At 46.7% G+C, this 244,295-nt stretch overlaps 12 protein-coding genes, 1 long non-coding RNA gene and 1 pseudogene across 27 annotated transcripts in view; 5 read left to right on the plus strand and 9 right to left on the minus strand.

Annotated features, from left to right (window-relative positions):
• Positions 1-3,456, minus strand: part of MARVELD1 (MARVEL domain containing 1) — a 4,036-nt gene extending 580 nt beyond the window's left edge. The window contains exons 1-3 of one of the 2 annotated variants that reach the window (XM_041746138.1): positions 1,296-3,456; positions 116-317; positions 1-6 (exon numbers count right to left, since the gene is read on the minus strand). The exon at positions 1-6 is cut by the window's left edge and continues 580 nt beyond it. In XM_041746138.1, the coding sequence (XP_041602072.1) occupies positions 2,783-3,304 (522 nt within the window). In that variant the 5' untranslated portion in view covers positions 3,305-3,456 and the 3' untranslated portion in view covers positions 1-6; positions 116-317; positions 1,296-2,782. Of the gene's footprint in view, positions 318-1,295 lie in introns of both variants that reach the window. The other variant, XM_041746137.1, reaches the window with a different exon arrangement.
• Positions 3,457-13,059: 9,603 nt separating this feature from the next.
• LOC121484967 lies at positions 13,060-13,945 on the minus strand (annotated as a pseudogene).
• Positions 13,946-19,418: 5,473 nt separating this feature from the next.
• On the plus strand, positions 19,419-27,677 carry AVPI1 (arginine vasopressin induced 1). 2 transcript variants are annotated; one of them, XM_041744126.1, is made up of 4 exons: positions 19,419-19,659; positions 19,830-20,009; positions 25,710-26,006; positions 27,081-27,677. In XM_041744126.1, exons 3-4 carry the CDS (start codon positions 25,720-25,722, stop codon positions 27,238-27,240), a joined length of 447 nt encoding a protein of 148 aa, XP_041600060.1. In that variant the 5' UTR covers positions 19,419-19,659; positions 19,830-20,009; positions 25,710-25,719; the 3' UTR covers positions 27,241-27,677. The 2 variants fall into 2 exon arrangements, with proteins under 2 accessions (XP_041600060.1, XP_041600059.1); XM_041744125.1 differs by lacking the exon at positions 19,830-20,009 and having other exon boundaries at positions 19,420-19,659.
• Positions 27,678-28,547: 870 nt separating this feature from the next.
• Positions 28,548-59,985, minus strand: PI4K2A (phosphatidylinositol 4-kinase type 2 alpha). The gene is made up of 9 exons (XM_041744124.1): positions 59,470-59,985; positions 51,070-51,270; positions 46,611-46,742; positions 46,102-46,255; positions 39,491-39,552; positions 37,717-37,816; positions 36,900-37,033; positions 36,339-36,398; positions 28,548-31,004 (listed from the first exon to the last, which is right to left on the minus strand). Exons 1-9 carry the CDS (start codon positions 59,908-59,910, stop codon positions 30,843-30,845), a joined length of 1,446 nt encoding a protein of 481 aa, XP_041600058.1. The 5' UTR covers positions 59,911-59,985; the 3' UTR covers positions 28,548-30,842.
• Positions 59,986-64,748: 4,763 nt separating this feature from the next.
• MORN4 (MORN repeat containing 4) lies at positions 64,749-76,869 on the plus strand. Of its 9 annotated transcripts, none has more exons than XM_041742496.1 (6): positions 64,984-65,311; positions 66,397-66,489; positions 73,122-73,196; positions 74,654-74,768; positions 75,138-75,247; positions 75,505-76,869. In XM_041742496.1, exons 3-6 carry the CDS (start codon positions 73,130-73,132, stop codon positions 75,651-75,653), a joined length of 441 nt encoding a protein of 146 aa, XP_041598430.1. In that variant the 5' UTR covers positions 64,984-65,311; positions 66,397-66,489; positions 73,122-73,129; the 3' UTR covers positions 75,654-76,869. The 9 variants fall into 9 exon arrangements, with proteins under 9 accessions (XP_041598436.1, XP_041598437.1, XP_041598430.1 ...); XM_041742497.1 differs by having other exon boundaries at positions 64,984-65,266; XM_041742494.1 differs by having other exon boundaries at positions 65,052-65,311; positions 73,096-73,196.
• A 1,190-nt stretch (positions 76,870-78,059) lies between these two features.
• HOGA1 (4-hydroxy-2-oxoglutarate aldolase 1) lies at positions 78,060-101,713 on the minus strand. The gene is made up of 7 exons (XM_041742491.1): positions 101,236-101,713; positions 89,991-90,119; positions 89,654-89,781; positions 88,911-89,045; positions 88,560-88,656; positions 86,752-86,885; positions 78,060-79,010 (listed from the first exon to the last, which is right to left on the minus strand). The coding sequence occupies exons 1-7, from the start codon at positions 101,444-101,446 to the stop codon at positions 78,861-78,863; spliced, it is 984 nt and encodes a 327-aa protein (XP_041598425.1). The 5' UTR covers positions 101,447-101,713; the 3' UTR covers positions 78,060-78,860.
• C2H10orf62 (chromosome 2 C10orf62 homolog) lies at positions 95,029-101,229 on the minus strand. The gene has a single exon (XM_041742492.1). The coding sequence runs from the start codon at positions 97,668-97,670 to the stop codon at positions 96,876-96,878; it is 795 nt and encodes a 264-aa protein (XP_041598426.1). The 5' UTR covers positions 97,671-101,229; the 3' UTR covers positions 95,029-96,875.
• Positions 101,714-102,184: 471 nt separating the features above from the next.
• On the minus strand, positions 102,185-111,463 carry ANKRD2 (ankyrin repeat domain 2). Its single transcript, XM_041742490.1, is given in 10 exon segments — positions 102,185-102,485; positions 103,274-103,372; positions 103,465-103,563; positions 104,585-104,683; positions 105,008-105,106; positions 106,612-106,719; positions 106,850-107,008; positions 107,772-107,873; positions 111,280-111,372; positions 111,374-111,463. Coding segments are annotated over 10 exon segments (1,083 nt in total). The 5' UTR covers positions 111,449-111,463; the 3' UTR covers positions 102,185-102,335.
• On the plus strand, positions 106,978-110,032 carry LOC121483977. Its single transcript, XR_005985905.1, has 2 exons — positions 106,978-108,995; positions 109,591-110,032. It is a non-coding gene; the product is annotated as an uncharacterized LOC121483977 (long non-coding RNA).
• A 1,477-nt stretch (positions 111,464-112,940) lies between the features above and the next one.
• Positions 112,941-169,579, minus strand: UBTD1 (ubiquitin domain containing 1). 2 transcript variants are annotated; one of them, XM_041745484.1, is made up of 3 exons: positions 168,846-169,579; positions 115,342-115,569; positions 112,941-114,054 (listed from the first exon to the last, which is right to left on the minus strand). In XM_041745484.1, exons 1-3 carry the CDS (start codon positions 168,913-168,915, stop codon positions 113,669-113,671), a joined length of 684 nt encoding a protein of 227 aa, XP_041601418.1. In that variant the 5' UTR covers positions 168,916-169,579; the 3' UTR covers positions 112,941-113,668. The 2 variants fall into 2 exon arrangements, with proteins under 2 accessions (XP_041601418.1, XP_041601419.1); XM_041745485.1 differs by lacking the exon at positions 168,846-169,579 and adding an exon at positions 128,084-128,216.
• Positions 169,580-169,755: 176 nt separating this feature from the next.
• On the plus strand, positions 169,756-204,613 carry MMS19 (MMS19 homolog, cytosolic iron-sulfur assembly component). Of its 2 annotated transcripts, none has more exons than XM_041744150.1 (31): positions 169,756-169,909; positions 183,344-183,392; positions 185,700-185,800; positions 186,566-186,651; positions 187,185-187,259; positions 187,650-187,719; positions 188,095-188,223; positions 188,314-188,375; positions 193,763-193,849; positions 194,544-194,618; positions 195,025-195,102; positions 195,635-195,773; positions 196,022-196,176; positions 196,431-196,509; positions 196,797-196,922; positions 197,538-197,619; positions 197,924-198,024; positions 198,129-198,275; positions 199,236-199,391; positions 200,313-200,412; positions 200,928-201,030; positions 201,173-201,241; positions 201,454-201,580; positions 202,054-202,154; positions 202,304-202,360; positions 202,503-202,689; positions 203,254-203,336; positions 203,459-203,623; positions 203,708-203,767; positions 204,064-204,164; positions 204,244-204,613. In XM_041744150.1, exons 1-31 carry the CDS (start codon positions 169,798-169,800, stop codon positions 204,269-204,271), a joined length of 3,090 nt encoding a protein of 1,029 aa, XP_041600084.1. In that variant the 5' UTR covers positions 169,756-169,797; the 3' UTR covers positions 204,272-204,613. The 2 variants fall into 2 exon arrangements, with proteins under 2 accessions (XP_041600084.1, XP_041600085.1); XM_041744151.1 differs by having other exon boundaries at positions 197,927-198,024.
• Positions 204,614-204,825: 212 nt separating this feature from the next.
• On the minus strand, positions 204,826-214,900 carry ZDHHC16 (zinc finger DHHC-type palmitoyltransferase 16). Of its 2 annotated transcripts, XM_041744152.1 has the most exons (11): positions 214,698-214,900; positions 210,409-210,656; positions 210,034-210,228; positions 209,799-209,887; positions 209,384-209,412; positions 208,689-208,822; positions 208,510-208,557; positions 207,561-207,646; positions 206,776-206,899; positions 206,499-206,569; positions 204,826-205,410 (listed from the first exon to the last, which is right to left on the minus strand). In XM_041744152.1, exons 2-11 carry the CDS (start codon positions 210,649-210,651, stop codon positions 205,296-205,298), a joined length of 1,134 nt encoding a protein of 377 aa, XP_041600086.1. In that variant the 5' UTR covers positions 210,652-210,656; positions 214,698-214,900; the 3' UTR covers positions 204,826-205,295. The 2 variants fall into 2 exon arrangements, with proteins under 2 accessions (XP_041600086.1, XP_041600087.1); XM_041744153.1 differs by lacking the exon at positions 208,510-208,557.
• A 124-nt stretch (positions 214,901-215,024) lies between these two features.
• On the plus strand, positions 215,025-224,065 carry EXOSC1 (exosome component 1). 2 transcript variants are annotated; one of them, XM_041744459.1, is made up of 8 exons: positions 215,025-215,100; positions 215,202-215,317; positions 217,627-217,701; positions 218,883-218,971; positions 220,494-220,534; positions 221,066-221,116; positions 221,246-221,330; positions 221,640-224,065. In XM_041744459.1, the coding sequence occupies exons 4-8, from the start codon at positions 218,926-218,928 to the stop codon at positions 221,744-221,746; spliced, it is 330 nt and encodes a 109-aa protein (XP_041600393.1). In that variant the 5' UTR covers positions 215,025-215,100; positions 215,202-215,317; positions 217,627-217,701; positions 218,883-218,925; the 3' UTR covers positions 221,747-224,065. The 2 variants fall into 2 exon arrangements, with proteins under 2 accessions (XP_041600393.1, XP_041600392.1); XM_041744458.1 differs by having other exon boundaries at positions 215,031-215,100; positions 220,494-220,527.
• Positions 224,066-225,510: 1,445 nt separating this feature from the next.
• On the minus strand, positions 225,511-232,974 carry PGAM1 (phosphoglycerate mutase 1). The gene is made up of 4 exons (XM_041744457.1): positions 232,706-232,974; positions 228,656-228,930; positions 227,946-228,126; positions 225,511-226,630 (listed from the first exon to the last, which is right to left on the minus strand). The coding sequence occupies exons 1-4, from the start codon at positions 232,842-232,844 to the stop codon at positions 226,461-226,463; spliced, it is 765 nt and encodes a 254-aa protein (XP_041600391.1). The 5' UTR covers positions 232,845-232,974; the 3' UTR covers positions 225,511-226,460.
• Between the last annotated feature and the right edge of the window lie 11,321 nt (positions 232,975-244,295).

Genomic DNA, 244,295 nt, shown 5'->3' on the forward strand with positions numbered 1-244,295 from the left:
GGTGATCTGGAAAGAGAGAAAAGGGACAAAAGCTGGAGCTAAAGCCCGCTGTTCAGGGCACAGAGGTGCACGGCTCAGTTCCAGGTGTCTGGAATCTTGGGCCCAAGGCACACACCATAAAGAGACTCAGAATTTCTCATGTGTCAATGTAAAATGAATCTTTACGCATCTTGGATCTTCCACTGGATAATGTTGAAGGGAAGCTGCTGGGCAGGGGTCATCCGCGCTCCCCACTCGGCAGCCTCTCTGCTGGCCCAGGCCAGAACAGGGTCCACTGCCCAGGGAAGCGAGCCCTGGGAATCTCTGTACCTGGAAACCTGCAACAGAAGAATCAAAATCACGAGGCTTCCAAGGCCAAGGATCCCAGCAAAGACCAACCCCAGGCTCTGGCCCACACGAGCAGTGGGGTCTGAGAGAACAGGTGCCCGGGCTGGAAGAAGGTAGCAGGACTGCAGCCTACATGAGACAGTGAAGGGCCAGTGTTTTAGGATTTCTCCAAGGAGGGAAAATAACAGTAACGACAACAACCAAAATAACCACAATGCTAGTGGGTACAAAGTTTCAGTCTTGCAAGATGAAAAACGCCCTGGAGATAGATGGTAGTGACAGTTGCACAACCATGTGAACCTACTAATGCCCACCAAACTGTACACTTTAAAATGGTTGAAGGGTCGATTTTATGCTGTGTATATTTTATTTCAATTTTTTTTAAAGTAGCCACATTAACAGTGTCTAATGTGTACTGACCCCCTACTCTATGCAGTGCAGTCCTGTTCTCAAGAGGCCAAATTGCCAGAGTCCAGATCCTAGCTCTACCAGGCACACCGTCTGGGAGAGTCTGGACGAGGTACTTAACCTCCTAGGGAAGATGAGAATAATAACAGAACTCTCTTCAATTGGGTTGAAAGAAAGAAACAAATAGGTCTGAGCTTCAAACAGTGCCAGGCACACACAGCCCAGATAAATGCTTTCTTGCTCCACACTATGTAGCTCCCAGATCTTCACAACTACAACAGAAAAGCCTCAACCTGTCTACCCAAGCTTTAAAAACACACTCACAAAAACATTCTGGCCTCCCCTATTCTAATTTCTAATCCAGACAGGGCTGAGCTTTTTCAAAGAGCAAGCCTCTGAATGATGTAGCAAAAAGGCTGAGTTGGTACAACTCTTTGGGAGTTGCGATCACTCCTCCAACTTGCTTCCTGAATAACAACCTGTTAGCTTTTAGAGAAGAGAGCTCTGTGTTTTTTATTCAAAGGCCTATGACCCCTCCAGAAAGTCAAGAAGCACCTTACCTTACAGAGACTGGGCCAGCTGTTCACCCCAACTCGGAGTGTTCTTCTGTCTTTGGCGAATGAGACCCACTCCTGCCAGTTGCTCACAGTCAATGCCAGCATCTCATACAGATAATGTTCCTCTTGAGTAGGTAACCACTTGGATAACCTTGACTTCATTTTTCAAACAATGTAGAGCAATGTTCTGATCTACCGACTCCCAGGTCTCTCCGAGGCCTGGCAGGGATGGCTATCTTCTGCCCCACTGAGGCAAGCCCTCCCTCTGCTAGAGAAATTCTCTAGGAAAGAGGAGCACCCCAGATCTTCAATCATACCACAGCCAATGGGTTGGATCCCTTAGGAAAGAATGACAGCCAAGCCAGCACAGGGGTGCTCGGAAGTCTTAGGTGGCAAAAGGTAACTGGTCCAGGTCCAGAGGCAGTTAACACTGTAAACCAAATCACTTGAGCTTCTTTTACAGCAGGACTTCTCAGAGCCTTTGATATGCTAATGAGCATCGTGAATCTCCGAGAAGGCGAGATAGCACCTTGACAAACCCATTTGGCACCGACACCCTCTTTTAGAGGGTAGCTCCTGAGCCAGGATTCCTGGGAACACCCACTGCGTTAATGTAAACAGTGCTGGACTGGGAGTCTGGAAACGGGGGGGTTCTAATGGGAATCCAGAAACGGAGTTCTAACCTTATTTTGGCTTTGCCAAGAGCAAGGGGTGAGGCTCACCTTGACATTCCTTCAGGGTTCTGTGGGACCCCTAATGCAAAAAGATACTGAGAGGTGGGGGTGATGGCGCAGAAACCCGTGAGAAGAAGGCTGGGAGGGTGAGGCCCGTGAAACTAGTGTGCGTCTGAGCCTGGCCTCCAAGAACCCCGAGGACAAAGGCGCAGCAGGCAGAGGCGAGAGGAGACTCCAAACGTGCCAAGGCGCAGCCCGCGGGCCTTCCCAATGCATCCTCACCTTTGCAGATGGGCGCCCCCCAACCTCCGAGCCCGGGTGCGAGGGTGCCCGCACAATCCCCAGCTAAAACGAAACTCCTGGCTCATCCGGAGACCGGTGGAGGCTGTCGTCGGCTCCGCCCGCGGCTGCGAGCCTGCCCCCCGCAGCACTCGAGGCTGGAAGAGGGGCCCGGGGACGGGGCTGCTCTTCCGACCGCGGGGCGGGAGGGAGGGGCCGTGGCGCGGCCCGAAGGCTGGTTCCAGCTGGGAGCCTCCCCCGGATCTACGCGGCGCCTGTCCACGTCTCGCTCTCTGCACGGAAGGGGGTGAGCACGCGCGAGGTTTCGCCTCGAACCGCCAGGCTGAGCGCGGGGGCCCGCTCCCCGGATGCGGCCCTGCGCGGGCCCCTGCCGACGGCGCGGGCGGGAGCGGCGGGCGGGGCGCAGGGCCGCCGGGGGGCGCTCGCGCGCGGGGCGCGGGGCGGCGGCGGCGGCGGCGGCGGCCGGGAGGACGCGGGCGCCGGCCTGGGGGGGTCGCCGCCCCGCGGCGCGGCGGCTCAAGCCACCTCCTGCTCGCCCTGGTAGCGGCGGCAGCAGCCGTAGAGCGCCGACAGCAGGTAGAGGCCGAGGCAGAGGCCGCCGCAGACCGCGGCCGCCAGGAAGGCGTGGTAGGCGCAGGCCATCTGGTAATCCTTGAGGTTGCAGTAGCTGTGGCTCCGCGTCTGGGCGATCATGATGCCCGTCGCGGCGCCGTAGAGCGCGGCCGCCAGGAGGTCGTGCGCCGCGTTGACCACGAGCCAGCGCGAGCCCAGCACCGGCACCAGCTCGTGCTTGCCCAGCAGCGTGAGGAAGTAGAGGCCCAGGGTCAGCAGCCAGAAGAGCACGGACACGAAGAGCGCGAAGTGCACGGGGCCCTGGTACCTGCTCGTGGCGATGGTGATCCAGAAGGCGGCGCCGGCCAGCAGCTGCAGCAGCCGCAGCACGCCCAGCGGGCCGCGCAGGAAGGCCCGGTGCAGGCGCACCGCCCCGCGGACCGCGCGCGCCTGGGGCGGCGGCTGGCGCGGGGGCGGCGGGAGCATGGCCCCGGGGCGCGGCGGCGGCGGCGGCGGCGGCGGGGGGGGGGGGAGGCCCGAGCAGCGGAGCGGCGGCGCCCGGCTGGCGGCGGTGGCCTGGCCGACGTGCCCGCTGCGCCCGCGGCGGCCTGCGCGCGGCCCTGCGAGCCCTCCTCGCGCTTCCTCTGCCCTTCTCCCCACCCTTCCTCCGCTCTCTCCTCCCTCCAGCCCTCCTCTCTCCCCGAGTCCCCGCCAGCCCTACCCGCCCTCCGCCTTCCCACCCCGTCTCCACCCCCGCGCGCTCCTCCCGGCTTCCTGCCATCTCCTTGTGGGCCTCGCTCACCGCCCGGCCCCCTCTCCGGCCGGCGCCAGGCTCCCGGCTCGGATTCCTTCCTCCCCGGGGCGCGGCTGGGGGCACTCTCGCCCCCGGCCCACCGCGGGCCTTCCGCTCGGCCGCCCCGGCCAAGTTTGGCGCATCTGGGGCCACCCTGCCCGCCCTGCCTGTCTCCGGCTCCCGGCCAGCCTCGGAGGGGAGAGCTGTCTTCCGAAGCCTTCTCTCAGCCTCCGGCTGGGCCCCTTGCCTTCTCTTCTCTCCTGCCCTAGGGCCCACCCGGGCCTCCTGGCCTTTTCCTGGCTCTGGCGGAGGACAGCGCTGGTCTGAAGCTGACATCCATTCCCACCTGGACATCTGGGATATGCTACCCGTGTCCACCCTCACATTTATCCCGCCGTCCAGAGCTGGGCTCTCAAGGGACCATCACCTACCAGAGACCCCACTGTCCCTCCCACATACCCCAAAGCCAAGCGTCCGTCCTCACTTTTGCAACATCCTTAATTGCCCAGATTAAAAATGTGCTACCCAACATGGCCAGGACACCAGGCCTGGGGTAAGAGACAGTAAAGCCTGCGTGCTTAACTACTAGGCATCGTGGCCTCTAATGGAACCTAATGATGCTTTACACTGTCATTTACACTTATGTCCATTTAAGCCTCAAAACGACCTCAGAAATACAATTATTTTCCTCCTTTTACTGAAGAGGAGACATGAAGTCTAGAGGGGTTAACATCATGAAGCTGGTGTCTCTTTTCTCCCCATCCCATTCAAACTTCATGCACTGTGACATCTTTCTAAAACACAGACCTGGTGTTGCGTTGCTTTCTCCACTGACCACAGGATAGAGTTCTATCTCTTCTATGGGCATATTTCACAAACTGGCTCCAACTGACTTTCACTTTCCTGGTTTTCTACTTCCTTTCCTTACCCATGTTCCCACCCAGTGTGCCAACCCCACCAAACCTCTTAGGTTCCCCCAAATAAGCTCAGAATGCCCTTCATTCCCAGACCTCAGTTGGCTGGCAAGCCCCTGTTTATCCTTCAATGCCTAGTTGAAATGCTTCTCCCTTTGGTCCAGCCTCCCAGGCTGTTGAATGCTGGCTCTTTAGGCCCTCTCTTGGAGCACGCAGTAGTTCTGCAATACTCCTGGGTCTGGTACATTACAACTCTTGGTTGTCACCTCTATCTTTGCCTGGCACATAGGAGACCCAATAAATGTCAGTGGGGTGGATGACCCAGTGGCGGTGGGAGCAGTGATGAAACAGGGGGCCTTCTTACCCGGGGATCATGCATGCTCCAGTCCCCTAGCTGACCCTACCTGCAGAACTAGTCCCTCATCTCGTGGTCATCTGATGTGTCCATTGGCCTGCTGGCCTGGCTGAGCAGGTCTCTCTTCCAGCAGCCTGGCACCCCTCATGGGAAAAAGTGGTTTCTCAGGGGAATAATGCCTCTCACTGCCAAAACAGCCTCACCTACAGGGACCTGAGAGAGCTCTGAACACTTATTTTAAGTGAATAAAAGGTGATGTATAACATCCATATCTACATAAGATAGCATGGTCTAGAGGCTTAGGGTGCAAACCATGGAGGCAGACTCCCTGGCGATGCATCATCACTTCACCACTCCCTCGTGCTGGGACCTGGTGTGTGTGTGCGTGCTTGCACTTAACCGTACTGTGCCTCAGATTCCTCATCTGTGAAATCCTTACATTCAGCAAATGGATATTAAACACCTGTTAGGCACTGGGCACCATTTCAGGGTTTAGGGATACATAATACTCATGTCATCATTATTAACTGAATGCTTACTATGCTCTAGGCACTCGTTGTTCTTTTTTAAGTAAGCTCTATACCTAATGTGAGGCTTGGACTCACTGACCTCAAGATCAAGAGTCACACGCTCTAACGACTGAGCCAGCCAGGCACCCCTATATTCTAGGCAATAGGCTCAGAGGGTTAAGGAAGGTGACCATGTTCACAGAATTGATGGATGACAGTTTAAACAGGAGCCCAGGTGTGGCCGACTCCAGGTTCACATTCAAAGAGCTTATATATACTTTCCCATGACTTATTCTCAGCTACTCTTACAAGGACCCAGAAAGGTTACATAACTTGCCCAGGGAAACAGAACTAGCTAAGCGTCAGTGTGGAGACTCAAACGTAGGTCTTCTGATCCCAATTCTGGGGCCTTTCAGCATCCCTGGTGAGACAACCTCAGGGTGCCAATCTTGAGAAGGGCTGGAGCTAGGCAGGCACCTGGAGGCTGAATCTGGGTGCTGGGCTGGAGGCTGGTTATGCTACACAAACACCTCTGTGAGCAGGGGATCTAACCAAATAAACACTTGGGAGAGTTCTGTCGTCTAAAAAAAGGCATCTGGAGACTTAAGGGTGGAGCGCCACCTGGTGGACACAAACCTCCGGCCTCACAGCTAAGTCCAGCTCCTTACAAGGAAGACAATGGGGTGGCTTTGGAGAGATATTTTTAGCCTCTGGAATCCTGAAAACATTCTGAGGGGCAGTCCCAGGAGACTCTGCAAAAGCATAAGCATGCAAGAAAATCTTGATTCCTCCCACACAACAAATACGGCCTAAGCACCTGTGGGATGCAAATAATCTGGTGTAGAAGGTAGGAATTAAGAAGCAGGGCTCCTGCCCTCACAGTGTTGCACTCTTCTGACCGGAGGGACAGCTGTGGACGTGAAATGGGGAGATGGATACAAGGAAATCCGAAAGGGAGAGTATGTGTGATAAGAGGGCTGGGAAAGCTTTCAGAATGACGTGTCTCTGGAGGGTGGCTAGAATTGTGAAAAGCAGAGGTGGGGGCTGGGCATTGTTGGGCAAGGCAGTCTACCATGGGGCCTGAGCGGTCCTGGCTCTCGTCACCAAGTGTGCTCAGAATGCAAAACCACGGTCGCCCATTTGCTTTCCAACCATTTCTTACTGTTGTGCTCTGCAGCCAGCAACTTTGTGGGATGAGGGAACATCTCCCAGGCTGAGAGCAGGCTTGCTTGTTGCTTAACTATAAAAGTGGTGGTGGTAGGAGGGGACGGGGTGGGTTCTCGAAGCGCAGTGCTCACCGTAGCTGTGACGTAAAGCTCCTGCATGGGTAATATCCACCTGGGCCCCTCAGTGGTGCCCCTGTGAAACTAGGAAACAAGGGAAAGAGACATAAAGATGATGCTCACACTGCTTGCTGTGCCAAGAATGGTAGATCCTTTGGGTCTGACTCAGAAAACCGGGTCTTCTGCAAGCATTTATGAAACAACAGCAGGCTAGCTTGTTAGCTTGAAAGTGGGGGTAAATCCCAGCCCCTGACAGGTGCTATAGGCAGAGGGAATAAGAAGTAGTGATGTTTGCCAGTCCCAAATCAATCTAAGTCCCAAATCGATGACTTTCACTATGCCCAGAAGGGAAGGTGGCTTGTAACAAGGAGTGACCACCCGGAGATCCCATAAACAGCTCTGGATGTTTGGTCAGTTCTGTCTTCAATCTCTGGGCTACCGTAAATGTACTGCATATATAGATTCAGCTCACATTGGTTTAATACCTATTATGTGCCAGGCCCTGAGCTGGCACTTGACATAAATTAGCTAACAGCAGAGGCAAACTCACAGTGAGGAAGGAGATGGGTGTTGGGACCTGCAGAATCTTGCCTTGAATCTTATAAATTACTAAATAAACATTTTTTCAACACCCTACTATATGTATACCTGGCATTATGCTATAATCCTACACCTGAGTTGGAAGAGGCCTTAAAGATCATGTGCTCCAGGCTTCTCATTTTCTAGAGGGATAACTAAGGCCTGGGGAAGATAAGTGGCTTGCCCTAGGTCACACAGCTGGCTGATGATGTGAGTGCCAAGTTTAGAACTTAGGTCTCTGGCAGCCCCGGTGGCCCAGCGGTTTAGCGCTGCCTTCAGCCCAGGGTGTGATCCTGGAGACCCAGGATCGAGTCCCACGTCGGGCTCCCTGCATGGAGCCTGTTTTTTTCTCTCTGTCTCTCTGTTTCTCATAAATAAATAAAATCCTTAAAAAAAAAAAAAAAAAAGGACTTTGGCCTCCTGATTCACAATCCAGTGTTCACTCAGGGCAGGGGGCTCTGTACATGAACTCTCATTTGTTGGCCAAGTGGCTCACACCTCCAGACCTGTTCCCAGGGCTGTGGGAACAGGGACCTCTAGAATGGTGGGTGGGGTCCCCTCTGGGTTGGAATTGGGTAGAAATCTGGTGGCTCTTGAGTTTGTTATTCCAGCCCTTGAGGGGGACCTGGCCTTTGTTGGAACTATAAAATGGCCTGGATTCTGGCACCTTGGGGCTAAGCATGATGAAGTGGCAAAGACATTTGACTCTGACAAAGCTCAGCCCTTGCTCCCCAGGTGAAGCTGGCCAGGACCAGACCAGGAGCCACAGGTACCCTCTGAAGCTTATCTTTGTGTGAAGCCACCCAGAACACCCGCTGGCAAGGCTGGTTCCTAAGGCTAAGTAACCATGGGTAACCATGGGTGACCAAAGTAGAGGTCCAGGAGACTTCACATTAATTGGCTGTCTATGAGGTACTGAAGATGACCTCCTACTGGGACCTGTGATGGGGATGTGCAGACCTCAGCAGACCACAGTCCTAGAGAAAAGAGGATCCTCACTTATAAGAATGGACATTCTGAGCCAGGATGGACTGAATCAGTCACCACCACTCTGCCAGTCAGCCTTGGATAAAAGTGCCAGTGGCTCAATAGTAATAACCAACATTTGCAAAGCGTTTACCATGGGCCAGGCACCATGACAGGTGCTTTCCACTCTTGTCTCACTTACTTCCCACAATAGCTCTGTGAGGTAGGGCCTTTAAACCACTTCTACTTTAAAATGAGGAAACTGAGGCACAGGGAGCTTATGTGACTTATCTAACGTCACATATCTAATGGAAAACGGAATTCAAATATTTGATGTCCAAACCTAGGCTTTTATTCTTTAAAATATTTTATTTATTTATTTGATAGAGAGAGAGAGAGAGAGCACAAACAGGAGAGGCAGAGGGAGAGAGAGAATCATGCTCTCCACTGAGCAGAGAGCCTGATGCAGGACTCAATCCCAGGATTCTGGAATCATGACCTGAGCCGAAGGTAGACACTTAACCTGCTCAACCGACAAAGCCACCCAGGCACCCCCCAAATCCAGGCTTTTAATCAGTGCATATATCTCAGATTTCAGCCTTGGTCTTGGAAGTGACAAGACATCAGAGGACTGCCCCCCAAGCAGTGATAAAGAGAATGATGCCTATGTTGCAGAGATGGTCAGCAGGTAGGGGGCCACAAGAGTGGGTGTGGCTGTCACAGGCCCTAAGATCTGCATTTGGGCAGCCTGACTGTGTCTGCTGTTTCTACTTCTTACCCTGCTATGTCAAGGGTGTCCAGGAAAGGGGGATTTGTCCCCCTAATTCTCTAGCCCATCCATGACTGGAGCTTTAAAGCAAGAAGAGTGAGGCCCAAGGGTCACCATCAGATGATGCTTTGCACTGCATGTTCCCACCTGCATCTCCTCTTTGGCCCTTGCAACAACCTTGGGAGATAGGAAATTCATTATCTCCACTTGACAGTTGAGGAAAATGAGACTCAGAAAGATTAGGCTAGGAACTAAATTTAGATTTCTGGACCACTGGAAACACTACAGCTGTCTGAGATTCCCTGAGTCTACTTTAACCATGAACTTGCCCCTTAGGTCAGTCTCACCAGACCCTTTATCAGACATTATTCATTGAAATCACAAGGCAAAAGCAAAGATGGTCTCACCACCACTACCACTTGGTCTCCAACTCCCGTTACCACTGGGGTCCCTTACAGATGTGGCTAATCATGGAGATTTTCTCCAACTCTGGTTTTTCTCTCTGCTGCCAAAAATCCACCCCCTCCCCCACGTAGACTGGCAGAGTGGGATGCCATGACTGAACAAGCTCAGAAGTCACAGACGCCACTGGACCTTGTCCTGACCTATTAGGAAGATGTCAAAATAGCTAACATCATGGCATTCAAGGATCAAGAGAAGAAGCAAAAACCTTCAGTGGTATTGAAATGCTTTGGGAGACCTGCCTGCCTCTCCCATGGCAGCATTTTCCCTGTACTCACAGCCCCTGTCGGACTGGTGGCTCTAGATATAGATGGTATATTTATACTATAAAGCTCTGACCCTACTTTCCTATCTCTTCTTCTGACCCAAACTGGGCCTATCAGATTCCTTCTTTTACAAATTGACCAAATGGTCATTCCTAAATGGAGCAAGTGCTGGAGTAACCAAAGCCAGTACATGAGGCAAATTTAGGTGAAGTAGAAATCCTGCATTGGCAGAAGTTGATCTGCAGAGAAGAGGGCAGTGTGTTAGGGTTGTCTAGAGAAACAGGAAGGATAGATAGATATGTAGATTTATTCTAAGAAACTGGTTTGTGTAATATAATTACAGGCTTTAAGGAGGCTTTTAAGTCCCAAGATCTACAGGTGGCAAGGTGGACACCTAGGAGAGCCATAGTGTAGCATATTCTAAAGGTTGCAGGCTCAAGACCCAGGAAGACCCAGGGTTTTAGTTAGAGTCCAAAGGTGTGGGGAAAAATAAACAATGTCTCTGGGCACTTGGGTGGCTCTGTTGGTTAAGCTTCTTGATTTCTGCTCAGATCATGATCTCAGGGTTGTGAGATCAAGCCCTGTATTGGGTTCTGCAGTGAGCATGGGGCCTGCTTAAGACTTTCTCTAGGCAGAAGGAGGTTCTCCTTACTCATGAGAGGGTCAGCCTTTTTGTTCTTTCCAGGCCTTCAACTGATTGGATAAGATCCACCCACACTAGGGAGAGCAATCTGCTTTACTTAGTCTACCAATTCAGATGTTAATCTAATCCAAAAACACCATCACAGACACACCCAGAAAAATATTTCAACAACTCTCTGGGTGCTCTGTGGCCCAGTCAAATTTATATATAAAATTAACCATCACAGGCAGCTATGCAGGCACAAAAGATGGTGAGAGAGGACAGTTGCCTGTGACTTGCTTTGGGTGGTTCTGTTAGACTTCAGTTCTGTGAACTCACTGTTGCTTTACAGTAACACCCCCTTGCGCTGCACTTTTTCATTTTAGCTAACTTGAACAGATTTCTGCATCTTATAACAGCACTGGAATGAAGCACATTAACTAACTAACTGCTAGGGTGTAACTTATAGTTCCACTCTGTGGTGGTGGAACTGCAAATTCTTTGATTCTTCTCCCATCAAGAGGTTGAGTCTATGTCCCCTTTCCCTGAATCTGGGCAAGGATGGCAGGATGGCAGAAACCATACTGTATGACTTCTAAGTTCTGTCCAAAAGGCAAAGCCACTTGAGCCTTATTCACTAGACCTCACTTGTGCCCCTGAGCCACCATGGAAGACATCTATGTTCCAGGTCACATTGAGAATCCAGTCAATAAAAAAAAATAAAATAAAATAAAAATTAAAAAAAAAAAAAAAAGAGAATCCAGTCAATAGTCCTGGCTTTCAGGTTCTCCTAGCCTAGGGACCAGATACATGAAGTGAGCTTTCAAATGATTCTAACCCCAGCTGTCAAGGCAATCTCAGCCTTCCAGACTTCTGGCTGAAGTCCTGCCATCACAGGGCAGAGACAAGCCATGCCCACTGTGCACTATCTGAATTCCTGTGTATCGTTCATGCTTTCTATTTTCTGTTGTTTTGTGATGTTTTGACATCTTGGAACCTTGCAGATCCAAGCAGGGACTGCCCCTCCCAGGTTTAGCTAATTCCTAAAGATAGCAAATAATGTGATTGTGAGTGTGCCTTTGACGAGCAAACTAATCGATCCAGAGCCCATACTCCAAACCACTTTCTCTGTTTTGGCTCTTACACTCTAGGAGGCAATATTCCTCTGCCCTAATCATTCCAGGGAAAGGTATCAGACAATTGAAGATGGTCCCTGGGAATCCCTGGGGGGCTCAGTGGTTTAGTGCCTGCCTTCGGCCCAGGGCGTGATCCTGGCGTCCTGGGATAGAGTCCCACATCAGGCTCCCTGCATGGAGTCTGTTTCTCCTTCTGCCTGTGTCTCTGCCTCTGTGTGTGTGTGTGTGTGTGTGTGTGTGTCTCATGAATAAATAAATAAAATCTTAAAAAAAAAAAAAAAAAAAAGAAAGAAAAGAGGACAGTCTCTAGGCCCCAGAGCCTGCTGGAATTATTCAAACTACCCAATCCTATACCTGCCTACCCCTCCTTACTATGCTTCACCCATTTCTTTCCACAAAAACTACAATAAAAGCTCATGTCCATGCTTTTCTCTTGCCACTTCTGCTTCCTGACTGACCCTGTGTTTCCCCAGGTGGCCCTGTGTGGCATATCCCTTCCTCTAGGGAACTATGAGTAACAAGTTATCTTTTCTTTTCTTTTTTTTTTTTAGATTTTATCTATTTATTCACGAGGGACACAGAGAGAGAGAGAGAGGCAGAGACACAGGCAGAGGGAGAAGCAGGCTCCATGCACGTAGCCAGACAGGGACTTGATCCCCTGTCTCCAGGACCATGCCCCGGGGCTGAAGGCCGGGCTAAACTGCTGAGCCACCCAGGCTAAGCAGTTATCTTTTCAATGCCCTAAGTTATCTTTTCAATGGTAGCTATCTCCTCATCTGTTGGCCTCACTATTCCTAAATAAAACCAAAATCTTCAGTACATTTTAAAACCACCTGATCAAAAAATAAAAAATAAAATAAACAACCTGGCCTGGGGTACCTGGGTGAATCAGTCAGTTGAGCCTCCAACTCTTGATTTCAGCTTAGATCATGATCTCAGGGTCATGAAATTGATCCCCATGTCCAGCTCTGTGCTCAGTAGAGTCTACTTATCCCCTCTCCCTTTGCTCCCTCCCCAAATAAATAAATAAATCTTAAAAAAAAAAAAAAGGTTACTGCAAAGCCACCCAAGGAGCTGAGGGAAGCCACTAGTCCCTGTGTGTTGCTGGCTGCCATGTGCTGTAGGGTAAACCTCCCACGCTGCAGGAACCCACACTGCCAGACCTGGCACTTGAAAAGTCACCTGAGCTCCGGGAGCAGGCACTGGAAAAGCCTCTCAAGCTGCAGGAGCTCAGTGAAAGGGCACACCTTAACCGAGGAGAGAAACCTTTCCTCCTACGGTGTCTTGCCAGCTCCCTCTACTGACAAAGCTGAGCATTGTGCCAGCTGGAAAAGGAGAAATATTTACAGGACTCGGCTCCTTTATCGCAGAGATAACTGGCACAGTCTACCTCTTTGGAGACTCAACTTCCATATACAACCTTCTATATACATCTGGGCTTCCATAGGACAGTGAAACAACTCCATATTTCCACCTAATGAAATACAGCATCTTTCTTTTCTTTTCTTTTCTTCTTCTTCTTTTTTTTTTTGAAACTGTTTATTTTCGGTCAACCTTATTTCCATTTTGTTGCTTCTGTGAAAGAGCAGCTTAAGACCACTCAGTGGTTGCTCCTACCCATTCAGTGGCCTGAGCAGTGGGAGCTGCAGGCCAATCTTCAGTGGCTGGCTGAGCGCTCCAGTCTTCAGTAGGGAACTGCTGAATAGGAACAGAGGGCACCTGCATGCCTTCAGACCAGTCTCCAACTTCAGGCTGAGTTGCAGTGAACTCAGGAGCTATAGCCGTCCATTCACCCTGAAATTCCTCCTTAGTCACAGCCTTTTCAGCAGCAGCCTGTTCTTCCTTTTCAATCTCTTCAGGATCTCTGTAGAAGTAGAGATCAGGCAAGACTTCCCACGGGTGCTCATGGGAACTGGTGCTACGCATGGGCAGGACTTCCCGAGCTAGCAGCCACCACATCAGACCCACTGAGTGAGCTCCCTTGCTGTTGCAAGGGGTGGCGATGTCCACGTAGCACAGAGGAGAGTCTGTGTTACACAGAGCAATGGTAGGCAGGTTAACGAGGATGCCTCTGTGAGAGGCTGGTGGTCAGTCCTGGGATCAGTAACCTCCAGAAGCCTTGGCTCTTGGAAGGCTGCCTGGATCTGGTTAGTGAAGGTTCCAGGAGTGAAGCGGCTAACAATAGGAGTGGCTCCAGTAGCAACAGCAAATTTCAGCACAGCTCACTGGCCAGTATTCCTGGATGATATAACACTGACATCAGCTGGGTTTTCAATGGCAACAATGGCACAAGCTGCCAACAGAAGCTTCTCCCAAGTTCTCTTCAGATTTATGATGTAGATACCATCACTTTTCCTTTTGTAGATGTACTGTTCCATTTGGAAGTCAAGGTTGGTGCCACCTAAGTGGGTCCCTGCTGCAAGGAATTTGAGGACATCTCCTTCATTTGCAGAACATCAAGGGCTCCGGACATTGTTAAAGTTTCCCTGTAAGTTATGATGGGAACGAAAAACAACGCTGTATGGACCCTTCCCTGGGTAGTGTGGAAAAGGAAAGCATCTTTCTTGTAAATGACATTCTTACCCCCTCTCTTCAAAATAAGGAGATATTCAGTCCCAGTGATCTGTATTAAGTACTGCTCAGAAAGAAAAAAAGACTTCTTGGATTTTGTCAGGGTCCTTTGGAATATATTGTTAACTAAAGACTAAGCTAGTAACGATAATATCCAATAACTTCCATATAAATGTACATATAAAATGAAAGCATAAGAGAAAGAAAAGGGGGCAGCCCCCATGGCACAGCGGTTTAGCGCCGCCTGCAGCCCAGGACCTGATCCTGGAGACCTAGGATCGAGTCCCACATCAGGCTCCTGCATGGAGCCTGCTTCTCCCTCCTCCTGTGTCTCTGCCTCTCTCTCTCTCTCTATCATAAATAAATAAATATTTAAAAAGAGAGAGAGAGAGAGAGAGAAAAGGCTACTATGTACAAAAACACCATGTATATATAACAAACAAAAAATATGCAAAGCTGCTACAATCCTTTTTTTTTTTTAAGATTTTATTTATTTACTCATGAGAGACACACACACACACAGAGAGAGAAAGAGAGAGAGAGAGAGAGGGGCAGGCAGAGACACAGGCAAAGGGGAGAAGCAGGTTCCATGCAGGGAACCCGACATGGGACTCGATCCTGGGTCTCTGGCCCTGGACTGAAGGCAGCGCTAAACTGCTGAGCCACCCGGGCTGCCCTACAATCCTTTTTATAACTAGCCACAGGGCTGTTTTAGTAGCCATTAATGATTTTCTAGCTGCTTTATTCCTTGTACAATTATTAGTTGGCATTTTACTATAAGGAAAGCCTTTTTCTTCTCCTCTGTTTACCTATTCACTTATTTATAGTGCTACGGACTCAGGTGTTTTTTCACTCATTGGATTATAATCTATTAGTGTCATGCTTTATTTTGATGCTCTGCATTTGCTAATGGGAGCCCTTATAAAAGGACTCCTTGTCCCTTTGATGTGTTTGCATCATTCTTCAAGTACTTCTTTGCTTTCTAGGACAAGATATTCTAGAATCATCCTGAACTTTCTCAACCCCAGTGGCTGAATTGATCATTTATCCAAGGGGCCATGGTTCCTTTTGTGGAGAATATTGAGAACTCATATGTGGGGCAGCCCGGGTAGCTCAGCGGTTTAGCGCCACCTTCACCCAGGGTGTGATCCTGGAGACCTGGGATCGAGTCCCACATCAGGCTCCCTGCATGGAGCCTGCTTCTCCCTCTGCCTTGTGTCTCTGCCTCTGTGTTTGTGTGTGTGTCTCTCATGAATAAATAAATAAAATCTTAAAAAAAAAAAAAAAGAGAGAGAACTCAGTATGTGAACTGTAAATGTGCATATCCCTGTTGTGGTATCATTGCTTCTAGGCCCTCTCAGCAGACACAGCTGGAGAACATGTGTGCTTGTATGTGTTTGTGTGTAAGCATACACATGTATATATGCACACATAATACATTTAAACATATGTATACATTTACAACTTATTTATTTTTTAAATTTTATTTATTTATTCATGAGAGACACAGAGAGAGAGGCAGAGACACAGGCAGAAGGAGAAGCAGGCTCCATGCAGGAAGCCTGATGTGGGACTTGATCCTGGGACTCCAGGATCACGTCCTGGGCCAAAGGCAGGTGCTAAACCGCTGAGCCACCCAGGGATCCCCAGAAGGGTGCTTTTTAAAAAGTTTAGAATTACCAAGATCGCTGATCAAGAAAAACAGAATTAACTCAAGAGTCACACAATGTTCTCTCTGCTCCCCCCAGAATAGGACAGATAGCAACCACAAACCTCAACTCCACCGGGGAACCATTTGTAAGAGCTCCTTGAACAATTCCTGCAGGACAGAGAGAGAAGGGGTCAAATGCTGGGTTAATGTCTGTAGCAAGGCTTATATTGAGCGCTATGCCTATAGCACCTCACTTCATCCTCACAGCAAAACAGAGAGGTGCCTATGATTCTTTCCAGTTTATAGATGAGGAAGTAGGAAAGCAGAGAGGTTATTTGCCTAAGGTTGAACAGCTGGAACTCCTTTTCTAGACTCTACTCCCCTAGAAATTAGTAGTCTACTGAGCCCTATTGGCACTTGAGGCAAAAGGAAACATGTGCACTCCTATACACACCTATCAAAATATTCTCCCATATTGTGAATCAAATGGAAAAGTTGATGAAAGCCCTACAATTAAAAAACATGGCCATCCATAAAGACTTGTGTTGCCCAGTCGGTTCACACACTATTTTCAACCCTCAGAAAGTTAATTGGAAGGGAGCATAACGGTAACCTGTGTGGGAACCACGGGCTGATTGGAAATGACCATTCTTGTTGCAAAATGACACCAGGTCATAAAACAAACAAGAGCTTGTCTTTAAGTGTTGATATTTTGTTCATCATGGATGCTTTACATTAATTTTGATTTTTAAAAATATTACACTAAAATATTTATCTTGATTACTGAGTTTTTTTGTGTCCCCTTAAATACTGCACCCAAGGAGTACTCCTTACTCACCTTACCTTAATCTGATTCTTGGTAAAACCAAATCTTGGCCTGAATTACACCAAGGCTCCATGCCTCAGATTTGACTTTCTCTTCGAAACAGGGCCTTCCCTGCTGGGGAGGTGGATCCCACCCAGATCCTCCAGTCCTGCAGGATGGAAGTGCACTATCTTCTCATCAGACATACGGAATCATAAAGCTCTAACAATAGAAACGTTTCCATTGTGTGATAAGCGCATGGTCACATGTCTACAAAAATGTTTGGAGACACCAGATGTTCTCCACCCAGCCTTAGTCACGTCTGACCCAGAAGCCACAAGTTCCCAATTCCCACCCTGGTATGCTCATTTGAGCTCCTGGCATCAGAAGTCCTAGGCTCTCTAAGCACTAATATGCTAAGAGTTTGGCCCTTTCTATTTCTGAGACTGGGGAACAGGGTGTCCCTGGTTCAGAAGCTCAGTCTCCCTATTTAGGACTCCACACACTCCTTTCTTTAGCCAAGCAGCTGGCTGAAAGGTTTTGCAGCAATCAGTGCCTTCTATTGGAGATGAACATTGCTGACTTCTTTATTCATTTGCTATTTCCCTAGGTCTTCAGAAAAAGCAAAGAGAAACTGCTGCTAAAACCCTTTTAACTATAGCAAAGCATTTGCTGATGTTTTTGTAGAGGACAGAAAGAGAAACTGGAGACCTTGGGATGGGGAAGAACAGCTCCCAAACATCCCTTCCACCTTGCAGAAAGGGACCCACAAATCCTTATGTGCTGGCTTTTATTCCTTCTCCCTCACAACTTTTACAGAGGAGAGATCACACTTCAATGACTATGAAGGTCAACTTTGAAGTGAAAAAGAAATCAGGGAGACCTAGCTCCCTATTCCCAGGTACCTTCCTGACCACTTTTGAACCAGTGTACAAATAACTCCTCATCTTCCAAGGAAGTAAACAAGCATTTATCAAGAACCTATTGGGGGCTCATAGGTGGCCGCAGTTGGTTAAGCATCTGATTATTGATTAAGGCTCAGGTGGTGATATCAGCATAGTGATCCTAGGGTCCTGAGATTGAGTCAAGCGTTGGAGTCTGCACTCAGTGGGGGAATCTGCTTGAGATTCTCTCTCCTTCTCCCCACTCCCAACAACTCCTTCCTCATGCTGTCTCTCAAATAAATAAATAAATCTTAAAAAAAAAAAAAGATCCTATTGGACCCTGCATCCATTCCCACTCCTTCTGATCTACATTCCAAGCTATGGCCAAAGTGGCCTTCTAAAAACACAAATTTTTCATGAGGATGAAATGAGCTAATATCTGTAAAGTGCTGACTGGCACATTTAGATATAAAATATCTAAAAAAAAATAAAATAAAATATCTATTAGACAAGTATATATAATGCTATTCTCCTCAGAGAGTCAAATGGAAATGTTTTCACTGTCCATCTCTGCCTTCTGCTTTCTCACCACTCTCTCCCTTGGGAGTCTTACTCCAGGTCTCATTTTTTTTTTAAGATTTTATTTATTTATTCATTGGAGACACACACACACACAGAGGCAGAGACACAAGGCAGAGGGAGAAGCAGGCTCCATGCAGGGAGCCTGACGTCGGACTTGATTCACCGACTCCAGGATCAGGCCCTGGGCTGAAGGCACGTGCTAAATTGCTGAGCCATCCAGGGATTCCCCTCTAGGTCTCATTTTAAGTCCTCCTGAGCCAAACTTTCTCCTAGACTTTGCACATGCTATTCTCTTTCTTTTTTTTTTTTTTAATGTTTTTTTCTTTTTCTTTTTTTTTTTTTTTTTAAGATTTTATTTATTTATTCATGAGAGATACACACAGAGAGAGAGAGAGGCAGAGACATAGGCTGAGGGAGAAGCAGGCTCCAGGATCATGCCCTGGGCCAAAGGCAGGCACTAAACCACTGAGCCACCCAGGGATGCCCTATTCTCTCTTTCTTAAGCATTCTTCCCAGACCCGCTCCTCTTCATTTGACCAACTTCAACTTCTTCATAGGTTAAGGTTACTTCTCCTTCTCCCAGGACCTCCTACAGGGAATTGAATTTCCTCCGTTTGATCCTTTTATAGTTATAATATTTATCACAGTTGTAACCACTACCAAATGTTTTAAGCTTTTTTTTTTTTAAGATTTATTTATTTATATTTATGATAGACACACAGAGAGAGAGAGAGAGAGAGAGAGAGAGAGAGAGAGAGAGAGGCGGAGGAGGGAGAAGCAAGCTCCATGCCGGGGGCTCGACGCGGGACTCGATCCCGGGACTCGATCCCGGGACTCCAGGATCGCGCTCCGGGCCAAAGGCAGGCGCCAAACCGCCGAGCCACCCAGGGATCCCCTGTTTTAAGCTTTTTAATGTCTGCCTTCCTTACTATAAATTCCCCCAGGGCACGGGCTTACAGACGTCTCCTACTCACTGCAGGTTAAGGAACTTGGACACGGTGGGTCCCTAATGCACCCTTGTCCACTGAATGTATAAAATCCTCGTCCGTAATACTGCTCATTTAGCTGACTGACCCAGGTTGCGCAGCTGATTCAAGATTCGAATCTATGGCATTCTAGCTTCGGAGCCCACGGTCTCAAAGCTGGAGCCGAAGGGAGATGAATTTAAGGAACTGCGGGTCTATTTGCAGAGGGCCACCCGCCGCAAGGAGCGCGGCGCCGCGCGCGCCGCCCAGGGCCCGGGAGAGGGGGCACGCGTCACGTGTACCCTGCAGGGCCCGCGGCCGCCGCACCCCGAGGCTGGAATGCGGCCCCGCCCCGCTCCCGCGCCAGCAAAACCCTGCTCTCCCCGGGTACTGACGTCAATGAGGGGGGCGCCTCGGGCACCGCGCTGGGGCGGCCGAGGGGGGGAGGGGCCCGGCGGACACGCCCCTCGCGCTGCTCCGCTGCTGATTGGGCCCGGGGAATCTTCGCACTCGGTTTCGAGGCCGGCGGAGGGAAGGGGGCGGGGCCCGGGCACGCCCCTCGCCCCTCTGTCGCTGATGATTGGCCCACGGAGTCTCCGCGTTCGATTTTGGGAGGCTCGCCCCCGAGCTCTCGCCAAGGCTCGGCCGAGGATTGGCTCTTCCCCGGCCGGGGAGCGCTTTCTCCGGGGAGTCGCGGTGTGACCTAGGTGGCCCGCCTGGGGCAGCCAGGTACGTAGCTCTGAGGCCCGGCTCGCGCTGCGGTGGGAGCGGGCGGGCGGGCCGTCAGACCCCGGTGCCGCTGGGACCCGAACCCGTAGTCCACTTAGGGCCCGGCATTGTGCGAAGCGGCCACGTCTGAGCCTCGGGGGCTGACCTGTGCTGGGGATGTCGCCCTGCAGCCTGGGCCAGGAGATCCCCTCCCAAGCTCTCGACCTGTGGGTGAACGCCGCCTGGACCTTGTGAGAGCCTTCGCATCAGGAAGCGCCCGCCCTTGCCAAAAGCCGTGAAAGGGTTGGGGTGGGCGCCTCTTAGCTTGCCCCATCCCGATTTGAGGTCTGTCGGCGCTGCCTTTCCGCGCGGTGAGTAATCGCTCTAACTCCCTGCGGGCCGTGGAGTGCTGAGGGCGCCGAGGCAGGCTTGGGAGACTTGACTTTCGATCCATGCTCCTTCCGAAGCCCACAGAAGCAGATAGCAGGCTCCGAGAGGTTTCTGAGCCTCCTGGGTCGTTCCTTCCCCTGAAGACCTCGACAACCATCTGGCAGGAACAAAAATAACCGTGGTTGAGAGGCTGGGCGCTGAGATCATACTACCTGGGTATATATCCCAGCCTCACCACCCACCTCCTGTTTGACTTTGGGCAAGTTACTTAACCTTTCTGAGCTCAGTTTTCTCATCTGTAAAATGTGTATAACCTTTTTAGTTATAGTGCTTCCTCATAGGGGTGAGTTAAAAAGATCACCTATTTGGAAGTGATGTTCTGTGTCTGACATGGAGCAAGCTGCCTCACTGGCAGCTGTGATTTAAAGGTCTACAGATGGATCCATTCCCCTTTGCCATCTTTTCCCAAGTGAAGGCCCCTTTTGAGGGAGTTTCATGAAAATGACAATGATTCTATACTGCCTGGTTGTTAAATTGCCTTTCCCTTACATCACTCATTCATGATGCAATGTACTGGAATGGATGCTTTCACTAGTACACCAATGTACTGGAATAAGGGAATAACCCTTATTCCTTTAAGGGTTATTTATTCTCACTCATTTGATGATGGGCAAAATGAGGCAGGGGAAACAGGCTTGTCAATGTCACCCAGTTTTCAGTGGCACGGCCAGAATTCAGGGTTCTTGAACTCTTGAAGAGAGTTATTTCTACACCTAGTTTATTTTCCAGTCGTGTCTGAGAATTGGTCTAGGAGTAGGGCCCTTTTGTCCACTTCCACATTAGATCTGCAGACTGACATGTATGCAGTTCTCTCAGTTACTTCTGGGGGTAGGGTTGGCCTTAAGGGCCTGGGGGCTCACACAGCCTTGTTGACTCGGCCTCCCAGTGGAGGAACCACAGATTTTGGCTGCTGTCCAGCCACAGGGGAGGCAGGCCAGGGCCACAAGTGTTGATCTGGGCCTTGGGCCAGAGCCTCCAGTTCTTTTTCCAAAGGCCCTTTGCCTCCAATTACAGATTATTACCATCACCAGGGTTATCTGAAGGAGGTGAGCTGAGTGTGGAAGCAGTTGCTGGCAGCTCGTGCAAGTGTGTTCTGCCTCTGGTAGTTGGTTACCTGTGCCTCTCTGAGACCATGGTCAGAATAGCTAGCTGTCTAAACTGAGCTTCATAGACTACAAAGGGTGCTCAATTGTGCGCTATATTTATGTATTACAAATTCATTGCATGGTGAGTCACTTTTTAAATATATTTCTTTGTTAGAGCTCTATAATTCATTTATTGCCTATTTCAAAACAAATTGAACTTTGTCCTTTTCCACATTTGGCATTTACTTTGGGGGTTCATTTTTAAGCTACTGTGTCATGCTGAAGTATTTTGCAATGAGTTTTTACTCATTTGTTCACAGACTCATGTTTATATTCTTTCACGTCAGCTCTGGGATGAAAGATCCACTTGTAATCTTTTAATATCTCTATGGTGTCATTTTCCATTTCAAAAAAGTACCATTGTTCAAGTATACACTGACTTCCATGAATTCAGGTCCTGTCGAAGAAATTAGGGGGGAAATAACACATTGAATAAGATAAGAGATGTTTCTTCTGGGGAGCCTGGCTGGCTTAGTTGGTAGAGTGAGCCACTCTTGATCTCAGGTTGTAAATTCAAGCTCTACATTGGGTGTAGAGATTACTTAAAAATAAAATCTTAGGGCAGCCCAGGTGGTTCAGCGGTTTAGTGCTGCCTTCAGCCTGGGGCGTGATCCTGGAGACCCAGGATCAAGTCCCACGTCGGGCTCCCTGCTTCTCCCTCAGCCTGTGTCTCTGCCTCTCTTTCTCTGTGTCTCTCATGAATAAATAAAATCTTTAGAAATAAAAATAAAAATAATAAAATCTTAAAAAAAAGTTTATTCTGATAATAAAAGTGTTCTAATTCATTTTCACAAAGTTTAATCCTATGTGAAATCTCATATTGATTTTTATTCTCTTACTGCTGGCTGACTCCCAGGGTAGCAGGCAGAGCCAAGAGTGAAGATCCTCAAAATCTAGAGGTGCCAAGGCACCCCACCCCAAAGTGCATGGAGGGTATGTTTGAAGCTGGAGGCTTAGACTCACCCAGATGGTTTGTTGGTGTGTTTATAACTTGCTGTAACTGGGATGCTGGAGGCTGGAGGTGGGGCCTTGTAGGGCTTCGTAGCACACACTGGTGGCTGTGAATATCTGGGAAGTTGGGCTCCAAGTCATCCCTGAGGCAGCTGCTGCTACTTAATCCTGTTGCCATTCTCTCTGAAGGGAGGGTAAGATTGCCTGAATCTGAGAGAAGCCCAACATGGCCTCTTCTCCCACCACCCAGACCAGCCTAGGAGTCTGCCCCAGGCTTGGCCACAGCCAGCGTAGGTCACTGGAGTGCTTTAGAGCAGTGAGTTCTCTGTGTTCTCCCAGTCCCTAACCCCAAGTCCCACAGCAGCAAAAACAGTGCCTTATCTCCAGGGAAGGTTGAGGAGAGCAGAAAGGAGGAACTACTGGTTGGGGAATTTCCTGGCACCTAATTAGCCAGACCTGTCCATACACGTTGCATTAAGGCCTCATCAGACGAGCAAATCCAGTCACTGCTTCCGTACAGACCTAGCCTCGTCATAGAACCATTGACTACACACGCCCTGAGACCAAAAGCATGAAGCTGTTCCTTCTTCCTGGTGTATGAGGGAAACAGAGGCCCACAGAGATGATGTGAAGTACCAGAGGCCCCTCAGCCAGCGAGTGGCACAAGGGCTCAGAGTCCTCTGACTCAGGAGCTGGTACTGTGTGCACTGGGCTGGGCTGAGCTGCGGTTCCAGATTTGTTTTGTGGGAGCTGGGAATCTTCCTCTGAGTGCTGCGGGTTCAAGACTACAACAGCAGATCACAGTCAACAGCTCTGACACTCAAGAAAAGATAAACTCTACAACCCCGCCCCTGCCTTGGGTGTGGGCTCGTCATTGTTCCCTTTCCAGTGGCAGGTTTCCCCTTTTATGAATTAGGTGAGAACAGAGCCCTCTCCCCCACAGAAATGATGGGCTTCAGTTTGCTCGGTGCTGCTTGGCTGTGAAGGCAGCCAAGGTATTCAAACACAGCTGCAGCCCCTTACACCAGGTCCTGGCCTTGGCTGAGCCTCTGGCATTGAATCTGTGTCTTGGCTTTCTTTGCTCCTCTCTGAGCTGGGAGGAAGGTAACAGTGTTTGATTCCTAGAACTATTTGGAGGATGAAATATCATGCATATTGTCCTATCACCAGTAAATGACCCAGAGTTAGCTTTTCAACATCAGCCTGAAAGTGTTGCCTGGTGACTATTGTTTTTTGGTCACTTTTTATCATCCAATTCGGGGGATTTGATTACCACACATACCATGTTTTTAACTGGATTTCATAATAGTGCTTAAGGAGATGTAGATTTAAAAATTCCCATTTCCAGATTAAAAAACACAATTTTTGTGGAGTTAATTTATCTGAGTCTTGTGCAGTTTTTTTTCTTTTTTTAAGATTTTATTTATTTATGAGAGACACAGAGAGAAGCAGAGACATAGGCAGAGGGAGAAGCAGGCTCCCTGTAGGGAGCCCTACGTGGGACTCGATCCGAGTCTCCAGGATCACTCCCTGGGCTGAAGGAGGCGCTAAACCGCTGAGCCACCCAGGATGCCCTCTTGTGGAGGTTTTAGTTAATAAATCTTTTGAAGAAAGTGGGGTTCTTATGATAGGAGGCCTAGGCACTGGGACAGGGTGAGTTTGGAAATTACTGGAATAAGGAGGTTGGTTATTGAGGTGAAGAGGAGGGAGGGCCAGTTACATTTGGGGAGTCTGAGTGAGTTGGAGAGATGTCTCAAAGTCTCAGGAAAACAAGGCAGGTGAGTGTTAAGGGCCGTGAAGCTGGGAATGCTTTATGTGATGTCCATTCTGTTTGAGTTTGTTACAAGAAGCATAGACATTTTGTATTGAAATGTATTTTAATTTTTACTCCCTTTTTAAGCTGGTTTCTGGTTTCTGGTTGACAGATATCTCTGTAGCTCCGTGGATGAGGGGAGGTCTGGTGTAGCAGCCAGGCCTTCCCCACTAGGCCTGGGGCTGAAGGGTGAAAGGAGCACAGGCAAGTCCTCAGTTGGCTTAGGCCAGAACAGAGGAAAAGGGATCCTGTCATACCCCTGATCCAATTACAAAAGTCAAGGAAACCAAAAGGGACAGGGTGTGGGGGCGGGGACAGAGGGGGTGGTGGCATTTGCATTTATTTGGCTCTTATCTGGTACCTGATACCACACTGGATTCACTCAGTCCTTTTTTTTTTTTTTTTGGATTCACTCAGTCCTTACAGCAATTCTGACAAGTGGTTATGAGCCTTACTTTACAGCTAGGCAGAGGCTCAGAGACGTTGAGTAACTTGCCTAGGGTCACAGCTAAGAAGGTGGCAGGACTGTGATTCAAGCCCAGTTCTGTGTAATGCCAAGGTCTTTGGTCTGCTTTCCAATCTCATAGCTTTTTCAGGCTGTACTGGAGACAAGGATGGGGTGAGTGAGCCTCAAATGTCTTTGTTATTCAAACTGAACTCTCTAGAACTGAGGAAGATCATTTAATTCTCATTTCCTATGGGGGGGGCATTGACATGAGCCTTCCTTTTATTGAACTCTTCTAGATCCCAACCTCTGCCCGTGGTTGTATATTCTAACCCTGTAGCCACCTCTTTGCCCCTATGTTCCTCTCCATGGCCTTTTGGACTGCAGTTAGATCTGATTGGTCTGTTTCATACTGTGCTTACTGAACCATATGGACTTGGTGTGTCTCCAGGGTCTTGAAAATAGGTAGGATGACCATTCTGTTTTCCAGCTGGAAAAGCAGAATAGAACATTGGGCACCGTTCTTAACACTGTCCTAAGTCCCCACTGCAGCCCTGTGAAGTAGGAATTGGTGCAGCTCACACATTCACACAGGAAGCAGGTGAGCCATTCTGGGATGGAGGTGGCCAGAAGTGGGATTCCAACCTACATATTCCAACCCCAAAACCCTTCTCACCTCTGTGCTACAGAGCCTTAGAGAGACCTGGGTTCCATTCTTCAGTTTCATTAGTGAAATGAGGATACAGTATCTACCCATAGGGTTGCTGTTATCACGTTTCGATGCGGTGGTTGTGTGATTACAACTCTCAGAGCCATGCCCAATACATTTAAACGCTCAACACAGTTCCGTGGCTGCTGTCAGCACTGTCCTCAGGACGTAGGTATCCGGGGTCGGCCTGGGCTTTACAGCCAGACAGACCTGGGTTCTGCTCCCAGCTCTCTGCTTATGCAAGGCTTTGTGACTGCGAAGGGTCATTTCAACCAAGTTGCACTTCTTCATCTGTATGGTGGGAATAAACCATTCTTACTTCATGGGTTGCTGTGACTCTTCAGTGAGATAGTACATGTATTGTATACATAAGCACTTCATAATAAAGTTTGTCGTTATTCACATTATATCCCCCAGGTGCCCTGAAAATTAGAGTGACTAAGACTTAGTGCACATTGACTCCTGGAGAATAGAAACACCAGAAACCCTTGCATCCGTTAGGCTGCAGGTTTGGGAATGGCCTACTGACTGAGGTCTCTCCATGCTTTCCTTCCCCAGAGCACCCAGGATGGGCACCCCAGCCTCTGTGGTGAGTGAGCCGCCCCTTTGGCAGGCTCCGGCCGAGGCCCGGGGCCGCAAGCAGGCCTCAGCCAACATCTTCCAGGACGCCGAGCTGCTGCAGATCCAGGGCCTATTTCAGCGCAGTGGGGACCAGCTGGCTGAGGAGCGAGCACAGATCATCTGGGAGTGTGCAGGAGACCACCGCGTGGCAGAAGCCTTGAGGAGGCTGCGTAGGAAGAGGCCCCCCCGGCCGAAACCACTGGCCCACTCACTGCACCACTGCAGCCGGCTCAGGTGGGTTCCTGGAACTGGAAGGCTGAGGGAGGGGAGCACCAGTGATGCCCCTTCCACCATGCTCCTGCCACCTGGCAGGGTGACCTGGAACCACTGACTTGGCCTCACTGTAAAGCACCTGCTGTGGGGGTTGTGAGGTCTACACAGTGCCTGTGACTGCAGTTACTACTAGAGTCATGTTGACCCTGTGAACTTCCATGGGAAGGAAGGCCTTCCAGGAAGGAGAAAATAGGACAGGCCTCCTTTTTCTCTGAGTCCCCCAACCTCCTAGGTCCCCTGTGCCAAAGCCTCCTTTTCCAGAGGTTGTCCAATTAGGAGATGGATGCCCTATTGGCATCACTTAATTTTGCAGTGATTCTCAGCCAGGGGAGGGATTTTTGTTTGGGAGAAAAAAATTGTTTCCCTGTTGTAGAATAGGTAACAATCACAATCTTACCTGTGGGATTATGGAGAACATAGTGTAGGAAGGTTTCGTAGAGGCAATGAGGTTTCAAAGTTGAGGAGCTTTAAACTTTCACGAGTCATCCCCCTTTGCCTAGGTCACGGACAGCCTGGGAACTGCAAACCCCACAAGGCCAAGCCGAACCACACAGCCTAGCCAATCACTGTGGGTTACGATCTGGGTTCTATTCTTCCCACTGCTTTCTTGGGGCCCCCAGTTAGAACATTAGACCTGAACAGGTCTTCCAAGTCATCAGGTCCGGGGGAGTAAATCAGGCCCTTGCTCATATTACCTCCAGTTGACTTGCAATTCCTGTTTAATATACCTTGCTAAGGAGGTTATTTGTTCCTCCAGTCTCATATCACAGCTGACTGATGATGGCTGCCATGGGTACAGCATGAGGAAGCTGGAGAAATGCTGAGTATCACATACCCTGTTCTAGCCCAGCTCTCTTTACAGAAATGTGAAAGCTTTGCCTGGGCTTTAGCTTTCAGGGGGTAGACCAAACTAGGCTTCTGGTCTTGTTTTACCCTGAACAGTCTGTCTTAATAGTCCGTTGTGACCCAAATCTCTTTAGTTCCCATTCTGTTCTTCCTATTGATGTGGGCCTATTATACACTTGTTCTCCGCAGAATCCCCGAGCCCTGCGCTCCACTGGCCAACCCACAGAGTGGTAGCACAGAGACAGCTTCTGGTGATCAGTATCTGAACTCCAGGAGGACAAGTGCCAGGATCCGCCGGAACTGGAAGAAGCCAGGCCCTACAAGCTACCTCCATCAAATCAGACACTGATCCAGGGAAGGAGCTGGGAATGGCATTATCTTCCCCAGGAATTACAGAGACTTTTTCCAAAAGGCCCAGGAGGTAAAGAAAGAGGAGAGACTGGAGGCAGATAGCCCCACAGGGGTAAATGAAAGACTACTGCCACTGGCCTGCTCCATTTGGAACAGGACTGGAAATGTCTCCTGAGCTCTAGGTTATGTGGGACCCATTCCTCACCAGAATGAGAAGAAACTGCGCCTCAGCTCTTCCCATCTAACAGTACACCTGGGCTGCATGATATTCCCCTAAGTGTTGGACACTCACACTGAGCATCTCACCACTCCTGCTACCAACCCTCCTGTTCCTGCTATAACCCACAGTCCAGCAGCCTGCCCACATCCCTGCCCCTGTCAGGCTAGCACAAGGAAACCGTGGTTTAAGTAGCAAAATAAAAACATTTGCATCAATAATTGTGTGAGTCTGTCACAGAAAGGGAGGATCCCCAAATGGACACTCTTAAACAAGGGGATGAAGGATTGTGCTTATTGCAGGGAAAAGGGGGGTGTTCCCAGGAAGGAGAAAATAGGACAGGCCTCCTTTTTCTCTGAGTCCCCCAACCTCCTAGGTCCCCTGTGCCAAAGCCTCCTTTTCCAGAGGTTGTCCAATTAGGAGATGGATGTAACTCTATAGGGTGGTCCTGATCCACAGAAGAGGGCTCCTGGACTCTGGCCAGTTCTAGAAGGGAGAGGCTATTCCAGTTGGCCTTGCATAGTGAGCACTGAGCCTGCAGTCATGTACTGGGATGCCAGCTCTTCAGCTGGTTTCTTTCTCCCCACGGGCCAACCATCAACAGCTAACCCAGGATTCAAAACTTCAAGCAGGCTATGATGCACAGACAAAACAGGGCTGCCCTCTTGTGGCCACGAAGAGAAGCTGAGTCCATATTCCTCATCTCAAACGCTTAGGGCTAGATGATTTTGCTATTCAGTATTTTTTCAGTTTTTGGGAAGTACTAAGTACAAGTGCTGCATAATCCCTAGTAGGGAAATATCTCATAACATAACAGTAATACTTCTGCAACAAATATACACGCTAAGAGAAAAACATGATGGTTACAAATAGTTTCAATTCATATCAATGTAGGTTCAGTCACATTTTGGTGTCAAATGAGTTAATGAAAATATTTTTGGTTTTCAGAGCACTAGGACTTTGGAAATGAGGACCTGTATAATTCAGGAGCCGTATCTCCACAACTCCATGGAAACACAGGGTTCTTTGTCCTTAAAATTTCATTCTACCTTGTCTTTCTCTCACCCAAGAACACTAGACGACAAAGGTCAGAATTGGACTTGTTATTCATACATTTGCATTGATTTAAATACATTACATACAAGTTCTACAGTGCGTTGGCAGAACAACACAGGCAGCAGCACTCTCCCAGCCCAGCCTCACCTCCCTGACATGAGAACAGGGCCTCGGGCTAGCAGAGGGCTGGGCTGTCCCATGAGTACCACCCAGAAGCCTGCCCTGGCACTTTGGGCCCCCAGCTCTCCCCGAGTCCACATTCAAGGCAACCTGAGTACAGACTTCAAGGAGAATGGAAACATGCCAGGAAAGGATGCCCCACACTCTTGCCAGGATTGGGACCAGCCCCCTCATACATTGAACCCAATCTCCTTCTCATCACAGGGCTGGTCTGGATGAGGGCAATGTGCAGATCTACTTGGCTGGAGGAAGCAACCAGCTTCCTCTAAGACTGCTTAGGCTCTCTTGACACCCAGATGAGACGCTTTACCAACAGGTTTATGTAGAGAGGTCTTGGAGAGCTAAACACACCATGGTACCCCCTCTGGCCTCTGGAAGCCTTGCTGCCCCTGCAGTCTGGGGGCAGGCACTGTCACAAACATGGTCCCAAGGCCAGATTCCAGGTCGGTCGAATGAGATTGTCAGGGCTAAGAGCTGTGTCTTTGTCCACCAGGTATGCATATCCAGCTCCCAGAGATTCTTCCTGTCAGCTGGAGGGAATCCCAGCACAAGCTGGCTCCTGGAGCTAGGATGCAAGGGTACCAGCTTGGCCCAGCTGACAAGAGGGCTGTACATCTCCGCTCTGCCTCCTGGGCAGCGGGAGCTGGGCAAGCAGAGGGCACACAGCCATAGTCCTCGCTCCCTTTCTTTGGTTGTTTTTCAAACCTTCGAGATAGTTTCTTTCCAAGGTTGATTGACCAATCGCAGGGTGCCAGAATCTTGAAGTGTCTAGCAGCGTAGAACTGCCGCTTAGCCACAGATGGCACCCTCTTTACTCCCTCTCGAGGCCATTCTTTGCTTTGGTGTAGAAAGGGCTTGGACACCTGGGAAGGGGGACAGCTGAGGGAAAAGACATGGAAACAGGAAGATGCACACTGAGCTGGGCAGGCACTGAGGGACAGTTTGAAGGCCTTTCTCCTCCGGGCGCTGCCTTTCTCAAGAACCCATGGAACAACTGGCCTGGAACAAGAAGTCAGGGAGCAAAGGGAAGTTGCCAACTGGGAAGAGAATACGAGTCCAGTATTCTCCACCAAGCAGCAGCAGTACCATAAAAAGAAGTGCAGGGACCTAATATCCTGTCCTCTTATGAGCTGAGATGCACCTCACTGAGACCCACTCCAGAACCCAGAACTGAACCCCTAAGTCAAAAGCGTTGAGAAAAAAAAAAAATCTAGCAACAGAACAAATTAGAGGACTGGTGGAGTTGTATCACAAGACTCAGGAAGCAAGGCTGGGATAAATTTACCCACAGACCAATTACAGCTCCCAGCATGCCCTTAGGCCAAAAGGGATTGCTTCTACATGCTGGGGCGGCTGTTTCCTCCCTCTTGCCATTGCCTGTATGATGGGCAACTACAAACCTGGCCTAGGGAACCTGCATCCCTACCAGAGCAGAGAGCAGAGCTGATCTCTATGACCATCTGCAGAACCACTGAGAGTTCTGGAGCAAAAGCGTCCCCACTGTGAGACTGGGCTGGGAGGCTTTCAGTCAGCCTATTGCACTGGTGGGAGAAGGGGAAGAAAAACTGGCAAAAACCCAAAGGAAAGGTGCGGCTCTGTCTGTCCCAATTGGTGAGTCCCCCAGTCGCCCTCTGAATCACGCAGCCGCCTTGGTCCACGAGAGTAAGGAACTGTGAGGCACGTGAGTATCTGGGTCCATGCAAATTTAGGTCTGGATCAGAGCTTTCTGACCTGAGAGGATCTGGGATTCTGCCTGGCTTTTGCTACTAATATTTAAATTCGTATTTGTGTGTTCATTTTCTGATGCAGAATATAATGAGGAATTGCCACAGAGCAGGGTGTCAGGGAGGGAAGGGGATGTCCCAGCCTGCCCCCAGGGGACGCTGGGAGATGCTCCTTCCAGGGCCTCTGGACTACTCCCACGGAGGCTCCAGCCCTCCCTAGTACTCAAAAGGGTCCAACAGCACACACTGTCCATCCGATTGTGCTTCTCCCTGTGCTTGGGAAAGCCCTGAGGGGGTGGCAAGCAGAGAAGAAGGGCTCTTAAGGGCACTGCTCTCGACCGGCTTCTCTGGCTTCTCCTGCAACCCACTCCCCAGGCTTCCTCCCAGCCCAAGTTTCAAACATGTCTTTGTCTGCCTCTCGGGCTACCACCACGAAAAGAAGGGCTTCCGACTCTGAAAGCTCTGTGTGTAGGACTCGCTAGAAGATCGCTGGTGGGATCGAGCCGTCTCGACAATCACGGGTGGCATCTGGACAAGGTGCAGGGGACTCTTGTTGTCTTTCAGGGCCTGGGTCAGATTTAGAATCTGCAGCAGGAAAAATAAGATCAGTTTGGGAATGACCAAGGCATCCTGGTCTGCCTCTGAAGGAAGACCTGCTGACAGAGTGCTTCCATAAATCAATACAAAAATAAATAATACCTAAATGGAAAATTAAGCAAATAGGGTATTTCCAAAAGTAGAAAAACAAAGGAGCAAAACACAGAATATGGAGACCACTACCACTCCGGTCATTTAAAAAAAGAAAATTAAAACCAAAACTCCCATTTTTTGCCATTCCCCTTAATAAGGATACAGAAGAAGCAGCAGCAGCCTCAAATCTGGGAAACAGTTCAGAGAGTCAGGCTCTGGGACCAGACCCTGGGCCAGTTTTTCCAAAACACAAGTGGATGATAAAGGCTTAAAAGTGAACAGGCCCTCTGACTCAGCAATTCTGTTTGTAGGAACTAAAGAAACAATCATGGGTATGCACAAAACACTTAGCTTCAACTAATACAGGGAAGTATTGTTTATAACAGTGAAAATGTATAAATACCCAAGAGTATGGGATCAGTTCATAATCTAAGGAATAAGAAACAGTGATTAAAAGATTTATTTTATTGGCGTGGAAAGTTGATCACGATGTCATTAGAATAGGACAGAGACTGTAGCCAGGATTATAATGTGACTCCACCTTTATTTTCTGAAATTCTTTCTTCCTATCTACCTATCTATAGAGAAACAAATTCTGGAAGTGGCAGTGATTATCTCTGGGTCCAGAAATTATAGGTGTTTTTCTTTTTTTTAAGATTTTATTTATTTATTCATGAGAGACACAAAGAGAGAGGCAGAGACACAGAGGGAGAAGCAGGCTCCATGCAGGGAGCCTAATGTGGGACTCGATTCTGGGTCTCCAGGATCACACCCTGAGCCAAAGGCAGGCGCCAAACTGCAAACCCACCCAGGCATCCTTTATAGGTGATTTTTATTTGCTCATTGTTGATCCTTATTTTCTGATTTTCCTACATTTTGAAAAGAGTCAAATATTTCACTTGGGTTCTCCCTCTAATGCTCTGTCTTTATCATTGTTTTCTAAACTTATGGAAAAGGTAAAAAAAAATAGTACAGAGAATTCCTGTACACCACTCAGTTTCTCCTCATTTTATTTTATCTTATTTTAAATAGGTTTAGTTTTTTTATTTTTTAAAGATTTTATTTATTCATGAGAGACACAGAGAGAGAGAGAGAATGGCAGAGACACAGAGGAGAAGCAGGCTCCATGCAGGGAGCCCGACATGGGACTCGATCCCGGGTCTCCAGGATCAGGCCCTGGGCTGAAGGCAGGTGCTAAACCGCTGAGCCACCCGGGCTGCCCCAGTTTCTCCTAATTTTAAATTTTCATGTAACTATGGTATATTTACAAGAACTAAGAAAATAACATTGAAAACATTACTATTAACCAAACTCGACTTAATTCGGATTTCATTACTTTTCCAGTACCATTCTTTTTCTATTTCAGGATCCCACTCAGGATACCACATTGCATTTAGCTTTTTACCAACTTTTGTTCATACTTTACAGATTTCAGAAATGTGCTCATGGGAGGGTACCTGGATGGCTCAGTCAGTTAACCATCTGCTTTTGGCTCAGGTCATGATCCGAGGACCCTCCCTCTCCCCAGCTTGTGCTCTCTTACTCTCACTCTCTTTCTCAAATAATAAATAAAATCCTACAAAAAAAAAAGAAATGTGTTCATGAGAACATGTTCATCAAAATTAGAATCACCACCATTATCTATTCTGACAAGACAATACAAAAATGGAAGTTGTCCTATGATAGCCTTCCTTCTTTATAAAACACAGTCTTTTTTTTTTTTAAGATTTTATTTTTAAGTAATCTCCATACCCAAGGTAAGGCTCAAACTCAAACCCCAAGATCAAGAGTCACATGCTCTACCGACTGAGCCAGCCAGATGCCCATGAGCTGCTTTTAAACTGCACAATACTAAAAAAAATAAAAAATAAAAAATAAAATAAAATAAAATAAAATAAAATAAAATAAAATAAAAATAAAAAAACTGCACAGTACTGAAGATTTTCACGACCAGGCCACAGACACAGGGGAGGGTAAGCACGGCTGCACCCTCAAATCAAGGAGACACACAGCCCTCAAGCCATAAATATTCCTGGTCTGCAAATGCTGCTCATGAAGAGGCAGAGATACAACTGAAACAGAGGTGAGAAGTGAGAACTGGATCCTACCAGTAACTTTTTTTTTTCACTTGTTTTGGTACCTATCAGCATCCTCTACTGCTTCAAAGACCACTGAACCTGAACTCAGGGTAGAGAATGAAAAGGAGGTTCAGATGGAATTGGAGTGAATTGTGCAGAGACTACCCAACTCAAGAGAGAGGATTTTAAACCTGCTCTGGCTGGTTCTTCCTGAGCTTCCTTTGGTTCTTTGGGTTAGAAGCTGCCTCTGAAGGAGTTGGGGTAAAATGTCAAATTATCTACAACTTACTTTCAAAAGATCTGGCCAAAAATAAAATATATCAATCTATCTATCTAGGGAGAGACAAATTACACAGGTACTTTATTTTTTTAAAGATTTTATTTATTCATGATAGACAAAGAGAGAGAGAGAGAGAGAGAGAGAGAGAGAGAGAGGCGCAGAGACACAGGCAGAGGGAGAAGCAGGCTCCATGCCGGAAGCCTGATGTGGGACTCGATCCCGGGACCCCAGGATCGCGCCCTGAGTCAAAGGCAGGCACCAAACCGCTGAGCCACCCAGGGATCCCCTACACAGGTATTTTAAAAAGAGAAAATATATAGGGATATACAGAGATAGATATTTTTCCAATAGATAATCTACAGAGATACAAGGAAACAGATATAGAGATAAAGCAAGTGTGGCTAAGTGTAATAATTGGTGAATCAGGAAAAGATCCTACTCTTTACTGAGGTTTGAAATTTTTCAAATTAAAAAGTTGATGAAAAACTGATAGCAGGCACATAATGCGAAAGAATCAACACTGTCTTTGAACAGGCCATTTAAAGAGGCTTGACCTCAGACCCTACACTCTAACACCTGGTGTGAAGACTTTATGGTGAGCGACAACTTCTGTCCCCCAACTCCGTGTCTCTAGGAGCTCCTGACTCTTCTCCTCTGGCTCAGAGCCCTCACACAGACACTCTGTGATGACAGCTGAGGCAGGTAAAGGATTGTGACCCCCTTTCCCTGTGGTATGGCCGACCTCTGGAAGACAAAAGCTCATTTTGCCACGGGATGTGACTGGTGAGCAAGTGAAGATGTGACTAATATACTGGCATTCTACCTGCTGAAAGGAGCTGGATGCTCATGAAACCTTACGGGGTCCAGAGGCAGCCACTCTAGGCTGTAAGAGGCCAAAGGGCTCTCAAAGGACATTAGGTGCACAAAACAGAAGAAAGAGAAAAACTGCACTTCCTCCTTTTTGCCACTCTAGACAACGGCCCTAACTGGAGCAGACGAAAGGAGGATGGCTAGGGTTGTGGGCAAGGGATGGAGTTGGGAAGGGATGAGGGAAGAAAGTATACCACAGGCACAGAGGCACAGCCTACATAAACTTGAGAAGAAGTTCATTCCTTTAGGCTGAGTTCCCTAATACCACAGTACATCAAGTGGCTTTTAAGGTTTCCAAAAATTCCGCCAGCTTAACCGTGCCCTTACATTACTTGGGAAATGTAGGAAGACCAAGTTACTGGTACGCAGGCAGCTCTAACTGCAGCTCTTAAAACCTCTGTACATCCCATTTCCAAGGAAATATGGACTCAGTAACCCCAAGAGTTGCTCTCACCAGAAGCCTTTACCTAAATGGTAAGAAGACATAAATGCATAATTACAACTAGAAAGATCTTGTCCTTTAAAGATGTGACAAGCTGCCTTTTCTGTATACATAATCATAAAATAGCTAATGCTTATCGAGAACTTCAATCAAGCACTACTCCAAATCATTTATCTCATAATAACTCTATGGTGTAGGTGCTGTTATTACTCCCATGTTACCAATGGAGAAACTAAAGGAAGGAAAGACTAAGTAATTTCTCTGAGACCTCACAGCCAATAAGTGACAGAGCCAGGATTCAAACACAGGCACCAAGACCAGGGTGTGCCCCTTAACTATTAGGCCATCCCATATCTCTTTATCTTTTTTTAAAAGATTTTATTTATTTATTTGACAGAGAGAGAGAGAGAGAGAGAACGTGCACACACATAAGCAGGGGGAGTGGCAAGCAGAGGGAAAGGGAGAAGCAGGCTCCTCGCTGAGCAGGAAGCCTGATGCAGAGCTCTTCACAACCTGAGCCAAAGGTAGACACCCAACTGACTGAGTCACCCTGGCGCCCCCATCCCAAATCTCTTTAAAGTGATAAGAACATCAGTGCCCTTTAAAAGTTTTAAAACGGCAGCCCTGGTGGCATAGCAGTTTAGCGCCGCCTGCAGCCCGGGGCCTGATCCTGGAGACCCTGGATCGAGTCCCACGTCGGGCTCTCTGTATGATGCCAGCTTCTCCCTCTGCCCCCCCCCTTTTTAAAATTTATTTATGGTAGTCACAGAGAGAGGGGGGGGGGGAGGCAGAGACATAGGCAGAGGGAAAAGCAGGCTCCATGCACCAGGAGCCAAACCGCTGCGCCACCCAGGGATCCCAAAAAAAAGTTTTAAAACAATTTTTCAGGCATAGTCTTTACTAATTTGGAAGATCAGCAATGCTCTACGGGTTTCCTTAGCTTAGTTCCTTTCCTTAGTTTCCTTAGCTTCTTTAGCTCTCTTAAAATGGAGAGAGAAGAAATAATATGACTTATAACCATTACAAAAATTATAACCACAGCCAATATATATGAATGCTAACCATGTGCTAGGTAGGTAATTGTTTTAACTAAACACCTGATATGAATTATCTTATGTAATCCTCTGGCCAACTCTGCAAGGTGTTATTATTGTCACACTTTATAAACAAGGATACAGAGGCTCTTGCCCAAGATCGCAGAGCTTACAAGTAGTGAAGAGGTCTGACTCCAGAGGCTAGCTCTTAACCACCAAGGCATATGGCCTGCCTTGAACAACCTGAGGACAGTGGACCCTGGGTCAATTTACCAATGAACTACCCAACACCTGGCACAAAGCTGAGCACACAGTAAATCCTCACCAAGCACTGGATACCATGGAAGAGATGGGAAATTGGAAAGGGCTACCTTTCCTCTCCCATGTGCTAAGACAGAGTCATAAATAAGCATGGCATAAACTCAAAGGGTATACAACACAAGCTTTACACATTTACTCAACACGAGCATACAACCCTCCCAGAAAGATCCCAAGAATGACACCAGGAGGAAATCCCAGGCTTACCTGTCCCCGCATGACAGCAATCTGCTTATGGAACTGGCCCCTGTCAAAACCAGGATCTTTCTGCAAAAGGGCAGGAGATGGAACCTGCATGAATCCCTCAGAATTCTTTTTCATTTTCTTCCCCCAAATAGAAACTTTCTAATAAAGAAAACTTACATAAGGCTTACGAGGCTTAGTGAAGTTAACTACCACCCCAAGAACTGTTTCACAGACAGGGAAAGAGAGAACAAGTAAGTATCTTGTCCTAAGTCTCATTATTAACTCTAAAGAACTCCAGGCTCTAGTGCTCCATTTGAAAAGGGAGAGCTCTGCAGATACACCACAGCCCCATGAAATGCAGGATAAACCCATGGTGATTTATCACAGATGTCAATTTTTTTCAAACCAACCCAAGCTAGGTCTTTGCTGTCCACATGTGGGAATCTTGCTTGCTCTTCACTGGCCAACACAAGTCAGAAGAGTGTTAGCCATTCTCTCTTGGCTTGTATCAGGACCCATTAGAAAAGCCATTAGAAATTCCTTCTTCCATATGGTTATAAGGTTGAGGATCCCAGGGCTAACCTTGAAGAGTTCATATAGGTCCTCCTCCAAGTCCTTGACAAAGTTAGGGTCCGATATCTTTGGAAGAATCAGATCTTTGATCTCCTGAGAGAACGGAACTTTTGCCTGGGGCAACCAGGCCCAGTAAAAGGGATCTGAAAAGAGGAAAAAACACAAAGCAAAGCTGCCCATCTATGTCCTCCACCTATCAGAGCACTGCAAAAGGCAGAACACCCCTCTCACATGATATACAACAGGAAAGAAAATAACAAGGGCTGTTAACCCTATGGCTATAGAGTAATTGGAGGAATTAGGATTTAAACCTAGGACTGCCAAATCCTAGTCCTCTTTCCAGACGTGACATGACCTTCCAGTGACTTGCAAGGAGACACTGAAAAGACAGACTGATATTGCAAAGCAGTTAGTGATCCCCGACTTGTATTGCTCTCTTTTTCCAAGAGTTTCTCATTATAACAGGGCAGGGGCTGACTTCCAGGATGTCAACAAGGAATATAGAACACTGACAATGGCTTATATTTAGAAACCCAAATAGAATAAATTATAATAAGACAGTCCTCATAAAGGAGAAATATGCAAACACAGATGAGAAAATTCAACTGTGTGCTTGTAATAGGAATAATATAAGGTAAAAATGACAATAATAGCTTGTATTTTGCAGTACTTGCCATATGCCAGCTACTGTGCTAAATGCATGAGCTGCTTTATTCCATGAATTCTTAGAACAATCCTGTGGTAGAGTTATTATTATCTTCATTGCATAGATGAGAAACTGAGAGTGAGCAAGAAAAGAGCCAGACCACAGTGGTCTCAGACTTACATGCCCTCCAGGAATCAGGATGTTTCAGGGGGAAAGCCAGACCATTGTCTATGGCAGCCACCTTGATAACTGGCTCCTTCACCACCACCCAGTCTGTGTCCTGAAGAGCAAGGAAAGACTAAATATTTAGAGTCCCACCTGTCTCATGCCCTTTAAAGTAGTAGTAGCAAAGCACCCCACCTCAACCCCCTCAGGCACCAATCCTTATTCAACCTCTGAACTGGTTTTCATAGTTACCTAAACTTAGTTTTTTGTTTTTTTTTAATTGGAGTTCAATTTGCCAACATATAGCATATCACCCAGTGCTCATCCCATCAAGTGCCCCCCTCAGTGCCCGTCACCCAGTCACCCCAACCCTCCACCCACCTCCCTTTCACACTACCCTTTGTTCATTTCCTAGAGTTAGGAGTCTCTCATGTTCTGTCATTCTCACTGATATTTTAAACTTAGTACATTTATGGCACCTCGGCCTTGGCCTATTCAAGGTTCTAAGACTCCCTTATCTTAGAAAAGGTACACTTCCTCAGGAGTTGCCACAGTCCTTGGTAAGAAGGAAACTGACAATAACAAAGGTACCTCTAAGCCTTTCCTCCTAGGGAAAGGCAGTGAGAGTCCTGAGAGTATGAAAAAGAAAAAGAAAAATCAAATTCAGCCAGCTAAAGTCCTTGACCAGATGCTACTTCACTGGTGACCACATTTTCCCACGACATGACAGAGCCATGGAAGGTAACAGCTGGTTGCTCTTACACAAGAGAGTCTCTTGCCATTTCAGTGATAAGGGACAAGGTCAATTGCAAAGAGTGGGGCAGGGTACCCATGACAGTCTGCCACTCTCATGACTATCTACTTGGCTCCATGCTTCAGGTTCACAGGTGCCATTACAGAAACAGGGAATGTGGGTCGAGGATACCTGCATCAGAATCCCCTAGGATATCTTATTAAAAGTCTGGAATCCTGAGTTTTACCCTAGAGCTAGTGAGGGAAAGGCCTGAAGAATCTGTACTATTTTTAATAAGCTCTTCAGGTGATTCAGACGTACAAAATTTGAGAACCACTATTAGAGAGTAAAAACACTATGAGAATGTGTTAACTAACCTTATTGTGGTAAATACTTTGCAAAATATACATTAAAGTCACCACATTGCACATCTTAAAACTGCACACAGTTGTATATCAATTATATTTAAATAAAGCAGGACAAAAAACACTCACTATAAATAAAAGTCAATCTCACTCTCCTATTCTAGGTAGCATTCCCACTAATTTTTTTAAATGTGCAGACTGAGCAGAAATACAGAAGCATGGTGGAGTACGCAAGCAATGAAAAAGTATGGAAAGCTGCAGGAACCAGCTTCTTCTAAACTGATATTCTGTGGAACTGTCTGTGGAACTATTAGGAGAAAAATATTCTTAAAAAGTTTAGAAATCACTGGGCCAAATAAAATTAAATAGGTTCATCTAATGAACTACTTTTCAGGCCTTTACAATGCTACTATGCAAGTGTATCTCCAAGAAAGGCATAAAATATGTGATATAGCCCAAAGATATTTGAACTTTCCTTCATTCTATCTTTATTGACATCACTCAATAAGATATTGCTTAAAAAACAGATTGATAACTCTATCAAATATTAACTTATCAATTTTAAACACATGTGCTATCCTGATTCTCTTGAACCTATGTTACCTAATCTCTGATTATTATGTTTCTGTATTATGCATACATACTACCTCATCCTTCATCCTCTTCTTCGAGACAGAGATCAACCACTTACCCGAGAGCTAGAACTATCCATTGGACAGTCATATTTAATCAGCCAGTTGTCATTGCCTCGATCTGTGAACAGAAACATGAAGTTAGGAAAAACTGGGGTGACTTTCACTTTCAGTATGAGGGATTTCATATTTTGGGCACTTGGACCTATCATTCTACTGAGAACTAGAAAAAACTGATAAAAAAAAATTTTTTTAATCTCTTGAAGGTACTGGAGATTTTAACAAGACCATTAAGAGTGTCTTAATGTGTCTTCCAGGTCCGAAGTGTCGGACCTGGAAGAGGAGAAAATTCAGAAAGAGAATCCATCGTTTGTGGCTTTTCTCTTAGAGCACCTGCTGATTTGGGAAGAGGTAGCTAAGAGGTTGAGAGATGGAACACTGTTCTAATAGCCATGTGGAGCTAGGGAGACAAAACCCTAGTCTGGTGACTGATAAGGAGGAGAAGACCCTGCTAAATCCCCCATGCTGTGGTTTGAAATCTGAAGGATGACACCTTGGAACTAAGTAGAGTTTCTCTTCAACACCAGAAATTAAAGTGAATCTGGATAGCTAGTACCCCTAGCTGCTTGCCAAGTACAAACATCTTCTTCTACATGGGATTTATATTAGCATCCAGGCCTCCAAATATTTCTACCATTTTTGATATATAATATCTGACAATCAAAAATAACGAGATATAGGGATGCCTGGGTGGCTCAGTGGTTGAGAGTCTGCCTTTGGTTCAGGGCATGATCCCAGAGTCCCAGGATCGAGTCCCATATTGGGCTCCCTGCATGGAGCCTGCTTCTCCCTCTGCCTGTCTCTACCTCTTTCTCTGTGTCTCTCATGAATAAATAAATAAAATCTACCTATCTATCTATCTATCTATCTATCTATCTATCTATCTATCTATAAAAACTGGTATATAAAGAGACACAATGACATAAATAAAAACAAAGAAAACATAAAAGTAAACTAAATCTACAGGGACTTCGAACAATGAAAATACAGACACTAAAATATGCAAGATAAAATCCTTAATATGTTTAAGATAAAAGGCAAGATTAAGAATATTAGCAGAAAATAAGAATTCACAAAAAAGAATCAAATAGAAATTTAACAACTGAAAAATATGGTTACCACATTGAGAACTTCATGGGCAGCCTGGGTGGTTCAGCGGTTTAGCGCCACCTTCAGCCCAGGGCATGATCCTGGAGACTCGGGATTGAGTCCCACATCAGGCTCCCTGCATGGAACCTGCTTCTCCCTGTGCCTGTGTCTCTGCCTGCCCCTCTCTCTCTCTCTCTCTCTCTGTCTCTCATGAATAAATAAGATCTTTAAAACAAAAACAAATTGAGAACTCCAATAGATGAGCTTAACAATAGATTGTGCCAAAGACAGAAGTAATGATCTGAAAGACAGTCACAAAAAGAGAACAGAATGAAGCACCCAGGAAAAAAATGTGTTACTAACAACATGTGATTGGATTCTTAAGAAGGAATGGAGAAAAAAAAAAATGAGCAGAAGTAATTATTTAAAGAGAGAATAGGGGGATCCCCGGGTGGCTCAGCAGTTTGGCACCTGCCTTTGGCCCAGGGTGTGATCCTGGAGACCTGGGATTGAGTCCCACATCGGGTTCCCAGCATGGACCCTGCTTCTCCCTCTGCCTGTGTCTCAAATAAAATAAAGAAGAGAATAGGGATGGCCTGGCTGCCTCATCAAAAGTGCATGCTACTCTTGATCTTAGGATTGTGAGCTCTAGCCCTACAGTGGGTGTGGAGATTACTTAAGTAGATAACTTTTTTTTTAAGTAGATAACTTTTAAATAAATAAAATAAAGAGATAATAACTGAGAATTTTCCAAAAGTGACAAAAGGTTTCAAACTATTGATTCAAGGAAACCTATGAATCCCAATAGGATGTATACAAAGAAAACTACACCAAGCGTATGGCAGTAAAAATTTTGAAAACCAACTACAGGGAAAATCTCAAAGGAGCTAGAGAAAAAGAGATTACCTTCAAAGAAACAATAATACAGGAAGAAATGACTGGGCATGGAGCCTGCTTGGGATTCTCTCTCCCCCTCTCCTTCTGTCCCCCCACCCCCACTCACATGCTCTCAAAAAAAAAAACCCAAAAAAACAGACAGACTTCATCATGCAGAAATAGAAAATCTGAATAGATCTATAACCAGTAAGAAGATTGAATCTGTAATGAAAAATCTCCCAACCAATAGCCCTGGACCATCACTTCACTGATGAATTCTACCAAACACTTGAAGAAGAACTACCACCAATCCTCCTCAAACTTCTCAGAAGTTTGAGGAAGAGGGAACATTCTAAACTCATTTTATGAGAGCAGCCTTACTTTGACATCAATGCTAGACAAAGACACTACAAGAAAATGATAGACCAACATCCCTTATAAATAATGCTGCAAAAATCCTCAACAAAATACTAGCAAATGGAATTTAGCAGTATATTAAAAGGATTATGGGGTGCCTGGGTGCCTCAGTCAGTTAAGTGTCTGCCTTTGGCTCAGGTCATGATCACAGAGTCTCAGGATCAAGCCCTTCATCAGGTTCCCTGCTCAGCTGGGAGTCTGCTTCTCCCTCTTCCTCTGCAACTCCCCTCCACTTGTGCTCTCTCTCAAATAAGTAAATAAAATCTTAAAAAAAAAAAAAAAGGATTATATACCATGACCAAGTGGGCTTTATTACTGCAAAGTAAATATGGTTTATCATAAGAAAACTGATTAATGTGACATACCACATTAGCAGAATGAAGGGAAAAAACAATGATCATTTCAATTGATGTAGAAAAAGCATTTGACAAAATTCAACATCCTTTTTTAAAAATTATTTATTTTTTTTAGAGAGATAGTGCATGTGTGCAAGTGGAGGGGCAGAGGGAGAGGGAAAAAGACAATTTTAAGCAGGCTCCACACCCAGTGCAGAGCTGGAAGAGGAGCTCAATCTCATAACCCTGAAATCATGACCTGAGCCAAAACCAAGAGCTGGATGCATAACTAACTGAGCTACCCAGGTGCCCCTCAATATCTTTTCATAAGAACACTTAAACTGGAATAGAAGGAAAACCTCAACATAATAAAAGTCATATGTGAAAAACCCACAATAAACATCATACTCAATGGTGAAAGACCAAAAGCTTTTTCTCTAAGATCTAGAACAAGGCAAAATGCCTGCTTTCAACATTTCTATTCAACATGTTACTGGAAGACCACAGCAGTTATGCAAGAAAAGGAAATAAAAGGCATCCAAGTTTGAAAGAAAGAGGTAAAATTATCTTTGGTTGCAGATGATATGGTTTTATATGTAGAAAACCCTAAAGATGCCATACAAAAAAAGAGAATAAACTCAGCAAAGCATCAGAATACAAAGTCAATGCACAAAAATAATTTTTATTTCTTTTTCTTTTTTTTTTAAATTCTTATTTATTTATTCATGATAGACATAGAGAGAGGCAGAGACACAGACAAAGGGAGAAGCAGGCTCCATGCGGGGAGCCCGACCTGGGACTTGATCCTAGGACTCCAGGATCATGCCCTGGGCCAAAGGCAGGCGCCAACCCGCTAAGCCACCCAGGGATCCCTAATTTTTCTTTCTTTCTTTTTTTTTTTTTTTTAATTTTTATTTATTTATGATAGTCACAGAGAGAGAGAGAGAGAGATGCAGAGACACAGGCAGAGGGAGAAGCAGGCTCCATGCACCGGGAGCCTGATGTGGGATTCGATCCCGGGTCTCCAGGATCGCGCCCTGGGCCAAAGGCAGGCGCCAAACCGCTGCGCCACCCAGGGATCCCCCTAATTTTTATTTCTTTTGCTAACAACAAACAATCCAAAAAGCAAATTGAGAAAACAATTCCATTAGCATCAAAAAGCATAAAATCCTTAGGAATTAATTTAACCAAAGAGATAAAAGACTTGTAAATAAAAACTACATTGCTCAAAGAAATTAAAGACATAAATAAATGGAAAGACCTCCTATGTTCATAGACTGGAAGATTCAATATTGTTAAGATGTCAATACTACTCAAAGCTATCTACAGATTTAATGCAATTCCTATCAAAATCCCAATGATGTTTTTCATAAAAATAGAAAAACCCATCCTAAAATTCCTATGGAATCTCAAGGGACACCAAATAAACAAAACAATACAGAAAGAGAAGAACAAAGCTGGAGGACTCATACTTTCTCCAAAACTTCCAAATTTATTATAAAACTATACTTAGGGGGATCCCTGGGTGGCGCAGCGGTTTAGCGCCTGCCTTTGGCCCGGGGCGCGATCCTGGAGACCCGGGGTCGAATCCCACGTCGGGCTCCCGGTGCATGGAGCCTGCTTCTCCCTTCTGCCTATGTCTCTGCCTCTCTCTCTCTCTCTCTGTGTGACTATCATAAATAAATAAAAATAAAAAAAAATTAAAAAAAAAAAAACTATACTTACTACAGCAGTGCCTGGGTGGCTCAATCAGTTGGATGTCCAACTCTTGGTTTCAGCTCAGGATGTGATCTCGGGGTTATGAGATTGAGCCCCATGTCAGGCTCTGTGCTGGGTATGGAGCCTGCTTAGGATTATCTCTTCCCCTCTCCCTCTACCCCCACCGACTTACACACATGAGTGCACTCTCTCTCTCTTAAACAAAACTATACTTACTACAAAGCTATAGTAATCAAAATAGTGTGGTACTAGCATAAAGGCAGACATATAGATGAATGGAATACAATACATTCTAGACATAAACTTTTGCATATATGGTCAAATGGTTTTCAACAAGAGTGACAAGATACTTCAACAGGAAAAAGACAGTCTTCAACAGATGGTACTGGGAAAACTGGATATCCACATACAGAAAATGAGGGTGGACCCTTACCTCACACCATATACAAAAATGAACTCAAAATGGATCCATGACCTAAATCTAAGACTGAAAACTATGAAACTCTTAAGACAAAAACATAGGGCAAAAGCGCTTCATGGCATCCAATTTGGCAATAATTTCTTATCTATAACACCAAAGGTACAGACAATAAATAAAAAAATAGACAACCTGGACTTAAAGAAAATTTTAAAAATTGCATCAGAAGATGCTATCAGGGCAGCCCCTGTGGCTTAGCAGTTTAGCGCCGCCTTCGGCCTGGGGCGTGATCCTGGAGACTTGGGATCTGCATCGGGCTCCCTGCATGGAACCTGCTTCTCCCTCTGCCTGTGTCTCTGCCTCTCTTTCTCTCTGTGTCTCACACGAATAAATAAATAAAATCTTTAAAAAAAAAGAAAGAAAGAAAGAAAAAGAAGATGCTATCAACAGAATAAAAAGGTACCCCACAGAATGGGAGGAAATATTTGCAAATCATGTATTTGATAAGGAATTAATATCCAGAATATGTAAAAAAAAAAAAAAAAAAAGTCCTACAAATCAATAACAAAAGGAGTTGAAAAGACATTTCTCCAAAGATATGCAAATGGCCAAAAAGTATATGAAAAGATATTCACAACATCACTTAGGGAAATGCAAAAGTACAATGAGAGATCACCTTATACCTATTAGGATGGCTATGATCGAAAAACAAAACAAAACCCAGAAAATAACAAGTGGTGAGGAAAAGATGCAGAAATTGGAATCCCTGTGCACCACTGATGGGAATGTAAAATGATGCAACCACTGTGGAAAATAGTATGGCAGTCCCTCAAAAAACTAAACACAGGTCAATCATACTTTAATTAAAAAAAATAAACAGAGACATCTGGGTGGCTCAGTTAAGCATCTGCCTTTGGCTCAGGTCATGATCTCAGTGGTCCTTGGATAGAGCCCTATGTCAGGCTCCCTACTCAGTGGGAAGTCTACTTCTCCCTCTCCCTTTGCCCCTCCCTCTGCTTATGCACATACGCATACACTCTCTCTTTCTCAAATAAATTTAAAAATCCTAAAAAAATAAATTAAACAGAACTGCCATCTGACCCAATAATTCCACTTCTGGGTATATATTCAAAAGAAATGAAAGTAGTTTCTCAAAGATATTTGTACACCCATGTTTATAGCAGCATTATTCTCCAAGAGCTAAAACATGGAATCAACCCAAATGTCTATCAACAGATAGATAAGCAAAATACAGCATATACATACAATGTATATTCAGCCTTAAAAATTAGTAAAGAAATTCTGATATATGCTGCAACATGAATGAAGCTTCGGGGCATATGCTAAGTGAAATAAGCCAGTCATAAAATGACATACTGTATAAGCCCACTCATAAGAAGTACTTAAAGACAAAACTGTCTGGTGATAGGTCTTGCTACTATAAGTAACTAGGGATCAAGGACAAAAGTACTCTCCATGTTGCTTTGGAAGAGCCAATATATCTTCTGTCTGGGACCAGAAAAGAGACTAAGATAAAACGTTAGTTATTACTAGCTCTAGGACTCACTACCTCTGATAAACATAAATGATGTCCTGAATAAAGCTTGTCTTGGAAAAGTATTTTTGAGGCCCTTCTCACTTAGAAAACCCTCATCCCTAGAAAGTACTCTGGAGTAGAGCCAGGCAAGCCCCCAAGCCTCTGCATGCATGCTGCACAGCAGTCTAATACAGGCCCCAGGTGCCCACAGCTGCTTACCGGTGTTGCGGATGATGTAGTCCAGCACCACCAGCCGCTCGAACTGCAGCAGTAGCTGCCGGTTAGTGTTCTCAGGGAGAGGTTCTGCTTCAAAACGCCGCAGCCAGTAGTCTGCATCTTTGTAGCCTTCAACAAAGAGCTGGAATGAACCAACCTGCAGCCAAAGAGGAGGAATAAAGGTATTTCCCTATAGCTCAAGTCCAAAAAGCCCAGGAGTAAGCCAGGTGGCCCATAATGCACTGTGGAGTTTATATCAGAAAAAAGTCATGAGTGATTGCCCATCCAAATTCAAGAAGCCCACCTAAATGTGCCAGAGGAATAAAGTGAGAAAGTTAGGGACTCAGTTTCTGGAGAATTATTCCCCAAACCTTAGGCCTTCAGAAATGAGGAAGATAGGAGCCTCGAGGCAGGCTATCCACATGTTTATATGCAAGTGCCTTGTTTCAGCACTTGGATGGTTATGCCACCATACACCATCACCTTTACTAAGCTACACAGGTGTTTTTTACCTTTGGCGGTAGGCCGATGCGATTAAACCGCTGCCCAACCTTTGGCACTTTCTCTAACGCAAGCCGCTTGCCCCTGGACTTCACTCGGTCAATGGCACTGTAGTTGAAGGTATCACTGGCCAGGTATACTACCTACAATGTAAAGAGAAGAAATACCTAGGTTATAGTCGAGTACAAGGAACTATATTACTGTAGTGGTATAGAACAAATAAGTTTGTTCTATACTTATTTGGGACTAACTGGATGCTTATCAATACTGTTCCTCTCCAGGGCATACAGAAAGAATGCATTTCTGTCTTTCTAATATGACTAGTTCAGGCCAGTGGAATGTTGACAAAATGATAAATGTATGTATCACTTCTGGGCCTGACCCCGAAAACCTCCCATGATCCTTAGTTCACACTCCCCAATCTGTGCAGCTGGAAACGAAGGGGTCTGAGATGGCAAAACCACATCATGGAGGGATCTCAGATCTCTTGTCACTACACGGAATGACAAGGGATCTAGGAGAACTGCCTAACTGGCATGAATCTACAGTGTGAGCAAGATCCATTAAACCACTGAGATTCAGGGGTTGTTATGGCAGCTAGCATGAATTCCCCTAATATTGCCACCTCCTGGTTCATTAGAAGAGTGACCAATCCCTATTTTCTCTCCAGATTAAAAAAAAAAAATCGCAATTTACTCTCTATCCTTTTATTTCTCTTGTATTCTGTACTATGTGCAGTTATTCACTTTTTTAAAATAAGCATTAAAATGGGTTTTAATCTTCAGTGGATTGCTATATTTATGCATATCTACACAGACTGTATCTGGAATATTACAAAAGAAACTAGAACTAGCAGCTGCCTTTCAGGAAGGGTGGGAGAGAGGCTGAACTATTCTTCTCTGTTTACCCTAATGTGCTTTCTGATCTCTATACTAGATATGTGCATTGCCTATTCAAAAAAACATGTTTTAAAAAGATTTTATTTTTTTGAGAGAAAAGAGAGCACGAGTGAGTATGGCGAGTGCCTGTGAAGCAGGAAGCTATACATGGGGCTCAATCCCAGGATTCTGGGATCATGACCTGAGCCAAAAGCAGAGGCTCAACAGACTGAGCCACCTCGGCAGCACTTCAAAAAACATTTTTTAGTGGGCCATCAATAACACTTGATTGGGGCGCCTGGGTGACTCAGTTGATTAAGTATCCGACTCCTCATTTTGGCTCAGGTCATGATCTCAGGTTATGATCAAGTCCCATGGGGGCTTAAGATTCTCTCTCTCCCTCCCTCCCTCTTAAAAATAAATTACATTTGACTGTCAAATAGCAGTAATAAACTCTAATCCATATGTATGTCAATTATCACCCTTATCATATTGTCTTGTGATTATCCATTAATAGATCTAACCTCTCTTAAGACTAAAGAGATTTGGGGAACAAGAGAACATCTTATTTTTATTCACATTAGTATCCTCAGTCCCTAACACAGTGCATGGCACATGTTCTTTATTTATTAAGTGAATGCATGAATGAGTTACAAGCTTCTTTCAAAGATAGCAACAAATGAGTCTCAGCATATAAATTCCTAAAATCAAATTTAAACGAAAATTCGTTCTTTTCAAAGCCTTGTAAAATTTGTTACAAATAACTAATTATTGTGCCTATGAATCTTAAAGAGGGGCAAAATCATTTCCTTCCTCCTATCCATCCATCTCTCCTCCAACGTTAACAAGAGTATCTATAATGGATGTGCAAGGTACTGTAGGTTGGCACTCAATGCCCAGAAAACACATGCATAGGAATTAAGGGGAAAAAAGGCTTTCCTAAGACTACCTTACCGGTTTCCACAGTGAAAATCCTCACTCTCTCAAAGCAATAAACCACCTTTTTCCCCTCAATCAGGTTTATTCTCAAGCGCTCTCTTTAACAACCCACTTTTTTCTCTATGACTAATGAAATTATCATAATCTGAAACCTCACAAGAACAGAGAGCCGAAACAAGCTATCAAATGAGACTCAGAGCTTTACTATTTGAAGCTCCATCATAAAATGAGCCCCGTTCCCATAGTGACAGATGTTCTCATCAACTGGATAGAATCTTGTCACAAGGGTGAGGAGGTTGGGTGGGGAGAGACTTCCTCTCACTATTCTCTAGCAGCTGTAGGTTAAACTTGCAAAGTTCTGTCTCATCCCAGTCTCATGGAAGATGAGTATTTTTGTTAACTGCTGACTTTGATGCAAAAGATCCTCAAGCCACATTAAGGTTCTCTAACAGCGAAAGAGGAAGACCAGAGATGGGGAAGAACAGGATTGTGGTAAGTGACATTTCTATTATGATTAGAATTGCCATAAAAATACCATAGGCTGGGAATCCCTGGGTGGCTCAGGGGTTTAGCACCTGCCTTCAGCCCAGGGTGTGATCCTAGAGTCCTGGGATCGAGTCCCACATCAGGCTCCCTGCTTGGAGCCTGCTTCTCCCTCTGCCTGTGTCTCTGCCTCTCTCTATCCTCTGTCTTTCATGAATAAATAAATCTTAAAAAAAAAAAAAAAAAAAACCATAGGCTAAGACATATGGAGTGTTTCCATTGTGCAAAGGCACTGGGCTACGTGTTTTACATGGATTATCCTGTGTAATCTTAATAGCCACCCCATCAAGTAGGAACTATTTATATCCCTATTTTTATAGTGAGGAAACTGAGCAGGCAAGGCATGTGGGGGTGTCTTGACTTGCCAAGGGTCACCCAACAAAGAGCTACAGAGCCAGAATGTGGACTCAAGCCTTGATTCTTAGGCACTACACTCCAGAAGCACAGGCAGAGTAGGCAGAGCAGGCACAGGGCCAGGTACAGACTGCTATTTACCCAGTAAAGAAAGGGAATAACAGTGATGAGCAAGGAGTAGTTAAAAGAATTTCTAGAGTCTAGGAGGAGCCTAATAGGAGGAATTCAGGTTAGGCAGGAGATCTCAGAGCTCTAATTATCATACAAGATATTCAAAGTGTGCTATTTAACTCTGTGTACAGAGAGAACTAAAGTATAAAGGGAAGGAATGAGTTGTATAAGACCAGGAAATGAACCAGATGTCAGTGGGAGCTATAAGCAAACACTCTCCTCATAGACCTGAGTTGGGGGATCACTAGGATTGTCCCTCATGGTTTGATATTCACTCACTGATTCAGCTGGCACTTACAGAGTACTTACTATAAAAACAGTACTTTGCTTGGGGCACCTGGGGAGCACAGTTGGTTAAGTGTCCAACTCTTGATTTCAGCTCAGGTCATGATCTCAGGGTTGTGGGATCTCACTGAGCATGGAGCCTGCTTGGGATTCTCTCTCTCCCCCTCTGCTCCCCCTACCCTCCAACTCACATAGCTCTCTCTCTCTCTCTCAAAACAAAAACAGTAAACAAGCAAACAAAAAACCCCCCACAGTACTTTGCCAGATGCTGAGAATAAGAGGAAATTTCAAGAAATAGTACGGGACTTCTACAAACTTACAAACCAGTTGACTTATTGTTTGGAGTTTGGTAGCAAAAGAGTAGACAGTTAAACAACCACAACAATCAAAATTTCTTCTAAAACTCCATGGGAAAACAGAAAAAACAAGTTTGAAGGGAAGCTCTCATCTGCTGATCAGTATTTTTACCCACAGAGTCTACTATCTAAACCTGCAAAGAAAACTTCAAAACCTCTTTAGTCTAATTTAGTCTAATTCTCAGATTAAGGCCCGTAGCTATAAAAATGCTCCTGCAACCTTAGGGTATCAGATCAGAGTTCCACCTGAAGTTGTTACTCAATCTCAGGTGGGGGCTGCCTGGGTGGCTCAGTCAGTTAAGCAGCTACCTTCCACTTGTGTCATGATCCCGGGGCCCCACATAGGTCTCCCTGCTCAGCAGAGAGCTGGCTTCCCCTCTCCTTCTGCCTGCCACTCCCCTGCTTGTGCTCTCACTTTCTGTTAAATAAAAAAATAAAATCTTTAAAAAAATAAAATAAAATGAGAATTCCATGTCAGTTCCCTATACAGGTTCAAGCCAGACCTTTACCCTAACCCTCAGTCCCTCTTGGACTCCTCCTTGCAGAACTTACATAAGTGACTAGCTAACAGCTAGTCCATTCTAGATTTATCTAAACCATGGAATAGCTAAGAGAATGAGCTACAAAAGTAGCTACGTTTCTAACCAGCATGCAGTTACCTGGGATCAAAAGACCCAGGGAACTTGTAAATGTGCATCAGAGGATCAGCGAGTTTCCTGAAACATATGCAAGAATTTTACGTGTATCTTTCTCAGAATGGCTTCTATCAGATGATCAAATTATGAGCCTAAACCAACCACCTCCTCCCACAAAAGGCTCAGGACCCTAGACTTAGGACATACATAGCCCTCCCTGGACCTAATGGTCCCATTAACATGTAGCAGGACCCAGGCCCAGGAAAACTCTGGATAGGCAGTAAAGCTCCCTGAAGACAGGTCACTGACCTTTGTACGGGGTACAATGTTGAGTTCCAGTTTTTGGTCCACCAGACTGGCCCCTGCCTCTGAGAGATAGCCCTGGTTGAGGACAAGGCAGTCTCGGCCAAAGCAGCAGGGACAGCATAGCTTCTGCAGCCACTTGGTCCACTTAGGATTAAGGTGCCCATATGGCTCTTCGTTCTTGGGTTTGAAGACAGCAATGATCTTCTACACAGAAAAAAGAAAAATAGGATGTTAAAGGCAAATTGATTAAAGGAGGTCACAGACCAGGTCAGTAGGACTCTAGAAAGACATGAGAGGGCACAGGCAGACAATCCTAAAAGACAGACACTGATTTCTCCCCAGCATGTAAGGGGAAGACACAGCTCATTTGCACAGCTAAGAGACCCACTGCCAGAAAGGGCTGTGGCCAAAGAAGATGCCACATCTGACACAAATGGTAAAACAGACTTAACACCATCAAACCCCAACCTCCAGGGTAAATTCATACAAACTGGTGTTCTGCATCAATTAGGTAAAAACTCAAAATTAAGTATCAACTGAAAGGAAATGAGTAAGGTATTATGGAATGAGGCTAAGAAAACTCCACCAGTGGTTGATTTCCTCTATCAGTCTTACTATCCCACTCCCTGGGTGTTAACAAAACTTTCATATAAAAAGTTTAGGAATGACAAACTAAGAAAGCAACAGAAGGGAAAACTCACAGCAGGAAAAAGAATCTGCCACCTGATTAGAATGGGGTTCTTTTAAGTAACTCTGAGAGGCAACAGATTAGAACCTGAGAGGCCACACGGGTTAAAAACCATCTTCTCTGGCAGGTTGTAACTTAATCCTCAGACGTCCTTGTAAATACGGGATGCTGCTGCAACCCCAAAACTACAGACCTCCCTCCTGGAGTCTCTTCCCCAGGCCAGGCTGCCCTCCACGGTTATTCACATTTGTCTCATTCCCTCCAGTCACCAAACTGGTACTTTCAAAGGAAGAAAAGTATGCTATCCAAGTGATTCATCTTTGTATCATATGATTCTCCTTCTCCCCTTATCCCACAGCCAACTCAAGCTAGTCTGGGTCATAAGACATTTTCCTGTGGGTGTCACTTCCTGACAGGCAGGTCACAGCAGAAAACATACGCCCATCTGCCTGCATTAAGTATGTACTCCTGTTAGGAATTAGCTAGATGCAGGTCTCTAACAATAATTGGGTCCATCTTGAGACTAGTTCTTTCAAGAAGCCTTGTAAGAATTTGAGATGACAAGAAAAATACAGAACTCTCCTCCTTCCATAGGAATCAATTTACTTTTAAACACAAACAACTTGGGACGCCTGGGTGGCTCAGGGGTTGAGCATCTGCCTTCGGCTCAGGGCGCGACCCCAGGGTCCTGGGATCGAGTCCCATATCAGGCTCCCTGCGGGAAGCCTGCTTCTCCCTCAGCCTGTGTCTCTGCCTCTCTCTGTTTGACTCATGAATAAACAAAATCTTTTAAAAAATAAATAAATAAACACAATTTTACTGAATCACTGGGAAAGGTCAAATGCATATTCATATCCTAGGTCTTCAGAATTACCTTTTTATCCAAAATGTCTAGCAAAAGGTCTAAGTCAGCCATCTTTCTGGGCTCCAAGCCACACAGCACCAGTAGCAAGGGGCTCCTATGACTCAGAGAATGACCGACGAGTCCATTCTAACTCTGGAAGTAGGTATAATCCACAGGACAGCTTGAGGCATGTCCCACAGCAGCCAGTTCACCTGAGGTACAATGTGGGGTTTGGCAGGCTGGTCCCCAGTGGGAGGAAGACCAAGACACTCCTATTAGCAAGGCTAAAAAATAACAGGTCTAGGCTTAAGTACTTGCATTAAAGAAAGAAGAACCTGAAGGCCAAGATCACAGCCAAAGCCCCATTGACAGACTCACTTCTTAAACTTCTCCATTTCCTTCAGACATAAGGATAAACAGAAAGTATCTCAATGACTATGAAAGCATTAGTGATCATCACTGCCTCAGTATCACACAGGGTTCATTAAATAATAATGTTTGGACAGGACACGTGGAGGGATGGTAGGGCGGGAAGGATGGAGGAACTGAAGGACATAAGGCAGAAAGGGAGTCAAAGGCCTTTCAGAACTAAGTCTGGCCTCAGTTCAATTCAATTCTGTTAACATGTGCTCAGTGCATCGTTTGTGTAAGATGGCGTGTGAGCGCCGCAGGTGCCACAAGATACACGACACGGCCTCGGGTCTAATTTCCAAAGCTAATGTGAACTTCACATTTTCAGCTGTGTTCCTGAGTACTAAAGAATACTCTCCTACTTCACAGAAAATAAACTCTAGAACCACTCAAATCAGAAAGGCACTCACATTATTTGGTTGAGAAAGAAAATGTCTACTGCCTGATTTTTCTCATTCTCTTCTCTCTTCTTTACTTTCAGTTCCTTTCTTAAATTTAGGAGTAAGGTTTGGTTTGATGCCAATATTTTTCAAATACCTTTCCTTAACACCCACTTAGTAACCCTCCTTTAATAAAGGGGGTGATAGACAGAAAGTTTAAGCAGCAGCAGCCACAATGGAGCTGGAGTGCAAAGACAACTGCCCGGGAAGCAAGAGGCCATTCACTGGCTGGTGTCAGAACCCACAACCAAATACTGGGACCTGGAACTCAAAGGGTTTTCTCTATCTTTCTGGCAGCCCCAAGGAGGACGGCATTGTGCTGTGCTAAAATTTAAGATAGTTCAAGCACAATGCTCATATTGCACAGTGAAAATACACAGAAATAACTTTTTTTTTTTTTTTTTTTAATTTATGATAGTCACAGGGAGAGAAAGAGAGAGAGGCAGAGACATAGGCAGAGGGAGAAGCAGGCTCCATGCACTGGGAGCCCGATGTGGGATTCGATCCCGGGTCTCCAGGATCGCGCCCTGGGCTAAAGGCAGGCGCCAAACCGCTGCGCCACCCAGGGATCCCCAGAAATAACTTTTAATAAGTGTGTTTTTTTTTAATTTGGTAAGCATGAAGTTGATGATTCTCTAACATTTTGTCTTAAGATTTCTTTAACCTCGGGCAGCCCCGGTGGCGCAGTGGCTTAGCACAGCCTGCAGCCCGGGATGTGATCCTGGAGACCCGGGATCGAGTCCCACGTCACACTCCCTGCCTGCATGGAGTCTGCGTCTCCCTCTGCCTGTGTCTCTGCCTCTCTCTCTCTCTCTCTCTGTCTCTCATGAATAAATAAATAAAAATTTAAAAAAAACTCTTTAAACTCATAATTATTAAAGACCCCAAAACTTGTTTATGTGGGTAAAATCTACATTTGCTATACTACAAATTAAAACTAAAATGTTAAAAAAAAAAAACTAAAATGTTAAGACTGTTAATTCACTTAATAAAAATAAACCTATTACATGTTAATATAAGTGATACATATTTTTATGAAAAATAACTATTTTCAAAAACAATTTTTAGTGAAAAGGCAGTCACACTGGTTTACATTTTTGCAAAACTCTCTAGTGTCTAAAAGGCAACTAACTGTATTTTTATGTCTTCTTAATATTCGATCTGTTTCGATATCACACATCATGTAGCCTCTGGAAATCTCCACTGTGCACTCACAGGAAGTGAGAATGAAAATGGCAAATAGTCTTAAAATTGTTATTATTTTGACCTGTGCACCCTTAAATGGATTCCTACAGTCCTTCTGCCTCACTCTGAGAACTACTGTATTCCGTATTATCAGCTGGATAGAAACAGCACTCCTATTTAGGGAGAGAAGCCTTATTTCCATATTAACTCTTAGAAAAGAGAGGGATGGGCTACTCCAAATACATGAAACTCTGAAAGAAGGTGGGATCCAAATAGAATGCACTGGAAGAGATTAAGCCTGTATTTATTTTCCTATCTACTGCCACTGACCCGACCTGCCTCATCCATTACAACTGGTAGCCTGGGACAGGTCCCTATAATAGTAACGATGCTTAAAAAACCTCAAGAACTGGGATCCCTGGGTGGTGCTGCGGTTTGGTGCCTGCCTTTGGCCCGGGGCGCGATCCTGGAGACCCGGGATCGAATCCCACGTCGGGCTCTCGGTGCATGGAGCCTGCTTCTCCCTCTGCCTGTGTCTCTGCCTCTCTCTCTCTCTCTGTGTGACTATCATGAATAAATAAATAAAATCTTTAAAAAAAAAAAAAAAACCTCAAGAACTAAAAAAAAACAAAAAATAAAAAAAACAAACTAAAAAAAACCCACAAAAAAACCACCTCAAGAACTACATCTAAATATGATATACAGGGGATCCCTGGGTGGCTCAGCAGTTTAGCACCTGCCTTTGGCCCAGGGCATGATCCTGGAGGCCTGGGATCAAGTCCCGCATTGGGCTCCCTGCATGGAACCTGCTTCTCCCTCTGCCTGTCTCTCTCTGTCTCTGTGTGTGTGTCTCATGAATAAATAAAATCAATCAATCAATAAATATGATATACAAACTTGACAGCCTCTTAACACTCACACTATGTAAAAAATGTTATTCTGGGGGCTCCTGGGTGGCTCAGTTAAGCATCTGTCTTCCAATTAGGTGGTAATCTCAGGGTCCTAGGATACAGCCCTACTTAGGGCTTCCTGCTCAGTAGGGAGCCTACTTCTCCCTCTCCCTCTGTGCTTGCCTGCGTGCATGCTCTCTCTCTCAAATAAATAAAATCTTATTTTATTCTATTTGAGATCTATTTGATCTTTTCTATTTGAGATCTTTATTCTTTATTGGGCTATCAGTGTTGCTCTCAGCCATGTGTAAGGATATCAGAACTTCTTGGGAGGGGCCAGGTAGTTGGAAGAAGCACACTCAAGAACATAATTTTATATTTGAAAAAAGAAAAAAAAAAAAACCTGTACCATTGTCATGACAAGGTCTTGATGGATAAGTGTTTTTAAAAGATTGAAAATTGGACCGCCCAGGTGGCTCAGCGATCTAACGCTGCCTTCAGTCCAGGGCGTGATCCTGGAGACGCGGGATCGAGTCCCACTTCAGGCTCCCTGCATGAAGCCTGTTTCTCCCTCTGCCTGTGTCTCTGCCTGTCTCTCTCTCTCTCTCTCTCTCTGTCTCTCATGAATAAATAAATAAAATCTTAAAAAAAAAAAAAAAAGATTGAAAATTACTGATACAAGGTCTCGTTCCTAGAACATGTGAGCAGTATTTGCAAAATTTTGAAGCAAATACCAGTTAGCATTATCTAATGAATTACCATTCTCAGATGATCATAAAATCATCTTCTCACAATTATACAAATTTGCTTTACTCAATGCCATGTATTAGCCAAGAAAGCCTAACACAGAGGTCAGTAGGCATTAACTTAAGAGGAAAAAAAAAAAAAACACACACTCTGAGCTCCTGCTAAGCACCAGGAACTATGCCAGGGGCTTTCATGTGTGATATCGCATTTAATCTTCTTAATAAACTAGTGAATCACATGCTATTTTATGATTCTTGGTAATATGAACATATAGTATTACTAGCCTCATAAAACAGAAAATGCTCAAAAAATATTTTCATAGGTGATTGAGCGTAACACCAGAAAGCACAAGAATGCAAATGAGGAGGATAACATGAGCACTCTCTACCATGCCTTCTGATCTAGCATTTTCCATCTTACCTTTCTAGGTCCCCGCTTGCTTGCCTTGAGGGAGAAACCATCATAAATTGGGAAATGAAATCAGGGCCATTATCTTTAAGAACCTTCTAGCCCTTCTAGCTCCAAAAGCAGCTATGGCAGAAACTGCTGGTTCCCCCAATCTCTGTTGCCTCTTCTTCCTTGGACACAGGACTCTGCATTTAGTGGGGCCCAATTAAGACTACGGTCCCCAGTCACTACTGCAGTTAAGTTCTGAATGACGGGATGCAAAAAAGAGTCTGGTGCAACTTCTAAGAAATGTCTTAATGGAAGAGGGCATACTCTCCCTCTCCTTTCTTTCTTCTAACTGGCTAAAAAACACACAAGATGTCTACAGTCTGAGTAGCCATCCTGGATCATAAAGTGGAAGCCACATGCTAGGGATGGCTCATCAGCCTGCGGAAGGACACACATTGTTCATAATGCCATGCCAGCCTTGAACAGCCTAGAGGTTTTTTCTGAGAGTTAAATGTACTTATTCAAGCCATTATTGTTTTAAATTTTCTGCCACACATAGGCAAGTTTAATCCTAACCAATATGGTAGATGAAAAGAGAAAGCAGAAATTCAGATGACTCTCTTTGAGGCAACACAGCATAGTGTGAGGAATATGAATTCTGGAGCCAGTAGGCCTGGGTCTGAATCCTGCCTCCTTAGCTTACTGCTACGACCCTAAGCAAATTAGTTATACTGTGTGCCTTAATTTCAATATCTGTGAGGAGAATAATAGTACCTACTTTCAAGGGTGTTGTAAGTGCTAAGTGATTATTATTTGTAAAGCACTTAAAACAGTACCTAGCAGATAGTAAGTGTTATCTGTGTATTTGTTAAATAAAATAAACAAACATATTTGGAGCAGGGCCAAGGATGACATGACCAACTACAGTGAGCCTGTGGTCCACTATAATCCACCGCAGCATTTAGGAAGTGGTCCTCTGCTGTGAGCCACATTTTCCTCAGTGGGAGGAAGATGGTTATATTAAAAGTTTTGTCAGGGCATATGTGTTTTGACTTCCTCTCCAAGGAAGGACAGTGACCAGAAAAATTTATACCCTGTGATCCTGCAAACCACCAAGAAACATACCTGTAGTCTGTCATTCTCTGAAGCCTATGCACAGAGGTGGTAGTACTTTACCTGCCAGGTAGAGGTGAAAGATCTTATTGCTTCTACCTGTCAGAACACCAGATCACTTCTCAGCTGACCTGACACACTTCCACAAAGCTTTAACAGAGTCATGAAGGAAAAATAAAACCCTTCCCCCTGTTACTATACCTATCAAAGATAATTAGCCCCTTCTTACATCAGCCAATAAGCTTAAAAAAAAAAAAAGGTAAAATTAACAACAACAACAAAAACCACTTATTTAAAAGACAAAGTATCTTGCTAACATTTAGACCTCAGGACACCCACTCTTCTTTTCTTCTAGAAGTAATGGTTCCCCTTTGAGCTTTCAATTTAACTCACTGCTCCCTTACTCAAGGGGCTTGGAAAGACTTATTATTCCCAAAGTTTTCCCCAATTTATGTTAAATGAGCTGATAGCAGAATTGCTTTCTGGTTCTTGATGATTTAGGGACATCTGGGAGAATGACCAGATCATTCAATAAACCTCCCCAAGGGCTACAAGTCAGACCGTCCGGGCCACTTGTCACTCCTCTAAGAACAAACCACCACCCATCTAAAGTGTTCCCATGGGGGAGACGCAGGGAAAATTTCTGCAGGAGATATGACAACCGTTATTTTAGTGAGTATATAACAATAGTATATTTTCCCAAAAAACCATTCTGGCCCATCTGAGATCTGAGAGGAAAAATCAGTATTTTTTGACCCAATGATATTCCAATGATACCTCTGGTTTGATATAAACGCCCTGAATTCATCTGCAGCCATCGAAAGAATAAAGTCACCTCTCAGCTGCCCCAGTCACCCCATGTCCCATCCCAACCCATCTCATCCCCGTCCCCCTTTATACACACACAGGGTACAAAATAAAGGTCAGCAAACATTTTTGCCTTAGCTTAAAAAAAGCAAACTGCTGATAGTCCTGGGAGAGAAATGAAGAGTAAAATGTAGCAGCTAGTCCTCTGTTTCTAAAACTCCACACTCTTTACTGAGGAACCATAAAAAAGAACTTGAACAATTTCCCAGAAGTGAGCAATAACCAGGACAGATGAAACCGGTTTAAGTCCACCTACTCCATCACCGACGTCTGCCAGTAAGAGCTCTGGGACGGCGGGAACGTCCCCACAACACAGAAGGCTGGAACTGAACCCTCAGAGCCCTTGATGCATCACCCGTCCTCCTCGGTGAACAGCGACAACGCTGGTTCGGTCCAAAAAGAAGAAATGGACCCAAAGCTCAAATCTGTAGGACAACGGCCGCACAGCAGACTCCGCAGTTTAAAGCTAAGGAACCTACTAGAAAGCAGCACGTCCCCGCGCGTGTCCCGGCGACAGGCCGATTGCCCCACCACACCGCTGGGCCCCTCCTCGCCCGTATCTGGTCAATTTCCTCTTTTCATTCTCCGCTCACTCCTCCCCCACCAAATAGGTTCTGATTTATTTCTTCGGTTCGCAGAGCTTCTCCATCTCCAGTCCTCAGGGGCATTCCAACATCTTGCCAGGGGGCTCTGCACTGAGAAGTTGCTCCCTTTCGTAGCCTTTCACCCCCCCTCTGCCTCCGGCCGTGCGAGGCGCCTAACTCCCCCGGACAGGCCCGCCCTCCCCAGAGGCTGCGGCGGCGGCCTCCACCCCACTCTCACCCCCTGGGGGTCCTTGACGAAGTAGCTTCCGCTGGAGCCCTGGTAGATACGCTCGGGGAAGATGCAGCGTTCGATGGCCAGCTCGGCCAGCCGCACCACAGCCTCGAACTCGGGGTCCTCCGGGAACTCGTTCCGCTCGCGGTGGGCCTGCGCGGCGTGCGCCGCCGCCGCCGCCTGGGCGGCCAGCGCCTGGGCCTGCGCCGCCACGGTTTGGGTCTGGCCCTGGGCCGCCGCGCCCCGAGCCCGATCCAGCAGTGGCTGCCGCTCCCGGTCGTGGCCTGGCGAGCCCGGTGGAGAGGGGGCCGGGCCGGCCGCCGCCGCCGCCGCCACTCGGACCGCGCCCCCCGGCACCTGCGGAAAGTGAGAGCCCGAGCAGGACGGGAAGGTGTAGTCCGGGGGTTGGGCCCGCTCGGGGGACACCAGTGGGCTCGTTTCGTCCATCCCTCAGGCCGCCGGCTCCGGGGCCCGGTGAGCTCCACACAGCTGAGCTCCCGGCCGGGACCAATCCGCGACACCCCCAACCCCCGCCCGGCCAACCAGGTCGTGGCGCCTCGCTGGCCCCGCCCCTCCCCAGCCTGTTTACTTGGCGACGAGTAGGCACGACCCCTCGCGCGCGAACGGTAGCCAATCAGAACCGGCGTCTACGTAATCGCGCCCTCCGCAATTTTCGCCCGTCACCGTCTGTGGAGACTGCGCATGCTCCATGCTCCAGGAGCCAAACCTGGGTCAGACACGCCCCCTGCTCCTAGCAGCCCTGCCTCTCGCTCAGCTTCCAGTTGCTGACCTGTCTTCCGGTGCTTTCAATGAAGCAGCCTGCCGAGTCAGTCGGTCGTTGGTTGGACGCCTGCCGGGAGCCAGCCGGCTCTGAAACTGCAGAAATCTAATCTTTGTATTTGCATTCATTCAATCATGCCCTCAATCCTAAGATATTTATCGAGCACCTACTATGTTCTTAAGTGCTAGAGACAAAAATAAAACAAAGAAACAAAAATCCCTGATCTACCTAAATAAAAAGGTTTTAAAAAATTACCACTATAGGGGCACCTGCGTGGCTCAGTGATTGAGCGTCGGCCTTTGGCTCAGGTCACTAACCCCGGGGTCATGCGATCTAGTCCCACATCAGGCTCCCCGTAGGGAGTCTGCTTCTCCCTCTGCCTGTGTCTCTGCGTCTCTCTTGAATAAATAAAATCTTAAAAAAAAAAAAAATCACCACTGTAAAATCTTGGTGTCTAGATACGATAGGGACTGAGTATATTTTTATTAGTGAAAAAAAAAGGAAGAATTGTTCTTGCCCTCAAGCTGAAGACACACAGCTCTCTGAGGCAGCAGAAGAAAAGGAACCAACACTAAGAACTGAAAACTCCATAATAGAAGTTCAGCAATTTGGGGATAGGCTAGAATGTCAACAAAGGCCTTAATAGGGGCATGTGCTATGAGCTAAATTTAAAGGAAGACTGTATTTAGATTACTGAGGGGGAAGGGAGAAGAAAGGGAATGAGTCCTTTGAGTTTGAACCCCATCTCCACACTTAAGCCTCTGTTTTCTTACCTGTAAAATGGGAATTATCATCCCTTCCTCAATTAAATAAAAATTAAGATAATGTATGCAAAACGCTTAGCATAGTGTTTAGTACATAAAAAGTACATTAAAAAAATTATCATCCCTTCCTCAAATAAGAAACAAGATAAGTGGTTAGTACCCTCAACAAAGGGTGCCACCTTTTTATTTGTTGATGTTTTTGTTTAAAGTAACCAGCAGAGGGCAGCCGGGGTGGCTCAGCGGTTTAGCGCTGCCTTCCGCCCAGGGCGCGATCCTGGATACCGAAGATCGAGTCCCACGTAGGGCTTCCTGCATGGAGCCTGCTTCTCCCTCTCTCTCTGCCTCTCTCTTTCTCTCATGAATAAATTATAAAATAAAATAAAATAAAATAAAATAAAATAAAATAAAATAAAATAAAATAAAATAAAATAATAAAAATACCAGCAGACTAGAGGCATGGGTTTTCACAAAAGATAAGCAGCCATATTATAAGCAATATTTCATAGTCATTCTTTCTTGAATGTCACAGCTAACTAGAAGTACTGAATTGAAACAACTGTTCTTTAATTGTATGTATGAGGATGTCTCAATTTTTTTTTGCCATGTAAACCATTTATGCAAAGGCCCATACAATTTCCTTTTTCAGTTAGAAGACATGTTTTTCCCTTTCCTATCAGGCATCGAGTAATTCAGTAATGCTTGCCTTTTACATTCCAAGGGTCACAGCCAGAGATGATCTCCTGGTATTATTCATCTCATTTAGCCCCTAAGCTTCAAATTATTGTGAAGGAAATCTCAAGATTTAGAGTTCTCCCTCGAGAACTCTATGGAAAACTCTCAGAATTTATTTCTAATTCTACCCCTTAGAACTTGATTTTCCTTTGGCTGAAAAAAAAGGGGGGAGGGTCAATACATTCCCTATTACCTATGAAGAGCTAGCACTCACCAAATACTAAACACATGCCAGACATTGTTTTTTGTAAAGTACACGGATTTAACTGGGTTACCTATAACTGGTATTATAGCTCTTCCGATGTTGGAAACTGAGTAAAGTAACTTGCCTATGATCATGCGGCTGGTAAGTGGCAGAGCTGGATCCAAATCCAGGCAGACTAGCTCAATACTTTTAATACTGTATTGTCTCTTATTAAATATCTCTATGAGATTCATTTCACATGTGATGCGAGAAGGAAAGGCAAAAGAAAAAATTAAATTTCCTTACTAGTTACAACCCACTGACAAGTCCTTGAAACATGCAGAGTGACATTCTGCTAGGAACTCAGTTGCCTCAATATTAATACTTTGCTAAAGGCAAAAGGCTTAGCTTAACATCATCCCAGCAATTCCCCTCCCTTGGATCCTGTAAGTCTACTTTAATATATAAAACTTCCTTTGGAAAGTTCCTTCATCTCTACCCCCAAGATACATGTTGGCAATCATCCCCCAAGCATATGACCCACCAATATACATCTGAAGGGTCTCATGACTAAGGTTTTATTAGATGATAATAAATGACCTTTTCCCAACAATAGGTCTTGTAAACCTTGCTTCCAAAATTCCTAAGGGACTTAACTATCCCTAATCCCCTCACAAGTTGAAAGTATGTACCCACCTACTCCTCATAATCCTAGTGCAGCTCTTTTTGCCCACGGGTCCTGCCCCCATGCTTTAATAAAACCTCCTTTTTGCATGAAGAGATCTCAAAAATGATTTCTTGGCCACTGGCTCCATATCCCAAAATCTTTCCTATATCAGTATGTACCTCCTTTCTTTCCATTTTCACCAATGCCACATGACTTTTGAGGCTCTCAAGATGTCTTAGCTACATTATTAAAATAGCTTGTGAGTTTGTTCCTCTGCTTCCAATGTCTGGTTATCTCTGAGTATCACTACCAGATTAATTTTCTGAGAACAGTGGTTTCTTGGTTCACTGCTCTGATTAAGAAATTACATTTTTATTGCAGTGAAATATGCATATTTATCTGTTGTGCCCAAGATTGCGAATCCGAGAAACCACCAAGGAGCCCCCACCGATGCAAGCACACGAGAGTTTATTAGCAAGCTCGAGCTTGGGTCCAAGTATACTCCACACAGCAGTGCAGGGGCTTGGACCCAGAAATGGGTTACAGCTGGGTTTTTAATGGGCTGGTCTAGGGGATTTTCAGAAGGGTGGAGGAATTTTTTTCATTCCAATATGGGGGAAAGTGTGGGAGAGTTTCTTAAGATCTGATATGGGTTTCTCTGGGAGGGCATTCTGAGCTCTGTTGTCTTTCTGATATGGGATTCCCTGCTGAGGACATTCTGCAGTTTTTCCTGTAAAGTTCAGCTCTTATTCACAGGGGCCTAAGATGGCTCTACTTGTGCTGATGCTAAACTTGAGGTGGAATGGCCTTAATTTTTCTCGGCCTCCACATATCATTTTAACCATTCACAAGTGTACAGTTCAGTAGCATTAAATAAATTCATAATGTTGTGTAACCATCATCATTGCCTATACCCAAAACTTTTCATCATCCCAACATCATCCCAACAAAACCTCTGTATCCATTAAACAATTACTCCCTCTTCTTCTAGCTCCTGGTAACTTTTATTCTACTTTCTGTGTCTATGAATTTACCCATTCAAAACACTACATTTTGTAAACCATATCTTTCCCCTAATCTTTCAGGTTTCTCCATAATTTAACCACAATCTATTTAACCTTATTTCATCAAGGTTTCTAATATACATTCTCCAATCTAATCAGATCTGTTTTCCTGACACGCCATTCTCTCAACCACTCACTGTATTTATATCTATAGTCACTACCACACAGTTATAGCATGCTTAACCTTTGAGTGTTAGAGCTGCTTGTGTCCTATATGTCTGCTAGTCTAATCTCATTTTATAGGCTGGAGAGCTTAATAACTTGCTTGAAGTCACACACAGATTTCAAGCAGATATGAGGTTTGAAAACACAGAATCCAAGTCTTTTTTTTTTTTATGGTGAAAATAGTTGTCATTTTATTTAGCTTATGATTTAAAAAGGTAAATACCATTGGTTATTTTACATATATAATCTGGTCTTGGAAAATTTTACACGAAAAGGAGAATCTTCCAATATAAAATTAAAATGTAACCTTGAGCAGTAAAAACAATATGGTTGTTCTGCAGCACCAAAGAAGACAAAACTCCAGATCCAAAAGCCTCAGAGAACTTTGACAAATATGATCCATGAGAGATGTAGGATGACCTAGAATCCAAGTCTTTTAAAACAATCTAAAACGATTGTTTTTCAAGCAATTACAACGCCACAGACACAGTTCTGAGCATTTTACACTGTATTCTCATACAAGTCCTAAGGAGTCTTTATCACTATTATTTTCATTTTCTATTTCACAAATGAGGAAGTGCCCAATTCAGAGAGCACTTGCCTTCTTTTAATAATTAATCTTGAATTTTTCTATGTGCATGAATCTTCTCCACATCTAGGCAAGTAAGTTCCACAAGGGCAGCGATCACGTCTTTTGTAGCTGCATTCACATTGGTCAGTAAATAAACATATGGGTAAAAGGATTGGCGTGCGCTGTATTTGGAGAATTTGCTCCAATCTTGACACTTTAAGTACAAAGGATCTGAGTAACGACAACAACTCAAATCCTTACAATAAGTGGATGCAGAAGCGTCCTGATCTCACAGTGCTGACGCTCATTCAACCCCAGTTGCCTGGTCCGGCATGTTGCAATTTACAAAGCTGAACCTCAAAAGCCAGATTTGGGTTCTGTCCTTAAACTCCAGGGAGGAGCCAACCCTGAAGGTCCGCGCAGGATCCGAGCACCCACTTAAGTGGGTGGTTACTGTTCCTTCTGACCCGGGTTTGGTTTGGTTTTTGCTGACATTTCGGCGAGGCTGCGTCTGGGTGGCGAGACCCGAAGTCTCCATCCGGTGGCCCAGGTGGGAGCGGGGAGCCGGGGGTCCAGCCCCACCCCTCTTCGGGTGTGGGCCGGAACTCTGGACCCACTCCGCCCCTCACAAAGATGGCGCAGGGTCCGCGCTGGGCCAATAGGGAGTGGCGTTGCTCCCGGTTGCCTGGGTAACAGCCAATGGGCAGCGGGAATTGCGCCCGGTGCGGCCGCCAGGGATGGCGGCGTCAAGTGGGGCAGGCGCTGGTGGAGGTGGTGGAGCGGCTGGTGGCCGCGGCGAGCCCGGCGGAGCTGTGGTCGCGGCCGCTGGAGCCCCGCGTCGGGGCGTGACCGTCATCCCGAAAGGCGGAGCTCAGGTTGGCCGGCAGCGCAGGAGGAAGGGCGCCCGGAGAGTGCGGTCGGTGAGGAAGACTGAGGACCAGGTCCCCGTCCCAAGATGACTGGGGATCGTGACTCCGTCCAGGATGCGCTGACCAGAGGGCGGGGCCGGTGGGGTGCGGCCCCCGGGCCTCGGGTCTCTGCAGCTGGGGCCGAGGCGGGGGAGAGCCCACCGTACCCGGCCTGGCTAGCGGGTGGCTGGGGCTGCGTCCCGCGCGGATGGCAGACCCGCGTGAGCAGACACCTGGCCGGGCGCTGGAGCAGAGCTCGGGCGGAGAGAAGGATCAGTGTTGGGATGCGAGAACGGGATGGGAGGAAATGCTGTTAGTTGGGTCTCGGGCTTTGTTTGGCCTGGGCCCGCCTCTCACACTCCCACACCCTGAACCAGATGCCTCAATTAGTGGGTGGTGGCACCCTGCTGGGTCGTATCTCCAAACTGCTTAGGTATCCGGAGGAGTAACTCGACTTTATTAGAACCCCGTCCAGGCATTTCCTTTTTCATGAAATAGGATAATATCATGGCAGTCCCCATCACCCTCAAGTCTTTTGTAATTTTTTTTTTTTAATTCATGAGAGACACAGAGACATAGGCAGAGGGAGAAGAAGGCTCCCTGCGGGGATCCCCTTGCGGGACTCGATTCCAGGACCCCGAGATTACGACCTGAGCCAAAGGCAGACGCTCAACCACTGAGCCACCCAGCTGCTCCTCTTTTGTACATTTTTAATCTTTTTTCTGGTGTCAGAATTTTCTTCCCACTTTCTCCAATCTAATTGTCCCACAGTCTTCCTAAGTAAGACCCTTATCTATATAAGACTGATGAATCACCGACCTCTGCCTCTGAAACCAGTAATACATTAGATGTTAATTAATTGAATTTAAATAAAATAAACAAAAAAGACCTTTATCTAGTAGCAATACTTTTTTTTTAAACTTTTCGAGTTCAAGGAAGATTTACAGTAAAAAGGCTTGTAGTGTTATAAGAAAAGCAGTTATTCCAAGCTAAAAAAAAATATATTTTTTTAAAAGGAATGTGTGACTTTTCTTCTAGGTTTCTTAGGTTCTAAGTCTAATTTTTGTTCATCAAAGTCTTCCTTTTCTTCTCTTTAGGATTCTAAAAGCCTAAGACTGCTTTCTTTGTAATTAAGAGAACTTTGACAAGAAGGTCATACTCTGGGGAGGCTTTGGAGGAACAATGTAAAGGTATATGTGGGAAAAGCTGGCTGCCTCAAAACAATATTCTTAAAGTGAAAATCTGTTCCTCTTTATGTTAGCTTTGTTGTTGTTGTTGTTTTTAATCCTCTGAATTTGGACACAAAATCCTGTGAATGCATAAATATTTTTTAACAAGTTTGATTTCTAACCTCTGAAAAAAAGACAAATGGAATGGAAACAAAAGTTAACATTACTGTCTCCAAATTCTATTTGGAAATGTCTGGGTCAGGAGAAAATAAAGAGAACTGGGATGTTCAGTTCTCTTTGTGCAGACAAATAGTATACTCATTTCACGAACAAAATAGTCATTTTCTTTTAGATAAATGTTTGGATTGATCCTTTGCAACCTATCTATCAAAAGAGGAGAAAGGGTGGGTATCTGCTTAGAAGCATGATTCTCTTTTGGTTTTGTGACTTGATTCCATGTATATAGCTGAAGCCTAAATTCCTAGGTCACCTGTTCTCTTTTAAAATATTTTTTTGGGTAACTGATACAAATACTGATTTGCATGCATATTAAAGTGTTAGGTTTTCAGTCTTCATCAGCACTGGCTATACCATATTAAACTAATTTATCTCAATGAGCATGATTTCTTTTGGGGTCATTGGCTTTGTAGCTATTACTTAGCATGGCTAATTATAGAAGTCGTAAATGAAAATCCCAACACTGTCCCAGGCTGTGACGGTATCAATTATTTGGACATAGGTAGAAGTTTCTAGTCCAATGTGTTCACCAATGGTCTGAGACCCACAGAGTCCATGTGTATCCTTTTATTTATTTTTTTAAATTTTTTTTAAGATTATTTATTTATTTATTCATAGAGAAGCAGAGAGAGAGAGGCAGAGACACAGGCAGAGGGAGAAGCAGGCTCCATGCAAAGAGCCTGAGGTGGGACTCGATTCAGGGTCTCCAGGATCACGCCCTGGGCTGCAGGTGGCGCTAAACCTCTGTGCCACTGGGGCTGCCCCATGTGTATCCTTTTAGTTAGCATTTCCGATTGTGTTCTTGGGAATGGACATCATTTTGACCAGCAGCCATTGAAGGGAGTTTTCTCTGTCTCCTTAGATAAAAAAAAGGAATGGGAACATCCTTTTGAAAAACAAATGAGAGAGGATGGTGGCAGGGTTAGGTGTAGAGATGATGTTCCAGTTACTATAGGCATATAACATATTACCCTAACCTTAACTTAAAACAACATTATGATGCTTGCAGATTCTGTGAGTCAGGAATTTGTAGAGGGCATCATGGAGATGACTACACTCTGCTCCATGATACTTTAGATGGGATGCCCACACAATGGCTAGGAGCTAGAATCATCTGAAGGCTCCTTTGCCCACAGCTGATGCCTAGGCTGGGCTGATTCAAGGATGAGAACTGCCAACTGGAGCACCAACACGTGGCTCTTTGTGGCTTAGCTTCCGCACAGCATAGCAACCTCAGAGGATAGACTTCTAGGGTGGCTCAGGTCTCCCAAGTGCAAGTGTACCAGTGGGCAAGAGGGAAGATGCATCACCTTTTCTGGCCTGACCTCAGAACATGCCATCTCTTCCACCATGTTCTATTGGTTGAAGCAATCACAAGCCTGCCCAGATTCAAAGAAGAGGAGTTAGAGTCCCCCTTTTGATGGGGCAGTGGCAAGGTCAAATTCTAGAACACGTAATACAGGGGATACTAATGCAAATGTCTTTGGAAAATACAATATGCCACAGTTGGTAATTAGAGGAAGATCTTTTCAGTTTCATTGGCATCTTTAAAAAATTTAGGTTATATTCCCTCAGAGTTCACAGCATGCCAAAAGGGTGGCTACGTTTATAGTTTGAGAGGCTGGCTAGTACTTTGGAGATAGTCTTCATTTTTTTTTTAAGACTTTATTTATTTATTCATGAGAGACACACAGAGAGAGAGAGAGGCACAGGCACAGGCAGAGGGAGAAGCAGGCTCCATGCAGGGAGCCCGACATGGGACTCGATCCTGGGTCTCCAGGATCAGGCCCTGGGCTGAAGGCGGCACTAAACCGCTGAGCCACCCGGGCTGCCCTAGAGATAGTCTTCAGACTGGAGAACTGCTGTTCCCTTTTTCTCAGGGACCTTCTGGTGGTCCCTGTGAAACAAATGGGTTGCTGCTATTTGGAAGTTTCACGTAGCCTTGAGAACAAGTAAACAAATCCTGGAGCCTGCTGCTCCTGGGCCCTGGATCCCGGGCAATCAGATTGACCCCTCATATGGTACTGCAATAACTCCTTACAGACCTCTGAGTGAAGACAAGGTAACAGCTGCCAGACATCGGAAGGAAATGCCTTTATCTTATCATCTCCCTGCATAAAGCGTGATTTTGCGTATATGTTTCAGAACGGCTATTTAGTTATGAGATTTATTTTCAGATACGGCCTTTAAGATTCTGTCTTGTTAAAAAAAAAAAAAAAAGATTCTGACTTGTTTTGAAGGAATGAAATATTTCAGATTTGCTCCAGAGGCTGACTTTGAGTACGCTGACTTCATTAGTTCTGGGAAGAGCTGAAGACATCCTATAGTTATCAAAGCCTGTCTGGACTGGAAAGAGTTTTCCTCTGTAGTTTCGATGGAAAATTGCTTCTTTTCTTCTCATTAATGTTGTATTTGCAGTGGAGTCTTGCTGACCTCTACCCCAGGCACACCGATGCTAGGCTGACAGCAAGACGCTTGAGGCTGAAATTGGATGCCAACCTTGTGGAACATTGGTGGAACAGAGATGGCACACCAGGGCCCAGTGTCACCAATCAGAGAAAATAGCCCCAGAGGTTTCCAAGGGCTTTAAGACATAAAGAAAATGATCCCTACATGAGGATATCTTCCACTGTGTGAGAGAACCTGGGTATAGAGCTCCCGAGTAGCAACAGTGAGAAAATCCCTGGTGGAGCTGTGGCAGGGGTTCCCAGACATCACTGGAAGAGCATCCAAAACTGGCCTCATTGTGGGGTAGAAACGGATGTTGCTCCCTGTTTGGGTGAGAGCAGGGATTCTGTCCTGAGAAGGGATTCTCGGAACTCATCTGTTCTCATAGGTGGGATGAAACAGGAGCCTGGAGACAGGGCCAGGGCCCAGAAGATATGACTGAGCCCTGCTCTGTTCAAGCCCAGCTGTTTGCATGTCAGACCATTTCTGGGCTTATGGCATCTGTATTCAAAAGCATTGTGACATAGGCCAAAATTAAAACATCCCATGAGGTGGTGATAAAAAACAGACAAGTGGCAATTATAGTTTACCTTCTCCCACCTTAGAATTTACCTCTGGCAAAATTGCTGAGTTTTTTTCCCAAATGTTATTTGAATTACGTTGGTAGCATTTTTATACCGAGACTTTAGAGAAATTTCCATTACAGTAAGTGAATGTGTGAGTTTAGGTGTCTTATGTTTGAAGGAGGAAAAGAATGACATTTAACGGATAGGGCCCTGTGGTATTCTAGTTACTTTCACATGTCTTATTTAATTTAATCCATGCCAATTCTCTGAGGTAGGTATCTTTTCTCCACTTTATAGAGGAGGAGACTGAGGTTTAGAGGCATTTAAGTAACCTTCCCAAGGCTACACAGTGCACTGGGATGGGAACCCAGTGTTGGTGCTCCCCGACCCACACAGGACTTGAAGGAAGCTTGCTGTTGGCACCAGGCCTGGAGAGATTTAAAAACTCACTCCTGTTTGGCCCTCCAGGCCTGCCCCCCATGCTCTGAAGAAGAGATGCACTTGTCCTGTCTAGCTTAATCAGATGCTTGAGGGTTAGACTCTAGGTTCATTATTAATACCCGAGGACCAGGCAGCCCCGGTGGCACAGCGGTTTAGCGCTGCCTGCAGCCTGGGATGTGATCCTGGAGACCTGGGATCAAGTCCCACATCGGGCTTCCTGCATGGAGCCTGCTTCTCTCTCTGCCTGTGTCTCTGCCTCTCTCTCGCTCTCTCTGAATGAATAAATAAGTAAATCTTAAAAAAAAAAAAAAAATACCAGAGGACCTTTCAGTGGTGATTTATAGGTCAGAGAATTTTCACACATAGTGTATCTGTTTATTGGAGTAATAGTAGCCATACTTCCAAGTGTGTAGCCGTCTAACATTGTGCTTGTTAAAACTGCAGATTCCCAGGCTCTAACATACAGAATCTGATTCAGTATACCCAGGTTTGGGCCTAGGACTCTGCAGTGTCACAGTCACTTGCAAATACGTTGTATTGCTTAGGTCTGGAAAAGACAAGGTGAGTAAACAAACCTAGGGAAATTAAAAAGAACTAGGGATTGCACTTTTAAAAATATGTCAAATGCTTCTGTTCATCTCTGTATTTAATGATATTTTAGGTATCTTAATGTCCTTAAAGGATATCTTTGAATACAAGTATTCTTTTACTGCAAACCTGAAGCCATACCTAGCCAGTCTCCGAATGTTATTGGGTTGTTTGTTTATCTCTGTCATTGTCACTCCTGCCTTCTTCTCCCATGACACTGTTATCCCCCTCGGTCAGGCCTTATGATCTTGTGCCTGGGCGTATCAGTTAGCTTTTGCTAGATAGTAACACACCATCTCAAAACATAGCAGTTTAAAACAACTACCATGTATTTAGTCCATCATTCTGTGGGTCAGTAGTCTGGACCTGGGCTCAGCAGCAGCTCTGCTGGTCATGCCTGAGCTCACCCATGCATCTGTGGTCAGTTGGTACAGTTCCACATGACCCTTGGCATCAGCCAACTAGCCTGGGCTTGTCCACACGGGGCCAGAACAGTTAGTTCCTAGTGTGAGAGGGCAAGCCCTGTGTACAAGCACTCGCCAAGCCTCTGCTGTATCCCTTTTGCTAATGTTCCATTAGCCCAACCAACTCCTATAACCCACCCGGACCCAGTGGGTGGAGGAATAAACTGCCTGTTAATAGAGGTGGTGCCATGTCCTAACACAAGGGCACGAGCAGAGGGAGAGTAATTTGTGCTCATTTTCACAGTCTCCTGAATGATCACATCTGCCTTGCAAGCTTTTCTGGCTGCGGGCTCTTGCTGCTCCAAAGCATCCTGTTTCCTGCTGACCCATTCGTTTTTCCGCAAGCACCCCTTTCAGATTACTTGCCTGTTCAAAAATCCCCAGAGCCTTCGTCTTTCCCCCACCTTATTAGCTGTAAATTCTTCTGCCTAGCTTTCCAAGATCCCCTTAGAGTGGCCTGATCCTAAAAGCAGAGTGTGCAACACGAGAAAGAAAGAATGAGCAGCAGGCAGGGGAGGCCAGGACCCAAGTTGCAGCCCAGCCACTGACTGGCTTTTCACTTCCTTCTCTCCGTCTTTGAAATGATGGAGTTTGGATTTAAATCTGAGAGGGTGGGACACCTGGGTGGCTTAGTGGTTGAGTGTCTGCCTTTGGCTCTGGACATGATCCCAGATTCCTGGAATCTAGTCCCACATTGGGTTCTTTGCATGGAGCCTACTTCTCCCTCTGCCTGTGTCTCTGCCTCTCTTTCTGTGTCTCTCATGAATGAATAAATAAAATCTTTAAATCAATCAATCTGAGAGGCTTTTTTTTTTCTTCAGATTTCAGAGTTTGGCTGAGTACGTAGGTAGACTTATTTCCTATTACTCCTTAAATAAACCTTCAAGTGCAATAAGACCCAACTTAATATTTTCCCACCAACCATCCAGGTTATGTTGCTGTTTGTGCTTCCATTCCTCAGGTTTTCTCCAAGGGCAGCCGCCCTTTGCTTTAGTGACTGCTTGCTTTCAGTTGTGCCCATCCCTTGTGGGTTTGTTTTTTTTTTAAGATTTTTATTTATTATTTATTTGAGAGAGAGTGAACACACAAGCAGGGGGAGGGACATACGGAGAGGGAGAAGCAGACTCCCCACTGAGCAGGAAGCCCAATGTAGGACTTGATCCCAGGACCCTGGGATCATGACCTGAACCAAAGGCAGACATTTAACTGACTGAGTCACCCAGGCTCCCCAACCATCCCTTGTCTTTGTACATCTCTACCATCCAGTTTGGCACTTAATTACATTACCTCTCATATTGTTCAGTATGTCAGCTACTAGTCTTACCAACTAGACTGTAAACTCATTGAAGGAAGAGACCATATTTTATACATCAACTAAATACAGAGTACGTATCGAGCAAATATTTGTAAAATCATCCTCAATTTCTATCTATAGAAAATTGGAACTGGCTGATAACTTTTTTTTTTTTTTTAGATTTTATTTATTTATTTGAGAGAGAGCATGAGTCAGGGGAAAGGGCAGAGGGAGAGGGTGAAAGAGAATCCAAGCAGACTCCACACTGCTGAGCACAAAGCCCAGTGCAGGGCTCGATCCCAAAACCCTGAGATCACTACCTGAGCTGAAACCAAGAGTCAGAAGCTTAACCAACTGAGCCACTCAGGTGCCCCAGGCTGATAACTTTTAAGTTCGAGGATAAGACTGCTTGAGCCAAGGTGGTGATGCTGGGGGTGGGGAGGTTGGAGAGGTAGGCATGTTTGTTAAATGTATCCAGGGTAATATATATACTCATTGGGCTAGTTTATAGAATGTTTCTGCAAAATTGCTTTGCAGGCCTTTCCTCCAACCATCCCGTGACTCTGGTTCTCTCCTCTGTTTCCTGCAGTTTTTATCCTTTTCTTCCTTCCATAGCTGTCACCATGACCCTGACAAAAGGTTCCTTCACCTACTCCAGCGGGGAGGAATATCGTGGAGAGTGGAAGGAAGGTAAGAGAATCCCTGGGGGATCAAGTGAGGAACACTTCATTTGGCTGAAGGACAAATGTATCAGGCTAGATAAGCCAACTGCATGAGTCTTCATGTCTAACTCCAGGATTTAACCTGAATGGTGCCTTGCCTTTCTTTGGTTTTAGGATTAAATAAAGGAATTAGAAAACCTCATTGTTTGCCCAGTAAGTTAAGGAAGACCTGGAAATTAGGACAGATACTCAAGGGCAAATGACAGTCATTTCCTTGAATTTTCTGTGACAGCTCCTTGCATTTGGAAGTGTCTATTCACAGGCTTAGTGAAATTCCGCAGAGCCTGAGAAACACAGTCTGACCATTTAAGAGCCTCATGGGGCCAGTCCTAGCAAGCCAGGAACTGCCCCGAGGAGCCGTGACTTCCAACAGTTGTGCCAGGGAAGAGTTCAGGCCGTTTCAACATGCACCCCATTCTTTTCACGTTAGATACCTGCAGCTGATGAATTCTTGAGCCCTGAGAGGAGAAACTGGACAGACGGGATGTAACCTTGCCTCCCCAACACCTGCCGTCCCCTCAGATCTGGCCAGTTAGAGGCGCCAGTCTGCTAGGCGGTCTCTATCCCCTAGAGGAACTCCCTTGTACTCTCCTGGAAAGACATGATTGCTCCTCCAGCATCGTGCCATTTTTCTGGTCAGTTCAGTGGATAACAAAGCCTGAATCATTGCCATCAGTCAGACTGTTCGGTTTGTCCCCTAGCTTCACAGTGCCATGTGGCACTTTTTTTCTCTCAGAGAGGCAACATTTAAGTCAGTGTTGAGAGTTCTCCGGTCCAGATGCCCACTGCATTTGCATTCTTACTCGGCCACTTAACAGCTCTGTGGCCTTAAGGAAGTGATTTAGCTTCTCCTAGCCTTACTTTCTGCATCGGTGAAATGGGAATAATAATAGTACTGTGCCTATCTCTTCATGTCGTGAGGATTAGATAGGATGATAAATACAAAGTGAGAAGAGTGCCTGACACGGAGTAAAGGCACTATGGTAGCTAGTGTTATTTTTTTTTTTAAGATTTTATTTATTCATAGACAGTGAGAGAGGCAGAGACACAGGCAGAGGGAGAAGCAGGCATCATACAGAGAGCCTGATGTGGGACTTGATCCAGGGTCTCCAGATCACGCCCTGGGCTGCAGGCGGCGCTAAACCTCTGCGCCACCAGGGCTGCCCACTGGTGTTATTTTTAAGTGCTCTCTTGTTCATACTTAGTGAGACCTGCTCCAAATCTGATGCTTGTGACAAGATGGGAAGGTCCTGGAAGCCGGATTTTCCTGGTGCCTGCTCTGGGTAGTAGTTCTCTGCCCTGCTAACATCACTGCTTCTCTCCTTTTGTTTGTGCATGGGGTGACAAAAGACAAGGGAGGTTGGGCAAGGAGGATGTTCCTGAAGCTGCCTCTGAACCCTGACAACTGTCTTTCTCTTTGCCTAGGCCGCAGACATGGTTTTGGTCAACTGATGTTTGCAGATGGTGGCACCTACCTGGGTCATTTTGAGAATGGGCTCTTTAATGGCTTCGGGGTACTGACCTTCTCAGACGGCTCAAGGTAAGTATTGGGTCATTCTTTTCTCAGCTTTGATAGTGATAAATAGCTGGTCAGACCTGAGCTTGACCCAGGCCCTCTGAAAACAGGCGAGAAGTAAGCAGTTCTTTTATTAGTTACTTTATAAATAGATCTAAAATTTGAAATGGCAAGGAGCCGAATGACCTTCCACCCCACTGCCATTCTCTTCTGTTATCTCCTTGGGATTAAGGCCTCATATCACACATGCTCTCTGGCCCTTGTCTGCTGGCTAGGAGTGGGGTGGGTGGGAGCAGGCCAGAACTCTGAAATAAGCAGAATCCACTCCACTCCTTGGCATTAATATGTAAAACTCATTGGTAGCTGCTTCACCACCCTGCTATGTTTCTGCAGGTATGAGGGGGAGTTTGCCCAGGGCAAGTTTAACGGCGTCGGAGTCTTCATTCGACATGACAACATGACATTTGAAGGGGAATTTAAAAATGGCAGAGTAGACGGTTTTGGTAAGTCACCAGCCGGACAGGTGACTGGGGGAAGCACAAGATGGGTGGAAGTACACCTCATTAGCGTTAATGCTTTCAGGGGTGTCTACCAGTCCTTTGCGATTGTGCCCTAACGCCCACCCATCCATCGAACTTGCCAATTCAGTGCTCTGGAGTAGAGCTGCAAGTTTTCCTCCTCCACCAATCCACAGTACCAAGCTGCTTTCTGAGTCACTGATGCCCTTGTCAATCCCATGTTTTCTCTGTCCCCCTCAAAGGCCTGCTGACTTTCCCTGATGGTTCTCATGGAATACCCCGCAATGAAGGTCTGTTTGAGAACAACAAGCTGCTGCGGCGTGAGAAGTGCTCGGCGGTCGTCCAGCGAGCCCAGAGTGCCTCCAAGTCAGCCAGAAATCTCACTGCCTGATGGGCGTTGTGCACCAGCTGACAAGCACTGGGCAAAGCCATGGCCCCGTCACTCACTCGAGGTGTATAAATGAACCAGATGTGAGTGGAGATGAGAATCCCCACAGAGCAGAAGCCTTGAGATGTGCCCCATCACCTGCGAGGCAGGGATTCGATCACACAGTCGTGAGGACTCTGGCCCCACCTTGGTGGCCCACAGCAGGGTCACCAGTTCTGTCTCTGCTTCTCTCGCTGGTTCGTATTCTCTGTCCCTAACGCCTCAGGTTGACCAGTGCAGACCTGCTTCTACTTGATCTCCTGCCAAGGGACACAGGATCTCTTCATTCTGCCTGTATTTGGGGCAGATGATCCTAGCCCCAATTAGGGCTAGTGCTTTGTGTTACCCTGGAGAAACAGAGAGAAAGATGGGGGTGGCTTAGACAGGTCAGCAGTCCTAGGAAAGTCAAAGCCAGTGCTTTTCCATGTGTCACCCCCTTGTTTGCTGCTGGTTGGCTTCATGGCCCTAGGCCTTCCACTTGTCCCACCAGGTTGGTATTTGTGTCTGCTTAGTTCCCCTGTGAAGGGTTCGGTAAGAGTGCTGTTTCCCTCTCCTGTGACTGTACAAGCTGTCTTCCTTACCTGAGTTCCAGCAGCTAGTCTGTGCCCCATTTGTGCCTCTCTCCTTCCTTAGACACAGGACAGGATCCCTTTTGGGGATAGTCAAGAAACTGTTTTGAGGAGTCATCTCATCACATGTATTTATTCCCTTACTCCAGGGCAGAGGGCAGACATTTCTGGGCCACATCAGGCTCTACCATGGAGTGATTGAATCCTTAGGGATGGCTTTGGCTGACACAGCCCCTTCCCAGTGGATCAGTAGGCCAGACCCACCTCCACCCCTTGGAGTTTGGGGAGAACTGGACCTATCCTAGGATTGCAGTGAACCAAAAGAGAATTTGGCTCCTTACATTTGGTTCACTGTTAACTCTTCCACCACAAGGCTGGCCATCAGGCCTGGAGGTCAGATCTTGATGGATGGGATCCCTACATAGTTCATCATGGAGGCCTCCAGTTCTCCTGTGACCCAGACATGCCCACTCCACTCCCAGCCCCCCATCCTCACACTGAATGTCTCCTCAACAGCAGATTGTGGTGGAAATTATAGCCGTGTGCCTCTATTTATTCTCTGAGTTGTACTGTAGAAACATGTTTATTAGGAATAAACAAAATCACCAGAACTGCCTATATTTAGTTTCTTTACCCTTGCTCTGCATCCTTGTGAATCAACCCATTTGCTGTTTCTAAAAGTTCATCACAGATGGTGGCTTGGAACTGACACCGCACACTTTACTGCATAGTACCTAATTCTCAAAACCTTTGCAAGGTAGGAGCTTTTTTTTTTTAATCTGACAGGCTCAGGTTGCCCAAACTAGGAAGTGGCAGAACTGGGTGGGATTTGTTTCCCAGTTTTTCTGATTCCATATCACTTTCTACTGTACTTTTCTTGCCCTGAGCATCAAGAGTGCCCACACCCTAAGACCACAGTTATTGTCACACCTGCTGGGTTACCCTGGGCAAGTCCACTCCTGCCTGGGTTTCCCTTTCTCTGCAACAATACCTCCCCAACTGGGCTAATGTGTGATGGTCACTTGCCACGCTAACCCCTTTACATGCATGATCTTATGTAGCCCTGAGAGAAGGGAACTGGTATTATCCCCAAATTACAGATCAGATCAGGTACTGAAGTAGCTGCCCAAGGCCCTGCAGATCATAAGGAGCAGGTCTAAGAACTTAAACCAGGCCTACTTAATTTAGGTAGATGGCCAATTTCAGTTGAAGATTGATACTTTTTAGAGTCTCTCCTCTAGGCGTTGTTCTAAACAAGGATCTCTTTACCTTTCTTTTTAGCCAGAGCAATTTTTTAAAAATATTTTATTTATTCATGAGAGACACAGAGAGAGGCAGATACATAGGCCGAAGGAGGTCCCCTCCCTATGGGGATCCTGATGTAGGACTTGATCCCAGGACCCCAGGATCACAACCTGAGCCAAAGGCAGACACTCAACCACTAAGCCACCCAGGTACCCATACCCAGAGTGATTTTTTTAAAAAAGTCATCTCTGGTTTACTGCTATACTAGTCAAGTATCACTGGATAAGGTTAAACATTTTTGGAGAGAGCAGCCTTTTTGACAGTGTTTCCAAGCATCTCAGTTGCACCTTTTTGCCTCCTACCGCTCACTCAAAACTTCCACATGCCTTTCCCTTAGGCCACCACTGATCTAATACCTAGATGTTAGGGCTTCTCTGAGAGCTGGGAAAAAGCAGACCTTGAAAGTCAAATTGCCCCCAGGAAGGTCCTTGACATCTAGGCCAGAGAACTAAGACCTGCATGGCAGTGCGGTGTTAGTTTGTACGTGGCCACACTGTTTTCACTTATTCAACTTTATTGTAAGAGCAAAGGATTATTTTTCACAACAAAAGCACAGTGCCTAAGGCAAGAGGATGGCTAGGTCTCAGACCAAGTTTCCTTCCCTACTGTTTGCAACCTAGGTTGGCTAGAAGTTTCTGAGAATGTAACATCCACCAGGTGTCATTATTCACCAACTCTGGCAAGCTCCATGGCTGTCCCAGGGAGCTCCAAGGCTGAGATCAAGGCTAGAGATGAGAATATGAGATGATCAAAATGGATTGAGGAAAGGACACTGTGTCTGGAAGGCAGCTTGGGGGCCTTTTGAAAAGGCCAGTGACACATTTCTGATTAGGTTTCTGAGCCCACCACATTCCCCTGGAAGGAGTCAGGTTCTTAGGAACAGCCCTGGCTCCCTGCTGCACTATGTACTGGGCTCAGGTGTGTACCCCCAAGCCTAAGCGGTCATCCCATCAGTAAAATAGATACCCTTACTTGTGTCCAGCTGCCCCCCTGCTCTTTCCATCTGGCTCCTAATCACGTGTCCTGGGGCATGGGAAAGCACAGTAGAGGGACACGCAATTGCTCCTTCCCAGACTGAAGGTCTCTAAAGAGCCGAAGTTTAGGATACAAATGCCAGCAATCATGGGGCTATAAGAATAGGAAATGGGTGTGCATGGCAGAGCCTGGGAAAGGCTACCTGGAGGACTGAAGCAGGGAAATCGGCCTTGAACCCTCATACTCCCATGTGGCTCTTCAGCTGCAGGTATAAGGCAGGAAGATGAGACGGGCTCAGGCCAGGTGCGTCCTTGCCTCACCCTCAGAGCCAGCCATTACTGGTGAAATCCATACGCAGCGCCTCCTCATCCATGGGGCTTAGCTCCTGCAAGGGGGCACGGCAGGGGCCTCCGTAGTAGCCAAACCAGTCCATGGTTTTCTTCAGCCCCGGGATCCCAAAGCGCCGGGTCACCTGTGAAGCAGGGTCTGTTAGGAGAAACTGGGGAATCCCTGCACACGCATGTCTGGGATGCAGACGTGTCTCTCTCAGAATGTTAGGCTTCCTCCCCCCTCTCCTCGTAATGTAATTTCACCAAGTTGGTGACACTAGGGTATATTGGAAATGCAGATCGAGAGACCAGAAGGCGGGTCAGCAGAAAAGAACACAATGCCGACAATTCAAATTTAGGAAGGAAATCACTGCTTGGGTTTCTCAAAGAAAAATCCACCCCACTGGGGAGAAAAGCGGCATTTGGCCATCAGGCTGGGACTTGAGAAGCTAGCAGTGCTGTGGGTCTGGGTGCTAGACTATCACAGGTCTGCAGCCCAGTTTCCAGGAACATAGGGCCAGGGCACACCAGGCTGGGGAAGTCAGGAAGGGGAAAGGTGTGCAAGACCCTCAGGCATAGCCCAGACCTCTACTGGCCCTGCAGCAGAGACCCCCACCCACCCTAAGCTCCTCCCTGACCCCAACTCTGAAAAAACGATGCATCAGCTATCCTGAGAAGTTTCACTTTGTAATCTTATGTCACCAACTTACTACATACATCTGAGCAAGTTCTCTAGTCTAAAATATGAGGGGACTGGACAACATAACTAAAGTGCTTTCCATTGTAAGGGAGCACCTAACGCTCTTGTCAGAACTTAACATCATGCATGAGGACTTATAGAAAATGAAGCATCAAGTTTCTTTGCCTTTGGCATAGCTGATCAGAAGTGTTAGATGAGTCTTTGACTACCTCAAAAAAAGAAATGTAATCCTTACTTAAGTTTTATTTGGAGGGGAGGTAAAACCTTAGAAGTTGGGTTTCACAAAGGGTAAAATAACAAGAGAAGTTGCTTGGGGTAAAAAAGTTAAGAACCACTTATGAATGATTGACTAATAAGTATTTACCACTAGAGGCCAGGGAATTTTTTCTTGAAATGAGTGATACGCCACCTACCTCCTAGGCCTGGCCCCAGATGTGATGTTCTAATACGTGAGCTTTTCACCCAAAACCTGAGTAGGGTGGGAAAGACCTAGGGCACAGGATGGAGAGGCATAAGGAGTACCTAGAGAAAAAGGCTTCTTCCACCACAAGTGTATAGGATCTCTGAGTTTCCCCCTCCTCAGACCCATAGAAATAATTGAATGCTTTGGTGGTAAAGAACATGGAATATCCTAAATATAGCCAGGGCAGGAGGCTGGCTGGGTGGGAAGGCAGAGGAAGGACATTGTGTTCAAGCAGGACAGAGCAACAGAGTGACATCAAGCTGCTGCTGGGGTGGCTGAGCCTACAGCCCAGGCAGCAGAAAGGTGTTCCAGGCATTCCTGAGTGTGTGCCCAGAGTTGGCACAGGAGGAGCCAGAGTGAAGAGTAAGGCAGGATGGCATGTGGGAAGCCAGGATGGCAGCAAGCATCTTCTCTTCCCAAGGGGCAGCCACAGCTTCATCTGTAAAATGAGATGACAACACCTACCCCATGTCACAAGAATCAAATGAGAAAAACACCACTGTAAGACCAGACCCTGGGGCGCCTGGGTGGCTCAGATGGTTAAGCGTCTGCCTTGAGATCAGATCATGATCCCAAGGCCCTGGAATTGAGTCCCACATAGTACTCCCTACTCAGTGGGGAGTCTGTTTCTCCCTCTCCCTCTGCCCCTCCCCCTGTTTGTGTTCTCTCTGTCTCTATCTCTCAAATGAATTTTTAAAAATCTTAAAAAAAAAAAAAAAAAAAGACTAGACCCCTAAGAAAGCTCCTCTACCACGTCCTGGTGGTATGCAGGTTCTGGGACCTTCTCTCTGCAGGTGAGTGGGCATAGACAGCAGAGGTGCCACCCCAGTGGAATGTGCAGTACATACCAGACAGTCTGTGCCCAGCTGAATGGCCCTCATTTCTGCAGTTCTTGCATCCTATTAATAGAGCACTCTACCCCAGGAAAGCCTTCACATCCAGGAGACTTGTGCTTGTCTCCTTAGCTGTCCTTTCTCAAAATCTCAGTTTATTTGCCCCTTTGGAGGTAAAGATATAAGCTGTGAGGGAGCTCTAGAGCCCACCTACCACTTTACCCAAACAAAATATTGCTGCTTAGCCTGGGACTCTCACCTCTGATGCAAAACTTACAGGGATGCCCAAAAAAAATCAGTCAACAAGGTAAGTAATATTTAGTGCCATATTTCTTTTAAAAATCAAAATCAATGCAAAAAAAATCCATGATGAGCAAAGTGTCAATGTTTTAAATAAAGACAGGGTCCAAAAGAACCATGCCCTGCCATATTGTGGCCCAAGGTAAAACTAAACATGTGCCCCTATATACAAGGTGTTTTTATTTTATATTTTATTTTATTTTATTTATTATTTTATTTTATTATTTTATTTTATTTTATTTTATTTATTTATTTTATTTATTTTATTTTATTTTATTTTATTTATTCATTCATGAGAGACCCTGAGAGAGAGGCAGAGACATAGGCAGAGGGAGAAGCAGGCTTCCTGTGGGGAGTCTGATGCGGGACTCGATCCCAGGACCCTGGGATTACGGCCTGAGCCAAAGGCAGATACTCAACCACTGAGCCACCCAGGTGCCGCCATATACAAGTTTTATGTATTTTTTACTGGTTCATTTTTTTCTACGAGTAGATACAGGAAAAAATTTTTTGATGAGGTTGTTTCCATTTAAGTCAGGAAAGTAAAATTATAATACATTATGTTTTTAACATATATAAAATGTTTAAAACTAAACTAAAAGATACTAATATCTTATTAGCATATATACTATATATACTAATACTAAAACTAATATACATAAAATATTTATTTTTTTTAAAGATTTTATTTATTCATGAGAGACACACAAAGAGAGAGAGAGGCAGAGACACAGGCAGAGGGAGAAGCAGGCTCCACGCAGGGAGCCCAATGTGGGACTCGATCCCAGGTCTCCAGGATCAGGCCCTGGGCTGAAGGCGGCGCTAAACCGCTGAGCCACCAGGGCTGCCCCACATAAAATATTTAAAACTAAACTAAAAGAATGCCGTTTTAATATACCTACTTTTTAAATTTCCAATATATATATTTTTTTAATTTTTTTTTAAATTTTTTATTTATTTATGATAGTCACAGAGAGAGAGAGAGGCAGAGACACAGGCGGAGGGAGAAGCAGGCTCCATGCACCGGGAGCCCGACGTGGGATTCGATCCCGGGTCTCCAGGATCGCGCCCTGGGCCAAAGGCAGGCGCCAAACCGCTGCGCCACCCAGGGATCCCTCCAATATATTTTTTTTCAAATAGTTTAACGTTCTATGCAGGGAGGGAAAAGTATTTAGAGGGCCGCCTGGATGGCTCAGTTGGTAGAAAATCTTTTTCCCCCGAAGATTTTATTTATGTATTTATTTGACAGGGAGAAAGAGAGAGAGAGAGAGAGAGAGAGAGGAGAGCACATGCACAAGCAGGTGGAGCAGCAGGCAGAGGGAGAGGGAGAAGCAGGCTCCCCACTGAGCTGGTGAGCCCAAAGGCAGATGACAAAAAAAAAAAAAGATAAAAAAAAAAAATCCAAAAAATAAGGCAGATGACAGCTGACTGAGCCACCCAGGTACTCCAAGCCTGCAACTCTTGATCTTGAGGTTGGAATAAGAAAGGAAGGAAGGAAGGCTGGGAAGGAAGGAGGGTGGATAGGCAGATAGAAGGAAGGAAACGAAGGACAGGAAGGAAGGGAAGGAAGGAAGGAAGGAAGGAAGGAAGGAAGGAAGGAAGGTAGATAGAGTTTCCACTTCCAGGAAGATGGAATAGATGTACTCTTTCCCATTTCTCCCAAAAAATACAGCTAAAACAAAACCTTGGACATTACATTAAAAACAAACATAAGACTCTGAAAGGTAGAGAGAAGGAAGACAAACTAGGGACTTTAGGACCCAAAGAACACAGTGGTGAGTTCCCTGGCCTCAAAAGCTTAAGAAGCTGGCAACCCTAAAATGCCAATGGGTACAGATAATAAAAGCCCCCAACAAAAGCCTGTTCACTCAAGCCAAGGACCAGGAAGAAGTAGCCTAGCAAAATGGAAAACTTTTAGACAATCACCACTCTGCTCCAACCAAGTAGCCTAGAAAAAACTGTGGTCCCATCTCCACCATCTCCACCATCCCCACCCAGGCCAGTGAGTGTTGAGTCAGGAGCCAGAACTTCTGCCCTCAACTCTGGCAGTCTTAAAGAGTGCCCTTCCCCCTCCACAATGGATGGTCTCAGCAGAGCCCCGTGAGGAAAGTCAGAGCTTACACACCACTGCCCACACTGAAGGAGCTACCCCCACCCCCCCACTCCCGCCCGAGGTAATTGTAATGTCAGTAGAGGCCTGTAGGAATCAGTAAGGAGGCATTCCTACCCCTTCCAGTCAGGGAGTTGTCAGTGGAGGTGGGGGACAGAGATGTAATTTAAAAAATCCTCCCCAAAGAAATCTCCAGGCCCAAATGATCTCATTGGAGAATTCTAAAAAATGTTTAAAGAATATTTAACACCAATTCTACATAGTCTCTTCCAGAAAATAGAAGAGGAGGGAATACTTCCCAGTCAACAGATGAAGCTATTATTACCCTGAGACCAAAATCAGACAAAAGCGATGCCAAAAAAAAAAGTGTGTGGGGGGGACTACATATCTCCTATGAATGTAGACAGAAAACTTTTCAACTAAGTATTAGCAAATGGAACTCAGCAATATATGAAAAGAGTTACACACCATAACTAGGTGGGGTTTATTCCAGGGATGCAAGACTAGTTCAATATTAGAAAATCATCCATGTAACTCACCATATTAGCAGGCTAAAGAGGAAAAACAAAATCACAGAGTCCTATCAATCAAGGCAGAAAAACATTGGACAAAATTCAATATCTTCTGCAATCCCACACAGATTGGATTACTATAGGTATATAAAAGACCTTAAAATCAGGTATGCTAATTCCTCCCACTTCGCTGTTGTTGTTTTTTTTTTTCCAAAATTGTTTTAGCTAGTTTAATTCCTTTGCCTTCCTATGTAAGCTTTAGAATACTTTGGTGTGGTTTTGCAGAGGGATAGACACAGATAATGGGAGCAACAGAGAACCCAGAAAGACCCACATAAATATGCCCAACTGATTTTTGACAAAGGTGCAAAAGTAATTCAATGGAAGAAAGACCATCTTTTCAACAAATGGTGGTGGAGTAAGTGGATATCCAGAAGCAAAAAAAAAAAAAAAAAAAAATTAACCTCCACCTAAATCTCACACTTAATACAAAAATTTACTCAGAATGGGTCTTGGACTTATAAAATGTAAAACTATAAAACTTTTAGGGAAAAACACAGAAAATCCTCACAATCTAATGCTATGAAAAGCCTTCTTCTTCTACTTAACACTAAAAGGATAAATACAAATGAAAATACTGATGAATTAGACATTCATCAAATTAAAAATTTTTGTTCTGCAAAAGATGTGTTCAGAGAATGACAAGACAAGCTACAGAATGGGAGAAAATATTTGCAAACCACACATCTCACAAAGGACTGGTATCTAAAAGATACAAAGAGGGATCCCTGGGTGGCTCAGCGGTTTAGCGCCTGCCTTCGGCCCAGGGCGTGATCCTGGAGACCCAGGATCGAGTCCCACATCGGGCTCCCTGCATGGAGTCTGCTTCTCCCTCTGCCTGTGTCTCTGCCTCTCTCTCTCTCTGTGTCTTTCATGAATAAATAAATAAAATCTTAAAAAATAAAAAAAAATAAAAGATACAAAGAAACTTCCAAAATTCAACGTTAAAAAAGAAAAAAATCCAATCAGGCAAGAGACATAGGCAAGAGACATACACAGACATTTCATTTAAGAAGATATACAGATGGCAAATAAGTACATGAAAAGACGTCGAATAGCATTAGCCATCAGACAAAGGCAAGTTAAAACCACAATGAGATGTTACCACACACCTATCAGAATGGCTAAAATAAAAAATAGTCACAATGCCTAAAGCTGATGAGGATGCAGAGAGAACAAGTCAGTCATACATTTACACTGATGCAAATGTAAAATGGCACCACCATTCTGGAAAACAGTTTTTGGCAGCTTCTTAAAAAAACTAAACATGCAGGGGGCACCTGGGTGGCTCAGTCAGTTATGTGTCTACCTTGGGCTCAGATCATGATCCCAGGATCTTGGGATGGAACTCTGTGTCGGGCTCCCTGCTCAGTGGAGTTTACTTCTCCCTCTCCCTTTGCCCCTTCCCACTGCTTGTGTTTGCTCTCTTGCTCTCTCTCTCTCAGATGAATAAATAAAATCTTAAAAACAAAAACAAAAACAAAAATATCGAAACATGCAATCATCATAATTACACCAACTGTGTATTTATCCTAGAAAAATGAAAACTTCCGGTCACACAAAAACCTGTACATGAATGTTCGTAGCAGCTTTTAATAGCCCCAAGTTGGAAACAGTTGGAAACAACCCAACTGTTCTTCCACAGGTGAATGGTGACGCAAGCTGCTGTATGGCCATACCATGAAACACTACTCATCAGTAAAAAGAAAAAGGCTATTGCTGCATGCAACGACTTGGATGAATCTGCACAGAATTCTGCTGAGTGAAAGAAAGCCAATTTTAAAAGTTTATATACTCCATAATTCCATTCATATAGCAATCTTGAGCTGACAAAATTATAAAAATGGTGAACATATTTGTGGTTGCCAGGAGTTAAGGAGGGAGTAGGGGTAGGAGGTAAGTAGGCATAGGCATGAAAGCATAGCATGAAGGACTCTTCTGGTGATGAAAGTACTCTGTATCTGGACTATATCAATGTCAAAATCCTGGTTGTGATATTGTACTTTAATTTTGTAAGATGCTCCCATTGGGGGAACTGGGGAATGGGTACATGGACTCTCTCTATATTATATCTTTTGTTTTTAAGATTTCTATTTATTTATTTGAGAGAGAGAGAGAGAGCACAAGCAGGGGGAACAGCAGAAGCAGGCTCCCCACTGAGCAGGGGATCATGACCTGAGCCCCAGGCAGACACTTAACTGACTGAGCCAGATACCCCTGTATTATTTCTTACAACTTCATCTGAATCTATAGATATCTCAAAATTAAACATTTAATTTAAAATATACATACAAACCCATTTTCCTTCCTGCCTCAGACCCCAATATGGCTCTGCAAAGCACTGCCTGGCTCTTGACAGGCATTCCACCTTGGCTCTTCTCTTTGATTTGCCCAATCCAGAATTGGGGTACAGTGTCTAACTGCAGGATAGATTATTTAAGGACAAAACTCTGGGAAATCTGGGCTCTGAAAACATCTAGCCTTCTAACTCCTCCTTTACTCCCAGTCATTCTGTTTTCCAGGATCTGATTCCCTATTAAAGCTGATGGAAAGGCCCATGGTTCATGCTTTCTAGGCAGCGCATCTCTAAGTAAGAGCCCAGAGTTACTTATGTCACCACAATCAGCCAGCCAGCGTGTCTGCTTCAACGCTTACTCCTGGGTCTACAGGATTAGAAATTTAACTGGTTCACTAAGTGATTTCCAATACAGCCAACGGGACTCAACTTTGAAGTTGTGATTTTCTGGAGAGGTACAAGGAATTCCCACACTAGGATGTTCTCTAAAAGGACTTTTTGAAAGGGAAGAGGCTAAGTGGGGACCCCTGCGCCTGCCCTGACTCCTGCTCCAACAAGGACACAGACACCCCCACCCCCCACACCTTGGGGCCATTGGCTGGGAGCTCACCGCAGTGTTTGGCTCAATGAGGCGGTGCTGCAGTTTCTGGGCATCTTCCCATTGCCCCGTGAGGCAGAGTCGCTCCAGCTGGCACACCTGAGCCCCCAGGACATTGGCCAGGGCACATACACCCCCCACAGCTCCTGCCCCAGAGAAAAGTGCAGAACATCAGCCAGAGCCTCTTCTCACAGGCAATTCCAAACCCTGGGGTTTCCAGCACCTCTTATTCTGGGGAGAGAGGATATGGATTTTTATGCCACTGGTTGGCCATTTCAAAGGCATGCTCTGAGAGTCCAGAGTACAGATTTCCAGAGAGAAAAGCTGCCAGCATATTTGAAGTAGAATCTCACAGGCTGAAGGTCAGGGAACGGAGCCTGAAGGTTAACTTAAGGACAGGTCCTCCCCTGCACCCCCCAACACACCTCCCAGAGTAAAGTCCCACCTGCTAGTTGACACCTCCACGATCCTCTAATAGCCCCCTGACTCATCAGTCCGGGAAGGGGGTGGAGTGGATGGGAAGAAGCCTTTGCTCTTCTGAAATCTTATTCCCCTCCGTGAATTCAGCCTGGGAATGTGCTGGGGCCAGGTGGGGGAGGGGTAGTGGAAAGAGCCCTGGACACAGGAGACCAGGCATTTCCTCCCATTGGCAGCATGAACTTGCACAAGTCATGGACTTCCCAGTCCTCTTTGTTCTCATCTGGGCAATTAAAACGGGCTGGCTGTGATCTCAGGAGGTCTTGCCATTCTGCAGGCCTGCGATGGGATTCTAAGGCTAGTTAGGAAGGTCCCTAAGCACAGCGGCCTGAAGACCGGAGAGTGGGAAATTTGGAATGAGCTAATACAGCTGCCATTTATGGATCCCCACTTTCTGCCAGGCACTATGCAGACACTGAGCCAATGCTCTCACATTCTTACAACACCTCCTGCTTTATAGAGTAGAAGCTCAGGCCCAGAGAGGTTGAATACCTTGCCCAACAGTACTCAGTAAATGGCAGAGCTGAGATTCCAACTCACATCCCACCCACCAACCCCCACCTGGCCTCTAGAGCCTGTCCTCTCTCCATCTACCCACCCTCAGCAACAAGGCTTCAATGGGTCTTCTTTTCTGCCTTTGCACTTTAGAGACTGTGATGTGATAGAGGAGAGATGTGCAAGGACACACACAGCAAGCCTAAGTCCAGAGAAGAGGAACCAGCATTGCCCCCTCAACCCTGGAAAAGTAACTCAGATCTGTACTTGCTGGGGCTTCAGCCCAAGGGAGCAGATGCTTGCTCTCTTCCCCCTCTGGGGCCCAAATCCAACCTGAACCCCAAGAAGCCTGACCCATAACAGATAAGCACAGTTGGTTTAATGGTGACATTCCCAGTATCCTGGACTGGAACAGAAACAGGCAGCTGAAGATCCTGGGCCTGATCCTATAGGTCTGACGATTCCTACTGGCCCAGCACCAGGATGAGAGGAAAACAGACTTGCAGACCAGAGGAAAGACTCCAAGGCTCCAAGGCCTCTATCCTCAGAGAATGATTTACAAGGTGAGATCAGAGGAGCTCAATTTGTTAACTAAGCAGGGAGCTCAGGGCTTAGAACAAACTTCAGGCATCCCCATTACAGACCAAGGATTATACAAGGCCACCCTCTTCTGTCCAAAAAGGTCACTCATAAGCACCTAATATTCAAACAAGCAAGCAGTGTGCTGGACTTCTGAGGCTTCCAAGTAGGCAGGATGGCAAAAGGACCCTGCAGACCCAGACTCCGCCCACCTGGGGGGGGGCCTGGGTATACCACCCATGATAGCATGAGAGGAGCAGGAGGCCTACCCACGGCATAGCCGGCCAGCAAGAAGCCAGCTGATCCAGCCAACACCTGGAAATCCTGCTTCCTGGTCTTGTGAACAATCAGCCCCATCCTGGTCACCTGCAAGAGCAAACCTGTGTGAGAGCTGCACGTAGAGCTTCAACACCAAGCAAGATGGGTGCTGGGCAAGGGAGGGAGAATGAGCATCCAGGCTCCAGAGAGCTGTCCCCAAACTTGGACAAGGCCGCAGAGAACCCACATAATGGGAAGAACCCACATAGGAGCCCAGGACTGAAGCAGGTCCCAGAGCTGCCCTGAAGTTAATAACACAGGAGAAGAGGAAGGAGTACCAGTCAGGAGCCACTGCCACTCACATCGCCACCACTGTCCTTGATGCCCACGATGTTTGGGTGCTGGGAGAGCGTGACCACTGCATCCATGGGCAGGTCCAGCCCCGTGTTGGCTGGGACACTGTAGAGCACCACAGGAATTGGGGAGAGGTCAGCGACCTGAGGGAGGTAGAGAAGAGGGGAGAGACAGAGGGCAGCTGCCCAGGCCCGAGGAGCCTGAGGCACTGCCCATCACCACCCGCTCTGGGCATGGGTCACTGTGCGGCCACCCGGGCAGGCCCACCTCCTGGACTAGACATCACAGGGCTATGTCCCCTGCTTGTAAACAATAATAATACTATTTCATGAGAGCTTTCTATGTGCCAGGCTTAGTTCTAAGCCCTCTGTATTTTTTTTTATAAATTTATTTTTTATTGGTGTTCAATTTGTCAACATATAGAATTACACCCAGTGTTCATCCCGTCAAGTGCCCACCTCAGTGCCCGTCACCTAGTCTCCCCCACCCCCTGCCCACCTCCCCTTCCACCACCCTTAGTTCATTTCCCAGGTCCTCACAACGATCCCGTGAGGAAGACACCATCATTCCTTCCATCTGAGAAGGGAGGAAGCAGCCTCATAGTTAGTCAAGCCAATTTCCCAGCAGCATCCCCTCCCCATTCCCATAGCTGCCATTCATGGGAAGTAGGCTCATCCCTTGGCCCCCAGCTTCTCTATCTCTTCTCCCTAGCCAGCCTCCTCTTGGTTCCAGGCCCCAAACCCATGCCCACCTTGGTGTAGTGGTGAATGAGGGCAGCACTGCTCATGCGGCCACGATAGTAGCAAGGTGTCACCACTATGGCGGCGTCAGCCCCAACTTGGGCCATGCTCACAGTCATCTCCACAGTGGCTTGGGTGGCTACAGGAAGAAAGAGGGAGCCTTCCCTATAGGTCATGGAGGGTGAGAGCAGAAGGAAAGAAGGGCAGGGCTAGGACCCCAGGGCAAACAAGAGGTTCAGAAGATACAGAACCAGTTGACTGAACTGGGCCAAGGAGCCTGGCTCCCCACCCGCAGGCACCCCCAGACACCCCCAAGCACCCCAAGGGCCCAGAGCACTGTGGCCTCACACTCGCAGCCAGAGCCGGCTAGCAGGAGTTTGTCCTTGGGCATGGCCTGGCGGACTCGGCTCACCACCTCCAGCCGCTCGCTGCTGGTCAGGAAGGGGAACTCGCCATTGGAGCCCTGGATCACGAAGCCTGCAAGAGAGGTTCCATCACAGCCAACGCCTTTGCGTCCTCTTATGAATAACTGGGACATGGGTGTTACACGCACTCCCAACGCCATAGTTTTGCACACATTTCCTTCCCATCTTTGTCTTGATGCAGGCAGAATGTTTTACCCAGTTGCCATGACAGTGTCCACACCATTTTTCTTTGTGTTAACGAAATGTCTTAGCTATACCCAAAAGAATCAGTGATAATACACTCCACAGGTGTGTATCCAGCACCCATGGGAACCCTCCCCTGATCACCTTTCTCTTCCTCTTCTAGCTGTCCCGACTCAGGTGTCATTGTTCTCATTCATGTCTTTATACCCTTAAGACATATACTGACCCACAAACAAGATATGTTTTTTGCCATTTTAAGCTTTACAGAAATGGGATCAAGCTCATACAACCTTCTGTGGTTTGCTATTTTTGCCCAAGATTATGTTGTGAGCTTTGTCCATAGCAGTACACAGCTCTGACTCATTCATTTTAATTACTATATAATAGTCTATTGTGAAGTGAGACAATTTACTTTTCATTCTCCTTTTGAGGACATTTAGAATGTTTCCTTAGTTTTGCTATTACAGATAATGCCAAAATAAAAAAAAAACATGTTCCATAAAGTCTTCTGTGCCCGTGTCTGAGCTTCTCTACAGTTTACTTAGGTGTGTATTTGCTGAGCCACACATGTGTGCATCTTCGTGTGCCAAATGCCTGCCTTATTTGCCAGATCATAACCCCATCGGCACACAGAAGGTTCTGTTCGTGTTCATCCATGCCAACACTGGGTATTGTCAGAATTAATTTTCGCCAATTTTCTGGATGAAAAGTGACATTTCATTATTTCATTTTGCACGTTCCTATGTTATCGATCATTTGAGAGGTTTCTAATATCGCCGGGTAGGATGTCAACCCTTTTGTATCACAGAATTAATGCTCTTTGGTTGAATCTGAAGGGAATGTTAGTAAAACCATTTTCGTCTCTGCTTCTTTAACTTTCTCCTTCCTCTTCTTCCTCCTCTCTACTGCATTCCATTCCAAAAACATTGTTCTGGAATAGTTGACAAATACAGCATATGGCACAATAGTATTAATAAATAGGAGACTGCTTGGAAGAAAGGAAAGAAAAAAAAGCTCTACAAAATCCCCCGCCACACAGTTGTGAGAGACCGTCATTTTGACTTGGAGCTTCCTGACAGTCAAAGCTAAAAGGGAAATGTGATCAGCTGACAGATATGCAGAACTCAAGATAAAAGCAAAGCAGCTGCCCTGGAGACACAGAATTTCCTGGCATTGGGACCAAGAGAGACTGTTCCAGTGAGTCATCCTTAGGGGACACAGTGTGATGGAGAGTCAACTTTTCACCACAAACAGTTTTCCATGCTGTTCAGTGCACCATCAGATTCCACTGAGTGGATTGCCAGAATGGCTCACTGGATACTTAGCGTTCCCTATCCCCACATACACTTTTTTGCCTTGGTAACATTGCAAGGAGCATCTTGAGGCAAATGATTTTTGGCTTCTGTTGCATTGCCTCCTCAGGATTCATTTCTCCATGTCACGCTAGGAGCCTCCTTCTGTCTTGTTACAAAGGTGCTGGTGATTTCCCAGGGGCTCACTCCTAATTTAAGGGTTCCCAACCCCAGAGAGGATTGGACCAACACCCTCTACTTAGGGGTCAAAGATTCTGAGATGGAACTTTTGCCACTCCCTCTATGGACATGCCTCCAAAGACGTCTCCTTCCTACCCCAACCCCGCCTGCCACCACCACCCTGGAAGGGACCCTGGCCAGTTCTTGCTTCAGCCACTTCCTCCGTCCTGTTCACTCACTCCCAAGTCTCCCTTCATCCTGGTGGCCAGTTCCAGGGGCTCCTGAGCAGTAGGACGGCTGGGGCTTGTACTCTCAGAGTAAAAGCAGGCTACTTTGCTCAAGACACCTGGTGGCCTCTCTCTAGTCTTGTGAAGAAGCATCTGACCCAGGCCTGACTCCCAAGAAGGAAGTGAGGCCAGACTGGGGAAGGAAAGAATATCGCAGAGTTGGGGAAGCAGTCAGGCCCAACTCCCTCTGGTTTTTGAGCAAGTTACATCATGTCTCTCAGTCCCCATTTCTTTTTCTATGGGATGACAAGAGAAACAATTTCAATCCTACCTTATAAGGCTATTTTAAGGGCCCAAACAAGAAAATGTACAAGCAAGCATTTTGAGGGGCAGCCCAGGTGGCTCAACGGTTTGGCATATGCCTTTGGCCCAGTGTGCGATCCTGGAGTCCCAGGATCGAGTCCCGTGTCAGGCTCCCTGCATGGGGCCTGCTTCTCCCTCTGCTTGTGTCTCTGCCTCTCTCTCTCTGTCTCTCATGAATAAATAAAATCTTTAAAAAGAAAAAAAAAAAACATTTTGAAATCTGTGAACTGATGCTGCCAAGAGCCCCTCTTTCTCCTTGGTTAGATGTCCAGTTTTAGGCCTGATGTGCCACCCCTGGTGTAGAGAGGTGACCAGAGGAATGGGAGGGCCAGGGTCCCACATGGGTCAGGGAGTGAAGACGGGCAGTGGTGGAGAAGCAGGGCAGTGGAGTGGTTGGACACATAGGCTCTGAACCCAGAGGACCCAGAGTGACTCTCAGTTGCAGGCCCTTATCAGCTATGATCTTGGGCAAATAGCTTAAACAAACCTCAGCTTCCTCTCATGGGAAATGGGGATATTAGTGCTCTCCTTAAAGAGTTGTGAGTCTTAAATGAGATACTATTTATAAAGTGCTTAGATTAGAACTGGCAGTGTTAGCTCCAATTATTATGCAGTCAAAAGGTGCTCAAATCTTAAATCAGGAGGCTGGCAGCTTTGGATCTGAGGTGGAGGAGGGTGGCCTGTGTGGGAGGGGAGGCTGCATTTGAGAACTTCTCTTGCCCTCTCCAGCTGCAAGGCAAAGAGGCTCATTACAGAATTCACTCTCTCTCTCTCTCTCTTTCTCTCTCTTGGTCCCAGGTTATGCTGGCTGCTCTGGGAAGCCAAAGTGGCCTGGGAGAGAGAAGTGGGTGTGTTTGGGGCTAGAGATGCACAAGGAACATGGTGACTTACTGTGGCCCCTTGACCTAACATTATTGCCACCTCCCCTGAGAAGTATTCCTGGGATCCCTCCACTGGACATCTCTTCTCCGAACTTCCATCACTTGTTCTTTGTCCTTCCCTGCGGCCTACTTAAAAATACACAGAAGTTCTCAGAACCCTTCTATCTCTCCCACCTCTTCCTGCAGGATTAGACAAAATTTCTCAAACTGACCTCTGCTGTAAAATGGGGAAATTGTACTGGGTGGTCTTCTAAGTTTTCCTTGGGCTCTAAGCTTTGGAGTCAAGTTTCTGGCATTTCCTCCTACCTTTCACTCACCTCTAAATGTTCTCCTTCAGCCAAACTGCCAGGGACCCCAGACACTGTGTCACTATCTTGCCTCTATGCCCTTGCTTATGCTGTTCCCTTCTGCCTGGAACACCTGCCTCCCTAAGCTGCAGCCCCTGAGAACCTTTCCTCACTCCCCCAGCCTCTGCACCTCCTTGCACAGCACTTGTCCTACTTTGCTTAGAATCATCAAGATCATGGATGATGTCCCATCATTTTGGCCTCCCCCATGACACCCAATACACTGCTGGTGGAGGTGTGTGTTGACAATTTGTGGTATAAAAGAAAAATTGTCCCAGACCCTGGCCTGGGGCAGAGCTTTATTTTTGTGTGTGGTGTAACTGATAACCTTCCTTGGGCAGAAATGGGCATTCCTGATAAAATGCTCGGGCAGGTTTCTGATGAACTTCAATGGAATTAAGCCTTCATCTGGGAAACCAGCCACCCACACAGCTGACACTCCAGCAAGAGTCTAGTGGCTGGTAGATAATTTGACCATTCTCTTTTATAAAAAATATCCTTACCAAGAGATCATACTTGAATTGGCCACTTAGAAGTCGTTTTCCTTGAGCTACAACTGTAATAAAATGTTGACATCTTGAACTACTTTTAGAGTTAAGGAAAAGTTGCAGAAGTGGTACAAGGGATTTCCATACATCCTTCACATGACCCCCAGCAATGATAATGTCTTACTTTAGTAGAATTATCAGAACCAGAGAATTAACACTGGTACTATACTAACTGCAGACTTTGAATTTTGTCAGTTTGAAACTTTTTTTAAAGATTCCAAATTCACAATCAGCCAATCTGAAATTTTATCCAATAAACTTTTAAGGGGATTTAAGGTCTTCCAGACAAATGCATACATTTTAGGCATTTCTACAATCACTTGCAGAAGCTACACCTCAATACTCTTGCTTTTTGTCTACTTTGGCAACCTACAACATTTTCTAGGGTGACTGACCCCATTTTTTCCATTAATATTTTTTAAAAGGTTATTTTTATTTATTTGAGAGTGACAGAGACAGATTGAAGGAGGGGGAGGGCAGTGGGAAAGGGAGAGGAAGAAGCAGACTCCCTGCTGAGCAGAGAGCCCAACACAGGGCTTGATTCCAGGACCCCGGGATCATGACCTAAGCCAAAGGCAGATGCTTCACTGACTGAGCCACCCAGGCACCCCCATTAATATTTTGTTACAAATGATTTTATTTTTTTATTTAATGAATTCCCTTATTTTTTAAGTAGGCTACACACTCACTGTGGGGCTTGAACTCACAACCCCATGATAAGGAGTCACATGTTCCACCAACTAAGCCAGCCAGGTGCCCCAGTATTTGAATATTTTAAAAATTACTAAGAAGTGACTTCATATAAATGCTAACATATATACTTTAAATTTTAAATACTTCATAACAGGGGTGCCTGGTTGGCTCAGTTGGTGGAACATGCAACTCTTGATCTCAGGGTTGTAAGTTCAAGCCCCATGTTGGGTGTAGAGATTACTTAAAATCTTTAAGATATAAATAGATAGATGATACATAGATGATAGATAGATAGATAGATAGATAGATAGATAGATAATAGATAGATGAATTCAATACCTCCAATTATGCCTCATAACATCAATCAACAACATTATTTAGAGTGTTTGTGGATTTATCCATCCTTTGCAAGGATTCTGGGCACCTTCTCCAGGGAGTTTGAGGCCCACGGGCTGGGAAACACTGGCAAGTTCCTAACAGATGCCAACAGTCCATTTCTTTTTTTTTTTTTTTAATTTTTATTTATTTATGATAGTCACAGTGAGAGAGAGAGAGGCTGAGACGCAGGCGGAGGAAGAAGCAGGCTCCATGCACCGGGAGCCCGATGTGGGATTCGATCCCGGGTCTCCAGGATCGCGCCCCGGGCCAAAGGCAGGCGCCAAACCGCTGCGCCACCCAGGGATCCCGCCAACAGTCCATTTCTATGTAAAGGAGTCACTGCGGGTTAGACAGTGCTGTGTCACTGACTTCTCTCAACTTTCACAGGAGAGAGAGCTGCCTCCCTTTAACTGCCTTACTGGAGGTCACCCCTTGCCCCAGAAATAACTTCTTGGGACCCAGGAAGAGGAGGCAGGGAGAGTCCCAGGCTTTCAGGAGGGCACAGAGAGTGGCAGGACATGTGGGAAGAGGACAGGGATAAGCATGAGAGAAGAAGATCCCTGTAGGGCCAAAGAGCATTGGCCTGAGGGGCAGCATGGGGCAGGGATTCAGGGTCTGAGCTTTGGAGGTGGGCAGACTTGGGCTCTAACTCTAACAACATCACTTACTGTCTATGCCCTATCAGGCAAATTACATCTCTGAGCCTCAGGTGTCTCATCTGCCAAACGGAGATAACACAATGCCTTCTCTATAGGGCTGTGCTGTAACACTTAGCACCAAACACAGCATACACTAAAAATGGAAAAGAAAAAAAAAAGGGGGAGTTGCTGGTAGTACTAGTAATACTAGTAATTAGCAGTACTAGCAGCAGCAAGCAGCGCCAGTCCCAGCCATAGTGATAGAAACAAGAAGAAAGAGTATACACAGCACAACAGCTCTGAAGGTAGGTGGGGGGAGGCACTAACCGGGATCCCAGTGGGCCCCAGAAAGCAGGTGGTGCAAGGAGAATACACTGCAGTGCAGGAGGCCACACAACTTGAGAAGCAGTGGACAGGGTGAAGATGACACCAAGAGGACAGGAGACCCACCTCCCACCTTGCCTACTAGCTTCTGGAAGCCTGGCCCTCCCCCCATCTCCTGACATCTGGCTACTTCCTCCTTCCCTGGCAACAGCGGGTTGGTGGGTGCTGAACTCCCTGGAGACGTCCCATTCTCAGAACCTGAGAATTCAGGGAAGCTGATTTATGGAGTCTTGAATCAGTAAAAGGCCCAGGCCAAGGGCCACATGAAGAGGACTATGGGAGCAGGAACCCTCTTCCCATATGGCTGCCCAGTCCTGAGGCTGGCCACAGAGCCCCCAGACTCAGAATTAGGGAATACAAGGCTTTATTGGCTCAGTTCCAGGCATTAGGCGTCAGTCTGGGGCTCTCAGCTACTCCTGGGATCTGCCTCGCCTATCTTCTCTGTGGGCCTTCAGGGGCCCGTGAGTCTGTCTTGGCTGCTTCGCTTCCTTCCACTCGCCCTCCATCAGGAGCCGTCCTCTGTGGCATACCCTACTCACAGACTGGGAGGGGCCCAGGACCCCTGAGGGGGTCTGAAGGAGGGATTTGGGCAGCAGCATCTCACTCTGGGCCACACAGGCTGCCCCACAGGAGAGAGAACAGTCCTGCAATTGTGTGCCAGCCTTGCTGGGGGAAGGGGTGGCTCCACCCATGGTTAGGTGGCTTTAAAGGGTTGACAGATCTGGTGGCTGCGGTTGGGCAGACTGTGGCTCTGGTGGCTTGGGTGGCTTGGGTGGCTCGGATGGCTTGGGTAGCTCTGATGGCTCGGGTGGCTCTGGTAGCTCAGGTGGCTCTGGTGGCTCGGATGGCTTGGATGGCTCGGGTGGCTTGGGTAACCCTGGTAGCCAGGGTGACCATGGCCATGGAAGGCATGTGTTTGGTTCATGCCAGCTACAGTGGTATCCCGCTGAGTGAGAAAATTCCCTTTCAGCTTCAACTCCACCTCCTCCAGGGCCTTCAGCTCCTCCTGGTTGATGTCTTTGGACTCCAGGTGGCCTGAGTTCTGGTAAGTCGTGGCTCGCTGCAACATGGAATTAGCCAGTTGCTGTCCCAGGGTGTTGATCTCCTTGGTACAGGTAGCCACAGCGGCCCATGTGGCTGTATCCGTGGATGGGGATTTTCCAGACTCCTTATGGTTCTCTTTGGTCACCGAGGACCCGGACATCCTCTGCTTACTGGTGAAGGACTCCCGGTGCACAGCCGTGCCCACTTCGCCTTGCCTTGTGGTGACAGTCTCCATGCGAATGGTTGTGCTGGCTTCCCCGCTACCGCTCTCGGGGGAAGAGGCGGTGCTGCTGCTGCAGGCGGCCAGCTTCTCTTCGGAAAGGCGGCTAAAGTGAGATTTAATCCAGTTCTCATTCTTTGCTTTGTGACATTCTGGTGGCTCCTGCTCATCTCGTACAGACTCAAGGGATGCCTTCCTTCTCTTCTTCCTCTGAATCCACAGCATGAGGCTTCCACCTCCGATTAAGAGGGCAGTCCCCAGCACCACCTTGCATGATGGTTGCTGGATGAGCTCCAAGAAGGCCTCCAGGACCCTAAGCCAGGCAGGCAGAGCTAAGGGCACACTGGGAGCGGGGGAGCCCGGATGGTATGGTTCATGCTTGAAAGGGCAGGTTCCCCGAGGCTGTCTGGCAGGCAGGCCCCCAGCTGTACCCTTCCTAGGATGCCCCTCCCGCCTCAGCAATGAACCCCATTGTGAGCAAGGTTAGAGGGTGGGGTGGGGAGAGGCCTAGGCACCCCTCACGTCTAACCTGGCAGGTATTTCCTGAGGCCCAAGTCCTGTCTCCCACCCTGACAGCTGTCCTTAAGGTCAGTGGAAAAGCATCTTTCCTTCTGTCTTCTGCTTGTGACCCACTCTTCGACTCAATCCTTATTTTCTAATCTTTGGTCTTTTTCCCTCTCTATACAGTGGCTCACTGACCATGACTGAAGGACCCCCTTGGTTAGGCTGGTATCCATTCCTGGCTGCCTGATGTTGGTGTCTCCTTTGGTTCAGGGCCCACCCCTTCTGCCAGCTTAGCACATTTCATCCCCATCTGCAGCCCCAATCCCTTTACAGAGCAGGGTTCAAAAGGACAGGGGCCCAGGAAGGAGCTCATTCTAGAATAATATGAGGTCACAACTGGGTAGAGACAAGCAGCGGACTGAGAAGGCAGAGCAGATAGGATAGGGGACTTCACCAGATCCCAGATTCCAGATCCCAGGGGCTGTCCCAGGACAGGGACTGCTACCTCTTACCTTAGTGATGCACCTGCATACCCAGAATTTGCTCCCCTTCCCCTGGGCCCTGGTTAAATGGACACAGTTTAGACTGTGAGCAGGTGAGCCACCTGGCCAGGGTCTCTGTAGGCACAGATAATAGAAAGCCTGGCCCACAATCCCAAATTTCTATCCTCTCAGGGTAGAAACAGGCCTGGGCCCCTTTATTTTTCTCCCAGAGGCATCGAACACATTTTTTTTAAATGCATTTCACTTTTTAAAAGTGAATGCTAAAGTAAATGCCAAAACAGCATTGTAAAAATTGTGATTTTTTTTAAACAAAATATTTTCTTTAAGAAAGTAATGGCTTTAATATACACAGTAGTATCTTAGTCTACGTACTAAGGGAATAAGATACAAGCTCAATGTTTTATGGGGAACATCATCTCCCTTGTCCTACTGAAGTAGCTCTGTGGTCATCTACTAACCTCATTTGGAAATAACAATTCAAAGTTCATCTTTGAGGTTGTTTGTGGGAGTGAGTTCAGGGCCAAATGGTCCCTCCACAACAATTTTACCCTCCAGTCACTAGTTTTCATTTTAAAATGATACTCTTTATATAAATAATCAGTAAAAATTAACAGTGCAAAAATAAGAAATAAAAGAGAGCTACACAGTTTCAGGCAATAGCTTCCAGAAGAATATCTAACTTTTCACCTACTCATCAAGGGCAGGTTCCCACCTCCTCTTTGGAAGACTTTTAACTTATTGCAGGAGGCCCTGGCAATGTGGTATGCAACGGCTTCCTCCTCTGCTCCTGAGTGTTGGGTTGCAAAGCCAATGCCGGGGGCCAGAATTGAGCCAGAGAAACATCATCTGTAGAGCAAAAGTTGCTCACAGTTCCTTTCCTGGACATTCTGGCTGTGTCCCGGGAGCAGTGATGGGACCCTTGGCTCTATTCTTTGTGCCAGGGCCTCACACTTGAGCTCCTTGGGAGGAATGCGTTAACCCTGTGGCTCAGTTCCATTCTAAAATGAGGAAATCAGATTAGAGAGGTTCAGTGATTTCTCCAAGGTCACCATAACTGGCAGAACCAGCATTCTTACCCAGGCCTTCTAACTCTGGATGCTGAGCTCTTTTTATCCAGCCCACTCCCTCCCACTGAGGCAGGAGCCTGTGTGGGTTGTTCCGTGGCCCATAGCCTGCCAAATCCACTTTATGCCCTCTGCAGGAGTGGATAAGTGGGTAGGAGGGAAGGAAGGGTCCAGAGAAGAGTCTGGGGGTGTCTGGATTCTCTGGGTGGCAGGCAGAAACTGGACATAAAGTCCACCGTTTTCACGCCCTGCATTAGCGTATAGACCTTGGACCTGGAGGGTGAAACAGAGTCTTCCTCCTCTTAAGATTCAAGGAGCTAGGGGCACCTGGCTGGCTCAGTCAGTGGGGAGCATGGTACTCTTGATCTTGGGGTCATGAGTTCAAATACCACGTTGGGTATAGAGATTACTTAAAACTTTTTTTAGTAAATAAAAGATTCTCACTTTGCTTCAAGAGACCCAGGCCTCTGGCAGACTTTCAGGCCCCAGTGGGCTGAGCCCGAGTAGAAATTTACTTAAGAGTTTGTGTCACTGCATTTACTGCACCCTAGGGAAGAAGAGTCGCATCCGCTCAGTCCTGAGATGTGGATGGGGTTTCGGTCAGGCCAGCAGTCACTGTCACAAAGCAGCTCTCCCCACAATGCCGATGATACTGTTGTCCTAGTGATTGTGACCACTAGATAACTTCTAAGGTACATCACCCTTTCCTAACCACAGCATGCTTTGCCCTCTCTTGGATTTGTCTTGCAACCATCCTATGACGTGGGCATTATTACTCCCACGTGTCAGATGAGGAGACTGAGGTTTTGAGAGATTATCTCACAGCTAAGTCAGTGGGAGAGCTGTGATTTGAATCTATAGCCCATGTTCTCAACTGTTCCCCTGCCCCACCTCAGTCAGGACCTCTCCATTCCCAGAGCTGGTGCCAACCAGACCTTATTCGTTGAAATAGTCTGTTCTACAACTCAGCGGTTTAGTGTGATGGAGTGAAACCAAGTGTGGCCCTGCAGTCAGACCTGGGTTCAAATCCCAGTTCAGCCATGTATTAGCAATGACTTTGGGTGAGTGACTATGTCACTCTGAGCCCCAGCTTCCCATCTCTGAAACAGGGCTAGTGAGATTTTGGCCTCAGGGACTTGCCATGGGTGATAGATGAGGGTGGGTAGGGCAGGATGGGAGGAACTGACCACTTTGTCTTTCACTTATTGTACCTGTGGCCATGTTGCATGTTGAGTGTTACAAGTGTCTGGTCCCTGACCTCATGGAGGGGAGACCCCTGTGTAAGGAGGGAAAGGAGTCAGAGGATCCAGAACAGGAATTAATTCGGCCAAGGGAGGCTTGGCCCAGAAGAGAGTGTGTGAACAAGGTTTTCAGGGAGATGAGCTCGCAGGCTGGGGTGCCTTGTGACATCCCCAGCTGCCTTCACAACTGCACAGCGTTTGGTTGACGAGGACTTTCACACCCATTATTAGTATGATTCCCACAGTAATGCTGGGCTAAGAAGGCTCTTTGGTAGTTTGCAACTGGGGAAACCGAAGCAGATGCGATTCAGTCAAGGTTGCAAGCCAGCAAGGAGCTTCCTGTCTCTGGACTCCAGAGCAGTGCCGCCTGCACAACTGCTGGGGTCCCCAACTGTCTGTCTCTGAGCTGCTCACAGGCGGCAGAAATTGGAATCATTCACATCTCCTCCGACTCCCCCAGAGGGCAGGCCCCACTTACCTCGGAAGGGGAGAGTACCCAATTTGTGCAGATTCTCCTCCAGTTTCCCATAGTCCACCTCTGCCGTGGCCGTGAAGGGGGTGGTCACAGGAGGGTAGATGCCTGCAATGTCCACCTTCCTCCCCTCCCCTGAGGCCCAGCCCCCCACATTCCTGGACAAGCCCCTACCAAGCCCCTGCCTCACAGAGGACCAGACTGCACGGCCCAGCATCTCGGCAAGAGGCCCGCGGCCCAGCTGATCTCTGCCCCGAGTGAGGCTGAGTTTGGACCCCGTCCTACCCTGTTAATGATCAGTGTGTCTAGTTAAAAATTTGCTGCCCCCTCCCTGACTGTAGGTGCTGGGGCAGCCAGGGCGGGGCGTCCCCGGGGTCAGAGGCCCCCCTTTGGGAGCAGCGGCAGATGCCACAACCGAGCTTCCCTCTGGCCGGACGGAGGGTGGGCGGTGTGCCGGAGAGCGACCCTAAAGGGCCTCCCGAGCGAGGCCGGGTCCTCCCGGTTCCCGGCCCCAGAGGCGGGTAAGCCGGCTTCCGCGCGGCAGTCGGGGGGCGGGGGGCGGGGGGCGGGGGCGCGAGCCGATTGGCCGGGCCCGTCCTGCCCAGCGGCGGCCCGTGAACCGCGCGCTCCGCCCCGCGCCCCGGGGCCCGGTCCCGGCCTGCTCCCCCGAAGCGCTCGCAGCCCCGCGGGGCAGCGGTCCCCGGGACACTGGGGGGCGGGGGGCGGGCAGGAGGGGTGCAGGGACCAGTGACCGCGCGGGGGGGTTTGGAAGGGCAGCTGGCAGGAAAGAAGAAGACACCTCGGTAGGAAAAGCGACAGGGCTGGGGGCAAAGGGCTGCAAGTGGGCCTCTTCCCCGAGCCTACCCTCGCTCGGTTTTCCTTCATTCTTAAACATTTCAGACACAAACAGAAACCAACAGGACCAATTGCAAAAATGACTTAAAAAATTTTTTTATTATTATTATTGTTTTTTATTGCGGTAGCTTGTGGGTGTCCCGGGTCCTCCACGGAGGAACGGCAGCGTCCTCAGCTCTGGGGCCGTTCTTATGACCCCCTGGCTGCACGCAGGGCGACAGCCCGGGTGCCCAGCTGGCCTGGGCAGATGTTTACTGGGCTGGTACAGGTTGGGGGGTCTCCTGTGCACTCTCGACAGGACCCTGCAACCCGTTCTGCTCTGCCCCGGGCTCCGGATGCTCCAGAGCCTGCCGGGTATCCGCTTGCCACAGCTGCACCAGGTCCGTGGGGGTCTTTCCTGCCTGGGGGAACCAGGAGATCTGATCACTGTTCAGAAGTTTGTACCGGGACATTCCCTCATCTATACCAGGAGTTCCAAACAGGGGCAAATATCTAGAGATGTCTATGGTTGTCACCATCAGGGAAGTGGGAATTACTGGCAATTAGTGAATAGAGGCCAGGGATGCTGCTTAAACATCCTATAATGCACAAGAGAAACAGTTGTCCAGCCCCAAATGTCAATAATGTCCTGGTTGAGAAACCCCTACTCACATCCTCCCCGTATCTTCCTGACTTTCCTATTATCCCTTAGGATAATATCCCTCTTTCTTGAGTTAGGGGGACCCTCCCATTCCCCTCTCTTTTGTGATTTCTCTGGGCCCCCAAGAAGAGCTTGGACTAGGGGCGTAGGACCCTTAGAGAACTCCAGGCCCACACCATGTGCTAGGTAGGAGTGGTCATGCCAACCAAGCGCTTAGATTCCTTCCAGCTATGTTCCTCCATGATTATGGCCTTCCTGGGCCTGGACATTTGAACCCCCTTTGATCTACTTGGGGGCCTTTGGGAAGTCCTCTTACTGCCCTTTAAGGCTGTTTCTCTGCACTTGCACTCTGGACAGAGATAAACATCAAAAGAGCTGAGGAGGTGTGTGGGCGTCAAGTTCCCAGGAGGCCCAGAGAGACCTCCACTATGAATGTGCTCCAAGGGCAGGCTGAGTCTTGCTCAGTTTTCTCTGTCCTCTGAGTGCCTAGTACAGAGCCTTGGGAAGGGATACACACTAATTACTGAATCAGGGAATGAATGAACTTACTAGGTTCTTGGTCATCATGTCAGCCCCATGCAGGAGTAGCAGTTTGATGATTTTGTAGCGGTTGAGCCTCACAGCGTCGTGCAGAGCACTGTCTCCTTCCTAGAGCCAGTGTGACACTCAGTTATGGCCCCTGGGGGCATGTAGGGGAGCCCCCATGATATGGCTAAGCAGAAGGGAAGCTGGACACTCACTCTGTCTTTGGCATTGATGTCCAGGCCCAGGGATAGAAAGTGCTGCACAATCTCCACATGCCCTGTCCGGACTGCCACGTGCAGGGGGGTACTCAGCAACTGTGTGGGGAGGAAGTGAGAACTGCTGGCTGAAGGGGCCTAGACTGTGGTACTCCAGCCTAATCCCTTCCCCAAGTCCTAATGCCAAGGCCTGAGCCCTGCAAAGACTAGGAATGCTACCATTTCCGCCATCCTATCCAGTGGTCAACTCGGAAGCATTACATGCCATGTCCTCTGGGAGGCCTTCTATGGCTCCCCTCTCACCCAGCTGTGAGCAGCTGTTCACTCCTCTGCCCTTCTTTTAATAATTATAATAGATGCCATTTACTCAGAAGTAACTATGTGACGGGCATGGCAAAAGCTGACAAAACATCAGCCTTATGCTGAATAAATAATTTACATACATTTTCCCATCTAATTATATAAGAATTCTATAAGATGTTTGACAGATAAGCAATAGAGGCTCAGAGGCTGTCACTTGTTCAAGGTTACACACAAAGGAATGAATGAATAGAAAAATGGTGGATGGGGTGCCTGGAGGGCTCAGTCATTTAAGCATCTGCCTTTAGCTCAGGTCATGATCCCAGGGTTCTGGGATCGAGTCCCACATTGGGCTCCCTGGTCAGTGGGGCATCTGCTTCTCCTTCTCCCTCTGCCCCACCCCCTAGCTTGTACTCTCTCTCTGTCTCTCTCAAATGAATAAATAAATCTTAAAAAAAAAAAAAAAAGGAAAAATGGCCAATGAATAAACAAGTGAACAGATGAGTGGATGGCTGGATGGACAGATAGATAAAGATGATGAAGGATTGCATGGATGAACAAATCCCACATCTTTTGTCAATGCCAAAGCTACCTAAATTATGGATTTCTTCTCTTCACCTCTCCTCGGTCCTTCCTGCTCCCACCCCTGATGGCAGTCCCCAAGGTCCTACAGGGGATGGTAAGGAGCCCTCCCTGGTTTCTGTAAGCATTCTAGAAATCAGTCTAACTCACTACCTTCCTGCTTCCAGGGCTTTTCTGTTCTCTGCCCTTTGCCCTCGCTCTCCAACCACCCTAATATCTGTGAGTGTTACTGCCTCACCTTATCCCTGATGTTGGTGTCTGCTCCTCGGCTTTGCAGGAGTTTTACCACCTCCAAATGGCCCCCGCGGCAGGCCCAGTGCATGGCTGTGCAGTCCAGCTAGAAGAGATGGGGCTTTAGGGGAGAAAATGCCTAGGGAAAAGGACCCCAACCAATAGGGTGGGAGGAATCAGGGGAAAGGGGGCAGGGCAGGAGCAGGGGCACCCCTGTGCCTAGGCAATGGACTTGGCAGAGCAGGAGAACCCTCAGGTCCAAGCCAGGTTTATGGAGGATGGCCCCAGGCCATATAACCCACTGGAACTTGGGGCTGGCCAGGAGGAAGCCTGGGTGTGTCCCAGGTTGCCACAGATTTGCAGGGAGAGGGGGTCTACTGGTTCTGGGCCCACCTCCTACCTCCCACCCAACACCTGCTCTCTTGCTCACCCGATCCTGGAAGTCCACAGTGGCCCCACTCTCCAGAAGCTTCTCCAGGATCTCCATGTGACCTTCCAGGGAAGCTCGATGAAGTGCTGTCCGGCGGAACTGTCCCCAGAGCAACTGTCAGGGCCTGATCTCTGGCCTCAGGCTGAGACCCAGGCCTTACCTCTTTTCCATTCTGATCCCTGTGCTGGGTGCCCATAGCTTCCATGTTCTGGCAGTTCCTTCATGTTCTATTCAGACCAGCCTAGGAGCCCTCTTATGCCCTGGGAACTCTTACCTTACTGTCCCCCACCCCAGGCACATCAAGCTAGATCTTGACACAGGCTGTTCCCTCTGCTGGGAATGCCCCTTTTGCCCTCACTTCATATGACTGCTTGATGAATTCTTGCTCCTCCTTCAAGAAGCAGGGCAGTTCAAGTGCCATTATCTTGAAATCTCTAGGCCAAGCTTGCCCCCAGGGGACCCAGAGAAGCTTCTACAATGAGAGGGTGTTGGAAGGCAGGCCAAGTCTTACTAGACTCTGTTTCCTTTGAGTGCCTAGCCCAGAACCAGAATGGAGAGGTCCACACCCATGACTAATTCAAGAAAAGAACGAACTTCAGCTTTTTTCTTTTTTTTTTTTTTGTCTCTTGAAAAACTCAGGCCATGAGGCATATCTTCCCGTAGTAGTCTAAAGATCTGGTTATGTGCCAGTCTCCCTCTACTCCCAACCCTGGTCTTTCCTTTTTTGTACTTGCCAGCACCTGGCAGGGTGCTCAGAGATGGAAGGTGTTTGGAAAGATGGAGAGGAGTGAGACTCTCGAGTCTCATTGAATGGAAAGGCCATGTAGTTTGAGTCCATATGATGCAGGCTGAAGGTGACCAGTAAATTGCTTAATCCTGGGATAGGAGTATAAAAGAGCACCCTGCCAAGTGTGAAAGAGGCAGTACCAGAGAAAACAAAAAAGTGTGAAGGGTGACAGAAATGTTTTGAAAATCATGGTGATGGTTGCATGCCATGGTAAATATAATTAATGCCACTGCTATGTACACTTAAAATGGCTAAAGTGGCATGTTATGTTTCATATTATATGTATTTTGCCACAATAAAATAGTAAGTTTTAAAAGGAAGTGTATTATACAATGCAACATAAAAAATAGTATCATATCCTAGCATCTGCTTTATAGTTTTTTCCTTCATTCAGTAAATGCTAATTGAGGCATTAATGTTCCATTTAATCCCCATGACATGCTCTGAGGGAAGCAGGACATTTTACAGAGGAGGAAACTGAGGCACAGAGCTAGCTGAAGGTCACATAGCTAGGGAATGATAAGAGAGGGGATTCGAGCCCCAAATTCTTGGTTTGGGCTCTTTTTATTTAATTCCATTTCTCTTTCTTCCCTAAAAGACCGCATGACATTTATTACCCTGTAGGTAGTTCAAGTTGAAAAAGGCCGAAGGACATAGTAGATAAATTCCTGCACAGGCAAGGGGATATCCCAGCTCTTCTAAGGGCCCTCCTCCCAAAGGACACCCAATGCCTGTTCTCAAACAGGCCCACAAGTGGTTGGAGTGGGGGCGGCAACTCTGAAAGGGAGGTAGGAACAGGTGCAGGTAGGAATATCACCTGATCACAGGTGTCCGGGGAACCCCCATCAGCCAGGAACTTCTCAATGACCTTCATTTTCCCCTCCACTGCGGCTTTCAGGAATGTCTCTTCCTCCACGGGGCCAGTCTGGAAAACATAAATCCCGTCACAGACGGCTGCCCTGCAGTGATCAGAGGCCCTCCCGGCCTTCCTGCACCCCCCCCCCCCCCCCCCCGCCACCGCTTGCCGACACAGGTGTCCTCCCCAAGACCCTTACGATCTCCTCGGGCTCTGGAGGTGGCTCCTGGGCGGCGGCCAGTGCTTCCCGCTTCTTCTGCTTCCGTTTTTTCCGCAGCTCGATGAGGTTCTGGATCCCGCCCACGTCGATGATCTCCCGCCGAAGATCTAAGGATGTCTTGCGCACGCGCTCTTGGCCCTGCATGGAGGTGGCTCATCAAACCCCACGCTGGGGCCTTGGGGCCCCTGAGCTAAGCTGGGGGAGGAGGATAGGGAGAGCTGCTCAGGAGAGAGAGAATCCAAGTCTAGCTCTCCTGCCCAGGACCAGGAGAAGCAGATGCGACCCTGACACAGACAGCTCGGATCAGGGGACAAGGGGAGATTTAAGGGTCCCAGCTTTGAACCTTCACGTAGGTGAAGGGTAGGATGAGGGAATCTCAGAGGTAACCTCAGCCCAGGCCTTCAGAATGGAATCTGAATCCCCAGCTTTCCATGCAGTTTCATTTGTGTGTGTGTGGTGTGATCATAAAAGCAATACAGAAACAAAATGTATGAAGACAAAGCCCTCCTCCCAGAGTTAACTTCTATTGCGGCTTGGTTGATGACCTTCAGATAAGCATCCTATGGGATCATCCTCCACAGCAGTGCTCTGGAAACTCTACTTTCCTCTTACCTCTCCAATTAGCACATACAATGTCCCTGAGGCCCTTGACACCAGCATGGTGCCTTGCTGTATTGCTACCCCATCAGTTGGGGCTTCCAAAGTGAATCAATCCCCTGGGATCTTATACACGTGCAGATTCCGACTCAGCAGGTCTGGGGTGGGGCCGAGATTCTGTATGGCTAGCGTGCTCCCTGGGGGTTGGGGGGGCTGAGATGATGGTTCTCATATAACAGGGAGCAAAGCCATAGCTGCCTGTCCTGTCCCCTGAGCACAGAGGTTGGGTTCTTCTCACACTTACCTTAACCTTTTGTAAGGCCAGACTCGGAGCTCCTTGGTGCTTCTCATCCTCCAACACCAGCATGTCCATGGGCAGCTTCTGCTGGGCATTTCCTCGGAGTTTCTGGTGAGCCAAAGAGAGGAGGTGCTCCAGGACCTGCCTACAGCACGCATGGAGGCAGGTAGCCTCTCTCCCAACCCACTCCAAGGAGATCGCAAGGACCTCCTACTGTGACCTCAGAGCCCTTCTGAGCCCCACTTCTGATGGGTCCTGGAGAGCCCCTGGCCAGAACCAAGCTCATGGTTCCCCAACTCACCCCAACGCCAATGTCAGTTCAAATACCTTTCCACTGATGGCCGCATTACCTGGCAGAAAAGGGAAGGGCTTCTCAGTCCTCAGCAAAACAAATTTAAGGGCTGCCAGAATGCGTGTTCATGAAATTAAATATATTCACTTTTCAAAGCACCCAGATGATGGTGGTGGTGATGATGATGATGATGATGATGATTTCTTTGTTGCCATTAAAAATTCACATTGATGAAATGATTATGGTAAGAGTTTATAGTTATATAAATAGTCACATGTCAGTACAAAAATTTGGCAACTCTCTGTCAGATACCAAGTTTTTTTTCCTCAGATTTTACTGCTCCATGAAATGCTGGAGCTGGAAACTTGTCAGGAAATCTGAGGGATGGAAGCCACAGCTACCTAGCCTTCAGTTTGAAGGGACTCTTAGCATTCACCTTATCCTTATTGTAATTATATGGGTGAAACTCTTTCCAAGTCTCCTCTCCATTTGTAGTTTTGACTTGTCTGGACCACTTCCTCATGGCCTCCTCCTCTGTTTTAAAGGAAACCACTTTTTGTGAAGCTCTGGCACCCTATTTCTGAAGGCCCTGTGTGCTGGGAATTCTCACTCAGGTAAAGGATGAAGAGCCCAGATGACAGCTGGGGAGGAATGGCTGGCCACCTTTACAGAGCTCTCAGCTGCCTTTTGCATTTACCACTGAGCTCTAGTGTTCTATTCCAAGGTTGTTTTGAGGGCTGGTTCCCCAGGTCTTTATTTGGGAGGTTCTGTTGCCCACTGGCTGCTCCCTTCTGTGTTGGGCTTAAATGGTTTGAGGTATCCCCAGTGCTGGCCTCACCTGGAACACTGCATCTTCATCCAGGAACAAGGATGACCTTGGGCTGCTGCTACTACTGCATGTGGGACCCTGGCTGGGTTCCTCATGGAGCATACAGAAGGTGGGCTTGGGTCATAATTGTCTTGGTAACCCTCGCACCTATGACAGGGCCTAGCGTACGGCAGGTGCTCAGTGAATGTTTGGAGAATAAATGAGTGAATGAGTGAATGGGTCATGACAGGGGGCGCTCAGCATCTCTGCCTACCCCTAAGTCTTCAGTGATGAGTCCTAGTATGCTCCCACAACAGAGCCCAAACCAGGGGCTTCCAGACTCTCCTTCGCCTCCCATGCCAAGAAGGGGGAACAGGCTGGACAGAGGCTCCCTTCTGAGAACCCTGCTGGACTGGGGCCTGGTGGGAACAACTAGCTCTCATGCTCATTCATACCTTACCCAGACTCTGTGGTCCCTTGCTTTAGATTTGTCTTTGTGGGCTGACATACAGTAAGTACTCAATAAATGCTTACTGGATTGGGTGTTAGTTGGTAAAACACAACAAAACAAACTCCCACCTTACTTTGCAGATTTTTGTACAGATTAAATGAAAGAATGGCCATACAGTGCTTAGCGCAGTGCCGGGCATGTAGGAGGCACTTGGTGGGAAGACCGGCTCTGTGAGCACCCAGCGCCCTGACAGCCCTGCTGCTATATTTGTTAGGTGAATGAATGGATGAGGACTGGTCTGTGTCCCCTTGCTGAAGGCCTCTGTCCAGCGGCAGCACTCCAGAAATGGCCCAGCAGCATGACTCACCTGCCTGGCACCAGGGCAGGTCGCATTCCTGGAGATCCAGAGGTGCCCCAGCCCAGACTCAGCAGGTTCAGCCCCAGCTCTTCCCCCCAAAACCTGCCCCCCACCAGAGTCCTGCTCCTTCCCTCTTCCTCACCCCCATTCTGTCACTCCTTTTTTGAACAGATCCTACCTCCAAAGTGATTTGTTTCCTCCCTCCCATTCCTGCTAGGGCCAGTCTTTCCTCTCCAACATGTCCTTCTCAGGCTGTCAGAGCTGCCTTCCTAAAATAGGTCAGATGGCACCACCCGCCCTCACTCAGCAGCACTTTGTGGCTCCCCATTGCCCACAGAATAAATCTCTTTTCCATGGCCTTCTCTGGTTTATGCCCAGCCTTAGCCCCTACCTATTACCAGATTTTCTCAGAACAGGCCCACCGTCACCCACCCAAACTTCTGTGCCTATCTTTTCCTTCGCTCAGAATGCCCTCCCTCCCAGGTCTCCACTCACCAGCCTTGAAGGCCCCACTCAAATGCCGACGCGTTCCCAAGAGTCCTTGAGCACCCACAGTCAGAGTGATTCACCTACCCTACGTGCCCCTTCACTTCTGACTTAACAACTCTATTTCACCATTACTTCACTCTGCCTGTTTTTCTTTCTTTAAGATTTATTTATTTATTTATTTATTTATTATTTATTTTATTTGACAGAGAGAGAGAGTGCACAACCAAGGGGAGCAGCAGGCAGAGGGAGAGGGAGAAGCAGGCTCCCCACTGAGCAGGGAGCCCCACGTGGGGCTCCATCCCAGGACCCTGGGATTGTGACCTGAGCCAAAGGCAGATGTTTAACTGACTGAGCCACCAAGGCGCCCCTCACTTTGCCTGTTTCTTAGTGGACTGTGCACCTGACAGGTGCTGGCTAAAACAAATGTAGGGCTGCCGGTAAGGAGGAGGTAGGGGCTGGCCCTACTGATCCTCTTATTCCTCACAGCACCCAGCACTTGGTAGAGGAGACTCTAAGTCAGGTACTAATTTAAATAGAATGAAGAGTAGACAAGCCTGCACTCTCCTCTCCCCCACTTCTTTATCCCAGAGAAAATGCAGTTGCCCAGAGCTGCATGCTCCAAAAGCTTCCCCACATGCGGCTGGTAGTCTAGGGAAAACCCACGCTTCCTTTCCCAGCACCCCTTCCTCGCTCTGCTCCCAGTCTTTATCCTTCTTCAGGGACCATATGCTGGGAGTTTGTCCCATCTCAGCCTCCCACTTAGCTGCTGGGAGATCTCGGGGGCCCACACTCCCACATTCTCAGGTAGCACCCCAGCTGTCCTGCTTGGTGCAGCCTGGCCTGCCTCCACGAGGCCCAGCTGGGTGGCAGGATCTCAGGAGCCCAGCTTGCCTCACCCGCCCCACTGTCTCTCAGTTCTTGGGATGGAAGCTCCAGTCTCCCACTGCCAGCAACCCCCTCCACCAGGAGCACTGTTGGGCTGGAATGGAGCCATCGGGCCCCTGGGGACACTTGCCTTCCTTCCCACTGAAGATGTGGCAGCCAGGCTCTTGCTTCCCTTAACAATAGAGCTGGATCTCCTTAGAATCCCCTTGGGTCCCCACACCATACCCATACCTCATTCTCTTCCTCCTGCGCCAGCCGCTCTTCGATAAGTGCCGTGGCCCTCTGCACTGCCTCAGAGCCCTCCATGGTGCTGTCTATAACCACCCTCTGCAGGCCACAGGGCTTCAGGGGCTTTATAAGCCAGGGCATCCACCCCCTCCCCGCTGGGCGCCTTTGCCATGAGCTCACCGGCCCAATTCTCCACCTGCCTCCCCCACCTGTCACCTTCACCCCGGGCAGCCCCAGCGAGCTAGGGGAAACAGGGACAGTTTGCCCCCCAGCCTCACCCCCTGGCCTATTGGAGCTGAAGGGCCCAGTGTCCCAAAAGCAGAGCTGCAGGAAGGAGCTGCCCAGCCTCTGTCCTGAGTGCTTGGATCCAGTTGGGCCTTAGCCGCGGCAGCTGGACTGCACAAAGGACACACTGGCTGCCCCCAACCCTGATGGTAGTGCCACCTGCTGGACGCCTGGAAACTCCACTGCCAGTGAGGGGAACTGAAAGTCAACTGTGGGCTGCGTCCCCAGCTATCCTGTGAACAGGCCCTGCTTGCTCGGGAGTGGGGCAGACACTTCTATGTCTGGGCTGAAGTGCGAAGGTGGTGGGCAGGAGTAAGAGCAGGTGCCTCCCTCTTAGCCTGCAGCTCACGCAGGCCTTTGCCTCTCCAGGGTCCCGCAGCGCCCCCTAGCGAGGCATCGCTGTATGTGGCTGCATGTTCATTAGCCTCTGACAAACCTTGACCCACCTGTCTGTAGGTCTCACGAAGCCTCTCCAAAAGTTAAAAAGTTCTTGCTTCAAGAAGGGTGTCAGGAAGCCACCTTAAAGCCACCAGAGTGCAGTGCTGAGCCCAGGTGACAGGGACACCAGCTCCTTCTGATCCTTCCCTCCTGGTTTCCTTGTCAGGCCACCCTGACTGGGGTCTGGCCCCGCTCGCTGAGAAGGAAAAAACTCTCAATCGAGAAAAAGCAGACTTGAACTTGCTCAACTCCACACCTAGAATTGTGGGAGGGAGCCCTGGGTCGTCATGACCCAGGTTTAACGTGCCAATGAGCCACAGACGCTACAGCTCTGCAATTCTGTAATGCTCATGTGCCTCGTGTGGCTAAACCACCTTATCAGAGGTCCTCCTAGGATGATGATATGCACACTTTTCCCAAAGGAAGTCAGAACCTTTTTCTTTCTCGTTCCCTTGCTGGTAAGCTGACACATGCTAGTAGTCTAAATTTGTCTGAGATTTTCCTTTCACATCACCGAGGGTGCGGCACAGCATCTCCAGGATTTTGGCACACACCTCAAGTCCTGAGGGCCGGGCTCAGGGGCTGGAGCAGGCGGCCAGCCCCCTCCTGCTACGCGAGCAGACCAGCAGATTACTAAGGCCACCTTCCTAAGATGCTGCCTCTACTTTCAAAGCACTTTCGCATCTGTTATTCCATTTAATCCTCCCAGCAACTGAGGGAAGAGACAGGGCAAGCAGCATCGTCTCTACATCAAGGATAAGCAAAGTGGGCTCAGGGGTTAAGTGTTTCTTCTGAGGACGTGTAAGAACACAGGGCTTGGAATACTAGTAATTCGAGGCTCCCCTGAATTCTCTGCTATGACCTGCTCCCACACCAGAACTGGCTCTGGGGCTCCACGGAGCTTCCGGGGAACCCAAAGTCAAAGCTAGGCAAGAGAGAAGGAAGGAGCAAAAGGCTTTATTGATAAATATGCAGATATGTCTGTACACAGGGACCTGTTGTGGGCCATGACCAGGCTGCAGACCCCCCCACCGCTTGGGTTACAGCCAGGAGATGGCCCTGTGCAGACCCCCGCCACAACAGCACAGCCGTCCAGCCACACCCCCACCCCATCTCTGCCAATTGTGCTGGGGGGCAGGGAGAGGCAGAGGCCGGCCTCAGGCTCCCTGCCCCTGGGGCTCACGAGCCATTCCCTCCCCTCCAGGGGACTGGCACCGGGCCCAGGGCAGAGTCAGGGAGTGGGGGGCAGGGGTAGGGGACAGCAGCTGCTTCAGACCCTGAGCAGAAAACCGGAGTGAGCACAGCCGGCAGCACCAGATGACAGATCTGGGCTCCAGGGGCCTCCGGGCTGGCCCTTGTGGCTCGAGCCTGCTGCGGGAGAGAGGCAGGGTGGAAAGCCCCAGAGTGCCTTTTCTCTGACCAAGTTGGCAAAGCCTGTGTGTGGCAGCACTGCCTCCTGGGTGTGGGGCACTGGTGGCCCACAGTGCCCCTGGGAGGCAGGGTCCCTTCATGGCTTGCTCAGCAACCACACGGCAGGAGGCGCCCCTGAAGAAAGTAACAGCACTCGGAGGCAGCAGCAGGGTGGGGGGGGACTTAGTGCTCAGCCAGGAGGGCCTCTCAGCCCCACAGAGCCCTCCATGGCCTCTCTTCCCAGGGGTCCGCGGGCTCATCAGTCCTGGGGTGGCGGGGGCTGGTTGATGATGACCTGGATAACAAAATCTTTCTGGATCTTGGTTTCCTGGAGTCGCGTGCGGTCTGTGAGCAGCTTCCCGGAGAAGAACCACCGTTGCCAGGACGGCTCAATGCCCTCTTGGGTGTGCAGCTGCCTCTTCAGCTGCCCCACTGTGTCAGGCAGGCTGGCGCTGAGCCTCACGTCCTTGCCTGTGGAAAGGCGCACCTTCAGGGGGAACTCGCGGCGCACGCTGGGCGTGGGCTCTGGCGGCTCCAGGCTCTCCTCCTCAGTGTGCTCCAGCAGCAGGTTCACAGGCGGCGACAGGCAGTAGATGGGCAGCTGGTAGCGATTGCCCAGCTCGTCGTAGCATTCACAGAGGGTGCCTGTGTGAGGACCGGGCCAGTCAGAGTCTGCTTGGGGACCCCCGGGACCCCCAATGTCACTGTAATTTGGAGACAGGGGCCCATGTGGGAGTAATTAAGGTTAAATAAGCTCATATTGGGGAGGAGCACCAATCCAATAGGATTAGTGTCTTTATAAGAAGAGACACCGAGGCACATTCTCTCCCCACCATGCGAGGCCATAGCAAGCAGGTGGCCATCTACAAGCCAAGAAGAGAGCCCTCACCAAAAAACAAATCAGCTAGCACCTAGATCTTGGGCTTCCCAGCCTCCACAACTATGAGAAATAAATCTGTTGTTTAATAAGGTACCCAATCTGTGATATTTTGTAATAGCAACCCAAGCAAAGTAATACACCTGTTCTGGCATCCCACAGTCCTCAAACCCACCCTACAGTCAGGTGTCTCTGGGACAGAGAGCTGGGAGTTCAAGGTAAAATCGGGAGGATGTGGGCTGGCATCTTGGCTTTACCAGGTACTGGCTTGTACAATGCTGGCAAACTATGAAACGTTCCATTTGTTCATTCAACAAGTCTTTCCTGAACATATGGGCTTGCTGCTGGGGTTACAAGGGTGAATAGAAAGCACGGGCCCCGCTCTTCATGGCTTATCCCCTGGTGGGCCCCAGTTTCCTTCCTGTACTATGTATTGCATATAGTAGTATATTTATTGTGTCTTGAGCACCTACTAAGTGCTGGGACTTGGCTAAAGAATGTTTTGCATATCTTGCTGAGTCCTTAAAACCATCCTATGAGATGGGTATCCCCACTTTACAGCTGTAAGTTCCTGAGACTTTAAAATCGAGAAGCTCCCTGCTCAGGGGCACACCACCAAAAACAGAGACATTTGTTACAACCCAGGTCTGTGATTCTAGACTTCCATTGTTATTCTCTACTTTACATGGCCCCACAAGGCTGTTATGAACTTAAATGTGATAATATAGTAGGAGCTTCTAGCTCAGTGTCCAACACATAACATCCAACAGAAGGTTAGTACCTCAGATGTTCTGTGATCCCAAAGTACCCTGAGCAGCTCTATCTTGCTTTCATCTAGCTTGCTTTGAGGTTGGCTGGTGTCTTTCTATCCCTTCACTAGACGAGCAGGGACTGTGTCTCATTTTTGTTTGTGCCCCCACCCCTGGTCAGTAAGGGCTGCCTAAATGAACAAGCAAATGCCACTCTGGCCACCTAGCAGCTTGGATAAAAACTCCCTATGTGTGGTTGGCCACTGGCTCTCTTCCACCCTGAGCAGCCTGGTGGCTCCCACTCACCATGAGGCAGGGTGATGCTGGCTCCATCCAGGATGGCCTGAGCCAGCTCATGGTCGTTGGCCTCAGCTGCATAGGCGGCGGCCTTGAGGGCGTCCCAGATCTCCTTGCGGCCCTCAAAGGCAGGTGCTGTGTCCCAGAACTCATCCCGTTTGCTCCTCAGCTGCCCGTCAGTCATGGGGTAGTCACTCTTCCACTTCAGTCGTTCCTTCTTCAGGGGCTCATTGCGCCCTGAGCAGGATGGAAGGGACAGGCTGAGTGCCTCTAAAGCCAGGCTGTGGTCAGCCCTCTCTCCCACCCCTTCCCTGCCAGCACCCCCCCTCCCCCATCCCTCCCCTTCCCAGCAGTGGCTCCTAAATATTCAGGTCTTGGGGTCCTTTCTTGGCATCAAGGAAGAGTCTGGAGACTGCACACACCCAGCCTGGGAACGCAAACTATCTTTGTCAACACTGCATATATTGCCTCTTTCCTTGATTATGAAGGAGTACACGTTCACTATTCTTAAAAACCTGCCAAAAATGTCAATGCGTGAGAATAATGGTGGTCATTCATAGGGCAGGGCAAGCACTTTAAACCCACTGCTGTTCATCTCGTATGCAAAACCCAGCAGATGGGCAAACTGAGACCTGAAGAGCCTATCATTTGCCTGAGGCCACACGGGTAGGGATCTCACACAAGACTTTCTAAATGCTAAGCCCACCCTCTCACTGCTGTCTGTGCCATGCTGCCACCGGGGAAAAAATGACTCAAGAACTCTACTCTTGGGGATCCCTGGGTGGCTCAGTAGTTTAGCGCCTGCCTTCGGCCCAGGGCATGATCCTGGCGTCCCAGGATCGAGATCCATGTCAGGCTCCCTGTATAGAGCCTGCTTCTCCCTCTGCTGGTGTCTCTGCCTCTCTATCCCCGTCTCTCACGAATAAAAAAAAAAAAAAAAGAACTCCGCTCTTCAGAAATAACCACCGTTGACACAGAAGCAGATTTCCTTTCCCCCCATTTCTCTCAATATGGTTGAGTTCATATCACTTTTTAAAAAGACTTATTTATTTATTTGATAGAGAGTGAGCGTGCACCTGCACGAGCAGGGGTGCGGGTGGGAAGGTGGGCAGAGGGAGAGAGCATCCCAGGCAGACTCCCTGCTGAGCACAGAGCCCAAAGCAGGGCTTGATTTTACCACCCTGAGGTCATGACCTGGGCTGAAATCACGTGTCAGAGGATGCTTAACCAACCACCCGGGTGCCCTAGCTAAGCTCAGACTATTACATTTATTTGTTTATATTCCTTGTTACAGAAAGGACTTCACATTTTTTTTAATGCCAATATGTTTCTTTCTATACTTACATTACTGTCAATGTATATTCCCATGATTAAACATGATAAACTGCAATGTCTGTCATTAATGAATTGTCTACCACATAGTTACAAAAAATATTTTTTTGAAAAAACCATAAGCAGGCAACCAAAAAACCCCTGTGGCATCTGAAGATGAAAACAATTCTGCTAAATGTCATTTTTCTTGTTACGTGGCCCCAAATGACTTCCAAGACAAGTTAAGACGGAGGCCAGAAACATCTCTCAAAGGCTCTATGAGGCTCAGTCCTTTCAAAGCTGAGCGCAGAATTTGCCACAGGAGAAAGGTCTCAAGCCCTCAGCTCCCCCTAGAATTCAGATTCTACAGGCAAGAGGCAGAACCAAAGCTGAGGTCAGCCCCAAGGCTGCCTTGTCTGGATGGGGCAGGAGAGGGGGCTCCTCAGGGGAATACAATGACATCCACTGCCTACCAGTTGTGGGAAAGAACACCCTGCAAGCACTGTACTTATATACATTGTCCCATTTTAGCTTCACAATTAGCCTTAGGCCCTAAAGGTTTAGAGTTTCCCCCAGATGATGGGACAGGCAGAGAGATCAAATGACTTGCCTGAGGTCACACAGTAAGTGAAAGAGTGAGGATCCCACCTTAGATCAAGACAGAATCCACAATGGCCCTCCTGCAGGTTTGCCACCAGTGCAGGCAGCAAACTCTCAAAGTCAGACATTTAATTTAAAGGGCTTCTGGGTTAGCAGAAAGAAATGCAAATCCTCTTTGTGGGAAAACAACTTTAAACCAGGCCTCAAAGAATTCCCAGGATAAAGTTCCAAGGAAAATAAATGATAAGGTCAGAGGTTTTTTTTTTTTTTTTTTTTTTTTTTTTTTTAAGCACAACATACAAGGAAACCGGCAGTATGAGCCAGAGCCAGCAAAAACAGCAGACGGAAGAATCAGACAGACAAAGATTTCAGATATGGGGTTTATCAGACACAGATTACAAAATACCAAGTTTAAGAAATAAGTGAGTCTTAACAATATGAACAAAAAAATAGATGTATAAAAAATGACCAAGGAGAAATTAAAAGAACCATACAGGACTTCTAGAAATGAAAAACATACTAACCGAAACTTAAAGGTTCTAACTTTGGGGCACCTGGGTGGCTCAGTCCGTTGAGAGTCTGCCTTGGGCTCGGGTCATGATCCCAGAGTCCTGGGATGAATGAAGCCTTGCATCAAGCTCCCTGCTGGGTGGGGAGCCTACTTCTCCCTCTCCTCCCTGCTCTTGCTCTCTTTCACCATCTCTGTCTCTCTCTCTTAAATAAATAAACAAAATCTTGGGGAGAAAAAAAAAGGGTCTAACATTTTAAGTCAGAATTTCCAGAAGGATACAACAGTTAGAAGGGGGACGAAACAATATTCAAAGAGATCATAAAAATGTCTATTTTCAGGATCCCTGGGTGGCGCAGCGGTTTGGCGCCTGCCTTTGGCCCAGGATGCATTCAAAGAGATCATAAAAATGTCTATTTTCAGGATCCCTGGGTGGCGCAGCGGTTTGGCGCCTGCCTTTGGCCCAGGATGCGATCCTGGAGACCCGGGATCGAATCCCACGTCGGGCTCCCGGTGCATGGAGCCTGCTTCTCCCTCTGCCTGTGTCTCTGGCTCTGTCTCTCCTTCTATCTCTCAAGAATAAATAAATAAAATCTTAAAAAAAAAATGTCTATTTTCCTCTAAACTGACCTATAGATTTAATGCAATTTCACTAAGATTCCTAACTGGGAAGCTTTTTTCCTCTCCCCTCCAGGAACTTGGCAAGTCTAAAGTTTATATAGAAGGACAAAACCACCCCAGAGCAGGATGAGTGGGAGAACCTGCACTACCATTACCAACACGGATTATAAGGCTATAGTGAGTGCAGTCCTAGAACAGGGACAGATAAATGGGCTGATGGCACAGAACAGAGAGCCCAGAAATAGACCCAGCATATACAGAAACATGACTAAAATGAGCAGGAACATTGCAGATGGTGTGTGCATGTAAGATGGATGTGAAATATATATATACACACACACACTGGCCTCTGCCCCTGGTTTCTGATAATATTCGGTCTTTTATCTGGTTCCTAATACACAGCTGCTAAAACTCTTATAATTTCCTGAGTGATAGAGATGTCTGTCTGATATAGAGTTCCCAAACCCCTTGGAACTTCCTGGGTGATTCAAGTGTCTTTCATTCTAATGAGGTGGCTCTTGGTGGGCTCTAAGAAAAGCTTGGAACTTTTAGCCCTGTCCCCCATTCTCTGGTGAGGAGAGAGGAACTGTAAACTGAGTTAATAACTGGTCATACCTATGTGATGAAACCTCCACAAAAATCCCAAAAGTATGAGGCTTGGAGAGCTTCCAGGTTGGTAAGCATATCCATGTGCTGGAAGGGTAGCACACCCCAAGTCTGGGACAAAAGCTCCTGTGCTTGGGACACTTTGAAATGTCCCCTCATAGGATCTCTTCATCTGGCTATTTATTTGTATCCTTTAAAATGTCCTTTGTAATAAATCAGCAATAGTAAGTAAACTATTTTCATGGGTACTGTTGAGCTACTCTAGCAGATTACTGAACCCAAGGGGAGGTCATGGGAACCTCTGATTTGTAGCCAAGTTGGACAGAAGTTGTGGGTAACCTGGGTACTCACTACTCGAAACTGGAAGCTGGGGCAGTCTTGGGGCATGAACCCTTAACACGTGCACTGATTCCAGGTGGCATCAGAATTGAATAGAATTGTAGGATACCAGTTGGCATCCACAGAAAATTGGGAGAATTGGTGTGGGAAAAATACCCATAAAACTGGCGTCAGAAGCATTCTGTGTGATCAGTAGAGGAGAAACAGAGGAGGTTTTTCTTTTTCTTTTTTTCTTTTTAATGGTTTTATTTATTTGAGGTAGAGAGAGAGAGAGAGAGCATGAGCGAGTGGGGGAGGGGCAGAGGGAGAAGCAGGCTCTCTGCTGAGCAGGGAGCCTGACACAGGGCTTGATTCCAGGACCCTGAGATCATGACCTGAGCTGAAGGCAAATGCTTAACTGACTGAGCTGCCCAGGCGCCCCAAGATTTTTCTTCACAAGGGACTACTGATAAATGCTGTTAGGGCTACAGGCTCTCCATATAGGAAAACACAAAACAGAATCCTTCCTCACACCAGCCACAAATATTAAAACCAGATCAATCAGGGGCTTAAGCGTGGAAGAGAAAGGACACAGTGGAGAGACAGATTATAGTTCTGTCTGGATGTTTTTTGTGAAAGTTTGGTCCAGAGGGGTTTTTTAACTGGATCAAAGAAATAGCTCTGCTTCATGATTTCTGACCCCTTCTCTCTCTGGTCCTTTAGCAATAACTCTGATCAACCAGGGTTCACAGTCATTAAGTGACACCCTCAGGGACCTGTGGGCCGTGTGGGGCTGCCCCTCCACTCGGTGACTTCTCTTTTTCTTTTCTTTTTTAAAGATTTTATTTATTTATTCATGAGAGACACAGAGAGAGAGGCAGAGACACAAGCAGAGGGAGAAGCAGGCTCCATGCAGGGAGCCTGAGGTGGGACTCGATCCCTGGACCGCAGGATCACGCCCTGGGCCAAAGGCAGTTGCTCAACAGCTGAGCCACCCAGACGTCCCAAACTTCTTGAGCTGATTTCTATAGTTTTCCTGTCTCCTTCCTCTTGGCCAGATGTCACTTCTTACTAGTCCCTGCCTACCTGTGGCTCCTATAGGTAGAGGTCAGGCCCAGCTAATGGGCTCCTAATCTGCTGAGGTTGAGAAAGCCTGTCAGTACTTTTGAAATCGAGAGCATCCAGTTTTAAGAAAGAGGCTTCCCAAAGAAGAAAGAGACTAAGCTTCAGGGCATCTGTTGTTCCTGCTCAGAACCCCCTAACTTCTGTCCCATCAAGTGGTTAGGTTTTGGCTCTATTCCTGACAATTGAGGTTGGACTGTGACATCAGGACTCCTAAGGTATAACCACGTACACATGCCTCTCACTGTCTCCTAAGCTAAAAATAGCCCCATGGTATCCCCTTTTCAAAGTCATCACCTGAGGGATGCTTTGCTCATATATCTGGCTTTCAGAGTCCCCTCCCCTGCACGTGGACAGCAGAATGCTTTCCAGTTATCACAGACCCACCCACAAATGGGACACAATGCAAGTGTGCATCCGCAAATATTAACAGCACCTGCAATCACCAAGAATGCAATGGTTTAAAAATTCCTCATCTTATATGCTGGCCCTTTCAGGTGGAAGACACTAGAAAATATCAGAATGGAGTGGGGGTGGTGCGGGGAATAGGGAAGGTTGATGTAAGGAAAGGGCACAGGAGCCAAGTTGTCTTTGCAGCCATCATGGCACTTCAGAGCCAGCAGGGGGCAGCCGCAGCACCTCTGGGCCAGGTGCTGGCTCCCTCCAACACTGAGTCAAATACAGCATAAAAATATCCAGCAAAACTCTCCAGACCGGAGGCAAGCATGTGTAACAGACATGCCAAAATGTCTGGATCCCTACAGTCTGATGCTTATAATTTAGGCAAAGATACAGACAAAAACTGAAAAAGAAGGTTTTAATCCAAACATAAAAGCAAACTGATGAATATTTTTAATTTCAGTTACTTAAAAAAAAAAAAAAAAACAAACCACGATGTTTTATAGTTAGCTGAGTCAAAAACATTGGGCAGTAGAAAGGGTGTGAACACTCTCATATGCTGCACAAATTGGTACAAACTTTCTGGAGGGCATTTGGTATGGTACCAAAAAACTAAAAAATGTGCATCCTTTTGGCTCAGATATTCGGTTTCCAAGAATGTATGCTAAGAAAATAATTACAAGTATGTGGTGAAGGTTCATCTATGAAGCTGTTTAACTCGACACAATTTTAAACAGGGAAAGCTAGAAACAAACTAAATGTATGCCAGCAGGAGAAAGGCTAAATAAAATCTGTGCATCTGTGGCAGCCGCTCTATAATGCTGACTAATGTGGAGAAATGTCCACAAAACAGTGAAAAAAGGTTATAGAACAGCAAGTGTTCTGTGCTCCAGCTCCTGTTTCTAAAAAAGTATGTGAAAAATATATATATTAAAAAGAATGGAAGGATTCACACCAAAATGGTAACAGTGGTTAGAGCTGATTGGCAATGACTAGTGAAAAAAAGACTTTTTTGCTTATATTTTCCAAGTTTCCTAAAAGGCATTTATGACTTCGGTATAAGAATAATACAATGAAAGTTGTTAACAAAGAAAAAAGGGTATGTAAAGTTCCAGGGAGCGGCTACAGAAAAGTAGGAAGGGTTTGTGAAGCCGAGTGAGGGGTTTTTGGGAGTGGTGATGAGCTGCAAAGCCCAAGGGCCACAACCTCTAGGGTTTTAGTTACTGGCAGCTCTGGGTAACTGTCCAGGGGCAGGGCCGGTGCTGCTGGTTTCCAAGCAGGAGCATCTAGTGGCTTCTACTTATGTCTCTACCTGTCCTAAATAAGCTCCAGGTCAAAGACAGAGTAAAACAAATGGACCTTATCTTTAATGAAGACAGAAGAGAAATTTAAAAAACAACAAAAGATCGGGGAACCTGGGTGGCTCAGTCAGTTAAGTGTCTGCCTTTGGTTCAGGGCATGATCCTGGGGTCCTGGGACTGAGCCCTATGTGGGGCTCTGAGCCCAGCAGGGAGCCTGCTTCTCCCTCTCCCTGCCACTCCCCCTTCTTGTCCTCTGTGTGTCAAATAAATAAATAAATAAAATCTTTATTTTACTTATTTTTAAAAAGATTTTTAAAAAAGATTTTATTTATTAATTCATGAGACACACACAGAGAGAGAGAGGCAGAGAGACACAGGCAGAGGGAGAAGCAGGCTCCATGCAGGGAGCCCAATGTGGGACTGGATCCAGGGACTCCAGGATCATGACCTGAGCCAAAGGCAGACGTTCAACCGCTGAGCCACCAAGGCATCCCAAATAAAATCTTTAAAACAACAACAAACAACAAAAGATCATTCTGTAGTCAAAGTCCACACCAGCATGGGGAAGTACAAAACGCCCATGAAAACCACGACTTTCTGTGATAATGGTGGACAGGGAACAGCAAGATATCTGTGACTGAGCAGAGAATGTAGGTTTTTTGAGTACAGAGGCAAAGCTGGAGTCTCAGAGGGCTGTTCAACATACCACCTGTGTTAAGATCTCCTGAAGTGCTGGTTAGAAAGGCAGGCTCCAGGGTTTACTTCAGACCCACTGGACTCAGAAACATAGGGGCCGGGCTGGGGTATACGCTTGATTCCAACAGAAGAACTCCACTTGTAAACACAGGAGAACAGAAGTGGAAGTGGCACACTCATCTACACCTTCATGTAAGTTAGTTCAATGGATCACCTCTTTAGTCACTGCTGAGCGCCGAGTTGGAGAGGTAAGAGGAGAGAGAGCAGGAGGGCACAGCGGTCTGGATTGGGGGAGGATAATGATGGTGGACCTGTGGTTTGGTCTCCATAATGAATGGTGTCTGGCGATACTACCCCCAAGGGAGGGCACTGTAAAGAGTTGGAGAGCACAACCAAAGGCCCTTTCCGATTTACCTGGAGCTGCTGTGTGTCTCTGAGCCTGGGTGTGTGTGCACACTACTACCACCTGCTTCACACTGTTTAATTCAGAATGACTGAATTAAAGAGGGGAGTCTCGAGAACCTATCGAAGGACAGGTTCCTGGTGGCTTGCCTCTGAACACCCCATGGCCTCACAGCATGCTGGCCTGGTGCCAGTTCTCGACAAGTGTCTGCTGAGTTGAAAATGGAGCTGACAATCGCCCAGTGAATGGGGTCGGGAGCCTGGTGGAGGAATCACGGCTGAGAGCACCTGTGGGCAGGTGGGAGGGAACAGGAGAAAAGTCTACACGAGAGACAAGCTAGGCAGTCCCTCTGCCTCTTGGTATCATGCCTCAGGAGGTCTTCATTGTGGCTTTGGGGACTGGCACAACTGAGCCACTGGGAAGTGACACGACATCTGAGGCCAGCCAAGGGAACCAGAGATTTCCCAGGACAGGCAGTCCACCCAAGCCAGGAGACAGCCCTATTTATACCGTCAGCAATCCCCAAGCTCTATTTCCACATGGTTACCAAGCTCCATCCCCAGACCCCTACTCTGGGGACAGAGCCCACGGTGTCTTCCCAGGAGTGCTGATTATGGGACAAGTCTGGGCTTGCTCTAGCTGGTGTGAGAGATGAAGCTCCAGGCAGGGACAAAGGCCTGCCTGTCCCAACATCTTGGGCTGCAAAGGCCCTTTGGTCAGGATGCAGACTGGAACATCTCTTCTTCCCCTCCCACCCTGATAGGCACAGCTGGGATGCAGGGGGCTGGTGAGATGAGGCTGAAGTGTGGCACCTGGTGGAGGGAGTCATGGGTCAGAAAGAATAGCAGGCCCCAGAAGAAGGATCAGCCCAGCTGGGGAGGGGTGCAGGTGGGGGAAGTGGAGCCCAGGTAATCCCTTCAGGAAGCGTGGTATTTATAGTTAGACTTAGCCCAGGATGACCCTCAGAGCTGAGCCAGAGTAACCTTCGAAGGGAAAGTGCTGGCCCAGCTCTGGTAGCTGGGGCCTTCTTCCCCATCCCTCCCTCACACCCAGCTCCAGGGTTCAGGGAAGGGGAAGGGGTGGAGACAGTTGCTAAGTGACAAACCAGGCTTCCTAAACGGTATCACCCCCTGGGTCCTGTTGGTCCCAGGTGGTCCTGGGCAGGGCTGAAGGAATCAAGGCTTCTCTGGGAGCCCTGTACCAGGCTCTGTGGTGACGCTGGGCACAGAGCTACTGCAATTCTCTGTGATGATTCTGCTTGTCCTCCCCTGAGGCTGGGACCACCTCCAGGTTCTCTCTGGGGTCTGTGGGCCCACCCAGGGTCTGGCATGCAGCACTTCACAATAACTGTTTATCCAGTGAGTGAAGTGAGCAAGGCAGTTTTGGAAAAGTAGGGGAAACTCAAGGGGGGAGAGGCAGGATCTGAGTTGGGGGAGCAGATGGAGCTGTCTGGAAGAAATTCCTGTAAGTAGGAGAGTTAGGAAGAACGGGGGGAGGAATGGAGGGAGTCCAGGAGGGAACAGACTAGTTCCTGAGGTATATACAAAAGAAACCCACTGGAGGAAGATGGGCTGGATGTCAGAAACCATGCCCAGCGAGGGCCTGGAACCTTCTTGGCAACTGGAGAGAGAAAGGTGCAGCCAAGAAAAATAAACCTGCCCAGAGGCCCCCTGCTGGGGCAGTGGGTGTGGACAAGGGGGCACACATAACTGTGGAGACAGTATACGCTTTCACCGTGCTTGCACACAACAGACACATTTACTGGGGTAAACTTAGGGGGAGCAGGGTCCATATCTACTCTCTGCCTCGTGCCTCTAGCCCAGGCCCCAGGCAGGGTGAAGGTTGCATCCCAGAGCCAGGCACTGACCAACTCTTCCCCTAACCTGAGCTGACTCCCCCCAGGCATCCCCCACCCCCCACCCCATCCAGTTCCCTGGTAGAAAAGTTCTGGGCTGTCTGATCTCAACTACAAACAGAACTCCCAAATCCTAAGGATCTACTCTGGGATCTAACCTGCCATACAACCAACAGCTCTTTTTCTGAGGCTGGCTGGGATTCACAGGTAGAGTTAAACATCGAGTATTTGGGAAACCACTATACTTCTCCTTGTTTTAGGTTCATAGGAATTTAAAATAATCACCACTAGCCCCCACCCCTCACCCCCCTCCGGCCCAGCCCAGCCCCAGCCAGTTCCTTTCTTGTAGTGAATATATTCCTATCTTCACCACATATTGATGTTTGCTCCGGGTGCACCAAAGTCCTGGCCTGAACGTGAATGGTTCCAGGGCTATCAGCTCTAGAAGGGACCTTGATTACATGTGTTTTCTGGCAACCTAGATTATAGGTAATTATGACTAAAGAGACACATTCACAAACCTTCTCTCTCCAATGTGGCTACTCACTCACATGGGAGCTTCAGATATGGGGGCGGGGGTGTTGTTTCAGGGACTGACTGCCTTGTGAGAATGGGGAGGGCAACCTCACCATTCCAACCTCGGTGTTCCCATCTGCAGTCCTCCATCTCGTAGGACTGCTGTGAGGATCAGAGATCCTACTTTGCCCGATGCTTAAAAGGCAGTACTACTGTAATTAGCAATCATGCCAAGTCAATAATGCTTATTACCACTATGCAATTAAGAGAATGAAAGGTTACTACCCTTTTTCCCCCCATAAAGTTGCTGTGATTTTGAAAACTTTGAAAAATCCTGCTGCAGTGAACTCCTGGTCTCTACCTCATGGTGCAGGAGGACAGACGGGTTAAATGAGGTTAAGGTTGACAGGGACAGGGATCCCTGGGTGGCGCAGTGGTTTGGCGCCTGCCTTTGGCCCAGGGCGCGATCCTGGAGACCCGGGATCGAATCCCACGTCGGGCTCCCGGTGCATGGAGCCTGCTTCTCCCTCTGCCTGTGTCTCTGCCTCTCTCTCTCTCTCTCTCTCTCTCTCACTGTGTGCCTATCATAAATAAATAAATAAAAAAAAACACAAAATGAATATATTAAAAAAAAAAAAAGTTGACAGGGACAAAGAGTGGGCTCAACATGTGCCTGCTTCCCTGTGTGCCTGCATAGTAGAGGGTGAGCATTTTTCCTGGGGCAGAAGACGGAGAACTGTGGCTAAGAAATAAAACAGAAACTCTCCGGAGGTTGCTAGAAAGGTCTCTGGTATCTGGCCAGTTCCTCTTGCTACCTCAGGACTCCAGGGAAGAGAGACAGGTCATCTCTGCCACTGTGCTTTCCACAGCCCTGCTGTCAGGGAGAGTCCCCACGGGCTCGGCAGCCAGGTGCTCGGAGGCCGAATGGCACAGCCTGACTTCTGACACCGGAGACTCCCTCTCACTGGGTGTCAAGTGCAACAAGTACTTTACCAAGACACACGCCACTGTACCAGGACAGGGGTCCCAGAGCATGGCAGCATTCTGAATGCCAGGAGTGACCTCACAGTCGGTTAGTCTAGTCTCTTCACTTTATTTTTTTTATTTTTTTATTTATTTATGATAGGCACACAGTGAGAGAGAGAGAGGCAGAGACACAGGCAGAGGGAGAAGCAGGCTCCATGCACCGGGAGCCCGACGTGGGATTCGATCCCGGGTCTCCAGGATCGCGCCCTGGGCCAAAGGCAGGCGCTAAACCGCTGCGACACCCAGGGATCCTGCCTCTTCACTTTACAGACGAGGAGACAGGCCCTGACAGGTGATGTGAACTGTCCCAAACCGCACAGCTCTTGCACATGTGTATGTGTGTGTATGCGCATGTGCGCAGCAGGGGTAGGAAGCGAATTCTGCCTATAAAACCACTCCACTGCCAGTGGAAGCAGAATTACAACTAGAATATTAAAATGTTGGGGATCCCTGGGTGGCTCAGCGGTTTGGCGCCTGTCTTTGGTCCAGGGCGGGATCCTGGAGTCCCAGGATCGAGTCCCACGTGGGGCTCCCAGCGTGGAGCCTGCTTCTCCCTCTGCCTGTGTCTCTGCCTCTCTCTCTCTCTCTCTCTATGTCTATCATAAATAAGTAAATAAAATCTTTTTTTTTTAAGTTTAAAATGTCACGAGTTTGAGAGATGACAAATACGCTAACAGGAAAGCAGCAAGCAGAACCCACATGGGGGCAAGTGTGGAGGAGTTATGAGTTGGCCTGACCCTCTAGTTCCCACTAGAGGCAAATGGAATCTAAGAGCTGGGCCCTCCCGGACAGTGTGGCCTAACTGTGCACCCAGGTCTCTAGAAACACAGACTCTAATTCTGCGTGGCTGGCTGGGGGCTCAGTGATGGAGACCAGCCTCCTGTCCCACACAACATTGCTGCCAGGGGCAAGCCAGCCCCTGTGCGCATTTCTAGTGTAAGAAGCTTATTTGCATGGTTAGATGGGCCAAATGGTAAGAAAGTTAATCATCTCACAGTCGCCCTTCACTGGGCATCAGCTATGCAGCAGGCAGCAAAACAGAGAAACGCAGAGGCCGAAGGTCCAGAGTTTGGTTGTCAGGCAGACCCGGGTTTGGACATGAGCTCCATCACAAATTAGCTAAGTGACTCTAGGTCAACTACTTTAGCTTTCTATTCTCCTCCCCTGGGAAGTAGGGAGAGGTAACATCCTACTTCGTAGGGAGGTTGGGAGGATTAAAAATATGTACATACATATTAAGTTAGCTAATAGAGTCAAGATTATCTGTAATAACACTTCTGGTATGGTCTCCCTGGCACCTAGTCCCACCAGGCTCTTGTTTCCTCACTGAAAACACACACACACACACACACACACACACACACACACACACACACACACCCTGGCACCATACTTGCTATGGAGCAGGCAATTATTATGGTCACTGGAATTGCTTCTGCCATTATTATTTTTAACATTATTGTTCTGACCTGAAACCCGTTGGCTCTGTTCTCTGGGACGACACAGAACAAGTCACAGCCTCTTTCACGGGGCCAATACTTTCCTCTTCTCCAGACTCTCCTCCTCCGTGGTTTCTCTGGGTTCTTTGCCATCCTGTTCACCCTCTCCTCAACCAACCTGACTCACCTAAGAGCCCAAGCGAGGTCTGCCCAGTGCCAAGGTCCACTGGGCCCTTGCTTTCCTCCATCTGAGAACCAACCCCTCTGCCTCCACAACAAACAGTCACAAGTTCACCCAGGACTGCTGAAGCCGGAGCTAGAAAAGACCCCATAATCCTGCCCCTGATTGCGGCTCTACATTCTCTAGACTCCAGCAGTCACTTACAGTCCAGCTTACCCTGGGCACTGGCCTAAGTTACTGTCTTTTAGGTCTGTGTCTTAAGTGGGGTGAACCCGGGTCTTTTTCTATTGTGATCCACGCTGTTTGACCCAGGGCACAGCACTTAACCTCTCTTCTCTGTGCTTCCAGAGACACTGAAATGCTCCAGCGAGTCTCCATGCAAAGTGCTGTGGTCAAGTGTGGCACGCGCAGGGATGCCTGACATCTCTGAGATCCAGAGCCCCATCTTTTTTTAATTTTTTTTTTTTAATTTTTTATTTATTTATGATAGTCAGAGAGAGAGAGAGAGAGGCAGAGACACAGGCGGAGGGAGAAGCAGGCTCCATGCCCCGGGAGCCCGATGTGGGATCCGATCCCGGGTCTCCAGGATCGCGCCCTGGGCCAAAGGCAGGCGCCAAACCGCTGCGCCACCCAGGGATCCCGGGAGCCCCATCTTTTTAAGGCCTACTCACTGCTTCATGTGGCACAGCTCAAGACCTACAACGTACTGTTTGTGGATCAACAGGGAACTCGTTCAAGCACGTTCACTCTCCCAAGCCGGGCTCAGGCCTCACACACAGCTGTGCCTGACTCACTCTTCCCCCTTCCTCCTCTATAGCTCGTGAATCACCAGCCCTGTCAGGCCAGTGTCCTCCCTGGCTTCCTTCCCGAGCACTGCCTGGTCGTGACCTCTATCCCTCAGGATGCAGGATGAGAGCCCTCTTCCCACCAGGCCCCATGCACAGGCTCCTCTCCCCTGACCTCATGCGTATGAGTATCCCACACCAGCTCCGGGTCACACGCTGCATTGTGTGCAGGGAACATGTATTCGACTGTCAGTTCCTGGAGGCAATGCAGTGTGGTACACGGAAAGCCAGCTGCCTGGGCCCCACCCCCAGGACTCTGATCTGACTGCTCTGGGGTATGGCCTGAGTGTCACAGGGGTTTTAAAGCTCTCCCAGTGATTCTGATACACGGCCAGGGCTGAAAAGCTTTAATCTGGAACCAGGTTGCCCAGCTTGGCTGGCTGCTCCTATTGTTTAATTAGGCCTCTGAGATGGCCTGGCAGGGGGTTGCTCAAGGAGAACCCCAGGCCGGCCCGAGGCTGACCATCTGGACAGTCCTTCCAAGGCTTGGAGCCAGATTGGTCATAAGGCAAAAAGCGGATAGCTCAGGGGACCCCGTGCCTGGGGAAACCCAGTGGCTGCATGTCCAGAGGATACAGCCCAAGCCCTTGTTTGCAGCAGGGACAGGCAGGGTAAGCCGAAACAAGAGGCTTTGGAGTCAGAGTTAGGACCAGCTACCTTGCTCTTGTTATTTACAAGGAGCGCCCTTCCCTTCCTGACTCTACTCAGCCACAAAGCCTGATCTCTTGATGCCTGTATGGCCAGAACCCAGATGCTCACTTCTGTAGATATAGGACTCCTCTTCCAGGGCTGAACCACAGACTTCTGGAGAGAAAATGTGCAGCTCCAAGGCAAGGGGGACAGTGGGAGAGCAGAGGGAGGGAGGTCCTATTTCCTAAGAAAATCTCCCACCCCCTCCCCAGCTGCTCTGGGCAAGGAGAAAGGAAAAATCTGACTCATCAGTGCTGTGTGACTCACAGGCGGACAAAACTTACTTGCCAGACTGGCAGGGAGGAGAGCCTGCTGCTCCCACCACAACCGGGGGCCACTGGCAGGTAAGGCCCAACCCTCCATCCCTGCTCACTACCAGCTCCAGGCCTGGGTGGCTGGCCTGGCAGGAATGCCCCAACAGCTACACCCTCCTGTGGTTGGCTTAGTAACTTACTACCAAGGGGTGGGGCTGGGAAGAGTAGAGAATTCAGGTGTGGAACACAGAGAGGTGACTTTGGAATCAGAGAGGACATGAGTCCAACTCTGAACTCTATGACCTCAGAGGTGTGATGGCAGGTAGCTGAGCCTCTTGACCTCAGTTTCCATATCCATAAAATGGGAGCAATAAGTCTTGAAGGACTACTGAGGATTAAACAAGACATTATATGTAATCCCCTAGTACTGTGTGAGACACAAAAGTAGTAGTGATTATTACTATGTGTATAAGTACAAGATTTAGGATTAGAAAAATATTTTTTTTTTTACATCACTTAATCTAAATTTACAACAACCTTGTATGGCTAATATTACTACTCTCATTTTCCAGATGAGACCTTGAGGTTCAGGAACCCTAGGGCAATGGCAAGAATCCAGTGAATGGTTTTCAGATCCTCATTCCCAGCCCAGTGCTTGTCTCAGACCCTGTCCTACATGCCACCTCCCCAGGGCAGTGAGAAGAACCCCCCGCCCCCGGTTATGTTGACACACACATAGTTGATAGGTACAGAAGCAGCTCTGCCTCCAGCCCAGGTGGGAAGGCCTAGCTGGCAACACTACTGACCAGTCCTACATCTAGGAAGGCATTGCCACCAGACCTGCCCAGCCTTCCACCCAACCTGGCTTGACTCTAGACCATGTGGTGCCTCCGGAAATTCACTGACTACTGCCTGTGTGTGTGTCACCCTCCACTCCGGCTGTGAGCTTCTCGAGGCAGCACCTGGCCTCATTAGTGCTGGCATCTGAATGCTCGGCCCCTAGCCTAGAGCCGGATAAGCAGTACAGTCAGGCTGCCAAAAGCCTCAGATACCAGACCTGAGATGTGAGGCCACTTACTTGCATGATTTGGGCATGCTATTTACCTCTGAGAACCTCAGTTTCCTCATCTGGAAAATGGGGATAACAGTCACTACGTTACAGTTATGATGAGAACTATGGTAATAAGCAGTTATAACTATGGTAATAACAATCAGGACAAATATGTATTAATTTCTTATGCCAAATACTGTTCTAAGCCCCTTCTACAAATCAAATCGCCTAACCCAAAAGTCATACAGCTAGATGGCAGGCTGATTGTGAAACCCTCACAAGATACCACCTCTCTTGAGTGTCAAGTGCCTGGTATGTCATAAGTGTTCAGAACTTAGAACTAGTTTAGTGGATGCTTAGGAAGCATTTCTTTTTATTTTTTAAATTTTATTTATTTTATTTTTAAAAAAGATTTTATGTATTGATTTGAGAGAGAGCACAAGAAGGGGGACCAGCAGGTGGAGGGAGAGGGAGAAACAGACTCCCTGCTGAGCAGGAGCCCAATGTGGGGCTTGATCCCAGGACTCTGAGATCATGACCTGAGCTGAAGGCAGACACTTAACTGACTGAGCCACTCAGGTACCCCAGTATTTGTAAGATGAATCAATTAATGAACCTCTTTTGGTCTAATTTCCATCCACAAGCATTTATTATTGAGTACTAATCTTCATACAGACTGAATTATTTGAAGTTCTGTGAAATAAATAGTTAAAAAAGAACAAGTTAAAAAAATAAAAAGCAAAGCCTCCTCGCCCTGCTACAGGAAGGTAACAGGATCCAGATTGCTAGAGCAAGAGCCGATGATCCCAACCCTGGAAGTTTCATGCCCCTCCCCCTTCCTCAGAGAAGGTTCCAGATGGGAGGGACCAGCTCCCTCAGGAGAAGAGGGGAGGAAAGGGCCAAAGGTGCTGGCCGTGCCTGGCCTTCTGGGGTGCCGCTGGGGGTGGTTGTGTGAAAGGGCCTCAGGGTAGCCCAGGCACCTCATCCATAGCTGTTAATGTAGGCAATGCCTGAGAGGTGGTGGCTCAGAGGGCAGGGAGCTCAGAGTGGCTGAGTAGCCTCTAGGAGCTGGCACTGGCATCTGTATGGGGTGCAGGGAGAGACAGAGCCCTCAAGCCCTCCCACATAGCATCACCTTCCAGCCAGGCCACAAGGGCCAGCCCCTAAACTAGACAAGGCGAGGGGAGCTCTTTTCTAAGCACCAAAACCTGTTTCAAAGAAAATAGTGAATGGCTGTCAGAGAAGCCTACTGACCCTCCCCTCCTGGCATCTCCTTGACAGCTCCAGGAAACCCCAGGCTTCCAGCTACACTGCTCACCAGGTCTCTCAGGGACAGGTGCCTTCACCTTCAGGGCAGCTCTCTCAATGCAGCTACGAAGGTTGCATACCTCAGCCCCTGTGACCTGGACAGCCCCTTGCCTGGGCCCTTAGCTATAAAAGCAGTAGGCTGGACTAATGGATTCAGGATGCCTTCTAGCTCTAAGACTCAATTCAAATCCACCCTGTGGAAAGGCCTGTGTGGAGCTCCCAATGGACACAAAGACAGTGAAGGCAAGAAACCCTTCTGAAAACTCACAGGCCCTTGCAGAAAACCTCATGGCAAACCACATGATAATGAAAGCACGCACATACACACGGGCGCACACACACATACAGAAGACCTACAATATTCTATGTAAAAAATGCTGGAAGGGTCAGAGGGAGGGAATCTCCCTTCCCCCATGGGGAACCTGTTGAAGTGGAAACTGCTCAGCCTCTTCCAGTCATCTATCAGTACCAGGCGCTGTGGACATGCAGGTGAGCATAAGTCTCCAACCCGTCATCTGGGTAGGGAAGGATTCACACATATGATGTACAGCGATCCATTTTGGTTTTGTGATACATCATGTTCATGCTCACTATTTTGAAAACACTTGAATGCATAATTTAGGAAACCCTTGTAACGTGTTACTCTGTGGCACATTAAAAAAAATAAACAAATGCATAATAAATGATACATGTAAATTCTGTTCAACAACCCCCATCACACACACACACACACACACCCACACCCAAGCAGGCAAACTGCTGTGCTAGAGCAGAGGTATGTGGAAAGCATATTGGGAGCCCACACCCTGACCTACTAGGCCTCTTCTGCATCTGCCAAGGGGGTGGGCAGGAGCTGGGCTACATCCTCTCCATCGCTTCAGCTCTGACCATGTGTGACAAGGACTCTGGAAATAAGCAGGCTCCAGCTGGCTGAGGGCAGGCCGGGGGCAAGCCTCATCTTCACGGCCACACTTCTGACTTCCCTCCTCTGCCCACTGCATATGGTGAAATGCCCCCACTTTGTCCTCTGCCGCTGCTAGAAGAAGAGGCAACTTCCAAGCTCTGGGCCTCAGTTTCCCTCTAGGACAACGGCGGTGGCAGGGGACGTGAAGCATCCCTGATAGAGGGTCCAGGTACAAGAGGACTAGTCACATGCAGAGCCTCCAGGCTGTCTGGAGTCATCTGCCTTGGTTCTCTCTCTCTCTCCTGCCCCGATGCTGAAGAGTTTGGCCTGGGAGCAGCACTGCTGGCCTGCACCCAAGTACACAGGACCCTGCCACCCCACCCCCAAGGTAACCCAATTCTTCCTGGTCAAATGATAGCTGGAGATGGGAGGGAGGGAGCCCAAGGCGGGAAGGGTAATGATAAGTAGCTCGCAGGGTGGTGAGGCCCAGACAAAAGGGTTATGGCCCAGATTCATTTCAACACAATTCCTAAGCACCCACTGTGTTCATGATCCTGCTAGGCACTCAAGGGACCTGAGAAAATGAGGATGACATTTTAATTACATTAAGCATGTCTCAACGTTTAAAGAACACCTCCTCAGAAAAGCCTTCCTTGATAATCTAACTAAAGTGGGCTCCCAGCTTCTTCTCTCCTAAGTAGTGTCTATCCCAATTCTGTGGTGGTTTGTTTACTCACTGTTCTGTCTCCGCATTTGTATGTCAGCTGCTCAAAGGCAGGGCCCTGGTCTCTCCACAGGGGCATCCAGCACCTCATACAGAGTAGGTCCTGAGTATTAGGTAAGTGAATGAATGCATGAACGAATGAATGACTAGACCACCAGACAAGCAGAAAATGACATAAAAAACAATTCAGAAGTCTGTGTGGAAGCAAAGTAGGGAATAGGCATATCTCTGAGGTTCCACAGAGAAGATCTAACAAACATTGTGAGCTTGGCCTGCAAAGAGGGAGAGGGAGAAGGAATCCCAGGTGGACGATGGAGCAAAGACCTGGAGCCACAGGGCAGGAAGATGGACTGAGGTGAGGCGCAGTGAGTCCGCCTGGACCCTGATGGGTACCTTGCTCCCTGCCCCAACAGCCTCTTACTCGTCACTGGTTTCTACTCTTCACTGACAAAGCCAGGACTACTTAAATATCTGAGCACAGCTCTGTAGTGTGGTGAGCTGCGGTCATTTCTAAATCAAACATAATCTGTGGCACCCATCGGACTATCACCTGCTTTCTTTTTTTTTAAGATTTTATTTATTTATTCATGAGATACACACACACACACACACACACACAGACAGAGAGAGAGAGAGAGAGGCAGAGACACAGGCAGAGGGAGAAGCAGGCTCCATGCAGGGAGCCCGATGTGGGACTTGATCCCAGGTCTCCAGGATCACGGGCTGAAGGCAGCGCTAAACCACTGAGTCACCGGGGCTGCCCCACCTGCTTTCTTTTCTAGTTTCTTTTACCTCTGGCTGACTGGCTCTGGTTCTAAACATCTGTGCCCCCACTAGGCACCATCCCCTACTAGGGGACTGAAGAGTATCTCCTGAGCCGGTCATGACAGAGAGAGACCTTTTATTACCTCCCTCCCATCCCAGGTCTCAAAAGAATTCCTAATGACATTTAGATTATATTTTTTAAAGTCGAAACGCTGAGATATATCTGTCAATTTAAGCCTCTTGTCAGCATATAAAAACCAGAGGTTCACCCTGACCTGAAAGAACGCCAGAAAAGGTGTTTTGCTCAGCCTGGAAGGTTATGATGTCTCTGTGACTCACTTTCTCCATCTCTTGCCAAGAGATGGGGCAAGAGCACAGGTAAGAGATACCGCCAGAGGGAGGAAGAATGAGTGGGGAAAACCCAGAGTTCTCCAATCTGTAGATCCAGGTGAGACTTCCTACACTGCATAGTCCTCCTCCTCCTTAAGCTAAGAAGAGCCTGGTGGTGGTGGTGGTGGTGGAGGAGCAGCTGTAATCCTAGCTAAGGCTTTCCACACAGCATTTTTAAAATTTTTTATTTTTTTTGAAGATTTTATTCATCATAGACACACAGAGAGAGACAGAGACACAGGCAGAGGGAGAAGCAGGCTCCCATGGGGAGCCTGATGCGGAACTTGATCCCAGGACCCTAGGATCATGATCTGAGTCCAAGGCAGACGTTCAACCACTAAGCCACTCAGGCGTCCCTCCACACAGCATTTTAGATGTTGACTTGGTGCCAGTTGGTGGGTGCGGCGTGGGGGAGGGGCGGGGGGCCAATGGTCAAGGAGGACTCGGAACTTAACACCACTTCTGTTCTCGGCAGAAGTCTAGGTCTAGAGAAACTGCCAGGGGTCAGATGGTGGCCCCTAGAGGCTGTGTGCTTCCCAGGAAAACTAGCAGCTGGAAACCAGCCCAAATTTATACAGACAGCAATAGCATCTGCAAAGGAAAAATCTGGGGAAATGCATAGTAGTCCTTCCACTGGAGGGGTGAGGTGACAGGTGTTTTACTTTCGAGGGTATGCAATCTGTGTGCCTGGCATTCTCGCTGAGCACCTTGGCCATACATCTTTGCAGGTTTTTGCCACAAACATTTTCACCATATAACTAACTGGCTGTAAGGTCATTCTGCCATACAAGATAAAATAATGAAAAATAAAAGAGGAGCATTAAAAAGGACATAATGAAACATGAAAAAATTATTAAAATTGCCAGCAGGCAATTTTGTTGTAAAAGTTAAAGTCATGAAAAATTTTTAAAAGGGACATTAATTAAAAAGGACATAATGGTGGGGAAAAGGACATAATGGTACATGAAGAATGAGTAACAGAATTACAAAGACTTTACTGTGAAATACAAACTATTTTCATACATTTAAAATATATGTAGATTCATGGCAATACTATGCAAATAACTGATTTTATATTATGGACTGTACCTAAGCACTTGTCTTCAAAGTCATAGTATTCTTTTTAAACTAAAGTTTCTTCCTTCATTAAGAGAGGTATCAAAAAGAAAAAAAAAGAGGGAGGGGGGTATCAAGGTCCAAATACAGTTGACTCTTTTTTTTTAATATTTTATTCATTTATTCATGAGAGACACAGAGAGAGAGAGAGAGAGAGGCAGAGACACAGGCAGAGGGAGAAGCAGGTTCCATGCAAGGAGCCCCTTGTGGGACTTGATCCTGGGTCTCCAGGATCACACCCCAGGCTGCAGGCGGCGCTAAACTGCTGTGCCACCAGGGCTGCCCCACAGTTGACTCTTGAACAACATGGGTTTGAATTGCACACATCCACCTATATGCAGATTTTTTTTCAATATATACAGTACAGTATTGTCAATAGATTTTTCTCTTATGGCTTTTTTTTTTAATTTTTTTTTTTTATTTATTTATGATAGTCACAGAGAGAGAGAGAGAGGCAGAGACACAGGCAGAGGGAGAAGCAGGCTCCATGCACCGGGAGCCCGATGTGGGATTCGATCCCGGGTCTCCAGGATCGCGCCCTGGGCCAAAGGCAGGTGCCAAACCGCTGCGCCACCCAGGGATCCCTCTTATGGCTTTTTTTTAATTTAAGTTCTTATTTTATCTTTTTAAAAGATTTTATTTGAGAGTTAGTGAGAGAGAGGGAGTGAGAGAGAACAAGAGCGGGGGGGGGGGGGGGGTCGGCAGAGAGAGAGCTCTGGAGAAGCGAATCCCGACTGTGCAGGGAGCCCAACATGGGGCTCAATCCCAGGACCCTGGGACCATGACCAGAGCCAAAGGCAGATGTTTAACCATCTGAACCACCCAACCACCCCTCAGTTCTTATTTTGATTCCAGTTAGTTAACATATTGTGTTACATTAGTTTCAGGTATACAATATGATTCAACACTTCCTCACATCACCCTGTGCTCTTCCTTATGACTTTCCTAACACAATTTTTTCTCTAACTTCTTTTATTGTAAGAACACAGTATATGACTCATATAATATACAAAATATGTGTTTATCAACTATTTATTTCATCAGTAAAGCTTCTGGTGAATAGCAGCTATTATTAATAGTTAAGTTTTGGGGGAGTCAAAAGTTATATGTAGATTACTGACTGTGCAAGGGGTCAGCACTCCTAACCTCCATGCTGTTCCAGGGTCAACCATACTAGGATGCATATTTGTAACAGAGCTATATATTGTGTTGTGAAAGCCTTCCACATCATTGTTCTTGGCAGGTTGTCCCACATGCTGATAGACGTTCCAAAGTTCTGTGGGAAATGTGGAAGTAAAGCCAACACTGTAATGCGTTTGTAAGTGAGCTTTGATCGCTGCAACTGGTATGCTACCATTTTCTGGGTCGTCTGGTGTGCACTCTGGCTTTACATTCTAGTGCACACTTCCAGCGAGGTTTATCACCATACTTTCTAGCAGGTCCGTATATGGGATTGTCATCATCCACTATTTTAAGACCACCTTATCTACTTGTCTACTTGCATAGACCACTAGGAGGTCTAGCTGGGGTCTACATGGACCATCATGAGGGCTACCTGAGGTTAACATAAGAACAAGAGTTTTATCAATGGAGAAATGAAACCAAACAGATAGCTTCAATAGATTAACTCTGATGAAAGCAGCTGATTCATCAACAAAGAAAGGAGACCAAACTGTCAACCAGTTATTTTCTTTTTTACGGTAAAACTGCCTTATAGTCAATTAGTTACATGACAAAAATGTTTGCCGTGAAAATGCTCAAAAAAAGAGGTCTATGGCAAAACCATATATTTGTGTGTGTACTAACTTAATTTTTAAAAAATTGTGTGTGTGTGTTCCTTAAGATTTGCTTCAATGTGGTTTGGTGGAAAACTTTATGAGCCTTACAGGGAAAGGCAATAAAAGATCCTTGTCATGACAAGACCCAGCCAGGACTGTGGCTACCTACTACCCACAGGCACCTCTAAAGAAAGACTCTTTCTAGCTGTCCTGGATCCAATAAAGCTCCAATGTAAGCCACTCTGAGTGAGCTGTACCACAAATAAGCTCTAAGGGCAGGGCTGGGCCTTACCATCTCAGGAGCCACAGGGCTAAAGCCAGTGCCTAGCACATAATAGGTGCTCAATAAAGGCTGAGACTGACCAGGGAATGGTTCACACGTGGGGTGACGAGAGCTCAGGTCTTCTGGGAAGAGGTATGGGTGAGAAGGAAGGGGAGGCCATGGAAGGAATGTGCCAGGCAGAGAATAAACTTCCTGGCGGAGCCATACTCAGGCCTTTGTCTCAGGGGAAAGCAGGCAGCTGAGCGGCCAGGAAAGGTTGCAGCTGGCCCTTCCTGCAGGGTTTCCCAGAGTAGAAGGCTGCAGGAGGCCCCATCTGGGACAGCTGAGCCACAGCCCACATCACCTGCCCTCCCTGAGACCAGTCTGACTAGGGCTTAAGATATGTGTCAAGCAAGAGCTGAGTCAGGCTTGGGGGAGGGAGTGGGGGAGACAGGCAGGGGGCAGGGAAGACAAGTCAGGCCTCATTCTCTCAAGTGTGCTCCACCAAGGAGGCCAGGCAGAAGCAGCCTCCTCATCCTCTGCCCCTACTCCCAGGGCTTGAGAGAAAGGCAAGCTTCCAAGGTGCCAAAACCCAGGAGAAAGCAAGGCCCCGAGAAGGCTCTCTTGCAGACAGGAGACAGCTGGAGAATGTGTTATGAGGAGACCACCTGTTTCGCCCCAAACCTCCTCCCTGCTATGGATCCATGCAAACAGGCTCTGGCTCCAGTGGGTGGGGAGGCGGAGGCGGCCAACCCGGGGCAGCAGGAGGTATCTGTTTTCAGCATAGCCACCAAGGGACTGGGAGGGAGCCCCGTGGGCTCAGCTCCCGCTGCTGGCAACAGCATACTCTCAGTTTCAACTCAGCTGGAGGTCAAGAATTGCTGAGGCTGGCAGCCCTGCCAGGGGATGCTGGGATGCTGTTTGCTTGCGAGTGAGCATCTCGTCGCCGTGGTGACCCAGGGCAGCTCCAGCCAAGAGCCAGCCACAAGGCCAGGAGCAGAACCTCCCTGCTCTAGTACTGGCCTTGACCTTTCCAGCTGGGAAAGCTGAGGGTACAAAACAGTCCGCTGCCCTCCCTGGACCTGACCATGGCCCGTGTAGACTGCAAAGATGCACGGGACTCTGTCCTGTCCTTATGACGGCCCAGGACATTCCCAGAAAGAAGAACACCATCTCAGAAAGTGATGAAGGCCGCAAGAAGCAAGAACAAGGACTAATGGGGCTTTAAAGGAGAAAGAGCTCACCTTGGTGGGGAACAGAAAGGCAAATGGACTCATGAAGGCTTCTGGGAAAAAGATGGCATTAAACAAACAAGCACACACATATCCTCCTGTGGACAGTTCCAACTGCACAAATTAGGAGCAACTTGGTTTGGGGTGCTGCGCTCCCTCAGAGTGACTGCTTCCCTCAGTGTCCCTCTTGGCTGCCGTTGCCCCACTTGTTGCCTGTCTTGTGGCCGACTAACCAGCCACCGGTATCACAATGCCCCTTCTAGCCTCGTCCCCACCATAGCTCAGCTCTTCTGTTCTGGACCCATCTGGATACTATGGTGTGGTGGCAAATCCTTACCCAAATCCCATCACACTCCTCACCTGGGGGACCAGGGAACCACAAGGCAGTCTGCCTCAGGCCTGGGAATAGTCCACAGTAGGTGGTCCCCGGCCACTGGATGGTTTCTTGGAATACCAGAATGCTGGTATGCAGAAAAGTGCCAAAGGGTCAGGTTCTGGACCTGATGCCAGACCAGCCCCAGGAGCCAAGCTAAAGGCTGCAACCCAGGGCCTGGCCCAAGGACGCACAGCACCACACGGTCAGGGCTCCCCTGTCCAACTGCTCTTCTTTTCATTGTTGATGTGGTTTAAAAGGCGACATATGCTCAATGGGGAAAAAGCACATAATAGAAACATAAAAAGGAAAAGATTTAAGTCTCCCAAATCCTATCACCAAACAAAAACAGCAACAACATGTCAAGGGATTTTCATTCTGTTTTTCTCAATGCATACACACATCACTGGGACTACAGAGGGGTATACGATCTACACTGCCACCATTAGTATGTCCTTGATCCTATTTTTATTTTAATCTGATTCCAGCTGCCACTCTAGTAGTTTGTTCCTCATCAGATTTACCTGTGGAGTCCCACGGAAATACAGATGTCCAGGTTTCATCCCTAGAGATCAACTCAGGAAATAAAGGAAATCTAGGATAAATATGACACTTCAAAAAAATCCCATCATTTTTGTTTCCTGCAGAATCATTCAATAAATATTCATGGAGCACTCACTCTTTGCTGGGCACTGTACAGAATATGTTTCTTCATAACAGAAAGCTTGCATCATTCATTCATTCATTCAAGAAACATGAGTTGAACTTCTTCTATGCACCAGACCCCAACATGGGGAACAGGGACACAAAGTCATTGAGATAGGCTCTCAAGATCAGAGCCACGTAAGGAGATAACAGAAACCAATGCACAAACACAAGTGTTGCACCACAGACAGAATCGTGGGGATGCAGGAGATAGGGTGTCCCCCAGCCTGTGATGCATCCTGGAGTCTGCTCTGAATCTAAGGCACAAGCACAGAGGAAACAGCACGAGCAAGGCCTCAGAGGTGAGCAGGGTCTGGGAACCACAGACAGTGCTGTCGGAATGCAGCATGCATGGTGGGAAGTGGGCAGGTCACAGAGGGCCATTAGGCCAGTGAAACAGTTTAAAAAGGTGAAGCAGAAATTTTGACAGCTTACTCTGGAATGTGCACATAGGGTGGGTCTCGGAGACCTAGACTGGAGGCAGGGCTACTTGGGAGGGTGCTACATTAGCACAGGAGAGCAAACAAGGACCTGCACTTGGACTTTGTAGAGTGTCTTTTATATAGCAGGAAGAGTTTTAGCAGGGATGGAGATGACAGATGGATTTGAGACGTACCTGAGTTTGAGACGTACCTGAGTTACACACTTAGATTATTTTTATTTCTTTTACACTGGGATGACAGTCTGCATATGTACAGCTTTGCACATACTTCACCTTATTTCCCTATGATAAAGTCCTCGTGGTAGAATTTCTAGGTCAAAGGTAGGGATATTTTTAAGGTTCTTGGTGCCATTTGCCAAATTGCTTTCCAGAAAGACTATATCAAGTTTCATTTCCTCCAGCAGTGTACAACAGTGCTTGTTAGACCCTCTCGGGCCCCCAAAAAGAAAGGCAGAAGTCAGCTCACATCCACTTCATTGCTATGGACTAAATCTTCTGCTTGGCCCAAACAAAATGACTATGTCCAGGAACAGGCTTTACAAAGAGGTCATCGGGCTAAAGGGTATGTTGCTCTGGAGCTGGGCTAGGGCCAGGAAAGGGGCACTTTCTCCCTGCTCCAACTTAGCTTCTTGCTGTTGCCAATAATTTTCTCAGCAGAGCTCATGTCATTCCCCTGCTCAAGAACTTTCCATAACTCCCTGCTGCCTGAAAAATAAAAGCCAAACTCCTTAGTGTAGAAATCAAGGCTTTCCAAGAGTAGGATCTGCAATACACATTTCTATGTATTTATTCATTCGACAAATATTTGGGTACCTGCTATTTACCAGGTATTGTACAAAAAGTCCTTACTCTCATAGAGCTTACACTCCAGTGGGAGAGGCAGACGATGCACACAGGTTGATAAAGATATACCAGGTGTAAGTATTTATTATTAGAGAGAGAGAGAGAAAGAGAGAGAGAGAGAGAGAGAGAGAGCGCACAACCACATGCAAGTGGGGGGAGGGGCAGAGGGAGAGAGAAGCCTAAAGCAGACTCCCTGCTGAGCACAGAGCCTGACATGGGGCTTGATCCCAGGACCCTGAAGACCATGACATGAGCCAAAACCAACAGCCGCTGCTCAACCAACTGAGCCACCCTGGCGCCCATGTATTAGGTATTTATTTGTGATGTACTAAATTAAGCAGGAAAATAAAGTGACAAGGAGCACACAATTGCAGAAAGGGTGGCCAGGGAAGACAGGGGACAGGGGACAGGTGCAGAGGCCAGGAAAGAATAAGGAGTGAACCATGTAGACCTCTCCCACTATACTCTGACCACCTCAGAGTCATCAACTTTGTATGGACTTTCAAGTCTCCATGCCTTTGCTCTTGGTCTTCTCTCCTTAAGATTCCCTTCCTGTTGAAGGGGAAACCCTTCTGTGCCCAGCTCAAACACTGCCTCTTCTCTGAAGCCCTCCTAACGCCACAAGCCAAACCTGCCTCCAGCATCCGCTTCCATCTCCTAGTCTGCATGGCTGTGAGCATCTTGAGGCCACGCGTTGCCTTTTAGCTCTGTATCTGCTGTGCCTCACACGCAAGAAGAGGAATCTCTATGCTGGCACTTAGAGATGGTCTGGTCTCCATGCTTGCCCCATCCAGACCACACTGCTCAAAGGCAGGAACTGCCTACTCAGCTTCTGGTACCTTCAGTTTCTATAGACTAGAGCCTGGTGTACAGATGTTAGCCAAAGAGGGAAGCATGTGTGCAGTTATCAAAGAGAAAGGGCACATTACTGGCAGAGAAACATTCTTCTCTTAGCACATGCAAATGAAAATACTCTCCACCTCTGTGGTGAGATTTTTAGTTGTCTATACAAATCCATTCTCCCCTCCACCTTGGCAAGCAGCAGCCAACTGGACTATGTTTCCCAGCCTCCCTTGCAGTCAGGGTGGCCAAGTGATTACATTCTTGCCTAGAAAATGTGAGCTGCAGGGACATGAGCCGTAGAGGACCTGCACCCAAGGTCAGTGGGCATACTTCCTCCACCTTCTCTATTCTCTTCCACTGGTTGGAACCCAAGTGTGCTGGCAATTAAGCTTCAACCACATGGAACATGCCCTGTGATGAGGTGATAACCCAAAGACACTGGATACCAGAATGACCACAAGCTGCAGAGCTGCCCCTCACCTGGTCTGTATAGGTCGGGGATGTGAGGGCCATTACGAACCAGAAAAATCAGTTTCTTATTCTTTAAGCCACTACATACTTAGGCCCCTTTTCAAAGCAATATCCAGGCTTACGTTAATAAATGCACTCCTGCACAGCAATGGGACAACTCTGCATCGTCCTTAAATACCTTTCTCAGTGCCTACCAGGGAATGGGGAGTCCTGACTCCTGGCCAATCCACTAAGATTCAGCAGGGTCAGGAGAGGAACCACTATACAAATTAGGGCAAAAGTTCCATAAGGAACATGTAAGAACACACAAATGGGTAGAAGAGCACCATGAGGAGAGCAAGAAAAGGCAGCAGCAGAGCCCATAAGAGGGACCAGAAACACAAAGCTGCTCCTCAGGGTTTAAAAGCCTGACTCCTATGGGTAGAAGGGCTTAAGGGATGCAAAACCAAACACACACAAACATTTGTTCTAGCCCCTCTGTGGGTTTCTTCACACTCATCTTGCTGGCTGTCACTGGGCAGAAGAGGGGAGTGAATGAGAGAGATGGAGAAGGAGCTGGCCACAGAGGTGGGGGCATCATCTCACCAATACCATCTCCCATGAAGGAGCCAAGGAACCAGGGAAGTTGTGTCTTTGTCAGCCTTGAGGGCCCCCAGAGATCAACAGTCCTGCCATAATTCTGGGGCTGCTACACCCAGCACCACCTCTCCTTCATTCCACTTATGGATACCCACCAAGTCACACCCAACGAGAAGGTACAAGGGGAGAAGAGAGCCACTGCCTCCCCCCAGCCCCCACATCCCTGAATCATCTGCCCAGCCATCCCAGCTACGCGGGGCTCCTCAAGCCCCTGACAGCTCTATCCCACTTTCTACAGTGAGGAAACGGTGAAGACCACAGAGGACCTGCAAAGGGCTGGCACAGACCAGGGGGAGAAGCTAGGGATTGAGAGCCAAGCAGAAGAAGATTCGCATGCTGACCCCACCCTTTAACCCAGCCTGTGACTCTCAGCAAGCTTTAGGTCTCAAATCTGTAAAACAGATGATGCTACCTCACAGAGCCACTGCAAGGATACTTACATACAGTAAGTATGTGGAAGGTACTCCACAAATGCCAATTTCCTATTACCCCTGGATGTCCTCCTTGTAGGCCTGCCACGATACATAAAATTCCTGCCACTGCACTTGTTCTTCAGGATTAAGGCACTGTTGTGAAATGTCCCTGTGCAGTAACATGTCACCGGCTGCAAGGGCCAATTAAATGTTCTGGGCAGGTTAGCAGGCGGGCATCCAGAGCGTCTAGTAGAGGCTCTGATGTTCAAGCTCCCAGGTGCAGACAGGAGTTGCTCTGAAGTGGCAGGTACCCCGAAGGAGAAGACGTTATAAAGAAAGATGATGTGTCAGGGACGCTAAAGCTTCTGATCTGGGACTCTCCAGGTGGGCAGAGCTGGAAGGTAGAACAGCTGCGGGGGGGGGGGGGGGGGTGCCTCCAAAAAGAAAAACAGGAAAAGCAGAAAAAGGAAGGAGACCGGGAGGTGAAAGTCCTCTAATGGAGAATTAGGAAGCAGTCGCAAGGGTGGCCCCTGCCCCTGGCAGCAGAGGGACTGAGCCACCACAACCTGGCCCCCCTCCAGATCCCTCCGCCGAGCTGCTATGTCCCGTCCCTGGCACCATATGGCTCCTGAGTGTCCATCCCCACCCTCACTCTACCAGCCAGGTATGTTCTGAAGAGGAAGGAAGCCAAAAGCTTTGACCTTGCTGTTTGGAAAGCACTTTCAGAATCTTGTTGTAAAACATGCCTGAGGTTGGAAAGGAGGCAGAATGCACCTAGGCAGTGAAGGACAAGATTGAGCATCTCTGGGGTTGTGTTTCCTGCTTGGCCACACACGTGGGATGATCTGAGCAAGGCCGACGCCCTTTCTTTGACCTTCACCACACTAAGAATGGTCCCCCATGCTCACCAGTGACTCAAATCCCAGGAACAGAAACAGAAAAACCACGGAAGGGCAACAGACCTGTTCCTGCAGAACTAGCGGGTAGGAGACACAACGGAGACCCAGCTGGGCTCACCCGAGCTCAGTGAGTGCAGACCTCTCTCACAAGGCCACAGTGAGGGGCAGCAAGGCAGTGCACAGGAACATGCTCCATAGAGGGCCAGGCCAATGCAAGGAAGGACTGTCTCCTTGAGGGAGCCATCAAAAGCTAGCCTTGCTCGAGGAAAACCAGGCTGACCACCCACAGGGTGCTGAGCAGAGCAACCCCACAATGGGTAGGCAGCTGGACCACAACCACCTTTAGGCTCTTCCAGTGCTAAGGTCCTGCCATACACTCTGGCATTGAAGGGGCCATCCCATCAATGTCTTACAGGGCTCAACTCCAGTCAGTTGTCAGGCCTGCTCTGTTTACAGCCTTCCACAGTTTACAAAAGGACTCCCCATCTACTTCAACTTACTTGATGTTGTGACGGAGCTCTAGAACCACACGGCACCCCACTGCATCCTGGAGCCAGCCGTGTGGCCAGTGAAGCAAAGCAAAAGTCGAAGGACAATCAGTACAGTTTTGTAAACCTCTGTAGCCCCAAGAAGCCCAAAGTAAGTGCACCCACCCCAGTCTGCCCTCTCCAGAAACCCATCCAGGTGCCAGCCTCCAGGTCAGGATCTAGAGACCCGGCTGGGTGGTTGTGTGGTCCATTCCAAAGGGGGCCAGACAATGTTGCTGCCCAACTCCTCATGGAGGAAAGCTGGACCCAGCCCTGTTCCTGGGGCTTCAGGGAGAACAAGGGAACAGGACACACAAAATCTGGGCCAGGATGATCCAGGAAATGTGGACGCTGCTGCTTGTGCTTTGCTGAGGGTGGGCCTCACAGCTCGATTCAGAAAAAGCCTTTACCAGGCTAGGGCAGGGGAGCTTTGACTTTGGTACAACCAGATCCTACAGAGCCAGGAAGTCTTGCAGTAGAAGTTGGGCTCTCTGGAGTCAGCTTCTTCTCACTTCAGATTACTCTCCTTTAGGAAGAGAAATCACCCTCATGAGGAACAGAAAAACTACCTTCCTGGTACTTCTAACCACGAGTGCCAGCTCTATCTTCTGAATTACATGAAAAAACCTCCAGGCAACACTGTGTGGTAGTTAAAATCTCTCAGCAGTTATGAGTTTGGGAGCCAGAGAGACCCATTCCAAATCCCAGGTTGGTGATCTTGGGTAGATCATCTGATCTAAATCCCAGTCCCTTCCTTTATTTTTTTTTTTTTAAGATTTTATTTACTTATTCATGAGAGACACACAGAGACAGAAACAGAGAGAGACAGAGAGGCACAGACACAGGCAGAGGGAGAAGCAGGCTCCATGCAGGGAGCCCAATGCGGGACTCGATTGAGTCTCCAGGATCATGCCTTGGGCCAAAGGCAGCGCTAAATTGCTAAGCCACCCGAGCTGCCCAGTCCCTTCTTTTATTAAGTAGAGATGAAAATATTCTTCCCTTTAGAATACTGTGCAGACTAAATGAGATCACGTATGCAAAGCCCCCAGCGTATACCTGGTACATAGGAAAGGCTCAGTAAATGCTAATATCATGACAACAGTTTTGGGGGGATTTAAAGACCACCTTCCTGATCATCCCATGCCTTGTGTTTTCTTGCTAAGTAGTCCCAGTTCCTCAACATGTGATTTCAAGTTCCCTAAACATCCCTTGGTTGCTCTGTCACTAGGCAGCTGTGGTACAATGGCAGGCCCTGGGCAATAGGACAAAAAACCTGGGTTAGAATTCAGACAGCCTTCCTGAAGAGATCCTGGTGGGGACTATTCTGCCTCCAAATCAGGCTGAACACCCATGAGGAGTCAGGCATCGTGCTAAGCAGTGCAGATTCGCCATTCAACAAGATATGACACCTCCCTTAGAGGGCTTAGAGGTTGGTTTACTCCACATTTTAATGGTTCGTGGCATCTAGGACTGAACTTGAGTGCCACTTTTGCAAGCATGCCCCACTTCTCTCCCCAAGGTGAGTAGACCTCCCCTCAACCACTGGCAGAGTCTCCCTTTACCAGCCATCATTTGCACATGAGCCCAGTATCTCTGCCTGTGGAATGAAAAGTTGTGTGTTGCAGATGAGAAAACAAAGAAAAAGGTGAGAAGTCCACAATGTTCCAAATTTACAAGATTATTAGCACAAAATTCATCACAAAGCAGGTGCTTGTCTTAGGGAGGCTGGATGGAAGCTGGTGGGACCTGGGCCTTCATCTCTGGCCCAACTCCCCCAGAACTCCCTCCTAATGGTTCTTCTCTCTTCCTGGGCCACTGCAAAGGGACATGTACAATGGAAAGGGCAGAGCAGACTCCTACCAGCTACAGTCCCAATGAAGCCAGACTATGAGTGCTTGCTAGTCAGACTCACAGCTCCAGACAGTACTCCAGACATGGGTACCCTCTCCTTTCTCTTTACCAGGGAGGGGAGAAGCTGAGGTGGCCACTTGCTGGTTTCAGTGGCTTCTTTCTTTTCTTAGAAGGCCTCAAGCTCTCTTCTGTCCATGGGCCTTCACACACGCAGTTCCCTTCACTCAGCTTGGGTAAGACCCCCATCTTGGGCTGTGCCGAGTACATGTGCAACCAGGGCTGGAGGCCAGGGGAGGTTGAAACCTAGCTTATGTTCTCTCACCAGAGCAGGCATCTTTTTCTGATTCACCTAAAGGTGCCACATGGGCCAGCAAGAGCTCTGGCTAAGGGTGGCTACCTCAGTCTTCCTCAACCTCCAGGGGCAGCTTAGGTATCTTTTACAGGGAAGTCTTTTTGATCCTACATCCCACAATAATTCATTCCTCCTACCTCATAACTCTCATCCAGCCCCCTCGCCTTTTCTTCATATTACACTTTTATTATTTGAGCATAATCTATTTTCCCACTACTCTGTAGGTTCCATGAGCACAGGGCCACATGTCTTTTGTGTAGCTGCATACCCTGGGCCAACCATAGGGCCTGGCACACAGAAACTCAATGCAAAAAAAAAAAAAAAAGAAACTCAATGCACATCTAAGCTTTATGGCAGTATGTTCTTCAGACTCGCCTTGAACTCTTCAGGACTAGGCCTCTACACTACGTATCACCTTCATCTGGCATACTGCAGGAAGTGAATGGCAAGGCCATTAGGTAGGCCATTCAGAGCCCTAAGAGAGTTTGGTCCAACTGAGACAAGACAGGCAGGATGCCCCCATATAGTGTGCACCATATTTGAGAGCCCTCCAATAAATATCGATAGAACCAAAGGACATAGAAAGATAGGATACTACAGTCTCCTACCGGAAGACCATGTTTCTCAGCCTTTTTAAGCACATTCTCTCTTTCGATAAATACACAGACATCATATGCACACCTGTACCCAAATCTGTGCCATCCCCCACTTGAAAATTACTATAATATCAGGCAAGGGATCCCTGGGTGGCGCAGCGGTTTGGCACCTGCCTTTGGCCTAGGGCGCGATCCTGGAGACCCGGGATCGAATCCCACGTCGGGCTCGGGCTCCCTGCATGGAGCCTGCTTCTCCCTCTGCCTCTCTCTCTCTCTCTCTCTCTCTCTCTCTCTCTCTTTCTGTGTGTGACTATCATAAATAAATAAAAATTAAAAAAAAATATCAGGCAAGAGTTTTGTAAACTCCACTTTCGATAGCTTATGTTTTATTTTTTATTTTTTAAGTATTTTATTTATTTATTTATGAGAGACAGAGAGGCAGAAACAAAGGCAGAGGGAGAAGCAGTCTCCCTGTGGGGAGTCCAATGCGGGACTTGATGCCAGGACCCCAGGATCACGATCTGAGCCAAAGGCAAACGCTCAACCACTGAGCCACCTGGGTGTCCCAATAGCTTATGTATTAAAAACAATCTATTTCTGCTAAACTTCAAATGTGATTATGATACTGAATATGCTTTTTCAAATTTCATATATATCTTAATCCTCAGAGATTTTGATTCTTTTACTCTCTCCCATCGACAATCGCCACTCACGGACAAGAACAGAACACAAAAGGGCCTGCCTACCACAAAGAGTAGAAATGTTCTAAGTCAATAAAGAATGTGTAGAAGAGGAACCTCGGGGCATATTTCTAGCACTCTCAGAATAGAATGGCAATAGGATCTAAGTGGGAAGAGCATCAGATGGAAAGTTGGGAGATTAGGTTTTATTTACTTCTAGTTTTGAAGCTCCTTTGTTAGGACAATGTTCAATTAGGACTAGGAGGACATCTTCCCAGCTGTAAAATGGGACATTGCTAAGGAAGAGTCCACAGCACAGAGAAATACTATGACCCCTCCCATCTGAAGGTCTGTTCATTGTCAGGGGTATGGAGAAAAGACAAACCAAGCACAGCTCTGAAGAAGACACACAAGTGTTCCTCAGGTGTATTATTTACTAGGTGCTACAGGCCATTGGAGGAAAGAACATGAAGTGGGCTATGGAGGTCGCCTGGCCCTGGGGCAACTCTCTTCCCCCAGTTGGAGGCAGATGCATCACCACAATTAAGAGATGGGAACAGGCATCAGACCCACACAAATCCTGGGCTTGTTCTGCCACTTACTCACTGGTAATGTCAGATTTCCCTTAACCGTGAGAGGATGACGATTTGACTTACCTCACCGAGTTAGTATGAAGATTAAATGAGATAATATGTGTAAAATATTTGGCACAGCATCTGGAAAATGATAAGTGAATGCAGAACGTATTTATAAATATTAGCTTTATTATTTGTATTACTATTATTGTTTCCCAGCAGGAATGCGGGCAGCTGGAAGGGCAGCCCAGAGGCACCTGGCAATCCTCTTGTTCTCATTTCCTATTTATTGTCACAAATGACATGACCTCTGTGGTCAAGGACAAGAACAGCTGGGTAGGCCAGCAAAAATGCACAGCTGCTGCCTTTTAGGAAAAATAATACTCCAAGGGGCCCCAGGTTGGGATGGAGCTAGCAGCAGGATACAGAGTCTGACTTGGGGTGGAGGGAGCAGGCGACTCCAGCAGGGGTTCTGCAGGAGGGCAATGACGGGAAATAGCCCAAGGGGCTGGAGGGGTAGGAAGAGAAAGTATGGGGGAGACCCAAACCAAAGACGGGTGGGCACAGGAAGCTCCCTTCCCGGAAAGAGGAAGCTGCAGGTGAGCCAGAGGAAGCCAGGAAGATGATGATGTGGGCAGGTGGGGGAAGCTGAGCCAATCCTGAGGGAAAGGTAGCTGGGAAAAAAGAACCAGGTTGCTGAACACTCCTGGATGAAGAAAGGTTGGGACAGAACAGGAAGGAAGGCCACAGGCTCTCTCCCCAGTTGACCTCGAGTCTCCTATTCAAGCCCCAAATCTGCAGATCCCAGGATTTCAACCAGTATTAGGCTACTGCCACCATCTACCTCTACCATCTGGGTTCTCTTCCCTAGGCTGATGGCAAAACAGGATGCAGGTTTCATTTCCCCTTTTCCTGGGAACTCTGAAACAAGTGCTCCATGGATTTCCCTATAGGGAAAGGCCCAGAAGGCCCACCCAGGGGAGAAAGGCCCTTGCAGTTCCGCTTTGAGATGTGCATAGGTTAGGCCTGCCCATAGCTGCCCCCTTCCCCAACTGCCTCTTCTCCCTCTGTCTCTCTCTCGGAGGGTTCAGTCTCAGGCCTGCCCCCCTCCACCCCTGAGCTCTACACACATACAGCACCCATCAGGGGAACGCTGGAAGTCAGGGGGTGTGAACTCATCCTAGCCCTGATTAATCATTCAGGTACCCCCAGACTCAAGTTCCAGAAAAGAGCTGTTCTTGACACTACCCCAGGTGATCTGGAGTCAGGGAGTCTGGGCTGGCTGTGGGGAGCTCGCATCAGGTCACGTCGTCCCAGGTCCAGGAAGGAAGGCTCCCTGACCCCCCAGCGGGGTCACTGTGCAGGCTGTCACACAAGCAGCAATAGTAACAAGGCTGCCTGCATCTGCGTGAACCTTTCCTGAGCACAAAGTGTTGTCATGTACATAACCTTTGACTTTCCCTGCAACACTAGGAGGGGACTGGGCAGATACTGTTCCCATTTTGAAGATGAGGAAGGTGAGGCAATGTGGGCAGGGTCAGAGTTCCTGATAAGCAGAGCTGATAGGTCTGGGATCCATTCTCCAGAAAGTCTCCTCCTTTACCCTGGGACTTCCCTTTCTGCTTTAAATATCTTCGCAGTTCTCCCAACCTAAACAATGAGTGCTCTAGTCTAGCAGTGCTGCTGCATAAAGCTAACAGTCTCCTTCAAAGAGCTGCCCCTCCCCAAATCCCCAGTGTTGCCAAGTCCTCCCTGGTGCTCCCACCCCCTGCCTGCCACATCTTGGGCCCTCCCTCTGCCAACCTGTCACCTGTAAACTCTTTCTTCAAAGGGGCCTTCATATCCCTGGCACTCCCACTACCGAAATGTCCCTTCTCCTGCCTGAGCACTGCCAGCCTCCTAGTTGGCTTTCGTCTTCTGTCCTGATCCATCCCTTCCCTCGACAACCTCCTCATCCTTGAATCCACGGTAGAGTCCCTGGCATCCCTCTGGTCACACATTCTTGGTGGCTCCCCATCACTTCCACACCCCTGCCTCACAGCTCAGCTTTGAAGGGGATTTTCAAGCCTTACCTCTTACTGCCCCCTCTCCACAGAACACAACTGCCCCCCCAGCCCCGCCCTGCATCTCTGCTTTAGCTTAGGCTGGTCTGCCTAACCAAGCCCCTCCTTGCTTCCATCTTTGAGGCTCCACTCTCCAGTGTTCATAAGCGTCCAGCAGGATAGTGTTTCTTAATGCCTGTCCCACCCAAAGCCTGGAAAGGGGCAGCCTCAAATCCTGTGTGATCAGGCCCTGCACCTGCAGCCTGTACCTGGGTGGTCCCGTGACCCAGAGAAGCCAATCCACAGGCTGCCAGAACTCAGCATTGGTGTGCTCAGTCATGGAACAAGCGGATGAGTAAGAGGAGAAGGCTGGGTCTACAGAGAGGGAATCCAAGAGCAGATGCTCAGATGAAAGCAGAGAGGCCACCAGCCCCCAAAAGATAGAGCCGCCTCCATTCCTGACTGCTCTCCAGCCCCAGCTCCCAGGATGCCAGATGCCTCGAGGTGACCCTGCCAGCAAACCCTTTCTCCCTGAGCTAACCTGGAGGGGCCTCTGCTCTGTGTGGAGCCCTATCCATACCAGCCTGGGGAGCCCTGTCCCCTCCTGACAGCCCCAACTGGAGGAGGTGTATACTCAGTAACAAGCAGACTCTGCAAGGGTCACCTCTTTACTTGTCTTCTGGATGGCTAGTAGGTCATATGCCTGTTTCTCTCCCTGGGACCAGAGCTCCTTACTAAGGCCCAGAATAACAGACAGCTTCAGAGCTATGGATTTCCCTCTTCTAGAGCTGCCCCCAGTCTACAGGAGTCAGGAAGGCCTCCACCCAGACAGGTTTTGTCACATTGGACCATCACATGGTTGGAGCTGAGTGGATCAAGCTAGGCCAACTGGATGGGCTCCCCTAGGAACCTGAACTTGGGGCTGGGATAGTTGAGTTCCTCTGAGTATGGCTGGGACTGTTGCAGGAACACTTGGGACTGTCTGGGCTGTGGAGAGAGAGGAAGACCAAAGAGACACACAGTTGAGGTAAACAGATTCTAAAGAGGTTTTCCCAATTCCTGCTTCAGCCAGGCAGCAATCCTGCTGTAAAGATCCTAAGCAGCCTCCCCGCCCCCAACCCTATAATAAATCACTTTTTTTGTTTAAGCTAGAATCAGTTGGTTTCTGTTACTCACAATCAAGGGGTCCTAACACAGCTGGGATCTCCCTCATGCTTCTCCAGGAATACAAAGTAGGTGCTTGACAAACAAACTTGCTGAATGAAGGAAAACTGGCCCCAGATCCTGGCTTTCTGATTTCCGCCAAAGGCACCTCGTGCTCTACAAATACTCCACACATAAAATGTGAAACTCAGCCCCAGGCAACTTAAATTAAATGCACTTTCCTTGCCTGAAGTGCATTATAACCTCATTTTAATCTCTTTGGGACAAACCAGCACTGAAAGGAAAAGCAAATGGGAGCAGACCAGAGAAAACAGCCTATGGCAATGCAGACAAGCAAGTCAGACTGGATCCATGATCTCTGTGGTATCCCCATCTATCTCCCCACCAAGATTTCTGTCCCTATACCATGCCCCCAGTCTACCCATGATAACTATCAAAATCTCCAAGAGTTCACAAAGTTTGCACCCCTACTGATGGGTCATTTTATGGCCAGAGGCCACCACAAGGCCAAACCCACAAATCTGAAGGCTCAAAGAAACCCCAGAGGGTCGTCCTACCCAGTGGTTTTCAAACTGTGTGTTCTACAGGACCCCATGACTTCAGTAGAACCTTTCGGGGTCCCAGTCTCCCTGGCATCAACCAGTGCAGTGCCTGTTTGTTATATATACCAGCCTAAGCTCCAAGTGGCAGAGCTAGAAGGGAACTCTGGCCCTTGGACTTTTCCTAATGTCCCTCTATCAAGGCTGCCTCTTTAAAGGCTCTCAGGCTTGGGCAGGGCCAGAAGTCAGTCCTGTGTGGGTGAGCACTGGCCATGGAACACAGAGGGGGCAATGAAGACACAACGTGGTGCCCACTAGCCGGTGTGGAGTCTAAGGTCACCCTGGCTACATCGGTGGAAGGGCAATGCTAAGCAACCCAAACGATATGGAGCTGTCCTGATGCTAGTCCTCCGCTATATATAGTTTCTCCCCTGAAATGACCTCATGCAGCGGCAAGGCTTTGTGGTGTGGCAAAACTGACTATGCATCCCCAACTCCAGGGAAGAGAGCTCTGCTGAAGAAACTGGATGGTAAAGAAGAAAAGAGAAGTCTGTGGCCTGGGGGTGGGGAGGTGGCAGGGAGCAAGCCTTATGGACAACTCAGGGGAAATTCTTTCCCTTGACCCCCGGGAGCAAATGGGAGACTCCTGTGCAGAGGGTACTGAAACTGAGTCCCAAGTCTGGGGTAGGGAACTCTGCTACATCGGAGGCTTCAATCCAGCCTGTTCACAGATAGCGGGTACCTGAAGCCCATCTTTCATCTGTACCCCACATGCAGGAACCAGCAGAGCCCCCCCCCCTTTGATCTAAACTCTATTTGAGACCTTCCCTAACCTTGGTGTACACAGCTCACTTGATTCTGCTACCTAAAAAAAATACAAAAGGAAGGAAGGATGAACACCAAATGGGAATGGGGACTCTCACGGGGTGGTGGGAGTGTGCAGGAGACTTTCTTCTTTGGGCTTTCTGGCATTGTTCACACTTTATACTTAAACACAACTTCTACAATAAGGAAAACCCTATTACTTGCTTCTCTCCAATCTGCATACCTTACCTAAATCTAAATCACTAACTCTTCTGCAACTCTCCTCACTTACCCTTCATAACTGCCCTATCCCATCTCAACTCTTAAGTGTCTTGTATTGCCTTTGTCTCTGCTTGTCTATACTATGTCTTGCTGAAGATCGTACCATTATCTTTGCTCCCTTCCCAGACTAACCAGAAGCCATCATGCATGACGAGACATAGAGGGATAATGTGTACACAGGTATGAAGCAAGATGGAGAGAAAAACAGGAGAAATGGAGTCAGATTTCCTGCTTATGATACCAGCTCCACCTCTGACTATGCAGGATAGACCACAGACCAGTGGCTTGGCCTCCCTGAACCAGTTCCTCCAGCCAAATTCCTAATTAGTGCCAATTCTCTTCTCCTAAAGGGAAGGAAAGATTCTGAACATGTCTGCCAACTCCACAGCTTTTGAAAAAGGGATCATTTCATCTCTAAAACTGAGAAGCCCCAGACCCAGCCTATAAAAGAGATCCCCATCCATCTATGCCTAAACTAGCACTGGACTATGGAGAACAGGGCCAGTAGGCTGAAATCTCTCCTTGGACACTTCCTGTGGGCCAGAGGCCCTGGCATAGACAAATGCCCAATGGGTGGTACAGTCAAAAGTGGTAGGCTGAGCATCATCTCTGCCTAAGGCTGCAGTAAAAGTACTTGAGGGTCAGCAATAAACCAGACACCCAGGCCCTGGATCTTCCATGGGACACATGTCACAGCAGGACAGAGCTAGGCTCAGCTTCAAACAGGAGGGGTGGGCTGCAGATGAAAGGGCCCAGTGTGGCTCTCCTTTTGCCCATTAACTCCAAAGACTAGCCCATCCTGTTCCTCAGGGAGAGGCCTCGGATAACAGTACATACACTACACCATGTGGATGTTTAAAAAATCATCTGGGGCCTTATAAAAAGCCATAGTAGCAGTAAGTTCCCAGCCACATAAGGCCTCCCTTCTCAGCAGCCAATTCTGGGCCAGGCCACAAAGAGGACTATCACACTGGGCAAGACCCAGGTGAGCTCTGGTTCCATGAACACAATACGACAGCACAAAGGAAGGAGGGCAAAGAGCAAACAGAGACATAGGGACATAAACTCCCTGTGCAGAGCATCACCAGCTCCCTGGGGACCCTTGGTACTGTGTGCCATGGATCTGCCAATGAGGGTGTGGCCAGATGGAAACAGGTTTGGGAAAAATGAAACCCAATCACAGAAGCTCCAGTACTGTTGAGTCCATCACACTGTGAACTCCTTGGGGAAGGAATCAACTCTTCCTCCTGTGCCTGGCACCTAACCCAGTGCCTGGGACAGGTACTGAATATTTGGAGGAAGTTTCCCATAGTGCTTAAGATATAGATCCTAGGATTCAAATAGCAGTTCCCCCACTTTCGTGGGCAAGGGTCTTAACCTCCTTAAGTCTCAGTTTCCTCCTCTGAAAATGGAGGTAATTATGCCTACCTTATAGATCTGATGTGAAAATGGAAGATGCTGGTGCCAAACACCTGGTAGGGTATTTAATGCATGCATGGGAAATTAATAAATGGTACTGATTTCAACGATGATAATAAATGCTACTTATTCAGTAATGTCGTGAGGTCCTGAGAAACGAAAAAGCCCATGCCACATGACAGTCTATTTGGGGGGAACACAGCGCATTCACTAAGTAAAAAAATCATTGCCATGTGTGGATATCCCGTATTACGGAGGTCAGTGTGACCTGTTTTGCAGACACTGCGGGGGGCAGAAGAGAGGGGGAAGAGGGGACAAATGCATGAAGGTTTTGTTGTCCTATGAAGTACACTTTCTGGCACATTCAGGATGTGTAGTGTAAGAACAGGCAGAAGTAGATGATTTGCTAGTCATGGGTGGCAATGACGTCAATAAACCAGCTATACCTGTTTAGGGCCCAGTGAGCCCTCAGCTGAAACTGACAGTGAGGTAGGTACTGCATGGAAGGCACGCTGAGCTGGGAATCTGTAACAGTGGTCTAGAATCCCAAATCTTCCATTTCTCACTGTGTGACCCTGCACACAATAGTATCACTGAGCTTCTCTCCTAAAATGAGGACCGTCTCTTAGAGAGTTATTAGGAAGACAAGATGAGATATGTGTAAAGTACCTACTGCAGTACCTGCCACACAGTTGGTGTTTAATAAATATAACTATAAAACAATTATTTTTTAATCTAGTTGGAGGGGGCTGTGTATCAAATGCAGAAAAGTGGCTCTGTTGTAGATGTTGATCATTTCCAAGAAAATTCATGAAGGAGGTGTCTACAGTTGACCAAGTGTATTAGAAAAATGTGCCAGGTTCCAGGAAGGAAGCCCTAGAGGACCCAGAGATGTTCTGACAAGCTAAAGATGAGCCATAGCAAACTGAGGGCACTCCCCAGCCTTGACCTACCAAGCAAGATGTTTGTATCTGTTTTGAGACAGCTCAGAAAAGTAGCCACTGGGTGTTACTGGAATCAGCAGGAGTATATGTGTGTGTGTGGGGGGGGTGCGGGGAGGGCTGATGCAAGAGATTTGTAACTAACAAGAGTTCTCAAGTTTTCCTGAAAGGTTCACATTTTTCAAAACAAGCTAGATTCAAGGCTATCTCTACAATAATATCACTCTTGCACAACTTGTTTCCAATTTGCTTTCCTGAATAAATGAGTGGAATTACAAGAATGGTAGATAACCAGGGTATACAGTGGAAGCTAGGTCTTGCATATGAACTTCACTGGCCTGCATCTTAACTTGGGGCAGGGGAGAGAGGAAGGTTGGGGACAGCTGGCTTAAATATTGTGCCACACATGGTGATAATAGTAACTGCAATTTACTGAATACTTTAATATGTCCCAGCCACTATTCTTTTTTTTTTTCATATATTTTTTAATTGGAGTTGAATTTGCCAACATATAGTATAACACCCAGTGCTCATCCTGTCAAGTGCCCCCTTCAGTGTCTATCACCCAGTCACCCTGTCCCCCTACCCACCACCCCTTCCACTACCCCTTATTCATTTTCCAGAGTTAGGAGTCTCTCATGTTCTGTCACCCTAATATTTCTCAGGCACCATTCTAAGGACACTATGTGCATTAACTCATTTAATCCTCATGACAGCTCTACAGAGCAGGTACTATTATCTTCATTTTACAGATGAGGAAAGTGAGGCCCAAACATCCAAAACAACTTGCCCAAGGTTACATAGTTAATGAACTGGAGGAGTTGGAATAATAAACTGCAAATGGATACTAAATAACAAAATACTTGTCATATTGTCCTAATTATCTGCTACCAAAAGAAAAAACTGGTATCTTGTTGTCCTGTTTGGAAGATTCTAAATTTTGCAAATCAAAAAAATTCATGGTCAGGGAGCACCTGGGTGGCTCAGTCAGTTAAGCAGCTGACTCTTGGTTTCTGCCCAGTTTGTGATCTCAGGGTTGTGTGAGATGGCTCCCTGCTTAGCGTGGAGTCTGCTTTGGATTCTCTCCCTCTGCCCCTCCCCAACTCTTATGCGTGTGTGTGTGCGTGTGTGTGTGCATGCCCATGCTCTCTCTTTCTGTAAAAGAAATAAATCTTTTAAAAAATTCATTCATTCATTCATTCATTCATTCATTCATTCATTCATTCATGGTCAGCCCTTGTTATACACTCTGACTCCAGGGGAAGGGCCAGAGTTTGGCCCAAAGCAGATTTTCCTAGTGGGGGCAGGGGAGGCTACATTCTGCTCTCCCCAACACTCTGGGCCGACCAAGAGTCAGTAGAATACAAATTCCCAAAGTAACCATGAACTTGGCTTTGGTTATTGCCATTATTCATTAAGGATCTGTTGTGTGTGGGCACTGTGCTGATCACTTCACAAACATCACCACTTGTGTGATGGAGTCCTTGACTACCCTAAGTGGCCCTACTCTTGTTCTCATTTTATAGATGTGGAAACTGCCTCTGACCTGAAAGCAGTGGAGCCGTCACGTACTATGGCTTCTACCTCTCTACCACTTAGTTGTCAATAATCTTGGGCAGTTTGGCAACCTCACTAAATCTCAGTATCCTCACCCATAAAATGGGGAGAAAATTATCCTTGCCCTGCCTACCTAAGAAGATGGTTGTGGGAAATAAAATCATATATAATACTTGTGAAAGCGCTTTAAAAATGGCAAGACACTGAACAAAGCAAGAAATCATTAGTCTTATTAATAACAAACAGTGACACCTGATCCAGCAAGCACTTTGCTAATATGACTCCGCTGCCTCTTTTTCCTTGGGCATTAGGAATAATTCAAAATCTGCAGAGCCAGGGCACTCTTTTCTTCAAGTCCCTGGCATCTAAGAGTTGGAAAGTGGAAGTTCATTCTGGGAGAAGAAGGAACTAACAATGATATTTGCCTTCTACCTGTATGTCTCTTTAGGAATGCAATTTGGCGGGGATCCCTGGGTGGCTCAGCAGTTTAGCACCTGCGTTCAGACCAGGGCATGATCCTGGAGTCCCGGGATTGAGTCCCACATCAGGCTCCCTGCATGGAGCTTCCTCCCTCTGCCTCTGTGTTTGTCTCTCTCTCATGAATAAATTTTTTTTTTTTTTTAAAAAGGAATGCAATTTGGCTGAGTTCCACTGCTTCCAGCACACACAACCCTCAAACAACATTCAACACATATTTACTGAGCATCTACTAAGTGCCAAGCACTTGATCCAGGACAATGGACTTATGTGGCTCCTAGGTGTAGAGGTTCTAGTTTAGCGGTTGGGAAATTAAAGGAGGTGGCAACAGCATCAAGAAGGGAGCAGAGTGGCTACAGTCCTTGGAGCTTTGCAGGCTTTAGAGCAGACTTCCAGCTTCTTCTCATGGAGGGGGGGAAGAGAGCACAATAGAATGAGCTCTGAGCACTAGAATTTGAGTCAAACTACTTAAGCTGAGCTCTAGCACTGCATCTCCTCAGCCTCGTGACCTCCAGCAATCAATTTACTCTCCTGACCATCATCTTTCCCATATGTAAAATGGGTAGAAATGTTCCCATAGGCACAATGAGGACAATCAAATGAGATGATTGTCTGAATGGGCCTAGTTAGGTGCCTAAAGATGCTCAATAATAAACTCACTTTAAACACAAAAACCATGTGTTCTCTTCCTCCTATCCGGGGAAGATAAACTATACAAGGACCAAAAAGCTCATGCTCTGAAGTCAGACCACTTGGGTTCCTGTCCTGGCTCTGCTGTTTACAACCTGCATGGCCTTAGGCAGGAGACACTACCTTTCTAGGGCTCAATTTCTTCATCTGTAAAACGGTGATAATAGTGTCCATGCATAGGACAGTTGTGAGGATGAGCCAAGATACTGCACGTGATGCTCCTGGCACACGGTAAACACCAAGCAAAGGTGAGCTACTGCCAACTGTATCTCTTCCAGCCCTAAAAACAACAAAACTCTGAGTCCTCTAAGATCTAGGCTGCTTGGTGACTGGCTGGCTGCCTAGGCTCGAACTCTGGTGCCAGCCTCCCTGAGAAGACAGGTACAAATGAGGAGCCATCCTTGTCCCCCTCTCCCCATACCCTGCAGGAGCTGCTCCACCCCCTTTCCTGACAATAAGGGATATTGAGTTGAGGGGGTTGGGCTGGTTGGAGGTATGAATGCATACTGAGCTTGGGCCCTCTTCCCTGTGAGCTCAGTAAGCAGGGAGACCTTGTCCCCATCAGAGAGAAGCACATGGCTTTGAGTAGCAGACAAACTCATCACGTCACCATGTCACTGTCACTCCTTACTTTTTACTCAACCCTACATGCTCCCATCTGAACCACAGTCCTGAATCTCTCACACGCAAAAGAGCTAAAAAAAAAAAAAAAAAAAAAAAAATTGGTGCTCACTCCATGTAAGACAGTGTTAACATTCTCTAGGAGCTAGATGAATTATAACAACACAGACCTGCTTCATTTAACTGGAAGCCCCATCCATCCATCTATCCATCCATCCACCTCACCATCCATTGACCACCTAGTTAGAAACCCAGAGGCAAGCCAAATTCTTTTTTTTTTTTTAATTTTTATTTATTTATGATAGTCACACAGAGAGAGAGAGAGAGATATGCAGAGACACAGGCAGAGGGAGAAGCAGGCTCCATGCACAGGGAGCCCCACGCGGACTCGAGCCCTGGTCTCCAGGATCGCGCCCTGGGGCAAAGGCAGGCGCTAAACTGCTGCGCCACCCAGGGATCCCACAAGCCAAATTCTGACTGACCAGAAAAGATGTCACAGAATCCACCCATCCCGTACTTCCCTCATTGGTGGGCCCCTTAGGCTTCACTAAGAGCTCATCTACTCTTTCTCTAGGTACAATTCTAACAATCCCAGCTGTTTCCCCCAGGAAATGGGAGGGGCTGCTATTTGAACCCAGTAGATGGACTCTCAAGAAATGACCTCTATGATCAGGTGTCATTTCACACCCAATAGGATAGCTATTATCAAAAACAAGCAGGGGAGCCTGGGTGGTGGCTCAGTCAGTTAAACGTCTGCCTTCGGCTGAGGTCATGATCTTGGGATCCTGGGATTGAGCCCCGTATCAGGCTCCATGCTCAGTGGAGAGCCTGCTTGTCCCCTCTCCATCTGCCCTTCTGCCTAGCTTGTGTGCTCTCTCTCCCTCTCTCTCAAATAAAGAAAATCTTTTAAAAAAACAAGCAAATAAAATAAAAATCATAATATAACAAATATTATTGGTGAGAACATGAAGAAATTGGAACCCTAATCCATTGCTGGGGGAATGTACAATGGTACAGCCGCTGAGGAAAATAGTATGGCAATTCCTTAAAAAGTTATACATAGAATGAAAATATGATCTAGCAATTCTACTTCTGGATATCTACACAAAAGAACTAAAAGGAGGCACTCAAACAGATTTGTACACCCATGTTCACAGGAGCATTATTCACAATAGCCAAAAAGTAGAAGCAGCCTGAGTGCCCACTTACAGATGAATGAACAAAATGTGGTATAGACATATAATGGAAATTATTCAGCATTAAAAAGGAAGGGAATTCTAACATGTGCTACATCATGGAAGAATCCTGAAGATAGTACACTAAGTGAAATAAGCCTAACACAAAAGTTAAAATATTGCTTCATTCCACTTACATGAGGTACTTGGAGGGGTCAAATTCAGAGAGAAAGGGAGTAGTATGGAAGTTGCCAGGGGCTGAGGGAGGGAAGAATGAGGAGTCTGTGTTTAATGGGGACAGAATTTCAATTAAGGAAGATGAAAAAGTTGGTAGAGATGGATGGTGTGATGGCTGCACAGCAATGTGAGTATACTTACTGTACAGAACTATATATCTGAGTGTATGATGTTAGGTATATCTAACCACATTTTTTTAAAGTGGGGAAATAGAAATAAGAAGTGACTGCTACCGGGCAGAAGACAGATTATAGGTGGAAATGTGAAACCTGAAAGCACAACAGCCATTTAGTTTGGGGCCCACTGCCCTGCAGTCTCAGAAGCCCAGAGGCCTCACACTGTCACAAGCATAGTAACTCATCAGGCAGGATGCTGTTCTCATTCAGAGTCCAGAACAGGAATCCAGAACCTCCCCACCCCAATGCTACTTAAGACCTCAAGGCTGGACACTGTGGAATGGGCTCTCTCTCAGCAATCTCCTTCTGTTTGCCACTAGTTCACCCTTCTTTCAGAAATAAAGGCTTTTGACAGAAAGAAGCTTTTGTGATACCCATCTCCACCAAGCAGGTGCTTTGTATATATACAGGTATGAACTCAACAGCCCTGAGTCGCAACAGCCCTGAGTCGCAAAGAGGTTATCATCCATTTCAGAAAGATTCCCATCCAAAAATAGTTTTTAAACATTTCTTTTTTAGTTTTGCTCTTTTAAAAAACAGTAAGCTTCAATGGTCTTGTGGGGAAAATCACTGGCTATGGTTTTTGTGTGTAAAAATCCTGTGGCTAGGATAATAGAAACTTTATAAGCTCACAAAATCTCCTTTTATCCAGGATCTCACTTGATTCTTAAAACCTCTCTGGGAGGTGGGTAGGGTAGCAGTCATCCCACTGCATGAACCGGGAAACTGAGGCTCAGATAGATCAAAGTCACACACACAATTAAGAAGAAGCAGAGAACCAAGGCCTTGTTGTCCATCAATGCCAGATGAGGATCTGGGTTGGGACCTCATATGTAAGCAGATCATCCAGTCATGAAAGTGATTTTTAAAAAAGTGTTAGTTTATTTTATCCCCATAACATCTTTCTGAAGCAAAGTGAAATTATCATTTTCTAGAAGTAGAGGATCAGCTGAACACAAACAAATGACTTGCCCAAGATCACCACTCAAGAAAGGGGCAGAGGGACTAGACCTCTTCTCTTTTGAATACACTTGACCTTGAGTACTTCCCTACAATGTCTTGACCCTGACACATTCAAAATTTAAAGGAACTCATGCAGTTTTTATATAGGTTGTACCACATTTCTGTGAACTCGGCAGGGAGTAGATATACCTTTATTCTCTTTTTAATAGCTGGAAAAGAAAAAGAGGTTAAAGAAAACTTTAAGTTCCTTTCAGCTCTGAAATTCTATGATTCTAAAAATTCCTCAGCAAGTTGCTTGGTAGAGAGAGGCCTAGAATCCACAGCATCCTCCTTCCTGCTCCCCAGTCTATTAGACCACCTCATCCCTGCCCCTTGAGTTGATGATGACAAATACCATGTGTATCTAGGAGATGCATTAAATGACATAAAATGTCAAGAAAGTGCCATAGCGGGCAGCCCGGGTGGCTCAGCAGTTTAGCGCTGCATTCAGCCCAGGGTGTGATCCTGGAAACTCGGGATCGAGTCCCGCGTTGGGCTCCCTGCATGGAGCCTGCTTCTCCCTCTGCCTGTGTCTCTGCCTCTCTCTTTCTGTGTTGTCTCTCATGAATAAATAAATAAAATCTTTTTTTTTAAAGATTTACTTATTTATTTATGATAAACAGAGAGAGAGAGAGAGAGAGAGAGAAAGAGGCAGAGACACAGGCGGAGGGAGAAGCAGGCTCCATGCTGGGAGCCCGACACGGAACTCGATCCCGGGAACTCCAGGATCGTGCCTTGGGCCAAAGGCAGGCGCTAAACCGCTAAGCCACCCAGGGATCCCAATAAATAAAATCTTTTAAAAAAAATGTAAAAAGTCATACATCTTAAAAAAAAGAAAAGAAAGCGCCATTGGCTGTTTAGAACCCTAACAGAGGACTTGATGCTGCTCTGCTATTACAGCCCATGTCTCCTAGCAAGAGACTCCCAAACCAGAGGGAATTATATCCCAGGTACTTGAGACCTTACCCAAGCCTGCGGTGAGAGAGAAGCCAGTCTCAGAAACAGAACAGCACTGTGAAATTGCTGCTTAAGTCTCCTTATTAGATATGTGCCCTAATACCCACCTAATATGAGAGAGCACTCAGGTTGCTCATTCCTGCTTTTCCATAGACCTTCCCAACTCTGTTAGATACACTAGCTTCATCCAACAAGGACTTATTAGGCACCTACTGTATGTGAGGCACTACTTTATGTATCAGGGAGCAAATAAATAAAAATTTCTGACTGCACAAGGTAAGGAGGCAGCTGATGCCAGTTGATGGTGAGTGCCATGGAGAAAAATATAACAGGAAAGGCAGGTAGATAATGCTGACAGCAAGTAGTACTGCGAAGGGGACTGGTTTTTCAAAGGATAGCCTGGAAGGCCTTGACTGAGAGGAATGTTTGAGGGGATGTGGAGGAGGTGAGGTAGACAGGAATGGACCCATTCAGGTATCAGAGGATAGAATAGGCGATGAAGAGCAAGAGATAGCTTAAAGGTAACCTGGTGAAATCATATCACATCTTGTAGACCAACACAAGGACTCTGAATGAGATAGGGAGCAAAGAAGTAACAAAATCTGACTTACAGTTTACAGCATCACTCTGGCTGCTGTGATGAAAACAGTCTGTCGGGAGACAAGGGAGGAAGCAGGACAGTCAGTTAAGAGGCCCATGGCAGCTTAGACCAGGGCTAAATCAGTGAAGATGATGAGACTCAAGGTTCTGGATATATTTAGGGCAAAGCCAATAGGATCTATTGATTAAATGGATGTAGGATTGAGAGAAAGAGGAGGTGTCAGAGGTGACTACAGTTTTGGGGGCTCAGGCAACCTGGAAGGATGAAATCACCATTAACTGAGACAGAAAGACTTTGGGAGGAACAAGGGTGGGGGCATGGGTTCCTTTGGTTTTGGACATGTTAAACTAGGAAGGCTTTTAGACGCCAAATGTGGTGAGTATCGGCAGAATTTACAAGGTTGGAATTGAAGAGTATGCACTGAAATTATCCATGTGGGAGTCACCAGCTATATAGTAATACATGATTGTATGTATTATCATAGAGAATTTCCATGTATGATCATGTGTAATTTGTATGAATACATGTCTATTATCCCCCCCCCAAAATTGTAAGCTCCATGTGGCCAAGAATCATGTCTGTTCACAGCCAGCAAGGTACCTGGCACTCAGTAAATATTTACTGGGCAAATGGAGAAGTTGCCCAATTACTCCCTCAAGAATAGCCACAGCAACCCACACAATGAGAAGCAAACTCTCTTGCAACCACAGCGCCAAGCCCAACCAGCTCAAAAGAGGGCCCTGGGTCTGTCCACACGGGGCTTGAGATTCCAGAATGTAAGTGATATGCCTGGCACATCACAGAATCAGATATTTGGGTTTCAGCCCTACCACATTCTCACAGGGTGGAGCCAGGCAAGAGACCTGCCTGTTCTACTACCTCTCTTTCTCCCTGGGTGGAGGGTGGGGGGTGGAGGGGTGGCTAATATGTACTGGGTGGTGGGAGCCCCCCCAAATAAGTAAATCCCCAAGTATTCTCTAAAGCATGTAAGGACCACCCAACACCTGAAGAAGGAACATAGGCCATACATTATGAGTAATAGTTAAAAAAATAAAAAAGAATGATAATCACAAACCTCCTAGCTGACATAAGATGGCCTGACCAATGGGTGTAATGTCTCTGCTTTACCTGCCAAATGACTAGGAAGACAGAACTAAGGCCAAAGGATAACATAACAAGGTATAAGATTTCAACTCAATAACTTTACAGTTTTGAACAGCTGTCTTTGTGAAGATGATGAAACAGCGCTGATCTTGTACAATCCTGTCCCTATCCATGATACTGAAAGTGTGACCTGAGAGAGGTTTTTGAGGACTTGCCCAGGGTCACCCTGCTACTGTCCCAGGACTAGAACTCAGGTTCTAGCTCTCTATTGATGATTTCTTCCTATTACCCCAGTGGCAAAGGAAAGGTAAGAGTTACCAAGGGAGCTGAAGAGTTTTAGGCATTAGTGTTACAACATCAAACTATGTCTTTGTCAAAGGGTAACCTGCAGATGTTACAGGAATGCCAGGTGCACGCTGTGAAGTTAAGGAGGATCCCTTCCTTCATACCAAACTTGTCATCCTAGAGAGTTCCTCTTGGCTTTGGACTTTATGAATAAAGCTATTCATAGGGGGATCTACAGAATTGAAAAAATGATACACTAGCAGGTAAAAAAAAAAATGCAGATATATACTTCAGTAAAATGTTTATGTGAAAAATTCAGACACTAGGATGCAGTTAGGTTAATGCTCTGAAATCGGCAAATATTGGGTGCTTCCTCTGTTCAAGTCAGTGTGCTAAATGCTGACTGTGTGTGTGCGCGCGCACCTGCATGTGTGTATCTGTATGGCTATAGGAGCGGGTGTGAGAGACAAATATATAAGGATAGGACAGAACCCAGGTCTTCAAGGCTTGCAGGATAGGTGCTGATACAAGACTATAAACATCAAAGAAATGACTAATTATGTGGAGTAGATAATTGTTAAGTAAATGGCATAATGTGTCTGCAGTTCTCCTCAGAAGGGAAGGATTTGGAATTGTCAGGCAAGGTGCTTCTAGAAAGATATGGGATTTGAGGCAAACCTTGTAAGGAAGAAAGGCTCTTGATAAGGGGAAAATGGCAATGGAGCAAACACTGGTGGCCTTAATTCAGGGAAAAGAAAAAAAAATCACGCCTTTAAAAAGGACCTGACCAAAGTGGACAGCCTTGAAAGTTAAAGTTCCTACAGAAGCGGAGAAGTGCAAAAAGATTTCTAAACAGGCATGTGGCTGGCTCAGCCAGTAGAGCACGCAACTCTTAATCTTGCAGTTGTGAGTTCGAGCCCCATTCTGGGTGTAGAATTTACTTAAAAAAAAAAAAAAGTTTCTGTTTAAAAAAAAAGATTTCTAAACATAGAATTATAGGATTCAAAACAAGTTAATTTGACAAACATCTTCTGGGGGTAGGGTGGTAGGGTGCACAGTGTGCAGACATCAGATGAGTGACCGCAGATGAACTTGCTTTTGGTAGGGAACTAACTTTAGCCAGGGAGGTGGAGTAGACTTGAGATGACAAGGGAGTGAAGCAGAGTGGAAGGAGCAGGTTTGTATGGCTTCCCAAGGAAGAACCAGCAGGTCCCAGTGGAGGACTGGCTGAGAGGCAGAGAAAGCCAGCAGAGAGACATCTCCAAAGTATGACATTAGGCAGCTTCAAGAATGGAAGAGTAAAGGGAAGCTGGCTGAAGGGAGAGATGCAGAGCTTGGTTTTAGAAGTGCTGACTCTAATGATAACTATATCAGCGTGTCCAGGGGGCTTTTACTGATGTGAGTCTGGAATTTGACAGGTAATAGCTGAAGATACAGTGTAGGGGTCTCCCCCAGTGGACAGAGTTGTGGGACTGAGTATGATTTCTCTGGGAAGGCGTATGGGGGGTGGGGGGAGTCAAGCTGAACCATGGGTGTGCGCACATCTAGGACGGGATGTGATCGTGAACAGTGATCAGAGAAAAAAAGCAGGATAGTCTAATGCCAAGAAGGGAAGAGTTTCAAGCATGAGAGGATCGGCACCAGCGAAAAATGCTACAAAATCAATCATGTGGACTGAGCACATAAATAATAAGTATTCGGCGGGCAAATGAATGAATGAACGAAGGAAAGCCCTTGGGTTTGAGAATCAACTTTCCTCAGTCAGAATGGCCAGGGTTGCCAAAAGGTTTTCAATGTTAAATTTTACCTCGTCCCTCCATCCCCTGAAAAACATTTTTCTTCTTCCACAAGTCATCCTGTCCACCACACAGACATCCTTCTCTGCTTCCCGCACATTTGCCCTCATCTTCCTTCCCAGTTTCCACAACCCAAGCAACACACCTTCAGTGTCAAAGGAGACCGGAAATTCCAACTAGAGTTTCCACTTCATTAACAGCCATGGCTGTGGCCCCTCTTGCATAAAGGGATATGTGGCAACTGGGTGGATGAGGAGACTGCGTTGTAGCCCCAGCTGCACTACTAACTAGCTGTGTGGCTGTGGGCAAGTGGTTTACCCTCTCTGGATCTGGGCTTCTACACAGGCAGGAGGAGGAGTTAGGTCTATCTGGACTCCAGACAAGTTTGAAGGTCCCTTTCAACTCTGAAGTATACGATTTTTATCATTCTCAGAAGGTCCTTGCAACACCCTCAGAGAAGGAAGTGAGTACAAGACCCGGGGAAACGAAGGCCAGACTCTTCCCAGGGCGAAGCGCCAGTATAGGAGGAAAGTGAGAAGGCGCTGCCCAGCCCCTGCGGATCACCAGGGAGCAGATGCCATCCCCAAGGCTGGGAAGGACCCCAGCAAACCCCAGCGCGATTCCCACCCCACACCCCACCTTCTCTAGACTCCAGACAGCCGGGAGGCTCTAAAAAGCCTTGCGGGAGAAATAAAGATTTCTTTCCCAGAGTCCTGCGCTGCTTTTGCCAGTTGGATTCCGGCAGACACGATCTGCAGCCGGATAATGACACAGACAGTCTTTGGAAAAGCGACAGTTCTCGCTCGCTCCGAGGGCTGGGGCTACTGGCTCCCCGCGCCGGGCCCCGACGGGCCAGCCTCCGACCCCAGCCCGGCTGCCAGGCCAGCGGCGCCCCCGTCCCGGGCCCCCCTCCTCTCCGGCGGCCCCGCCGCGGTCTGCAAACATTTCCTGCCCCCGCCCCCGCCCCCGCCCCCACTCGCAGCTTCCCAGTTGGAGCGAGTTGGGCTCGCAGCCGGGTCAGGGCTCGCACTTGCCCCGACTCTGCTCCCCCGGCCACCGGGGCTGGGGAGCGGGCCCCCGTCTGGCTACGTAGCAGCCATCTGGGAGACCCAGGCGCCAGGAGCCGTGGGAGGTCGCTTGGGAAGCCCGGGGCTGAGGCGAGGAGGGGGACAACTGGCGAGGCGCGCGTGGCCCCGCTCCCTTCCCGTCGTTACCTGCTCGCTTGCGGGGGTGTCCCGGGGCGGCCGGCCTCTCCCGGCGCTGTCTCCCCACGCAGTTGCCCATGCTGGCTCTTCAGCCGGGCCCCATGCACGGGAGGCGGCGGGCTCGTCGGCTGCTCAGAGCTCCTGTCCCGGACCGCGGCGTCCCGGGTCAACGGCTCCTGCCTCCCAACATCGGGCGCTCCCGGATCTCCCCCCGGGGGCGCGCTCCGCCCGGGCGCCGGCTTCGCCACAAACTTTGCGGGCGAGGGGAGAGGGAGGTGGCCGATTCCTCAGCACGGTCCCAGGTGGCCGGGCCAGGGGGGCCCGCGACGGTGCCCGGCCGGAGACCAGCTCCGCTGGAGGGGCGGAGAGAGGGGGCGGGCACCGCCGCAGCTACTCCCTGCGAGCTCGGGGCTCCCAGCTGGGGCCGGCCCCCCAGAGGCTGTCACTCACCTGCCTAACCCCGCCCCAGCCCGGCCCAGCTCCCCGCCGCCCGCTCGCGGTGCCCGCGCCTCCGCCGCCGCCCGCCCCAGGTGCGCATGTGACCGGCGGCACCGCCCCCTCGGACCGGGCCTGATTTTCTCATTGGCTTCCTCCAGGTGTGTACCGCCCCCTGGCCCCACCCGGCCAGGTGACCGCCCAGCCACCCGTCTCCCGGGGAGCCGGGCCGGGAATTATTCGCCCTCAACGGCCCCCGGCTGCGTGCCCGGCAGCCGCCTCCCCGGCCCGCGCCACCGCCCAGACCCCAAGCCCCGCCCCCCAGGGAGGGACCGTCCCAGCCCTCCCTGCCCTCCCTGCCCTCCCTGGAACTGGAACGGCCTGGCGGGGAGCCGGCAGGCACGTGACCCACGGAGAGCCCCGCCTCCTTCGCCTTCGCCAGGCGATTGGCTCAGGAGGCGCGTGCGCTCAGAGGCCCGTCCCGTGCCACCGCCCACCTCCCCTCCCGCGGTCTCTGGTTCGCGTCATGGCCGCCGCCGCCGCTCTGGAGGCGGTGGCGCCTACGGGCGCGCTGTGGGGCCTCGTGCACGACTTCGTCATGGGTCAGCAGGAGGGCCCCGCTGACCAAGTGGCTGCAGGTACGGCAGACGGCGCCGCGCGGCTTCCGCATGGGGCGGACAAGAGGGGGCGGCCTCAGTACGGCCGCCGGGCAGGCAGGGAGTGAGGGACCGCGGTGACTTTGAGAGATTGGTCTGGGGCTGGTTGTGAACACCGCGTGCTTAAGAGTCGCTTGCATCCTCCTTAAGGCGCCTTTACGCTCCGCATCTTGGCTGTCACTCTGCGCCAGCTGGGGTTAGAGTCCTCACCGGGGCGCAGATGAGGAGACTGGAGCCCGGAAAGGGCGAGCGACTCGCACATCTGGCAGGAGGGGGGGCAAGCTGGGACTCAGACTCGGGTCGTCCAGTCCAGAATCTGGTTCTCCCGCCGCGAAACCACGTCGTTTGGCGGAGGTTAACGTGAGAAGCAGCGTCTTCGGCGGCGTCAGCCGGAGTCCCGCGGCATGTTGGGAGTGGCCGCGCGGCGCGGCCTGTGACTGGCTGACTTGGAGAGAGGAGGGGGAGAAGCCATCGGGGTGGGGGTGGGGGGAGGGTTTGAGATGTCCCGCGGACGCTCCTTAAGACGTTCTATCTCGTTTCTTGGTAAAGTTCTTGGTTAAGTTGCTTCATGACTTTTTTTTATGTGGTGTTTGTTTTTATCTTTCCCCCAGATCATCAGTTTCCTGCTTTTGACCAGTTCAGGGACCTCATAGTTCTCACGGCTTATCTAAGTTTTGAATAAAACAAATTCCAGATTTCCTTGGGAGTCAGAGACTTGAGTCTTTCAGAAAAAAAAAAACACGAAAAAGTTGAGTGTTAGGAGGCGTTCAGACTTAAGTAATGGAATACGAAATCTCTTGAATACAAATGAGTTTTGTCTCTGGAGATTTTGTGTGCTTGGGAAAAAGTAAAAGACATTGCTTTTGAAAATTGAACATATTAAAAAGGAAAACTGAACATATTAACTTTTAGAATATGTGAGAAATGAATAAAGTGAATGTGAGAAAGTATACAGTGAACCTTAGCGGTTCCACTTTCATGCAGTCATCCCACCATTGTTGAACGCATACTATTCTCCAAACACGATACAAAGCAATAGGAATATAAATACAGATTAGACTAGATCTGTGCCCACCAGGAACTTCTATTGTAGTGGGAGAGACAACCATGCAAACAGTATGGCCATAAAATGGGCTGTATGGGGTATGTGCAAGGTGGCAAGGAAGCATCAAAGAGCAAAAGCCTGATGCTGTTATGCAACCAAATTTAACTTCTTACAGCTTTATAAAGTATGGTGTGTTATCAATGCCATTTCCCTCAGTGTTTTTTATTATGAAAAATTTCTGGGGGGATCCCTGGGTGGCGCAGCGGTTTGGCGCCTGCCTTTGGCCCAGGGCGCGATCCTGGAGACCCGGGATCGAATCCCACGTCGGGCTCCCGGTGCATGGAGCTTGCTTCTCCCTCTGCCTGTGTCTCTGCCTCTCTCTCTCTCTCTGTGACTATCATAAATAAATGAAAATTAAAAAAAAAAAATTTCTGGGACGCCTGGGTGGCTCAGCGGTTGAGCCTCTGCCCTAGGCTCAGGGCATGATCCCGGGGTCTTGGGGTCGAGTCCCACATCGGGCTCTTTGCATGGAGTCTGCTTCTCCCTCTGCCTGTGTATTGGCCTCATGCTCTCTCTCTGTGTCTCTCATGAATAAGTATTTTTTTTAAAAGTAGAAAAATTTCAAACAAAGCAGAGAATTTTGCAACAGGCAGATCTACACACACCACCTAAACTACCATTAACATTTTTTTTTTTAAGATTTTATTTATTCATGAGAGATGCAGAAAGAGAGGCAAAGACACAGGTAATGGGAGAAGCAGGCTCCCTGCAAGGAGCCTGATGCAGGACTGGATCCTTGGATCCAGGATCACACCCTGAGCTGAAAGAGTTCAGCTGTTCAACTGCTGAGCCACCCAGGCGTCCCATTAAACAGTTTAATGTAACTTGCTTTATGGAGTATCTTTCCATCTATTTAAATTGCAGATATCAGTGCACTTCTTCCTACATACTTTGGTAGGCATATTATTAACTAGTTTGTTTATAGCTTATTTTGGTGTACAGTTTATATTCAGTGAAGTGTACAATCTTAAGTGTGACGTTCACTGATTTTGGAAAATGCACATGCCTACCCCCACTGTTATATCAGTGCCATTTGTAACTATTCTTTCACAATTTATACATTATGAACAATAATTTTGGATTTTTCAAATTCAAAATACACTTGAGAAGACAGCATGGATAAGGACTGCCAAGTTCTTAGAAATACTTTTTGTAAAATTTATATTTTTTATGCCTGAAAAAAAATGGCCTAAACTACTGTCTAGTTTAAATTTTACTCAGCTCAACCAAGACTGTAACACTACTCTTGTAATTTAGCGCTCCTGAATAGGAAAGGAGGTTGGTAGTAACAGGTTAGGATGAAAAGTTTTGGTGAGATTGGATTATGCATAACCTTGGATTCCAGACCTATTATGTAGGTAATAGAAATCATTGTAGATCCTTGAGCAAGGGAGTCATATAATGAAAGTGAATTTGAGAAGGATTGAATTGGGTATTCTCAATCTGAGATCACAGCCCTAGTTAAGGTTTTGAAGGCTGAGTTTTGAAGCATTCCCAGAATAAGATCTGCTTTCTAGTCCAGCCTGAGTCTAGCTTTGTTAGAGCTAAAGGGACCAGCTTTCTATTCAGCCACTTAGAGCAGCAGCCTGTCCTACAAATTGTAAATGCAGAAGGAGGGATCCCTGGGTGGCTCAGCGGTTTGGCGCCTGCCTTTGGCCCAGGGCTCGATCCTGGAGTCCAGGGATCAAGTCCCATATCAGGCTCCCCGCATGGAGTCTGCTTCTCCCTCCTCCTGTGTCTCTGCCTCTCTCTCTCTCTCTCTCTCTCTCATAGAAATAAATAATAAAATAAATCTTAAAACAGACATTGTAAATGCAGAAGGAATACCCTGTGATCACAAAGGCAGCTATGACCGACTTTTAATTTGCACCTTGGCACTGGGGTTTCTGATGAAAGAAGAAAGGTGTCAGATATAAAGGTGCACGTGATAGAAGAGAAATGACCCAGTAGGCTAAGGGTTAAAGACTTTTCATACTAGAAGTTGCCACTATCTGGCTCCAGCCCTTACTCTTACCAGTCCCTTCCTGGACCTTAAGTGACAGGTGGCTGCCACATTTGCTATTCTCTAAGTGCTTTCCTTCCCAGTTCCTTTCACTGTCTACATCTCATCAAAGTTAGACCTTGGATTCAAGGCCCAGCTTGAGTTCTCACTGCCTGCCCCCTAAGTGTTTCCTGATTACTCCAGCCAGACATCATCTCACACTTCAAAATATTTGTGGTGTTTTTTTCTCAACCAGTCATTTATTAGACTTGTTAATAACCCCTCACTTAGTAGACTTGTTCAGTAGCTATTTTTGTGTCTCTCTCCACATCCTATCATCCTGTGCCTGCCAACCAAGTCACCTGGAGACTAGCATAAGTCAGTATGTAGTAAAAAAACTATCTAAGTGAATGGAATGAGAGATGCTGAAGGAGGAATCTGTGGAATTTGAGGCCTAACTAATTACAGGGCTTGAAGGAGAGGGAGGACTCTAAGATGACCCTAAGCTTTTGAGCCTGGGGATGAGCAAAAGAAAAGTTCTTTGTCCAAAAATGGATTTAGAAAGGAAGCTGATTTTGAAAAGAGTGAATTTTGGCCAGTTGATGAATATAAATTTTCTTTCTTTCAGTTATTTGGATTTTTCTTCATTTTGGTCTTTATTGTATTATATTTTCCCACTTTAGTGTGAGACCACTATTCCTGAAACCAAAAGATTGTTAAACAGCAGTAAAACAGTTCTGAGAAAAGTCTGTGGCATCCTCAGCAGAAAAGGTATTTTGAGAGCTTGATTAGAACGGGGTCCTGATTGGGATTTTTCTCTCTCTTGCTCCTTCACATCCTTCCCCCTTCCTCCATTGGCTATTCCTCCAGATTCTCAAGAGGCTGCAGCTCCATCAGACAGAGGTCTGATTGTGCATTCTGTCAGTCTAATATAAATACTTCTTTGAGGACTCCTCTGTACTCCACATGAACTGGTGCCCTGCTGAGAGAAGTGTGGGTAGTTAGAAGGTGCTGGTAGGTCCATTTTTAGAGAGTAAATCTTGGACACACTGGAAAAACTTAGGTCTACTGATGTAGGGAGAGGAACTTACACTTGTTTTTCCTTAATGCCAATGAGACTACTTTTAGGAAAATTAACTCCTTACCTTCTTTTATCCCAAGAGTTCGAGTGCATAATTAACAATACTGCTAGATATTCAGGTATATTTTGTTTGGTAGAATTTATAGTGTTAAGAGAATGAATTACTTAAAGTTAGTGATGGGTGGTTCATAAACCCAGGAATTTTACTCCTTTGTTATGCTAACTCAGTCTGTTTATATCACTATGGTAACCCTGAGCTTGTTGCTGTGATTGTTTTAAATGTCTTTCTGCCCCAACAGACTGGGCTCCTTAAGAGTTCTTCCTCTATATTCCTGTTTCCAGGCCTAACCCAGTACCTGATTTATAACAGGTGCTGAATAAATGTTGAATGAGTAAATGAAAACAAATATTCAGGGGATCCCTGGGTGGCTCAGTGGTTAAGCGCCTATCTTTGGCCCAGGGCGGGATCCTGGAGCCCCGGGATCAAGTCCCACGTTGGGCTCCCGGCAGGGAGCCTGTCTCTCCCTCTGCCTGTGTCTCTGCCTCTCTCTCTCTCTATGTCTATCATAAATAAAATATTTTTAAAAAAAAGAAAACAAATATTCATGACAATTTTGTTGAAGAATTAGGGAGAAACACAAAAGGGGGTGATTTGGTTTTGGGAATCAAGGAGGGCTTCACAAAAGTTGACATTTGAGCTGGGTCTTGAAGAATTGAATTTTGACAAGGGCAGAGAGGAAGCATTTCAAACCAAGAGAATGTTTACAGGATTAAGGAATAGAAGAGCTTGATGTGTTGGGACATGTGACTGAATAATAGGATGAAAGGTGAGGCTAGAGATGATTTGGGGGCTAAATTGTGAAGGACATCAAGCCAAGGAGTCAGGTCTTAGGCACTAAGGAGCAAAAGGAGATTGGCGGGCAGAGAAATAATTGTGCATTTTAGGACGGTAATTCTAGATAGAATGTGGATGAGTTGAAAGGGTTTTCAAAAAAATTGAGGTAAAAATCACTTAAACCATTTTAAGTGTACGGGTAATTGGTTTTAACATTCATGATGTTCCATAAACATCACTATCTGAAAGTTCCAGAACGTTTTCAGCACCCCAAAAAGCGGAGGATTGTTGCCATATAGTCTGGTTACACGGATGAAAAACATTTCTGGGGCACCTGGGTGGTGCAGTCCGTTGAATGTCTGACTGCCTTTCTGCTCAGATCATGATCTCAGGATCGTGAGATTGAGTCCTACCTCCTGCTCTGTGCTCAGATGATGTTTGCTGGAAACTCCCTCTTTCTTTGCCCCTCCTCCCTGCGCACACGTGCTTGTGTGCGCACATTTTCTCTCTCAAATTTTAAAAAGAGATTTCTGAGGTAGACTCAACAGAACTGGAATAAAATGTTAGATTTAGTTACCTTTGTGAAAACATCTTCAAAATACTAATTCTAGTTTTTTGCCATCATACTCACCATTTTCCTTACTCGTTTATTATTGTGTAATAGCTATAAAGCTAATATAAATAACATCTCTTAATTTTTTCCCCTAATTTTGTATTACTTTTATACTTCACTTTTCTTTTATGTTTGTGCTGCATTAATTCAAGATAGGATCCTTGTGAAAAGTTTGCAGACCAAAAGGCTCTGCCAGGAGGGGTTCACTGAGATTCAAGGAATCACGTACAAATGGGTGTTTATTTGTAATTTTAAAGAAGCCAGTTTCATACTACTATATGTTTCATGATGAAGAAGTCTTTTTTTATTTATTAAATTTGAGGCAACCTGTAGGAGAGGGAATTGACTGGTAAGGGTTGCAGTGGAAATAGTTCACATCTTGATGTGTTGATTACTCAGAGTATATACTTTTGCTAAACTCATCACCTTATACTGTTAATATCTGTGCATATCACTATATATAAATTGTATTTCTTTTTTTTAATATTTATTCATGAGAGAAGAGGTGGGCAGGGACACAGGCAGAGGGAGAAGCAGGCTCCATGCAGGGAGCCCGATGCGGGACTCGATCCCGGGTCCCCAGGATCACGCCCTGGGCCAAAGGCAGCGCTAAACCGCTGAGCCACCGGGGCTGCCCTGTATCTCTTTTTTAATGAAATATTTAGAGGCAACTGAGTGGGGCTTATCAGGCAGGTCTTTGTCTTACAATACTTTTTTTTTTTTTTAATTAATTTATTCAGAGAGAGAGAGAGAGAAACTGAGAGGCAGAGACACAGGCAGAGGGAGAAGCGGGCTCCATGCAGGGAGCCCGACATGGGACTCCATCCTGGGTCTCCAGGATCAGACCCCGGGCTGCAGGCGGCGCTAAACCGCTGCGCCACTGGGGGTGCCCTGTCTTACAGTACTTAAGTATGTCCAACAATGGACCCTAGCCCAGCTTCCACAGAGGACTTTGATGGTGTTGCTGGAGAAAATGATGATTCAGTGATATTCTTTGCTAGTAACAATTACCAGTCCCCCGTAGCTTCCTGTGCAAAATTGCTACCTCTGTGGCCACACTGAAATGTAGTGTTTAGATAGGGTTTTCAGCAGAGTTTCCTGGGCTTTGGCCAAGAGGTTCCAAAAAGGTACCCTTTCTACCTTCCCAAATTGTGCAGTACTCTTTTTTAGTGTATAACCCAGAAATGAGTATCTACATTCACGTCAGTGTTGCCATTAAGGAATTGGGTATAGAGCCCACTGTCAATTCCTTGGTTTGTCCTGTTAGTCTGGCTGTTGTCCCTTCCCCCACCCTACAGCCTGCACATTTTTTCCCTTGGCTCTTTCTCAGGAGCAGGGGCAGCAGCTGGGCCTTCCACATCCTGGCACGAGTGGGGCTAAGAGTGCCTGATGTCTAAATTGGTGCCAGTCACGAGCTATGAATCCTGACTAGAGCACTCCTTTTCTCAGTCAGTTTGGACTTCTTACTCTAAGTACCAGAGTGAGCCTCTACCCAGTTCTGCTCACAGCTATTGTTCTGATCAGAGCCATAAACTTAAGGGGAACTGGAAGTTTAGCAGTTTTCTCAAGACTTTTTCACTCTAGCCAAAGTCTTGTGTTGCTGAGAGCTAACCTTTTAGGTCTAGCATTTAGAGTTAGGTGGGTTGGGGACCCAGAACAGTCTTCTGAAGTATTATTCCCTGATTGCCACATTTTATTGAGCTGCAACTCCTTTATGTTAGTCAAACCCTTAGGAAGATTGCTAACCTTGTATTCTTTGTTTCTTCGTTGAGAATACATCCTAAGATGCTCCTGCTACATCTATGTGAATTACTATTGCGCTGTTAAAAATATATTTTAGGGTGGCCCCGGCTGTCATTAATAAATAATAAATAATTAATAAATAAATAATTAATAAATAAATAAAATATTTTTAAAAATGTATTTTAAAGGGGTGCCTTGGTGGCTTAGTTGGTTAAGCGTCTGACTCTTGATCTCAGCTCAGGTCTTGATCTCAGGGTTGTGAGTTCAAGCCCCACATTGGGCTCCACACTTGTCACGGAGCTTACTTAAAAAAATGTATTTTAAAAAATAAGTAATATGTTCATATGGTACAACATTTAAAAGGTACAGAAGGATACACAGAAAAGTCTCCCTTCAGGGGATCCCTGGGTGGCGCAGCAGTTTGGCGCCTGCCTTTGGCCCAGGGCGCGATCCTGGAGACTCAGGATCGAGTCCCACGTCGGGCTCCTGGTGCATGGAGCCTGCTTCTCTCTCAGCCTGTGTCTTTGTCTCTCTCTCTCTCTGTATGACTATCATAAATGAATAAAAAAAAAAAATTTAAAAAAAGAAAAGTCTCCCTTCTATCTCAAAAGTAGAATGCAGACTTTTTTTTTTTTTTTTTTTTAAGATTTTATTTATTTATTCATGAGAGACAGAGAGAGAGAGAGAGGCAGAGGCACAGGCAGAGGGAGAAGCAGGCCCCATGCAGGGAGCCCGACATGGGACTTGATCCCGTGACCTCAGGATCACGGCCTGGGCTGAAGGTGGTGCTAAACCGCTGAGCCATCCGGGCTGCCCGGAATGCAGACTTTTAAATAAATCTACTGTATTACTAGTATGTGATGTATCCTCCCTAAAGGAGGAGAAGAGCTGGTCTAAGTGACTTGCTAAAATAGTATTTTGTCTGGAAACTATAAGGTTAAAGACAAATGCTGCACTCCTAAGTTTTTTTCTGGTAGGAGTTGACAGTTTTGAAAGTAATTTACAGCTATAGTAAGGTTGAAAAACTAACAAATGGTAGATAATAGGAACCACATTTCTGTCAGAGAAACAAATTACAAATAAAAAAAAGAAAAGCAAGGAGGGAGGCTAGAATGGACCCTGTGGTACTGGATTAGAGCAGGAGACTTTAATATGATCCTATGTGTAGTTTAATATACATGGATAGAAAAATAATGAAAGATGTATGTAAACATAGGTTAATACATATATTTCCCAGCTCTCTCTGCTAAGGAGGGTCTAGGAGCAGTGGTACCCCATTAGCAGCAATCACGGCTACACTCAGATCTCGGTTTGTAATACCATCCCCCAGTAAAAGGAATCAAGGCTTCTTGGAGAAAAAGCTGATTCTACACCTGGGACAAAGAAATTACAGGATAAGCCTATAGTATTTTGTAGTGCCTAAAGGTTAAGAAAGTACTTAAAAGATAAAATAATGGGATGCCTGGCTGGCTCAATTGGTAGAATATGAAACTCTTGATCTTGGGGTCATGAATTCAAGCCCCACACTAGGTGCAGAGATTACTTAAAAAGAACAAACAAAAATGGGCTAGCTCTGTTTCAATAAAACTTTATAAAAATAAATAAATAAAAGGATGGACAAGTCAAAGAGACACAGGAGGCAATCTTAAAAAGCTCCCTGGACAAGTCAAAGAGACATAAGAGCTAACCTAAAAAACCTCCCGACGGGGATCCCTGGGTGGCGCAGCGGTTTGGCGCCTGCCTTTGGCCCGGGGCGCGATCCTGGAGACCCGGGATCGAGTCCCACGTCGGGCTCCCTGCATGGAGCCTGCTTCTTCCTCTGCCTGTGTCTCTGCCTCTCTCTCTCTCTCTGTGTGACTATCATGAATGAATAAATAAATAAAATTAAAAAAAAAAAAAAAAAACCTCCCGATGGCCAAAGATAGAACAATTTGAACAGCAAAATAACCTAGTATTGTATTATAACCTGAAATGTAAAATAAATATGCATGGGTCTATGCTGATGTAAAACAAATGATTAAATAATCAAAGGTGGAGAAAAAATGAATCTTCCTTACAGAATAATTCCACATAATATAGGTAGGTATATAGAGATTCCTCTTTTTAGGAAGTGGAGCTTAACTTTTGTCTCTCCTTTGAGTGTAAGTGGGGCTCGGTGACATCTTTCCAAAGAGATGATGAGAAAGGAAAAATAGTACTATATAGTATGGAGACCTGGCTGACATTGCCTTGACCAAGTGATCAGATTTACAATCACCAATAATAGGTAAGTCCTGTTGATACCTTGTACCCCTGGTATGATATGATAAGACGAGAAGGGCACTTTACCTCTGTGCTATTCTTCTCGAAAACCATGACGCCAGTCTAAACATGAGGAGAACATCCAACAAACTCAAATTGAGGGACATTGTATAAAATTCTTCTTTAGGATATCAAAGGTCATAAAGAACTAGGAAGACAGAAACTTTGACAGACCGGAGACTAAGGATTCATGATGGCTAATTGCAATGTGGTATCCTTAATTGGATCCTAGAACATAAATGATATTAGTGGAAAAGCTGGTAAAATCTAAATACAGCCAAGAATTTAATAGTAATATACCAGTGCTAATCTCTAAAATTCTTCCAAAATAAAATACCTGTTGTTTTTGTTTGTTTTTAAAGATTTTATTTATTTATTCATAGAGACACAGAGAGAGAGAGAGAGAGAGAGAGAGAGAGGCAGAGACATAGGCAGAGGGAGAAGCAGGCTCCATACAGAGAGCCCGATGTGGGACTCGATCCAGGGTCTCCAGGATCACGCCCTGGGCTGCAGGCGGCACTAAACTGCTGGGCCACCAGGGCTGCCCAAAATACCTGTTTTTTAAGAAGCCTAACTCTCAGCCCCCTAGCTATCCAGTGTCCCTCTTTGGAGACAACCAATATAGTTCCTTTTATCTTCTAAGTAAATAAATGCAAATAGAAATAACCCTCCCTCCCATTAAAAACAATGCTTTGCACTAGTAGTATATGTACTATTTATGTACATCGTCCTGCTTTTAGATCTTATCCCATTATCTGTATGTGTATATACACATACACATTCAGTCTTTTGTACTTTTTTTCTAAGTGGCTGCAGAAATTCCATTGTATGGATATACTGTAATTTAACGGATTTCTTATTGATGGCCATTTGTTTGCAGTCAGTTGCTGTTATAAATAATTCTAATGAGGGATGCCTGGGTGGCTCAGCAGTTGAGTGTCTGCCTTCGGCTCAGGGTGTGATCATGGGGTCCCGGGATTGAGTCCCACATCTGGCTCCCCACAGGGAGCTTGCTTCTCCTTCTGCCTATATCTCTGCGTCTCTCTCTGTGTCTCTCATGAATAAATAAATCTTAAAAAAAATTACAAATGACCTTGTACATGCATTATTTTGCACTCTTACAAGTATATAGGATAAATTTTAAGAAGATTCTCTGAATTAAAGCATATGTACATTTGTAATTTTTATTAAAGATACTGTCAGGTTGTACTGATCTATACTCTACCTGAAATGTATAAGAGTACCTATTTCTGCATACCATCACCAAACATAGGTATATTAGAAAGTTTTTTTTAGTTTTTGCCAGTCTAGTATGTTAAAAACAAAGTTTTTATATAGTTTAATTTGCATTTCTATTGTGAATATGGGTGAGTATCTTCTGTAGAATGTTCATTTTTTTTGGTTATGTCCATTTTAAAATTCTTTGTTGATTTTTTTTAGTTTAATTTTATTTAAATTCAGTTAATTAACATATAGTGTTATTAGTTTCAGAGGTAGAGCTCAGTGATTCATCAGTTGTATATAACACCCAGTGCTCATTATATCATGTGCCCTCCTTAATGCCCATCACGCAGTTACCCCATCCTCCCACTCCTCTCCCCTCCAGCAGCCCTCAGTTTGTTTCCTATGATTAAGAGTCTATGGTTTATCTCTCTCTGATTTCATCTTGTTTTATTTTTCCCTCCCTTACTCTAGGCCCCTCTGTTTTGTTTTTTAAATTGCACAAATGAGTGAAATTGTATGATAATTGTCTTTCTCTGATGGACTTATTTCGCTTAGCATAATACTCCCTTAGTTCCATTCACGTCATTGTAAATGCAAGATCTCTTTTTAATGGCTGAGTAATATGTCATTGTATATGTAATACCACATATTATTTATCCATTCATATTCTTTTTTTTTTTTTCAAGATTTATTTATTCATTCAGAGAGAGCGAAGAGAGAGGTAGAGACACAGGCAGAGGGAGAAGCAGGCTCCACGCAGGAAGCCCGGCGGGACTTGATCCCGGGTCTCCAGGATCACACCCCAGGCTGCAGGCGGCTCTAAACCGCTGCGCCACCAGGGCTGCCCTCCATTCATATTCTTGTTGATCTTTTTTCTCATTGATTTGTAGGAACTTTTTATATGTTGGCAAAAAAAGCCCTTTGTTACAAGAATTGCAAATATATTTTCTGAGTTTGTCTTATGATGTATTTTTGTTTTTGCCCTGCAGAAAATCCACTTTTTCAATGTAGCTGATTTTAACCAATCTTGTCTTTTTATGGCTTTTGAATTTTATGTTATACTTAGGAGTTTTCTCATGTCTTTTTTTTTAAGATTTTATTTATTTATTTGAGAGAGAGAGACGAGAGAGAGCACAAGCAGTGGGAGAGGCAAAGCAGAGAGAGAGGGAAAGGAGGCTTTCCGCTGAGCATGGAGCCCCATGCGGGGCTCTATTCCCGCATTCTCGGATCATGACTTGAGCCTAAGGCAGACGATTAACTAACTGAGCCACCCAGGTACCCCTCTCATGTCTTTCTTTAATCTATTTGAGAAGTTTAACTTTGATGAAAGATTCAAAGCCAAGATTTTTTTTCCAAATATTTACCCAATCATTGTAAGACCATTTATTGAATAGTCTGTTTTTCCCATTAATTGAAATAGGATTGAAGAGAATTGAAATAGGAAAAAAAATAATATTCTCATGCATTTGTGTCTCTTTCTGGACTTTCTATTTTTGTGCCATGGATTTCTTAGTTTAAATATGACCTCACACCAGTTGTTTTTTGTTTTTTTATTCTAGAAATCTTCAAGTGTATTCAAATGTACACAGTAGTTTAGTTATTGTGACATTATAACAATTTTTTAATATCTGGAGGGTCCACCTTCCTTCTTGCTTCCATTACTCTTTTTCAGAATTTGTTAATTATTGTTATATTTTGCACTTCAACTTTACAATAAGCTTATCTAGTTCCCCCCAAAATAAAACTTCTATTGGTATTTTTACAGAAATTATCTTAAAATTATTTTAGAAGGTATGTCGTGTTGAGTTTTTCACGAATGTGACATGCCTTTCTATTCGTATTTTTTTGTGTGAATCCTCTTTGGTGCTCTAAAATTTTCACTATTCAGATCTTCACACTTTTTGTTATGTTTATTTATCTCTCTCTTTCTCTTTGCTATCATAAATATCATCTTTTTTCCTTTATATTATTTTACAGGGCATTGTGCATACATAGGTGTATATGAAGGTTCTTAATTTCATAATATTAGTTTTGTACCTAGCCCCCCTAATGAATTATTTTATCTGTAGTATTTCTTCAGTTACTCTCTTGGATTTTCTTTCTTTTTTTTTTTTTTTTAATTTATGATAGTCACACAGAGAGAGAGAGAGAAGCAGAGACACAGGCAGAGGGAGAAGCAGGCTCCACGCACCAGGAGCCCGATGTGGGATTCGATCCTGGGTCTCCAGGATCACGCCCTGGGCCAAAGGCAGGCGCTAAACCACTGCGCCACCCAGGGATCCCCTCTCTTGGATTTTCAAAGTATAGTTATATTATCTACAAATGATATGTTTATTTCCTTTTCAAGTTCTATAATTAAAGTTGCGTTTTTGCAACTGTTACAGTACTACCTCTCATATAGAAGGGGTGCTTGGCAAGCATAGTAGGCCCCAAGGTACAAACCCCAGAATAGGCAGAAACATTGGTAATTAGAGCCTTTGAACCCTGGGACTGGGTTTTGTTTTTTCATATTTTTTTCTTTTGTTTCATCTAGATGTGAAATCTGGGAGCTATACAGTGTTACAAGTGGTGGAAGCCCTTGGGTAAGAGCCTCTGTTATAGAGTGCCCTCCTCCAGTCTTGCTTGTGCACGCTGAAAAGGTTATTTTGTACACTGCTGCTTTCCTAGAGCTAACTGGTCCTGAATTTCTCTTACTATAGCCCAACAACCCCCTTCCACATCAGTACTTTGGTCTAAGCCAGTGTTTGTCCTGAAAAAAAGTTTCATGCCACCTGACTAATGTTCCTAAGGAAGTTTTGGAAGTGCCTGGATCAGCCCATAGGTGTGGGGTGAGATGGATGGTTGAGAGCCATCAACTGTTATTTAGACCTGGGATTTCTCCTCTGCTGCTTATCCTGGCTCTGACTCAGACCTCATGGGCTCTGCCTGAGGAATTCCCAGGAGGCTGACCATGCACCAGATCCTTCCTCACTATAGGAAAAGGCATGGGGAAACAGCTGGAAAATCAATATTAAAACCAGATATCCAAGCACCAAAGGAAATATGTGCTTATAGTCTGATGCCTGCTTCTCCTATTTTATTCTTAGTAGACTGTCTAAATTGACAAACCTTACTTGCAAAAATTGTTAACTGTCACAGTTTTCTGAAGCAGAAAATTAGAAAATTGGGAGGGTGGGGTAGAATGTAGGTCACTATTATGCATCTCTCCCACCTAAGAGACCATTTGGCCTTTCTACACATGTGGCCTTGGTCCGTTTTTAAAAAAGTAACAGCTTTATATATATGATATATTTAATTCATATATATAATTCATATCAATTTTTATATGTGATGTATATAACTCACATATCATAAAGTTCATCTTTTTTGCGTATTCAGATTTGTGCAACCCTTACTTCAATTGATATTCAAACATTTTCATTACCTCAAAAAGAAACCCCACGTCCATTATCAGTCACTATTCCCTCCCCTTTTCAGCCCCCAGCAACCACTAATTTGCTTTCTACCCCTGAGGATTTGCCAATTTGGTAAATTTCATATAAATGGAATCATATAACATGTAACCTTTGTGACTGGCTACTTTGATTTAGCATAATGTTTTCAAAGTTTATCCCTGTTGTAGCTCTGTCAGTACTTCATTTCTTGCTGAAGAATAATCTATTATATGAATATACCATATTTTGTTCAGCCATTCATTAGGTGGTGGTTATGGGTTATTTCAAATTTGGAGTATTCTGAACATTGCTGCTATGAGCATTTGTGTGCTTTGGCCCATTTCTAAATGCATAGTTTTCCATTTCTGAACAGAGTCTTTTCTCCAAGATCCTATTCTAGGGACCTTATCAAGAGTGATTTTATTTTTGCCCTTTTATCCTGAGTTACAGATACCCTTATCCTTGAGATTTCAGTCAAATGTCCTGATTAGCTCTCCTTCAGAAATCTACTTCATACATTTACTTGCTTAGATTGCTTCTCATATGTTTAAATGTAATCTCTGTAAGAGCTATTTTGAAGATAAGTCACCTTATTGCTTCAGTCCAAGTTTTCCCATTCAGCAATCATAAACAGTCAAAACCTTTATTCTGACCCATCTTACTTTGTAAAACTCCCAGTTATAAAGATTTTTCCCCCTTAAGACCTTGGTTGCTCTCAGCATTTTTTCCTTGCCTGTAATATATTTATTCTCCTGTTTTGGTAGAAGTTGCAGCTGCCCATCATCTGTTGAGCCCTGTGGGTAGCTGCTAAGCTCTGCTTCAGAGGAATGTGACTGTCATGTAAGAGTAAGCCCAATGACCAGTCAGTACCTACAGATGGATACTTCTGTTAGCTGTGGTGACAGATGAGCCTCTAATGAATACCAGGTCAATCTGAGGATTGGCTCTTTAGGCTTTGGCTTTACTATTATCTGTAATGCTAAGTACCCACGGAACACTTTCCTGAGCTGGCTTCCATGCCCAGGGGGTGAGTGTGACTAATTTCAAAATGCTTATTCCTTCAAAGTCTGGCGGAATGCCTCAGTGGCTCAGTCAGTTGAGCATCCAACTCTTGATTTCATTTCAGGTCTTGATCTCAAGGTCATGAGTTCAAGCCTTGCATTGGGCTCCACACTGGGCATGGAGCCTACTTAAAAAAAGAAATATATGGGGCGCCTGGATGGCTCTGTCAGTTGAATGTCTGACTCTTGATTTCAGCTCAGGTCATGATCTCAGGGTTATGAAATGTCAGGCTTCATGCTTAGCAGGGAGTTAGCTTGAGATTCTCTTCTTCTCCTTCTGCTCCTCCCCCTACTCACATGCTGTCTCTCTGCCTCTAAAATAAAATCTTTAAAAAAAAAAAAAAAAAGTTTGAACAGGGTTATGTCAGGCTCTCTCTATCCTACTTTCTCCCAGGTCCTCTCTAGAGAATCCAGAACCCCGAACTCGGGCACGAGGAATCCAGCTTCTGTCACAGGTGCTACTCCAGTGTCAGTCCTTGCTCCTGGAGAAAGAAGGTACTGGCATCACTAGTAGGAGTGTCTTCCTGGATTGTTGGGCCAAAGCCTCCTTTGTCTATTCAAGCCAATTTTACAGGGAGGGAGGAAAGAAGGAAGGACATAAGGAATCTGTGAACTACTAATGCAACATCTTCATTCCTCACTGGTATATGTGGCGGAGATGATAAGAATCAAGACTGAAGACACTGGGATTTCAAATGTAGCCTTAGACATTTTTTTCAGTTATCTTTCCCTCTCTGTAAAATAGACAAAGCAGTACTTCATAGATGTGGAAAAGTCACTTTGAAGTTCTAACTTAAAAAGCCAACAGCTTACTTACCTTCTATGGCATAACTGGCAAACTACAATCTATTTTTATAAAGTTTTTTTAGCCTATAGCCACACCCATTGATTTATCTCTTGTTTATGCTGCTTTTATGTTAGAGCAGCCGAGTTGAGCAGAGTTGAGTAATTGTGACCAGTACTTTGTCTTGCAAGCCTAAGATATTTCCTATCCAGCTCTTTGAGAAAGTTTTCCAAATCCAGTTCTATACAGGGAAGTTCTGGGGTAAAAGTGGGTTCAACTGTGGACCTGTGTGATAATAGATAATAAAAGATGCTCACCTCTTTTCGTAACTGATCAAGGCACCCTCAAAAGGGAGAGCATGGGGCTTATCTCTTAGTGAAGGAGAAAATTTGTAGTGAAATCCAAACAGGAATATCCTTTAGAGATTCTGGGAAGAAGCCTGTGTAAAATAATGGCTGTATTTCTGGTTTGTACAGTGGTACACCTGATCCTATTTTATGAGAACCGGCTGAAGGACCATCATCTTGTGATCCCATCTGTCCTGCAAGGTTTGAGGGCGCTTGTAAGTTCTCCTTCTTTTTCATTACGTACTGTGTTTGTGGGAGCCCCTTTCCAGTGAATTCTGTCCTTGTCCTTTGGGGATCAGACTCCCCAAGTGCTGGGCAGACCTGGGATCGAGTCCCACGTCAGGCTCCCTGAATGGAGCCTGCTTCTCCCTCTGCCTGTGTCTCTGCCTCTCTCTCTCTCTCTGTTTCTAATAAATAAATCTTAAAAAAAAAAACCAACAACAACAAAAGACTCCCAAGTGCTGAGGAGCAGATGCCCAAATGTGGTACTAAACCAGTGTCAGCTAACCACTTCTGTTTTTAGTCTAGAGAGTAAAAAATATTTTGGCAGGACTGGAATTCAGAACCAAAGTGGAAGGAGCTGCAGAGAACTAATCAGCTTGAGAAAAGGGACCATGTTCTCACTGTTAGCACTTCTTTCTGAACCTGGATGTTGTGATTCCCACTGTAGCTAATTAAGCCTCTTTTGGGATTGTGTCTTCAAGGCTAGAAAACCCTCCATGCTCACACATCTCCTCTTCTCCCCCAGAGCCTGTGTGTGGCCCTGCCTCCAGGACTGGCCGTCTCTGTACTTAAAGCCATCTTCCAGGAGGTCCACGTCCAGGTGAGTGATGACAGTCACTTTTGTATTCTCTGTCTCCCAGCCCTGACATATATGACTAGGATTAGGTGGCAAAAAAAAAAAATACTGCCTTCTAAGTTCTGAACTTTTTCAGGTCTTTGACCATGTTTACCTGCTAGTCTTTGCTCCTGTATAAGGAGAAGGAGACAGGCCATTATATCTGTTCTGTGTCCTCTCATACCTGAACAAAGTAAAGCGGACAGGTATTGGTTATTGGCTGTAACGGCTTTCTCTGCATTTCTTCTTAGGTTCATCTTATACTAGTATAAAGAGCACTGTCTACCTAGAGATTGTGAAGCAAGAAGTAGTTTTTTCAGCTTAGATATTCTTTGAGTACTTTCTTTACTTAGTTCTGGTCTCTCCCACCCCAAGTCCCTGCCTCAGGTGGACCGACACACAGTCTACAGTATCATTACCAACTTCATGCGAACCCGTGAAGAAGGTAAGAGGCAGGGCTCTTTGGCAATTCTGAAAAGCAAATACATCCTTTTCCCTCATTACCAAGACTCATGTTTAGCCTGGAAGTCATATAGGAGACCCAATACTCTGAAAAGAATGAAGGAAAATTGAGGGGTCCACTCACTACCAAGTAAAGGAATGGCAGTTTGGTCTGATATTTTAAATTCCAACCTCTAACAGTTATATATTTTTGTACATCTTTTCTTCACTGTGTATTCTCTTGGAATAGGAAAACAAAAAAAGATCTGCTCTGGGAGGCACCAAAGGTAGGGTAGCAATAGTAGAGGGAGAACAGAAGCCAAAAAAAGCCCAGCTTTCTATCTCAAAGGAGGGTAGTGACCTATTCTCTTCTCCCCAGAGCTGAAGGGCCTTGGAGCTGACTTCACCTTTGGCTTCATCCAGGTGATGGATGGGGAAAAGGATCCCCGAAATCTCCTGGTGGCTTTCCGCATCGTCCATGACCTCATCTCCAGGGACTATAGCCTAGGTACGTCCTTTTAGCCTTGAATTAGCTGGTTAGGGCTTGTCAGATGAATGAAAATTAGAAGTTGACCTCATTGTTTCTCTGGTACCTTAGGACCCTTTGTGGAGGAGTTGTTTGAAGTGACGTCCTGTTACTTCCCTATTGATTTTACCCCTGTAAGTAGCCCCTTTTATTCATTCATTCGTTCATTGATTGATTCGAATATTCCTTGAGTGCCTCCTGTGAATCCGGTCCAGTTCTAGGCACTGAAGGGACAACAACGAACAAACGGGATAATCCTTGCCCTCCTGAATTTATACTTTAGTAAACTGGGAAATGGAGACGCATTTGCTATCAGAGAAAGTATTCAATTCAGTGGGCATGTGGGGGTTCCTTAAGCTCCTTAACGATGTACTTAGTGGTGAGAGCTACAGGATTGTAAAATATGGTTCCTGCCCTTGAACCCTGAAACATTTAAGTAACAATATAAGATTATGGGCCAAAACAAGTTGTGTTATAGTCGTTCAGAGAAGACCCAGTTCAGTGTGAGCTAGAGTAATCAGAGCTAGAGTAATCAGGAACTGACTTCACAGATAAGACGGGATTTCAGTTGGTTTCTGAGAAGTGATAGAATATAATCCTAGAGTCTGAGGGGTGATCTCAGGCAAAAAAAAAAAAAAAAAATTGACAAAACAAAGAAGACAGTTGAGGGCGATGTATACAGCATGCTCTTACCCCCTTGGACCTTCCTCCCACTCTACATCTTGATATCCCTTCTACTTCCAAAAACTCAGAATCTCACCACTGTATGGGTATGCGAAGGTATGTGTACTATAAGCATTAGTGGTTTCAAAGAAATGAAAAGAGTTCTATCACAGCAGACCAAATAACATCTTGAGTATTGATTCTCACTGTCTTTAAAGTTACACAGCCATCTTTGCTATAGGGAATTGCTTACCAGCGTATTCCATAGACACCATGGTCCTTGGGGCTATGCTCTCCTAAAATTCTCTTCATCTCTTTTGTAATAGTCATCACAATTTCTGACTCAAAAGAGCTTATTCCTTTGAAATCATAAAAGCTCTTTGTTAGGCCATCAGGTTTCTCTGTTTTTGGTTTATTTTTTGTTTGTTTTGAAAAAATAATACAGTCACATGATCCAAAATCTAAAAGGTGTAAAAAGGTGAAAGACCTATCTACCATCATTTCTTTCTTTGTTGTCAGCTAGTTTTATTAATTATGTCTGTATCTGGGGATCCCTGGGTGGCTCAGTGGTTTGGCGCCTGCCTTTGGCCCGAGGTGTGGTCCTGAGTCCCGGGATTGAGTCCCACTCCGGCTCCCACCATGGAGCCTGCTTCTCCCTCCTCCGGTGTCTCTGCCTCTCTCTCTCTCTCTCTCTCTGTCTATCATGAATAATTAAATAAATAAATCTTTAAAAAAATTATGTCTGTATCTTACAGAACTTTGTCTTTTTTCTTTTTTAAAATTTTTAAAAATACTTGATTTAAATTCATTTTGCTAATGTATAGTATAACACCCAGTGTTCATCCCATTAAGTGCCCTCCTTATTGCCCATCACCCAGTTACCTCATCCCGTCATCCGCTTCCCTTTCTGCAGCCCTTTGTTTCCCAGAGTTAGGAGTCTCATGGTTTGTCTTCCTCTCTAATTTTTCTCCACTCAGTTTCCCTCCTTTCCCTAATAGTCCCTTTCACTATTTCTTATATTCCATACATAAGTGAAACCATATGATGATTGTCTTTCTCTGATTGACTTATTTCACTCAGCTTAATACCCTCCAGTGCCATCCGTGTCGAAGCAAATGGTAGGAATTCGTCTTTTCTGATGGCTGAGTTATATTCCATTGTATATATACATACCACATCTTTATCCATTTATGTATTAAAGGACATTGTGGCTCCTTCCACAATTTGGCTATTGTAAACATCGCTGCTATAAACATTGGGGTGCAATTGTCCCATCGTTTTACTACATCTGTATCTTTGGGGTAAATACCCAGTAGTGCAATTACTGGGTCATAGGGTAGCAGCTCTATTTTTAACTTCTTGAGGAACCTCCATACTGTTTTCCAGAGTGGCTGTACCAGTTTGCCTTCCCACCAATAGTGCAAGAGAGTTCCCCTTTCTCCACATCCTCGCCAACATTTGTTATATCCTGTCTTATTAATTTTAGCCATTCTCACTGGTGTAAGGTGGTGTCTCATGGTTTGGATTTGCATTTCCCTGATGGCAAGTGATGTGGAGCATTTTTTCATGTGCTATTGTGCATTGGCCATGTGTAGGTCTTTTTTGGAGAAATGTCTGTTCATGTCTTCTGCCCATTTCATGACTGGATTGTTTGTTTCTTGGGTGTTGAGTTTGATAAGGTCTTTATATATAAAGATCTTGGATGCTAGCCCTTTATCTGATAGGTCATTTGCAAATACCTTTTCACATTCTGTATTATAGAACTTTTTTAATCATTTATAAGTAAATGCTTCCCTACCCCTGCATATACTTTTCTTGTATTTGGCCTTTTTCACTTAGTATATCTTGGAGAGTACTCCATACAGTATATAAGTTAGCTCTTTATTCTTTATGGCTGTGTAGTATTCCTTTCAATGGAAATACCTAATTAATTTCACTAGTCTTGGGATCCCTGGGTGGCGCAGCGGTTTGGCGCCTGCCTTTGGCCCAGGGCGCGATCCTGGAGACCCGGGATCGAATCCCACGTCGGGCTCCCGGTGCGTGGAGCCTGCTTCTCCCTCTGCCTGTGTCTCTGCCTCTCTCTCTATCTCTCTGTGACTATCATAAATAAATAAAATTAAATTAAAAAAAATTAAAAAAAAAAATTTCACTAGTCTTCTTTAGGATGAAGGTTGTTGCTAATCTTTTGTTGTTAGAGGTAATGCTGCAACTTACATATCCTAGTAAACATGTATCATTTCACGTACGTATGTGTATAACAGTAAGACAAATTCCTAAAAGTGAAGCTGCTAGAATATATGCATTTATAATTTTAGGGCAGGAAGGAGTGCATTTTTGAAAGGTAATAGAGTGAACATGATTCAACAATTTTTTAAAAATTTATTCATGAGAGACACAGAGAGAGAGAGAGGTAGAGACATAGGCAGAGGGAGAAGCAGGCCCCCTGCAGGGAGCCCAATGAGGGACTCAATCCCGGAGCCTATGAGCTGAAAGCAGATGCTCAACCGCTCAGCCACCCAATCGTCCCGGAAGCCTTTTTATACCCTTTTGCTGCCAACTGCAGAGATCATTTTCCTATTAGAGATCATCACCACTCCCAACTGCTTATCCATTTTCTCAGATATTCTTGACCAAAAAAAAAAAATTATAGATAATGATAGGAGAATTTCTCTTATTCGAGCAATTTTTTGTTTTGTTTTTGCAAGGAAGCTCTATGCCCAATGTGGGGCTTGAGCTCACTACCCCAAGTTCAAGAGTCGCATGCTCTATCTGAGCTAGCCAGGTAGCTTGAGCTGATTTCTGTATGTTATTCTATACTGTAGTCTATATGGGAAGCAGAATTAAAAATAATTCTCAATTAAAATAAGAGACACCTGGCTTTAGCGTAACAACTTGTATCAGAAATATTCTTTATGGTCCTGTCAATCTCTTTGGCCATATGCCATCGTCATGGTGGATCACATCAGTGTAAGTGATGGTTCCTTTGGTTTTCACTATGCATACATGTCACTCTAGAGTAGGGGTGAGCACACTTTTTCTGTAAAGGGCCAGATAGTGACTATTTTAGGCTTTGCAGACACAAAAATAGCTGTAGACACTGAAATGTGGTAGTGTCTATACTGCAATAAAACTTTATAGGCATGGAAATTTATTATTTTTATATTTTTATTTATTTATTTTTAAAGATTTTATTTATTTGTGAGAGACAGAAATAGTGACCAAGATAGCACAAGCGAGGAGAGGGAAAAGCAGGCTCCCCATTAAGCAGGGAGCCCAATGTGATGCAGGGCTCAATCCCAGGACCCTGGGATCATGACCTGAGCTAAAGGCAGAAGCTTAACTACCTGAGTCACCCAGGTACCTCTTATAGGCATGGAAATTTAAATTTCATATAATTTTCATGTGTCACAATATATTCCTTTGATGTTTTTCCCCAGCCATTTAAGAATGTAAAAATTAGGGGATTGAAAGTATCTTGATAAGCACTGAGTAATATATAGAATCACTGAATATATATAGAATCACTATATTATATGCCTGAAACTATCTTAATACTCTAAACTATACTGGAATTAAAAGAAAAAAATGTAGAAACCCTTGACCATATATACAGTCTTAACTGGTTGCTTCCTACTCCTCATGCAGAGATATTGAATGTTCCTTCACCATCATCCTTAGGATTCCTTTATCCTTGCTCTTGGATCAGAGATTCTATTTCCCCAGTACCTATATCTCTCAGATTAGAGATGTCTGTCTTACCTCCCCAGAAAATTAAACCTCCAGATTTTGCTGGAGAAATGGAGGAGCTGGGAAGCAATCTGGGTGGTCAGATTGCTTCTCTAATCCCATTCCCAATTCCAAAGGCACCTGGTACTGCCAGTTGCAAAGGTCTTTGAGGACTACAGTGTATATGGGTAGTTACTCAGCTTTTCCCAAGCCTACCGAGGATTCTGTTGTTTTGGTGGCCCTTTTGAGTCATTTTCTTGTCCATCTGCCTATTCAGCTTCTAAAATTTTATTGCTAGCACCTCTTAACCTATTTTCTTCAACCTTTAGCTTTATGTCTTTTCTTTTTGATTTTTAATTTATTTTAATTTTTCTTAAGGAAGCTCTACACCCAGTGGAGCCTTGCAATCACAACCCCAAGATCAAGAGTTACATGCTCTACCAACTGAGCCAGACAGGTGCCTCTAGCTTTATGTCTTAAAAGAAAATCCCTTTGCTGTATTTTTAGTGTTGTTTCTAAAGAGGAAAAGGAAAATCTGATACGTGTTTTCAATCTGGCTTTTTGACACAGAAAACATTGATGCTTTTTATATTGCCGGAATTTTTTTTATAAGGGTAAAAAAATGGAAATGTCCATCAAAGAGGAATTATTTAAATAAATTATGACTCAACTATATAATGAAATAGTGTCAGCCACTATACCTAATGTTGTGAAAGAATAACAATACCACAGAAAAATGTACCCAATGTATTAAGTGGGGGAAAAAAATCATAAATCTTCTGTTTAGAACAATGACAGTTTTAAGAGTATATATATTTTTTAAAGAGAAAACTGTCTATCAACGTATAGTCATAATATATATAGACAGAAGAAAGTAGCTTACCAGTAAGTTAGGGTGCTTATCTCTTGAGTCGCAAGATGATAGATCAGATAGAAAATAAACGCCCAACAGACACAAATTCCCAAGGAACATGTAAGAGTAAGCATGTCTTCCTGCTGGGGCTTCCTGTCACACTATTCTGTCAGATTGGGTGTAAATATCACCCTATTTTGAAGGACTGTTGGAGTAATTCCTGTATCCAAGGGTGGTCTGAAGAGTTTTGCAAATCCTTGGCACTTTTCCCTTTTCCAGCCACCTAATGATCCCCATGGCATCCAGAGAGAAGATCTCATCCTGAGTCTTCGAGCTGTGCTAGCTTCCACACCGCGATTTGCTGAGGTAGGTCTAGCCAAGGTTAGGTATGTAGCCTCTGCCCAAAGAAGTGTCTGAAGAAAGAACAGTAAGAGCATGGGGAAAAAGGAAGATCCAGAATACATTTTTTGGGTATGGCATCCTTCAAGTGTCTTTAGGCATATGTGGCAAATATCTTCAGAATAGAAAGTAGAAACCTTTACCATCTCTTTGTTTAAAATAATAATCCAGGCCCTATGGGATCCCTGGGTGGCGCAGCGGTTTGGCGCCTGCCTTTGGCCCAGGGTGCGATCCTGGGGACCCGGGATCGAATCCCACGTCGGGCTCCCGGTGCATGGAGCCTGCTTCTCCCTCTGCCTGTGTCTCTGCCTCTCTCTCTCTCTCTCTCTCTCTCTGTGTGTGTGTGTGACTATCATAAATAAATAAAAATTTAAAAAAAAAATGTTAAAAAAAAAATAATAATCCAGGCCCTATATGGTGCTATCTTTTAAAATCCTGTAGTGTTGCCAACTAGCCCATTTTTCATGTTAACTGGGAGTCTGGCGACAGTTTGGCAAGAAGATTGGTTTACAGTCACAGCTCCTGACTCAGTTCTTTGTAGCTCTTTGATGTAGCCACTACCCTTGGGGCCTGGTAGTAATAAGGATGTAGTTGACCTTGGTGCCTTGGTGTGGCTATGACACTACCCATCTCAGGCTTCAGTTCTTCCTTCTTTGAATAGTTCCTGCTGCCCCTGCTGATTGAGAAAGTGGATTCTGAGATTCTGAGTGCCAAGCTTGATTCTCTGCAGACTCTGGTGAGTGATTTTTCTTTCTCTAGGGTCCAACTGCCTTTAGACAGTTGATGGGTACTAAAGGAATATAGACTCAGAGAGTCAGGGCCCTCATGAGAGGGATCCCTAGTATTTGGGCCTATATGTTGACCAAAGTCCCCCCACCGCCACCTCCCCAGCTACATATTGTCTGGTCCTATAGTCACTGAGTGGCAACTGAGGAAAGGCTGACCAGGGCTCCTCTTTATGCTTATTTTCCATCAGTCAGGACAAGCTCCCATTGTCCTATAACCTGGATAGAACTCTTGTGGAATCCTGCTGATTCTTCTCCTGACAGCCATGCTCCTTGAAGTGCCATTATGCTGATATGCCTGCATGTCTTCAGAAGTCTGACTGTGTAGATAGCTGACACCTGTGCTTTCCTTGGCAGAATGCTTGTTGTGCTGTGTACGGACAGAAGGAACTAAAGGACTTCCTCCCCAGCCTTTGGGCTTCTATCCGCAGAGAGGTGAGTGTTAATTAAATAAACTCACTACTGTTAACTCCCATTTGTCGGGCATGAGAGGAAATATATACACCTTGTCCTTTTCCCTGTTGGCCAGGTTATTCAGCAAACCAGAAGGGGGCATACTTCTAGTTGAATGACAAGGGAGAGAGTTCCTACATAGGGTGTTTGATAATGGCACACAATCACTTTTATGTAGTGCCGACTTCCTGCCCTTATGATAAGGAGCCTAGGTCATGGTGCCTCTGGCATTATACTTAATAAGTGTGTGTTGGGGGAAGGAAGAGACTTAGGAATGGGGATCCCAATAGCCACTGCTCCAAGTTGAGGTCCTATTTCTCAAAAAGTACCATGTATCTAGTACACTAGTGGGACTAAGGACTTGGTGTGAGAATCTATCAGTTGAGAAGAAACTCCACCTTAGGGATTAATTTCCATTGCTGTGCTTAACTTCCCAAAGGAAATTGGCAGTGGGAGGGTGAGCTCTCACCTGGTGCAGGCTCACCTCAGTAGCCATGGGATCCCTCCCTGACAGGTGTTCCAGACGGCAAGTGAGCGGGTGGAGGCTGATGGCCTGGCAGCCCTCCACTCTCTGACTGCGTGTTTGTCTCGCTCTGTGCTGAGGGCTGATGCTGAGGACCTCCTTGACTCCTTCCTTAGCAGCATTCTACAGGGTAATGGGGCCATGGCAGCCAGAAAGGGGGTTGAGCACAACAGAAGTTCCTTAAGGCCAATGAGCTTTTATAAGTAGCCCTTCATATTCAGTGATTTGGGTGCTGGAGCCTTACTTTGAATTGAAAACACTTTGAGTGGTAACTGCTAGCAAACTGTCCTATGTCTCGGTCTCCAACTTCTGTGGACCACAGGGGAATCAGACACCATTCAGCTTACTCCTCAGATCTGTGATGTGCTGCCTTTCTAGACTGCAGGCACCATCTATGTGAACCGGACATGAAACTGGTGTGGCCTAGTGCCAAATTGTTACAGGCAGCTGCAGGTGCATCTGCTCGGGCCTGTGACCACATCACCAGCAACGTGTTGCCTTTACTGCTGGAACAGTTCCACAAGCACAGTCAGGTAAGAAAACAGAATCTTCTGAGGAAATGGTGGAACCTCTTGCTGGGATCTCTTTCACAGAGAGAGAACTAAGCATTGAGCTTGTCCCAGATAGTAGATCTTGAGTTTTGCTCCCATCAGCTGCTGCTGGTTCCCATGTTCACTCATTTCCTGACACTTTTACATAAAAGGATAATTCTCCCTCTTTCCAGAGAAGTCAGGACTGAAATCCTTTAAAATATTCTTTGACCTCAATACCGCTTAAAACATTACAGAGCAACCAGCGACGGACAATCCTTGAAATGATCCTGGGTTTTTTGAAGCTGCATCAGAAATGGAGCTATGAAGACAAGGGTGAGGTTACTTTCCACATGTGGTGTTCTGGGGGCTGCTGAGCACTGTGTTCCAATAAAGGATGGCAGGCAAAGAATGCTACAGAGAAGTACTCTAGAACAACATTGGTCCTGTTGTTCAGAGGTTGTAGCACAAAAGAACACTTATCAGATGAGGCCTGTTTATTTTTTTCCCAGTGTACCTCCTGGACACCCAATGGATTAAGCTCTTTGAATCTTGCCCCCAGTTGTCTTTGCATCACTGCTGAGTCAGGGCTTTCCTCTAACCTGGACTCTGTTTGTCCCTAGATGAAAAGCCGCTGAATGGCTTCAAGGACCAGCTCTGCTCACTGATGTTCATGGCTCTGACAGACACCAGCACCCAGCTTCAGCTTGTTGGCATCCGTACACTCACAGTCTTGGGTGCCCAGCCAGGTACACTTAAGGGAAAGAGAAAAGAAGGGGTATTGGTCCCTTCCTTGTGTTTGTCTTTATTTTGTTTTGTTTTGTTTGTTTGTTTTTTTAAAGATTATATTTATTCATTCATGAGAGACACACAGAGAGAGGCAGAGAGATAGATAGAGGGAGAAGCGGGCTCCCTGTGGGGAGCCTGATGTGAGACTTGATCCCCGGACCCCGAGATCATGACCTGAGCCAAAGGCAGACAGTCAGCCACTGAGCCACCTAGGTGCCCCCCTTCCTTGCAATTTTCTGTCTTAAGTGAAGAGCAACCTTAATCCCTTGGTTTTCAATGAAATTCTGGATGATTTGGAATTTCTTTTTTTAAGATTTCATTTAATTTGAGAAAGAGATGTGCTCAGAGGGGGTGGGGCAAAGGGACAAGCAGACTCCCGCCTCAGCGTGGAGCCCAACAACATGGGGTGGGGCTGGATCCCAGGACCCCAAGATCATGACCTGAACTGAAGTCAGCAGCTTAACTGACTGAGCCACCCAGGCACCCTGCAATTTGGGATTTCTAATAGGACTTTTGGAAGAGCTATGGTGGCTACAGAGGAAAAAAGATGAGGTTTGTATTTTCTTCTAACACAGACCTCTTGTCTTCTGGGGACTTGGAGCTGGCAGTGGGTCACTTGTACAGGCTGAGCTTCATGGAGGAGGACTCCCAGAGTTGGTAAGAATCAAAAGCAGTAAGAGAGAACAAGCTGTTCCAGGGCTCTGTGCTTCCAACCCTTGATTGTCCCTAGGGGAGGTGGGCACTGTTTTTGGCTCTGGCTACTAACTGATTGGAGATGTCAGACTTCTCTCTTGTAAGGGCATTAAGAAGCTCTGTCCAACTTAGTGGTGTAGGTACTTGAGTCCTGCTCTTCAGCAAGGCAGGCTTGGGAGCCCACACCCCTGAATTTGCCTAATGGCAGGCCTAGGCAAGAGAACTGTGGGCCAAGGCTCAGCTGCTGCTTATCTGCCCTGTGCCCCAGCAGGGTGGCAGCACTGGAAGCATCAGGAGCCCTGTCCACTCTCTACCCTGTAGCCTTCAGCCGCCACCTGGTGCCCAAGCTTGCTGAGGAGCTGTGCAGAGGTATGTGTCTCTGATCTTCTGTGGCTTACCCCTTCCCAGGAACACTTGGGGGCCTTTATGTGTGCCATCACACAATGAAATCATGTTTCCTGGTTTCCTTTCAGGGGAGTTAGATTTGGCTAGAGATGAGCCCACAAAATGCTCCCGGCATCTACGCTGTTTGCAAGCCTTGTCAGCTGTATCAACACATCCCAGTATTGTCAAGGAGACCCTGCCTCTGCTGCTGCAGCACCTCTGCCAGATGAACAAAGGTTACTACTAGGAATAATCATCAAGGAGCTGGCCAAATGGGGAATCATAGGCAGGTTTGGAGTTGAGGCCTCTTTGGCAGTGGTTCCATTAGTGGCTATACATAAGAGTCACATGGGAACCTTTAAAAAATGTCGATATCTGGGCCTCACTCAGTTCAACTAAGTCAGACCTTGAGGAGGGATGGGGTTTGAACAACAGGAATTGTTGAGTACCCAGGTGATTTCAGTGTGAAGTCAGAATTGAAAAGCACCGCTATAGGGCCATGCTACTCAAAACGTGTTCCATCAACCAGCAACGTGGGCACTGTCTAGGAACTTGTTAGAAGTGCAGAATCTCAGGCCCTATTGATCAGAACTTGAATAAGATCTCCACCCAACTCATACACATGTCTGCTCCAAGGCATAAGTGACAGCAGCTATTGCAACTGTGAACCTATGCACACTTATTATGGGCCCTGACTAATTTCCTAAGCTGGCTTTGCACTGCCCAGAGCCCTTTGTGGTAGATCCAATGGGTGTTCTAGCAGCTGTTACATAGTAGAAAGAGCACTGAACTTGGAGTATGGCCAGGGTTTGACTCCTGACTTTGCACTTACTGTGACCGTGAAAAACCATTGGTAGTTTTATTTAGCCTCCACATCCTCTATGAAATGGGGGAAATGATACTTCTCTGGTGCTTATGAAAACTAAAGGAGAAAATATATGAGTGCTTGTATTGCAGAGTTGGCACAGAGTCGGAAATTTTGCTCCAAAATCTGAGTAGGTGAAAAAGAATCACCAAGAGAATAAAATTTGGCTCTTTATAAGACACTCATGGACTCTTTATCTTTAGTCACTTATCTTTGATTATTCTTCCCATATTCTGTATCTTATCTTTGATTATTCTTCCCATATTCTGTATCTGAAATATCTGGAAATGCTTTTAAGAAAACTTTGCTGAGAATACTTCTCACCACACAGGGAATATGGTTGCAGGAACCAGTGAAGTTATTGCCGTCTGTCAAAGCCTCCAGCAGGTGGCAGAAAAATGCCAGCAGGACCCTGAGAGCTGCTGGTATTTCCATCAGACAGCTGTACCTTGCCTGTTTGCCTTAGCTGTGCAGGCTTCCATGCCAGGTGAGTTTCTGCACCCCACACCTTCTCTAGCTATCCCACCTCTGGACCTCAGCCTTCCACTAATGTTGAACAGCACTGTCACCCTGAGGCTATCTCTGGTATTCTATTTTGTACCAGTTGAGGCTTCTTTTGAATCCTTTGTCCCCAGAGTGAGATTTTGCACTTCAAGCACAGGGTGCCAACCTGACCAGTGACAGGAATCAAAATCTACTTGTGTTAGCAACACTCAGAAGGATGCACACCTTTTTTTCTGTATATTTGCTATGTAATTAGCCTAGTTTTAGAATTAGGCTCTGGAGTTAAGCTGACCTGGTTGGGTTTCATGTTCAACTCCACCCCTTGTTAACATAATTGAAGATATTTAGCCTTTTTATGCCTCTGTTCCCTCAATTATAAAAGGAAGACAAAGAGTGAGATCTACATCACAGGGTAGTTAGTAAGAAATAAAAATGTGTGGTGCCTGGGAACATAGTACATAATGTGTACATATGGTCGCTCCATGTATGTAGCTCCTGTGATAAAAGGACCCGTGACAATACATCCATATTATTTTCAAGTTTTGGAAAAAACTATTGCTGAAATCAAGAAGTTAATAACAGCTAGCTTTATTTTCCATGCTGCCCAGTCTAAGGACTGCACAAAGTTAAAACTATTGCTGAAATCAAGAAGTTAATAACAGCTAGCTTTATTTTCCATGCTGCCCAGTCTAAGGACTGCACAAAGTTCTCAAGAGCTCTTTGTGGCCCATGTTAAGCACTCCTGCTTCTGATGCTGTCCTGGTGCTCAAGGCTACAGCACTACTAGAGGACAGGTTAAAAACTGCCATTTTAACTGGAATCCTGATGATGACAGGACGTAATCATCTGAACTATAGCCATGGCCTGGTGATTCTGTGTGTGTGTGTGTGTTTTGATTTTTCAGAGAAAGAACACTCAGTTCTGAAAAAAGTACTGTTGGAAGATGAGGTCTTGGCTGCCATGGTATCTGTCATTGGCACTGCCACTACCCATTTGAGCCCTGAGTGAGTATAATCATTGTTGTGGCTTGATTCTAGGCAGGAGGATAGAATCTTGGGAAGAAACAGCAGGTAGCTGCCTTCTTAGCTGTCCTTTTACCCAGAATCAAATGTGGAGGGAGTTGTTTTGCTGGCAAAGTAAGAGGAAAGGGCTTTTTAGCAACATGGACTGTGGGGGTGGGAGAGCTATGGGGGAATAATGTGCAGGAGAACCACCTGTGGAGCATTTTGGGGGGTTTTGGGGTTTTTTTTGTTTTTTGTTTTTTTCCTGTGGAGCATTTTGAAGCATACGTTTGAGTTCTCTGACTGGATTGTAAACTCCAGAACAGATTTAATTTGATTCACTGCTAAATCACTAGGGCCTAAAATGGGATGGGTCTTGGCACATAATATATGTTGAATTAATACCTGCTGAATGTGTGAATGATCGTGTTCTGGCCCATTGACTCAGTGACTCTAATGTGAACCCAGGGTATTTCAGAACCCTGGCTCCTTGGTGATATGTAGTCCTCTACCCCCAGTTTAGCTGCCCAGAGTGTCGCCTGCATTGTACCCCTTTTCTTGGATGGCAACATCTCCTTTCTGCCTGAAAACAGCTTCCCTTGCAGATTCCAGCCATTCCAGGTAAGGGTCTGATGGACCAGAAGGGAGAGAATCTTGGAACTTCTTTCCTTCAAGTTTTGAGGGCTAATCTGTAATGGGTTTGGGGTGCAGACAAGCCTATTTCTGGCAGGACAGGCTTACTAGAGCTCTTCTTCCTTTATAGGATGGCTCCTCAGGACAGAGGCGGCTTGTTGCACTGCTTATGGCCTTTGTCTGCTCCTTACCTCGAAATGTGCGTACATTTGGGAAGTACCCTGGTTTAACCCTGACAAGGGGAGGCAGATCCCAAGTGACTTCTGGGCAGAAATCTGCCATATGCTAAGCTGATCTTTTCACTGGAGAATTTAGTTCTCATCCATCCTAGCCCCTGCTGCCACTTTCTACTGGGTATCTCTTGGAGTGTGAGTGTTGTCTGCGTGTATTACATGGTCAGGTTTCATGTAGGTGGAAATCCCTCAGCTGAACCAACTCATGCGGGAGCTTGTAGAGCTGAGCTGCTGCCCCAGCTGCCCCTCCTCCTCTACTGCCGCTGCCAAGTGCTTTGCAGGACTCCTCAACAAGCTCCCTGCAGGTACTGAAATGAGACTGGGGGTTGGGAGCCTCCTGGAATCAATTACTGATGAAATCATGGAAGTTCAGCTATTATGCTCTTTAAAAAAGGAGCTGTTAATGATATAATAGAGCCTCCCAAGGGACAGCCCTTAGGACAAGAGTCAAGACCCAGAGTTGGGCAAAGCATTACAGGACATAAGAGGGTTCAAGCAGAGTGTTCTGTGTAGGTCTGTCATCATACTCCCCACAGGGAGCTATTAGAGATCATTTTTTACTAGAAATAGATCGCTCTTTCTGAATACTAGCACCCCTGTGTTAGGAGATACCAGGTTCTCATGCGAGTATCCTAGAGCTGAGTGGGCAAAGTCATAGCCAGAATGATACTATTCTTTTCTAAAGGCTTCTCAGGGAGCTCTGCATTTAAACAGCTTACATCTTCTGTTGTTAAAGGAGAAATGTGTAGCCTCTGGATCAGGTGTTTCTTATTTTTAGGGCAACAGCTAGATGAATTCCTGCAGCTGGCTGTGGACAAAGTAGAGGCTGGCCTTAGTCCTGGGCCCTATCGCAGTCAGGCCTTCACACTGCTTCTCTGGGTAAGGAGCTAGAATGGATTCTGGTTAGACAAAGAGACAATTATGTCTAGTTAAATAAAATTTCTCCTTTTGACCTCGAACTATACGTGTACTTCTTGGGACTCTGGGGTTTGAATGTCATACCCTGATTGTTCTCTTTCTGATTATAGGTAACAAAGGCCCTTGTACTCAGATACCATCCTCTCAGCTCCTGCCTTACTGACCGAGTAAGTCCGTTTTGGAGACAGGAGAGCCAAGGATGTAACCAGGAAATTCCCCATATATTCTATTCCTCCCAGAAACAACTGTCATCCTCCTCTTGGGTATTTAAGATTCATTCTTCTCTTCTAATAAACCTCTTTTCTCCAGCTCATGGGCCTCCTGAGTGATCCAGAATTAGGCCCGGCAGCAGCTGATGGCTTCTCTCTGCTCATGTCTGACTGCACTGATGTGTTAACCCGGGCTGGCCATGCTGAAGTGCGGATCATGTTCCGCCAGCGGTTCTTCACAGATAATGTGCCTGCTTTGGTCCAGGGCTTCCATGCTGCTTCCCAAGGTGAGAAGGGTCTAAAAGAAAGGCCCCAAATATATAGACCTCTCCTTTGCTCAGGCCACATTCTCTAAAGTAATTTAGAACCTGAGTGCTTCTTTAGAGCTGTACCTGAAAAGCTAAACGTCCAGATTCTTATCCCATGTTTTTCCTTTGATGAGCCTGTCTTGACTTTTCTGAGCTTGAGGATTGTTGTTTTTTTTTTTTAAGGTTTTATTTATTTATTCATGAGAGACAGAGACAGAGAGAGAAAGAGAGAGAGAGAGAGAGAGGCAGAGTCCCAGGCAGAGGAAGAGAGAGAGAGAGAGAGAGAGGCAGAATCCCAGGCAGAGGGAGAAGCAGGCTCCATGCAGGGAGCCCAATGTGGGACTTGATCCCGGGTCTCCAGGATCATGCCCTGCGCTGAAGGCAGGTACCAAACCGCTGAGCCACCCAGCAGGGATTCCCCCGCCCCCCTTTTTTTAAACCTTTTTCTAGGCTGATGTACCAGCTTCATCAGAGGTTGGAGTTGAATCCCCAAGCCATATGTCTGAGACCAGTTTCTCCCTAAGCTTTTCCATGTTTTTACAGATGTGAAGCCAAATTACCTGAAGGGCCTGTCTCATGTACTTAATAGGCTGCCTAAGCCTGTGCTCTTGCCAGAGTTGCCCACGGTAAGCCCCTGCAATCAGAGCCTCAAACAGGGACTAAGCCACTGTCCCCAGCTGGGACATTGGGGGGGTGGAGCAGGCTCATTACATATGTGATCATGCCCACCTTCTCTGTGGCCCCTTAGCTGCTTTCCTTGCTGCTGGAAGCCCTATCCTGCTCTGACTGTGTAGTACAGCTCTCCACCCTCAGCTGCCTTCAGCCTCTTCTATTGGAAGCACCCCAGGTCATGAGTCTTCACGTTGACACCCTCGTCACCAAGTTTCTGAACCTCAGCTCTAGCCCTTCCATGGTGCGTTAAGTCCCCGCCCCCACAACTCTTTGGCCCTTACATCTCTCATGGGTCTCCCCTCACCCCCCTATGGCTGTGTTCCAGGCTGTCCGGATTGCTGCACTGCAGTGTATGCATGCTCTTACTCGTCTGCCCACCACTGTGGTGAGTACCTGGGATGGTCCTCTCTGGCCTAGACCCTTCGTAGAAGAGCCAGAGAAGTACATTTTTGCCTTAGTCAGGCGAGACTGGCCACCCTGCTGTGTGATTTAGGTAGGAAATGGGAGGTACACGCAGGCAAGGATTTGCCTGACTGCCCTGTAAGAGAACGGCCACCTTGCCACATAGCATCCTCTGGAATCACTAAAGGAGAATAGGAGGAATGTTAGTTTTAAAGTCATAGAAGCAGCCCTTTTCAGTTGGTGTGGTTGAGCAAGGCTGTGGCTCTTCTAACTCCACAGCTGCTGCCGTACAAACCACAGGTGATCCGAGCTTTAGCCAAACCCCTGGATGACAAGAAGAGACTGGTGCGCAAGGAGGCGGTGTCAGCCAGGGGAGAGTGGTGAGTTTCTAGGTCGTGGGTAAGATGGGGTTGAAATGAGCCTCATTGCTGATGCTGCCAACATTCTTTTCACCTACAGGTTTCTGCTGGGGAGCCCTGGCAGCTGAGCCCAGTCCTGGCCTAGGCTCTTTGGACAGACAATCTAACCTGGAATTACTAACTATCAAGCCATCTTGCCCAAGTTAGGGAGACTACTCGCCTCTGATTGCCTCTCTCTGGGCCACTGTTGCATGGCCGTAAACATAGGAATCCTGACTTCTAATGACTTTGTGAAGTAATGAGTGTGAGACTACTTGTGTTTGAAGAAAGATCTTGGTCTTGGGGCTCTTCCATTTATTTGTTAGAAAAAAAGAGATACGCTGCTGAGGGGTGAATGCAGGTGAATGTGGACCAGGATAGGATGATGGATGTGTGTGTACCTACTGGAGAATAAAAATTTCTTTTGGTAATGGGGCTGTCACATATTTCCCCGTCCCCACTTACACTTCTGTGGCACATATCTAGAACACTACTAATGACAAGGACTTGCCAAGAATTCTTTGGGGCATCCACCCCTCTAAGTAGAATACAGGAAGCATGACCAGAATATGTACTCAGTAGGCCTTGACCCCGATTTCTCTCTTCCCCACCCTCTAGTAAAGGCAAAGAGAAGCTACGTATCTTTAAAAATCAAATACCTTTATTCTTCACCTTCAGCAGCATATGAGAAGTGGCAGTGACCTCAGCAGTAGGCCTGGTGTCTTGCCCTGTTGAGAAGCCAGAATCTCCGCTCTACTGTTCAGGTGTTTTCTCAAATAGCAAGTGGAAGAGGTGGTGGCCAACCCCAGTGCTGGAACCTGGAGGAGGTCGGGGTCAGCACCTGGCAGGGTTGCTAGCTGCCTAATCTCCAGTCTGGGGCTGGAACTTCAGTTTGCCTGAGCTGAGTAAAGGGACATCAGTCCTAGGATTTTTCCACATCATGCCTTGTTTCTGCAGTGGCCAAGAGACTGGTCCTTGAGTTGTCCCTGCATGATACTCTAAGGCAGGCCCACTGATTCTTTTTGCCCAAGGATTCCAAGAAGCTATCCTTGGAGGCCGTTGAGACAATGCAGGAAGCAGAGTGGTGCTCAAGTTGTGGCTGACACATCCAGCTCACACCGCCATCACAGAGGCTGAGTGAGCAGTCACCCAGGGAGGGGGGTCCCAGCTCATTCCATTCCCATGGGGCAGGTGACTGGAAGGTAACAGCACCCGAGTCAGCCAGTGCCTACAAGAGAAGATAGAATGTCTCTGAGTTCCAAGAGTTCCTGGTCTTCCTTCCTGATCCTGTCCCCAGCAAGGATTGAAGGTACCTGAAGCTACCTTGGCATTAATCCCAAAGGTAACAAAAGTTCTGATCTGTCCAGTTTGTCCTCTGGTGCCTTGAGGGCCTTTAGAGGGTTCAAGCGAAACTTCTAAGGGACCACTGCAAGCACTGACAGGCAGGAATGTAATGAGGATGGGAAGGGGAAGAGGACGGGTACTTTCTGGTCACCTAGTCAGTAGTGCCTTAGGAGTTACATTCTTTTTTTTTTAACTTAAATACTATTTGTCAACATATAGTGTAACACCCAGGATTCATCCCATCAAGTGCCCTCTTTAGGGTCCATCACCTAGTCACCCCATCCCCCCACTTCCTCCCCTCTGTAATAACCCTTTGTTTCCCAGAGTTAGGAGTCTCTCATGGTTTGTCTTCCTCTCTAATTTTTCCCCAGTTTTCCTCCTTTCCCTTATAGTCCCTTTCACTATTTCTTATGTTCCACATATACGTGAAACCACAGGATGATTGTCCTTGGAAGCTGCGATTTGAAAAGTGATTTATTTACCTTTGTCTCTTGGGCCTAGAGAGCTAACTTCATTTTTTTTTTTTTTTTTTTTTGGCTTAGGACTTATGTTACAAATAGATTAATGCAATCCCACATATTGTTGGCTTGAACTCCAGACACTGCCATACAAATGGGAGGAAGCTAGTGGTCACTGTATCCTACCTAGAGGTCCCTTCTTAACAGCTTTCTCAGGAGTCTGTTTTGGTTCCCTGTATAAGCCTCAGGGGTTTTGGCCTTAAGCTACTTTGGCTCAAATGAGCAATGATTTCTACTCCCAGAGTCTAGATTTGCAATGGCTATGGTAGCCACTAGTCACATGTGCCTGTTTCAATTAGTGAATTAAAAGTTCAATTTATGGATGTATCAGCTATACTTAAAGTGTGTTCAGCAACCATATGTGGCTAGTGGCTAATGTCTTGTACAGCATAGGTATAGAAAGTTTACCTTAAGAGTTCTATTGGATGGGACTGATCTAGATGTTTTACTTTACCTTCGTGTGTCCACTCCCAGGAATACCTTCCAGTTGTCCAAGCAGCCGTAGTTGTAATGATTCCTAAAAACCTAGAGCCAAGAAAAACACAGGTTTCTACAGACCCCCTTTTTACTTAACTGCCTCCTAATTTTAGAGCCCAAATTGGCTAAGCTAAAGTTCAGCTAGGCAAGTTCCAACCTTTTATGACACCTGCCCTATTGGCCCTGCCCATGGCTTCTGTTTTTGGGACAGCAGGTTTAATTACCCTCCACCCCAAGCCCACAGTCCTACTCACCCTGCCCTTGGCCTGCAGCCGACGTCTCTCCTTCTTGTTGATGTGCCTTTCGATACTAGTTTCACCTCGACTGATGAGAACAGCGTGCCAAATAGTTAGGGCCCCCAAGGCAAGTGCTACAGAACTAAGAAAAGAGGGGCCAAGATTGGTGGGGAGCTTAGAGGAGGGAGTTGCTACAAGTAGGTCTGAATCTGAAACTGAGCTGAGCAGTAAAGACCCACCAGAGACCTCTCTGCCTAAGTCTTATCTCCCAGCCTACATCCTAGGTTGTTGCTTCACTACATCCATAAAAAGCATTAATGAAAAAGCACTAACCTGAGCAAAGAATAAATTACGTAGAAAGAAGGGTGAGGAAACAAGTCTGTGTTACTAATAAAAATGTCCCATAGTTCCTAAAATAACCAGCCTTAGGAAACAGCAACAGGTAGTAAAAGCACCAGGTTTGGAACAGGGAGCACACAATTCCAATTGCAGCTCTCCCATTCCCAGCTATGATCACCCAGCAGCTCACCCTCTCCTCCTCAGTTCTCCACATCTGGAAAATGCACGGCTCCACTCTGAGGTAGGAGTTTAGCTTACCTGGGCACATAACATCCAGTGCTAGCATCCTCAGTGTTCCCTGCCCCAAGATGCTGAAGACAATGAAGCACTGACTCTCTGCCAAGCTAAGTCACACTAGGAACAGTGGCAGAGGACAGGGATGGGTCCTGCCTACCCACAGGCACTGGAAAAGGTGGTCCTGAAGCTGCCCCCCACTTAAACTGCCAAAAATGATCATTCAATACCTGCACAGGAACCAGAGGTAGACAAGACTCTTGTGAGTCACTCTTTCTCGGAAGGAGAAGCTGGGTGGTGGGGTCTGGTGATATGTCTAGAAAAAGAGAACAGCGAGGTGGTTCGTTTGCTTTGTTGGATCTCCATCACAACCCCAGCACCTGCAGGCAGGGAAGTGACCAAAGCCCAGGATGAGAAATAGGGAGTTAAGCCACAGAGGAGTTAGGGCAGCAGCCAGATGGGTGGGCCAAGCCCGGGGGCACCATCATGTGAACACACACTGGGCAGAGCAGGTCTGGACAGGATGGCAAAGCATGGGAGGAGCTGACCCTGGGCCTTCAGATTTGACGACACAAATGGGGCTCCAGGGGAAGCCACTACACTTCCCAATGAGAACTCCCTCACCATGTGGCTGCAATCCTCCAGAGAGGAGACCGGGTCCACACACAATGCAAGCACAAGCAGGAAGAACTGAGCTCCACTAAGGGCTGAAAGGGCAGCAGAGCTAAGTGGTATAGTTGTGGCCCAAGACCTGTCAGAATAAGAGTCCTAAAAGGCTCGGGAGAAGGGATGATCCTGACAATGGATGCAGGAAGACCAGGAACAAAGGGTGATCAGACTGGCCCAGCCTGATCTCTGTCCCCTGGAACCCCATTACATGGACTAACACAGACTCTTTGCTGCTCAGGCCATCACCAAGGCAGAGTCCTCCTCACTCAGCCCAAAGAAGGTGATAATGGGATAGAGAGCCCAAAACTGTCACAAACCAGGGACTTGAATCTACCCCCAGGCCACTTAGTCCACTCATGGCAGACAGCCTCCCAGAACACCCCTGATCCAGTATGGAGAGGCCCCTTAGCCAGCCTCTACTACTCCACTAGCAGGTGGGCCCCCGCTGCCTCAGCAACTCTATACCCCCTGGCCTGAGCAGCAGGAGGCAGTGGGGTGGGGTCAGCCCACCTGGTTGGCAACCGCCTGTAGTTTGTTCTTGTCGAGCTGTTTCATTTTCTACGGGGATGGAAAACAGTACTGGTTATACTCTCAGGCCTCTAGGATGGGGATGCTACCAGCCCCACTCCTTCGGGACAGATTCCATGCCCCAAAATTCTGAGCTGCCCTGCTCCTAATTATGGGCTCACCTCGATGGCAGCATAAGCTTCCCGGAAAAGGTCCCAACTTCCATAGCTGCAGTAGACACAGCCCAGAGTCATGAAAAAGCAGAAAGAGAAGAAGTACCGATGGTTATAGTGGCCCACACAGTTGTTTAGCCAGGCTGGTTGGGGAAGGATTAAGGACAAGATCAAACACAGCTTCAGGTCTCTCTGGTTCATCCCTGCTTCATAATGGCATCCAAGTACAGGGCTTCCAGTCACCAAAAACTATTTCCCAAAGGCAAGAAAACATGGGACTGTTTCCAGAGGTTAAAGCTTTTAAAGAGCTTTCAAAAGTCCCACTGGGAAATCATGAAAACAAATCCTTCAGCAAAACGAAATCTACCAATACTTCAACCTAGCCATTTGTATGGGAAAGCAGAGAATATCCAGTGGACAACATGAAGTCCAAACATCTCTTTCCATCCCACAAATGTTAGCATGACAGTCTACAAAAGAAAGAACTTTTAGAATAGATGCCCTGCTCCAAGAAGATCTGTCCCATAGAGCTTGTAAGCCTCCTGCTTCCCACTGGAGATGGCCAATCTCCACCATTCCTCTTCTACTAACTTCTCATGAACCTTCGTTGGGATGAGGGATGATGCCTTGGTTGTGGCCCTTAACCTGGTGCAGGGCTCTGGAGCTAAAGGAGGAGGCCTCAGGCAGAAAAGATAAAAGGATACGGCAGTGATGATCCATCTTCAGCACACACCTGTGAGGGAGGGACACAGGCTCTGTTACGGTGGTCAAGGTTCTTGAGATGTCAGTGCCAATCCTTTCCTACAAGGCCCAGCATCCTGCTGAGGTGGAAAGGGCACAGACTTTGAAGACCGCCAGGCCTTGCTTCAAGCCCTGCTTCATTGGCTACATGATCTTGGACAAGGTTAACTCATCTCTCTGAAGCTCAGTGTCCATAAATGGTGACAATGGCTAACCCAGAACCATCCTAGGACCAGGTGTCACGACGTGAGGGCACACTGCCTGGTATATGACGCGCGCTTCATAAACGTCTTCTCAAACTTTAGGTCTAAATTTTGCCCGAGGGCTTCAGCAAACAGGCCACAGCTGGGGTTCACAGCGAGCAAAGCCAAGACCCACCTATTGCAGATGCTGCAGTGGTGTGTTCGGGCCGGCTTGGGGTAAATGCACTTCTTACAGATGGAGACTGTTGCGATATCATTCCTGCCCTGTGCAAAGGGAGAAAAGCTTCACGACACTGTGGCAGCACAATTCTGTACCTCAAAAGATACTGAGGCACTCTCCCTCCCCACTCCTGAACCTGGCTCCCACAGCCTGCAGTTCTATCCTTCCAAATGCCCCTGTGGGGACCCACCTGGGGTGGGTATCCAGGTGGAGTGGTGATGGCCTGGTAGTAATGGAAGACGATAAGGATCAGATTCCAGTGGCTGTAGAAGAAGTGCCAGCAGAGCCGTGGCACTGAGTATGTTCGGAGGATGAGAGGCAGGACACACAGGTAAGCGATGGCCACGATGGAGCTGGTCAGCACAATCACCAACACCACGAACACCTGTCAACACCAGTGAGGTCAGGGAGACACAGTGAGAGTTTGCCAATACCAAGAGTACACTCAGGAATTTCCCTGGGGTAGGGGGCTGGTGTGGGTCCCAAACCCAGTGTGGGTCCATCAGATACATGTCCTTCTGCTACCCCAAAACATCCCTTTTCCTGCTCCCTGGGCATCACTCACCACCCCACACCAGCGGATCACGTTGTCCACCAGCCAGTAGATAGGCTCAAAGGCAGCATCAACAGCGGTGTCACTGCCCCCAAAGGAGTTGTAGAGCAGGGAGCGCAGGCAGACCTTGCCATAGCGCCAGCGCTGTACCAGGCCCCGGAGCAGAGGTGGGCAGCGGCGCCTGTAGCCCAGGAGCAGAAGCAGGCGCAGGCAGAGGCGGGCAGGGCCCAGCAGCAGGCTCCGCTGGCCCCGCATGGCTCCTAGAAGAGCACATCATTGTGAGGAGCCAGCCTGGTCCCGTCCCTCCCTATCCCACCAGGGAGGAGAAGGCAAAGGCCTAAGAATAAGGCCCAATTGAGCCAGTCACCAGCTGTGAGAAGGAGGAAGGTCACTTCACTTCTCTGCAGAATGGGTGGTGCCAGTGTCCCAACCAGATTACACGGGTAGGGTCTGGAGGTTCTGAGCCTGCAGAAATACTACGTACATTGCACCACTTGGGTGCACAGCAAATCCAAGATGATGCACACCTAGAGTAAAGGGCTGAGGGAGAGGAAGGCAGCTCCAAGCCAAAGCAGGGTCTTTAGAGTTGTCTGTGTAGACCACTGGGTGGAGCACAGCTGACATGCACAAACCTGCCACCACATCTCTGTAGGCATGGCCACCATAGCAGAGGATTCCGAGGGTATCCTGCTCTAGCCCAATGACCTACCTCCTAACAATTCTTCACCAAGGAATAGCCAGTGGAGGAGTGAATGCACAGCATGTGGATCCTACATCTAGATCTGCCCTGGTGCTGAATCTTGGCAAAAGATACTCATCTTTCCTTTTTTTTTTTTTTTTTTTTTAGAGTTTATTTACTTATTCATGAGAGAGGCAGAGACCAGACAGAGGGAAAAGCAGGCTCCTTGCAGGGAGCCCGATGTGGGACTCGATCCCTGGGCCAGGATCACACCCTGGGCTGAAGACAGATGCTCAACTCCTGAGCCACCCCAGGCATCCCAATATTCATCTTTCCTACTTCCTCTGGGCTGATGTTATAGGACCCCAGACTCAACCTGTAGCATGAGAGTCCCTGTCTCCTGTCAGGACACCTCAGCTACCCTGCATGACATAAGATGCTTTGTCTCCAATTCCAGTCCCAGCCTGACCCCAAGGATACAAAAGCCAAGACAACTTCAGGTATTCATGGCCGAATAACACCACAGGTAAGAGAGACTGGCCATAGGAGGGAGGCCTTCATACTATTGTTCACGAAGACCACAGAGCCTATCCTCTCAGTGATGAGTCTCCCCTACCTAGTTCTAGCTGGACACCCATGAGTCTTCTCCACAGCTGCTGCTCTTGGCCCCAAGCTTCCCAGCTCTACAAGTACTTTCATCTCTATGTGATTTCTACCTCACACAATAGCCATGGGAGATCAGCTGCCCGTGCAACATCTAGAACAGAAGTCATAGACCCCTTCGATGTTAGTCTCATTAATTCTGCAGATTAAAGCTCTTATCAGAAAAGAAATTCTCTAATTTCCCTCTAGGGCTACTATGTCCTCTGCAACTCCACTGACTTAATTAATTAATTAATTATTTTTTCCACTAACTTATTTAACAGGCAGCTCAAAACCCAACAGAAACTGGAGGAGGCTGCTCCACTGTAGTGATGGTTTCAGTTTAGTAACTGGAGCAAGGTACTCTCCTTGCACACTGGCTTATCACTAGAGGTCTTTCCAAAAAAACCAACCAAACAAAAAAACACTTCATTACCTCCTTCCACAACCCCCCCCCCTTTTTAAAGATTTTATTTACTTATTAATGAGAGAGAGAGGGAGAGACACAGGCGGAGGGAGAAGCAGGCTCCATGCAGGAAGCCCGATGTTGGACCCGATTCCAGGTGGGACTCCAGGATCACGCCCTGAGCCAAAGGCAGACACTCAACTGCTGAGCCACCCAGGCATCCCTCCACAAGTCCTTTAATGACCTAAGGCAAAAAGGAATCCAGCAGACAAGGCCAGCAAAGAGAAGAAATAGTTCAGTAAGGACCTATTCTGCATCAGGATAAAAAAAAAAAAACTGGCCATTCCCGTCACCTCCTAGGAGTTAAGAGATTTAAGAAGCAGTGTAGAAAGGAAAGGAAAGGTCAGCCTTCCTACTTCCTCTGAGTTGGAGTCCTGTTGCTTGGAACCATGATTTGGCTTGAAAGCATGAATTTTCAAAATAATGTACAGCCATAGTCAAATGTAAGAGTGAGACAAACATACTACCCCACAATAAATCCAAGTGACTCACATTATCCACACTACTGTTCACTCCTTACTGTGGCTAATGAAGAGTTTATTTGCTAGAATACTCTTTTTTTTTTTTTAATTTTATTTATTTATGATAGGCACACAGTAAGAGAGAGAGAAGCAGAGACATAGGCAGAGGGAGAAGCAGGCTCCGTGCACCGGGAGCCCGACGTGGGATTCGATCCCGGGTCTCCAGGATCGCGCCCCGGGCCAAAGGCAGGCGCCAAACCGCTGCGCCACCCAGGGATCCCTAGAATACTCTTTATACCAACAGCTTGCAAACAAGATGCATTAATAAACACAAATTATATGCCATTTCTTCTGTCTACAAAAAAACAGAAATGTTCCTTTTCAGATTCTCCACCTTTCAGATTGTTGTCAACCACCTCTGATATTCCTGAGCTCTATAGGAAATGCCTGCCTCAAGGACTAGACTTACTAACTCTCATCTACCCTATAAACTTGACTACTTAGGGTTCCATTCTGTCCTTACGTAGTTCTACGACCTTGGGCAAATCACCCAAAAGTGCTGGACCTCAATCTCCTTGTGTTCTCATTCAAATACAGGGTAGGGTTAAATGTCCCTTTCAGCTGTAACCCTTTATCGTTTTACATATACACTTGGCTAAGGTAGAAATGAAATGTTTACAAAATGCTTAGCACGATATCTGGTTCATAGAAGGGCTCAATAAATACTTTTTGAAAGAATGGAGGATGCAGAAGTGGTAAGGCTGGTCAGACATCTGTACTGCAAATAATAGCAAGTGCACTCCTGCCAATGTGATAACGCTTATTTAGTATATGATGCTATCATTCTTTTGGTCAGTAAAAAAGGAAATAAAAACCATTGTTAGAATCATAGCACTTAAGAACTAGAAAGGATTTTTTATAACAAGTCCAACCAGAAATCAACCAAAACATAAACTGAAAGCTTGCTGATGCAGAGCTACACATTAGATTTGAGTAAAGAGTCTGAAGCCAACCCCCTCACAACTCAGTTAGTGGGGTTTAGGGGGCATGGGGATGCCAGGGAAGAGATATTGTGGTCCATGGGACCACACTTGAACATAGAGTCCCTGATTTCTCAGGAAATTGAGTTAAAGCAGAACTCAAAAAAAAAAAAAAATTGTGTATGTGTGTTGGGGTGGGGAATGGAGAATCAGGGCAAAGCAGAGCTTCACTATCACCCCAAGCACAAGCCTTTAGCACTAATCCCTCAGTAGCAACCACAGGCCATAGTGACATATGCCACCATATTATATGGGATTGAAGGCCACAGCACTCCCCTCTTTCCAAGGCTCTAAGTCACCATCTGTTTTCCTAGGGAAAACTGGATTGGTGAGGGCTGGAGGGTTTGCACAGGGAGGGACATATGCCAAAGTCACCAGAGGGCAAGAGAAACTAAGATGAAAGTCGTAGCAAATCTCATATGGACAAAGATGCTGTTCTCAGGATGTCTGCCTATCTTAAGCAGTAGCTGTCACTCATCGGTAAGAGCAGCATTCTAATCACGTGCAGACTTCCCTTCCGGACTAGCATGCTTGAAAAAGAAAAAGTTATGAATGGGCCCACACGACCTGAGCTCCGCTTGAGAGGATCCGACTGCAAGATCTGAAGCTGCAGTCACAAAAATCCGGAAAAGGCTTTATTTCTGAATGGGGGTGGTGTGGTCAAAGTACGATCGAAGAAGTAAAAAAAAAAACAACAACAAAAAAAAAAAACTTGGGTTCCGGTTTGGGCTATACCTTGAACTGTCTTTGAGCCACTGGACAAGTCAAATCCTGTCTCTGGATCTGAGTTTCCAAATCTCTACAATGGGCAAGTTGGGTTGGCAAACCTCCTTCCAGCTCCGCGCGTTACAGCTGCCCCGAGAGTGCACTCCCCCAGGCTTGTGCAGGGCACGGCCGTGCAGGGCGCGACAACGAGAGAACAGGAACCTGAGCTCACGAAAAGGGCCCAAACAGGCCCCGACCCTACAAAAAAGGGCAGGACTGGGGAGCAAAGGCCGCGGCTCCGCTCTTACCTGCCGCCTGCCGACTCCCCAGTCAGCCAAATGGAACCCCGCAGCCTCCGCCGCCGCTCACTGCCACCCCCTCCAGCTCTGCAACCCGGCCGGGCCGGTCTCAGTCCAACCAACCATCGCCGGCCACCCGAAGAACCAGCCTGCAGACTGGGACCCGCTGCCAGCCCATCCTGGACCACAGGCGCAAGCGCAGGCGTTCCGGAGCCCCGCCCCCGCTCTGGTCCCGGAGCAACCTGGGAAATAAAATTTGACGGAGGAGGTGCTCCCGAAGACCACGTGATAATTCGCACCAATTGGCGCGTTTCTTACTGCAGAACTGCTCCTGAACTTTGGCCAATGAGAAGCCGACTTCGTTTCCCTCCAGTGGCAGTCATGGCGCCACCCGTGAGGTACTGCATCCCGGGTAAGTGTGCGGGGACCGAAGCGAATTCTGGATGGGAGGCAGGAAGGCTGGATGACCAACACCCTCTGAAGACCCATGACTGATGCAGCGTTTCTCTTCAGGCGAACGTCTGTGTAACTTGGAGGAGGGCAGCCCGGGCAGCGGCACTTACACTCGCCACGGCTACATCTTTTCGTCGCTTGCTGGCTGCCTGACGAAGAGCAGCGAGAATGGCGCGGTAAAGGGGGCTGCTTCCCATTTCCTCCTTCTCTGCTTTTCTTTTAGGCTGCTTTTGATTTCGCGGTCGATAGGAAAGGGCACTGCGGACGCGTCTTTAGGACCTCAGCAGAACAGCTGGTCTCCGAGTTTCTTCCCGCTGAGGTCTCCACTGCCGGGCACTTCGCCACCACGGGCCAGATGTGGTCCCGCTTGATTCTATTGCTGACATTCGGGGAAGGAAGTTAGGGGACGAGCAGAGGCGGGTTCCGCCTGCAGTGAGCTGAATCTTGTCCGAATGTCGCCTACCTTTCTGGTTTCATCTTGCTCCGCTATTCCCACCCCACTCTGCAGTCTAGTCACACAGGCTTCTTTGTCGCTGGCGGGGTAAGCTCTCTTCTGCTACAGAACCGATGAACACACGCTGTTTGTCACGCGCCCATCTCCTCCTTAGCCTGTTTAATTCCCACCTACTTTTCAGATAGCCTCTCTAGTGTCACTTTTATCAGAGTAGCCCTCCTAGACCCGCTAGTCAGGGAAAGGAGTTTTGTGAGCTTTTATTTTTTGTTTTGTTAAACTCTCACAAAGAACTAAATTTGTTTCCTGTGTGCTCTTCTTTGCATAAAATTAAGCATTCGGTTACCTGTTCCTCCTAGACTCTTCCCTTATTAGACTCTAAGTTCCACAAAAACAAACCTTGCCACCATACCTTTAGTGCTGAGCACAGCAGCCTATGCTCAATAAATGTTGAATGCCTAACACTGATCCACGATTAGCCCAGGATCGGATAAACAGTCTTTGAAGGACCCCCTTAAAGACAGGAAGCATTAATAGAGAATTCAGAATTAGAACATATAGGTACTGGCTAACTAGACCTTGTTTCTGCTTTAGGTTAGAAACTTGATCTCTCTGGTTTTAGTTTTTGCTCAGATGTAAAATGAAAGACTTTTTAATCAATTTTAAGACTGTAACAGTTCTAAGTTTGTTCGTTTCATAGAAATAGATACCTATTGAGCATTTTCATGTGCCAGGCACAATCTTTACCTCTAGAGATATGGTAGTGAGCCAAATACACATGAACCCTGCTACCAAGGGACACAGACATAAATTATAAACAAGTAAATGGGGGATCCCTGGGTGGCGCAGCGGTTTGGCGCCTGCCTTTGGCCCAGGGTGCGATCCTGGAGACCCGGGATCGAGTCCCACGTCGGGTACCCGGGGCATGGAGCCTGCTTCTCCCTCTGCCTGTGTCTCTGCCTCTCTCCCTCTCTCTCTGTGTGACTATCATAAATAAAGAAAAATTAAAAAAAAATAAAATAAACAAGTAAATGCTAAAATTGGTTTATGGCTACAAAAGTCATGACTGTTTTTGAAAGAATATTACAGGTTACCATGAGAACATGTAAAGGACAAATCCATTGTAGTTGATAGAAGTGATGTTTAACCTGAATCTAAAGGATAAATAAGAGTTGGGGGGGTGGGGAGAGTTGAGTGGAGAGCACAGTCCTGGGAGAAAGAACAGGTTGAACACAAATCCTGAGATGGGAACATGTTTAGTGCGTAAGTGAAACTGAAAGAAGGTCTGAAAACTGAAGCATAGGAAACAAGGAAGAGTCAAGTAAAAGATGAGGTTCAAAATATGTCTTGGGGTGCCTGGGTGGCTCAGTTGGTTGAGCGTCCGACTCCAGATATCAGCTCCGGTCATGATCTCAGGGTCCTGGCATCAAGCCCGGTGTCAGTGCCCCTCCCTCCCCCGTGGGGAATCTGCTTGAGATTCTCTCCTTCCCTCTCCTTCCACCCCTCTCCCCACTTGCGCATGCTTTCTCTCTCTCTCTGAAATAAATCTTTAAAAAATACATATTTTATACCAATAGCCAATGCCATGTTCAAAGGGAAAACTATAAGTATTCCCTTAAAATAGAAAAAATAAAGTATGGCCATTATTATATAATATTTATTTGGAAATTCTACCCAGTACAATAGAGTGAAAATCAGAAGGAAGTAGTAGAACTTTGAAGAGAAGAGTCAAGTTATCCACAATTCGTTATATAACAAGAAATTCCAAGAAAATCACAAAAAAAACTTGTTAGAACTGTCCTGAAATGATTAGATTATGTCTTCTAGTAGCATCTTTCTTTTGAAAAATGGCCCCTTGACCTTCCTATTGCCTTAAATTTCTAAGACTATCTACCCTGGGCACATATGAGTCTGTAGTCCATCTGTGCTTGTGATCTCAGCTGTGGACCAAAGCATTCCTACATTATTCTTAAGCCACAGATATCTTTATGGAAGACTTAGTCAGGATCTCACATTTTATTGTTCTGTCTATAGCTTCCTGTGATTTCTGTGATGAGAGAAACAGAATCTCAATTACTACCAGATGTGGGGACTATTGTAACCTGTAAGGTAAGTAGGTCTTAACCTCCCTGCTTAGGACACCTGTTCAATGGTGAAATCATGATCATTGTGGAAGTGCTCTTATGTGGTAGTCACTAGCCATATGTGGCCATTTAATTGAAATGAATTAAAATTGAAAGTTCATTTCCTCCATCTCACTAGCTACATTCCAAGTGCTCACATATAGTTAACAGCTGCCTTGTTGGCCAGCACAGAACATTTTAATCATCCCAGTGTTACTGGACTGTGCCGGCCTAAAAAGTTCTGGGATAGTGATCCAGGCAGCCAAGTTCAAGCATGCATAGCTCTTTCACTGAGCTGATTCCCTGAGTATGCAGTTTGGGAAACAGGTGCCAAAGGGTAAGAAGAAAGCCTATTTTTAACATTTAGAAGCTATTTTAGTCTGGGGAGAAGCAAAAGACCTTATAAAGACCTATTAAATTTCATCTTTTAGGGCACCTGGGTGGTTCAGTCAGTTAAATGTCTGCCTTCGGCTCAGGTGGTGATCCTAGGATCCAGCCCTGCATCAGGCTCCCTGCTCAGCAGGGAGTCTGCTTTTCTGTCTCCCTCTGCCCCTTCTCTCCACTCATGCTGTGTCTCTTTCTTTCTCTCAAATAAATAAAGTCTTTTTTAAAAATAAATTTCATCATTTGAGGTGTTTCAGGGGAAATACAAATTAATGCTATACTGATCAGTAACTAAAAGACATCCTTACTCTCTGCCTACCCCCATGTTAAATTAAATCAACTTGTAGTTCTTAGTTGAGGTTTATAAATTGTTCCAGCAGAAAATCGATGTGTTATTCTTAAAATAACTGAAGAGGCAGTGATCCAAATATTATACAGTAACTGAAATGTACACTTAAATTCTGTCCACTGTACCAGGCTCTTGGTAAGATCAGTTAAAGGTCTAGATTTGCTGTAATGCCCTGTTTTTGTTAGGCTTCTGTATTTTTCAAGATATATTCCATATTATTTCATTGGATGCCCACAGTAACTTTATTAGGTGGCCTGAGTGACTCATTCCATTTGACATATATCATTTATGCAGAATTAAGTAGGAGTTAACTTGTTTTAAATTCTACAATTAGTAGGATTGCTTGGACTAAAACACTGGTAATTCCTTTCTTGCTGCCTCCTTGAACTGACAACTGCTACTACTCTAATGCTGATCTTTTCTCTGTTCCACAGGTCTCTAGCATCAATTCACGCTTTGCCAAAGTGCACATCCTATATGTGGGGTCCACACCACTTAAGAACTCTTTTCGAGGAACTATCCGGTAAGAAGTATTCATGGTTTTGCATTTGCATCAGCACCTGGAATGAGATTAGAATAGAACAGGGATTGAAATTTTTAGGAACAATTACAGTTCCTATATCTACCTGCCTCTCTCTCTCTCTCCTCTTTGTTCTTTGATTCTGTTCAGGTAGTGTCCAAAGGAAATGTTATAATGTATGAGCTAGGACAAAAGGAAAATATTGACAAGATTGGGCTTTAAAGTAAAATGAAAAGAATTGAGCTAAGCTGGAAACTAGTGTTTCAGGATGTTCATATGGAACAAATTAGGGGCACCTGGGTAGCTCAGTGGTTGAGTGTCTGCCTTTGGCTCGGGTCGTGATCCCCGGGGTCCTGGGATTGAGTCCTGCACCGGGCTCCCTGCAGGGAGCCTGCTTCTCCCTCTGCCAATGTCTCTGCCTCTTTCTGTATCTCTCATGAATAAATAAAATCTTTAAAAAAAAAAAAAGTTAAAGGCATCTTAAGAAATATCTTCTTTTTTTGTATTTAATATAGTTTAAATCTAAGGATTGAAAGACTTTTAAAAGGTTAGTGGGTGGGCAGCCCCCGTGGCGCAGCGGTTTAGTGCCGCCTGCAGCCCAGGGTGTGATCCTGGAGACCCTGGATCAAGTCCCATGTCAGGCTCTCTGCATGGAGCCTGCTTCTCCCTCTGACTGAGTCTCTGCCTCTCTCTCTCTCTCTCTGTCTCTATGAATAAATAAATAAAATCTTAAAAAAAAAAAAAAAGGTTAGTGGGTGAGGGGCACCTGTCTGGCTCAGTCAGTAAAGCATGTAATTCTTGATCTCGGTGTTTTGAGTTCAGGCCCCATGTTGGGTATAGAGATTACTTAAAAATAGAATCTTAGAGGTGCCTAAGTGGCTCAGTTTGTTGAGCGACCGACTTGTGATCTCAACTCAGATCATGATCTCATAAGCTGTCGTCAGATCAAGCCTCGTGTCTGGCTCTGCACTCAGTGAGGGGTCTGCTTGAGATTCTCTCCCTCTGTAAAATAGGGTGCACACTCCCCCCCCCCCCCACTCATGGCATATGCACTCTTTTTCTCTCTCTGTAAGATAAATAAATCTTAAAAAAATAAAATATATTTTTAAAAAGGTGAGTGAAATGGTAGGGTTTTGTTTTTTCCTGTAGGTTTTTTAAGAAGAGACAATTCTTGTGAGCTAGATATAGCTTCTAAGGCCCTTTCCACCCTCAGGATCCCATGTTGGTTCTATAGTGCTTCTGTTCAAGCCTTCCTAAGGCAGCAAAGTTCCTTATTCTTTCCTGCCAAATCTGATCTGCTTTTCTCTAGTCAAAGGTATTGATACTGCTGCTCAGTGTGACCCAAGAATGGGAATGTGGTTTTCTCCTCCAGGTGAGGACTTGGAATGCTTCTCCACCCCACTTCTGGGTGGCCTTTGGGTCCCAATTATGATTTGTTCTCTCTACTCTTGTAGCTCTCTGCTATGATTCTGCAGGATAATTCTTTCTCACAGATAATTAATCTTTTGTTAATTCTTTTTTATAGCAAGGAAGATGTCCGAGCTACTGAAAAAGACAAGGTTGTTGGTTGGTTCTTTTTTTTTTTTTCCCTTATGGCTTTAGGAATCTCGATCCTTTTAAATTACTCCAAGGAATTTCAAACATCTGTGGGAATGTGGATCCAAAGGTCCAAGGAATTTTAAGGTGTTTCCTACTGGAAAGTGTGGAATTCACCTCACTGTCCTTTTCCTTTCCTTAGGATTTTTTATTTGCTCTATTGAGCAGAAGGGGACTACTTTACTCCTTGCCTTTGAAGCCAGGTGTCTATTCTTTGCTATTCCCTCAGATTTACTTTGGATTGAGAGCCAACTGTAGTAACTTTTGTCTAAGTCAGATCCATTACCAGGTTTATTGAATTAAAAATCTTTCATTTAAAAAAATAAATAAAAATCTTTCATTTATATGATGTAAAAGCAATAAAAGTTGTTGATTGGCTTCACTAACGATGACTTCCACCCTGTGGAGTTAAAAAGTACACTGGTTCTACCAGAGGGGCAAATAGTTTCATGTAGATCTGATTTAGAGCTTTCACTTAACATTCCTGTTCTTTCTTTACAGGTTGAGATTTATAAGAGTTTCCGCCCTGGTGACATTGTCTTGGCCAAAGTGGTATCCTTTATTCCAGCAGTTTGTGGTCCTTTGTCAAAACAAGAAATAGAAGTAGAAAAACAACTCAAGTGGCTATGGGAGGGAAGACTTATCACCCATTGTTTTCCTTCACCAGTATTGTGTGACTAGATCTCTCTGGGTGATGCACAATCGAACTACCTCCTGACCACTGCTGAGAATGAACTTGGGGTGGTGGTGGCCCACAGTGAATCGGGTGAGTAGGTCCATACATCCACATGCTTCTCTTTCCCTGGGAGCTACAGTTTGGGATTAATTCACTGTTTTCTCTCGTTACACTGGTTTTAAATCTAGACAGCAGTATGAGTGTCAATCACTTACTACTGAGATTAGAATGATTCTCCTTATATAACTGTAAGGGGGGATTCACTGCATAAGGTTTTTTCTGTATGAGGTGAGGTTCACTAGGTAGTTTGATGACACTTCAGGTCATAACCAGCTGAAAAGGGAAGGGTCTTAGTAAACATTTGGGGTCCCATCTCCAACACTAGCTCTTCCCTTCCAGGTGTCCAGATGGTTCCCATTAGCTGGTGTGAGATGCAGTGCCCTAAGACCCACACTAAAGAATTCCGGAAAGTGGCCAGAGTACAGCCTGAATTCTTACAGACCTAAGAAGCTACATTTTACCCCATGGAGAGGGGTAAGCCGTTTCTAAGAGTACATATATATATGAACCCAACATCAAGATGCCGTTGTCTTTATTCAAACACCTGTGGTTGGCTAATAACCACCTTTAGAAAAATCTGCCAGCAACTTATACTGTAGGTGGAACATTTTTCTTATGAACCTTTCGGTGGATTTCATTCTCGAGTGATGAATTTTTTTGGAGGCGCCAGCAGACAAACTGTATAATATTGGAAGTAGCCCGATCCTTCTGACAGTCTCACAGATACGTATTTTTGCAGTGACAAAGAAAACGTTTTTACTAAAAGGATTTTATGGCTTCTGTTGTCTTGAGTAGGGAAGGGAATCTAAAAAGCATCATGACATTTAAAGCTGGGGTTTGCCTGGTTGCACCCATTAACTTACATGTCAAGTGCTTGCTTTCTCTGGAAAAGCCTAATCTCCAATCTTTTTTATACTTTTTATGTTCACTTTCAAGCACTTCCACTTACTGAGTACTTTCTATGTGCCAGGCACTGGGTGAAGCACTTTATATACATCTCATTTAAACAGATTACAATTTAGTGAGAATTACATAACACATGGTGATTCAGGGTACATGCAAGTAGTTTGAAAGCAATTAATTGAACGAACATAGTATTACTGATTTAGTGGGTACCCTAAGAAATGTTTAAATCTGAATTGAAAAGAGGGACAGAGCACTGTCATGTGAGGTGACCAAGAAGGATCCGTGATGTGAAGCAAAAGGAACTGAAGAACTTAGATAAATGGAATGAAGGATATGCAAGGCAGACAGTGAAGCCTGAGCAAAGTATAGAAGCAAGAATGAATACACAAGTTTGGGGATGAGGAAGGGATGAGATGAGGGTTAAGCATGGAGAAGCTGCAGAAGGAATGGAAGGAAAGAATTAGAGGTCAGTTCTTGAGATGTTTTTCAAAGAGCCTGTATCTTTTATGTGTATTGACAGTGGTTACAGGTAAACTCTGGAGTCTACCTGCCTAGGTTCATATCCTCTAGCTGCTAGCCTTGAATAGGTTAGGTTGGGTTTTTTGGTTTTTGTTTTTTTTTTAATAGAAAATAGGATTGGGATCATTGTAGCTCCCCATACAGTTTTAAGAAATAATAGATTCCTTATACACTTTGCCCATTTTTTCCCAATGGTGACATTGTGCAAATTACAGTATACCTAAACAATCAGGATGTTGCCATTGATAGTAGTGCAAGTTAACTTTGTTTCTTGTAAGTCTGTTTCCTTGTCTGGAATAGTATGATCTTAGGGTTATTGTGAGGAAGAAATGCATAAGTTATAGTACATGCCAATATCGTTACATGTTACTGTTGTTATTATAGATCCTGTTGCCTTCTATCAAGTATGTTAAATTCCAGGCAGTCCCCTGATGTTTTAAACTTTACAGATTTTTCTTTGATAGACAATGCTGCAGAGAAAACTCCTATACTGTATATAGTTGTGCCTGCCTAGGATTCTGTGGCAAAAGATTCCTAGAAGTGGAATGCCGGGTCAAAGAATGTGTACATTTTAAATTCTGGTTAGATTTTTCCCATGTTGCCTTGCAGAAAGATGCTACCACCTGATTCTCTCTACAGTGTTAGCCATTTTAACTTACTCTATCTCTGAACTTCCCAGTAACTCTGAAATGTACTAGTCATTTCTATCTTTTACAGAGAGGTAAACTAAGGCTTAGAAAAATTAACTTGCTCTAAGTCACATAGACATCAAGCGGCAAAGCATTATTCAAACCTAGGTTTGTCTTACTGTAAAACCCAAATTCTTTCTTTTGCACCATGGTGCCTCCTTTTTCCAAGTATTGACTAGAACCTTGGGCATGCAATTAGAGGCTCTCCAAATTGACAATGGCTCATTAATTATGAGTGCTTGTTGGGACATCATTCATTCAATAAATATACATTGAGCAACTACTGTGCCCACCACTTTTCCAGGAAGTAGGAGTTAAAGCAGTAAACATGATAGAACCCTTTCCTTGTAGAGATTACATTCTACTGGGGGAAAGACAGGTGATACGTAAATATAAGTTATAATAAAGTGTCATAAAGAGCATTTGAAACAGCTGGATAATAGCACTTTCTGATCTACTGCAGAGCAGGTTAGATTTTCTCCATTAACCATTGATACTGGTATTGCAAGTAAATTTATATGCCTGTCTCCCCTACTTGCCTGAGCTTTTAGGGCAGGATTCTGTCTTTGAATCTTCAGTACCTGGTATTGTGACTAAAATATAGCAAAAGCACAATAAAAAAATTTTTTAATGTTCTCATAGCTGACTGAACAATTGTGCCCAGTGATGTTTAGTGAGTATACGTGCTAATCTACAACTGGTTCTAGAGACAAGGAGGATATTGTTTCTGTGCCTTAGAATAGTGATTCTCAGTCTGTTAGATGAACTTCAAAATTACCTATGAAGGTCCCCCCCCCCCCCAAGATAATTATGATGCACTACCCTAGCTAAGTAGTCTTGAAGAGATAGTGGTTGTTGGCCTTCTAGTGGTATTGGTAAATAATGCTAGCTTTGTTACTTTGCTGCCCGTAAGAGTTCCAGTCAATGAGTGAAGACTGCCATAAACTCAAGTGATGTCAGGACACAGAGGAACAGTATTCTAAGCTGATCCAGTCTGACTTGGGTGAAGAGCCTTGATCAAAGAAAATTACAAACCTTTGGTCCAAGATTCAGTATAGGTGAAGTAAACTTAACATCCCACCAACTGTTGGGAGACTTAAATTACTAAGGCTCATCCTAGGGTTACTGTATATTATCAAGTGAAAAACTAAACTCAAGGAACGCCTGGGTGGCTCAGCGGTTTAGCGCCTGCCTTCAGCCCAGGATCAAGTCCCACATTGGGCTCCCTGTGCGGAGCCTGCTTCTCCCTCTGCTTGTGTCTCCTACCTCTTGCTCTCTGGGTCTCTCATGAATAAATAAAATCTTTAAAAAAAAAAAAAAAAACCACTAAACTTGAGAAGGAAGATGATTAAAAGTATTTACATTTTAGAAAAAGGACTTTTAGTTGACTGTCTTTTCTCTGGGTTCCAATACTTAGCATGTATTTGGCAAGTTTCTACATTTCTTTAAGCCTGTTTCTTCTGTAAATTGGGGAGACCAGCCCTTTCAGAGGTGGTGGAGAGACTGTTTATACAATGTGCCTCACCCAATGGCTAGCAGAGAAACTTCATGAGCTTCACAGAGGGAGGGCATTACTTCCTCCTACTACAAAGAAAGGCATTATGAGCTTTCTCTTGCCTCGTAAGCTCTCATGTTCCCATGATCTTTTCAAAGACAAAGGTAAATGTGAGCCATGTCTTTTCCCAATTACATATATAATCATTCTCCTTTTAATCATTAAGTTAATGTATAATTTCTGAAGATGAAATGTATGTAAACAGAAAAAGATTTGCTTTTTAAGGTAAATAAGCCTTTACTTTACTCAAAAGGCATAATGGAGTTTCAAAATGGAGTAGTCAGTAAACGAGCATCACTGAGCAAGAGCTATAGAGACAATAGGAATAGACTTCAGCCCAGACTTGCCCACCCCCACCTTAGCTCCCCAACCTAAGGTGGAAAACCTAGTAAGATACGCCATTTTGGGACCAGGCTGTATAAAGTGATTGGTTATCCTAAAGCTCTTATTCTGTCATACAAGCACTTGGTAATGAGAGACATTTCAAGTTTAATGTTCAAGCTGACCTCAGATAAGAGGTATCACTATATCACACAGAAGATATTGCACATCACTCCTTTATTATACTGATCTGGAAAAAAGATTTAGTACAGTTATGCTCACAATGAGTACTGGGCCCCAGTGGCAGGGCCAAGCAACTGGAACATGATCAGAAATAGATACAGTTGAAAGACACACTTGGACATGATCAAGAGGCATTTCACTGCCATAAAACATTAAGGCAGGGGAGGGATTCTAAAACACACAGCAGGATGAACTCCTAGACCTTGGAAGTCAAGGAGTTTATCCCACGTTGGTGTGAGGAATGGCTTATTTTTGGATGATCACATGTGGGAATATTTCAACCGCCACTAGAAACCCCAGATGGGGTTTTGTTTTGTATTTTTAATATATATATGTGTATATATATATATACTTTTTTTTTTGTAAAAGTAAATGCAACACATAAAACATTCAGATTGATCCCAATCTTCTGGAGCCAGCTCTTTGGGGTCAGAGGGGAAATAACTGCTTTAATCACCATGCAGGTTACATTCATCTTCCACTGGAATGACTAGAGCCCACCACACACTGCCCTCACCTGACTACAGAATAGTACAGGATTAGCTCCTGGGAATACACATAAGCTCTCTTGCTTCTCATTGGTCACACCTAGCATGGCTTCTCCCCATCCCCTACTCAAGCAGGTCCTTAGTAATAAAGCAGTAACAAAAACCCCAGAGTTTCTAATTCTCTACTCTTGGATACGAGTCTTCTCTCAGCTTGGACTGAGGACCCATGCCCCAGAAGTGCCATTTGACTAGTATATATGAAGGGAGTGGGTGCAAGAAACAAAATGGCTAAACAAAATTAGGAGCCACTGGTCCCCATCTGCAGCTAAAACTTAAGATGCCTACAGATGCGGTCAGTGTGACATGTGCAGGGAAGAAGTGCAGAGGAATGGGATGGGCAGGGAGGGTATCCTCAGGAAAGCAATCTGTCTGCTCGCCTTTACTTTTTGGCCTTGCCCTGGGCAGCCACAGCTTCCATGGCTTTACGCACGGTCTCTTCATCCCCCAGGAACTGCATAGGCTTGATGGGCTTCAAGTTCTTGTCCAATTCATAGACCATGGGAATACCTGTTGGCAGGTTCAGCTCCATGATAGCCTCTTCGGAAAGACCTGAAAATACACACCATGATCAGCCAGCCAAGAAAGACACAAATCCATGTCACCCCTGCAGGAATTAAAACAAGACAACTTTTCTGATATTTGTAGTAACAGTAATGATCTGTATTACAGATCAATCACCCAAAGAATGCCTCCGATACTTATTCCTCAGCCACTGAAAAGCAAGATAAAAATACCAGAGATCTCTCTCCCAAAGAGGGGTTTGGAAACCCACAGCGAAGCAGGCCCATACACATTTCAAATGTCCTATGTAGTAGTCCATCCAGCCTACCAAAAAAATCACACCTGCGCCTCTAGGCCTCCAGGTGAAACAATTTAAGGTGCAAATTGACATTCATGTGTGAAGTTGTACCAGGTTGTGATTTAAGATTTTATTTATTTATTCATGAGAGACACAGAGAGAGAGGCAGAGACACAGGCAGAGGGAGAAGCAGGCTCCATGCAAGGAACCTGACGTGGGACTCAATCCCAGGTCTCCAGGATCATGCCCTGGGCTGAAGGTGGCGCTAAACCACTGAGCCACCCAGGCTGCCCCCCAGGTTGTGATTAAGGAGGATTTTTATCGGGATCCCTGGGTGGCGCAGCGGTTTGGCGCCTGCCTTTGGCCCAGGGCGCGATCCTGGAGACCCGGGATCGAATCCCACGTCGGGCTCCCGGTGCATGGAGCCTGCTTCTCCCTCTGCCTGTGTCTCTGCTTCTCTCTCTCTCACTGTGTGCCTATCATAAATGAATAAAATTTAAAAAAAAAAATTAAATTAAAAAAAAAAAAAAAGGAGGATTTTTATCAGTAGTTTCAACAGGCAGTCCTAGCCTAAAGGTAAGCATCTCAAACTATAATGTGTACGTGAATTATGTGGGTAACAGATACAGCTTATGCATCAGGTCTGAAGGAGGACCTGAAGCTTTGCATATCAGAACAAGCACACAACAGGTCTATGATGCTTTGAGGAAATATGGGTAGAGGGTAGCCCTGGTGGCGCAGCGGTTTAGCGCCGCTTGCAGCCCAGGGCGTGATCCTGGAGACCCTGGATCGAGTCCCACGTCGGGCTCTCTGTATGATGCCTGCTTCTCCCTCTGCCTGTGTCTCTGCCTCTCTCTCTCTCTGTCTCTATGAATAAATAAATAAAATCTTTAAAAAAAAAAAAAAAGAAATATGGGTAGAATGACTAGGAGTCAATCTAGACTACCTCCAAGGCTATCAATGTCTAGCCTTTTCCTGAAGGTCTCCTTTGCATGAAATAAGTCCCTGATTAGTGACAATTTTGCTGTATCCTTCCTTGAGGGTTCCCCTGAAAAATGTACATACCCTCCAGATGCTTGACAATGCCCCGAAGGCTATTGCCATGGGCTGCAATCAGTACTCGCTTCCCCTCCTTGATCTGGGGAACTATTTCTTCATTCCAAAACGGCAGAGCTCTGGCAATGGTATCCTTCAGACTCTCACAGGAAGGTAGCTGATCTTCAGTGAGGTCTGCATACCGGCGATCCTAAACAACAAAAAAATCCATACTCACCAATTAGTAGCAGTTGCATCTGTCCTGCCCACTCCTCATCCCCTGAGGGGTCAAAGTGATGGATGAAAGTCTCTCACAAGGGCAAAGAATGGAGCTGAGCATTTGGCAAAGGGGATAATTACTATCTTGCTGCTCTTCCTACCACCATTACCCACTATTGGGAAGATTAATCATTCAAAAGAAACTAAGAGAAAAAAAAAGCACAAGGCTCTTCCCAATTCACTTAATCTTGCACTTGGCTTAGGAAAGCCCAACAACTATGGATGGATTTTATAAAGGAGATCAGTGGAGATATAAAAAAGGAGATATATTCTTAGATAAAGAACTATCAACTAAATCTTTTAACAAGTGAAGGTCATTCCTTGGAAAAGAGGAATTGCAATTAACACTATCATTATAAGCTCAATGGGACTAGGCAGATACTAGTAAAAAGCTCGCGGCCAGGGTTCTAATCCACGGTCCTAGGTGGAGTGAACCAAACCCCCATTTTGTCCATACATACCTTACTGATGTTGCTGTAGAAGGGATGGTCAGGTTCCATTGGAGGTGGTGGAACATCATAGGAACGCCTCCAGATCTTTACCTGGGCCTCACCATGCTTGGCAGCAGTTTCTGCTTTATTGAGGCCAGTCAGACCCCCATAGTGCCGCTCATTGAGGCGCCAAGTCCTCACTACTGGCAGCCACATTTGGTCAATGGCATCCAGCACTGTCCAGAGAGTCCGAATTGCTCTCTTCTGCACTGAGGTGAAGCAGATATCAAACTCATAGCCAGCATCTGGGAATCATAAGTTCAAAGTGATAAGTTAATCAGGTCCACTCTGGAATCAGAATTTTCTCACATATACGTTTAACTAGTCTGTATACTCTAGCAAGGAAAGATTATTGCACCTTCATGGAAGGTAAAACTTGATTTATGTTCTAGTTGACAACATGCCTCCCAGTGGGTTTTACAATAACTTATCTAACCCAAGACCTAAACATATTGTCAAGTAGCTAATCTGTGCCATCTGTGCTGCTTATCCTAAATCCCAGAATGCTGTGAGCTTAAGCCCATTTTAAGAACTTATTTCTGCTTCATTTCTTTCAAGAAAAGGATGCTTAAAAACTTGGAATTTCTTTATAGCCAATATTTACAGAGGGCTTACAATCTGTAAATACACCGGACAATTCTGTTTTGTCTTTATAACAGTCATTACAACCCATTCTAGAGTTAAGCAAATCATCTAAGGTCACAGCTTATACATGAGAGATTAAAACCCAGGCTGTATGATCCCCAAAAATCCAATTCATAACTACCGTTTCTAGCTCCTGCCATACTTTCCTAACCCCTAAGGATCTGGATGTTTATATTTTAGTTAAAACAGTCACTTCTGACCAATAATTACTAATATATTTCAGTCCTGACTTCTTGTCTAGGGGAAATAGATTTTAAATTCCCAACAATCAGGACACAGCAAGAGCTCTTAGAGGATGCTGATTAAAATATCAGTTTGTTGCCTGAAATTATATTTTCACTATGGAGTGGAGATCACACCACAATCTCTTAATCCAGTTTCTTTCTGCTATAGTCAAGTGCCAGCCTGTACCTACTTAGGTCAACTGCCGGACTAAGTTTAGGAGAAACCACTCTCTGGATAAAGAGCAGAAAGAGCAAATGCTGTGCTCTGATTCATTTATAAATGAATCCTCCATACACAGTAGTTATTTACTAAGGGGTGGTAATCAAGAGTTATGTTGCCCCAACCAACAATTCATATTTCATGACAGATTATTCCCCCTCCCACTTTAATACGGAGATGGCCCTTTCTTTTTTTTTTTTTTTTTTTAAGATTTTATTTATTTATTCATGATAGTCACAGAGAGAGAGAGAGAGAGAGGCAGAGACAGGCAGAGGGAGAAACAGGCTCCATGCACCAGGAGCCCGACGTGGGATTCGATCCCGGGTCTCCAGGATCGCGCCCCGGGGCCAAAGGCAGGCGCCAAACCGCTGCGCCACCCAGGGATCCCGGCCCTTTCTTTATGTAGTGTTTTCCTCCATGAGGCTACAAGCCCCTCTTTGAAATTCGGCACAAACCTTCCTGGGTATTGCCTCATATTGAGATTGCCAACAGTAATTAATGCAACGTGAAGTGAATTCTCCTGCCAGTCATTCAACTGAGAATGAGACCTATAAGAACTATGCTGATGGGGGAAGGGACAATTAATCACCAGGAAACCCATCACTACAGTAACCACAGAGGAAAAGATGACAAATCTTATCACTGAGCCTCAAGACAAATCCTAGTAGACTCTATTACCATCTCCTCCCTAACTCAGGGGAGGAATGGCTCCCTCCCCAATAAAAGGCTGAGTCACTGGAAAGCAACCATCCAAAGTGCAAGCCTCATCTCCCATGCTGAAAAGCTACTGGCTGTTTCATTGCAATTTGGCTGTTTCATTGCAATTATTTCCACTTGCAATGGAGGTCCTCCCGCTGGATGTACAAATAGGTCCCCAAGGAGAAAACTAGTTCCCCTTGGGATTCTTAACCAGAGAACTCTTAAGGCCTCTTCTGTTAACTTGCCCATTAAATAAAAGCATAGGCTAGGACACTCCCAGGGTTGGGGTCTATGATGTGGTGTGGACCTCATCCTCCCCCAGAGAGAAGATGGCATGGGGAAACACTTCTCACTAGCTTCTTCCTGAAACAATTCAAGAGGTTATAAACCCTACTATGATTTGCGCTTAAGAGGGGCACCTGGGTGGCTCAATCAGTTGGGCGTCTGCCTTCCTCTTAGTGCACAATCCTTTATCCTTGGGGGTAAAGCCCCAAGTTGGGCTCCCTGCTCAGCAGGGGAGTCTGCTTCTCCCTCTCTCTCTCTCTCTCTCCCTACTTATGTGCTTCTCTCACGGTCTCTCTCAAATAACATCTTAAAAAAAAAAAAAAAAAGCTCTGAAGAATCTATCTATTTACTTTAGGTTTCTTACATTATTCATAATGGTCTTCACCATTCATATTTCTGCTTTTAGTCTTTTTTAATAAAATCATTTGTGATGTCCATAACAGATACTAAGATTTTAAGCGAGATTTTTCTAACTAATGCTACCAACATTTACTTTAAAAGAGGGGGGCTGGCTTAGTCACAAAAGCATGTGATTCTTTATCTCAGGGTCTGACTGAGCCCCACTGTGGGTGTAGAGATTACTAAAATTAAACTTAAAACACCTGAAATAGGCTCTGTTAAGGTTTGACCATTTCATTGGTGTTTTAGGGTACAGCTGAAATTATCTTTGTCCTGGGCTAGACCTCAGCAAACCACCACAGACCATACAGTTCTTCCTGCCAGACAGGAGAGAAAATGGCCTCCTTCACCAGCACCTTCCCTTTCCCAGCCTCTCCTAATGTAAGTCACACCAGGCCATCCCAAAGCACTCATGCACACAGCCAGCAGGATTACATTTCCCACACTTTCCAAAACTTTGCTTAATTTCAAAGGATCTACAGTGAAGGCAAGAAGCTAGAGTAACATGAGGTCAAATGCCTCTTCCACATCAGGCATCAATGACCCTTTTAAATGGCTGCTTCTATGTCCAGAGGTTAGAAGGCAGCAGGGCGGGATCTGCCCTAATCATCAGTGGAAGCAGCTCCTCAGACCCGAGAAATTCTCCAAGTTGCTGGCAGCTGAGAATGCCTCCTTATAAAAGCATTCCAGAACCACAGAGAGCTACCCCCCAAAGCGAGGCACGCCTGGGTAAGGCGAGTTTATCTCACTGCCACCACTTCCACCTTTGCCCAGCTTCTACCTGTTACCCAACCCACAACTGAAGCAAGCGGGATGGACTAGGAATAAAAAGATGCGACCTTGAACGAGTCATCTGTAACAATTCTCACTGTTGCCAACCATAAAGAGGGACAGAAAGGAGGGGGATAAAATCTACTTTATGGAATCGTGCACAGGATCAACTCAAATCCTTCCCTCCTTCCTTCATTCATTCGCTCAATCACACTTGTAGATGCATTTTGGACGAAGGATTTGGGGGATGCTGAATAGCAAAGGCCTACGTAAGTACGTGGATTTCTGAGGCCCGTAGGGCCCCCCGGCGCCGTGTTACTCCCCCACAGCCAGAGAAAAGCGTGTGGCCTGACGCTTCGCAAGAATCCGCGGCCGCCTCTTGAAAAGGCTCGGTTAGGGCTGCTGGAGACACCGGGCATCCAACGTAATAACCCGTCCCCGAGTTACTACATCCTCCGACAAGAAAATGGAAGAATTTCCCAAGGTGGTGTCGTGGAGAACGCTGTGCGTTCCGGGCCGACGGCCCCCCGGTCCTCCTCCCGGCGCGGCCCCTCACTCCACCGGATGACCTTGAGCAAGTCGACCCTCCCACCCCCCGCAATCTGGGCCCATTTTGTCAATTGCAAAATAAATTGCCCGGGAGCTGAAACCCAAGGTCGCCCCCCTCCGGGAGGGCGCGGGGGCGAGCCCGGCGGCCCCCACCAGCGGCGCCCGCCACCGAGCGGCGCGCGCCGGGGCCTCCGCAGCCCCCACCCACAAGCCCGGCCCGCTCCGCACCTCGCAGCGCCTGCCCGCCGCGCTTCGCCTCCTCGTGCCCCGCCGGGCTCAGGTCGGCGTCGTACCAGCCGCTGAAGCGGTTCTCCAGGTTCCAAGCGCTCTCGCCGTGCCGGATCAGCACCAGCTTGTACGCGGCCATGGCGGCGGCTCGGCGTGCGATGCGGACCGGGGCTAGCCGAGATTCCGGAGTCCCTGCCCGGCCCCAGCCGCGCCTGCGCGATCGCACCCCGCCGCCCGGCTCCCGCGCACTCGCTCGCCCAAATCTTTCCCCTCGCTCGGGGCCGCCCTCCGCCCGCCGGGTGTGCGCATGCGCCCGGGGACCGCGCTGCGGCCGCCGGGGGGAGGGGCGCGCTCGAGGGCGCCAGGGCGCATGCGGTCTCGGCCGGCGGCCGCTCGTCAGCCGCGGCGGTCACGGAGCGCACGTAAGCGCCCGGAGGCGGCGGGACTTGACTCGTGCCCGCCGTGGCGTCCGAGAGCCGCCGCGCCGCCCGGGTGCCGCAGTTATTCACAGGCCATTTGCATAACCGCGCTTAGCTGAGCCAGGTTACTTTTGCATCCGAACGCGGAGTTTGATTCACACACTTGTGTTCGAATCTTCACTCTTCGTTGTATTGCTGTGTACCTTTGGGCAGCCTCTTGGCCTCGCCAGCCTCGTTGGTGAGTGGCCGTAATAAATACAGCTGGTGCCCACTACCTGGAAGGTGCTCAGTCAGTAGCCGTGCACTGTGCACCAAACCAGGAGTCAGTCTGAAGGCCGGGGCCAGAGATGGGTTGAACGTGTTCTGCCCTTCATAGCAAATGGAGCGCAAGTAAGACCCACAGGTAAACAGTGAACTGTGCTGTGTGCGGTATTTAACAGATTCTAGGGATCCCTGGGTGGCGCAGCGGTTTGGCGCCTGCCTTTGGCCCAGGGCTCGATCCTGGAGACCCGGGATCGAATCCCACATCAGGCTCCCGGTGCATGGAGCCTGCTTCTCCCTCTGCCTGTGTCTCTGCCTCTCTCTCTCTATGACTATCATAAATAAATAAAAAATTAAAAAAAAAAAAACCAGATTCTAGAAGTTAAAAACATGCTCTCAAAAAAAAAAAAAAAACACCTATGTACCACCCAGTGTTATAAGTTCTTTACAAACATTAACTCATTTAATCCTCATATCCTCATAATGATCTTATGAGGCAGGTATTATATTTCCTTTTTTACTCATGAGGAAAAGAGGACTCAAGGTTATAGGACTCAGGATGCAAGCCGAGGCTGTCTCCCAAATCCCTGTGTGCTCAGGATCAGGGACATAAATTGTCCGAATTCACAGTTTGGAAGTGGAAGAGAAACCAAGACTCAAACCCAGGCAGTTCAAGGGCCTAGGGTGCCCTCTAACGACAACACTCCTGTCCCCCTCCTCTACAGCTGGGAGAAAATGGAATTCAGTGACCAGAGAGATGACCAGTGAAGGTCCAGCACTAAAAGCCACACCTAGAGCTTACAGAATCCTAGGGCCACAAGGGGAGAACTACCTAGGAAGGCCTCCTGTTCAAGCTCCCAGCATGGCCCACGTGGGGATCCTTGAAAGACTCTGTCTTTGGAGGTTCTCCCTCTGCTTGTTCCTAATGTTTGGTCATCCCAACCCTGACACCCAGGCTCTCTCAGGGAGAGCTTTAACAGACTTAACCTTGGCTCCTCAGATTGTACTTTTTGTCTCTCTGCCTTGGCCCTAATCCATACTTGCAGTCATAGCTCCTGCCATGTCCCTTTCTCCTTACCCTGCTCCCAGCTTCAAGATTTCTGTGCTCCTGTCTAGTTGAGGTCTCACATTTATGCAATAAGTAGGAGGTATAAATGGGAAGAAACCTGAGTTCAAATATGACTCTGTTTCTGATTACCCATGAGACCTAACTTCTCATCCTCATTTTCCCCATCTGTAAACCATGTTAATAAGCATATTCATAGCCATCTAAAATGATGCTGTGAGGAATAAGTGAGATGATGCATGGGAAGCATTCAGCACTGTGCCTAGCAAATAGTCAAGATAATAACAATAAATACGTTGCTAACAATAATCTTATTAGCAGTGTGATCAAGAAAGCAAAAAGATTTAATGAAGGGCACCACTTCGAAATGTATGAGTCTGGGGGACCATGGACAGATTCCCTTCTAGCAGGGTGCCTGGTAGGGGATGCCTTACCCACCAGGATTGGAATAGGTGGGTAACTAGGATACTTTGGGGCAGGGGGCCAAAGGCATCTGTACCACCAGCCTTGGGAAAGAATCTGGGAATCCTATTTTATTCCTTTACTAACCCCCTCTGCCTCCAGAAGGCATCTCTCATTTCCTTGGAATTCTGGGGAACTCTGATAACTTTATGCACCTCACTTATAGGATATCTTCCTTAGGGCCGCCTGGGTGGCCTAGCGGTTGAGCGCCTTCCTTTGGCTCAGGTCATGATCCTGGAGTCCTGGGATGGAGTCCCACATCAGGCTCCCTGCATGGAGCCTGCTTCTCTCTCTGCCTATGTCCCTGCCTCTCTGTGTCTCTCATGAATAAATAAATAAAATCTTTAAAAATATATATATCAGGGCAGCCTGTGTGGCTCAGCGGTTTAGCACCATTTTCAGCTGGGAGCATGATCCTGGAGGCCCAGGATCCAGTCCCGCGTCAGGCTCCCTGCGTGGAGCCTGCTTCTCCTTCTGCCTGTGTCTCTACCTCTCTCTCTCTCTCTCTGTGTGTATCTCATGAATAAATAAATAAAATATTTAAAAATATATATATCTTCCTTAAATCATCGGAAGCTCTTTAAGGTAGACATCAGATCAACTCGACTAGAAACTCCTTGAGGACAGGCACGTCACCTTAACTTTTTTTTTTTTTTACTATCTTATACACACCTCCACACACATGCAGTTAGAATGATGCCTTTGCCCTTGGTAGACTCTGAGTGTCCCTGAGTGTCAGGGCTGGGAGAGACCTGCAACTCCCCTGCAACTCCCCACTTCCTGCTACCCCCACCTCCTGCTACCCCCAGTTCATGTAACAGAGAAGGAAAGTGAAGTGAACCAGTCAGTAAGAGCAGGAGATGAGCAGGGGGGCAGATTCATCAGTGAGAAATCACAGGTGATCCACGGGGAAGGGCCTCAAAGTAGGGGCTTGCAGTGTCAGGAAGGGAGTTAGAAACCTGGAGAGATCCGGAGAGTAGGAGAGCAGGGGGATGGGGAGCACTGTGGGAAGACCTTGAAGGCTTGCTTTGCTTTGCAGCCTGAAGCCAGAATTCTGGGCAAAGATGTGGGTTCACTCAGCTACAATCATAGCATCACAAATCTGGGAAGAAGCTTAGAGCCTCTCAAACCAAGGAGATTTCTCAAATGTCAGTCGAAGGTAAGGATAAATCAGCGGGGTTTGCCCTCAACTACTTTTTTTTTTTTTTTCATCTTAATTGTTATCTCTACTGAACACATAACATGAAGACATTTGTCATGGTTGATTCCTGGGCCCTTCTAAAGAACTGCGTGGATATAGGAGGGAATTCATACATCTTGAGAACAAAGTAGGAGTGCAGGGCTGATTGCTGCTGGGGTCCAGCTCTAGGAGCAACCTGAGCAACCTGAGGGACCTACCTCACAGCTCGCAACCCATCACTGCCCTGTAGGGAACAACTGTAGCCAAATAAGTCCCTCTTCCTGCCTGGAGAGTGGGGAGGAGGATCTGTGCTCCAGACTCTTCTTAGCTGTCACCTCCTGGGCCAGGCACAGTCATTAATGACAAGCCCTGATCTCCACCTGAGGCCTCCAGCCAGCCTCAAAACCCCAAACTCTTCGGGCAGATAGGTTCCCCTGTCTACGGCCATACCACCCTGAACGCGCCCGATCTCGTCTGATAGGTTCCCCTGCAACACAGTGCTTTAATTCCCCAGACCTAGGGAAATTCTCGGGACGGTAGCAGCTTTCAACCAAGCAGCTTGTTGGTCAAGCTGTTACAAAAACTCAGATAAGTTTAATCAGTGGGCACAGCCCTATTACCCTCCACTGCTCCTTAAAACAATAAAGGCCTCTCTCAGTATTCCCGCCCCATTTATTTTTTCCACAGAAATGCAACTCCATTATCAAGCACCAAACATTCAGAGGACCCAATTTATTTTATTTTTTAAAAAATTTTAGGGCGGGGGTTGGGGTGACTGGGTGACAGGCACTGAGGGGGTCACTTGATGGGATGAGCACTGGGTGATATGCTATATGTTGGCAAATTGAACTCCAATTAAAAAAAAAAAAAAAGACTTCAGGGCAGCCCAGGTGGCTCAGCGGTTTAGCGCCGCCTTCAGCCCAGGGCGTGATCCCGGAGTCCCGGGATCGAGTCCCTCGTTGGGCTCCCTATGGGGAACCCAACATGGGACTCGATCCCGGGACTCCGGGATCACGCCCTGAACCAAAGGCAGATGCTCAACCACTGAGCCACCCAGCTGCTCCAAGAGGACCTAATTTTGAGTGGAAGTGAGGCAGACCAAGTTCTCTGCAAGGTGGAAGAGGGGCAGCTGTCGTCTGGCCCACAAGGACACCTGGCAGGACACTCCAGGTCCTTACCTGTGGAACATCTTATGAGTTCCTGGCCTGCTGTGCAGACATCCAGCTCAGCTGCTGTCTGAGGAAGACAGGATTTCTATCTCCGAGAGAGAGTGAGCCCAGGTGATCCTAGCTAGTGCCCTGGGACTCTGGGCTTGTAAGAAAGGAAGAGTGCTTCAAGGAGGCCTGAAAGTCCTGTCCAACCCTCTGTAGCTGCCATCTGAGGATAAACAGCAGGAACTAGTGTGGCTGGAATAGACAACAGCACTGCTGTGGACTTGTGGCTTCCTACAACTCCCCTGACCACCCCCTTCCTTCTCTGTCCTCAAAACCCAGCCTTGGGGGAACGCCTACGTGGCTCCATGGTTGAGTGTTTGCCTTTGGCTTAGGGCATGATCCCGTGGGATAGAGTCCTGCATCAAGCTCCCCACAAGAAGCCTGCTTCTCCCTCTGCCGATGTTCTGCTTCTTTCTCTATGTCTCTTATGAATAAATAAATAAATAAAATAAAAAATAAAAAGAACCACTGGGGGGGGGGGCTCTGCCTCGAGGCCCTGCATGTCATAACTACAATGATAAAACTGCTAAAATCGGGACAATAGACAAATCTTTTTGACCCTTCTACTTTCTTTCACCTAGAACCATTTTCCTAGTCTGTTTCTTTGGGTTAATTTCTGGGATGCCTGAGTGGCTCAGCAGTTGAGCATCTGCCTTCAGATCAGGGCATGATTCTGGAGCCCAGGGATCGAGTCCCACATGGGGCTCCCTGCATGGAGCTTTCTTTTTCCTCTGCCTGTGGCTCTGCCTCTCTGTGTCTCTCATGAATAAATAAATAAAATCTTAAAAAAAAATTCTAAGTACAAGACAGACACTTTGTTATTTGTGAATAGTTCATATTAAGTTTAGTGAATGATGAGAGACTAGTGGGATGAGTTAGTATAGCATCTCTGAGAAGCAGTTGCCCAGACAGGATTTGCATGAAATGTATTAGGGGAAATGCCTGAGACGGGAAATGACAGAGTTGTGACCCAAGTGAAGGAAGGAGAGGAAGACAGGGTGGGTGGAAGCATCTGGACTGCTGTATGTTTCTAAGGAAGTTCAGTAAGACTGTTGAGGAATCCTGGAGACAAGACCCCTCCAAGCAGGCTTTGCCTCTGTATCCTTGTTTTTTTTTTTTTTTAATTTTTATTTATGATAGTCACAGAGAGAGAGAGAGAGAGAGAGGCAGAGACACAGGCAGAGGGAGAAGCAGGCTCCATGTACTGGGAGCCCGATGTGGGATTCGATCCCGGGTCTCCAGGATCGCGCCCTGGGCCAAAGGCAGGCGCCAAACCACTGCGCCACCCAGGGATCCCCTGCCTCTGTATCCTTGATGCAGGAATATTAAGTCATGGGTTGGCAGCCTGTGGGCAGCATGGCCTCTGTCTGAATGCTGTGAAGGACTTCAGAGTGACACAGCTGGGCCCCTGGGTCCACCAGCTGTATGAGATCTGAGGGATGTATAATCATGGCCGGCAATGTACATTCAATACGTATGTCAGAGATGTTTTTATGTCTGTGACATAAAATTTTTTTTTTTTTTTTTATAAAATGTTTTTATGGTGACTACTTACTAACTGACTGAGGAAAGTTATCAAAGGTACCTGTCAGCCAACAGCAAGGTGGTCAACCAGGTTTCCAATATGCCTGCTAAGGATTTTGCTAGGGGTAGAACAGGGGAGCTGGTGGCTGTCATATTTCTGACGGCAGTGGAGGAAATGCCTATCTCCTGGAGGTGATAGCAGGAGTCAGCTCAGGGTTGTCTGGCCTAAGAAATGTGGACAAGAAAGAACAACAATCAGAAACTGACATGAGTTTTTTAAGTAGTTAAACATGGTGTTACCCTCTGAAGCAGTGATTTCATTCCTAGGTGTATATTCAAGAGAAATAAAAGCAAACATTCACACAAAAACTCATACACAAATGTTTATAAAAGCATTATTCACAAAAGCCCAAATGACAACCTAAGTGTCCATCAGCTGATGAATGGATATACGACATGCAATACATCCATGCCGTGGAATATTCAGCCATAAAAAGGAATGAAGCGTTGATGTGTGCTGCCTGTATGAACCTTGAAAATAGTATGCTAAGTGAAAGAAGTCAGGCACAAAAGGTAACATAATATGTGATTCCATTGCTATGAAATGTCCAGAAGAGATAAGCGATAGAGATTGAAAGTAGATTTGTGCTTGCCTAGAGCTGGGAGATGGGGGGCCACATAGAGTTTCTCTGTGAGGTGATGAAATGTTCTAAAATTGGCTGTGGTTATGGTTACACATATCCATGAAGTGAACTAAAACATTAAATTGTGCAATTTAAATGAGTGAAGTAGATGGTATGTGAATTATATGTCAATAAAGCTGCTTTAAAAAATCCATGAGAGGGACACCTGGGTGGCTCAGTGGTTGAGCATCTGCCTTTGGCTCAGGTCATGATCCCAGGGTTCTGAGATCCAGTCCTGAATCAGACTCCCTTCAGGAGGCCTGCTTCTCCCTCTGCCTCTCTCTGTGTCTCTCATGAATAAATAAAATCTTTTATAAAAACAGAAAGAAACAAAAAACTTGGAGGTCTGGCCTTAGGACCCAAACCCTGTCTTTAGGTGCCTCACGTCTCCTTCCAGACAAATGGCAGGGAGTCAGGCACCTAGGCCCCATCTGTGACTTCTTAGGTGACCCTAGGCCAGGGCCTTCCTGGCTGTGCAACCGGTTTTTCTCCCTAATCCCTGTCTGGGGAACACCCAGCCCCAGGACTTTGGAGTGAGGTGATGGATGCCCAACCTTCCTGCCACAGCCTGGACCAGGCAGAAGCCTCACCCCAGACAGCCTCTAAATCCTCTGGAGATCTATTGCCTTGAGCAAACATGGTCCACTGTTAAAGTGAAATGCCCTTGGGAAGGCGAATGGTTTGAGTTAGCCGTCACTTGAGGAAAAAAGTTCCTATTTTCCAAAGATTGTCCTGTTGCCATGGCAATGAGTAACCACAGCAAAGGGTTTTAAACCATTCAATCAATGACAGTTTATTTTTCTCTTACTGAACAATGAGTTTGCCTCAGTGACCACACTTCAGTAAGCCAGCCCATCAGCAACAGCCATGCTCTGCATCACCAACCAGTCCCTAAACTCTGCCTCCTGGAAGTAGGTCCATCATGGACCTTCATACCTCCCAGGACCTTATAGAAGATCCTTGCTCCCCCTCAGGGAGATCGCACCCTACAGACATTGCTCTGCTCTCTGTAAGTAATAGATTCAGCTTTTTGTTTCAAATATTGGGAGGTGGTGTCCACAGACACACTCATGTTCTGGAAAATCCCCTTCCTGGGAGTAATTTATCCTCACTTCTAGGGCCATTGCTCCAGTGTTGCTGGTGAATTAAAAAAAGGCAAACTCTTCTAGACAAAACCCAATGAAGACTGGATTGCAAATCCATCAGCTGGGAAATTAGGCAGTGCGCAGCTTGCACAACCACATACAGCAACCCTGCTCAGCCCTCATAACTGGTCAGCCACTAAGGGCTGACCATCCTATCTCCTAAATACATTTTCCAATCTGTCACCGCCTCTTTACCCCACTGCTACAGCCTTAGTGTCAGACCTCATCGTTTCTTGTCTGAACTGGTGCAGTAGTCTCTAATCGGCATCCATTGACTCCAGACTCCAGTCTTGCCTGACTCTGGAGCACACATCTCGTGCTCCTGCTGGCCCCTGTGCCTTTACAGTTGCTGTTCCCTTGGCCTGTACCTCCACCATCACCTTTCTGGTCAACTCAGACTCTTCCTACAGGATTTAGCTCCAACATCACTGCAATGGACTGTTTATGTCCCTCCTCCCCGAATGCCACCCCTCAGTGTGATGGGATTGCAAGGTGGAGCATCTGGGAGGTGATTAGATCCTGAGGACAGAGCCTTCATGAATGGGATTGGTGTCCTTAGGAAAGAGACCCCACAGAACTCCCTGGCACCTTGGGCCCTGTAAGGACACAGCAAAAAGACAGCAGTCTATGACTCAGGAAGTGACCCTCACCCAACACCGAATGCGGGCAGCTGAATCTTGATCTTGGGCATCGCAGCCCAAACAGACCAAGACAGTCCCCTTACCCCAAAGTTGTCTCTGACTCACCTCCTAGGGCCAACCACTCCCTGCCAGGCTGGGGCCTCCCACAGCCCTGGGCATAGCTGGATGATTGCACTGCTCATCGCCCGGCTGCCTTTGCTGCTTCTCCAACCAGCCTGTGAGCACTGCATGGAGAACGAGGCTACTCTCATCTCTTTGTAACCGGTCATTGTGGAGGACAGAACCGGGGGACAAGCCAAGTTACAATTCCAAATCCACCCCTTAGCGCTGCTGAGAACTTCAGCAAGTTACGTGACTTTTCCCAGTTTTGTTTTTCCCGTCTGTAAAATGTGGATAAATAGCACCTACTAGGCCCCTTCCAGGAGTAGGAGGGTGGTGATGGAGGCCTCCCAGGTCTGGGTTTTCAGTTAAGGTAGAGGGAGAAGACAGTGGCTATCTCCACAAGTCCAGAATGGAGTGTAATTACCTCCAGGGACTCATCAATGTTAACCTAGCCTGGGCTTCTGGACAGTCACAGAACTGGATTCCTTAACAATCAAAGAGTAACAATACAGCTTCAAAAAAAAAAAAAAAATAGCGCCTGCTTCACAACGTGGTTGTGAGGATGTGGCAGGAGGGTACAGGTGAGACATTTGCTAAATGTGACCTTCCTCTCCCCTTCTCCACCACAATGCCCGATACACTCAGCAGTAATATTGGTCAGATGAATAAATGAGGACCAATACTTTAAAGTACAAGCCCCTTAACTTGTTTTCCCAGATTGCAATGTGTAAAAAACTCCTTATTAAAATCCAGACTCTTGGGATCCCTGGGTGGCTCAGCAGTTTAGCGCCTGCCTTCAGCCCAGAGCATGATCCTGGAGTCCCTTGATCGAGTCCCGCGTCAGGCTCACTGCGTGAAGCCTGCTTCTCCCTCTGCCTGTGTATCTGCCTCTCTCTCTGTGTTTCTCATGAATAAATAAATAAAATCTTTAAATAAAAATAAATCATAAAATAAAATGCAGACTCTTTATTCTGACCTTCAGGCCCTTCAGGATCTACTCCCAATCTGCTTGGCCAGTTTCATTCTGCAAAGTCACCTCTTCATCAAAGATGAAGCCACTCTGGACAGGGGTGTCTTGTTGGATCCCCGAAGCTTTACCCGAACCTCTCTTGTGCCTCCAGCTGAGCTCTGCTTATGTCATGTATTCATTCGCTAAATAGAAGTATTGCACACCTACTATGTGTAGACACTGAGGAAGGCTCTGATGGCACAAGAGCAGACCAGACTCCATCCCTGTCCTCAGGGGGTCCAACAGTCAAGGACAAAGCAAGAAGGGGCATCTAGGTGGCTCAGTTAAGTGTCTGCCTTTGGCTCAGGTCATGACCTCTGGGTCCTGGGATTGAGCCCCACATCAGGCTTCCTGCTCAGTGGGGAGTCTGCTTCTCCCTCTCCCTCTGCTCCTCACCCCCACTCGTGCTCTCTCTCTCTCTCTCTCTCTCTCTCTCTCAAATAAATAAAATCTTAAAAAAAAAATGAAGGCGGCAGGGAAGCAAAATGCAGTTCTAAGAATTGAGCTTCAGTGAACATTCAAGTTCCAAGGTCCTGGAAAGAATTAGATACATGTTTGATTTACAAATGAGAAGACTGAAAGATTTTGTGCTTGTCTCAGCACCAGTAACCTGTAGGTTTCTTTCTTCTTTCTTTTTTTAAAGATTTATTTATATTTATTTATTTTTAGAGAGAGAGAGCACGGGACACACACACACCTGCATGCGCAAGCAAGGGGGTGGGTGGGTGGGATAGGGGCAGAGCGAGAGGGGAAAAAGTCCCAAGCAGACTCCCTTGGAGCCTTGGAGCCTGACCTGAGACTATTCCATGACCCTGAGACCATGACCCAAGAGGAAACCAGGAATCAGATTGTCAAGCGTCTGAGCCATCCAGGTACCCCTTAACCTGTAGGCTTCTTAAGAGCAGAATGAGAGCCTTCAAGTGTCTTTATATACTTCTATATACTTAGCACAGTGTCTTACATATAATTAGTGCTCAAAAAATAACTTTTGCATATGTAATTGAGTTAAGTTGATCAGAACCAATCCTCTCAACACCTAGCTGAGATTCCAAGGCTGCTCATTGCCTACCTGATATCAGTTCTTTCCTTCTACCTTAGCAACAGAATTCCTACTGTAGGGGAAGGGGTGGGCTGCAATGTTTCCAACTGAGAGGATATAGTTCTCGGCCACTCTGCAGTTAAGTTTGGCCAAATTGCTAAATTCTAGCCAATCAGATGTGAGCAGAACTGGCTTAAAGAGAGCTGACTTGCCTGGGAACGCCCCTCTTGGCTCTTCCTTGCTTCCATCTTACTGAGACTGGGCCTCAGCCTGGACTGTGAATGTGATGGTTCGAACTCCTGCAGCCCATCTTGGAGTATGAGGTGACCCGAAGATGGAAGTCACACACTATGGAGGGTGGAGCAGAAAAAGAGAGAAAGCCTCAGACCCTGAGGACTGTATGGAGCCACTGTATTAGCCTGGATTTGCCCGCCTACCTCCTAATTTGCTGAACAGGAATAATTAATCCTGTGTGTTTAAGCCACTATCTTGAGGTCTTTGTTATAGCAGCTGCACACGATTCATTCCTGATAGAGGCCCTGACAAGAATGGGGGGTGGAAGTAATAGGTGGGTAAATGCCTTATTTCGGAGTAAGAATGAATTTGGGGGCATGGCGCACCCAAACCCCCTTCTGCCTGTCATATACACCTACCGTTAGGTGGTAAACAAGGATGGACTCCAATTTGGGGGCAGTCCCCTCTTTGAGTAAGAACATATCTGCAAAAAAAAAAAAAAAAAGAACATATCTGCTATGCCCAGATTTCAGTCCTCTTCACAGCTTGGGGTCCTCTCTAGTACACCAGGCCATTCGCTCATCCCCTCACACTTAGTCTAGGAAGCAAGC

This window comes from Vulpes lagopus, chromosome 2 (assembly GCF_018345385.1).
Source record: "Vulpes lagopus strain Blue_001 chromosome 2, ASM1834538v1, whole genome shotgun sequence".
NCBI classification, from domain to species: domain Eukaryota; kingdom Metazoa; phylum Chordata; class Mammalia; order Carnivora; family Canidae; genus Vulpes; species Vulpes lagopus.

Excerpts from the sequence above, each read along its gene's own strand:
- AVPI1 (XM_041744126.1), top strand. The coding sequence starts at position 25,720 with ATGGGCACCCCAGCCTCTGTGGTGAGTGAGCCGCCCCTTTGGCAGGCT. Across the intron at positions 26,007-27,080 it reads CACCACTGCAGCCGGCTCAG|AATCCCCGAGCCCTGCGCTC; the intron begins GTGGGTTCCTGG and ends TGTTCTCCGCAG.
- PI4K2A (XM_041744124.1), bottom strand. The coding sequence starts at position 59,910 with ATGGACGAAACGAGCCCACTGGTGTCCCCCGAGCGGGCCCAACCCCCG. Across the intron at positions 39,553-46,101 it reads CTACATCATCCGCAACACCG|ATCGAGGCAATGACAACTGG; the intron begins GTAAGCAGCTGT and ends TTCTGTTCACAG. Across the intron at positions 31,005-36,338 it reads TTGCTGTCATGCGGGGACAG|ATTCTAAATCTGACCCAGGC; the intron begins GTAAGCCTGGGA and ends TTCCTGCTGCAG.
- MORN4 (XM_041742493.1), top strand. The coding sequence starts at position 73,019 with ATGTTTCTGCAAAATTGCTTTGCAGGCCTTTCCTCCAACCATCCCGTG. Across the intron at positions 73,197-74,653 it reads TCGTGGAGAGTGGAAGGAAG|GCCGCAGACATGGTTTTGGT; the intron begins GTAAGAGAATCC and ends CTCTTTGCCTAG. Across the intron at positions 74,769-75,137 it reads ACCTTCTCAGACGGCTCAAG|GTATGAGGGGGAGTTTGCCC; the intron begins GTAAGTATTGGG and ends ATGTTTCTGCAG.
- C2H10orf62 (XM_041742492.1), bottom strand. The coding sequence starts at position 97,670 with ATGCTGTGGATTCAGAGGAAGAAGAGAAGGAAGGCATCCCTTGAGTCT.
- HOGA1 (XM_041742491.1), bottom strand. The coding sequence starts at position 101,446 with ATGCTGGGCCGTGCAGTCTGGTCCTCTGTGAGGCAGGGGCTTGGTAGG. Across the intron at positions 89,782-89,990 it reads AGCCGGCTCTGGCTGCGAGT|CCACCCAAGCCACTGTGGAG; the intron begins GTGAGGCCACAG and ends TTCTTCCTGTAG. Across the intron at positions 86,886-88,559 it reads GCTGGCCGGCTATGCCGTGG|GAGCTGTGGGGGGTGTATGT; the intron begins GTAGGCCTCCTG and ends TCTCTGGGGCAG.
- UBTD1 (XM_041745484.1), bottom strand. The coding sequence starts at position 168,915 with ATGGGCAACTGCGTGGGGAGACAGCGCCGGGAGAGGCCGGCCGCCCCG. Across the intron at positions 115,570-168,845 it reads ACACCCCCGCAAGCGAGCAG|GGCGCAATGAGCCCCTGAAG; the intron begins GTAACGACGGGA and ends CATCCTGCTCAG. Across the intron at positions 114,055-115,341 it reads CAGCATCACCCTGCCTCATG|GCACCCTCTGTGAATGCTAC; the intron begins GTGAGTGGGAGC and ends GTCCTCACACAG.
- MMS19 (XM_041744150.1), top strand. The coding sequence starts at position 169,798 with ATGGCCGCCGCCGCCGCTCTGGAGGCGGTGGCGCCTACGGGCGCGCTG. Across the intron at positions 194,619-195,024 it reads TTGATTCTCTGCAGACTCTG|AATGCTTGTTGTGCTGTGTA; the intron begins GTGAGTGATTTT and ends TTTCCTTGGCAG. Across the intron at positions 195,774-196,021 it reads CCTTAGCAGCATTCTACAGG|ACTGCAGGCACCATCTATGT; the intron begins GTAATGGGGCCA and ends CTGCCTTTCTAG.
- ZDHHC16 (XM_041744152.1), bottom strand. The coding sequence starts at position 210,651 with ATGCGGGGCCAGCGGAGCCTGCTGCTGGGCCCTGCCCGCCTCTGCCTG. Across the intron at positions 209,888-210,033 it reads CACCTGGATACCCACCCCAG|GGCAGGAATGATATCGCAAC; the intron begins GTGGGTCCCCAC and ends CCCTTTGCACAG. Across the intron at positions 207,647-208,509 it reads TACAGGCGGTTGCCAACCAG|ACATATCACCAGACCCCACC; the intron begins GTGGGCTGACCC and ends CTCTTTTTCTAG.
- EXOSC1 (XM_041744458.1), top strand. The coding sequence starts at position 215,034 with ATGAGAAGCCGACTTCGTTTCCCTCCAGTGGCAGTCATGGCGCCACCC. Across the intron at positions 218,972-220,493 it reads TCTTTTCGAGGAACTATCCG|CAAGGAAGATGTCCGAGCTA; the intron begins GTAAGAAGTATT and ends TCTTTTTTATAG. Across the intron at positions 221,117-221,245 it reads ACATTGTCTTGGCCAAAGTG|ATCTCTCTGGGTGATGCACA; the intron begins GTATCCTTTATT and ends TTGTGTGACTAG.
- PGAM1 (XM_041744457.1), bottom strand. The coding sequence starts at position 232,844 with ATGGCCGCGTACAAGCTGGTGCTGATCCGGCACGGCGAGAGCGCTTGG. Across the intron at positions 228,931-232,705 it reads CGGCGGGCAGGCGCTGCGAG|ATGCTGGCTATGAGTTTGAT; the intron begins GTGCGGAGCGGG and ends TATGATTCCCAG. Across the intron at positions 228,127-228,655 it reads TCTACAGCAACATCAGTAAG|GATCGCCGGTATGCAGACCT; the intron begins GTATGTATGGAC and ends TTTGTTGTTTAG.